Consider the following 265,163-nt stretch of genomic DNA (forward strand, 5'->3'; position numbering starts at 1 on the left):
CACATTTCACAAAAATATAAAAATGAAAAAAACTGTGGTCTATGTCGCCAGGTTGCGTAGGATTGTGGTGACTCATGTATCGATGATAACAATCACCTATTTTTGTAGAAATATTTCGCTACCGGAGAAAAAACATTCCTTTTCACTTTTGCTCCCCTCCCCTTTTATTTTTCTGCTTCTTTTACAAATGCATTCTCAGCTTCAAAGCATAAAAAAAGAACAACGGCCAGCTATGCAGCAATTCACTTTCTATTAAAACACGCGACGCCGAAGAAGGCAACAAAGCTCGTAAGGCATTCCAGGTATGAAAAATCATTGCTTACCAATCTAAGGAGGCCTATTCCCATAAATTATTTTCATTCAGCCAGGTGAGTTTTGTACAACCGTCAAAGGAGAAACTTGCCGGAGAGTGAGTTTGCGTATTTGTCGTCCATCGTAGTCTACAGATACGTTGGTCACACAAGAGTGACATTAACAAATTTCAAGCCATTCGAAATGTTTGCCTAGAGGCAAACGCTTGCGGTTGCACTAGAAAGTTCTTATGTTTTCGCAGTTATTTTTTTTTGCAGACAAGTCGTGTGCAGTGTCACGGCTTTTATAGTCCCCTAATAATTGGAGGTTACATCATCACATCTCACTGACCAGGATTTTCTCATTACTGTGATTTCCAGTTAGCAACTGGAATTACCTTATGTTCCATTTGTTGAACTGCCTTTAGAAATATCAAAGCAGTTAATGAGTTTTCTAGATGTACTAGTATCAATCGAAGACAAGTTTTCGTTGCAACAGTCAGTTTTTTAAGGGCGTGGTCCTGTTCGTCAACCAGTTTTTAAAATGATTCCATCCAACTGTTAGCAAAAATCGCAAGCCAAAGATTGTACGAATCATCATGTCCTTCAACAAATCTCGTTATCCTTTGCGAATACCGATCACAATAGAAAACCGATGACAAAAACCAAAGAGTCCCTGTGGAGAAAGTGTAACCTTGGTAACAAGCTCACCGAGGTCACCTCACGTCTTCTTCTAGCATTTTTATTGCACATGGCACGTGAATTGCCAATTTGATGGCATTCCTTTTAGCTTATTAAAGTACCATGCCAACAATCCATTCGTAAATACCTAATGGTGATTGACAAAGAGAAGCCCGTCATATATATAAAAAAATAAGATGTCATAACAAATTACGATTAGTGTAGGTGTACGTTTTGTGGGAAATACATATTGCGGCTTACTGTTACTTGGTTTCATTAAAATATTTAGCTCGTTCATTGACCAGACCGCGGTGGTAAATTTAAGTTTCACTTCACGTGCCACTGAATATTTGGCTCAAACAGGTTAGAAAAGCTATTGTTTTTCGTGCTGTTGCCATGACTCGGGCCAGACTTGACATGACGGAATCACAGGCACACACAACGATCAGAGTTTCTTAATTATCTTTCTTCCCCTCGTGTTTATGTCCTTATACAGCAAAAGATATTAAAGGGAGCTCCAAGGTTGCGGGGGTGCCGCAACCCGTTCTACTGGTCACTGATTTAAACTTTCACTAGCGAACTACAAGCTGCATTCACGCTGCTATATTTATTGATTCTGTTCCTTTTTTTGGGAGGGCAAGGAAAATTTTTTAGAAACACCCTTCACAAACTTTGACTCCCGAACGGGACAAACTTTCGTGATTTCCAATACGCGCGTTTTGCCGTTCATTAGGATCTGACAAGTTCTTGCTTAACGTTTTGCTGACTTCATTGGTTAAACAAGTTGGACATTACAAAAACAAAGTTGAGCAAACACGCACGACGTAGATACAATTGCCAACACATACTTTGATTAATCAAAAAGAAATTGCATTGACTTCTATTCATAATGCTGGTGCAATTCGTTTAAGATTGTTTGAAAAAATCGCTTGGTGGGCAGTAAAGTCAGAAATGTATTTCAATTAGTTGATGGCATAATTAAAAGATTTCCTTGCGGAAATCAAAGCCAAACTCGTTGCATTTCTTTGTCAGTTCTTTGGCCAACTGTGGAGGACCACAGTAGAAAACAGTTACTTTTCCCCTATCCTCGTCAACTAATTTTTGAAACACTTTGTCCCAGTTCGGTCTTCCAGCGTTCGTGCGAGTCTTTAGTCCCGTCACTAAATCACGCTTTTCCTGCCATAAACAATATAAACAATATTTAGACAAATGGTAATACAAAAAGGCAAGTTTAACTGAACCTTATCGTGAAGCAAATCGAGAGCCATTTGCAATCCAACAGCTTTCAAATCCGTTTTTTTCAGAGCACTAGTGATGTACATGTGCAAATCGAGGAACCGGCCCAATACGCCACCCATTTCAGTTTGTTCCTTTTCCAACTGGGAGAGCATGTCAACAAACCATTCGAAACTGCGTTGATCACGGTTGATCCAGAAAAAGTCGACCTGAGAAAATCATAAATGTTATTTAAATAAAAGAGAAAACGATCCATTCAAGTATGAATTTTATTACTTTTTTTAGATTCATAATTGAATCGGGCATTTGCGATACCCAGCAATGATGACATCGTGGACATGTTTGTCGGCTGGCGTAGTAGCGGTGCATGATCGATTGTAGAATACTGGCGAACGGAGTCACGCCGATACCGGCCGCAATGAGTACTGCGTGCTGGGCACGGAAGATATGACTGGACGGGGCTCCATAAGGTCCATCGATGGCAATCTAAAAACGCAAGAGAAATGCGTTGTAACGCGACTGTCCAAACAATCGATAACATGGCGAATGAAATACTTCTAGCGGGTAATAAATGTGAACTCCTTCGACTGTGTTGTGTCGTCCGTCTTTACTTGGTTGCTCAGTTTTGTTTTCATCACGCGAAGCGGACTCAGTGAGCCTCGTTCGTACGCTTTCGGGAGCGTAAGAAACACGAGGCGTTGATCTCTTTCGAAGTTCCGAACTTTTCTTGTTGTTTCCGGAGGCTTCATCAATCGGGACCATGATGCTCATCGCGCGGGGCTTATGACTCACATGTCGGTACTGATGGGTATCCCTCAAGATCCTCTCTTCGTGTGGTTCTCCGCTTGAACTAGCCGCATGAGTCTCGGATACTTGGGGCCTTCAGGCACAGTAATGTTGTAACAAAGTGACATTCGGTTCTATATTGGACAATTACCTGCTAGTGGATGTGGTTAATGTTCCATATTCACTTCGAGACACATCAGTATCGTTATTTTCCACAAAAGTTACGTTCTCATTGCCCTTTAATGATCTCAAAGTCATACGGCAAGATTCCATCTGATCGTAGGAATCCCCAGGTTGTTTGGTCGAAAATGTTCGGGTAAGTCTTCTAACTCCCCTGGAAATGTTTTAGTTGAAATGGGTATATTCATCAGAAATATATCAAAACACTCAAATCATGCCTTACTTCATGATATTTTGCGTCGGAAATGAGGTCTTATTCTCCAGGACGTGCATGCAATGTTGGCAAGCAGTCTGCCCATTACGGTATGGGCTCTCTGCCGACTGCTTGAGACACAGTTTGGCTTGTTCTCGTTCAAAATACTCGTACAGCTTATTAGTCCAACCACCAGCACAGCGGATATGGAGCCACATAACGTCTTTGTTGGAATTGCAGTTTGATGTTGCGTGAAAGCAGTTGTTGAAGATTAGCCTCACATCTCGAAAAGAGACGAACATTCAAGTACCTGGTAGCTCGGGCGAACTGCTTATAGTAAATGGATGCCACTCGGTAGAAGTGATGGCTGGAATCTTGACGTAGACATAGTCACCGGGGTTGAAGTGGAATCGCTCCGGTTTGCGAATTACCAAGTGGGTGATGCGAGACGGTAAAAGCATGGCTGAACTGATGAAAGTACGACCTTTGCCCGTCAAACGAAGTTGAATTCGACCAAGCCCTTCAATGGCAAAAAGGATACCGGGACCGATAAACCAGTACCAAAAGTTAGGGCCGTGGAGAATGAGAAGAACCCAGAAGGGCACGTAAAGTAAATGTGTCCAGTAGAACACCTGTGAAACGAGTGTATAAGTAACTAATGAACCAAAGAAATGCAAATATCATTTCAATAATTGATTTACTTCGAAAAATCCACTTTTGCGAACACACGGAAGAGAGCAGATAACCATAATAGTCAGAATAGCAACAAGTGCCCATCCGGTCAAATTCGCCCAGCCGGGAATTAATCCAAACAGGCACGGTTCCGTCGTAAAAAGCCATTCTATTAAATGATTCAGGTTGGAAAACGTCATTTAAATGCTCTTCTCACACACAACCGTGAACAAGCAGTTAATGATACCTATTGCGTCGTGTGTTTCAAGTTTTTTACCCCGGCAGCCTGACTCGAGTTCGCCAGCAACATTCAGGGCTTTAGGCAGATTTGTATGAAAAACGAATTGTAGGTAAAAAAAAAACAAATAAAAATTAAATATCTTTGTGATCGACTTACGGAAATTGATGCAATGCATCAACGTGTGTACGGCGCTAAGGACGGCTACAACAACACCGCACACCTTATGGAGATAGACGTGCTGGTCTAGCGGTAAGAAACTAGCACAACCGATTTGCCTCAACAAGGTGATACAATGACGAAGCATCAGTACCAAAATGAGGGAACAATTGAAATTCAATGCTTGTCCTAAAATGAATTGATTAATACGGCTAATGGCCTAACGTATCAATGCAGGAGGAAAAGATTACCGCAGGCCCTTGCCAATATGTAGAAAATGTTTGTGTCTTTAAACTGAATGATTCGACTAACGAATAAGCCGATATTGACGATCGCGTAGGCTACGATGAAGATGATGAAAGGCACATTATTCTTAACGTACGAGCAAAACGTTTTGAAAGTTGGGCCTGTTTTAGTCGTCATAGTAGCGCTCGGCAAGAGAAAACGATCCAAGCTTGAATTTGGAAAATGAATCGAAAAGAAATAGAAATATCGTTAGAAAAGAATTCCTAATTATAGTTCTATATACCTGATGGAAAGGTTTTCAAGTAGCCCTGGGTGTTTAACCATTTGAGCTTTTAATTCTTCGCAACTGAGCCCGATTGCGCTAGTACGGTCTGAATCGTTGCCCGAAGCCCGTGCATCGTCATAGAGGGCCGTTGTGAGCTGGTCGAGTTGATGTTCGCTAAATTTCATTCCATTTTCTTCAATGCAAGCTTTAAGAACAGCTTTCAGTTCATTAAGCTTGATTATTCCGTCCCCTTTATTCAAGAATGAAAGAGTATTACACGTGCAAATTATTGATCGTGGACAGAAATAATGCTCATTATAGACTATACCGTCTTCATCGTAGATTTGGAAGAGACATCGGACTTTATTTTCCTCACTTTGGCCACAAAATTGTTCCAAGCCTTCTCGGAATTCAGCCATGGAAATCGTGTTAGAACCGTCCTTGTCGAAAATACAGAAGACGCGCTTGGCGAAAAATGGCTGGCGATTGTCACAAAGATAAAAAAGGCTAATTAAGACTCATACTTTTAATCTAATTATATAGACACAACATTAGTTGTATTTACATTTTTAGACGGAATCAACTTCTTAAAGTCTTCAAAGTCCAGTTCCTTGCTATCGTCCTTGGCGATTGAACGGAATATTTCTTCAGCTCGGCCTGACTGAAGCTCTTCCACACCACGAGTTCCCCTACGTTAACATTGGTATATGTGAGCTATAAGCTACAACTTACCGAATAGCCGCATTATACAAGTTCCTTTCTGAAAACAACACTTCCAACTTCCTACCTCTGTAGAGTACATTGAGTAAAGAAAGCCATCACTTGGTCTACCGACACTTGGCCCGACTTGTTAGTGTCGACCAGCACGAAAAGTTTGGCTAATACCTTTTGTCAATAAACGAATGAATTCTTCGTCAAGTAAATGAATTCATGATAAAAATAGCTACCCCTTTAGATTTGAAAATTCGATAGAAAGTGTCCATGTCCACATCGGCTTCATTCACGAACACGTACCATAGGGTATCGATCAGGTCGATGAATTCTTTTCCTTCGGCTCTGTCACTTTAACATAAGAAAACAAAAACGAGTTCACAGAGGCGTGCGATTAGCGTGTGTAAGAAACAATCACCTACCTGAAATGCTCTTTCAGGATGTCAATGAAATCAGATTGAACAAGTTGGCCCTTGGATTGGTGGTCGAACAATCGAAAAAGGAGTTCGAGCGCATTCTAGTAACGTAAACATGTCCGTAAGAAGACGAATACACGTTTCAAATGTAACTAAAAGATTCGATTACCTCTTGCGAGAGAAGTTTGCAGAAGTTGTCAGCAGAGAACGCTGACTTTTGTTGTTTAACGCTGACGCAATATTGGTTGCACAGAGATTGAAGGCCAGTAAGAGCTTGTTGGCGTTGCTGAGCTTGCGATAACCAACCTTTTTTTTGCGCATCTTCAGCCTCTAGTATGGGATAGAGCGCACCATCGGCTGCATCATTTGAATGATTCGAGGTTTGTTCGTTTTCGCTTTGCGAACTGGCTTCAGCGCCCTTTTCATGATGAAAAATGAGAAGTTTGTCATTTTTTTTAAAGAAGCAAAGGAAGTGTAACGAACTTAATTCAGTGTTTGGTTATGTAGCCCTAGATTTGGAAAGCAATTATAGCCAAATATTGCGAGGTGCTCCTCTGAGCCCGTTCTAAGGCACCCACGCCATGCCTAAACACTTTACTGTGTTGTTATGTAAAGCAGTTTTGTTGCATCGACATGTTAACGGGCTCGGCATACCGTTCCGTGCTTATAAACAAGGCGATTTACGTTCCAGACCTGTGCTGTTAGTGATTCACTTAATTTTACCTCGCCCGAATAAAACGATTTACTTTATTAACTAAAATTCCGCTATATCTCAAGTATTAAACTTTTAAACAGTGCTGTTGCCATGGCTGCTCCCTACGTCTCGAATTTAAAACGCTAACGAAACAAGCTAAATTTGAGAACTGCCACAGGTATCAGAGCACAAAATCGATATTTTTGTAAAGTCTTTGAAACCCATATTTTTCTTGTATATGCTTCCCATTATTTGAACAAAGAAAAACCCAAGCATAAGGGCCGGCAAAAACTGGCTGAAAATACACAGGAAGACAACAGAATTATAAAGAATTACCTTGTTGGGAACAGAAGAAGCCATGATGGCGACAACGAATCAGTTCTGGGAACGATGCCACCGCCTTGCAAAAGAAACGTGACGGGAATAGTTTGCGCTCAACGTCAAGAATAAATCTAAACTATCGTGAATAAGACGATCACGTTGTTTCCTGCACCCACAACGACTCAAGAAGAAAAACGACCGAAGAAAAAATGATTGAGGACGATGGTTTGGATATCTGCAAACCGCAGTGGCCTGCGGTCGGTCCCGTAGTGTTTGACAACCAAAGGGCCGTTGATTTACTATGCAAATCACCGGATGTCACTTTCCGCTAACTGAGAATTTTTTATAGATTATCAAGCCGAAATTTCACCGCAATTACATCAGATATTGTTCACGAAATCCGTGATGAAAGCAAATATTTATGTTCTACTTTTGGTTCAGTCCGCAAGAAATACAAGAATTAATGAGACTGCATAGCGTCGGCTCCCGCATATTGCCCGACAGTCCCGATGTCCCTCATAGAAATGATGGAAAAGGCGTGAAAAGGGAGACGCTTAGAAGGATGTAAAAAGCGTTTCAAAGAAATATGAAAGGTTCTAAATTTTCATGCTAAGGCTTCCTATGATTTACATACAAATTTACAAGTCAAAACCAATAGCTCTTTTAAACTTCCAAAGCTTCAGGAAAAGAGAGATGGAACAAATTCTTCTTAGTTCGTAATGGGTGTCCCATTCCAGATTGTGGTAAGTTACCAAAATGTTAGCCATCTATGATGTTATCTATCAGCGTTACATTATTTTGAAGGCAAACTGTTTGGTTACATTTTTTTGCGTAACAGTCAATACAAGAAACCGGGCAATCAACAAAGTCAGGAGTTTGTTGATCGGCTTGCTTTCAAAACAGTCAAGCACACAAGAGAGTGGTAGCCTCTGTTTTTGTATTCTGTTTGCGTCTTTTCCATTTGCTTTTTTGTTTTTTTAATATTTAAACAACAAAAAAGCCAAACAGTTAGCGCTGATCGATGAGCCATGTTATTTTGTTTACTCCCGCGTGTCACAGTACTCTCCCTTCTGCAGTTTCTCGTGAACCCGTCCATCGATCGACATCGATTAGAGCTAATATGGTATCAGGCTTCTTGTGGCTTCTAGTTAGCTGATCTCTTGTAATACCGAGAATTTCGTCCAATGCCCAAAGGCACAAAAGAAGAGGGAAATAGAAGACTTCTATTATGAGTAACGAGACATTTCCTCGAAGGACATGGAACAAAGTTTGGCTTTAAAATTGCATAGAGTATAGCTACTACACGTACAGAATGTATTCTTTTCTGCTGCTTCCTTTGGATTTTTATCATCGAAAGACTTGGTGCATTAGAACTAACATCAAATCAGAACTGTGGGTAAGCGTTACCGTGTAATAAATCGAAATATCATGATTTGTCAATTAGCTTATTGGGATTTTATCCGTCAATCCTCGAAACGACTGCAAGCAATTACACAAAGGAAGCTGGCCAGGATAGTGGGTACGCTTACATTGTCAACCTTTTTCACCTTTTTCTCTTTTCGTTTCAAGTTTTGGATCCAGAAGTTTCGACTCTTCTTGAGACCGGTTATTGTCTTGATATTCCCTGGTTCAAGATTTTATTTTAAACAACGCATGAAATATTCTGTGGTAGCTAAAGAACTTTGATGTCCTCGATAACATCTTTTTGTGCAAGTCCATAAAAATCGAGATGTATCCGATGATGTTGGTTGCCTTTTTTCAGGCGTTTTACGTCACACGGAATGCGCAAACGTCGACCGATCGTCTGTTCCTTTTAATGTAAACGATTTTTGTGAAGTCGGTCGATCGAACGCAAATGAACGGATGTTGATCTTCAGAGACTTTCATTTCCGATCGCTAATGGCTTCAGTTTTATTTTTCCATGCAAATCAAGGCCAAAGAGGTGATCAATTAATGCATTCATTGTCTCATTCCTTTTGGTGTTAACATAATATAGAACTTTAGACAGAACAATTACAAATGCAACAAGAAATGGGAAACCGCTGCTGCCCAAAGTAGATATAACAAGTGGAGAAACATAGTAACCAATTTCCTTTGGCTATTAGCAGATACCCATTACAATTTCCTCCGGTCCATCATGTCGCCGATTAATCGATTAATGCAGCAGTTGATAACCTGAATAAAGCATCAGTGTAAGTCAAGCAGGGAGTCGGAGAGTGAGCGCAAAAGTTTGTAAATCACTTTAAAGCCCAAACAAAAGCGCGTCTCTCACCTCTACCCAATAATACTTTCCATTCGACGGTAGACAATCGATAACCAGTTATTGTGAACATAGAGAAATAAGGCTGGTTCGTTTCCATAATTTAAAACTTTAGTATTTGCATTATGCCTAAAAATAGGAAACCTCTTGACAAGACTTATCGCGACGTTTGAAAAAAAAAAAAGTATAGCTTAAATGATGGCATCGTAAGCTGCATTCCATTTCACCAAGCAATGTATCCTTTTCTTCTGTTATCATTTTTTTTTTCGAGGCGAATTGCAAATTTAGTTGGCACCATTACAGAACGAAAGAAATGCTAGATATGCACAGCGTCAGAATGTGTGAATAAACGACAAGATGTGAGACACATACAATTTTATTTCAAATATACTTAAGCTCAGATATGGCCGTTCTTTGTCAAGCACTGTGCTACTGAATATACATAACAGCAGATGGAGAATGGCATTGGCAAAAAAAAACGTCAATAAAAGTCAGAAGTTAGTTGGATAAAAAGATTGTGTTCCTGTTGACACCGGCTGCGCGAATCACCACACTTGGGAGTTCATTATTCTGGAGGAGAAGCAGATTGGTACGTAACTGGGTTATAGCATCCATAGCGGTACTAAAAATGTAGAACAAAATTGCCTTTTTCCTACCGCATTATAATGGAAAAAAAACGTGATTCAATGTAAGGAAGTTCTCGATATTGGAATAGGAATTTTTTTTTTAATCATTTCACAAACAGCAGTCGACTTCAAAATGTTCTGTACACTCCGGAATGACTGATGTGGAACAAACGGAACGGTTGTTGACACTACGGGTGCGCATTAAAAGGAGCGGACTGCTACCACCTAATGCGCCATTACTTCCCCTGGCCAGTCGTGAAGTTAGACCACGCATACGGGACGATCCGCTGGCTTCCGTCCGTTCCTGCGATGCGTTCAAGCTCGTTCCAGCGCCCATACCGACCGAGAGATCGTTTAAATTGTACTGGCTGTTGAATTGGCGACAGTGTCGACATGAGCGTCGTTGACCACCGGGCGATCGGTCGCCATATATCGTGACATCTTGGCCAGTGCGTGCCATTGATGAAAAGGCGGCGGACGGGCGGCAGAAACAACGGCGCTGGATGCAGCAGGCGCTGTTGGCACACATGCAGCAGCAACAGTGTAGCCGGCGCCACATGGACCGTCTGAAGTTCTTCGACATGAGCGAGTAGATGAACGGATTCAAACACGAATGGACGTATGGCAGCAAATTAATGGCGATGCGCAAGATGTAGATCCCCTGTGAGAACGACTCCAGTCCCACCTTGATGGATATCTCCATGCAGAGGCGCGATCCCCAGCAGATGAGAAACAGCACAATGACGAGGATCAGCATCTTGATCACCTGCACTTTGAAAAGCGACAAACAATAGAATTTCAATGGATTTGTTAGACCTTTGTTGGTGTTTGATACAGATGTACAAGGATCTTAGTGTACGAGAGTAAATTGAAATGACATTTGCGCAATAAAAGCAAGGCAAATGTTAATTGGATGTTGTTGATGGATGAATGAGCTCTTGCGTGTTAATACTAAAATATTACTGGGTAGAAACATAATGCTAGCCTCTTGTGGTACAGGCTTTTTTTCCTCCTTCTTCTGAAGTGCTTTCAAGACAAAGGCTGCGAACCATTAAGCGACTTTGCTCCCTCCACATAATGGAATGGGACATTTCGAGTGCGGACAGAGTGGTTCACGAAAAGAGATATAAAACTCCACTAATAAGGCCGGTAGGGAAATGAAGAATAAAAAGATCTATGTATACATAAACATGTCAATGCATTTCGAAGCTCAAGATAATCTAAAACACTCAACCTTACACGGAGATTTGGAAAAAGTTGGAAATGAAGAACTTGAAGAGGAGTTTGAAACTGTTTACACATAAGATAATGTTTGCTGACAGCTAACAATTCTAATCACTTTTACAGAAAGTCTTTGTACTCGTCGGACAATTGCCTAGTCAACTGTTCCTCTCTCGACAATGTGCTATTAATGCATTCATCCGAACTATCCCATCTGTTTACGTATAACAAATTTTATTGCCACTAGTTTGATGTCGTTTGAAGCGAATTTCTGTGTCTGTCAAGCAAAATGACGTTGTGCGTTCTGTATGGCAATGTTTGCACTTGTTATAATTGCGTTAGCAACCCGTAGCCCTAAACGACCTCATACAAAGACAGTGCAAGCTCAGTGCAGGCACTATTGCCGCTGCATACGATTAACGAACATTTACGCAAGCTTTACTGAAGCAGAAAACGTCCTAAAATACTCACTCGTGTTTTTTAAGGCTTTATTTTGTTCAAGGATTTAGATGAAGACGCGTTCTTTGGCGTATCGTAGCAACTCATATGAATTAAAGTACAAATATCTATGCCAAAATAGACTAGACCATTAGTATAGTTGCGGGAGCACTAAACCAAACATTATAAAAGGTGGTTTCTCACTTGGATTGTTACAATTTGGTTTGAAATTTTTGTTTTAAGCTCTCGTGGGTCTAAAAATAGATTGCCACGTATAGTTGATTGCATAATCTTCTATTGATAACGAAGTCCGCAAAGGAAATAGGCATGGGATTCATTCCGATGGTAAGATTCCCATTAGCAACGATGAAAAGAACGAGCCGAAAATCTCTACATTGTTTAACACAGGCTGTTCTCATATTGATGGTGGTAGCCTTCGATCGATTTATGCGGAATGGGAATCACTGCCGTAAGGTCTGCCCGACCGGAAACGCCTAATGATCGAAGCCGCCTACATCCTTTTTTCCCAATCGAATCCTACCAACAGTCATATATTTCCTTTTCTTTGAAAAAAAAAGACAGAAACTCCTCATAAGCGCACCGTTTAGTTCAATTTCCTAGCTGTTTCTCTCAGAGACAAAAAGAAATATACTTCAAAAGGAAAACTAACAAAATTTTCAACACACGGTCGTCGTGTTATAGATTGTAACCATCTAACAAAAGAAACAAGGCTATTGAAATGTTGGGACAAAATAAATAATGGCTCTGTATCGTATAGGAACAAGAAATGACGTCACCTGTTTCCTGGCATTGCGTGCATCCTCGGCACGTGCCTGATGAACTCCAATCTTCCTGATAGTTGGCCGAGTCCTTAGCGTTTCCTATCACGATACAACAAAAGCGTTTAAAAGAATGCATCGCATTGTCAAGGAAAGCCAATATTATTATCTTTTTTGTTAAAGAATAATTTTCTTTTATACATACCCGCAAAGGATTTCTAGCAAGCAATAATTGAGCTTGATGATGTGGGCTGGTCTCCGGAGAGGATTGATTGGGTGAGTGATGGCCGTTATTAGCAGTGCCCGTAAAGGTGTTGCAACAAGACGATGCCTGGTTGCTGGCCGAGCACGGCCCGTGACAGGGTAGGAGGCAAGCTTCGTGGCCGCGAACTAACAGTGGAGTTGAGGTGCTAGGAACAGGCGTCGAAGTCCCGGTGATAAGTGTTGTTCCAGTGGCCGTCGCAGCAACCGCTCTGGGCACGGACGACGACGCAGTATCACTCGATTTCTTATTGTAAGGCCATCGGGTGTTGGTCCCTCCTCGCCATCGCCTCTCTTGTTGCCGTGGCCGTCTCTCGTGGCTAAACAAAACAACACCCAAAGATAAAACAATAAATCATGATTTTTTATTAGGCAGAAATTTGAAGAATGAAGATTCAGTGTCCTATAGGACGTAACATTCAACCTGTTACGAGAAATTTTCGCTCGAAAGACCACTCCTAAGCAATAGCAATCCAATAACAACACGAAACGGAATCAACACCCACAGCCGTGTACACACAAAAACAATTGTAATATTCCTTTTCTTTCTACCTTGCCGAGCTGATCGATGTGATATAAAGAACGCGACTGTCACACAAAGAAATGCAGGCAGTCGTGCCCATGGCAGCCAACCACAATTTTGATACCATTTTTCTTTAACTTGATGATTTTCTTGTTTATTACTTTTTTCTATGGAATAACGAATTTTTCTTGTGGTTTCCGAAGATTGGATAGTTTTTTTTTCAATCTGAACTGGCGATTGAATTTTCCTTTTGATGTGTAGTTCTTGTTGACAAGGAACAGTCAAGGAGTTGGAGGTCTTGACCTTAAGAACAGGGATTTATTCCTAGCACGTCATGTCGTCGGCCTACGTCTTACTCAGAAAAAGGGCAATACAATCAGTGGTTGCGTTATGCAAATAGAATTGTTCGGTATATTGCACCACGTCAAAATAGGTAGCTGACAAATTGACGTCAATAGATTCACCAAGTCGCTTATAACGTCATATCAACAAGAAGTAATAAAAAGAATATCAAACAGGAACGCCAATATCCCGAAGAAAGGGAGCAAAAAGATTCCAGGACAGTGTCCGTGTAGCCAAGTTTGGTGAGCGTCTATCTGCAAAAAAATCTATATATCTAAAAAATCTATATATCTAAATATCTAGCGCCGGCAGATCAGTCTTTTGCCGTGAATTGCTTTTGATATAGACTTTACAGCCTTGACTTATTACATCCCTTGTTTTCTTCGCTCCTCTCAAATTGGTTCAGTCTAATGGAGACAAGGCACCAGTGACGTCGGTGGAATGGTTGTGACGCGAATTGAATTTCGCACAACGACTAGGCAGTAATGGATCTCAAGAGTCTCGTAAATCTCTCTCTCGCACGACTAACAGAGTGTTATAACTCGTTGGCTCTCTTATGCAAATGCATTCTCTCTATTGTTTGTATCGAAGTTTGCCATAGGCAATGAAGATGCCTGATTTTTAGCGTCGTATAAAGTCTGAAGAAAGTTGAATAGGTTCCGTTTAAAGGAAACAAAAAAAGTATTGACCTTTCAAGTTGCACGATACAAACTGCAAAAAAAATTTACTTTGAGTAAGTCTAGTGAAGCACGCAGCGATCCGGGATAAAATTCATTTCAATACATGCAACAAACGAAGGCGGAAGTAATCACGAGCCCTTGGTGTTAACTACAGTATATACCTATCATCTTCTGTTGGTGGGAAGAAGTCCTAGAAGAATAGACAAACTCTTGAAAATTCAACTTCGGAAATTTAATTTGGCTTAAAAAAAAAACTTTTGTCACTAAACTAGAGGAAGAAAGGATTTAAGAACCTAGACGTCAACGCTTAGCATATAACGACGTAACGTGTTCTTCCAAGACAGAGATCGATATTTCCCCGTATTATGCGGCCTTTTTGTCAGGTACTTCATCGGGTTCTTGGATTTATCGTAAGCACAAGTTACTAGCTTGTTGCGTGTGTAGCATTAGAATGCATGCCGAACAGAATAGGTTTAAACCCTTTGCTACTGCGGAAAAATAGGCGGCTCAGACGGATGTCTCTTCGTTTGCCATAAGCTCATTTTTTACCTATAACGTGTAAGCCTTGGGTGTTTTAACGGGTTGATAAGCTAATGGTACTACAGCACATTTGTCTTACAATTCCACAATGGGCCTACTAATTCATTCAACCGAATTCCGGGCATCCGGCTAATAGTCGATGAAGGATCTAACGAGAGTGCACGCCTTTAAAAATGCAGTAAAAAACAATCGGCGATCGTTGTGGACACATATAACGTGCATGAACTGCAGTAGCTAAACTTCCTGTCTAGACCGTATGGTTTAAAAACGATTCCGGGTACACTCGTATACATAATGCAATCATTTACATTTAAAGGCTTCTCTTATTTCATTCTTTTGTGGGTCTATTGCTCCCAGCGGCAAGGAATGCTGAAACAACTTTATGTCAGACAGTCTGCACAATCGGACACGCAAACTGAAGTAGTTGTTTTTATGTTTCCCATGTGACTGCTATACAATAGCGATCGTATGATTGCTAAATTTTGGTTTCGACAAACACAGTCGAGGCAAAAACAATAAAGAATAGCAAATGTAGTAGTGCGTTGTCAGCAAATATGGGCAAGCGGCCACAAGCAGTCGGTGTAGTTGGATCTGTGCCATGACACGGGACCAGATCGCTCTACTCTGCCCTGGTCCAGACCGAGCTGTTGGGTTCTTATACGAAACCTAACTCCGTCGTAATAATAAAAGATTCGGCTTTTTGTTAGGTTCATCATTTTTCATGCTCTTCGTCGTTTGATGTGCCTTCTTTCATGCATGAAAAAATCGTAGTAAACCCTACAATTGTCTGAAAGCAATTTAAATAAAGCTTCTATTTATTGACTGATACTATCCAACGTTCACCTCTTTCATCTTTTCTACTACGCCTTTGTAGAGCTGCTAGCACATCCTCAAGGGTGGACGAGGATTGAAAAATCAAAACATTCCCATTGCATCCGTGTTGATTTGATTCATATCTTTTCGGCTCACCGTTCTCATTTTACGGCGATATTATCGGCAGTTTCAATATTTTCAATATTTGCTGTTTTGTCAATAACTTTCTATTTATTCCATCCTACTGCAACGGCAGTAACGAACGAGTACTTTTTCGAGTTTCGCATTTTATCCAGTCACGAACAACGTGTGTACTGTGTAACGAGATTTCATCCCTCTGTGGCTTGTTGTGGCGTGCAATCACGGAAAACAAATCAACGGGCAATCGGACAGTCCGAATTGCAATCTAGTGCAATTCTCTCTGAAGATAATGCACCGAAGAAGGGACGATCTTTGAGTCTTGTTTTTATTCCCTTGGTTCTTTGTCATGCTGCAAGTTTGACGGTTAATACTTTCACGTTCAACACAGAAATCATTCGTAAACGAGAATGGAGTCGCTATTGTATTAGGATACGATTTACATTAGACTTGGTTCGATGCACTCGGTAATCAAAAAAGTGGAATAGCTTTCTGCCTGTCAATGCATTCTTCCGTACCATTCTATCTTTAAAAACAACAACAGTAGATCAATAGAATCCAACAATAACTTTCAGATAACCTAACAACATTTTTAATGGACAAGAAATCAAAAGTGCAATGGGTACGGCGTGAAGAAACGACCATCCCACGCTCAGTAATGGCGTCCGAACCTGTGCTATACGGAATGCGGTTGTAAGTAGCGGTATATAAGACGGTGTAGTTAGCTTCCAACTGAGCGGATTTTATTTTACATGAATTTCAAGCAGCTCTAAGCAATATCAGTTTATTAAGCTCCTTATTCTGTAAGCTGTCTTTTGGGATGTGATATGACAATTTCGTTGACCTACATTTCTATGCGTATCGAGCAAAGACGACGAGCTCGGACCATTGTCCATAAAAGGAAGCAATATTCAAACAAAGTTGCAATCGTTTCCGAAGGAAAATGAAGAGAATGAAACAGGTAAGGGACCTATCCATCCGTGACACTATTCGTTCTACACCCACGCAGGGTGGTGTTGAAACCTTCAATTATAACAAGTTTTTTACACGCCTTGCTTTAATTAGTTGATACGTTTTGAATTTGGAACATTGAGGAGCGAAACAAGTTGAGCGCTTACGCAGGCTCGGTTCGAGTTGTTCCGTCCGACTGAACGTCAAACGTGGGCGTCCAATGCATGCACATTGTAAAGTGTGCATATCCTTGTCAATTGTCATCCTCTCTACACAGTTTCACGCACCGGCACATGTGTTCCAGTTCCCACTCGGCTTTTCTGTACTGTAAGCTGCGTGCTAGACATGAGAGAATCCTTCGTCAATCGTCATCTATTACCTCCACTGTCATTTTCGCACGCTCTCGGGCTTTAACAAAGGTATTTGATTGGATCCTATCGATCGCTGCAATCGCCAATATTCGTGTCAGCATCGGGATTCACGCTCTTCAACATGAATCGGATTCCTCTCCCTTTTTCTTTTAATAGTCGGCACAGTTACATCAGCACTATTTCAAAATCTCAGATGGCGTCGGTTGATGACTCTGAAATAAGAATCTCTCAACCTGTACGTGCACTCACGTTTTACGTGCCATTAGGTTGCGAAAGTTCTGCTAGTGAACTTTATTGAGATGGATGAAAATGGGAAGTGCTCAGCGTTGCTAGTTATTCGTTTAATGGTCTAGACATCAAAATCATAAAAAAGAAAAGCTCTTTTCAGTGAAAATATTTTGTCTAGGCAAACTCGTTTGCCGTGAAAAAAACGCAATTGTTTGATCACATCGTTACAAAGTTGCGACGCGTCTAATCTTCTTTTGTTACGTGGCTTCACGTAATAGCAAGAAGAGTAAGGCCAGAGGGTACAGGGCATGTGAAGCCACTTGTTTTGGCCGATCAAAATTGTAAAGCGCGAGCTCACAGAATTAATCAAAATAATAACTTCTTTTTCTGAACATTTGATAAGCCCCTATGGTCACGTGGTCTATTGAATTAAGTAAACGTAACAGCGAAAGGCAATGCTCGGGGGGGAGTAAACGCTAGAGCAATCGAAAAAAGGATGAGTGTTTGTGATGCCTACTTGGTGCTGGTGTTGGTGAGGACTCTCATGTTGCGAGTGGAAAGCCACAGTTCTCTGATGACATAAGTGTAGCAGATGATCATGACCAGGCCTGGTGCTAACAGGAGGATAACAGCCTGATAGATTGCGAAAATCAAGCCGACTCCTCCGTCTGTTTCCACGCAATAGTTGACGGTTACGGATTCCTCTCCGTCCGTGAATGTCAACGGGTTTGTTCCCTGTGCACCAAATAAACAACATCAATAGCCATCGTAACTACGTCAACAGTTCATTATCATCATTGATTTTGCTAATGGTGCAAGAGCGCAACACAGCGTGAACGTAATGTCACAGTTATTGCGTTATAGGTGCCAAGACATCAAGCAAAAAAGCGTACATTTTCTTTTTTCTTGATCAGCAGAAAATTAATCGAATTAGATGTAGCGCAAACATAACAGAAATTCTACCAATCTAGCTAATAGCGCTAGAGAAAGTACAGACTTAAATAATTCCAACAAATCAAACAACTTTGTTGGTGGTTAGCCCTTTGTTTCGTATTCAGAGTAGGGCGTTTTTTTGCGTGCTGTGCGTAATCAATACATCATCAGTGGGACAGACGAGTCATTTATTTACGTGCAACGCAGTTGACGCGGTCAACGTGAGTCGATAGGTGAGACTGTAACTTGGTGACTAGGTAATCGACTAAAGTATATGACGTACCTTGGTGAAAAGTACGGGCGCAGTCAACAACAGAGAAACTATCCAAACGACCAAAACTGCTCGGCGACAATTGCTCATTGTGCACACGGATCGTGAGCGGATGGGAAACACAATCACTATAAACCTGCACGAACATTTAAAAAGAAACACGAAGATATAGTCAAAACACGTGTATAAGACGAAGAGAAGAAAAAGGAAAACTAACAATCAAATATTGGCCCCCCCCTTCCCTTGGAAGTGAGCTTCCCACATAACTCTTGATTCACTTTTGAATTAGACAACTTTTATCTTTTGTTGACCGGCTTTCTTCACACATTCTTTTTCATTGTGTTTCGCCTTTAACCATGTGCTGGGAGCTGGCCATATATTGGTTGACTAAAACGTATGGATTACTTGGGGAAGCTAGTGTACCCAAAGCAGGAAAACGACATAGTGTTGTACATATACAAAAACAGGGCCATATAGCCGTCCAAGAGTAACGAGAACGGCATGCCAGGGTTTGCTTTCGTCTCTAACTAAACTTTTCATCAACTTGGATTATCCTATACTTTATTTCTCGGCCCGAGGCACGATAGGCCGACTGCGAAACAAAAAAGTTAATCGAACGTCGTGGCGTACGTCGGACGAGCCAACTTTATTATTCGGCAAGAAATGGATAGTTACGATATACCGATCGCGTGATACAGTCACAACTTTTACTCTTTCTCACCTTTTACCTGCGACCAGATTCATGCTTATTTAAAGTAGGTTTTCTAAAGGTTACTTATGATTTGCTGACAACAGTTCATGAGAAAAATAAATCGAAAATGATGGGAATGTTAGTAAACCGTATAAAATTGTTAAAAGTAGGCAACTAACTGCATCGAGTCAAGCCCCTCATGTTTAACCATTGAGATACATCCACACAGATTGCGCTGCATTTGTTTGTCGTCCAAAAGCATCAACGGATGCGAAATTGGAATCATGTTTGAATTCGGATACTTAACGTCGAAACCGAGTCACTTGACCAGAAAGCGAAAAGAGGGTATGCTTAATGCTTTGATTCTTTCGTTTTGTCTTTTACATGCAAGATCAAACCGGGCCCGGCGTCTTGACAACGAAATCGAACGGAAAACAAAGAAAGGAAAGCCTTACACACATAGAGAATAACAGCGGAAAAGCGATTGCATCAGGTCGGGAAGTCTGGCAAGGAATCGATTCCGCCTATAAGACGAGCTTCAATCGACTCCTTTAAAGACTAGAGACGAGAAACGAAACACAGACACACACACAAAAATTAAAAGGAATGAAAGTAGAACGCTATATGATAACCGTGCGGATCAATTCTTACGTCAGTCGGAGGTCTTTTATTATCCTCCTTGCACCCACGCCTTATTATCTACTCGCGTGGACCTTGGTATTTTGGCTGCAAAAGAAAAATGGATAGCAAGAATAGAGATAGCAAAATATTTTGTGTACTGGTAAAAGACCGTTCATTCTGTCACACGAAGTTGCATGTGGTTTCCATTACCGGCTAAACTGAAGACGTTCCACGATTCGATTTGAAAGCCAAAATTTGAAAGAAGTTAAGCCAAACCACTATATTCAGATATAAAAGGGCGGATACTAAAGGATAGTCCATTTCACAGTTTGGCCAGGAAAACGAACTCCTTTTGGCTAAACGACCAAGGGTTCTATCAGTGAGCACAAAGCACCCACGCAATCGTTACTTTCCGCTTTTTTTTCTTTAAATTCGCCCACTTCCTTTATCTATAAGCTTCCGCTTGGCCGCTTGGCTTGCGCATTAATCGTCGCTGTCTTTCCGTGTTTCGCTTATGTGAAAACACAGTTGACTTCATGTTGGCTACGGATCCTTAGAGGGTATCTTAATTTCCTTTTACTTTTTTAGCCATGCTATCGTTAAATTAGCACTTCGATTACGATCGTAATGAGCAAACGTGAGAGGTGCATTTGAGATGCTCAATATTTGATTCGGGCAAAAAGCGGAAAGACAAGACGAAGACATCACAAAGATAGAAACAATGGCAAGCACTTGCGTCTGGATGAAAGCTTAAACGGATGGCCCATAATTAATCATCGTCACGCTTGATGTGGTTGCGTGCCACACCCCGGTTGCTATTCCTCTTCCTTAACACTCGCCATTCTTTTCTCGCCTCTTCTAACGTAAGGTTTCCAATAAACCATCGGACGCATTTCAAATGTTCCTAATTGGTGATGAGCAAAAATGACGTAAAACATGCTACTAAAGCTTCGTGTGAAAACACCCACAACGTCAATAAATGCGACGACTTTATTAACGCAATAGTTTCGATTTTTATTTGGGTTTTAACACCAAAGTCTTTATGTGGTCACCGTTATTAGAAAACCCTATGGAAACAGCAAACTTTCGGTAAGCAAGTTTAATAATGGAGAACTAAAAATAAAGGTGATAAGACGACATTTGAATAAATCACATCAATAGGAAATGAATGAGAAAGAGAAAAAGTTGTGCCATCTCATCTGTCGTATTTAATATTAAGTATTTTCCCTTCTCCCTTTTTTTCTCTAAACTTCCTCTACTACGTGCGACCGACTAATAGTAGGGCTATATACCCATTGTGTATACGGTGCTCATTTACACTAATGAAATTCCAACGCCGTAATTTCTAACCAAGAGGAGGACTATCATTACGCATCATGTCGTTGCCTGTTTGGTGTAGTGTGCGATGCTAGGAGACAGGGGACCCATTGGTAGTGAATACGTCTTCCACAGTCAATGACTGATCCATTACTCTTATTCTCTCCACGATACACAAGATGGAGTATGTACATGATAGCTTTTTTAATGACATGAGCACCATGTCTTGGTAGAAATGAAGGCGCGATTGTTTGCTAATGACCACCATTACATGGCCTTCAGTTGCCCATAGGTCGATCGTGGAAGATTCATTTTTCTCGTCGACGATATTCCTTTTTCACATCATGCTACTTGTCACATCTCCCATGGCACCATCACTGTCATTCCATCGTGTTTGACTGACTCCTCCTGAGGGACTTTATGTTATTATTACGCATCATGTTACGCACGACCAATGAGTTTGCTGCATCTATACATGTTGTTAAAGTTTGAAGATGACGAGAAACATCTTTGTCTTATTAAAACCAAGACGATGAGTAGTAAAGATTTTCAAAATCTTTTTCCCCTTTTTTTTCGTGCCTTTAAAATGGAAATGGAACTGGCAAATTAAGCAAGGCCTAACGAGCTAAGCCAGCAGGGTCTAGCTAATTTTGGCTTTTCTCTTTTCTCAAATGGTTACGAGTTTCTGACGGTTTAAAAGGTACAACGCATGACTGCCACTAGGCAACTAAAAATATAAACTAACAAACAAGAGCAACAAAAACAAAACAAACTTAAAAATGTGGGGAAAGTCCCAACAACGACAAAGGAACACCTGAACGAAGTCCTGCACGTAACCACAAATGGTGATGGGCAAAAATTATTTGAATCGCTAAACAGCGTAGTAAGAAAAGCTATGCAAAATCATCGAAGCCTCTTCAATAAATGATTAAAGTAGTTCTGATAGTAATTATCTACTTAATAATACTCATTAATAGAAATGCGATACTAAAAATTGCGCATTTTTTGAATTTACGCCCAAATTAATCAACTTGTCTAATCCATATTTTGTTACACACGAGAGTAATTATGTTTCAGAGACAATGAGTGCAATTTTTGCAATCTGAAAATCGGGATTTCTAGTTCTTTTGTATGAAAACTAGTGCCTTTGTTTCGAAAAAATAAAAAATCTCGAATCTGCAGCTTATCATCTTCTTTGAAGAAGCTTCGTTAGCTCGCATTGTAGCAGTGCTCCGGAATCGCAATAGTCGGCTTACGCAGTAATCAGGTTTATCATATGGCAGGATAACTAGAAGGCTTACCTTTCCAACGACACGGCCGTAAGATTGAGGACAGAGGCGACGGCTGAAAGAACTTCGGCATACTTGGCCGTTTTGCAGATGGTACCCGCCTCGTCCCACTGGATGACGAAGTACTGCAACGCCTCCAGCTGTATCGTCAAGGCCAGGAAAAGATCAAAACGTATCGCATCGACGGAAATAAATACAAAGATAGCTGAATATAAGGATGGTAGCAGGCATACACAATAAATGCAAATCTTATTCATACCGGGGCGCAGACCAGCACCAGGAGGAGGTCAGCGGCTGAAAGCGACACTAGGAAAAGAGTTGTGGCGTTGCGCGATTTACGGTCGCCGATCATGCCCTGAAAGATGACACACAACAGGAGAGAATGAATACATTTTATCTTTGTGCCCAGAGTCATTGTCAAGCTGCATATGTTTGACTCTGAAAAGACCTGAACTGTATGATCTCTACGAGTCGTATAATCCAGCCATTTGTTACGAAGTTATTTATTGCATACCATCATAGCCGTGACGTTCCCCAAAACACCAATGACGAAAATAACGGAGTAGCTGATGAGCATCGCCAAATTCTTGTCGATTTCCCATTGTTCCAGAATCTTTTTTGGGCTGGACATGCACACAATATCTCGGTAGATTTCAGTTTTGAATCCGGGACGCGCTGACGACGATAAGTTGAAGCCAATTCCTATGTTCCAGACGCTGCCTATACCACTAGAGCCAGTACCGACACCGTTGAGAACGTCCAGCATGGGTGTCCATTCAGATGAGTCGTCTAATTCGGTCATATTCCACGTTTCTACCGGATACAGGCGACCAGAAATATTTACGCAAGCCATGATTCAATATCTTGGATGCTTATTGGAACGAGAAACTATTCACAACTTCAAAAAGATGCTTAAATGACGCAATTTAAATGCACTATCGAGCAAAGCTACTACGAAAGCACTCGTCTACACACGCGATTAACCATATAATAAAGCTCAATCTGCACTCAGCGGTCACTGTATTTCGCTGTGCTGCGACAACATGATGGTCAGCAGGATAAAGCTGTACTAACAGATTGGCGATGAGTGAGACGATAAGGATACCCGTGGTATATAGTCGACGTATACAATAGGCACGGCCTCATCGTGCTCGTCTACCTAACCTCGAACAGGACAAGTGCAGAATTTTATACAGTGCTTGATACCGTTGGGGGTTGGCCAAAAAAAGAAGCGCAAGCGCCATGCATTTCCCGATGTTTGAGGGTTATGGATATCGTTTTGGCATACACACTGCCTGTCGACCAGTGAGGTCCATAAATTCACGCTCTCTTCGAAAACTCCAACTCAATTAGAACTACCGTTGATCACCAAATATTCCATTGCAAATGCCAGACAGCAGACTGGCGTAGCATTTCCCGTGCTTTGTTATTGGATAGTTGGATATAGTTCAACTATTCACACAGTTCTGCTCTAAAGGCACGTTTCACCCTTGGCACAGTCTTCGTAGCTCCAGATGATACCTCCCGTAGTCGATGGAGTAGAAGTCAATGGGTAACGCGAACCTTTCTTGCGAAAGACAAGTTGCGATGCATGTCCCAAGATCAATCAAGTCCTCTAACTACAATTTAGACGTTAGGGAAACATTTGCCAATTTCGAACTTATGTCACGCTTGACATTGCAAGGTGCGCATTGATAGATGCAGCACTGCTGATTTAATGTTTCGATCGATCAGACAGGCAGATATTGGCAAGTCCAGCCCATTGGCGGAAAAACAATTTTAAAATTGGTTGAAAGGTCTACGATTCGTGCCTTTTTCATGCGCTTTACCATTTCAAAAACCATCAAGAATGACTAATCAAGTTTCGAAAACTGGCTCTTACCTCTTTACAGACATTACAGCTCGAGCTCGAATTGCGGTCAAATTATTTGGACGTCTAGTGAAAGTAGTTATCTTTTGTTATAGATATTTTATTGCATCAAATTAAGCTTGCCTATCGACCCAATATCAACAGCTGTGTGGTTACAACGCTTAGTAGTAACAGCTCAGGGCAATCATTCGTATCCACTAATTTTACAATCCACATAGGGAAGGATGGGGACAAATGGTATATATGCCACTCTTGAACGGGGACAGCAGCTGATTAGTTTTCGAGAAAAGACTGATGTTGTAAGCCGAATCGGTAAGCAACGTTGATTAAACAACTCAACCTGTCATTCTTATAACAAATAGCTAAGGCATTAATGTTGTTGGGACAGACAACCTATTGTAAAAGAATGATGGTTCGAATAAGTGACATGCTGTACTGGGACTCGCTTTTGCCCAAAACAAGGCGAAGATCAGGCGATGGGTCAACCATCGTTAACAAGTGTTCGTGTAAAAGGCAATTGATTCGGTAGATTTTTATGGACGCTTGACATCAACGAAGGTTAAATTGTGGATGCTAGTCCTCACTCACAATCATAAATTTATATCTGATTAAATTATTTGAATCATAACAATTAGAAAATAAAAACATGAATCACCCAGATAATAATTAAGAATATGAGGTCTGTGTATATGCATAAGACAAAAACAAGAATTTAAATGCTAAAGGTACCAATATCTATCCATTGGTTTTGTAAACTGCAAGTGTCATTCCAGCATTTTGATGGATCAGGCATTGACTGTGTAAAAGATAAAACATTACTGGTATCACTTCATATATACATGAATTGTAAAAAGTATTTAAGACATACCTTCCATGGTTCTCAAATAAAATGACAGGATCCCCTTTCCCAGGCTCTATTGCTGCTGCCAACTGCGTGAGTGAAGTTAATGATCCAGAATAGTCTGGATTGGCAATACCTTGTGCTATGTGGTAATAAATGTATTTGTTTGAACGCAATTATATGAAATGATATTATCTTACACGTCAAGCACATTCCCCGTTTGTCAGCACACAAAACGCCCACTACGCCCGTGGAAGTCATCCTGTTAAAGAAATTCATAGACAAATAACTGAAAACTTAATCCTAGTCTACTGAAATTGAAATACTTACAAATCATCGACGCATTTTTGTACTTCCTTGTCCATCGTAACTAAATATAAGGAAATGGTAATCAACAGACAAAAATATAATTTCAAACAATTTTCTGTTTTCACACTTCGTAGTGAAAACACTGTTTTCACCCTGTTTTCACACTTCGTAGTGAAAACAGCAGACGGCAACACAAACTGTAATCTGCGGAAGTTTCGCTTTTTCTCAACAAACCCCAATCAACGCTGAATTGCCAATGTTAGTGAAAATTTCCCGACAAAAATTCTATCAATACTCTATCTCTTGTTTCCCGATTGGGATCCAATGAAAACTTTATTTCCTTGCGTTCATCGCCAACCGGATTTCGACCAATGTTGCCGAATTTTTTCTCCATAGATGGCACGATGTTCCGGATGGACAATTTTGACAAAAGCCCCCCAAAAATATATCGGCCTTTTTTCTGATCTATCGCCATCCCACGGTCAAATTTTTAGTTAATTCTCTTGATAACACCCACCAATCTTTCTGCTGCACCGCGCTAGCGCTGTAGCGTACTGGCGCGCTAGCATTCCGTCAAATACTCGGTGTATTTAAGAAACGATGAACTTAGTGGAAAAAATAGCAATTTTCCCGGAATCAGCATTCAATTTTGAGTATATACTGTGGTATTTAACCAATTCCCATGAGTGCCAGTTTTTGCAGGAAAAAATTTTAAGCCCGATTAACTAAGCCCGACTTTTCAATTTTTTTCGTTTTTAAGTTTAATTTTAAAAAATATGGCCAATTGAAGAATAAATTTGATTTTCGTGATAAGCATTCAATTCTGAATCGAAATCATGTATTTTAAGCAAATTTGAAATTTAGCCAAAAATGAAAAAATGCAAAGGCTATAGCCTTACCGCTTTTGTCAAAATCGGCTAAAAATGACATCTCTTGGAATCCGATGAAAATCACACAGTTTAATCGAAATTTAACGCTGATTCGGAAAAAGTCACTCGTTTTCTTGTCAAGTTAGCCGTTTTTAATTACACCGGTCGGGCCAGCCGGTCAAAAGTCGGACTTATTTAGTCAGGCTTAAAAAAAAATTCTGCGAAAACCGGCACTCATCGGAATTGGTTGAATATTACAGGATGTACTGGAAATTGAATGCTGATTCCGGTAAAATTGTTGTTGTTTTCATTAAATCAACCATTTAGGAAGTATAACCATTTGGCGCGCTAACATTTCTTAATGGTTTTTTCCGTTTATTTAAAAAAAATTGGATCGTATGAAAAACGAGAAGGACATTTTAACGATTCTTATTTATTTCGAATCTAAAGTACATCTGTTCATTGCGAAATTAAAGATTTCGGACAAATCCAAAACTAATGGAAAAGTCGGGCTTATTTTCAAGCCCCAATTCGACGAAGGGTTAAAACTGTGTAGAAATTACACGTTATACTCAAAATCAAACGCGGATTTCAGGAAAACTATTACTTTTCTAGTCAAACCATCTTTTTTTTTTAATAGATGAAATTTCCCGATAGGGATTCTGTCTAGATGAGATGATAGTAGTATACCATCGTTTTTACGATGTTCTTCCAACCGATGGCGTTAGCTGTAATAGGAAATCACACAAATTTCGGGAGTTTCAGAAATTCGTTTTCTTTACGACTCAAACATGACTTACGACTAGCCTTATACTTTCTCCCCAATCAACCCACCATTGCCTGGACACGCGCTGTACCAACCGTTGGCAATGTCTTTTGTAAAGTGTGCCAAAAATGTCACATTTTTAAATAATAGCATTGCTGTCTAGCTGGTACACCGCGCCTTCAGGTCCTGGTTAATGAGTAATAGGGCCGGCCCGGCATGGTGCAGCCATGGGTAAACTGTGACAACCTTACTATCTGGTTGTAGTGAAATGTGTCAGGTATGGAAAACAAAGCATAGGAAAAACCGCCACATTTTTCTGCAATATACTGTACTTGCGGGAAGGTGATGAAACGCAAAAAAAAAAACACATTTTACGTGTGTCGCGCCAGTACCTTCTGGCATTAAGCTGAACGTGGTTGGGCATGAATATTAATGTAATTTGCAATAAATATTCATTTTCAAACAGCCAAATTCGAGTTGAACGGCGGGATTTGGCTACCGGGCGACTAAGGTAAAAATGAATGGTCGCTGGTTTCGAATCCGTGGGCTGTAACGGAGGAGCGAAAGATTTCATCGAGAAAATCATCAAAGACAAAGATTTCATACAGTTATTCCAGTAATCTTTGCTAGTTCGTAGCTCACATGGGTTTATTCAATCGTAGTCATCGATTCTCGTAACTGACAGAATATTTAAGTTAATGAAATATTCGTACACATTTAGAGATGGAAATGTTAAACTCAAGATCAAAATTCCAGGCACACAAGATAATTCAAATTACACTAAGAGTGCAGCAGTTATGCAATTGTGTAGCCCAATTATCAATTTTCTGAATTTCGTGAAATCAAACCGCCTTACTAAGCATAACCTACCTGGAAATAAGAATACAGTTTATTCCAAATAGTCAGTAGAACTAAAGGTTTATATGATTCTAACTGAAAATGCAGGCGGTCTCGGTTCTGAACTTCAGCGATTTCGGATTTACTTGGTTAAAAATTAGGAGAAAATTATTCCAGCAACATTTGGTGCTAAACAATGACTAATCTATCAATTTTTCAGTTTCATATCAACAGCATTAATCGCTTCAGAAATTTGAATACTTTTTACAACAAATGAATAAAGTGCGAATCCGCCAACTAAACGAGAGCGATATAACGTCATTTTTTTGTACACAAGCATTGCTGATTTCTACGGAGAGAAGATATGATGAAAATGCAAGATATCCGAACCGATCGTGGAACGCTATCAAATGGATAAATAGTAAGAGCGACGCGAATAAAATGTACGCACACATTCTGGGTGTTTGCTTAACAAAGTAGGTGAATACTATATAACAACGCATCCAATCGAGGGCATACATTTGTTCGGCGGATGGACGAGGAGCGAAAGGGGTGACAATACGGACTTTTATCTTTTGCCAGACACCAGTGGTTGGGATTTAGTCCGACAACGAGTAACACGTTGATTGGGGTTCGCTTCAAAAGACAAGTCTTCGAGGCCATTTCTCCTTAATTCTTTGCACTCATCATTCAATAGGCGAATAAGTTCGCCTCTCTTTCTTGGCATTTTGCTGTCAGGTGTAAGTGATCCGAAAGAACTTGCTCGGGAGCTGTCACAAATTTCGTTATCCGGACCTACCAAGTTGACTTCCATGACCGACGAATAACTGTTACTATCGTGAACCAAATTCCTTTCTAGCGTCAAGGTGGACGATGGTGATTGTTCCAATTTGCGAGCTCTTTTGCTAGGACCGTCGGACAGTGAATCTTCTTCACCACAGCTATAGAATTCAGACTCTGTGGTTCTTTTCCGCCGTGTTAGCCGTTGGTTTGAAAAAATCAAACCACCCAATCCTTTATGTTTCAGCTCCTTGCACTCGTCGCTTAGCAGGCCAGAAAGATCTTTGTTTGGATTGAGTGAATTGCCCAATGGCGGCGAGCACTGAAGCGGATCGACTTCGCCAAGTGCTTGCATTTTCTTGCCCGGAAATAGTGGACTTGTTTGCTCTGCGTAAGGCTGCGGAGACTTCTTTTCTTTTTGCTGAATTTTTAAGAGAGACTGCTTCATTTGTTCTCTCTTCTCTGCCGGAAGTTTCCCGAGTTTCAATGGTGTGACGATAGGTAGTGAAGTATCAACCGAGGACGAAGGAGAAATCATATTATATAGGGAAGGCTCTTGTTTCATTGTAGGATTACGCTGGCCCATGCATCTCAAAATCGGAAGAGGGCCGGAGACTGCTGATGCCAACCATTGCGAAACGCTTCGCGATCGATTGTTATTATTTTCTAGTGCCTTTCCATCTGATTGTGAATCAACGAGTCGGCAATGCTTTTCATTTGAAGGATTTTTAACTTTTGTTATTGAAATACCGGGAGGTAAGACAAATGGCTGAGACAGGCGACTGGTAACTGGTGGATGTGTATCATCTCGGGCTTCATCTTCTGACGAACAAAGATCCACTACATCTGTGATATTTCCGGTTGATGACGCACTCTTATTTGGTGAGACATTAACTAATTTTGGCGATGGTATGGAAGGCATTCGTATTATGACTGGGTCAGGAGAGCGGTTCTTCGGATGTCTATTTACAACTGGAATCAGATCGGGCAGAATGAACTGATTTTTCGCAGTATTAGATTTGTTAGGCTGTACAGCTTGCATAGACCAAGTGCCAGTAATAAGAGGAAGAAGTCCCGGTGGAGATCTGACGTGAGGTTTGTCTAATGAATTGGATTTAGTGGCCATCAAACGTCTTGCTATATCTGGTCGAGATATTGTTGATGATGAGGGAGCCTGCGGATGTTGAAACCAGGTTGGTTGTGAGTCGATGGGAGCCAAGCTTATTGTACAACTAGCAGGTAAGTTTGCGATGCTGCGCTGTACCCAAGGTTGTAACAATGGTTGTTGGTGTTTTGGTTTCGGTCTTGTCCAACTCTCTATATCTTCTAGTTTTAACCTTACCATTTTTACACTAACACCTTGGCAAGTCCTAAGTAATTGACGAGCTCGTTTGTTCAATCCTAAATTCGGGAAAGAAGTCTTTACTTTGATCAACTAAAACAGTAATAACACTAAAGGAAAACTGTACAGAAGTAGTTTACCTGTTTCGATAGTTATCATGCGCTCTTTCCTGTCTGCTTTACTAAAGGAGTAGACGTGAGCCCATTCATTTTTCCTTTTGTATACGGCTGCACGAAAACGATGAGTCGCTGATGAAAGCGCTTGATTGATATTTTCTCCTGTAACAGGGTCTATGCGTACCGCAACCGGTTTTGCCGTGCACAAACGCTCATAACGGCTGATGAGGAGTTCTGATGCCGTCGGAGTTAGTTTTATTGCTTTAAAGAAGCTTTGTCCAAGGTTGGATGAAAAGGGAATTGTCGTAAATCTACGAGAAAAATTATATAATGGCGCTGTATTTCTAACAATACGCAATAGTATGCCTTTTGTCACTGAGTGTGCAAGCTCTTCTTACGACCGGACGAATCTTGGCAGGGGTAACATTAGGCGGCGGTAACGTTTGGTTACGACGAGACAAAGCCAAATACCAGAGAAATTGTGCCTAGAAATAAAGGTATAATTTAATGAACAAACTTCTATCAAAGCAATTGCGATGTATACTTCATCCATATTTTGAGTTTCCGGTTCGACAAAACTGTTGTGAGATTGGGCTTCTAGAGCTTTGTCCGCCATGCACTTCGCTTCATGAGCCTTTTAAGAATTTAATTGAAAAATATCCAATGTAATATACTACAACTCTAGAATGCTATGCTTTGAAAGAAACTGTTTAAAACATAGTTTATGAAACATTTGAACTTGATGTTCTTCAATTGCATGAAATTTGTTGGACTTCTAGTCACCTTAATGGCTGAATGTGAGCTAAAATCTGCTCCGCAATAATCACAGAGGTATATGTCGTTAATCGGTGGCTCAACCATCTTGGCTGCAGTTGGCTCTTCGATTGCGGTTGGGTTTAGGGTCCCAGTGTTCAATTTTGCCGGACTAGTTGGCGAGTTTAATCGAGGAAGTAACATTGGACGAGAAGTATTAGACTGCTGTCTAAAACCCTTATCGTAAATCTGAAATTGACAAATAAAAATGTTTGCATTGTAAATAGAATCACCATACAGCCATTTAATTGAAAAAAGCTTACCATGTTTTCATTCTGGAATGTGACCAGCAGCTTCCCATTTGTGCTATCATACATTGAAGTAGTACCATCCCAGTTGTCTTCAAACTTGTATCCTCCACTGAGTGTTTGGAGTTTTGCCGAAAAATGTAGTAAATATGTACAGCCATTATACTCATAACAGTTTTTCACCAACTTTGAAAGTTTGTACGCCCAATGCTTTGAAAAGAATAACATGCATAGGTAATTTTTTTTTTCATCTTGTGCTCTAGACTGAAAATTTTTACTTGGGTTTGATATTTTTTTGTAAGAATTATAGGAGACCAAGGTACGTCAGGTGGCCACCACTTGAATTTCGCATATTTAGCCCAACCTGAGGGTTCACATCCTAAGATGCACTTTACCAGAAATGGTATAAAATACTGCAGATCCTCCTACAAATATAACTGTATTTAATGGTTTAAACACATTAATTAAAAGTGGTGGTTGTACATACCACAGACATTGATGTGATGGATATTGGTTTGCCATTAGAAAACAGCAATGGGAGATTTGATACCATTACATCTTGTTTGCCCTTGTCTTCTGTGTTATTTTCCATTTTGAAATAGCTGCCACTCTCACTGAGGGCTATAAGGAGACTGCAATCTTTGTTGTTTGTCACTAAGATGATTTTTTTTTTCTTTCTTGAATTAATTCGAATATCCAACTTCGCCCAACGCCATTACGACGTAGTAAAAGAACAGTGGACGGGATGCCATGTGTAATAGAAGTTTATTACCGAATCATACGGTGTTGATTCTGTAAAATTTTAAGTAATTTGAATTTTTGGCGAAATGTTTTGTAGATGTCAGGGAAGTAGACTACATCACTGAGCGTGGCCTGACTGGCCTCCCACTTGCGACTCCTCCTCACGACATACTCTGAAAGCTGGGCAACTCACCAACGACGCCATCAATTCGGTAACTCACTTTTTCCCGCGTATCTTTGTAACGAGATACGATTTTTCCTATTTCACTAAGAATTCCTGCTAAGAAGAATTGCGATAGTAAACCGAATGTTCTTGTAAAAAGCTTGTTATTTTTTGGCTCCAGTCAACACAGAACCTCTCCTGCCTTTACGTACTAAAGAGACGGGCCTTCCTAGCAGTTTTCAAGGACACAAATAAGATCGTCATGCGCTGACGACCGGAAAAATTGCTATTACTGCCACCTGGTGGTCAAAATTCAGGGAAAACAATCGAGCATCGCCGAATAGGGAACAAGGAATTTGGGTAAAACTATGTAGAACTGCGAAACGCTATAAAGAAAAAAAAACTTTAGATTATGATGGGGATTAGTAATTTGTTTTATTTCGGCCATTACCCATTGATGTTGCAGTATAACTTAATCGTTTTGGTTCCCGATGAAACGTAATGGAAATAACAGATGAAGTAAATTGATTTTACAAGAAGCGAGATAAAATGGGTAAGCAATAAAATTACGGCTTATGCTCAACAGGTTGCCTTGTATATATCCTAAGAATTTTTACTTTGGTATTGTTCAGCTTATATTGGCTTTTTGTTCAGAAGTTCATGAAAACACATCCACAGCTAAAAAATTATACTTCGGGCCAATAAAAAAAATTTACCTACGGCTTGTAATCGGAAAAATCAAGTTCTACGAAAACGTGAAAAGCAATAGAAAGTCTACTTAGACAGAACCTTGTTTCTTCTTCTAAAAATTTTTAGATCCAATTATCTTGAGGCCATCTTGTTTCGTTTTTGCAACTCGTCTGCTAGATCATTTAAAGTTAGCGCGACCGTAGCACGTACTACTAATCGACGTAACAGTTTTCAGTTCTCAAGGACTGACGATTCTCCCAAACCTTGAACGTGGCCTTCTGTATACCTTGATCTATGGTAATTTCATATTAATCTGTAGACAACCTGAAAAATTTTCTGTCCTTCATCGCTGTTTAACGTATTGTTCACGAAGAATTGACAAGTTATGTGTAGAGGATGCATCCTGGTTGAATCAGGTTGGTTACTTTAGGCTTATGTGAAAAAATTAGAAACAAAAAACAATACTTTTACATATTGCTAATGTACTCAAGTTTGCTGCAATGCCCTGTCGAATTAGATTAATAAAATTTTATCTAATAGATTAAAAAATTTGTAAGCTCAGCGGGGGTTGTAAAACTCGAAAGAACCTCCGACACTTGCTAAAGAATTACGTTTTCTTTTCAGAAAGAATCACACAATCGTGGTTTGCTTTAAGAACTTCATGGTTTTGGCAAGAAAATCACGATACTTTAGTCTAAAAACCACGTTTTGATTCGAAAACCAGTCATGATTCTAGAGTCTGGTACACATCCCCAAAGAGTTTTACACACCCCGATCTCAAGTTATGATTTCGAAACATAGTTTACGATGCGCTCTGCAATTTACAGAAAGTCAAATCATTGGAGTCACTCACAATGCCGTGCTCCCATCTTAGGGTTTGAATTAGGTTCTGCCGTGCAGCCTCTTTGTAAAAATAAGTTGGTCTGTTAAAGTGTTAGAAAGCCTGTTGATAGCTTGATCGTCGCACAGTTTTATTGCTTGACAAACTATGCAAAAAAAAAATCATTAGTTTGCTCAGGGCACGCAGTGTAACTGGACGAAGCATTTTTTGTTTCCCCTGAAGCACTTTGCCTTTGAGCATCGAGTTAGACGAAGAACCTCAGGAATATGGTAGAAGCTTTATGAAGTAGTAGCTGGCGTTTGAGAGAGGCATCTTGCACGTTCAGCACCCACCCAAGTCTATGGTCGTCCTATGAACTCAAACTAGTGTATCGTATTTCCGGCGTCATTGAAACCAGACCACTATACTGGGCAAAACGAATCTCGACGCCATCCTTTCTTGCCTTCCAAGTAAAAATCAAGAAGAAAATAATGTTTCAAAAATGACACCGTTTTGTTTACTTGTTGATTTTTCTTATTTAGAAAATTGTTTGCAATGTGATCACGTATAAAATCAAAAAGAGGCTTGAACCACTTTACATTTTTCCTGTGCCAGCACATTACCTCTTGTTTATCGTTGTCTAGGATTTACATACTTGATACACGCATTTTTAGGATGGACGAAAGGCAAAAAATTCTGCGTGCAGTTAGCCACGGAGAAGTCGAAGTTTTGCGGGAAATGCATCGCCGCTGTCGGCTGGACTGGAATCAATGTATCTACGACAAAACTGGAGATTCAGCATTACATGTCGCGTCCAGAGCCGGTCATCATCTTGTTCTCAAGTTAATTTCCTTTAATAGCATTTATCCATGCTAAAAATATTAAAGTCTTGTGATATTAGGTATCTGCATGAAGAAGGAGGAATGAATCTGGAACAAGCAAACTTTGATGGAAAGCGACCTTTACATGACGCTGCACAGTTTTCACAGTTTCAGTGCGTGAAATATTTAATCAGCCAAGGTAAGCACGCTCCTGTCACTTCCCTTAAGAATTACCTTGTGATGACCACCCCATGTAAAGCGAATCACCATTTCTTATTTTAAACAAAAATATGATAGAGAAAAGAATCAAGAAAGGCATTTTTCTTCTGGGCTTTACTTGCGGTTATCAAATGGAATGCATTGCGCTGCAGTTGTGTAAAGCCTTGTGATTGTCATAGACACTGATATGTTTTACATATGAATGTGTATTTTTCCTATCGCATTTCAAGGTGTCGAAATCGACCCTATGAAACGAGCGGATTGGAGTCCCTTGATGTTGGCGTGCACCAAGCAAAATGACGCCATCGTAAAATTCCTGGCAGAGAACGGGGCATCGCCAAGATTGCGCAATAAAGATGGGTGGAATAGTTTTCATTTGGCTTGTCGAGAAGGCAACATATCTATTGTCAGTTATCTACTCAATCAAGACCCTACTTTACTGGAGAGTCGGAGCAAAAATGGACGAACGCCGTTACACACAGCGGGTATTAATGCGTACGAACACCAACCACCTCTATTCGTGAATCATGCTTTCTTTCAATTCACTAGCACTGCACGGACACCTTGAAATTGTAAAATTACTGACTGAAAGATCTCAAAAGGATACGCAGGATATGAAAGATACTTGTGGAACAACTGCATTAATGGATGCCATTCGTGCTGGGCATGTATCGATCGCTCGGTATTTGGTTGATGCCAAAGTCGCTAGTTCCGAATGCTGGGACGGTTTAGGAAGAACACCTATCCATTTGGCAGCTCAGGTGCGTGAAATTTATTACTTAATGGTTTTCTCCCATGTTTACGTTTGCTTTTTAACAAATGGAGGCTGGCTGCATTCCATCTATAGATTTTCTACTTGACGAATGTCACACCGATATCAATTCTCCCGCTAGCGATCTGTCTCGACCATTACATTTGGCCGCTAGGGAAGGCCACGCCATAGCTGTTCAACATTTATTAGAACGAGAAGCAGATGACTGCCTGAAAGATTCACATGGCAGAACAGGTATGTCTTTTAGTATCTTTAGCTATACGTTGCTTGGCTTCCTAAGGCTTGAAAATGTTGCTTTAATAATCACCACGAGCCGGGTTGCTGTTCCATGTAATCCAATCGCCTGATCAACTTAGTTGTAGAAATGGATGAGGGACAAGCTTAAGCCGAGACCAGTACTCAAAATCAAACATAATCAAAGCCTGCTTCATAGCTTTGCTGGAATCTAGAAACAAGTTTGGAGAGACCCTGTAGTTTACGTTTTATCGCATCCGTCCTCGGAAGTTTTCTCTCCGCAACCTTAAGGCATTCGTGTGCTACTAACTCTTGTCTTTAAAAAATCCTTGCACTTTCAAATGTCCTTCGTTAACTTAAATTGTTGTTTAGTTTTGATATCTGGTTACCAATTTCTCTTTTTTTTCTCCTTTTTTTTGAATAAATGTTTTATGTGCTGTTCGTGTTTTAAAGCCTTGAAGGTGGCAAAGGATTATAACCAGCTCGGCTGTGTGCAACTCCTTGAAAAGACCGGACCAAACGACAGTATGTAGATCTATTCACTTCCTAATGCAATTTGTGTGCGATAAAAGGCTGTATTTGTACGTTTTGCGTCCTTGTCAATAAACGTGTAGTAACTCAAGGTTAATTGGACCGTTTTTTTTTTCTTTTTTACCAATTTTTTTTTTTACGAATTTCTGGTAGGATTAGTTTTACAATAAACCAGTTAAACAACGGCTGCGTTTTCCCTAAGGTTAATGGAAAACGAATTATTCTTACCTTTTAGGCCGCTAGATGGTTCTTGGTTGCCGCCTTTGTTTACAAATGTCTGAAAGTTGACATCTATCTTGTTTGTCGTCTGAATGCGTCGTCTGCAATTTTGTTTTGGAAAGTTAATCTAAAAAAATAAGAATTTAGCCACCAATCAAAATTATGAATCATGGAAAATTTTGATGATTCTGACACTATCCCCGACCTTGTTGTTATTGTGGACGATGCGCAGTTGATAGATTCATCTATTTCTGATAGTGCTAATGTCCAAACCGTGCCTGTAACTATCGTTACTGGTTTTTTGGGAGCCGGCAAAACCACCTTTCTCAATTTTGTGTTGACTGAACAGCATGAAAAAAGAATTGCTGTTATTCTGAATGAGTTTGGTGAAGGTTAGAAAATTTCTAATGTGAAAATCTTAATAGCGACAATGTTTGCCAAAATTTCCTTTTAAAAATTCAGGCAGTGTCCTAGAAAAAAGCCTGGCAGTAGGGACGCAAGGAGATTTATATGAAGAATGGCTAGAACTACGTAATGGTTGTCTTTGCTGCTCAGTTAAGTGTGTACTCTAAGATATAATAGTTTAACAGGTTTTTTTAATGCATATTATTTTCAGAGATAATGGAGTGAAAGCAATAGAAAACCTGATGAAGAAAAAGGGTAGGTTTGACTACATTCTTTTGGAGACTACTGGCTTGGCTGATCCTGGTAAATACATTCTGGTATGGCTGCTTCTCTGATCACCATTCACTGCAACTTTTAGTTTTTTTTCCCAACAGGACCAATTGCTTCACTTTTTTGGCTGGACAGTGAGCTCTGCAGTGATATTCATCTAGACGGTAAGACAATAGAATTCAGATTTATAGAACAGAATTCTTTACACATTCCATAGTGTCATGTGCTCCTCTCAACAACCTTCAAGTTTGGTTAGTGGTATTGTTTAGCGGGGTCGCTTGCCTGAATTCAGGTTTGTGACGGCAATATCAGACTGTTACGTGCGCTGTAGAATTCAAACGTTTAACGACATAGCATAAAATAGAACAGGGAATCAAATATTCTTTTTCATTTTAATCGTTGCATCTATTCGAATTTCGTTAACGAGCTTTAATTGTACGCCTGTTTAAATTTCCAGGCATAATAACGTTGGTCGACGCCAAACACGGATTAAGGGTGGGAAGCAAAAACAAAATCCTTTTTTAAAACACAGACTAATGTAAACTCTTTCTCAATTAAGCAAATTAATGAGAAGAAACCAGATGGTTCAGTCAACGAAGCCATAAGGTAAAGCAATATTTTGCGTTTATTCTTTAAATTGCAACTAAGAAGTAAAATTCTCTCTTTCCGTTCCAGACAAATCGCGCTGGCCGACGTTATTGTGATAAATAAAGAAGACCTCGTCACAAAAGAGGACCTTTTAGAATTGAAAAATCACGTTCAGTATGTTGTTTTGTTTATTTCATTTCCATTTCTTTTCATACTTTATTCGGTAATTTCATATCAACGGCGCAAAATGCATTCTTTCAACGTTAAAGCCAATTGATCTTTTACAGGGCTATTAATAGCGAAGCAACTTTCGTTACCACTCAACACGGCAGGTATAGGGAACTAGAATTTAACTTTCCACGTCAGTGTGATAAAAATCCTAATATTCTAGGGTCAATCTGGAAGCTGTACTGGATCTAGGGCTCTATTACCAAACGACCAACCGCAGGTGAATTCAAAGTTTTAACTATCGAGGTTCAGTAATGACTTCCACTGAAATTACCATTTCAGTTTGACATTTCTGCATAGGAAATTTTTAGAAAATCTGTATTTTTCCTTCTATATTTAGGCCTTTTGAAAATACCCCGGCAAAATTTTCTAGTCCGTCAAACAGTCATCTGGATTTGGTAAGTAACGACATTGCAATACATGTAAATGAATCCAATATTTATGACGGCTTTACAAGTCTGTACGTAGCGTGACGCTCGAATTGAATGAACGGCTCACCCCAGAGATTGTAGACGCCTACTTACAACGTCTTTTGTGGGAAAAAGATGTAGTTAATTCGGAAGGATTGACGCTTGAAATATTCCGTTTAAAGGTATGCTTCTAGGCCGTTTCTGAATCTAATCGGGTTCTTATGCCAACCTTATTATCTTACGTTACGTGGTAAAAATGCAGGGTATCGTACGGTATTCACAGCCGGAATCAGAATCCTCATCCGTTGTCATCATTCAAGCCGTTTACGACACATACGACGTAATGCCAATCAAACCAGAAGCGTCCGAAGCAGGAAATCTGAGCTTAGAACCCGATGCCCGCTTTGTTTTTATCGGTGAGTGAGTACGTAACCCTAACTAGCTATCAAATCAATGTTCCGTAACATCTATCAAAATAGGTTGTTGTTCATCATTCTTTCTCATTCGGCATCTTGCAGGTCGCAATTTAGAACTGCTTACCCTGAGAAACGTCTTGTTGCAGCTCCTTCATCCTGATTAACAGCATGGCTAATGGTATCAGTCAGACTTTCCCCACGCACTTTCAATAAAAACCGAAAGTTTGAATTCCAAGAATGAAACGTTTAGCTTATTCTTCATGTGTCTCGTTCACTTCCCGTGTTGGGTTAGATCAAACGTGGTGTCGGCTGTAGATCAGTCACAACTATTCAAACATCATTTTCTTTTCGAAACAATTTCGCAGAATTCAATGGTCGGGATCAGCTTTCCCAAACCAGACTGCGTCTTTTTCTCGCATCGAGTTGAGAATTCATCTGAGATATCTACATCCCTTCCAAGAATTATTTTGTTGCCCTTGCAGTATTAGGTGTCGCGAATTTTGTCTGTATTACCGGGGATAACATCATTGCCTTTAAGTGGGATCCGAATCCAACATGAGCCAGGATGGCCTTGGCGAAATCGTTAAATTACCAAGTTTTGGACGAAACACGACGGACATTCGCTACTTGTTAAGGAAATTGTGGTAACGGAAACGCGCGGTCCGCCAACTCAAATTGCTCGTGATTAAAGGTACGTTTATCTGCGCTAATGTTCTTGTTGTATTTTCGCTATCACAAGGCATTTTCAATCACATCTTTGACAAACCAAAGATATGACACGTTAGATTGGCGATAATTCATTGTCGGGTATAAATATCAAGGGACTGGCGGTCAGCGAAGCGCATTGGCCATGATGTAAGAATGAAGCCATTAAGGGCGAAAATAGCTTCATGAATATCGTGGTATTTTCAAGAGCAAAAGCAGCGAGGAAGAAAAGAAGCAAAAAAGAAACATTCGCCATTATGTCGCTTTAATCCGCATCAGCGCTAGCAAATCGTTTGGCTAGTCGCGGATCGAAAATCACAAGACGACAATCAAAAATCGAACGGGTTTTGCCAATCGTTTGATGCCAGGAAGAGGAAAAGAAGATGAATGCAAAACGACGTTTCGTCACCAACGTTTTTTCGACGATGAATAAGTCTCTTGTTTGTTGGTCGGTTAGTTTCTTGGTGAATAATGCGTCTCATTTGCTTTGATGTGGCGGGACGGGTGCTGGGATCAGCGGACGGGATTGTATTAGGGCGTTCTTTGTCCATCAAAAGTCTCTAGACCAAAGGAAGAAAAGACTATAAGCGAGAAAGCCACCAAGAAAAACCGGAGGGGTGTAACGAGCGTCGATTGTGCCCGCATACAACGTTTGCGAGATCCGACGAGTATATTTTTTTGTCTGTTGGGTGGTGGGGACCAAATTGAATCATTCCGCAGGAGGCCTCGACGATGTCTAAGATAAGTGATTTTTGCTCTGCGCAACCGTTATATTCGCATGCGCCGCCTGAATAATCAACTTGTCTGCTCGTTCGGCTGGAAAGCGATCCAGCTAGCTAACTATAACTTCGAACGACGAAAAAAGCCAAAAAGCACTAGAATACGGTACACGGCAGCTAGAGGGATATTTTTTTTTTTTTTTTTTTTTTTTTAAAGGGAGAGGGGATGTACTAAACGGGAAAGTGATGCTACTAAACGCCATACACCCCCGGACCGAAGAGGGGGATCACCCGACAGCAGCGTCACTCAAGTGTCTCTCGGTCAGCAATGCTGCACAAATTCGATTCGGATCCGTTTCTTATCCCTTAGCAGCGCTATTCTTTTCTTTCCTCCCTTGCGCTATGCTTATAATTCAATGGAAAAAAAACCAGCACTTGAAGCAAAAGGACCTCCTTTTGCTCATACCCAACTTTTTTCTTCTTATCGTCTCTCTGTTAGCGCCATTGCTCCTCTTCAAATACACACTGCCTGGGAGTACATAGAAAGCATATATACTCAGCGCTATTGTAATGACATTTGGCGTTTTGGATGATTGTCACAAGAGGTTTCGCCGCTTCTTGCCTCGCTGTGATACACGTCAAAACGGCACAAGAGGCACAATGATTGGATTAAGGCGCTATCCGGCCTTCTGTCTTTCAAATTTTCAAAATTGGTGGGCGAGTTTTCTTCTGCACCCGTCTTTGGCTAGACAACAATATCTAACGAAGGAGTCTATAAAAGGATCAAAAATCATGTTTAATGATGTACGGCAGATAGGCCCCTTCAAGTCGTTTGATAATCAGATTGATGAATTTGCATAGTCATGAACTGCGCATCACATTATCCGCCCGCATATTCAAAACTGGCCACTATTTAATGAGTGACGTTGATTGGCTCCTCGACGGCTGGATCGCGTTGCAAAACGTGCATCCGCTGATTGCAATTTTGAAAACTGAACCAGTTGGAGTCAACGATCTTATCAATGACGCTAGTTGCCTTTCTTATGTACTAAAGTATATCAACTGAAAACGAAATCATTTAGACTTGCGTGTGAGTTATCCGACATACCGGCTGTCATTAGAAAAAAAAAACGCATGAAAAGCCACGGCCAACACATGTGAAGTGGCTTTAAGTTGGATGATAGTGGGGACTCTTTTGATCACTTCAAACCTTTCAGGCGAAAAAAATATATAGCTATGTAAGTGACTACGGAAAAAAAAAAGAAGCTAAAAGTGGAAGAGCAAGTTTATGGGCGAGGGCTCTCAATACGCGGCTATAGAAGAATAAAGCAACCGGCGCTACAGACTAAAATGGCGATTGCCCGTGCGCAGACCTGCAGCTCGTAAAAAACACGATGACGGGGGGGCGCGTGAAATAACCATAAAAACAGAGGGAATGTAAAAAAAAATATATGTGACACACAAAAAAAAACCAAAAGTCAAAGCATTGGCAAGCTGGTGACAAACATTACCGTCTGGCGTGTTGACGTCGATTGCGGGGGAGGTCAATCTACGCGACCACACCAGATGGTCTGACACATCAAACCGCATCCTCCCCTCATTCTTCCCCCCCAAAAAATGGCCATTATTATAATTCATTAATAGTGATTAATAGACTCTTCTTTTTCAGTGATTGTGGGGGCGGGTGATAGAGGCCGTAAAGCTGCTGTACATCGAGTCTTGATTAAATGTCGTCTATAAACACCTCTGCCTCCCCTTGTTGTATGCACACACAATTCCCAGTATATAGGCCTAGTGTATATTTACCCTTTTCATTGGTCTCGAAGGTGCTGACAATGATATTCATATATGTATTGAAAAACGGGAAAAAGGCAATATGCGCGGATGGCAGTAAACTTGTTCTTTTTTGGGGCTCCTCTGTATCTGTGATTGTCATTCAAATGAGACGACGCAAAACCAATCTGTTGACGAACTGCAGAAGAGTCAAGCAAACAATTCACCCAGTTCGAGTTACGACAGAAGATCATTTCACTATTTCTTAATACAATTTGATTTCCACTGAAATTCCATTCACATTAAAAAAAACCAGCTTTTATTTAAATACAAAAAGCAATGGTTACAATTAACTGCTGCGCCTGATCAACTGAACTGATTGGTAAAGAGGCCATTAGGAATTGACATATAGGTGTACTGATATCAGAAGAATAGAAACTTTGAATTCATTCTGTCTCTATTCGATGTTGGTTTCAGTGAATATATGGCTATTGAAGACGGGATTGTTTCCCCTCTCCGCCTCCTCACGCCCTTCATTGTATAACAGGATGTCAGGAGGAGGATAGAAGGCGTGTATTCATGACGGCCGCATTCGACTAAACAGGGGAGGGGATGTTTCGGGTTATAACATTTACATTGATATGGGTCGCCATGTAATAGAATTCATTGGCCATATAGACTACCTTATCCCCCCCCCCCCCCCCCTCTTCGATAGTGTCTCTCCACTTTCTCACAGACAGAAGGTCATAAGGTGACTAGCAAACGTAATTGGGTGGGCGAGTTCTTTTCTATTCTCGCCTGATGTGCGTGTGGCAGTGTGTATCAGTAGGAAAGGAACGAAGGCTCTTTCTTAATTGATCCGTTTAATTTGCACCGTCCGTATAGGATCATTAGCTTGCAGTGACGGCCATTGCCTCCGTCCCAATCGGAAGATTGACGATGAGAATCTACATTCGACTGAAGACAGCCATTTTCTCTCGGTTTTTGCCCTTTCTTCCTTTTTTTTTTTAGAACGTCACTTGTCTTTTGTGTGACAATCGCTGAGTGGGTGGCGTAAGAGATTTGGGTTGTGGTCGCCAATCGAATCACAGGAGATGAAGAATAAAAAAAAAAAAAAGAAAAATCCCGAACGGATTTTTTGTCATCTCTTTTGTTCAATTTGTACACGAAGAGAAAAGCGACTGCTTTCCTTGCCGAACAAAAGGACGTTTGCTGAGCCTCTCGCCTCTATGTCTAACCTTTAGCTGTCAATTGTGCCAATGTCGTTCATATACATTCGCTTTGCCCCACAAAAAAATAGAATGCCCGATCAAGATTCTCATTTTGTTTGAATCAATAATTACATTCGTTCAATTGTTATCACCGTGAAAAATAAGAAATCCGATTTCGGGGTGAAATCAATCAATTCCGAAAGACATGTAAATCTCGTAACAAAGGTTAGGTCTACATTTTTTCTATACGGGCCCTATAAAGTACAGCATCACAAACTGTTTAATCAAATACTCGTCAGGGACTAAGAAGCCCTCGATAGTGAGGCTTTAATACTCATCTTTAGCACATAAGAGACAGGCTTCAACTCTCTGTATGTTTGTATGCATGTGTGTTATATAAAGCACTTCATTCAAATCGTGATCCCGTCCATCACGGTCACAAGATTGCATAATCCCCCCTTCCCCACTTGCGCTAATCCGCCCTTCTCCAAGCACTGCTAGGCTTGCACACATATTTGCCCACGCGTTCAATGACTGTATAAACGAACAAAACAGCCCCATCATCTATTGTATGTTGTGTATTCGCATCGGATTTTTTTAAATTTATTTTTTTACTATGCCGTTCCAGCGAATGGTGTACATCATCTTCTATTTTTTTTCATTCAGGTTTCTTCAACCGATGATGACAAACAAACACACGATTATAGTTGTGTGTGCACACAGACTTAATCGTCCCAGATTATATACACACACACACATACATCTACCGTCTTTTTTCGGTGTGTTCCATCATGATGATGCTGTTCCCCCTATAGCGTCACACCTCCCCACAGCCATGAAATCCATCGATAATACCTCAGCATCTGTCAGCTGTCTTGATCGTTTCAACCTTCAACATCAGTTTATTTATACTATTAATTTTTTTTTTATCGCAACATTTAGTTTCTTTTTTCTTTTTCGAAATGGGGGATCTATTCTTTATCACTTGATGTGTGTATTCAACCCACTGATGCAATTTCAATGAAAAAAAAAAAAGAAAGCTAAATTTTGGGTGCTCTATTATTACGAATTATTTGGTGTCGATTGTGTATGTTCACCACACAATCAAGACCTTATAATCGGTTAACTAAATATCGAGCATTTAATGCGGCCTGTGTACACAGAGCCTTCCACTAACCTTTTCCTAAAAGATTGACAGATTTTATCCTCCTTTATTCAAAACCGACAAACAAAAAATGAGAAATTTCGGTTCGGAAAAAAAAAGGATGTCTAAACAAATCACCGAATCATTTTTGTTTGTTTAGTTTTTTCTTTTGTTTTTTTTTGTTTTTAGTCCCTTCCGGAGAAGCTTTTCTCTAGCCAGGCAGGAAAATCTATTAATCAGACGAATATCAAAGCCCATTGTCGTTGACAAATTCTATAAAACAATCAAACAACCAAAGCTTTGCCTTATTTCTCTCCTCTCTCTTAAGAATCTGATATAGATCCACAAGAAAAACAGCAATGTAAACGGTTCTAACAGATGAGAATCATACATTTCAGAATTACATTTAGCCTCTCTTGAGATGGAAAACAAATGCAGATAATGAAAAAGATATAGACAAAAAAAAAAAAAATAATAATAAAGCGTTTCTTCTTCAGAGAAGACCCCCTCCTCTGGTATCTTTTGATTGTTGGCGGTTTGGAGTGTATTCTTATAATGGCGATAGAGGAAGACGGGTAGTAAGTGTTTGGGTGTGTATACGCGTATATACAAGAACGCAGTCAGCCGTTCACATGAGACGAGAGCTTTGAAATATTTTCATTTTCGAAGAAAGAAACGCTGGAAATTTAAGCTTTTTGCTTAAGTAGGTGTGAAAATCTTTAGCCTCTCTGTCGGCCGCATTCTCATTTTGTCTTTTCTTTTCACTTTCCTCTCAATTCACTGATTCTCCGTAGTTTCGTACGGCAGCCCAGTAGCGGTACGCACTTTGAGGCATTATTGCCTTTCCCTTTTGCTCCTTCTTTTTCACTGAGGCGGTTTGCAAGATTTTTCATCAATCGCTATTCAGGCCAATAACAGAAAGACCACACTCGATAGTTGGCAAACAACTTTGATCATATCGCTCAATTACAGACACACAAAAAAATAAGGTTTTACTTTGATGCGTCGGACTCCCTCCGTTGTCGATTACCTGCCTTGGTGTTGTTCTTATTATTATTTCCTTCGCCATCTCAGTTGTTGTCCTGATCGCTTCCTTTTTTATTTTTTTTATTTTTAGTAAATAGTTAATCGAGTCCTGGCCGTGTTCTTTTCTTTGAAAGGAGTTGTGCGCACGCCGACATTCTATGCGGCGGAAACTGAAGCCTGGCCAACTTACAACGTCTTTGACGTTGATTTCAGGCCTGTACGCCAGCAATTTAACATTTTGTTAACTGCCTACAAAACTCGTGAATGTAGTTTGAATGCGGGTCGTATATACGATGCAAGGATTATTTTTGATGCGCTGTTTTGAATGTTTTCCAACACTTATGTACGCCAAAAACGGATAGAAGGAGAGCATATTTAATCTGCATAAATAGTGGTACGAGGATGCTCTTACAAAGAGGCTATAAATGCACAATGAAATCTGGGCATATTGCCAAGTGGAATGTCAACATTGTCCATAAAGTTAACAACGATCTACGTGTGCTGGAACGGCGAACGCGAGCGTAAGAAGTTCGATCCACGATCCACTGTCCTAAGGACATTTTTCACAGCCGTTTTTCTTTGTTTGACACGGCAAAGAGCTTAACCACTATTTGATACAAAAGGAAAAAAAATATATATTTGTTCAATGGAACATGTATGGAACACGGATGCAGGAAGAGATCCCTTCCTTAACGGTCGTATTTTCACGTGGATGTGCCTCGGGAAGGCTGGTTATGCAACGCCGATGGATATGCCAATGGCATCATAGCTAAAATGAGATCGGCTTGAAATTTGTCTTGAAATATGAACGGACGAACGTTTCATTCGCTGTGGTGCGTGAAAGAGTTGTCCCGCACTGTGTTAACGTGCTAGCCATAACATTTTCAGCGTGGCCAATCCAATTTCCGGCTTTTTATGAAGTTGTTAAGCGAGTTCACCACAAGTTTAATCAAGCCGCCCGTAACAAGAAGCGTTGATATTGTCGAACATACAAAGACCCACTTCGAATGTAATACAAACTGAACTTTGCAGCTTTTCAGCTGATGTGTTTGCCTTGGCACAACTTCGAACGCGGCTCTATACCAAAAGTCAACGTCAATTCTGTTTTTTCTCGCAAACAACAACTTGATATTGAGTTGCTAACCGAGTGGTGTTTCATTTCGGCGAAGGATACGACACCTTGGGTGCCGAATATATCAATTCGTTGGGTGATCAAATCATCATTCAAGCGTGACGATATATTGAAAAGCTCATTCAAGCCATCAGACCCTGTCTCACTTTTGCTGGAGTTACGTAGGACTATACATGCGTGTACTTGTTGCCATGCCACCAGTACTTCCCCCCTCCGTTGTCAATACAATCTGATAGGGTGGAAAACAAAATTGACACTCTACAATATTGAGAAAATAATAATAAGCTGTTTGGCGTATTTAGATCTAAAAATAGACGAAACGGCAGGTGCTGTTGCTTCCATTCGAAATGAAATAGCACGTTCAAAAACAAATTTCACGCTGCTCTATACCGCTTTGTTGTCGTATCGCCGTGTTTGATTGTCATTGTATCATATTATTATTCCCTCCCAATCGTCGTATCTGTGCGATGCGTGAGTGAGCGATTTATGTAAATGTGTTGCGTTATTACTTACGACGTTTGGATTCGAGAAACGCCCGACTGATGAGATTGTTATCATCGTTCCACTAAACGTTGCCTCGCCTTGTTTCGTGTCCTGACTCTGTTTCCATTAAACGATTTCTTTTGTACAACTGACTCTCTTGTTGTTATTACGTGTTTCTCTTCTAAACGGATGAATCTCTTTTGGGGCTGATCTTATCCATCCTGGGAACTGCTACCGAGACCTGTAAAACAGCCGGATGTGAGCAGTTTGTCAACACATCTGGAACACACAAAGCCAACGAAACTATCAAACGAAAGAGAACTCTGAATTCAGGAGAACAATCGCACACCATCTTGTTGTCTATACGCTTCGAAAATAGGCGGCCAAAACAATAGGGCGGGATGGCATATAGATAACGACAAAGAGTCTCATTGATGCGGAAGCCTATTGTTGTTGTGTCTTCGACGTTTGCACACAATTGTATACAGTTTGCTGTGTACCTCTCTATCAAAAGGTGGCACGCTACCGACTTGTTTCGAACTGGGGATTCTTCTCGGAATTGGCATCATCAGACAACAACACGCACCCGACACGCTTTCTCTGTCTTTATCTTCTTCTTTAATAGTCCCAGTTTCTCCCGTTTATTTGAATGCCGACTGGGTGTCCTGGTTTGTCCGCGCGTCTGTTGCGCCTGAAAAACAGAGGCAGTCCCTTGACCGGCTGATGTTTGCGCACGCAAACGAAAAAATAAATACACATTCCTGCATAGTTATGTAGTGCAGGACAACAAATAAAATCGCGGCGAATGCTTGAAAAAAGAAAAGGGAAATGAAAAAGGGCTTTTGTCTCTTGCCGTCAGTCGATTCGTATGGCCGTTCGCGGGTCCTCGATCTCATCTGGTTTTTTTAAAGGGTATGGTGCCGCGGACCAATATTTATACACGCGGTTGCTGCTTTGTAAAGAGAAATTGAAAAAAAAAAAAAAAATGCGGCATACAAATACAACAAGTTCAATCCCCCCCCCCAAAAAAAAAAAGAATAAGAATGGCTCTATTGTGTGTTGGTCCTCGCGCTATTCTTTGACGGCTACTTCCCTGATTTCTAAAATAAAAAAAAAAGGAAGACAAGAATAAAAGAGCGGTATGGTTCCGGTGATCGATTGAAAGTTTTTTGAGTCGGTATTTAAAGCACAAAAGGCCTTTCTTTCCATCGATGTATATAGACATGGTTGGCTGTGTAAGGCACACGCCGACATCTCGACCCTTCCATTCGTGGAATAAAACGTTCGTTTACGGGGGTTAATTGAACTTTAAAACATGGCATTCACCGTCATTTAGGAATGGAAGAAATACAAGTCAATGATCTATCATTCTTCATCTATAATTTCATTGAAACTATAATTCAATGTTAAATGCCTTTCTCAGTTGCCATCACGTGTGAGGGCAACTTAAGCAATAGTTAATACACCCTCCCGTTATTTCGTTCCCACACGCAATCTCTATTTACTAAACACAGCCAGAGTAACATTAACAGCTTGTTTTCCAGCGTTTAGCTACTGCCCTCTAATCTCTCCGAGCATCCGTGTGCAGGGCCGTTTCAAATGATGTTGGACATCTTTCCACTACGTGCTGTACAAAAAAAGGACTAATACAATTTTCTTTTTTTTCTTTTTTTTGTAACAAACTTCCGATTCTCCCGCTGATTTTGTTTCCCGTTTTTGCTTCTGGTGTGGCTGCTTCACACTTTCTTGAAAAAGACTTGCATCACGGTGGTCTTGCTCCCTTTCTCGGCGTGTGTCCGTCTCTGTGTTATTCTTGCTGTTGTCGAACGATCTCTGGGAAAAAAAAACCTCAACCGTATAGTGTTGTAACGTTGTATAACTGTGCAACTACATATACAGTTTCCTTTCTCTTTTTTCCGTAGTCGATATATCGTCGACAACCGGCCCCACCGATGATTGTGTAAATATTTTCACAGACTGTTTGGTTTTATTATTTTTTTTTTTATTTTTTTACTTGCCGCGTGTTCCCTTAAAAACAGGCCGTTCTTAGAAATCTTCTTTTTTCAATGTTTGTATATGTACATCATACACGTATGGCCTTTTTGACCACTGCTAAGTATACACACATACACGTGTGTGGCTTCAGGTCTGTCCATAAAATTATACGATTTCAAAGAATTATACTTTAGGCAGTTGGGTCCCACTAGACATCACAAAATTCGACGATGAATTGTAAGTTAAAAATCAAACATTGACCACTACGTATGTTACGCAATACCTATTATCTCTACCCCCCTTACACCTAAAACGATCATTGACTTACGGTTGACCTACGTGTATACATACAATTGACATCACCACCTCCCGGTTGGATTCACACGATGTTTGATCAGGGCAACGGCCCATTGTTCACGATGAAATCGACGGTAACACACGCTGCGCTTTGTGTTTTGTCAGACACACATATGAAACAACATTCCAGGCAGGGCAAATAAAAAGAGATACATCCCAGCAAAAGTTGGGACTTGTACTCATTTTTTTTTTTTTAGGCGCACGTGATACGTGCGCTTCGTGCCTATCTTGCTGGGTGCAATAATGAAAGACAATATTGTCGGCCGCCATCATCACGCGTGCCCGTTATAATATTGACGTATAATAATGCCCTTTGGCTTGTCATCCAAAACCCCAAAAGAACTTTGCGGCTGTGCCATCACATCCTTTTTCGGGCACTTGATTGTTTTTGTTCCCCTTTTTTTTTGCTCCATGCGATTGTTTTCTTCTAAAATGCCCGTGTTCTGTTAACCTATTTGCAAAATGCGATATGAAGCGTAGATCAATTGCAGACGCACACACACACTGAATAGGCTCGCGTTTTTTGAATACATCAGCGAAATACAAGAACCCACGATCTCTGTTCGTTGTGATTTAACACATAATACCTCGGATCGTATTTTCAACTGGCCGTGCGCGCGGAATTCGATGAAAAATCGTTTTGGCAATGTGGGACAAATCATTTTTATCCAGCGGTCAGTTTCTCATCATAAATAATCAATTGAATGGACCAGCAAAGGCTTTGACCCTACCACACATGTGGATATGTATACACATCATTTATAAATAACTGTTCACGTTGCTAGATGTGCGTGTGTGCGGAGGGTAGGCCTGTTGTATTGTGCGTGTGTGTATACACATATCTTTGACGACATAAGTATTGACTGATGAATGTGCGTGGGTGGGCGTAAAGCCCCCGAAAGCTAAAGGTTTTTGTATTTTCGAAACGTTTTGAAGACTGTTGGCTGCTGTTCCATGTTGTATACACGGGGGGTTGTATAGTACAAGAGCTTATTCAATATATGAGCAACGGTGCGTGCTTATATCATCAGTGTTTTGGTGCCCTTCAAAGGAGAGAGGGAGAAAAAAAAAAGGAGGACGGCGTTTGGATGTCGACCAAGTGGCGAATGTCGAACGCCGGGTGTCGGTCTGGAATGCACAGCAATTATGAATACCGCTCGCTCGCTGACGTTCCTCAAAGGAGACAGAGGCACGTGTGTGTGTGTGTGTGTGTGTGACGGACTATAGTAAAAAAGAAGGGGTTGGTATCTATGTGTGTTCTCCTAAAAAACTTTGTCGTCTCTTTGCTCAACAAAATAAATAATCTTTTCACTCTCGCATCCATTCTCGCCCTTTTTTTTATCTATGGCTGTTGATTGAAAAAAATTCCCTACTACAACAGGGATCATATCGATTCAGAAAAAAATATTTTCATCACAAATCGTTGGTACCATGCTCCAAGTGGTCGTCACACACAAGAAAATAATAATTTGTTTTTCCCTTCTTTTTTTTTTTCTGCATTCTCCGCATTATTTATTATTGCTGGCTGTTCTTTCTTCCGGAGCTGCGTGTTTGGTGCAATATATAAAAATCGTACAAAAGAAGACGACGAAGAATAAACTTTGATCGAAGAATGTCTTTTGTTCTGTCTATTTCCTATCGAATTTTTTTTTTTTTCTTTTTCCCGAGTCTCTTTTACTACATGTGTATCGCCTGCAGACATTTTTTTTTTTTTTTTGCTTTAAGTATTGCGTCATAGTCTTGTTTTTTCGATAGAGATCGGATATCGTTTCATTAATCGGCGAACTGCAATGTTGGCTGATTGCCATGTTCTCTTATTTATTTTCTGGTGCATAACATATTGCGTTTCCGTTATTCGTCTCAACTTTCCCTGTTTCGATTCTTTTATTTTCTCAAATTGTTCCCTCCCCATCATCCGTGATCGTGTGCCAAATGTGCCAACGTGAGCCAATAGTTTAACTGGGTATGTAGGTCGACGTCTACATTCCTTCTTTTATTCTCATCATTTGCTTTGATGGTGACGTATCGATTTTGTTCAAAAGTAAAAAGACAAATGATTCTTTTTTTTTTTTTTCATTTCTCTTACCGTTTGTTGTGTCGAACATGTTTAACAAGCGACACTACAAAGAGGACGTGAACACGCACTGATTTGCGGGTGGACCAATCGCTTTTGACACACCCACCATTTTTTTTTTATTATCCCGCTGACTCGACGGTTTTGCGCGCACATCGCCAGTTATTAGAGTCTGATGTGAAGAACAATGTGATATTGAGCTGTATGCAAATTGCTGTGCGTACGTGATCCATTTACGACGGAGAACACGCGAAAAAAAAAAATTGTGAATCATTATTCGCGTGTGTGTACGCAGAGCGAGGATTTGAAAAGGATCAGGGACATTTGTGTGCTATAGTCATTATGTGTCATATAATTTCCCTATATGCAAATATAGATAGTGTTCGATCACATGTTTGCCCAGTGTGGGCCGTTTTTTTTTTTTTTTTTTCAAGTGGGTATTTAGCCAACTGGCTGCGCAGTTTTTGGCTCGTGCATTATGAATTCTTAGCCTTTATAATGTCCGCTGGAGGGTCATATATACAGCAAGCGGAGTGAACTTATTTGTATTGTCTCCACATAGATATACACGCACATATTTGTCTGGACTATTTATAGATTTTTTTTTTCTTCTATAGAAAAAAAAAAAAAAAAAGAGGGAGGACTGCCATTTTCTTTTGTTGATATATACTGCAGGCCACTATATAGTGTTGACCGAAAAGCCCCACCCCTATCCAATACTTGCTTTTATTATCAGCCTTTTTTTTTTTTTTTTTTTTTCTTTTCCATATCCACGCCCATTGTTGTGCATTCTACTTAGGGAGTTCTTGTGCCCTCTCTAAACAGCGAAAATTTGTGCGGTGAATATAACAGTAGCAGGCCGTGAATCTTCACCAATAACTCCGTCTGTTATCAGCTTTATATGAAAATGCCACATTTTCTCTATGGAACACACACGCACGTATACACACTCTGTATATGTATTGACGCATCTTCCCCTCCGTTTTCTCTGTTTGCACTAGCCCCTTTTCCTGTCTCTTGGCTGCCTCTCTTTTATTATGATGCTCTATTCAGTTTCTTCCTATTGTTGTGTACGCCCGCATGGACGCTTGTTTGCTCACATCTCGTCCGCCCTCGTTCACGATGTTTCTTATATATCGACGGAATGAAAGAGTATTGTTGCCCCCCCCCCCCTTCTCGCAAGCTTAATCGCCTTCATAAGCCAATCGAAGATAGGTCCTCCTGTGCCCGCTATATGAGCCTGCGCTCGCATCAGCAGGTTCCCTTTTTTTTATTATTATTATTTCTCCTGTTGTGCACAGAAAAGTCAATATGTAATAAACATCGTGTGTTAGGAAATCAAAATTCAAATGTTTGAAATATAACATATGGCAAGAGGACCATCTGAGCTTTAGCGGAGTTAACATTTGTTGGTGTTCATTCAGTCAACGGAAAATTAGAACTGGTGACTGGAAATTGTTTTGGGAAAGAGTTACGATTAGCTTTTTTTTTTGTTTTTGTTTGCGTGCACATTGTCGCACAAACTCGCCTCTACGTTTTTCACGCTGAGAAAACACATCCAACACCTTCACGCTCGTTCATTCATTTTCAAACATCCGTTTTCCCATTGCCTTTTTTTATCAAAACATCATTAAGTCCGCCAACTGAGCCATTTTGTGTGTATAACCGTGTTTGGGTCAATAAGCAAACCCCCCTCAAAAAAAAAAAAAAAAAAAAAGAGATGGAACTGCATCAACAGTCATCCCCTCTCCTCATCGTTGATGACCGTTTGCTGTTGATGTTTTTCAAGCTTCCGCACCCATAAGTAACAACCCCCATTTACGAATACAGTTTTTATTCCGATATCCATTTTGATTGTAAATAATTCATCGGGGGGATGATAACGGAAAAACACGATGTTGATTCACCTGGTCCATTTCTCATCGTTTGCAGCACATGTCTATATTTATAGCGTCCAGCGTAAGTACTTTCCCCTTTAAAAAACAGATTGTTTTTTTTTTTCAAAATGGCTTCAGGGCTATATGATTCTGCTTTGCATGCCATTTGAAATGTTGGTGTGCGTCGGCGGCGACAAGCAGTCTACTGAGAAAGCGGAGGATGTTTCTTTTGCTTGTTTTTTCGTTCCCCTCCATCCGGATAGAGATGACCAGCTCCGCCTTCTTTAGAAAAAAAAAAAGAAAGAAAAAGAAAGAGGACTCTTGTTATGCATAATAAGAGCCTCCCATCTTTTCTTTTGAATGTTTCAAGGGGGCAGGCGGGTTTGTGTTGGATCCAAAGCGAGAAGCCACTTTTGCCCGGGGTTCGAGGTCACGTTTTTTATGGAAGACAAACCCAGCATTCACCTATATAGCACTGGGCCCTCTACACATCAATATAGATGACTTCCATATGGTCTTGGTGGCTAATTAGGTTTCCGGTGCTCGCCTTCTTTTGAGATGTGGTGAGCCAGCAGGGCTTTCTTCATTTGAGCCGTTTCAAGAGCTCGGTTCCGCTCGAGCTGGATTCGGTTTTTCTGACTGTGGGATGTTCCAAAGCCGACATTTCAATTAACGTTGTACACCCACTGAAAAAAAAAAAAATCTGTCGATTTCAATGTTTTAACTCTTTCTTTTTTTTTTTTTTTTTTGGAAACGTTAAGGAGGAAAATTTCAATAACTCGCGCGCATCACCAAAGAGGTTTTTGATTTGTTTTGGATTGTTCCCGAAATGTATAATACAGACACAAATCGACACTTCAATTTTCTCCTTCTTAGTGCTGATATATTATTTTCTCGTGGAGAGAAACTCACTCACCCCCTTCTTACGTAAAGCCCCCCCCCCCCGGATCGTTTGACATGTTCAATTGTTCTCTCACAGTTATTGGAGTTTTTCGCCCAAGCTTTCCAACTGCTTTATTATAAATACCCCCTTGTCGATATTTATGAATTCAAATTCTATCCCTCCCTTCACTTCTGCTCATAGAAAAAAAAAAAAAACTAAATATAAAAAATGAGTTCCAATGTTTGAATGCTGGTGTGTGAGTAGGACAACGTCATCAAACTCTGAATCATCAATTCTTTTGATTGTTCGAGAAACGCAGATGATAAATAACAAGAAGGGGATCGTTTGTCATAAAAACGAAAATCACATTTTCAGCAAAAAAATTTGTTTTTCTTTTCTTCTTGTTCAAATAGAAAATAAATACAATTTTTTCGCCGTCGAGAAAAATATCGTTGACGCTCGCACATGTGGATGGCCAGCAGCTCTTTTCCCAAAATGCTATAACAGAAGAGTATCAAATGATGGCAGACCAAGAAGGAAACTCTTTGGGCTATTTAAATGAGTATACATATACACACACACTGTTTGTAAGCTCCGAAGAGTATCTTCTCATGTTCTCTCTTTTTTTTTTTTTGTGAGAAATGATGAAAAAAAAAAAAAAAAACTTGAGGCGGAGAGTTTTGAGTTTCCCTCCTTTTTTTTTTTCTTGTTTTTTTGATGAACCACTAACTTTAAATATGGCCAGCAAACCTTCCCCCCTAAAGGTCCGTGGAAATCCCCATATAGAGAAAGAATGTCTATAAAGATCTTGTTCGTACGATATGCACAGAGGGAAGCTGGGCCTTATGTCTACATGGGGTTCGTCTTTCCACCCCAGACTTTGGTAGACAGCCTGTCGCCAGTGAAAACGTAGCCGATGGCCTGTTATCCTCTGCACACCAAATGGACATCCTCTTAAAAGCGAAAACTCGTTTTTCTTTCGGTACAATTCCCACCCATGGTCGACTTAACTGTCATTTTCTTTTAAGTACATCAGTTTGCTTTAGTTGGATTTGATCTACGTCTCCAATTGAAATAAGAAGATTGTTGTTTTTTCCTTTAAAGAATGCATGTGTTGCAATTCTTTTACCGATACAAATTTATGGAATAATGAAATACTTCATCACGTCTGATCGACTCAAATTGCCATGATCTCAATCAATTCAAGCCAATCTGTGATGCTATGCCAATAGTTCGCTTCGCTGGAACGACGTATAAAATTAGACCCAATAAAATGGAGCGGGACATTTGACATGTTGGCGAGAATGAGACCAAAGCGGTTTTTGTTTTTCTCTTTTGTCGTCAATTTTCACGATTCAATTGTATTTTATAGTTCTCCTTTAGCCGATCGAATGTTCGTTACTGTTGTATAGGTTTTTCAGGTTGACAGGCGATCCAGCTACTTTTCCTTGTTTTTTTGCTTAGCCGCTTATTATGTCATCCATCCTGTTTTGCTGGCCATCGGATTCCATCAAATTACATTAGAGTCTCAGCTGCCTGGCTCGTTTCGCCTTTTGCTGCAGAGATAAGCGGAACGTGTGCCCGCCGACTCGGGTGTCCTCGTCCCCAAGTTTTTTAGACGTTGCAAGCTACGAAATTCCGCCGTTTCTATTAGGTATATATCTATGACCGGGGGCTGCCATCATCGTTCATCGTCTAGATCAAAAGGGAGGACGGATAGGAAAAAAAAAAAAAAAAAAAAGTGTGCCATCAAGGTACGGTTTATTTATAGACTAGAAAAGAGAGGGAGAGAGGCTATAAGACACGCTCGACTGAGCCAAAACGACCTATTAGATTATGTGCGAATCGGGGCGGCCCAACATTTTTCCGCACCAGATGACGACTTGAGCCTTATAACATCATCAGCACATCGGGCCAGAGCAACATCATCAAATTTGTATTTGCTGCATATAACAGATGATTGTTGTGTGCGATCGTATAGAACGTAATCCCCTCTTCAAGTTCGATCCTCGAATACATACCACACAGAGCTTTTTGCCTAGGCACACATAAAAAGCATCAGTTTATCGATGGCTTCCCTCCATGCTGACGAGGCCCGCTGGTTTTTCAAGAGCCTTTTTTTTTTTGGGTTTGGATCGCAACCAAACGTCATCTGTCTTTTGTTCTTGATTTTTTTTGTATTTCTCTTTTGCGGTCTGTTATATTTATAGATGAAAAGCCTCTTTTGCAAAATGCTATCGTGTTTTTCTTTTAATACATCCAGTGCACCGTAATATGCGACGAAATGGTATGCGTGTGTAGATGGCCAAGGGTTTTGTGTGACTATAATAAACGGCCCATTCTTCGGGCCGGTATTGCGTCATTCATAAACTATACGTAAGCGCACGTCTGTTATCTTAGGCCACAGAGAAAAAGCTCGTACGGGGAGGTATAATACAATTTTTTGTTTTATCTTTTCATCTTTACCTTTGTGTAAATTCTTCTCGGTTTATAGCTCATACTTTTGTTTATCTTCTTTTGTGTGAAAACTAACACGTCTCGAGGAAAATACGTGACGTTTGCGATTGACCAACAGTTGAACTCACATCGTCAGAAATATCAGGACGCAATTCTCGTTGCGCATCGTTTATTTTTGGGTTAATGTTTCTGCTAACCACCGACTGTTTGTGGTTTAACAGTGAAACATTTTATTGTGTTTTATTATATTATTTGACGATGATTAACTATGGGATATAGAGAATGTTGAAATAGCGATAACCTTGTCCTTCAACATATTTGAACTTGCATATCGAGCAATGCAAAATCATCGTTTTTGCAACTGTACATGTAAAATTGGGATCCCGGCAGTTCTGCACGGTGCGCCTCTGCCGGAAGCTTCCTCTTTTTTTTTCCCCTCTTGCTCCTTTATTGACGAGGCTACGCCCCTCTCCCACCTTACGACAACCAATGGCCGTTTGATTTGCAGCGGCGCTGCCTTTTACCATTGGATCGACAAACCGCTCCTCCCAGCAGCCCACCCCATGGAGGGACAGCCGAGAGCTGTAAACCACGTATACACACAAATATATGTACAGTTAGTATACACACACACACACACACAAAAAAAAACCAGTGGGGTGGGGTGGGTGTGTATGCTTTTTTGGCAGGAAGCGTAGCAGCAAACTCTACTAACAAACCGAGCAATCAAAAACGCTCTGCGCTCGTTAATAGGCAGGCATTATCCGGCTGGGCTCTCCACGCAGCTGAAGAGCTCCTCTCTCTCTCTCTCTCTCTTTCTTTTTCTTAAAAAATATAAAATACCCAACGGCTGTATCGTGTACAAGACCTGTCAGTTTTATTTTGTGCGTGTGTTTCTCAGTGTCCCCCGCGAGTTTTCGCTGCGTGTTCAATCAACAATTCGACATTATCTCTCTGGTCGTGTTTACAGTGTCACCTCAGAAACCAAAAAATATTTTGATTGTTTAGACAACGAACAAGAAAAAGGGCGTTTGGTGTGCGATCAATGTGCCAAGTGATGAACGATGATCTTGGGCCCCATCGTACGGGCAATTCACTCGCTTCTCATCAACAGCAGATCAACGACGTTTCGCTATCTGTCGCTATGAACGGACACGTCAATTCGACCATGTCTGCCACTCGGCCATCATCGCTTGCCACTCCGACTGTGCATCACGGTTCGTTTGCGGCCGGTCATTCATCGACGATCCCGCTCGATCTTCGAGGAGCGGCCATTCATCCGTCAGCTTCGTATCCGGCCAGCGATGAAGGGGACAGCGGGACAGAAGAAAACAATCAAGACGTGTGCGAAATCAACGTCGACTCGGACGACTCGGACGATGGTGGCGAAGAGATGGACGACGCACCTCTCAACGGCCATCATCATTTCCCTTTCGCCTTCGATCCGCACAGTCCGTTCCTAGGCCAGGCGGCGGCCTTTTTCGGGGCCGGCGGAAGCGTCGCCGGTGGCTTGATGAATCCGGCCATGACGGCCGCAGCGGCGGCCCAGGCCGAATGGTTCATGCAAGCCGCCATGGCCAACGCGGCCACGATGAACCAACAGCAACAAATGTCGGCCTCTCATCCGCACGCTGCCGCATCGTCAGACACGATGGCCGGTCACGGCGGCAAAGCGTCGCACAGCAAATCGTCCAGTCGTCATCATCACGACAGGTCCGGCAAAGACCACAAGGACGGAAAGAGTCACAGCAAAAGCCACAACCGGAGTTCGGGTTCGAGCGACGGTGAGGCCGGTGGACCCGCCGTCAGTGGCGGCGGTAAGTCGAAGAAGAGCGGCCTAGTCAAGCCGCCTTATTCGTACATCGCCCTAATTACCATGGCCATCTTGTCGTCTCCGCACAAGAAATTGACACTCAGCGGCATTTGCGAATTCATCATGAATCGATTCCCTTATTACCGCGATCGATTCCCCGCATGGCAGAACTCGATCCGTCACAATCTCAGCCTCAACGATTGCTTCGTCAAGATTCCCCGGGAGCCGGGCAATCCGGGAAAAGGCAACTACTGGACGCTGGACCCGATGGCCGAAGACATGTTCGACAACGGCTCTTTCCTGCGTAGGCGCAAGCGCTACAAGAGGCAACAGTCGGATTTCTTCCGCGATCCCGCAGCTGCTACGGCCGCTTTCCTTCATCATATGGCCGTCACTGATCCTTACACTCATCAGGCTCTGCTGGCCGGTCATCATCATCCGCATCACGCGGCAATGGCGGCCGCTGCGGCTGCTTTCCCGCCGACACCTTTAGCAACCCCGCAAGATCGGATGCCGTCAGCCCAGTCAACGTCATCAAACGGACAAGGTAGCGGGCCGGGCAGTTTCTTACCTCCGTTCAATCTGAGCGGAATGACCAGTTTGGGTGTTCCAGCGAACTTCTCGCTGCCTCCGCAACAACACCATCCGCACAATATGAGTGGCTTCCATCCCAATTCTTCCAGCGGATCAGAGATGCAAATGGGCAATCCATTCCAGTCGGCTAATAACATCGTCAAGCCGATCGCTGTTCCAGCTGGTAGTAGCAGCAACACATCAACCGGAATTCAACGATCGCCTTCCGTCAATCGGTGCAGTAAAGGTCCAATTGTTCCACAATTTTCTCCCGAATCATCCGGAATTCCATGCAGTCCAACTACACCCACTTCACCTGGTTGTTCATCAATCCCAACCGGCCGTAAAGGTAGCGCTAACAAGACCACCTTCAGCATCGACAGCATCATCGGAAGCAATAAGAACGAAGCGGTCGATGTCCTCGTCGACGGTGAGCTTAAAACAACATCGCCAACGGGCGGATCGGCAAATGCAGGAGGCCTACCGTCCATCGTTGAAACTGAATTCAACTTATCGAACCTATCGAGTGGTGACCTGGACAAATTGCGACGCTTGGCCATGGTGACGGGCGTTCAGGGCCTCTCACGGTTCGCTAATAGTTTAGCGCCCGTTACCTGGGCCAGGTGAACGAAATGAAAACGCGTTTGTTATGTGCTCATTTGCTACGTTTTATGTTTGGTTCCCCTTTGTGCACGAACGTTTTGTTGTACACGTCGTTCAATTTTAGGTGGGGTTTCTTTCGCTGTTTAGTCTTTGCTCTCTACATAACCTGCACTAACAATTAGTGTGAACTTCATTTTACTTTTCCAATCAAGAATAAGAGAAATATGTAAATAGTGTACATATGTTTACAGTACGTACAAAATTGTTAGATGAAACGACGAACCAGTTTAGTTCAGGAAGGATAGCTATTTGAAAAGGAAAAAAAAAAAATTATATGTTTGATCTCAAAATTCAAGAACATGTTTTCTAGAAACCTAAGAAATAAAGTAACAGTTTTAAATATTTGCTTTAGAGAGAGAGAGAACAAATATCGTGTGTCTAGGCCGTATAACTGAAATGCCAATGTTTTCAATTTATTCCCGTGTATAAATAATAAAACTTAAAAAATATCCACTACGAAATCTATAAATATTATACATAATTTATGTCGCGCGGTACGGTCGGGTATCGTGTGCTCCATCATAACAAATCCATGTACAATGATGTTTTCATCCCCGCCCCATTTATCCTTTTGCTAAATATTGTTGTCCTGAAACATATGATTTTTTTCATTCTCTGTACACATGTTGCTGTCAATGTCGATGTGCTGCCTGCCCGTGGCTGTTTTAACAATATACAAATCTCTCTGACACTGTCTGATTGATGTCGATGCAGCCTCATTGTTTCTTCTGCGTCACAAGAGAAGGCAAACTTAGATATTGTTGAATGGAACGGCTCAAATTCGAATCAGACTTTGATAGGCTCGCATATAGGCTACGCTATACATTGTGTATACACAATGTTTTCTAATAATGTGCGTAGTGTGAATTCGATCCGGCGGACTGGATGTTATTCGGCCCATAACGCGAAGGTCCTCCATAGATATAATTACAAGGAAAAAGTTACACAAATTGTGTTGATTCATTTCGAAAGTCAACAAGAGTTCACCATAACAATTGTATATACAGGACGCGTGAAATATTAGAAGACAAGCATATATAGACTTCATCATCGTTTTGACTGTCAAAAATAGATATATCGAATGATGCGGTTGGCGTTAGCCTGCGCTAGTTGATTTATGTTTATTGCTCCAATCAGACACAGCCATCATCTCTTTTTCGGCGCATCTGGGAAGCTGCCGACATTTTTTTGTTGGGGGGGGGTTCAAAAACTCGCGCGAGTGATGAATGGATCATCAACACACAGCCGTTAAAGCACACGTTAGTTATTCGTTTAGCTATTTCCAAATGGGGAATAGCAGAAAACTCAAAAAAACAAAAGCTTGTCATCATCACGCCGAAGTAGCGAGGAAGGGGGGGGGGGCTGATGGTGGGAAATGGAAACATCAAAAAATAAAGGCCGGAGCATTGATGTCTACGTAGAGAAAGATGAGATGAATTGATGAATGGCCGCCTCTCGTCGCGTCTCTTTTGTTTTCTTTACGTTGGGAGTTTCAAAAAAAAAAAAATGAAACTGCTGAACCAACTGATTACATACACCAAAAAAAAAAAAAACAAGTATGTACATTAAGAGAGAAAACGGATGCAAAGCCAAAGAAACATCAGGCCGGCCCGTTTGTCGTTGATGAGGCAAAGCCGCGCAAGAGGGAAGGTTTCCAAAACTTTGTCCAAAAATCATCTTCTTTTTCGGCTTGTTGAATGTCTGTGCGGATTCCAAGTCTGGAGTGAGAAGTTTGTTGACACAAAAAGCGTCCTCGTCGTCACATCGCGTATAGCCGAGGAAAAAAAAACAAAACATTGCCGACGCAATGGACCAGCAAAACGGGTCGAACGTTAGCCGCCGAGTGGGTAGCGCTGCGTATCACTTGATGGTTTTCAAAGCCCTTTATTCAGCCTCCCGTTTTGTTTCGTGTCACCGAAAAGCAAAACCCAAAAAGACTCTGAAAACCGTCACTACTCCAACAACAACCAACCGTCTTGTGCTGTGACTCTTTGGCCTTCGTCCTTGTTGTTCTTTCTTTTTTCCTCCCCCTCCGAGATCCTTTCGTGTTTAAATGTTCAATGTTATCGTTTTGTTCAACACACACACACAGAGCAACGTCTTTGGAACTCACAATCCCGGACTCTGTTCATTTTTGTTTTTTCATTCTTTCCCGTCCCCGACAGTCGTTTGGACAACAGCAGTATAGCAACAACATTAGACACATACACACGAGTTGTATTGATGCGCTGGATGGCACCCCGAAGAACAAACGTTCGGACAGCATCTGCTGCTGCCGTGCTGTCTGCACTAAAGTTCGATAGTTTTTTTTTTTTTCTATTGTGTTGGTTTATTTTGATTTGTTTTTGTTTGATTTCTATATTCTTTAAAAGAAAAAATATACAAACAAAAAAGCGCCAACTAGGCTGACATTCTTCCGCTTGATGAGACGCATATTCCATCGCGTCTCGTTTCCATGGCTATTATTTCATTAGCCCAACACAGACATCCATCAGAGCCCCTGGATATACGTGGTACATTGCCGTGTTATTGTTTCGTGCTAAATACTCGGCGTTTCAATGTGTTGGCCTGCGCTATAACATGAGAGCTCTTCTGTAAAAGAATACGATGGAAGCCAAAAGAGAAAATTGACTCGTTTGTTTGCATAGTTTAGCGCCCGAGTCCTCGACACGTCTGTCTCTCCCCGGTGCTTTATTGTGTTTCTTTCTTTTCATCAGGTTATATGATTATTACATATGCAATTTAATTTTTTTTTTTTTGTCTCCGCCGGATGAGATCGTATGATAATGGTTACACGTAACGTCGGGGAAAAAATAAATGAAGGAAACAAATTATCGAGACAAGTATTGTGTAAGAAAAAATCTTATATCCGCTTCGTGTTACAGTTTGAATCAATTCGATAATAATCATTATTATAATTGGTTATTGCCGCAAGATAACCTTTACATTCCAAGAAAATTACCGATCTTCAAATTTCGCGATTAGTGATCTAGCAATTAAATTACTTTCAAGTTTTGGGGAATGGATTCGAATTGTTTGGTTCCCTGGTTGCAGTCCGACGCTTGCGCAATACTTTTGTATATTGCTTTATTTTATTAGTATGATGTGTTCAATGATTGCTGCGTCAACGACCGATACGAGTCCCTTTGCCCTATCTGCCCAGTTGTACATATATAGGGCTATACCCGTCTAGCGCACCGCGTGTGGTATAGACAAGCCTGTACGAGACAGGGTGGCGCCGCGCGACTTGCGCTAAAAGTTATTCAAAAATAAGTTGTTAAAGGCGTTCGCGACAAGATTAGTCACAATTATCATAATTTAGAAAATGAACTTTAAACTTCTGCTGATATGCTACACAGTGATATAATTTTCAATGCAATTGAACAGTTACTTTGTCGATACTGACGAAGAATATACGTTACAAAACGTCATCTTTATTATTTGAAAAATTTTTGGGTATAAATAGGCTGGTTGCACATCACTACAGTGTATTCCATACGGAATACATATACTAAAATTGGAACGATACAGAGAAGATTAGCATGGCCCCTGCGCAAGGATGACACGCAAAATCGTGAAGCGTTCCACATTTTTTGCCGTATTTTTCATCCGTTAATTGTATTGCATTATTCGACTATATGAAAAACTAAGACGTACGTTCCCGTGATGGAAGAACAACGAATGGTATACGTAGCTAGAACTTTAATTCTTTCTCGACTTAAACGTTTCACAGACGTTTTCAGAATAACTAGAGAAAAATGAAAAGCTCATCTTAGAAAACTTAAAATTTCAATCAATTGTTCTCACACAATTTCAATCAATTCTCGACACGTCTGCCTCTCCCCGGTGCTTTATTGTGTTTCTTTCTTTTCATCGGGTTATATGATTATTACATATGCAATTTAATTTTTTTTTTGTCTCCGCCGGATGAGATCGTATGATAATGGTTACACGTAACGTCGGGGAAAAAATAAATGAAGGAAACAAATTATCGAGACAAGTATTGTGTAAGAAAAAATCTAATATCCGCTTCGTGTTACAGTTTGAATCAATTCGATAATAATCGTTATTATAATTGGTTATTGCCGCAAGATAAGGTTTACATTCGAAGACAATTACCGATCTTCAAATTTCGCGATTAGTGATCTAGCAATTAAATTACTTTCAAGTTTTGGGGAATGGATTCGAATTTTTTGGGTCCCTGATTGCAGTCCGACGCTTGCGCAATACTTTTGTATATTGCTTTATTTTATTAGTATGATGTGTTCAATGATTGCTGCGTCAACGACCGATACGAGTCCCTTTGCCCTATCTGCCCAGTTGTACATATATAGGGCTATACCCGCCTAGCGCACCGCGTGTGGTATAGACAAGCCTGTCCGAGACAGGGTGGCGCCGCGCAACTTGTGTTAAAAGTTATTCAAAAATAAGTTGTTAAAGGCGTTCGCGACAAGACTAGTCATAATTATCATAATTTAGAAAATGAACTTTAAACTTCTGCTGATATGCTACACAATGATATAATTTTCGATGCAATTGAGCAGTTGCTTTGTAAATACTGACGAAGAATATACGTTACAAAACATCATCTTTATTATTTGAAAAATTTTTGGGTATAAATAGGCTGGTTGCACATCACTACAGTGTATTCCATACGGAATACATATACTAAAATTGGAACGATACAGAGAAGATTAGCATGGCCCCTGCGCAAGGATGACACGCAAAATCGTGAAGCGTTCCACATTTTTTGCCGTATTTGGTTCCCGTTAATTGTATTGCATTATTCGACTATATGAAAAACTAAGACGTACGTTCCCGTGATGGAAGAACAACGAATGGTATACGTAGCTCACTAGAACTTTAATTCTTTCTCGACTTAAACGTTTCGCAGACGTTTACAGAATAACTAGAGAAAAATGAAAAGCTCATCTTAGAAAACTGAAAATTTCAATCAATTGCAAAATAATTCATTAACGTCGAAAAGTGCTTCAAAGCGTGCATGATAAATTGAAATACAAATGTCCTTTCCAGTTCTCCTCGATGTTTTCTTTTTTCAGGGTGTGGTTCGTCGCCCTAAAACGACTGGTTGACCCTTCCAACTCCGCTTTCCGTGCCCTAGTATGTAAGGGACCTTCCTCCTCCTTCTCTGTTTGAAGGGTCACACCCCGGGTGCAACATGGGTTTTGACACCACCGGACATTTTGACATGTGAGAGTCATCTTGGACGAAAAGCAAAAACGAACATTCGAAGATCTGAAAGTTGTTCAAGGCCTAAACTATCGATATGTAGAACAGTAATAGAGCAACCCCCGCCACTGTTAGGTGTAGGAGTCCAGAATGCAAGGGGAGGAAGACATGAAAAAAATGGGGGAGGTGTTCCCGATTCCCAAGTTTCAAATGGCCCTCATACGAATCACGGAAAGCTCGTTACGGAGGTCCCCTTTTTTTAACAGTTAAAGGAGTTTACTTTAGCTTCTGTTGCAGGGCAGCAATGCGCGGCGTGATGGTGTATACACACACAAACGAACGCTGCATAAAGGAGGGCAGCACAAAACTTGATGAGGACGACATGGATATGTTGTTTTTTTTTCTCTGTTGCTCTCATTCTCCGGCTGTGTGTAGGTTCCATGCAGACCCCTCTCCAACGACTCCACCTTTTTTTCGTTCCAGTATTTTTCTTTCACATTTGTAAAAGTTGAAGGACTAAGAAAAAAGATCTGTAAAGGCCCAGTTTTTTTTTTCGCTTGTTGTTTCTTGTTCCCAAGACTCCTCTTAAGCTCCCCCTCTCTTTCTTGTGTGTGTGTCTCTCCAAAGGATAAATGACAAGACGTTCAGGTTTATCCTGTTGAGGGACCCCGTTGGCATCTACGACTGGGTATAACTTTTAAGGAGAAAATAGACGTTTGAGGTAATAAATCAGGGAGCGAAATAGACTGGGGCGTGTATAGCACAAGAGGGCAATTTTTGCATCCGGATGTCCGGGATTCCGGACACGGTAAAAAATCATGTCGTTCATTCACTTGTCAAACTGTAACATTTTTATTATTTGCATAAATCCTTGCGGGAATGAAATTTTTAAAGAAAGGGGGTTTATGTATGTCAGCGCGACGTCACACCTGGAACCTGCCAATCAACGAAAGAAAAAGGATTAAAAAAAAAAAAATCAAGAGGATGCAAGGGTTATGTAGCTGACAGTTCTGTTTCCCGTCTCGTGGTTTTGTTGTATAACGGGCCAGCAACACGGCCGCAAGGAAGAAAATGGATCTCGCTTTTGTTTTGGTTCGAATCTTGTTGTTGTGAAGAAGAACAACGAACAAAATTGAGGGTGGCCGGATAAATATAAAAGAAACACATCAGCTTTAAAACATACTCTCAGAAGAGAAAGGCCTCATTCTGATAAGTACAAATAAATATATATGCGGCATAGGAAAACAAAAGGCTCTGGAAGACCACACGTGGATCGTTTATGGTTATAAGGGATGTAAACGATGACGTTCAACTTGTAAAAAGAAAAGAGAGAAGCTTCTTGTGCTCAGTTCATTTTTTTTTTTTTTTTTTTTCGTCGTGATGTATATATCTTTGTTGCTCTTGGTGAGCTTCCAATGTGTACAGCTGCTCAGATCATCAAGCGAACAAACGTCTCGGTGTTCTCGTTGCATGTGCGTACACTCTGTTCCTCCTTTTTATTTATATACATCTAACTGTAGACACACACAAAGAGACAAGCATAACTGAAAGAGGTCCGTGCTGATCACGCTATTCATTCGCGTGATGTATGCAAATGTTAGCGGCAGGGACCAACAATTGAAACTTGCATTATATTTTTGTGCTATGTGTAAAACACATGTGATAACAAACTGCAACCCCCCCCCCGGACCAGTTTCTTTGACTGACAAACAGCCGCCGACCCCCTTCTCTTTTCGTTTTGATCATTTCTTCGACGTTCGTCGGGTTGATTTAGTGTACTCTTTTTCCACAGGAAGTCGCCAAGCTGTCTGACTCGTCTCCCCCTCTCTCCATCATTCGAAACGGTGGGGACTTCCCCAAATGTAGGGCCGCTCGTATTCTTCCGGAGTAGAATAACAAACAAGGAAGCAAATGTTTCTCCATCAAAAAAAAAAAACGTTCCAACACATTCACTTCCGACAAATCGTAATTTGAGTTTATATAAATTGGGACAATCACGAGGTTTACGTAACAAAGTTAATTGCATTTTCCTTGTTATGTATCGACGAAGGAAACAAAAAAAAAAAAAAAAAACAGGAAAAGAGTTGAGGATGACAGTAAGACGGGTTTCGGATGGCCAAAACTGAAAGAAAAAACAAAAAGTCCAAGATGGGGGTGGTCCCCGGGATCCCAACAGCTGTGTTGGTCTGTTTCACACTCTTGACTTTTTCTTTTTGGCATCGCCGACTCGCTAGACCTCTTGTCGTCTTGTAAGCCTCATCATCATTTCCCCCTCTCATGGTCGAACCAGACGGCTTGGCACCAAATTTTTCTTGTGAGTTTTTTTTTTTTTTACTTGTTAAAAAATATTCCCTCTTGTACAGAGCCCATCATGTTTTCCTATGCAAAAGCGTTTGTGTGTAATGGCGTCAGGGAAACAGCACACCGACGGAGGGGGGGATTCTTATTTCCATCATCCGCCATGCACATTTTCTTTCGCATCAAGTGTATAGGCTGTGTTTCATTTGTCCACAAATGCAAATCATTTAACATTTTGTTCTATAAGAAAACAAATGCTGGAATGTGTACGTGGGAGTCTATTGTATTCGAGATTTATTACATGATTGCACCTGAAACAGACGAATTGAAGCGATTGGAATTTTGGAATGACGTAACTGGTATGTACGCCAGTTAAAAACAAAAACAGAAGAGCAATGGACCACCCAAAACGATGAAAATAAAGAGAAGCATCTTCTTTTGTCAGATGGTTATCGTCACTCTCCTTTTTCCCGCTGGCTGGGCCTCGTCTGTTGGATAATAACCGAAACGGTTGTTTTTCTTTGTACATATAGGAACACACACACACGTACACAAACGGGGATGCTGTACGTATAACCTCCCCCTATCCATACACACCTCTCTTACTAGGAAGCTACACACCCCAATCGTTTCCTGGACGGATATCCAAGTCGACATCGGGGGGAGGCCCATTTTTTGCTATTTCACACACAATGGATCAATTTCTTAGAAATTGTTTACAAATTTCATTCTTTCAAAATATCTTTAGCTAATGGACATTGTCAGGTACGACCCAATTGCATGGAAACGAGAGTTCGATGAATAGTTTAGTTGAACTGTTTGACCCATGGTTTGAATTCGCGTCCAAACGACCGGGTTTTGCTTAGAATTTACATCGGAGGAATGTGACCGAACGTGAAACTTAACTATGACGTCACCAGTTTTCTTTTATTATTAGCTTCTTTAACCAAAGTGTCTTTCTAAAAACAAAACAAAAAAAAACGAGTGGCAAAAGAGACACAACAACTACTCGACGAGGATTAGAGTTGGCCGGTCTTAACGCGTTGTTTTTACACCACTGTTTTCTATAGTTGCTAACAGCATAGGAAGTCGACGGGATAAATCCCATAGAATTAAGACTCCCGAGACGATCCTATCACGTGCTGCTCTGCCAAGTAGCCTCGTGAAAACACACAGCTCGTAACGAAAACACGAGAATCGCTCTCTGTGTAAAGATTGTTGATTTTGAACAAGGGGGTGAGACATTTTTCAGGTTTGGCCACTTGAGTTGACTGTTTCTCAAGCTGTAAGCCGTCCGTCAATCTACCGCAAAAGCCCCTCGTCTCTGTGTGTCTTCGGTCGTTTGGTTGCTTGGGTGTGAGTGTCAAACAAAGCTGGCCTGATTTGTTGTTCAATCCCCCCCCCCCCCCCCTTCCAACGTTTTCTCCTCTTTTTAAGGAGGACCCATTCAAAACGGATCTATTGCCCATGTTTTTCGTGATGTTGTTGTTGTTGTATTCCTTTTCTGGAGAAATCCAACAGCTCCCGACGCGCGCCTTTCGACACGGACTCTGTCGTCACTCCCGTTCGTCGATCGCACAGCTGGGGCTCCCACAAAAAAAAAAAAAAAAATGAACAAGGAAAAAATGTCTTTCTTTTCATTCCATATTATCAGTAAGTACACACACGCAGTGGGGCTAGAAAGAGACTGTTGTCCGTCAGCAGTCGGTTGGCAGAGCCCCACAAGGCAGGCAAATCGGCTGCTGATGGATCTGATTTCCATCGTCACGGGGGCTGCATAATCCGTATCAAAAACGGAGGAAATTCGGCTGCCACTTTCAAGAAAGAAACGGCCAGCCATCTCGAGAACGGGTCCGTCGAGTACGAGGAAGTTGTTTCACTTCGCCCTCGGTTCGTCCGTTTAAGTTTAAAGTTCACGTTACAAGTTCACTAACGTGTATATGCTGGGCCTCCGGTTTCAGAGGCAGTGCACATGACGTATTTCAAAAGTCAATGTTAACTTTGATTCGAGTTGTCAGGGGGCGTTGATTTGGAAATGTCGCAATCGCAGGCCGTTTTTGTTATACCGGGGGGGTCCACTAATTAAAGCAAAGTTTGACAATGAACAGTCTATTTGCTGGTACACGCTAGGTAAAAGGAATTGCCACTGGTAAAAGAGTCTGTTCACTTGTCTAGTTGATGCCAAGCGACGAGCCGTTCAAGTTGGGAAATTTGTATCATACTAATCAACTGTTGTTGCAATACGATGTCTACGTGTAAGTTGTGTGGGCATAAGTCGTGCCAGTTTCAACACGAAATTTGTCCGTCCGGCTGTTAGAGATCAACGTGCAAGGCCTATAAGAATTATACCAAAGCTTATGGAAATATGGCTGGAACGATAAACGACAGCTGTCGCCTACCTACCAAATAGAAATGGCCCTTTGTGCTTTTACACGTTTGCTCATCAAGCTCAAAGTCAAACGCGATTTTTACAACTTAGGCCGCGGATGGAAATGCATTCGTGTAAATCAGAAGGTATAACGACCTCCTACAGCAAAAAGAGGATCAGCATACCACAAGAGCCGGACCCAAATGACGAGCTTCGATGATGGTGACAGAGGCCCTCTCGGTATGTTTCTCGGTTGATGGGCGAGTAGTTAACGTTTCAACAAGCAAAACATCTTTTAAAGCCACCCTGGGAAAGTATAAAACATTGAGAAAATTGAGAAGAATGTTGTGTCAAATAGGACCCACCATTAGCCACAATGCGCATCGTCGACATTCTTTTGAGGGGAAGCTGCGTTTCGTTCACACGGAACTCGGAAAAGCGCGTGTTATCTATCGCGAGTAATCTCGAACTAAACAACTATTAAGAGCCTTATTTGAGAAGGCTAAATAATTGTTTTCGAACCGCGTGTGCGGTAGTTTTCTTCCATCAAGATGAGGAGGAGCTTATCGGCCAAAAGTCGAAAACAAGGAAGCTGTCCCTTGGATTTCTTTTATTATTATTTTTTTATACTTGCATCCGCATCTGTTTGTAGACTATATTAGTTTTGGGGGCTACCTATATATATTCTTCGTGCTCATCGCCCCGTGTTTTGTGTACAAACAGGCAAACATCCCCTACCCGAGAAGAAAGACAATTGCACACCCATAGCCAAGGATTTTCTCCTTCATTAGCTATCGCAGTCCGTTGTTTCCGTCTTTTTTTTTTTTCTTCCGCCCAACAAAAGCAATATCTTATTCCCACGTCAAAGCAAAGCAACCGTCTTTATGACGCTGATTCAGTTCTGCGTGGGAGGTTTAAAACTGGACTGAAAAATGAACGAAATAGTTGCACAACGTTTCTTTTATTGATTTTACTTTTAATTGTAGTTTAATTCGTTGCCGATCGCTTTCATTTCAACAATGGGTTGCAATTGATCAAAACCATATCACACGATGCATTGGATTCGACGGGGGGGGGAGAACTACACGTACATAAATTAAATATCAAGTGAGGGGGTATTTTAAAAATGAAAGACAGACCACCCTTATACATGTTCCAGTATACATACTTAAATAGCACACCCTTTTTTTCTCCTTCCGGATGAAAAGACGAGACCTACTCCAGAAGCCAAAACATTGTGCGAGCTTTCATGGAGGCCGTTCACTCAAGCGGCAACCATGAAGAGGTCTATACAATCAGTTTTTTTTTTTTTTTTTGTATACGAATATTGTCTATATGCTGTGCCTCTAAAGCGAACAACAACATAAAGAAAAAAAAAAAAGTATATAGAAAAGGAAAATCTTTTTCTTATGAAATGTCCCACAGCAAAACGGCGGCAATTGACAAGGCGGGTGGGGATTTAGAAAAGACTTGAAGCAACACATTTCTGGTTATATATCCAGCAGCGAAACTCTCAAAGAAACAAAAAAAAAGGAGAAAGGAGTTCTTTCGCAAACTACCCCAGATCATGGCCGCAGCGGTGGGTCTCATTCACAATGGGGGATACAAATAAAAGAGGGCGCGCATATATAGAATCGATTCAAAATGTGTATACGTAGATTTGTAACATTTAGCTTCCAGTCGAGCGATACTGAGTATATTAGTACTGGGGCCTATTATTCATGCGGGTTGTAATGACTAAATAAAGATCCTTCTTCTGTATATATACTGGAGGTGAATCTGTTGGGATACAAAGATGACGTGGGCGGTTCCCTTTCTCCCAGTGAGTGGGGGTTTGCTGTGTAGAGACCACCGCTGTATTGGCTGTCTTTTACTAGCGCTATAAAGAAATTCAAGTTCATTGGAGGAGAAAATCGGCACAAGCCGACAAAAAGAGAACTCGCCGCTAAATATTTGGATGCCTATCGTCTGTGTGTGTACATGTTAAAGGCATACAAACAAAAAAATAGAGCCATCAAAACAAAAACATCTCTCCTTTCAACCTCTGATATTTTGACCATTCGCGATTCGCCAAGGATAAAATTCTGTTCCCACACAGTTTTTGCAAAAAAACAAAAATCTTTTGAGTTGTGTTGGATATTGTTTTCAAAGTTTCATCAGTAGCCAAAAAAGAGAATAGCAAAAAAGATCAAAAGATAAGGAAAGAAGGGGATAATCGAAAGAGTAGGTCATTACGAACGAGAGGCCGTCAGCAGTCTAACAAAAGGACGACAATTGTACAATGCAACAGCAAAACACTTGAAGAAAATAAGCCATAAAAAGAGCTTTATGGCTGTGATTGTTGTAAACGCTAGACAGCCAAGTTCTATAGTTTGCAGACAACGTGAAAAGGGAACGAAGATTCTAATTGATCAAAGGCGAATTGAAATAGCCTAGAAAGCTTTAATCTTTTATACGTTGCATTGTTTTCGTTCTTTTCTTTAACTTGAATAATCGGCAGTTGTTTTCCTTGTAATGTAATCGTTCGCGTGATTCCCCTATACATTTAATGCACGTTATCACGTGTTGTTAAAGTATTAACCGTTAAGCTTGTTGACTCTTCATTTGTACGCAACGTTTCAAAGTTTCCAATCTTAATCAAAAGCTTCTGGAAAAAAATTTGGGCCTCAACTGATTAACACCAGATCAATCAGCAAATAACTCACGTCCTGTTGAACGTAACAAACCGTATCAGAACAATGTCACTCTTGCGCGAGATTAGCCCCATGTTTTTTACGACGTGGGCTTTGATTATCATTGACGCAAGTATTAAAACGACGACAACAAGAGGCACCAAAAATATTGTTCGTGTTTGTTTACACGGAAATGTGTTATTAGGGTGGGGGGGGGCTGTTGACGCCACATCTCTCTTTGTTCTAAGCCGTCGAAATCTAACAACGCAGATCGTGTACTTAACGTTATCTGTAGAGACAACATGCTGTACATTCGTCATCAGATTTCGTTATAATATTCAGCGCGTAACGTTTTTCTTTTTTAAACCCAACGAGATGTGACCTGTTACCTTCTCCAAGTGTTTAGCGAAGCGTCTCGTCATTCGACCAACGGTAAAAAATAAAATAGATTTATAAATATCCAACTCCCCGTCGTTTGACAGATATAAAGAGTATATTTTTCAAAGCTGATAGAGCATCTGTATCTTTCACCCTCCGTACGAAATAAAAGGGACCTTTGCATGAAGTAAGGTTAGGTTATAGGTGTGTGTCAATAGATCCGCGACCGTCATAATAAAGCCGAAAAGAAACGGTGAACAACAACAAACAGGACAAAAAAATATATATGCTTTCTTCCGTGCATCAACTAAATAGAGACGTCCGTCCCAATCCTGTCAAAACTCTAATCCCCTTGTTTGGGGGGGGGGGGGGTCTCGGTTACGTTGTCTCTTCTGTGTGCATATCGTTTTGCGACGGTGGGTCGGCTATTTTTTTTTTCGAATGTATAAAAGCAATCCAGCGTAGGGTGAGACACTACCTTTATGGGGAGGGGGAGTTTAGCCTTTTGATAAAGAGCCGTGGATGATTTGCCTTTGCGCTCGTAACGCCCTTTGAGAGGGGGAGGATATGCAGCGGTCGATATAACGATTGAAATAAAAAAAAAAAAACACGGATATCAAGGGGTCGTTTACATGCACGTGACTCTCTCACAGCGTGTGTAATATATATTGTCGAGATTGTCACTCTCTCTCGGTGGTTGCCCTTAACAACTAGCGCATCTCTTTTTTTTTTTTAATGCACGCGCAAATAGGGAAGTGTTGCACCGCACGTTACAATGTTGTACAAAAAAAAAAATGGTGTTTAACGTTGTGGGGACGTACCGTATCTGCGGGGGTTCTTGTTTATTTGATTCGTAGTTTCATCGCGCGCTGTTTTATTGCAGCTGCCGAGCGATAAAAGAGACCCAACCTCTTTCATCTGGAAAATGAACAGGCTCATATAAAGGTTACACAATTAAACATTCAAAAGGCAATGTGTGTACATGGGCGGAATAAGATAGTGTTTCCATTGGCAACACATCTCTTTGGAGTTCTAATTAGTTTGAAAAAAAAAAAACTTATTTTTTGATGTGTGTGCGCTTTTATTATTCATTGGGCCAATTGAATTCACGTAGAAACAAGCAACAATTGTTTTACTGCATTGGGATGATTCTTTAGAAAGGGACGTGTTAGATCATCATTCACACACGGGTCCAATGACTTTGTCCCCTATAAATAGCCATTAAAAGGAGGACGAAGTGAAAAAAGAAAAACATTGAAAGAAATACAAGTGAGAAACGCAAAGAAAAAAAAAGGAGTCATCCTCGTAACTCATTTCCGGCGTATAATGGCTACGCTCTGTTTCAACCGCCAAAATAACCTTCCTCTCAACACAGTCCAACTCGTTTTTTTTTTCTCTTTCAAACTTTGCTATCCCCCCAAAAATCCTCAATTTAGACTCTCACCCATGCGTGACATCACCTCATCCGTCTGCAAGTGTAAATATAAACAATGATACTACACATATGCGTGTAGTGATGCACTTTTTTTTTTTTTCCTTTCTGTATATACGGTATATTTATACACACACGTTTACCAGCTATGTGTTTTGCTAGAATCAGACTCTGGGTTGTCCCGAGTTTCAGTCGAGCGTGACACGCGCCTTCCTCCGCGTGCGGAATGGGACTCAAAAAATGTAGGACGTCTTCAAAAAAAAAAAAAAAAAAAAAAATGTTTTTTTCGTTTAATTTCACGGGTCTGTGCAAACGAGAAGAGTCATCGGTTGACACAGAGTCATATCGCTAGGGTCGAGTCATCCGCGTGTAGGCGTGGCAGTAGCTTACACGCGTGCGCTTCCATGTTCGGCCGCAAACTATTGCCTATCCAATGAGTCTGCCCGTATATCCTGCGATAACATTTCACCGCGGCTATACAATTCTCAATGGCTGAGGTTTTGTACTACACACGCTCTCATCTCCCAATGAAGGAAAAGCTTTAATACCACAATGAAATTTGAATTTCCTAGCGTTCATTTGAAATGCGCCTATAAATATATGCATTGGTCTTTAAAGCCATTGCCGATCAGAAGAAACGAGTGCACTGATGCAGCCGCGTTGATTGATAAACACCGGGACACGTACACTGTGCGGAAGAAGCCTATACTATCCACGTGATTGTGTTACTCGTGATCGTGCGCCGATGCCGCTGTTTTTTTGGACGGAGGCGATTGGATTTCGATCCAATATCGAGTCTTTTTTCCTCCTGTGTTCTTGTTTACATTCCATTCGAAAGTCCACGCAAGATTTCCGTCCGTTTGCATCCTCTCATTTATATTGTCTGTTTCCACGAATCATGGTCCACCTTTGTCATCCCTCGTAGTATTACATAATCTATATCAATTTACGTTGAGAATATGAGACTGTGCCTACGTATATATAACGGATGGATTGATTAGCAATTTTGACCGAACCCCATTTGAATTCTAGTGCTAATGTCCCAAACTTGAGCATGTCAGAAATGTCCTAATAGGCCCACAGTGCGATGACATTTCATAGTATAGATACAGGCTTTCAGGCACTCAATCATTAGAAAATTACATCGGCTAATTGAATTAAAGACTACCCGATGTAGTGTCCTTCTTAGTCCAAATCTAGTCAGATGATAGGGCGTTAGACGTAACATTCGATATGAGTCGACTGACAAAACGTGAGCCAAGAAAGAACCACTGGTTTTTACTGAACGTCATAAGGTGACGGCAATAAATTGGATGAGCAACCAGCACGCGTGAAAAACTGACACGCTCCAGCGGCAACGCGTATCACGCGCTTGGTATGTTCCAGTTTTTTAGCCGAAAAGAAAAAAATGACTGTCAATCTCCCCCTCTTCCTAGCAAGACAGGAAAGAGCCTTCATCTTCCATCTTCCGTTTGCTGGACGGATGACTGCAAGTGGATCAACTTTTACACATTCGTAATGGAAACAAACACATCCAAATAAAAATAGAAAAATAATAACCAACAAACAAGCGCGGCGGATGCAAATAGAAGATTTAGGTGATGGATGGGGGAGGTGTCGCCCTCACACGTACACCCACTAACAGCAGCAGTAAAAAGATGATTAAAGACTGTTATGTACCGCACGACGCCCATCCTCGGAGTCCGTTTCGATAAGAAATCTCTCGCTGCACCGGTTCAACATTTACATATTTCCATGATGAGTTGATTGCTGACTAAAGCAAAGGCCTCGAAAAACACTGTCTGACCCCGCTATGTATAGCCAAATGACGAACTGTTCGGGTTATTTACGGCCGTTGGACTTACACAGTGCCGCGTGCTAACATCATGTTCGAACGGAACAACCCAAATCATTACAACAAAAAAAGACTATAAATTAGTCAAGACATTGCAAATAGCTATAGTAAAACATTCTCGACACTCGAGTTATTCAAATTGGTTTCTTTCGCCATTCTACAAATGACAAACGAGGCTGTTATTTAAATAGAAAATTCAGCAGAGGTTGACGGCCGTGTTAGTGTTTCGTGGTTTTTCTTATAACTCACGGCCACTCCCTACATATTTATGGACGGCGTTTGTAAAAGAGTTGTGCCGACACACTTCTCGTGTCCCGCAATCATTCGTCAGACGAGATAAATAAGGTTATGCTACGTTCGTTTTCATTGCGTTGAGGCTGCGTTCTGTATGAGTCAAGTGGTGCGGGAATACAAACGAAAGAACGATGAGTTGCCTATCGAACTGAAAGACGAATGAACCCTAGTAAAAGAGAGGGGCAAAGCTATGTGTTTATTCTTTTTTTTTTAGAGAAAGAATCACTTGTTTTTCAAAGCGAAAAATAACTTGACAAAAGAGCAAACATGTGTACGAACAACAGTCAAACCCAGTTTTTCAACATCCTGCCGGTTTGCACAATATTTGCATTTGAATCGCATCGTGTTTCGGTTCGTGTGTTTGTCTCAAAATAAACGTTTAAACAATAGACGTTTGAAACAAAAAAGCAAAAACAAAGCGATGATTGCCTTGACTTTTGGCCAATGTTCGTCTGTAATCATGTGCCCTAGAACAACATCGAGAGAATTGTGTATACCAACGGGATATGCATCTCCATTCGCATCAAATTGCAAACTCACAACAAAAAAAAAACGGGAGTGCAATAACGTGTTTGTCTCTTCCGGTTCTTCGACCCCGCCATGTTGCTGATTTAGAAGGCTGTTGGAATATACCGATGCCATTTCACTTGAAGACCTTTGGTATACATGGACTCGCATGGAACTCTGATTATACATTTTTGTTTTCTCAAACGAAGGATAAGACACCAAGTCATTCGTCACAATCTTTTAGGAAACGACGAGCGGGGATTTGGGGATATTATTGCACACGCTTGAACAAACATTTGAGGCCGTCCGGTCACGTCGTGCTCCGCCATCTCGTCTTGCCATCTTGTATGGCTTTTTTTTTACTCAAAACATCACAGTATACACACAAAAGGCGTGCACATTGCAGCACGTCAGCTGCCTATTGTCATGTTGATCCCTATTTTGACTGTGTAGATCGTTGCGGTCATTACAAGACGGAAGAAACGGGAGAGCCGGCAAGCAGTCGCGGGGGTTCGGCGCCTTATTTGCCTTATTAAGTGATAGTCAACCGCAATCGGGGGCGTCGCCGCCAATCCCGATTCTAAACCGAATCGTTTCAATTTACTGGCTAGCGAATACATTTTCTTGGGGGTGCTTACTGGTTTGCTGTACCGGTCACGATACCCCGGTTCGTGAAACCCCGATCATATTCGCATAACAAAGCGCGTTCTGTAGATACAATACTGCGCTAGAAAGAGAGAGAGAGAGAGAAGCCTTGTTATTGTGCGATACTCAATACTTCCTCTGATCCGATTGCTGTTTGCATCGATGCCTTCGGAATTTTAGAACGCGGACAACGACTAACGCCACGTGATGGCTGGATTCATTATTGCAAGAAATCCAAGGAAAATTGTTTCATCGAGATTTCAAATAGTTTAAACAGGCAGAGGAACAAAAGGACGTGCTGAATTTTGAAATATTGCGTCTACAGTAGAAACACTGTTTTCCTCATTATCTCTCAAACAGTCGGCACTATCTCGACCATCAACCCGACCCTCGTGTGCTCAAAAGCCTTGTTTTACTAGGGCATGTAAAGAAACACAAGACGTTTGTTTAGACGTGACGCCACAGACGGACCGTGCAACAGGTTAGTGCAACATTTTCACATGTAATGCCACCAATGAGGGTGTGTTGAAACGAGTACGCGCACATTCGTTCTAAATCCCGCGGCAATCGTTGGGGATTTGTCGTGCCCGTTGAAACACAAACACACAAACTGTTTGTTCGGGCCGGCGTATGCGAGAGCTTCAAGCGATAACGAATCTCTCGTTTGTCAACGAGTCCGACAAAAGCAATAATATGGCCTTATAAAGAAAAGAAAAAGCCGCCAACAGTTCCACAGGGTGTTGAAACAACATGTTCGTGTGTCAATGTTGTACTCTTATCGCATCGTGTGACAAGCCTATGCAAATAATTTCAACGTGATGCAGAACGAGAAGGATTAGTTTTGCGTTCAAGGTTTTTGAGTCAATGCCGTTCCAGCGTCATAAAATGCATTTACGAAAGCTAGATTATACAATAGCTTTTATGAGGGATTTGAAATGGTTTGACACCAATGCAATAGACATGTGCACGAGCGCAACGTAACGAGGGCGACAAAAAGCCCACATTTATTTTTATTAATTAATGTAGACTAGACTCTGTTCGATTTTTAGGATTGGGCAATATTCTCAAATGTAATAACAGCTACTGGGCGTACTTCCCTACACGGAACCGGACGGCTCGACTCCGATTGCCGTGCACCGAAGGGTGAAAATCCGTGCGTCAATGGATTTGTAATGTACAATATTAATAGAACCGGACAGGTCATGCTACTTGCTACCGTGTTTGGCATTGTTGACGGTATAAAGCACACAATGAAGTAGGATACGAAAAAGAAAGAGAGAAAGACCCAAGAACGGCAAAAACAAGCCAATGTACTATAAAGATTCGTTATGTTATTATTACGCGTATCTCATATCGTTCCAGTGATGACCTCATGAGCCTTTTGAGCGGCACTGTATTGAATCGCTCCCCCTTTTTCTTTTTCACCTTTTCTTCTTGTTGGTACACCTTTCAATTTGGCCATCACAAAAAATCGAGGGGGAAGCAACAACAACAGATCCGATATCTGCCTCTTTAATAACGCGTCGACAGTCAACCATATACACACATATATGTTATTAATCATCTATATTTATGATATATCAGGACATGCATATACCCCCCGTCAGTATATAGCCCATATCGTTTTTCCACGTGGTCGGCCACCAGCTATAACGACTGGGGTGCGCAACAAAACACACACATATATATAGTCAGAGAGAGAAAAGTATAGTCCACTGTACTTCACATAGATCCTCAATGTGTTTCCGGTTGGGCGACCTCTGTTTTTCCAAAATAGTACAGGCAAAAACAGCAGACTCCAGCAATGTCCGGGCCCATTCAAACATCCCCCCTTTTTTTTTTATTTAATACTCTGTTCAGTGGATGTCCCGCATTACATATAAGGCAGTCGAACATATGGAAAGAGTATCGAATTCGACCGAGCATCACACAACAACAACAACTGTTTTCGTGTGCGCTAATGAGTGAACGCGTCGCTGGTCGTAACGTACCGCTGTTGTGTTTAGCTGCAACACGCACACACCCTGATTACGTTATAATGTAGTCTACTTTTTCTGTTTGACCTTTGTCACCTTTTTCATGTTGCAGAACTATTTTGAAAAAGGATGAATGAAAAAAAAAAGCTCTCATGTGGTGCTCTAGAATTCATTTCACATCATACTATTGCACGAAACGATAAAGAGATATGAAAATGGGGTTTAAGAGTTGTTCTTTTAATACGACATAATCTTCAAATTCGTTGGTTCGTTGGTAAATTAGGTTTTCTTTTCCCCCTTAATGTGATAAGCAGTAAGTCAATAAAGAGATTTGAAATTTTTTACGATTGAACGAAAGCCAAAAGGTGGATTGCAAATGATGAAATGGAAACGACATGCTCTATAGATGTGCTTTACAAACATGTTGTTTTGCAAGTAAAATGAGTCCATGTGCTTCGCTGAAAAAGGTGGTAACTGATAATTGGATAAGTCATTCCTTTTTATTGCACCGGCAATACAATCTAAACGGAGAAAAAATAGTTTGATTTATAATGAGACTAAGTAACGGAAACAACCAAGGTCTAAAGAACCATTGGGTACAGCCATTCGATCCTGATGACGGCAGAAGGGTCGCGTTACGGGCAATAGCTACTGGAACATCATCGACTCATCCGTTAGTTCATGAAATCAAAACGAAACGTCGCAAAGCGGGGATTTTTGCAGAGGTAAATACAGGCGCCAATGGAACGTCTGGAGAAACATGGACCATCTATCGGATCTTATTCACGGACTCATTTGCATTAGTTTGTTTTTTCATGCGATGCTCTAATTTACGATGCTTCAAGGTTAGGTACAATGACGCAATACGTAACGAGAAACCGTAGTTCTTAAACATTTTCTTTGTTTCTATTGCGATCCCGTCTTCAGATATTCTGAACTAGACGTCCTTTGCAAAACATTTATTGTAAACTTTATGAAATGTACTGAAGCAAGATTTCGAATCGTAAACGCCGCGTAGCACCATCTGTCTTACAGAAACCAAACCAGCGAACATTGTCGACGACTGGTATGATGCAGTTCGTCATAAATCCATCAAGCGTATCTTTCTACTAGTAATCGGAATTGTCATTTGATTTTGTGTTCTTAATCTAAAAATTATATGATGGTGGTATAAAATGCAGTGCGGCTGCACTGTACCATGGCTTGGGAATAGTTTCCTGCGGGAAACACACACTACGTCCAATTGGATAGTAGCATCTTCGTCATGGACGGGCTCGACGGAATGGAAAATGGAATCCACTGCACAGGATTCCTGCACAACGCCAAACAGAAATTTGGCTGGAATGATTTTACGTGAATGATTTTACGTGGACTTACTGGGCATCATTAAATAACATAAATTATTGATTTAAAATTTAACTAGATAATCAAATATTTTTCAATCATTTTGTCGTTAATTAATTATAAGTGTAATTTTTAAATTTAATTTTTTTAATCTCTTCGTACAGGGGGGTTGTTATTAGTTCACGGCTATTCCGCTAGGGCTCGTAGAAGTGGATGATAAGTAAAAGGTTATTTTTATTTTCCTGTTTTGTTAATTTCGGTTAAAAATTTGCACTCATTATTATTGCAAATTGTTGTTTTAAAAATGGTTTGTGTATTCTAAAGCTATAATTGTTCATTGTATCACATGACGGTGACGTAATGGAAGGTCAACAATTCATTCATCGTTTCTGCTTCCTAAAATTGTTTTTTGTTGTTCATCTGGTTATATTTCAATGGTTTTTCATGCAACCAAATGTTTATTCTGAATTTCAAGTGTTTTTCTGAGAAGTAGAACAAAAGTTTTGGCACAGTGCATTGGAAATGGTGCAAGCAGAAAACATCGTTTCTGGCAGCCATTTTGTATGCGACTAGTCGGTTCTCGGACGTACTCGATGTAAGTCGTCGTTATCACAGGTTCCAATACGCGCGGTAAGTAATCGTAGATTTCATATTCATTTGATGTTACATTGATTGATACACTCACACAAAACTGTGAGAAATTCATCTTAAGCATTTCGACTAAATTCAATTAGAGAAATTCCATGCTGATGTCCGTACGTGTGTAATTCGTTTTCTACTTTAGCAGTAATAATTTGTCTTAAACTAAAGTGAATGGTTGCAAACGTTTCAGGCGTTGTGTATGAAATTTCGAATGTTACTTAAACATCCTGCTGCAGCCGATTGAATTTCAACGTCGCCACATCCAACCAATTTCAGCAATAGCTATAGTTTCCATTGAGGTAAGAGAAACAAACATTGAACTGCGTTTTAAGATCTAAACTTAGTATGTTTGCTACAGTTACCATGACAGCTCCATGATGATGAAGAATGAAACAATTTTCGCGATCAGACGAGACCTGATGAAGAGCTTTAGCTGCCGCCCTTCTTAAATCTAGATGGCTCGATCGTAAATAGCCGATAAGTGGCTTAACTCCACCACCTTGACCTAGTTGAGCCGGATTACCTGGCCATCGACAACACTCTGCAATCGCTTCGGCGACGCGTAACTTTAGATCTCGATTTTTCTGTCCAAATAAAGTCTTCGTCAACTAAAACGTACTCTTTCATAGGAAGAGATTAAATCATACATGTCTAACTAGTGATGCCAGTAGAGTCACAACGTGATGGTCAGAAAGAACGGCGAGAGTTTCATCTTCGGTGGCCATGCGAGCCACAGCCGCAGCAGCCGCCGTCACCACTTCTAATTCCGGGGCTCGAAGGAGACTTACCAAAAGTTCCAGTCCGCCGACCAAACTACGAGCTACTTCCCCCGCTCTCTTTCATTAAGTAAAACAAGCAAAGATGTTGTTGAAATGTTGACACTGAATTGTTTTTATGATTTAGAATTTACTTTTGAACGTTCGGAGAAAGCAGCAATGGCGGAAGCCGCTCCCGCTTGCACCACGGGAGATGGATGTTTGAGTAGTGACCATAAAAGTCTGGCGGCATCGATGGTTTCCAATAGTTCTAAAGCCGCTACATCAGCCGTCAAGTTGGCCATGGTCAAGGCAGCTGCTGACAACAACCCGGGATGATTACCAGAGAGCAACCAGACAAAACGTGGCACTGCACGCTCTGTACGGAGTAAGGCTAGGCTCTCTGGATCTGTTCCAATCACTGAAATGCTGCTTACGATTGGCAAAAGCACCTGTGAAAGGTAAATACTCCTTAGTGGTGAACATGTTGTCTGTTAATTAGACATTGTTCTATCGTACTGACCTCTTCTGTAGATTGATTCAAATGACGAATGAAGATGCGAACTATGCCCAACTGTCTGAATCGATCACGAGCTTCCGGCGAGAGAGATAATTTCCACACGGCAGTTGAAACAGCCTTTAGCAGCGATATGTTAACTTGTGGTTTTTCCACTTGCTTTTCCTCAACGTGAGATGTTGGCCGATCGATTTGAATTTGCAGTTCTAATGGCTGCTCGTCTTCTGGTCTGCTACGTGGTATGGTGTAATTGGAGGCCATCTGCAGTAGGTATTCGCCTTGTTTAAGAACCCAAACGAGCGTTTCTGTTGCTTTCAGTTGCGTCAAAACCCGGCGATTTGCTTCATCTTCGGCAAACTGTGATTTACCGTGTTAAAAAAAAGAAACAACTGTCAATGTTTGTGGTGGAAAGAGAAGGTCCGATCATACGTGAGCAATGGTGGACGCGCAAAGTGTTTGCAATGTTTCACAATCGTAGCGCATGTGGCGTAACAGTTGGCCAAGTAACATATCAGCCCTAACTGACGCACGGAAGATATCCTAATGGAAGCCAATGTCTTTTTTTTTTTTTAGAGCTGTGTAGTTAAAATTACAAATTAAAACAACGTACGTCAGCCGCACACTGGTGGATGACTCCATTAACTGCAGTTAGGAGCTCAAAATCCAGCTCGGAATCCGAACAAACAGAAGCCGCCATGGCTCTTCTACTAGTTGACCTTTAGTGAGTATGTGTGTTATTGATTTATGTTGTGATATGGTTTTAGGAAAATCGAGAAGCATAATTGTGGAAATAATGAATACTTTGGTTTCAGATTGACAGACGGCCGCGGACCAATGGTAGTGCTGGCTACCGAAGGAGCTCGATGGTGCGGCAGAGACGAAGAAGTTGCTTGTGGGTTCTCTCGATACACACCTCCAATGGACAGAGTCAATCTCGTCAAAAGCGGAATTCCTCCTGCTAGGTACATATCACGACGGGCTGACGAGCTGTAACTTAAAGATCTTAATGCTTTGGCAGCCGCAGTAGCCGCTTGGATTTTCTGTTTAGTTGCAGCTTTCAAATTGAATTCGTCCGTTGTCATGACCACCGGCGCATTTTGGATATCTAACAAATCTACCTGAGATGACCGTACAATCCAATAAAGAAAATGTTAATCATAATGCAAAATAATTGAACGCACCAGCAGAGGTACAGCGCCAGCTTTACGGGTAAGCATTCTGGAACGATGATTGTTAACAGCGTGAGCTAATGTACCGGCGGCCAGACACCGGACGTCTGGTTCTGCTTCTGACAGGAGCTTTACGACCGTAGCGATACCGGATTTCATGACTAACAAGCGCTGGAAATGCTGGATTTTAACCATATTTTGTAATACTCTTAAGGCAGCCACTTTACACTTGTGGTCATCAGCTTCCAGAACGTTGATGAGGACATCAACTGCCTCCGAATTCTCCAAAGCTTGCTGGCACATAGGAAGAGCGAGATCGTAGCGGTTCAAGCCGCAAAGCGCTAATAACGTTGCTGTAGGACTTCCAAACTATTCGATTGTCACATAAAAGTATATTAGAAATCAATGAAACTTAAAGATTTACCTTAATGTATTTGACGACTTTGAGCAGGAACCAATATTGTGGAGAAAGTTCTGAATCGGGAATGAATTGCCTGGGCAAAATGGGCAGTTCGTCGTCTTCAGACTCTTCCGATTCTTCAGGTTTTTGATGTTCGTTGTTCGTTGCATGGCCATTGACGTAATCAGTTTGGGACATTGCCATTGAAATAGATCTCGTGGACTGCTGCGAAATCCTTCTTCCATTGCAGTTAACTCTTCGCCTCCTCGATCTAGCCATCTTGCTTTCCTCAAAGAAACAAACACGATTGCCAGCTGAGTTACCTGTATTTGTATCGGTATCCGAGTATTGATCAAACACAATGGCTGTTAACACCTCAACTGTTGGTATGGTAACTAACTCGGTAGTCCGACAGGTGATTATGCAGTAACCGCATTGACGTTAGAATTTGATAATCGATTTTTAATGAATTTTTATTCTACTTAACTATTGACAGATCGATCCGCTCCACTTTCGCCATCGTTCACGTCTAGCCACTACGTTGTTTAACATCGTGCCAGCAAAATGAAAGAGGACAAGTCGGGTACGTGAAGGATTTTCCCACAACATCTGGAAATGCTGACGCCACCTAAAAGCAAGTAATGTTTAATGCGGCATTGGACGCAATTGTTGACACGATTTCAATATTATTTAGTCAAAAAAGCAAATTTACGATGGATTCTCTGTAATGTCTGACAAGAAATCAGGTTAGGGTGTCACGGTAAGCCCCATTTAAATGACGACAGTTTGTTCATCAAAATTGTTGAGGCGACCTTTTGATTTTTCGTGTTGCGTACGGTTTTTGCGTCGATCCCCTAGTCAAGAACTTTTTGTATTTAGACAAACAACGACCGACTTTTTCTTATTATTCGGTGGGCACAATATTACGAAAGAAGGGATTTTTGACGAGAAGAATTCCGCTGAGTTTCGCAAATATTCCTTTTAAATTTTGCTTGTATAGAACACATCCGTCGAAGGGCAAAGTTCTACAGTCCCGATCATTTCGTCGGCGTCACCGGACGCTACGTTTTGCTGATGAAAGGGAGCATGTAGGCCATCGTCAATACCAAAGTGGTATCTCACAATCGACAGTTCCTTATTATTTACTGTTTACTTTCTCTCAAAGCACACTAGACGAATACTGCGATGATCTTTTACATCCGCTATCGTTACAGCAAAACGTGTTTGCCAAACACATGTTTTCCTTTAAACGCTTTTGAAAAAAAAAAAAAGCAATTTAACTAATCCAATAACCGCTTCTGTTTAAAAGCCAATAGCTCAAGGCCTGATTCCCTTCTAAAAGAGCAGCATACAAAGTAAATGGAGACAAAAGATGGGTGTTTACCAAGTCAAAATGGTCTTGATGGCGATGCGAGGCGATCCCTGAAAGGAGGATTTGCTATCAGCGGAAGATTTGAGCAAGCCGGTCAAAGTTTATTCTCTCCTTCTCCCATGCGTTGGGTGCGCTTAGCTATTATCGTTGGATGCAGAAACACTCCTTGGCAAATAAAATCAAGCAATTCTTTTTCTTTTTCTCTTTAAAATAAAATTCGATCGTCATTTCATATCCAGCCGTTGGAGACAGCTGCTCGATAGTCATGGTCTGCATACACCACTATTGACAAGATTACCGAGTCTCCGGAGTAAATACGAAAAGGAAATTGCCTGACTCGACTGTATTCTCCCACCTCCCCCTTCTTTCGATCCGCTACACACAAAAAGAAGATAAGCAAGCACACTTTTGCATAGTTGAAACTAGCCTTCGACAAAGTAGCAAACAAAACCAATCCTGTTGTCCTCTTTTCAGCCATCATGATAAAAACAAACGCAGAAGTTCCTTTAACTGAAGTAGATGCACTTTTGTTGCTGATAATGCATCATTTAACAATGAAATCAATTGCCTTGTTTGTTTTTTTTTGTGTTTTTCTAGAATTTTCTGGGTGTTCGCGATATACAATGGAAATCGTCTTTAACTTACAAACCATAATTTTGGTTTATAAAGACTATTAGCCAATTAGCACAAAAACGTTTCCGACCTTGTTTCTACGTTTGTTCGCAATCCATTGCGTCTCGTCAATATTAGGACAAATAGCCATTAGCTTTTCTTAAGAAAAATGTGCAGACTATGGAGAATCCCATTGAACCATATACGTAGTATTTTTGGATGCGTATAGATTATTATCGAAATTCAAGGTTATTATTTTATTTTCAGGGTGGCACACATCTCATTCTGTTTCCATGTCCGAGGACAGGGCCCATTTGGTTTTATCTTGTTGAAACAGCTACGCTTTGGCGAATCGAAAAGAAAAAAAAAGGGTGTTGTGTCTGCTATTTTACCGCCTACTCTCTCGGACCCTGGACTAACTGCTGTCCAGCAAGTTTTGGATCGCCCGTCGACCCCTTTTTCGCCGATCCTCCCTCCGACCCACGAATTGTGAAAAACAGTGTACTGCATAAGTCATGTACGTTGGTGAAGGCCTGAAGGTGTATCAACGGACGAGAAGCTGAGCGTTGTCTCTATAAAAAGGAGACAAGTTCCACTGGCTCTTTGTCTATCGTTGGTGCGTCCATCGTACGAAACCAACATGGGAAAGTCGAGCTCAATGTGGGCTTTGCTCCTCCTCGTTCCCTGTGTCCTCGCAGGTTTGTGCATTTCCTTCAGTCACGAAATCCGTCGTTTAGCTATTACCCGACTAGAAATCTAAAAAAAAAAAATCAATTCATCCCATTCTTTTGATTGGAAAAATTATTTATTATTTTTGTTCATTTTTGTCTCCCATTTATGTTTCTGGCAACATCGAACGTGAAGGACCCATCCTACAAAACTCTTGTGCTTCGGAATGCCGATCACGTAAGTACCCGCTCATTATTCCTATATTCTTGAATCGAATTTAATTTGCAAGCCAGAAAACAGTCGTTTTGAATACTAGTGAACATCTAGGCACAGGAAAAAATATTTAGTGAACTGTCCGAGTAAGTGGAGTGTAGGCAAAATTTCCTAGCGTGGAGTGAAGTTGAATTTTTTGGGTATTGTTTCAAAGATAGTCGTACAGTATCACATGGTTTGCAACCAATCAGTGCTTTAGAAATTCGAAATTTAGTATAATTTCATTTAGTAACGCGTATTCACAATTATTAAAGTTTTTTCTCAAGAAAAAAATGTTGTAGACGTCCTGAGTTTAAATTCTCCAAATAGCTTTGTTCTAGGAAGACCGTACACAGCTAAAAATCGTTGAATTGTTTCCCTAATTTCTCAAATTTAAAATGCCAATGTCGTTTTTGCTATCGTAATTTAGCGGGGAGCTTTGCGGGAAATTAGAATCTGCCCAAATGTGAGTTTTGATTGGTACCGGGATTGTATAATGTGAACGCTTTGTGACTCCTTCCTGCCTGCCCCTTCATTTCCGCTAAAAAAGAAAAAAGAAACAAAATCGTCCCAGACTTTGAAGGTTACGAAATATGAATTTTTTTTAAAGCGACATTTTAAAAACCCGATAACGATATGAGCTTCAAGGTTGATGAGATATTGACAATTTTAGACGACGCGACGGCTGAATGTTTTAATCGGTTCGAACTACGTTAGATCGTGCAGACGTGCAGGCCAAATTTCTGTCAGACGAATATGCTTTTGCATAACACAAGCCGTGGGGTCAAATAGGCCACAAGCCAGCGTGAGGCCAAGGTTGATTTGGCTTGGAGACAGAGACAGGAGTTCGTGAGCGCTTCTCTCGCTTATTTGGCAATACCAATAGTGTCGAGTTACAATCAACAAGTTAAAATGATGAAATATGAAGCAAACACACCCAGTGACGCGATGGATAGGCCTTGAGAAATAACGTTTCAATTGAAAAAAAGATCTAGAATTTCAGACTATTTCAGGACAGAAATCGCAACATGACACCACATAGATTTTGAATAGTGCTAGTTTGATTACATTAGTCTGCCTTTTGAATTAGGTCTGTGTGACGTCAAGATTTGTTTTCATTTGACGAGTTACGAATTATTGTTATCAGATACCGATCGCGTTAATTAACAAATCATTTCCTATTTGTGATGCATAAAAAAGAGGCCTATGTGTACATGAAATGTTACGTAACTAGATTTTTGTTGTTTCTGATGTAATAGCGCTGAACCCCAAGTTCCGCTATGCAATTGGCCAGACCTACACTTACGATTTCCAAGCCAACAGCAAGACCTGGATGATGGGCACGTCTGATGATCAAGCTGTCCTCGAAGTCAAAGGCCAGGCTCTTGTGACTTTCCGCGACTCGTGCGACGCTGTTCTTCAAATTCGACAGGCCACAATTAGCGGCTTGGACGAAAAGGTACGTGTAACTAATTTAATTCTTAATTAACACCGGTACCCATAAAACTAGGATATTAAAACAATGAAAGCCTCTTGCGTAACCAGCGCATACAGTCGAATTTCATTTTTCGCAGATATAATTATCTGAGATCAACAGCCTCAATGTCCGGTTTGTTCTTTTGGCAAGGGGGTTAGTGATTTTGTAGTACCGGATGAACGATTGCCCAACAGCTCCTTTGCAAAATCGCAGTTTAAGCAGGTCATTCCCGGGTCTGACTTGTTAATTTAAAAATCAGAACAGCAAATTATTTAGCTCAGCGGGATCAGGTTACAAAAGCAATTCAAGTCAGCAGCATGCTATCTCCTGGCATCTAGTTACTTGTTCTACAGCAAATTTCCACAATGATGAATAGACAAAAAAAAAAAAAGAAAGGATTGATTTCACCTCTTATTCAAACCACCATTCAGTTCGCAATTTTCTTTCTTGCTGATCAAGGTTTTTAGAAAATTCGGTTGGTTCAGCTTAGTTTCGAAGGTTCACGACCCTTAACTTATTGCTCCGCTTGTTGCCAACGCTTTTATTGTCGCCACATGTAGATAGTGCTAAACATACAGTTGTAATAAAATTTGCATTTTCCATTAACAGGTAGAGGCCATCGAACTCGAGAAGCGGCCATTGTCCTTCTCTTGGCAAGATGGTACCGTTGACTCGCTGTGCCCCGAACAAGAGGATCCCGTTTGGGTGGTCAATATTAAGAGGTCCGTCCTCTCTATGTTGCAACACACCGCCCAATTCCTCGAAGTCCCTGAAACCCACGTCATTGAGGTAATCTTTTCATTTCCTTAAAAAAGAATTATTTAATAATTAAAAATGTTATTCTTGAAAAATTATAGAGTGACGTGATTGGTCGTTGCCCTACCGAGTACACTGTAGATGGTACTGGTAGTTCGATCAAGGTGACCAAGACCAAGATTCCCAACCAGTGCAGCTCTCGTATCGACCGCCAATCATCTATTCCGACCGTCTCCTACAATGTTGCTGCCGTAAGCACGAAAAACATTTGTTTGCTTACCATTAACGCTTAATCTTTTTACGTACTACGCAGGAAATTCAAACCATCCCGCTAATGAACTCTACCACGGTTTGCGTTATGCAAATCAAGGATAACCTCGTTCAAGCTACTGAGTGCCGTGAGTCTCATCTTTTCCGCCCACTTTCGTCCGAAGAGGGAGGTGCCCGTACTGAAGTCACTTCCTCCGTCTCATTGATCTCGACTACAAGCGCTGGTGCCGCTGCCAAGCTATCCAGTAAAATCACCGATAAGAATGATTTAGAACATTCAAACATTAAATTTTTTTGTACAAAAAACAGGCAACCGCGTGTCCCGTACCTTGATTTTGGATCCTCTCGGTGTTCAATTGGAATTCCAGGATGCTAAAGATGTCGGCCTAGTCATCCGCAGCATCTGCCAGCAACTTGCCGCTGATAGCCCACCAAGATTCGTTTCCCAGCTTTTCACCGAGTTGGTTCACTCTTTGCGCAAGGCCTCCGTCAGAGATGTCAAGAGTGCCTACAACAACCTGCGCAGCAAGAAGATCTGCCCCGAATCAACAAAGACCGAGTACGATTTATTATTTCTTCTTTTCATAATTTCTGAAATGAATTTCGAATTTCTTTTTGAAAAATAAAGGAAACTTTTCTTGGATGCCCTTCCCCAAGCCGGAAATACTGCTGCCATCTCCTTGATGGTCGATATTCTTAAGGTAGCATAAATTTAAAATCAATCAAAAACGTTGATATTAAAATTATATTTTTCTTAAATAGGAGAACAAGCTCAGCAGCCGCCAAGCTCTTGGTTGGTACCTGTCGCTGCCTCTCGCCAAGTTTGCTGATCTCGACTCCGTTAAAGCTGTTCTGGTAAAAGATACAACAAATGTTACTAGGTGTTTGGGCTGGCAATATTTAAATTTTGAAATATTTTACAGCCTTTGATCGAAGCTGCTTCAACCTCACCAGTTGCCCTTCTTGGTTTGACTGGCCTTGCTCGTCGCTATTGTAGCGAAAATGTCGAGCAATGTCAGACCAGCACCGAAGTTCTTCAGTTCTCGACTAAGCTGAGCAAAATGCTGGGCAACAGATGCAGAGCTGACGCAAAAGACGAAGTCAAAATCATCACCGTTCTTAAGGCTCTCGGTAACTTGGGTGTCATGACTGCTGAGGTTCGCACCACAGTCGCCGATTGCGCTAAGGACATCAAACTTCCCATCACCGTCCGCCTGGCCGCCATCCAAGCTACCCGAAATAATCCCTGTGAGAAGCAGGTAACGCATAATTAACACAGAAGCAAATTCCGAATTTATACTAATTGCAAATTATTCGAATAGGTGAAGGAGAACTTGTTGACCATCCTCGAAGACAGGAAGGAAGATGCTGAAATCCGCATTGCCGCCTACCAAGGTGTTATGCGCTGCCCTTGCTCCCCTTCTATGCTTCGCATCCAGAACCTTTTGAACACTGAAGAGACCAACCAAGGTGAGTGATTGTTTGTGAAAGGTTGTTAAAAAAGGTTTTCAATTAATCCATTTTTGAATCTTAGTCGGTAGCTACATCAGCAGCCATTTGCAAAACATCAGGTTGAACCCAACACCAGGCAAGGAGAATGCTCGTCTTTTGGTCAAGAAATTGAGCCTGGACAAATCTTTCCCAGCTGATTTGCGTAAATATTCTCGCAACATGGCCGTCTCCCATTTCTGCAATATCAACAATGCCGGTTGGGATATCGATGCCAACATCATCTATGCTCCTAAATCGTTCATCCCCCGTTCAGCTTCCATGAACTTGACGCTTGACCTCTTTGGCCAATCCGTCAATGTTTTTGAGGTAACTATGATTTAATTTCTTGGCGCAAAGAATGTTTGGTAATCTTCTACATCGTAGATTGGTATGCGTGCTGAAAACCTGGAACGCCTTTTGGAAGCCTATTTGGGTCCTGATGGCGTTTTCGATAAAGAGGGCGTTGCTGGACTCTTGGAGAAGACCAGCGACTCTGTCAGTCAGTTCAGCGAAAACATCTGGAACCGTGTGGCTTCAGCCACTCGTTCCAAACGTGCCAGCATCAAGACCAATGAGCTCAGCAATCTAGACAAGGTACGAAAGCCAACCTATTTGTTCAATTGACGTTAACTGATCGACATTGTTTTTTTCGGTGAGGATAGATTGTTAACTTGAAGGATAAACCTTCCGGTATCAAGCTCGATGCTTTCCTTCGCGTCTTCGGCTCAGAGATTGGCATGTACGCATACCGTGGAACTGCCAACAGCCAATCTAGGCTCGATTTGGTGGAAAATGTCCAGTCCCGCATCGCTCAAGCTTTCCGTGACCTGATCGAGGGAGCTAAGCGCGTCGAAATCGACGTTGCCCGTTCCATGATGTTCTTGGACACCTCCGCTACTTTCCCCACCGTCGCTGGTTTCCCCCTCCGCTTGGCCGTCAATGGTACCACCACTGTCGGACTCGGTTTGGAGAGCCAGATGGACTTGCCCGCTCTGCTCAGGGATCCCCTCAACGCCAACATCAAGATGAAGGTTAACCCCTTGGCCGTTACTGAGCTGTCCGCCTCCATGACTGTCGATATCGCCATCGCCAAGACCGGTATCAAGATGGCCGCTACCATCCACTCTTCGATGGCCGCCGACTTCTCCGCTCGTCTCATCCAGGGAACCACTGTTGACGTCAAGTTGGACCTCCCCAAGTCCAAGATGACTTTGATCGACTTCAAGTCTGACGTTATGCTCATCCAGCAGAGCGCTGACAAAGCTGAACGCAACAAACCTGTTAAGATTGTTAACGAGGCTACGTGAGTTTAATCAAACTTCATTTTTTCTTACACCATTTCTAATTAAATGGAATCATTTCAGGTACGCACGCGGTGGATGTTCTGATCGTTTGAGTTCAGTCACTGGCATGCGTTTGTGCGCCTCTTCTTCAGTCTCCATCCCTCGCCCACTGTCCGATTCTTCTAAAGATACCGCACCGGCCTTCCCTCTGAGTGGCTCTACCTCTTTTGCCATTGTCCTGGAGAAGACTGAACCCACCATGAAGGGTTACCTGCTTTCGGCCACCAGCACTCAGGAGGGACCTAAAGTCAAGTCCTTCTTGATGACATTCGACACTCCCGGCTCTAAGACTAACCGCAAGGTTTCCATCAAGGGAGTGTTGACTTCCGCACCTACTGTTACCGTTAAGGTTGACAGCAAAGCTCCGTGGGGCAATTTGGCCGTTGAGGCTGAGATGGTCAACGAAGCTGATATGAAATCGGTGCTCGTGAAGATTCTCACCCAAGAGAAACGTGAATATTACGGTAAAGTCCAGGTTGCTGTGACTCGCGAGGACCGCAAGTACTCTGGCCACTACCGTCGAAGCCGGCTGGCCCCAACAGCCTCGCGCCGTCATCTTGGAAGGAGGTTTTGGCCACGAAATTGGCAGGTCCGTCGAGCTGAGCTTGAAGCCTGCTGGCCCCTACGCCAAGTTGCCCTACAACTTCCAGGTTACCATTGGCCGCGAGTTCTCCGCTACTACCCAGAAGGTGTGGTTGAACAACTTGGAGATGACTACTCCATTCGGCAAAGCCCTTTTGTCTACTGAAATCAGCCGCCAAGATAAGAACTACCTTGCTGCCTTCAACATGAAATACGGAACTGAACAGAAGATGAACGCTGTCAACTTCAACGGACACATCCAGACTTCTACCCAGCCCGACAAATCTCTCTCGTACAAGACCAACGTTCTGTACAAGTCCAGCCGCTTCCCTGTTATGAACATCGACCTTAAATGGGATATTCTAATGTCACCTACGGTAAAAATCAAGTTGACGTTAGTCAGTTACAGTTCCATCAGTTAAAGTGTTCTATTTTTTTTTTTTTTTTTTTTTTTTTGCATTAGATGCTGAGCAACGTCTTGGTCTTGGTGCATGGTCCTGAAGTCGATCATTCAACCAACAGGCTTTACTTCAACAAACAAATCCAACTGAAGGGATTCGGCACCAGAGATTTCCTTTTCGAAAACAAACTTGAAGGTAGGCATCACGCAAATGAACAACTTGAGGCGAACTGTAGCATTAACTTACATTTTTACGGGCAGTTACCTATCCTCGCTACGCCTTGAACCTAAAAGTGGATCAGACCCTCAAGGTGGACCAGCGTCTCGTCAAGGGGCTTATGACTGTTCAAATGGACAATGTTAAATTTGTTGACGGTGAATTGGCTTTGGTAATTGCCCCCAAAGATCCCAAGAATCTGTACGAGCTCACTGCTAAGGTAAAATTCTTATTCATTTTACGTTGGCGGTACGATTTGTGTGAAGCTATTAAGATTATACTCTTCTGCAATTCCATTAGCTTGCCTATCCTGGTCGTACCTTCAGCTTGGTTGACACTGGTAGAAAGATTGACAGCAACAGCTTCTCCGTATCACCCGTGCTTGAAATCCAGCCTGGCACTAAGATCGAACTTAACGGCAAAGCTTCTCTGATCAAAGATCAGAATGGTATGTCGGCAAACATGGACTCAGAAGTGCGCATCCGTGGATACAACAGCCCTATCAAGTACGTTTCTCCTTCCCCATAAAATTTTTAAATTAAATGGTAAACTAAAATTGCTAAAATTGTTTAATACCAACTTGAACAGGGTTCGCCACAGCTTCCAGTACACTGGAGATATGACCGTGACCACTACCAACAAGATCGAATGGGCCGGTCAGCCCCAAATCGTTGTTGATGGCAAACTTTTCTTCCGCACCCGCAAGATGCCCGCTGTGGAGCTCGCTTTCTTGTGGAACAACCGTGTAGATGCTAAATTGGAAACCCGCCTATCCAGAGCCGAATCCAAATTGGATATGGATATCAATTTGATCCGTCTGGAGAGACGTGTCAAGATCAACAGCCAGCACAAGTTCTTGGGAGACACCCGCTCGGGCTCCATCAACGTTGCCTGGGATGCCGACAGGGACTCCACCAAGCAAGTCGGATTCGATGGATCCTTTACCGTATCACCGTCTCAGCGCTTGATCGATCTCAAGTACGTCCGTTTGCTATTTATCTAATTCTTAAGCAGTTTAATTAATTGTTTGCCATTTCAAATTCAGATCGACTGTGAACGTTGAAAATCGTATCTACTCTGTCGCTTTCAATGGTAAATTGGGAAGTGCTGATTTCACTAACGGTGATCACACCGTTCGTATGGAACTCCTGCTGCCGACCACCAAGAAAATGGCTTTGGCCATGAGCCTGTTCAACGTTAACCAAGCCAGAACAATCAGCAACCGTTTGGAAGTTGAAACCCAAACTCCAACTGGTAACACCTACCAGATGAGCCTAAGCAATGCTGTCAACGATTTGGACCGTAACATGTATACTTACAACGCTAACACTGATGTCACCATCAAGGGCACTGGCATTGAAGATGTCAAAATGAGGATTGACAGTAAGCGCATTGTTAGAGCCGACAAACGCAATGTCGAATTCAAGGTAAGAACAAAGATTTAAATGCTTGGGTGTTCACTAATATTTGTATTATTTCGGAATAGGGTTTGGTGATTGCACCCAAATGGGGTCAGAACATCGACAGTTCCATTAACGTGGAAGTGACCAAGGATTCATTCCGTGTCGGTACCAAGTACCAGCGCGGTCCCATGCTCGTCACTGTTGAATCTGCTGGAAAGCGTAGCACCCAGAATGGTAAACTGAACGTTGATGGCTTTGTTGAAGTGAAAGCCCCTAAAACATCGTGGCAACAGACTAAGATCGCCATGGTTTCCTCTTACGACATCACTTCCATCACGAATTTCGACGTAAGATGTGCTAACATACATTCCAAGCAGATGACTGGTGTTAACGATGTTGTATTTTTGGGCACCCACAGATCACCGAGAAAATTTCGATCGATTACAAATCATCAAAATCGATCATTCTTGACACCAAGATGAAATTATCTCCGTCGGCAGCTGATTTTAGCATAATGCTTGAGACTCCATTTGAAGTTGCTCGTCGTCAAGGCATGATCGTAAGCGGTCGTTTCGAGCCCACCAGTCCTCGTAGCGAAGGTTCCTTGGTCGTTATGTGGAGCTCCCCCAGCCAACGTCAGGCTCAAGAAGCCCGTGTCGAATTCGACATGGAGCGTCGTCCCGGCCAGATCCGTTTCAAGTTGACCACTGCCACACCCATCAAGTCCCTGGAAAGCAGCGAATTGTCATTCGATATCCGCTCGCTCGAAGATAGCAAAATCTATGAAGTCGATATCGTCGCTGGATTGTCGGAGGATAAGGCCAAGTTGAACGGCCGTGTCAATCTGAACCCGGCTCAACGTGAAGTCGATCTTACGGTCACTCTGCCCAACTCCAACCCTGTACGCGTGCTTATCCGTATTGGTTTCCAAGGTTCTACTTACACCGTGGAAAACCGCGTTGATTGGGGAACTGGTTAGCTTAAAAACATTGATCTTTGTAAAACAATTTTCTCATCTGCTTTATTTTTGTATTTTTAAGGCACTTTCACCGTGTCAGGCACCACCAAGTACGTCAGCAGTGACAACTTCGAAGTAGAGATGCAAATCCATAGCCCCGAACTTGGAATTAATAACTTCGAATTGAAGGGAGCCAACAAGATGCAAAACAACCAACGTGTCATGGAATTCACTGTTATGAGGAAATCATCCACCATCGCTAGCATGAAGTCCCTCTGTTCTTACAAACAGGATAGTACTGGTGTGCAGATCAGTGGAACCGCTCAGGTTACCACACCCGAATCACCTTTTTCTGGAACTGTCAAGTACTCGTTCGAAAACAGGAAAGTCAGCAGTAGTGACGAGAAAGGTGCTCTGTACAAATTGGAAGTCGACGTGACTGCCGATGAATTCGTCTTGAACAAAGTAAACAGCCACCTCAAACTAACCAACAAGGAAACAAGTGGTTCCATTGCTCTCTGCACTTCAAGCAACCAGTGCAACGAAGGATCTTTCGCTTTCAAGGATACCGGATCCAAAAATATCATTGCCAAGGAATTCCACGCTTTGGTAAAGACAAAGAAAAGCAATGTTGAAGAAGTCCGTGGTTTGCGCGCTAAGCTTTCGGCCAGCGCTAACAAATTCGAACACACTGCCGAGGTAATTGTTTTTGTTTTGATTTGTTCGATTTTCTTTAATTGATTTTTATTTTCGTGATGTCAGGTTTTGTTCGATGAGGCCAAAAACCGTCTTGTTGGATACAAGGTGTACAAAAAGGACAGCGAATTTGGTTTGGAAATCTACACTCCTAAGCGCATTACTGGAGCCGCTCTGGAAATCGTCAGAGGTAGCGGGCGCCAGGCTGTCAAAAGCCAATACATCCTGACCGTCTGGTTGGACAAGACCAAGGCCCCCGAGCGTAAACTCGTCATCGTCACCACCGTCGAGCCCCACAAGATTGGCGAGATGGAAGGTTTGACCACTTCTACCACCATCAAGCACCCGATCCTGCCCAAGGACCTCGAGTACAAAGTAGAATTCCATAAACTCCCATCTGTGAAGAGCGGTCGTGACCTCTTCCACTTCAAGCTTGATGCCGACGTCATGGATCCTAAGCACCAACGCTGGACTTTTGAAACTTACGTCAAGAACACTTTGGCCGACAAGAACGGTCGCAACATCACCGTCGATATGGAATTGAAAAGCAAAGGAACTGATTTAGCTGCTTTGCTGACGGTCTTCGGAGGAAAAACTGCTGAAAACGTTGTTTTGGCTGGAGCCAATTTGAAATTGAAGGAAAAAGAACGTATCGAAAAGGAATTGTTTCTCCGTCTGGATGCTTCTCCCCGTTTGGCCTATTTGACTCTAGGCAGCCCGGCTAAGCAGATGACTTTGGAAGCCCGTATGAATACTGAAGACATCGTCAGCTACAAACGTTTGCAGCTGTCCGCCTCTACCCGTATCTTCGGACTTTCTCCCACCGTCTACGTGCTGGACATGAACACTTCTCCTCATGTCGATATCCGTGTCTTCAGCAAGGGATCCCCTGAAAACTACCACCAGGTTGTTGGAGGTCTTTTGGATGATACTCGTTTCGAGCTTGCATTGATCCGCCAACTGAATGTCCAGAAGAAAGAACTTGCCGCCGTCTACGTCACCTTGAACAGCTCCAGTCTATTGACTGAACGTGTGACCTGGAAATTGGACGATCTTCGTGCACTCCGCACCGCCATTCGTACTCGTTCCGAAGCTATCGCCAGCGAAGTTAGCAGCGTTCGCAGCTCGTTGACTCCTGAACTGAAAACCTACATGCTCAAGTGGCGTTCTTTCGGCAACTTCAAGAACATCTACGACAAGATGGCCACTGATTATTCCAAGCAGCTGAATCAACTCAAAACTGAGATCGAAGAAGACGAAAGCATGAAGGCCGTCGTTGAAATGATGGAGAAGATTACTCTGGTTGTTAAGAAAATTGGAGAGCGTATCGAAGATATCGCTGAGCAAATTGGAGAAAAGAGTGAGTTGGTCGAAGCTATTGAGAAAGCCATTGAGAACGTAATTGAAAACCTCACCGAACGTATCACGGAGCACGTGAAGAATGCCAAAAAGACTGTGGCTCAACTGCTGGAAGACCTCTCTCGCTATTTCGAGCAATGGAAGATCCAGTATGGCCAGGAACAAGGACTTTTCAATGCCCTCAAAAGTATACTATTTATTCTTCAAATTAAATTTGTGTTCAAACTATTAAACGGATTATTTGCATTGCAGATTTCTACCAGGCAAAATCCGAGGAAATCCGCCAATACGTTGCCAACTTCAAGCTCTCCATTGATGAACGCTTCCGCAAACTGATTTCTTGGGTTGAGTCACTAAGGATCGGTGATCGTAACATTCTCGCCATCCTAAAGGAAGCCATTTCCGTAAGAACAAACCAGCCTTAATTTATCAATTAATGGATTGAATATCAGCTAAATTTTAAAGAACGTTTCTTAATACGTAGAATGCGAACATGGATATTCTCCGTGAAAGAATTTCGAATTTCTTGGACGAAACCATTCTGTTACCCACCGAAGAATTTGTGTCTGAAATAGTTAAGGCTTACCCCGAAACCACTCGCACCGCCTACCGATATGTTAAAGTCCCCATCAGCAAGGTAGTATACTTCAAGTTGTATCAGTTTAATGACAGATCTAATTAGTTTTTTTTATTCCCAGGTTCGCTTCTACCTTAGAAGGACCAGTCAAGTCACCAGAAATATGAGCCAAGTTGCCGAATCCTCCACAGCTGACAAGGGAAGCTTCTGGAAATCTTTGGTCGGAGAGGTGGTCGTTTACGACGTTGAGAACGGAGAAATCAGCTACCAAGTAAACGTTTGCTTAATCGAAATCAAGTAATATTTAAATAACAACTCATCTCTTGGTTACCAGCTACCCCTGAGCCGCAAGATTCATAGCTTGCGTGATCTGTTGAAGATATTCGATGCCGAATATTTCCCATTGAGAGGACTAGTTATCACTTCTTCGTTGAGGTCTATGTACCGCGAAATGCGTGCTAAGTACCACCCGGCTTTGGCTTCCACTCGCCTCAATGGTATGCATTCCTAATTACCTTTTCATTACCATATTGTCTAGGTCTTTCATTCATTTAATAAACGTTTGGTTCCTCTGTTAAGGATATGCTTCGTTGATTGGATCCAAGGGAATCATTACATTCGACAAGAAGTCGTTCGATTTGAGCGGTGGCAGTTGCCAATATCTGCTTGCTCGCGACTTCCTCAATATGGACTTTGCCGTGGCCATCAACTTCGAGCAACCTTCTGGCGATCGCATTAAGAAATCAGTCATTTTCACTGACGGAGCCGATCAAGTTGAGATCAAGGATGAACAAGTCTTTGTCAACAACAAGCTTCTGGCTGTTGCTCTTCCCGCTAAACTTAAACTTAAGACTATCACCGTCCAACGCGAAGAAAACATCGTTACCGTCAGACGCCATTCCGGTGCCATTCTTCGCTGTGACGTCGTTAAAGATGCTTGCACTTTCGAGCTGAGCCCCTTCTATGCTGGACGTACTATGGGTCTGTGGGGTACTTTCAGCAACGAGCATGCTGATGACATGAGCGAGCCCACCGGAAAGGTAACTATCATTTTAAATAGTGTCTTTTTTCGGGCAATGGATAATTGTTCTATAATCTTCAACAGATCAGCAAAGATATGACCAGCTTCGTCAACAGCTGGAAAATCAACAAGACCTGCAAGGACAACGTCCAAACCGTTACTGAATCTCCTCACGTAATGCTTCAGTCGATTGCTTCATCCGGAGTGGATTCTAATGTCTGTGACAACCTTTTCGAAGATAAGGACTCCGATCTAAGGTAAAAGCATTATTTGAGGGAGAGTAAATCAGGTATTCAGAACAAAACATTGTTTATTAAAATAGCTCCTGCTTCAAGGTTGTCTCTCCCGCTCCCTATCACGACCTGTGCCTTAAGTTTGCCTACAAAGCCAAAACCTCTGAACCCGCCTTCCAAAGTCAGTTGGAAAGCCTTATCGCTGGCTACCGCGCTACCTGCCAAAGATGGGAAGTTTCTCGTAAGTTCACATAATTAAAAATCCGTATTAACTCTTCGCATAAAATATTGTTTTGTTTGGATTCCTTGCAGTTTAAAACATCTAACGGGATACAGGCAAAATAGAGAAAAATTTTAAAAAAACAAGACACACTTCCCTTATTATTATAATACCCTAAATGTAACACCTATATTTCGATTAATTGGAATACACCATTTAAAGATGGTCAAATTGTATTGATTTATTCCATTCATCTTATTCTACAATTGCAAAAGAATGTCCAGCGCCAGCGCCAATCGATCGAACCCGACCGGGAAAGTAATGACTAATATTTATGGGCCGGAATTGGTTTTCTACATTTCCGTTTCCAACACTTCCGTGCTCGTTCCAACCCCAAGTCCATACCTGTCCTAGTGTATCAAGGGCCATTGAGTGTTCAGAACCTATTTTAATGCCACAAATCGTTAAATGTTCTAAGCCAAGTAATTAACTTAAATACAATTCTACCGGCTGCGATCGACGTGATCCCTTCTAATTCAGGAATTTTTTCTGGGCGAAAAGTATTTGTCAAAGACGCCCTGCCTAACTGACCATAGGTATTTCTGCCCCATGTAAACACTTGTTGACGATCTGTTTAAAAGGAATGTTAACCATTTCAGTAAAAAGGTTACCTTAAAAGCTCCATGAAAATACCTGTAAGTACCATGCAGTGGGTCCAACCGGAAACAACGTCCAATATTTTCCCGTTCTCTTCGTCCCACTCAATAACAGATGGATATTGGATGTGTTTTAACCTCTCTTGACCACACTGCCCATGATTATTGGTCCCCCAGGCTATCAGTTGATTTAGGGTGTTCAACGCCACAACGTGTTGCTGTCCGCAAGAAACCTTAACAACTGCAGACAATCCTGTTGCAACAAAGCATTGTGTAAGCCCAACATCTTTATGATGTTGTAGGTATTGCTATGGACCTGAAACCTGTTTCACATACTTCTCCGACCCCCACATTTGCAGAAATCCATTGCTAGTTACAGCTACCGAATTTCTCAAGCCAGCTGATGCTTGGGAAAATGGCTGCTTGCCTGTATTCTGGAGTTCTATCAATTTCCCAGCATGCTATGGAGAAATTTTTTTGTTTAACCAAAGTGAGCTCTGGCTCACACTGTAGTATAATTCGTACATTACTTAAAATCCCCAATTGGCCAAACAAATTGGATCCACATCCATAAAGTGTTCCATCAGCTGCAAGGAATAAGGAAAAATCCCATCCACATGCAACACTTGTCACATTACGGCTAATCAAGGTAGGAATTTCAGAAAAAACACTGATGGATTTTTTCTCTATAGAACATAATTGTCCTACATTATTGAAGCCTGTACCCCAAATTCTTCCATTGCTAGAAATAATTGAATGGTTTCCTCCTCCAGTTATTTGGCAATTGTGAGCAATTGCTTTTTCTAGTTCTTCTGGAAGCACAGTTAGCGTTGGAACAGATACAAGTTCTGATTCATATCCTTGTCCTAGTTGCCCATGACTATTAGTGCCCTAAAAATATTTCAACTTCATAAGACATGGGAGTAATTTTGGAACTATTAAGTGTGGTACCCATGCAAAGAGCTGCATCTCAATTTGCTTGTGCTTGAAGAGTAAACCAGCCACTGGTTCCTCGACTGTAGTGATTCAAGAACAACAGGAATGAATGGTAGTTCTGAAACAATTGCAACTTATGAAATTCAATTTGAATTAAACTTGTTCACTAAGTAGGTTCTTCTATTTTGAATCAAATGTCATTAGAATTTGATAATCGATACTTTGATTGTCAAATTAAGCGAAAAAAAAAACTTCGTCAAATGTTCGCTAGATGGTTGCGGACTGATGCCGATTCAAAAATTTCTTGTATAAAACGATTTGCTTTGTTTCGAACAATTCGGGAATCGAGGTTTTTGAAAAATAACACATGCATCTGTTGCTCAAGATGCCGACTAGCAAATATTCAATTTATTTTGAAGACATGCGGTGTTAATCTGTGAAGAGTGCCAGTGAGATGACACAATTATGCGATACATCTGACACTTGAACATCCAATCATCCAAACATAAAATACCAAGACAATCAATAGTTAGCCAATTTTCAATAAAGCTCCACAAAGAACAAATTTTCTTTGCAAATATTCAGATTTCATATAATTCACAGATCGCATAGCATTATTGTCGCATTGTTACGTCGTTACATGAATTCTAGAAGCCTTTTAAGAATCTCTCCTGCAAAAATTGTAATCTCTAGAGGCGAAATGCAGTAACTGATGGTACCTTGTGAAACAGTTCACCGTTTTCCTCGTAATGAAACGAGCTTGGCATTTCTAGTGTAAAATTGGCTTTTCGTCGAGGTCACTATACAAGTAACCCAAACGAGCACACGCTTTACAAACAGTGCAATGTAACCTCGTAATAGCTTGAAGTCGCCGTCTTGTAGCAAATTAGGAGAAGCCTGTTTGTTGGTTCCTCTATCCCTTTCGTAATATAAATACGCAAGCCCCACTTTTTAGTATGGGGAAATATTTGTGAACGGTTGGTGTTACGTTTTCAAAAAGAAAGGGAGCAATTAAGAGCTACAGCAACGTCGTACGTTCTTTTTTCTATTTTGGTAGTGCGAAAGACAAGAATTTGTGGGCTTCATGAAGTGCAGACGTCATTTCTGAATGCCCTCATTTTATATGATCTATCTCTCAAGGAAAATTACGTATTTAGTTATTTATAATTTATTTCAGATTTACGTTATCGAAAACCAACTTTTCGGCACGTCTGTTCTCTTTCCCATACATTAAAAAATTTAAAACGAAAATTGTATACGTTTTGTACGGCGTATTGTCTCCCTAAATAGTTGTTTTCTTTTGCATTCAAGACCCCTTTCAGTTCGAGTACCCAAGGTGAGAATTTAGCAACTGCCCTTGTCCTATCTTAAGTGGACAAGAACGTTAAGAGCGATGTGGCATACCAACGCGTGTGAGTCATGGTAGAACCGTACAACGTAAAATACTAAAATTAAAGTTTTATCAATTATGGATATCCACAATTTTATCATACAAGGTCATTTACTAACGGTGGAGGGGTAAAAGACGTATATCTTCAGTTAAAAATAGAAAATAGCCGTGTGAGAAGGCTGTCGTGCTACGTTTTCTAACATTATAAGCGCCATATACAGCCCAACTATTCTGATTTTGACACGGTGAACAGAAGCAGTAGAAACCTTCGTGTTTGGATGCACAGTTTACGTATGGTAGAAGCGGTTAAAACTTTGGGGCTGCTTCTAATTTTAGAAAGAATACCCTGCTTCAGACGAAGACGGTAGCAGCAACAATCATTAGAAGAGACTCCGCGCAAAGCTCATGCTGAAAGAGCTTTCTCACCCCGACGTCGTTAGCCCTCTTCACTTTCGTGTTTTCTCTTTGGATCCTTCCGTCGTGTTATTTTTCGTGAGCCGTCGCGCCCGTTGAGCTGCGCCAATTTCAAAATTCAACCAAACTAAGGGTGTTTCTGCATACGGAATTCTGTGTGCCGAGTTTTACCCCATTTTAACAAGTGAGTTGTTTCACATCCTTCGATCACACTGCAAAAATTTAGTTTGTGATCCTTTTGAATACTTCGGCTAACTCAAATAAGCGACGACGTACGTGGCCAGTCATATTTAAGATTCAACATTCAATCCCCGCAAATGAAAGTAATGTAAGAAAATTGTTAAGGCTCTTTCATTGACCAACAAACATCAATAGAGATTTTGCGGTGTAAAGAACATCGGGGAGTTGTTTAGTTAACCCCCATAAGAAGAGCTTAGTCAGACTGCAACACGGGGACTTGGATAAATTTAGCTTCCAGTCGGACAATATACACACTTTGGCATTGGTTACGCGGGACCCGTGAGTATTCGGTCCACAAGACGGGAGTCAGGCGGACGCCGGTTCAAGCTATCTACAGTTCAGAACTTTTGTAGCATTCATTCAACAGTACTCTTGCCTTCCTAAAGTAGTTGAAGCATCCCTATAGCTGCCATTTGGATAAGCTGTGATCAAGTAAAATGTTTGTTATACTACTTTATTTTCATCAGATTGATTCATTTTTAAGTAATTTAGCAGCCTAGTTATACACTAGTGTTATTAGTAGGATAATATTCAGTATTTCTTTTGTGAATCAAATGTCGTATCCCTACGATGGCGTTTTAATTTAACGATTCGTTGTTAATGACACGGAAAAATATTTTCGTAAAATGTGAAATAATGACAGACAGACTTTTGTCCTTTAGCAGAATCAGATAGCGAAGTGTCTAATTTTCAAATAATAACAGCGAAATTCTTAGAAAAGGAAAAATGGTGCCTGTGTTGATTTGTTGCTAGATTTTGGGCGTCCCGCAAAAGCTTTGGCATCGGTTGCTGCTTGGCAACCACGCATAGTTTTTGTTTACATTTGGTTGTTCAAAAATGGCAGAGCTCAAGAATGTTAGTCGTAAATCCAGTGTTCATGAAACTGCTACGTGTTATACTCCGTTAATGATGATGGTTTGTTTGCAGTTTAAGTGCCCAAGCAACTTCTTTACAAGAAGAGAGCCATGGATTCTGAAACTGATGCCGTTGTACTGGAAAATGTTTTCAATCTACAAGTAAACAAAGACTAAATACATTGTCATTTAATTATTTTCCAAATTTTTTCTATATCAATTCTGACTTCTACAGGGGGAAGGTAACCCAGTAGGTGAAGGCCTTGTAGCAGAGAAAAAAAAAAAGAAATCTAGCACGAAAAAAACAAAAAAATCAAAACAAGATGTGGCTTCCAAAGCAACAGTAAGCTTTTGAAATAATACAACAGGAATTGGTGTTAAAAATTGAGGTAAAAATTATGTGTAATTGAACTTCTTTTTCTTTAGAAATTTGAGGGGAAAAAAATCCATGTGCGATCAGTTGATGCTGCACAAGTCCAGCAGAGATTCAACAAGGTAAATTTAAACTATATGTTACAACTAAAGCATGCTTAAAATGAATGTTTTGTTTTCTGTCATTAAGTTTATATTTTATGTTTATAGGTTGCATCTGATTCTGATGCTTCGGCTACACTTTGCAAGCTATGCAACAAGCAAGTTTTTCAAATGGAACGAATTAAAGCAGAAAAGCTGGTTTGGCACAAACACTGCTTCAAGTGCACTGAGTGTCAAAAGAACCTAACGTTAGTATACATCGTGCGCAAGCTCCAATTTGAGGTTCATAACAACTATCTTGTTTAATAGGGTTGATACCTACAATAGCCATGAAGGTATGATCTACTGCAAGCCTCACTTCAAACAGTTATTTCAACCAAAAGCAGTCCTGGAGTCTGATGAGCCATGCAAGCATTAATATAGTATACTGAATACCTCACCATATTGATGAACTTTGGTCTTTCCAGATTATCTAAAGCCTGAATTGATTATTAGAGAGAGCCAGCCTATCGAACTACCGGCAGACGTTGTACGAGGTACCATTTTCGTTTTTCTTTTCTTCACAGATAAATCAATTATTTCTCTGCATCTACAGCGAGTGAAACTTCTAGCAGTTACGGCATGGACGAGTTAACAAACCTGGATCTCAAATCTAGATTTACAATTTTTGAGCGAGCGTCTTCACACTCTCAGGCTGAAGTGGAAATTAGGGAAGAACACAAGACGGTTAAACGCTCAGAGAGTATTCTTTCACGATTGGCCCGGTAAGTTATGTCCTTATACTGATCGTGCAATTGCAATAACCATCGAATTTTGATCATCAAATTGTGTTTAGATTTGACCGTGACAATGCCAGTTTGAAGAACGAATTGTCTAAATCCTGTGGTAATTTAGACATTCAGGATTCATCGTCTGAAGGTGAAGAGGGGTATATGTATGACGACGTGGCCGGCAACCGCCTGTCAGCTTACATGGGGCCAGACAATTCCGTTAGTTTTGGTTCCATATCCGATATCAAATCGAAATGGGAGGATGACAAGAACGGGTCTCCTCGCAACAGACGCGAAGAGTTGGCAAAGCAGCGTAAGGAAGAACTTAAGCTACTTAGGGCTCGACAATGCCAGGTATGTGGTCTATTGGAAATTGGAAAATTTTTTTAATTTATCAACTAATGTATCCATTCAGGGTCGGCAACTACGTTTGAAAGAACAGTACGAGCAGGCAACGCAAGAAGCGCGAGATGGTAAAGAAAGTCATGTAAATGACGCAAGCGTTGTTGATCCTGAAAAAATCAAGCATATCAAGGACATATTTGAAATGGGTGGAAACGAAGAGAGGTCGTCTGTAAACAAATCTTCGGAACATCTTGTCGACCCAGAAAAACTCAAACAACTGAAGGGAATGTTCGAAAGCGGAGGCGACAGTGCCTTTGGCGAAAAACATGAACGCCACGAAGAAGTGATTCTTGGAGGTAAGGAAAATTTATTCTGAGTGCAGCTTTCAAATAATTGAACATATTATAATTATTTACTAGCAATTACCAAGGAGGCCCGAAATATCTTCAAACAAATGGAGGAAAACGGATTTCAGGATAAGAATCGGCAAAAAAGAGTATGATCCGCTTGTACTTAACCTGAAGATCTCGAATGAATTATTTTTTTGTTTTATTTGCTTTTAGGAACAATATGGCTTGGAAAATAAGGATACTTTCAAAAGCACATCCGCAATGCTGGACTTGTTCCGTCGCCTTGAAAAGGAACCGGACGCATACAGAGGTAGTTGCCAAACATTCCGTGAATGACAAATTCATAGAATTTTATCTAAACAAAATACGTTCCTTGCAGATAACCGAGACGAAGATGATTATGAGGAAGAAGAAGAGGAAGATGGAAGTGAGGGAGAGTATTCGGATGATGGACATGGTTCTGACGATAACGAAGAAGAAGAAAACGTACCGGTCGGTCTGACTCCTCAACAACAAGAGCTCTTACAAATTGTAAGTGAAAGATTATTGAACAAGTTCCAAACCAGGATGTCCTTGTCACAGTCGTAACGGTTCTTACGCGTTTTTTTTTATTTTTCTTCCTTTTTTGTGTATTTAGGCCAGAGATCGAGCTGTAGCCAAAAACATGAGAGAGAAATTTGAACGCTGGGAATTCAGCACTGACGAAGAAAAGTTGGCCTACGAGAAAAGTATGATGATTCCCGAATCAGAAGAGATACAAGCGTCATTAAACACGACTAGAAACTTGCGCGCCATGTTTGAAAACCTGCAGAACGAGCCGCCAAAACCAGAGAAGCCTAGGATCAAAGTCAATAGATTCGTTTGATGGCTTTTGTTTTTTTACACGATTTAAACCAATAATCGTCAGCCCTCGGGTGAGATAAGAATTTTCTAAATTAAAACTTGGTCGTTGAAGTAAATGTTCAGTGTACTACTCAACCAAATTTTTTTGACAAGCACATGGATTGACAGCAAAATACATTTTACTTGCTAAGGCTTCATGATGGACAACAAATGATCTTTGTTTTTGTTAAAACATTGAAGTTTTTCAAATCCCGCCATGGAGCTGTTAGGTGTGTATCGAACTCTATGCATTATTACTTCTAGGTATATTGCTCTTCAATGGCGGAGTCGTTGTCCAGCTCGGGAAATGTAGTTCGCCTAACGGACGAAAAGATCAGCCGTGAATCCGAAACCGTTTTTGGCCTACTGTTACCAAAGCTTTATAGTCCTACTGAATCCGCAGCGATGCACAAGGAAGTCGTAAAAATTGAAAAGAAAAACGAACTCGATGGGACACGGCGCTGAAAATTGTCGGACTTGGGCGAGTCCATCGGCCAACAGGTATACAGCTATTATATTCCAGCGGATGCTGCGGTTCTGCGGATGCGGTGCGTGCGCCTTCTAACAGAATCCGTCGAGCGCAACGTCCGCAACAATAGAACGAGTAACATCTCGCCGTTTAATGGAGCGCAGCTACGTGCCTTTTTTCTTTTGGTTTGCAAGAGGAAGTGCCCTCAGGAGCATCTCAAGTTAGTTGTTTTTTTTTTTTTTAGTGGGAAAAGCGACGCGCTTCGTCGCCGCCACATCATAAAGAACACAATATCATCGTCTGATACGTACATTATTTTTATGCAACAATAAAGGTTGAACTGCCTAGGTGTTTCAACAGTTAGGGAGGAGCCGACGAAGAATATTTTTACTGGAAAAGAAGAAAGAGAGCAAACTGTTCAAGGATTATGTGGCTTGCGAGTTGGTTTAATCTTTGAAGGTAATTCTTTTTCAAAATAGCAATTTTTTACATACAATATGACGACATATTAGCTAGTCATGATAAATCAATTGTATAAGATGTTCAAGCTATTCGTGACAGTTTCATCCTTCGACTCCATGGCTCGAGTTGTTAGGGTAACACGAAAAGACATCATTCATTTTGATTTCCTTTATTGCAAACTTGAAAAGTTCTGACGTCGGTTACTAAAGAGAAGTTCTGAGAGGTGTGCGTGCGCGCCTGTATGTTATGACGAGTCACGCTTCAACGGGAATCCGAGTCGAATTATACCACGTCATTGCTGCGTGTTGCCAACAACGATTTCGGTATTTCCAACGAATAGCTGAACGACGCCAAGAATGGCGTGAACGTCTTTTACTGCGACGAAATGGCAGCGGCTTATGTGAATTCAATTTCGAATTGTAAACCTTTACGAACCGAGAAACGTATCAATCATCCGTACATGCAAACATCCTTAACATTTTAATTGATATACAAAATAAACACACCTTTTACAACCCACCTGTTCCTTCTCGGCAAACGTTGGTTTGCATGAGCCATTCCTATTTTGACTGTTGAACTACCTTGGTAGACAAACTGAGTAGTTTTTTTATGATTTTGCCTAATGTTTACCCTGATTGTGTGCAGACGAAATACAGTTACAATCGTTCTGCATTTCAGTACTTTTGCATTTAATTGGGGATCCAGTTTGTTGTTACACACGATGTAGCATTGCCTTAAAAATATTGTCCTAATTCAGTTCTTGTTTGAATGCGGAGCTCGTCAAGTGTCAACGACACCACCTTTTAAGATTGGTTATCATGATGCAGCTCGTCAACGTTTGATATGGACTTAACAATGATGGATTAACCAGCCTCTAATCCCGTCATCAGGTTTGGGACATGTTTATTACTCTTCCCCTTTTTTTTCTCCTGCCTTTTTTGTTGTTGTACTCTTGGCTAACCAGTGAGAAGAAGGGTGGGGCTTCTGGTGTGACCTCGTTACGTATTGACTGTAAATAACGAGACGTGACGCACTAGTGAACAAATAATGCAGATGACTAATTTTATCAGTGAATTTCATATGGGCTTCATTCTACATTTTATTTTCGCACTGCTGGAGACACAGATTAGGTATGCTGGGAGTGTAAGTCGTAATGCTACTTTGTTTTTGTTTTACATTCTATAACGAAATGAAGAGTTTTGCCGGAAGTGGTTAGTGTACACGGACATGAAACTTCTTTTCCCTTTCCCTCGCCACCCGTTGCCCTTCCTTTTTTTTGCTAGAAAGTGAAAGCCATCTAGTGGCCCTTGTGCGAACCGATGTCTGTATTTTAGGAGAAAAAGAGACCGACTGTCAAAAAAATGGCTTCGTGTAACGAAAGTCCCTGCTCTCACTCTACAGAATTTCCTGAAAGTAAGTTGAATTGAATTTTGTTTTCATTGATAAACTTTCCCTTGCTATCAATTAAAGGAAAGTTTCCATTGCGGCCGTTTGAAACCAATATGAGTACGTTCAGCTCAAAATTTCATGTTTAAGACTAACGGAAGGGAGGGTTCATACGTATCTGGGACCCACCCACACTTTTTTGTTACTACTAATTTGCTCTCACCTCAATTTGGGGTAAATTGACACCTTTTCAGGCGAATCGTAATTTATATACGACAACCGTTTTTATCATCATGGAATCAGATGTCCATGGTATCCTAGTGCATCCTTGTTTCAGTTCATTCAAACCTATCCGTTACCAGTCTCAAAACTCTTGCCTACTCCCACTTTCCTTCCAAAGAGATTTGCATCTCTGTTTACTGAGCCTGATCACGTGAAGGCAATGTGCCTGCTACATGTGTGTGACCGTAATCCTCTCACCATTTGTCAACAGCAAGTAACCGAGATGGCACATCATCCCCAAATATTTATATCTATGGCAACTGATGTGCTGTTTTGGAACTCTGTTTCACTCCCCTTGTGTATACTTGCTCAGCTGAAAAGCTGTGTTAACAGAGCAGTCACAGTCTGTAGGTTCTGTTGACCAGATGTGGGTCAGTTCCTTCTGCAAAACACAACTGACTCATTTGTGTGCGTGGTCTCTTTTTGCGAAAATTTTTAGGTCGCGACCCACAGTCTATCTTCCCAATCTGCGTGTGAGTGAGTCTGTATTAGTGTCTCGTCATTCTAGCGAAAGCTATTGATTGACTGCTGTAATCACTTTTTAAAAAGTGTTTTGCCTGAGATATCGGCACCCGGTGAGTCACCAAATGGCTGCTACAGGATTTTTATCCGTCATGTCTTGCATCGAAGAAGATTCCATTCTTTCCCTTTCTTGTTTTTTCTTTTTTTTTGTGTGTCAGTGCAAAGACCATCCATCAGCAGGTTCTTTTTTGGCACAGTCAGGGATCGTAGTGTAGAAGAAGGGCAGGGACAGTCACCGTTACTTTAGTTTGGCCATGACGTCATACAGCCATACGATGGCCGTTGCTATAGAGTCCCATTGAAAATGGGCGAGTTGTTGGTGTTAGAATCTCGCCCTCTCATTGGAACCTGTTAGCACATTTCCACTTGAATCCTGGCGGTTGTCCAAGAAAACTCGATTAGATTGCGATGCGGGGGGATGCAGATAGAAAGGTAAAAATAAAAAATAAAGTTTTATTTCAGGTTGTTGTGGTCAACTAAAGGCATGTGTGTAGCGTGTGGTTGAAATTCACAAGACGACGTTAGAATGAAAATCGAAAAAAAAAAAGGGAGCCAGAAAAAGAAAAATATCAAAGTACGGGTTTCATTGCCACCGCCTCCATTGCCAAAGGCTGCCCGTGCGGCTGGGAAAACGTCAGAACAGCTTGGGGAGCTCCGACCAAGTGCTGTTGCTATTGCCCCGTGTGTTTTTTTTTTTTCTTTTTTCTCGAGTCGTCTGATCCGCAGTTGGTTCGGCGATTTCATTCCAAGTGGACGTGCTTTTTTTACCCTCCTCTCAGACACCATCCACGAGTCATCGATTGTTTTTTGTTTTGTTTTTTTTTACTGACCCGACAAGCAACAACAAAAATCCTGATAACTAACAGGATTTGTTGCGTGGGGAGGTTGGTTAAAACGCACTTTGATGGGTTGTTATTTGTGTTGAAGAAAAGGGTGTTTGAAAAAAAAGGGGGGGATCCGCCCATCTCGAGTGTCTCCGTACCAAGTTTAGCTCTCGCCGTAACAACATACACGGTAGGGTTGAAGAAACCTGAACTGGATAGGATTACGCACTCTGAACGCAGTTCGTGCTGCCTTTTTTTTTTAAATCGAGTAACTGTCACCTTCCATTTGTCCACCCCCAATCGAACAGAAACAAAAAGGGGTGACGTATATTTGAGACCAAAGAAAACCACAAAAAAAAAAATGAGCGTCGGCGTAGGAATGGGAATAGGACGGGGTCATGTGACACTAGGTCACAATGTGAACCTCATCAGTAGCAAGACAACCAGTTCTGCTAGCGATCGAAACGATGGCCTGGATGGCATCATTGAACATGACCAAATCAGTCCCACCTGGTCTGTGCAGTGTTGGGACACGTTGGGCGATCAAGTGGATCATTTGATCCTGTTGCCCGAGCGCGCTCTAACGATGGATTCGGGTTGGTTGCAAGCGGATTTGGCCGAGATTCTGGCTCACTCGGTCATAGGTCACGGCAGGGGAGACAGTAGAGACTATTCCCTGACCCCCTTCTTGTCCCACCCACACGACCGGTCCTCATTGTCTCATGACGCCAACGATAGTTGGCTAGCGCACAGCAGGAGACGCTCTTTAGACTGGAGCTCGGTCAATCCTTCAAGCCAACCACAATCTCCTTTTGTTGCTATAGCCACATCACCCGACCGTAAGTTTCTTGCCTTTTTTTTTTTTTTTTTTTTAAAAACACTTTTTTTCTTACCTTCGAAAAAGTACATTATATGTGAAAAGTGTATCGTATATAACAAAAGAGACCCGGGATATCTGACATATTTTCCACGGGAGTTCGTAACGGAATTTTCATTCGAAGGCGCATTTTTTTTCTTATCCTCGGCCTTTTTTTTATTTTATATTGTTGATGGTAACAAAAAAAAAAAAGGGGCCATGTCCTCTTGTTGCTTGATGATTCTTAACACCCAACAACAAGGCAAAGGGGATGGAGGGAAAGGTTAAAGGATACTTGCTATTAGTTATCCACTAACTCACAAAAAGCTTAACGCTGTGAGGATCGATAGTGACAAGCGACTCAGGAATGTCTATATCCCTCGATTTTTTTTTAAAGCCCAAAATAAAATTCGAGCTCTTTCGGTCTCGCCCTTCGTTTCCCCTCACGGAGAACCCGTAAGAATGTTAAGCGAAAAGGCTATCAAAGTTTAGAACGACGTTTTTATCGAGAAGCCAATTAAACTTTGGAATTTACCGTCGCTATCCCCCCTTTACTTTTAGATTAAAGGAGTTTCCGATCGCTTTCCTTTCACTATTTTTCCCTATTTGAAAGGAAATGTTTGTCGTATTTTAACGAGCGGAAACGAAAAATTTCTCTTCGTTTGAATTTGTCTTATTAATTTATCTTTTTTTTTTTCCGATATAAAATGCGCGTGGACAGAAAATAGAAAACGAGTTCGCGTGTCCTTCGACTTTGCCTGTTGGCTCTTTTACCTGTAATATGGTTCAATTTCGTAATTCTTTTCAACATTTTTTTTTTGCAACAAAATTAAAGTTCATTCCCCTCACCTGTTTTTTTTTTTAATCCGGCGATTGGGATTTAAAGTTTACAACGCTTCATTGCGGTCCGTTCCAAAGAAAAGGGAAAGGTAACAGTCCGTTGAATAGCCGATGATTGGCTCTCGCTTTTTTTTCCTTTCCCGCTGGTTTCGTGTGTGTGTGGCTAAGTGTCGAAGAGACAAGGGAGAAAGAGAGAGGTGTGTATGTGTGCAACTATCCGAGCGTGTACTTACTGTCCAGTACATTGCACCCTGGGCTCGCACTGTGGGCTCCGCGCGTGTGTTTTGGTCGTCTGTACGACTTTGGAGGGCCCCTCGTCTTCATTCCCGAAATTGATGGTCAATTGCATGTGAACTGAAAAAGATAGCAAGCGTCGTACGCAATGATCCTCTTTCATCCGAGACGCAGCTCAGACTCGTCGAGACCCCCGATTCGCCACACAACTGACGATTATTTCAATCAGCCACGATTACGAGGAAATGCGCGTGTGCTGGTTCTTTTTTTCGTCTGATTTCACGCTCCAAGACTTAATTGAAAAAAGCCGGGCCGTTATCTCCCCGTGGATAGTGTCCATGTGTAGAAATAGCTGAAGGGCTTTTTTTTTTTTTTTTTTTTTTTTTCAATATCCCATCACAATTTGTTTAATTTCTTCAGAGAATTGAATGAAAGTTACAAAAAGGAAAAAGGCAATTGAAAGAAGAAGAAAAAAAAAAGGGACGTCTGTTGCGTTGTCCGTGACGTATGCATTGACCAACGAATTGTCATTAAGGGAAAGGGAAATGTACACATACAAATGTTCTTTAAAAAAAAAAGAAAAATGGTAACAACGAGACAGTAATAACAACAACAACAACAATCTACGCGGTGCAAACTAATTGGTGTGTGAGCGCACCGGGAGTGTATTGTTTGAGCGATGGCGTTTCTCGTGCAGTTGTAGTTGCGTTGCGTAATGCGTGTATACGGATGTGTAGCCGCACACTCACGGGGCGGTGGCGGCTTCCTCACATCCACCCGGCCATTGCGGAAGTGGCTTCTTTTTTTTCTTTCTATGTGTAGAGGACTTAAGGTTGTGGGCTGCAACTCGTCGGCCCGTGACATCCAATTGATGGCCATGTACCGTGCACGCCTATTTCCTTTTTGCTGTCCGAGACGGACGGGAAATTTCATCTAAGATGAGCACCATCTTTTGTTTTCTTCTTTTGTTCGTCCTTGTGTGGTCACGCGAGAATTAGTTTACCTCCTCTTCGCACTCTCGTTTCATCTCTTTTTGGAAATCACGTTAAAGAAAAAAAAAAAATGGACACGGGGCTTCTCGTGAAGCCGACGTGATGTTTCGATGTTTTCGTGTTGTGCTCCCGTCAATTCAACGATATCAAAAACGTTGAAATTGACCTGCTTGTTTATCCTTTGCGCGTATGTAAATCCGTTAGATGTGTCATCACATCATCCGGTTCTTCCATCGTGACTGGACTTTTTTTTTTTTTTCTTTCACGAAGCCCCAAACCAAAAATAGGAGTGCAAGCGAGTTTGATAGTGTCGCTTTAGTTTCTCCGAGGGCGTCCACGACATTCTTTTTACGACATGTCGCGTTATGACCGGAAGAATCGTATCTTTGTCACCGTTGCGTCATGATTCCCTTTTTATTAGAACGAAGAAGCAAAGAAAACAGGTGCATTTGCTTAGGGTGCTGCATTTGCTGGATAGTCTGTTTGATAAAAAAAAAAATTCCAAAAAAGAAACAAAAAAAAAAATTCCAGTTTGAGAATGAAATTCAAAACAAAAACCGGTCCGATCCCGTCTGGTCCGGCCTTATTTTTTCTTGTTAAAAAAGCTTTTTTGAGTTGAGTGTACAGTTATGTATTTTTTTTTTTTTTTTTTTTGTCGTTCATAGCGTGAACAACGAGAAGGGTGGGTAGTTGTTTTCTCCTCCCCTTCGTCCTTATTTTGCGGTGACGTATTGGTCACGAGGGGCTTTTTGCTCTGTTGAACACGTGGCCGTGTGTCCACTCAATTGGAATGTAGTCCTACCTACCTTCCCCCCTCTCTCCTTCTATTGTTTGTACATCTATCTCTTGTATCTCTATGTTTTTGTGTTATGTGGAAGGCGCTGAGAGAAACGGATCCAGATCGCTGATTCTGCATGTGTGTGTGTGTGTGTGGCTCCTTTTTTTTTTTTTTTGTTATCTTCTCTTTTGCCTTACTTTTCTCAGTTCGTCGAACTTCATGTTTCGATTATGTAGCAGGGCAGGAGAGCTGTTCAGCAACAGCCGCAGCAGCAGCAGCAGCGTCGGCCATCCAGCGGGAGGAGCGGTCCAAAGTGTTGAGAGAGCGGCAGAACGAGGAGCGCCAGCGCAAGTTGGAGGAGCTGAAACAACAAGTAAAAACAATAACTGTTTGACTCTTCTCCTTTCAAAAGTTTTTTTTTTTTTTTTATTATTATCGTGTGCCCATTGTTTTTTCATCTACCCGGCCATCTTGAATGCGGATTTCTCTCAGTGTTTGTGTGTGTCATTTCATTTGAATATATATATTTGCGTAAAAAACAATAGGCGTTGGCGACACAAAAGTTTCGCGAACAACAAGAAGAGGAGCGCCGCCGACGAATGGAGGAGCAGCGCCTGCGCGACCTGGAGCGCCGCACCCAGGTCGAAGAGCGCAAGAAAGCCATCCTGGAAGCGGAACGCGAACGGCGGGAGGCCATGCTGCGGCGCAGCGAAGATCGCGGCATCCGGCAGGAGTTGAAGAGACGCAACGAACGCGGATCCATCGCCTTTGCTTTCGGCAGTTCCACGCCCAGGATGCTGGAACCTGTCGACAGCTGCTCAAGTTATTGGGGTTCCAGAAGGTCAGATAAGATAAACAAGCACCATCATTTATTATTATTATTTTTTTTTTTTTTTTCAATCTATTTGAAATGTTTTGAATTTTCTTATTTTTAATATTTTGTGCAATTTGAAACGAATCAAAAAAAAAAAAAAAAAAATATGACACAGGGCCACGTCAACCACCAATGTCATGTCTGCCTCCAGTCATGGACGCGTCATGTTGAATGAGACAACCACGCCCAACGGCGGTGGCAACAACAACAAACTCCGGGCCTCTTCAGTCTTTGGACTCGATCAGAATCAAGGTAAGAAATATGTTTTGGTTTCTTGTTTTTTTTTTTTTTTTTTTTTTTCTCGTATAAGGAGTTATTATTATTATTGTTATTATTTTCAATTGGTTTTATTTTGCGGGGGTTTTGTTTGTTTTTTCTTTCGCCAATTTTCTTATTTTTTTTTTTCTGCACACCCACATTTTATCGCCGTCGTTTTGATTCGGTTGAGGCTTTTGTACATTTTTTTCCCCCCAACAATTTTGACAACGGTTTCAAAATCGCCCATCTTTATTTTGTATTTTTCTGTACACTTGAAACACGCGCATTGATGATGACGCCATGTCCGCCAACGTGAAATTTTTGAACACAAAAAAAAACTGAATTAAAAAGATGACGAAAGCGACGGCAAGCGAATGAGTCAAGAAGTTGAATGGGCAAATAGCCGTCGAGCGTCAGAAGCGATGACGTCGTCTTCGGTGAGAGGGACTAGCGTTGGCGACACGATTTCGGCTCTTGGCCAACAATGCCAGCCCGCCGAGGTCTACCACCCGTCGATCCACCGCCACAACAATAGGTGGTCGGCTGGGCGACCTCATACGAGCTCACTCTTTGGTGCTGGATGTTTCTTTTTAGGTGAGGCTTTTCAGCTTCCTTTTGTTTCAAATCCGCTGGTGCACGACCGTTGACATGAGTGATCGTCCCCCGATCGGATAAAAAAAAACAAAAACAAATGAAGGATTAATATGGAATGCCCTTATTTTTGCAAAAAAAAAAAGAAGAGATCCGCTCTAATGCATCCCTGCATGGCCATTTGGCAATCGATACGATGCCTTTCTCAATAATTATTCGCTTTTTTTTTTTTTTACGTTTCTCCTTGTGCTTTTGTCTCATTACCGTTTATGTTTTGTTTTTCTTAATCGTCTGTTTGTCACACACGACTCACGGTCTGGTGCGTCCTTTTTGTTTTGACGTTGGGGGGGGGGGGGGAGGGGCATTGGCTCACGCCCAATCGCAATTAACCAATGCAAATGAGTCCGTTTTTATCGTCGTTGCATGTTTGTTTGTTTTTTTGTGTGTGTACGTGTTTCGATTTTGAATTGGGTTACTTATTGTTTAATTTGTTGTTGTAAAACGTGGTGAATATGTTTTTGTTGGTGATTATCAGGCGACGACTTGATGACTCAGTCGACGTCGGCCGTGCAAGGTGGGCGGAGGAAGCGGACGGATTTGATTCCGACGATTCCCGTCCACCGGGGCGAAGGCGACCGGTCGCCGCGCTCTCCGCTCTACGCTTCCTCATCAGGCGCTTCGTCCAGCCGGGGATCCGTCAGCCGCTCAACAGGTATGTCGGTCTCACTGTCGCGACTGGACCAACTGTCGCAACCGCGCCGTCGACTTTCGCAAAATCAATTGCCCTCGCCCTCCACCGCCCCCCTCCAGCCTTTGCACGAAACAGAAACCCCCCAACATGCCACTATACAGTCAGTCTCTTCTAACAAACCGGCCCACACCGCTACCCGGTCGTCTCGACCCGCAACCCGAACGTCAGCGACACCCGCCCCGTCGTCTTCTGCAGGAACGATTGCAGCACGCGGCAATCGCAGCATGTCTAAAAGCATGTCTCATTTGGCTCCTGGCCGTCCTTCTCCTTGCAAAGAAAGCGCTTCGTCCGCAACCGACAGATCGACGACACCTCGTAACGGTGCGACGACAACAACAACGACACGAGCTGAACGATTGCGCCAAAAAGCGCGACAGCACGCGCCGTCGCAACGACCTCATCATGGTATGGGTTAACAAATTGTTGTGTCGAAAAAAGACAAACCACCGACTTCAACGAAAGACAACGTGAAAGATGACGATCGCTCGTGGCGGCCTATTGCTGAAATTTTTCGCTTTTGGGTGTTTTTTTTTTCTCTTCGCTTTCTGCTCAAAACTTCTTTCACAACACCTGCGCTATTTTATCCTTTTCCTCGAGAAATTGTGTCTTGGTCGCACAACCGCTCACGTCCGATGGCTTTTTTCGTGTTTTTTTTTTTTTTTTATACCACAAAATTGGATATCGGCCTTGTACGGCATTGAGAGCGTCGGCAACCCGGAAAGGGAGTAGAAGTGGAATAATTGAGGCGTTTCTCTTTTTGAAGAGGAAAATTTTGGCTTTTAAAAAAAAAAAAAAAAAAAAAAAAAAACTATTTTCCGATAATTAAGTAAAATAATAATAATAATAATAATTTTTGGGATCGAAGAAGGGATCATTTTTTAAGTAGTGGGTCGTTTGACTTTTATCTTGATATTCAAAACCGGTATTTAAACTGCTTCTCTTTTTTTTTCCCGAACGAAAATTGGGGCGTGACAGCAGTTGGCACATAAAAAAAAAAAAAAATGGGGTAAGTTATCCGCGATTTTGCGGACTGAATAGCATCACGACGGTTCTCTAAAAAAAAAAAAAACATTTCAAAATAAAGAAGGGTGGAAAAATACATTTTTTCGTGTCTGGAATAACATCTGGCACGTCTTTTTATGTCGGTTCGGGAAAAAAAAAAAAAAAAAATAACAGAGCGCCCAATCCGATTTGCTTGTGGAAGATGATGGCGTGACGTCGGATAGAAAACAAGCAACGATCTTTCCACGCGATGAAAGAAACCGCAACATGGGACGGGGCCCCCGTTTTCAAAAATTTATATTTTGTTTTTTAAACTTGTTTTTGTTTTTGTTTTTGTCGGTGGTGGTAATTTAGCTTTCATCTCGTTTCAACCTCATTCACCGTGAAGTCTTTTAACCGCCTCACGCTGTTTGTTGCTTATGTTACATCCGTCCTCTCCATCTCTCTCTGGCCCTCCTTCCACAATCGGAAACTGCTTCAGTTTTGTCTTATGCCTTCAACAGGAACTGTCGACCTCCTTTTTCTTGGCTTTTTTTTTTTTTTTTTTTTATGACCACGAAAGAACTTTTTTGATTGCCGACTCCCATTTCCTTTTTGAATTTTTTTTTTTTATATCTATTTGGAATTTTTTTTTTTTTTCTGCATTTTCTTTTTACGATCGGAAATGGGGAAAAACAAAAGGTCTACGGAGTGGAGATATAACACCATCCTCGCCGACGAGGCCTCTGAGTGCCTTGAGTCAAGTCAGCAGCGTCAGTACCACAGTGGCCAGCAGTACGGCCAGCGTCAGTGGACACGTCCGAGCACGTACCGCTCCTGCCGGAGGCAGAAAGTAAATGAGTTTTTCTTTTTTTCTTTTTTTTTCTTTTTTTTTCCACGACCTCTTTCTCTCCATCCCCCTTTTTTTATTTTTCATTGCGTGATGGAAAAGAAAAGAAAAAAAAAAAAAGACGGTCGTGATCATTGAACCTTTCGTGTGATAGACGTATCTAATGATAATAATAATAATAATATTCAATCTAGACCACGTCCAGTGAGCATAGCCGGAACGGGCATGTCGCTCAGCGAGGCGGCTCGGGCTTCTCGGGCATCGCGAGAAAACATTAGCCGCGAGCGGAGTAAAGAAATCAAGGAGAAAGAAAACGAGAGAACTAGACAGACACAGCCGACACATGCGACGCCACGTCCGGCCAGAGCGCGAAGCGCCGACATGCGTAAAGACAACAATAACGCGACCCAGCAAGCCAACAAGAGTCCCGAAGGCAGCGCTCCGTCGCAACAGCAGCCGAGCAACGCCAAACGGCCAAGCCGAGAGGCCAGAAGTGGCACGTCTTCGGCGGCCAAAGATGCGAAAACGCCCGCCAAGGCTTCGACCGAGTCCGCTAAAAGCGCCAAAGGAGCCAAGACGGACGACGTGGCGAGCAAGTCCAACAAATCGGCCGCCCCTACATCGAAGAAGGCAGAGGATGAGGCGGTCAAAGCGGAACTGTTGCACGTGCCACAGGTGCAAGTCGCCGTTCCGGAAGTCGATGTTCAATCAGAGTCGAAAGAGGCCGACGTCAAAGTGGATGAAAGCGACAGTTGCGCAACCGTTGATGTCTTACCCGCAGTCGTTGCCGAACCCGATTTAGTTTCGATGACGGAGTCCGTCGATTCGCGGGAAGTTGAAATTCCGGAAATGAACAACGACGTCGTCGTCGTCGTACCCACATCGGAAATGTCGCATAATGAAGGGCAGGTATCGGCCGATTCACTTCCGTCCGGGGCGACTACGCCATCGGAGACGGGCTCGATTTCGAGCGATTCAATGCCGTCGTCGTTGCAATCGTTGCAATCGCGTAAGATCATCTCTTCCGAGGAGGAAGCCAGAGCGGCTCTTGCCGAGAAACGTCGTCTGGCCCGCGAACAGATGGAGCGCGAAGCCGAACGAGAGCGCCTTAGAGCTGAAGAGGAACGCCGCCTTGAAGAGGAGCGACAGAGGCAAGAGGAACTCGAACAGAAATTGGCCGAGGAAGAGATGGACAGACTGGCGCTGGAAGCCCGTAAAGCTGAAGAGGAACGCCTTCAAAAGTATACATTTATATAAATATCAATCTTATGATTTTTTCGTATACGGCTTCAATTTGAAATGTTAAATTATCCTTTTTTTTTTTTTTTTTTTTTAGAGCTATCGAGGAAACCCAGCGCCGCGAAGAAGAAGAGCGCCTCCGCCGGGAGGAGGAAGCTCGCCAGCGCATCGAGAAGGAACAACAGGATCGCAAGGCCCGCGAGGAAGCGGAGAAGCTGCGCAAGGAGAACGAGGAGCGCTTGCGTCGCGAGGAGGAAGAGCGACAAGAGAGGCGGAAGCGGGTGGAAGCCATCATGGCGCGGACGCGCGGCAAGAGCAGCGGCCCACCGTCGGGCAACAACAAGAGTGGCAACGAGCTCAATAACGCGGTGAGCGGCGGGCAGTCAACTAGCGACGTGACCAACGTGGGCGGCATCAGCAACAGCATCAGCCAACCTGATTTGCTGGGCGACATTGTAAATAAAACAAGCAACGGCTCAAACGGCGACGACAGCAACAGACAGTCGTCCTTGTCGGCAGACGACGATTCGCTGATGGACGACGACACGACGAAGAAGAACAACGGCTTCCATCACCATCACAAGAATATCGACGCCACCGACTTCACCCCTTCCCTAGCCAGCACGACCAGTGATTTACCCGACATCTCGAACGTCACCGCCAACGCTGACAGCGTCAACTCGAATGCCAGTACCAACAACATAACCGCCGAAGTCGAGCACGTCGAATTTTTAGCTTGAAAAGTTTAGACTTTCGACTTATTTGTAATTTTCTTTTCTTTTTTTTTTTTTTTTTTTTTCGCTCTTTTCTTTTCTTTCCTTTCCTTTTTTTTTTCGTTTTTTTTTTTAAACGTCGTTTATCCATTTCTTAATATCTTGGTAGACGAAGAATGAAAGAGAGAGGGGCTCAGCGCGCTGAGAGACGGATCAATCACGGCCATTGTTTTCCTTCATTTTTCTTTTAAAAGAATTTATTTAAACGTGAAGAAAAATCAAATGTAGATGAACTGCTCTTCCTCGCTCTGAATAAGTCTCTCCATTTTGTTTTGTTTTTTTTGTTTTTCAATTGGTAACCAAAATCGATTTCTTTTTCTTTCTTTTTTTTATTGTATTCCAACACGTTTGGCCGCGGGCTTTATTAGCAAAAAGATTTGTTTTTGTCTTCGTGAGGAAAATTGTGTGCTGAAAAAGAAAAAAAAGAGTTGCAGCTGATTAACTATTTTCTTCTTTCCCCCCACTGCGATCGCGGTCGATTAGTTTTTAACTATTTTCATAAACATCTGCATGTCTATGTTCGGACGAGACTTTCATTTCCCCCTTTTTCTATCAAACTGCCTCTTTCTAGGATGTTTATAGCATTCTTGATTCAATTCTTATATACTTTCGAAATGTATTTTTCGTCCCCTTTAGGTTTCCCTACGCTTTGTCCATGTTTCTCTTTGCCCCTTCATAGAAGAACCTATACCTTTCAATGTGTAACAATGAAGGTGTGTCCGCCCGTTTTACCCCACTCCATCCCCTTTCTCGTGCGTGTTTTCGAGTGCGTATTTTTTTTTTTTTTTTTTTCATTTTTTTTTTGTCACCAGGATTGGAGAGTTTCGAAGTTGTGATGAAGGGAGAAGTGTCTTTAGAACTTTAAAAAGATAAAATAAAACAGGAAACGAGTTCCAAGAAATGAATTAATGTGTACAACCCCTTCACACTCGTTTTTCTCCGGCGTGTTGGAGTATAAGATGAATAAACTCTTGTAATCTCAACGTTTCGTGATGAGCATTAACTTCCTCTTCAGTATTTGATTAGTAGTTGGAGGAAAAAAATTGTTAAAATCAAAAAAAAAAAATATTTAAATAATATAAGGGCAAAGATTTGAACCCGTGTAATAAGCATGGCAGGCGCGAACTGTACCACAGCTCCATACTTCACTTACACCTCCTATATACATAAGCTGCCTATGTCAATGGGTGACATCCAAAGCAAAATTTGTTTGGGATGTGCGGTCCTGGCACAGTGGTTATCACCCACGCTTTGTAATCTGTAGTCCTCGGGTTCAAGTCCCGCCACCGCCAATTTCCGCCAAGCCCTCCATTCCCTCCCCCCCTCTCCTCCCACCACCCTCCACTCCCACCCTCCAATACGTCATTCAAGACTCGCAAGATTCTTCATCACATCGGATTCGCAAGATTCTACATACATCACTTCGGACATCATCTACCTCAAGAAAGAAAAGCCTCTAGAAAGAAGAAAAGACTCAAGAAAGAAGAAAGAAGAAAGAAGAAAGAAGAAAGAAGAGCCATGCCTACTACAAAGGGGCTAAAAATGGCAGAAAAAAAAACACACACACATACACACACCACTCACGACACGTACACAGACGCTTCACATCGATCTGTAGTACCGTTCACTACACGTTAAAGATCGACCCACAAACTGAAGGTAGAGAAGAGGTGATCGGAACTCGTAGGCTGTTCGTTAGCCTCCCCATGGCCTGAAAGACGGTTCATGGATGCAGGCAGCTTATCATCGGGCTATGTGACCCTCTTCGATACCCGTAAGTTTTTGTTTTTCCTTACGTAGCGTAGTAGTAGCAGTGCATAAAATTTTATTCAGACTGATAAAAAGTAATACGTGGAAAAAGTAGGGGTATTATGCTTTAGAAGTCCCGATTGTGGCAGTGACATAATGTTATAAAAGCATAAAATATTGGAACACAACGGTAGGGGGCGTAAAGCGTAAACACCGCATGGCAACAGTAAAGCACCTAACAAATTATTATGTGACCAGAAACTACAACTACTAGTAAAAGTAGCCGGTCTTTCCTTCCTTTCCTTTGCATTTTTTTCAATTTTTGGCCAGCTTCGCTGGAAAAACAATTCTCAGAGGCTCATTAGGCAACGCTGTTGGCAACACATGGCTCTTGCAATAGTTAAAAGTTAACCGGTTAAGTTTGTAAGCCACTGACTGAAATGGCCGACAATGCTCAAAAAGTAAGAATAATAATTGGAATAACGTGGCTTTGCGACGTTTGTGTTTAGCATTAATTCTATTCTGTTGTGGAAAAACTATCGAAAATTTCCTGTTCTAACATTAGTTCTAGCAACTCACGAATAAAATTAGATGATTCAAACGTTGATGTTCCTATAAGAAATTGTTTGAATAAATGAATCTTCCCAATAAGAATCATCATTGACGATTCCTTATTTTGCTTTCCAGGTGCAGCAGTACAAGGAAACAGTTAAGAAACAGGTTGGCACCAACTTCGTGTTTAAAGATCATAAGTTTTCTCTGGCTTGAACCCAAATGTTTGTATTCGTTCATCTCACATGGGATTGCCCTGCATGAAAACTTTTATGTTAAAACTTTCCACAAGGTTTGTGCTCCTTTATTCCTTTGTTTATCGGCAGGCAGAGGACCTTATCAATAATGGATTCCCAAGAAAGATTGTAGAGTTGAATGATCTCCTTGCTACACCACTCTTCAGCACCAAGAATCTTGAAGAAGTTCACCAAGATCTTAAAGTTCCAATCCCTTCACCCATCATTTCCAACAAGTACTAATTTACATCTGAAGTTGGTCGAATTGAAATCCAATTGAGTTTTCTTTGTTCAGCCACGACAGCTGTGAAACGGAAACCAAGAAAAGGAAACTGGATGAAGTTACTGCTGGAACACCTGTATTGGTGCTACCTTCTGGAATTGTCCCATGTAATTCTCACATAAGACAGATGATAAAAATCGTCAAACCTTACATATGGCATCTAGTGGAAGATGCGAACCTGGTAACTTATGTTTCTCATTTTGCTTGCTACTTTCTTTTCAAAAAATATTGAAATCTCAGCTGACCATACTTTTGTTCTGTTAGTTGAAAATGTGGATCTCATTCTTGATCCCAAAAATTGAAGATGGAAACAATTTTGGGGTGTCTATCCAGGAAGATATGCTAGCTGAAATAAGAACAGTTGAGTCTGAGGCTGCTGCTTTTTTTGATCAGATTTCTCGGTACTTTATCACAAGAGGCAAAATTGTCACAAAGGTAAGCCGTTACTTCATTGGTCGTGAAAAAACTTCTTGATTTGTATGTATTTTTATAACCAGGTAACGAAATATCCGCACGTGGAAGATTTCAGAGTAACAGTAGAAGAGCTCGATGAAAAAGAGTACGTTAGTTTGAAATTGGTAATGTGCGAGATTCGGAACCATTACTCAACGCTGCACGACATCATTATGAAAAATCTAGAAAAAATTAAAAAACCACGTACTTCCAACGTGGACAATTTATACTGATTCATTTGATGAACATTCGATTGAACATATTCACCGGGACTTTCCATCCGATTTCCTGTCTACTGGTGAAGGATTCATGATTGATAAATTAAAAAGTCAATGGAAATTAATGTTTTGGGCTATTGTATTTCCGACACCGATCACGATTCGCGTTTGCCTATATGCTAATGACTAACAAATTCCGTTTTGAAGTTTTTTATTTCATAGTACGAGAGTGTGAGATTCTAAAGTAACAGATCAACAGAACTAAGGTGAAGTAAGAAGCAGATAAGAAAAAGGATTTGCTCAACACTTCAGGAGGGATACATGTTGCAGGTAAATACGTGCATGTCAAACTTGGCGATTTTGGAGCTTTATTGAGTTTTATAGTTTGATTCCTTTCGAAGTTTTATTCCTAACCAAGAATTTACATTGAAGTCTCGTGACGACTCTTTCCACTACGATTTCCGTCTCGTTTTCTAGCATTTCGATCCGGTCCCAATCTATTTTGAGCAAACGCCAAGTGTTAGCAAAAACGACAAATGACTTCGAAATCAATGTAGCTGTTTAACAACTCACCCGCGTGAATGAGTCGAGTGACGAGATCTTGGTCGGTCAACTTCATGGCTAGGTCCAGCTGTAATGGCTAGAGGTGCTCCCATATAGCTGGATGAATTGGATTGGTGATGTGGACGTGACATTTCTACACGAGAAGGACCATGCATTCCCTGGTGGACGCGAGCTCTTCGGTTCCACTCCTCGTCAAATTGATGCGCTTCTTCTGTTCATCGAAATGAATTAGTAAACAATTGCCCGCCACCAATATGTTACAAAACAACCTTCTTCAATGTTTATGAAATCTTCTCTTTCTTCCGAGTCTCCTGTATAGTAGTTTTGTTCTTTCTCGACGACGTGCCCACGCTCTCCTAAATGCCGCCCAACAGCCATTTTACGAACCCCGCTGCGTGAATCGCTCACACTGCGCTGAACTTCTCTCACACCTCCAGGGGCTGTGCGAGTGGTAGTTGAAGCTTGGTACACCTACAAGCGGAAATAAGCCATTTGCTGCCAAATTGAAATGCCAAGTTAGAAAAAAAATTAAGCTAATCCACCTGTGGCTGGCCATCTGGACCAGTTGTCATTGTCATGAGTGAACTACTGCTATACATCGGGCTTGCCCCACCACCGAAACCAGACTGGCCCTAAAATTGATTTTGTGAGTAATTCAGTGTATCTCTTACTTAAAATTTGTTTAACTTACAAAGCTCTGGAACATTTGCCCAATTGAAGGCATGCCAAATGGATCAACCATACCCATCGGAAAGCCTGGCATTCCTCCGAATGGAACCATGGAACCAACAGAGTGCCTTTGAGGAGGTGGCTGAATAGACATCATCTGGTGATGCATTGGCATCATATTTGTAAATGGATCTTGCATCATGGAGTTCATCATTGAATCCATCTGACGCATCAACTGATTTGTTCCCCTGTAAGTGCAACAAAATTTTTAATTATTTTCACCCTGAACGTAAACAAAATGAACTTGAATATTGTACAGGCAATATTTATATGTAAGCTGTTTGTTTTTGGTGGGCTTGTTGAAGCAAGGCTGGTTCAAAACTGAACTTCTACAACAAGGAAATGATCGACCATGGGAAGGAAATCCGAAAGTCTGGGAATTATGAGGTAATAACAAAGAGAGTTGCATGTTTAGGGCGTAAGGAAATGTCAAATAACGGTACGAATGAGCGGGTTATTAGGCCTCAGGTTGTTGGTTTCCAATGTTTGGTTAGCCAAAGAAGGAAAAGAAACTCACGCAAAAAACGGATCTTCACCATAGTCCCGAAGAAATGAGCCAAACATGATAGCAAAGTTGAATTTGACTTGAGTTTCTCGACAGTACTTCCACAGTGCGAACACTCAATAACCGTATGCAGCGTTCAATGGATTTTCACTCAATTCTGCTCTCGCCTTGCGCTGTTGCCAGTAAAAAACATTGCCAATCCAAATATCCAGATAGATAAATTGTATTCACACGTCACAACTAGGCTAGGCCAGTTACATATTGAGTCAGTAGAGCGTTTACATTTTCCTGTATTGACGATAATTGGCTTTTTTAGTATTTTCGATAAGGTGGTCTGTACATGGGAGGAGGGCGATACACCTGAGGTGGAGGATAACGCGGAGAAGGACGCATTGGGTAAACTGGCGGCGGTTGATAGACAGGTGGGGGTTGATAGACGGGAGATGGTTGATAGGCAGGTGGTGGTTGATAGACGGGAGATGGTTGATAGGTAGGCGGTGGTTGATAGACGGGTCGTTGTTGATAAACAGGTTGATTGTGCGGCATGGTAGCTGGACTTTGCTGCTGGGCAGGATGGACTGCTTTCTGTTGATGATGTTGCACTTTAGGAGCAAAATTTGTGGCTCCATGTGGAGCCAATGACGCTGCTCCCGGTTGCGTAATATCGATCGGTGGCTGATTTTGCTGAATTAATTTGGATTGATCTGATTGTTCCGCAAGTGGAAGAGAAGAGGAGCCAATAGTGCCTTCAGGCATAACACCAAGTTCAGCAAGCTCAGCCGGTGAGAAATCCTGAAGATCCTGTTGTGTCAGCTTGATTTCTTTGGCTGGAGGTGGCTCACGTGGGCAGCATGGAAATTCGCCAACTTCGCGACAAGGAGAAATCAGACCGAATTTCTCAATGTCCAGCTCATCACGACCGAAGATGTGGCGATCATTTTGACACGCATCTTCAGCTTGGCAGGGACAGATCTCTTCGGGAGTTGAACCATCTCGCCCAGCAACCGCAGCCAAGATAAAAAGTAGCAGACCATTTTCCAACCACTTTCTCATTTCTTACTTTCAAAACAAATATTTGGAGAAGAAATTCACTTCCTTACTACTCAAAGAAGACTTCTTCGACTGATGATCAGGTGAAACGAAAATCTCTTTTTATTTGACATATGTTCACTTAATCCAAACTACCTTGAAGAATTCAGGCAAAGAACGTCGTCTCCTGAGGTTATAACCTGTATGCGGATTATGACTTGATAAACCGTAAAATCAACATAACGATGCAAAGTTGACCCCTAACTAAAGAAGGTATTTATTTTTGTTTTTGTTTTTTGAACATCTTCAATGTTTTTGTTTCTTCCGCATGTGGGGTTTCCCTATTACACAGGGATCACAAAGGACGCCCGTAATCTGCGGATGGTGATAACTATTGGCATATCGAAACTTCTGTTCATATCAACATTAAGGTAAGGAATGCATAGACAATATTACTGATAGCTTTGGGCTTTGGTAAAATTTCACGTAGCCACTTGCTCATACGCCATTCCGCCATGGGTGTGTTACGCTTATTTGTTGCGCTGGGTTTAGCCATTGCCGCAAGCTCAGGTAATACAAGTTAAATTTACTTTCCTGTTCAACGTTCAAGCATCTTTGCCAAAACTTAGGAGCGTCTATTAATGAGGGAAATCCTAAAGCAAGTGAGACAGTTTGCTACGGAGATTTAGGATGTTTCACTACGGCATCGCCCGTAAGAAAATTTATTCCAACTAATCATGAACTATTTTTAAATTTCTTTTTTGTTTCGGTGTTTTAGTGGACATCTGACGTTCGACCTATGTAGGTTCCTTTCGCAACGTTTCATTTGTTATTATCTTTTAGTGTATTTAAATATTCTTTAGCTCAGCTTTACCCGAAGATCCGGCGGTGATCAACACACGTTATCTGCTTAACACGAGGTTTGTTTAATTAAATGTTTTCATTCGCTAACTCTAATACGCTCTCTGCTATTTTCCATTGAAGGCAAAATCCAACGGAACCTATTACGCTTGTAAAAGACGACGCACTGGGATTATACAATTCGCCTTTTGATTCGACGAAAAAAACGGTATTTCTAGTTCACGGTTGGACGAATGATGCCAACCACCCATGGATCAGGTCTTCCGTTGCGGAAATTCTAATTAACGTGAGGGACTTCCTACAACATTGATACTATATTTTCTAAAGTACAACATGGTAACGCTTCCTTGATTTACAGGAGGACGTCAACATAATCCGCGTTGATTGGGCACCAGGAGCAGGATTGCCTTATATCCGGGCTTTGACCAACACACAAGTGGTCGGTGCTGAGATTAGTCTGTGAGTTGTCTAGCCAATGTATCTACTACATCTTATCTTTTCCTTTTGTTTCTATTTTCTATTATTTTAAATTTTTGTAGCTTTATTCTTTTTCTCGCATCAAAAACTATTCTGGATTATGCCAACATTCATATTATTGGTCACGATCTTGGAGCTCACGCAGCCAGCTACACTGGTCACCGTCTTTACGGTATTGGACGTATCACAGGTAAAATGTTTGTTAGTTCGTTTACTATTTACCTTTCTTTTTTGTCTAGTTCGCGCATTTATCTAATTTTTATGAAACTGATGCAGGTTTGGACCCGTCAACGATCTATTTCGAGGGCGGTGATATAGCGACTCGTTTGGACCCTAGTGACGCACTTCTGGTGGATATTGTTCATACCGATTCGACATACCCATCATTTGGAAGAGATCATGTCGGTTTGGGTTTCCTGACTAATCTCGGTATTGATTGCTTTGTTAAACATTTTACACAATAACTGCTTAAATCCTTGATAACATCCTTCACGAAGGCCATGTCGACATTTACGTTAATAATGGGCAAGCGCAACCTGGGTGCCAAGATACCCTCGACAACCTAGTAAACAAACCTGAAGATTTGGTTACCTTGACCGACCTTAATGGTAAGTTAAATTTTGTACGATTACTAGGAATTGTTTTTTATTTCATAACTCTTTCAGGTGCCTCTTCCATTGATCCGTATGTTTGTTCTCACATGAGAGCTGTTGATTACTTTGTTGAATCCATCAACTCTTTCTGCCCGTTTTCCGCCTTTTCGTGCTCATCGTGGGACAGCTATTTGCAGTACGCTTTGCATTTATTCCCCTCTGAAATATTGAAAACATATTGATTAATGTTGTTTTGGTTGTTTTTTCTGAAAGAGGAACTTGTTTTTCCACATGCCGCAACGTCAACTCCTGCACGTCTTTGGGTTACCACACAGGAAACTATCCAGCTAGAGGCACATTCCATCTTGATACCCAACCAGTAGGACCGTATTGCAGTAAGTAGCAAACATAAATACATTTCTCAACGTGCACGTAACTCTTTTTATGTCATATCAGACTTGGTGCTTCGAATGGAAGTGGATGTGTCTCCAAATCAAATCGAAACTTACGGCTCAATTAAATACATCTTGATTGGTGACGTTGGCCAGACTAAAGAAGACGAACTCTACAAGTATAATTAAAATTTAGACTGCCAAACTATGTTACAGCCATTAAAATCCTATATTTTGCGTGCAGCGGAATCATAGCGAATGGATTCATTCTTAGCGAGTACGTGACAGTAGCCGGAAGTAATGCCTACCGTATCGGGAAAGTTGGATCTGTCCGTCTCCGTTACCAAAAGGATGCTTTTAAGGAAAATGAAATCGTCGTACAAAGGGTAGTTGTTCAGCAAGCCAATGTCACTATTAACGCAGTCGAGTAAGTTGCGTACAGTAAATTCTCAACTAAAATTAAGCTGTACTAATTTTTCCTTCCGTTTTAAGTAACATTTTCCAGGGAGCTGTTTTACCCGACAATGAATACGTCACAGTGTACCCAGTTTAACTAATGAATTTACTTTAGAATCCGCCTTTTGGCGAGCGATTGCATTTTAATGGTTACCATAGTTAGACAGCATACACAAGAGAATGAAACAAATCTTGGCTACAAAATACTGCAAATACCACAGCTTTCAAAAAATAGAGCTGTTGGGATTAGCTTACGAATTTCGTATTATACCACGCCAACTCCAAACAACTGGGCCCAGTTACATTGTACTTATCCAAATAACTATTTGTTGTATAGGGATTTTCGCGAGCAAAGAAGCGTGTAAAACCAGAAGCTTCCAATCGCTGCAGTAAATTGTATTTACCAGGGATGCTCTCCGGGCTTTCCAGGTGGATTTCCATTGCAAGTTGCTTAACATTTAACAAATCTCCATCGTCCAGCCAACGGGAAAGGACAGGCCATTCTCCCCCTTCAATGTCCATCTTCAGGTAATCTATGACGGTGTTTGTGTGATTAAGCATTTGACGGAGAGATGCAAGGCTCATGATCTTCCAACCGCGTTCGTTCCGTTCGTCGTCCTTCTCGCCAATACCCACACGATAGAACAGAACCTTTTTTGAATGATGATGCTTCCAGTACCTGTGCGTCGAAAACGGTAGAAAATGGAACAATCTCTTTTGATGAAGGTATGCAACAAAGAAACACAATTACCAAACAGAAGGATCGAATACGTAGACGTAACATCCGTAAGATTCAATCTGCTCATCAAACGACCATTCACCGTTATTTCCGAAGGAATAAACTACACACTGATCCGGTATGGGAGCCACGCCTTGGTCAAGGCAAACAGATTTCTGTCCGTCAAGAAAAGTCAACGATGGCAAGCGATTGATCACACCACCAAATTCGTAATAAGTTTTGCAGGCCAAGATGTCCCTCCTAGAGAAAAACGGCAGCATTTCCTTCCACGTCAAATTTCCATTTGATGTTAAAGGTGGAAAATGAAAGGCAGAAAGTATTTGTTCCTGTTGGAAGAAGCCTAAAAGGACAAGGCAAATAAAGGAGACGAGAGCACTTTGCCGCCAACGATCTATCATCCTTCCCACTTAGTAACTATAATTTAAATGTTTAACCAAAACTTTAACAGTTAGAGCAGATGGGCGTGGCCTGTCGGTCGCTGACATGTTTCTTTTTATTGGAATTGTGCTATACAATAGGCGGAAATTTGTAATTAACCATCATATCGTCTTCCTTCCGACCGTCTGCACGGATTGCTACCTGACTTTTGGAAGAATAATTGACATTGAACCAGGCCAATTCGTAAGCATTTGTCTTCCAGCGGTTCTGCCGTGAGAAGAAACGGACATATCCAGAGGCTTCAAGTCGCTGTGTAAGATTGCGGTAGTAGTGGAGGCGGTAGGAATCCAACAAATGAACTTCTATGCCAATCTGTTTGATAAATCGTAGGCTGCGGCCGTCCTGCAACATGTGGTCCAAGACGTGCCATTCCTCTCCTTCGATATCAATTTTTAGGTAGTCAATCGGCCGGTAGCTGTGTAGCAAGTACTTACGGATGGATGTTAACGTAGCCATCTTCCACCCTAAAACGAACCACAATACTTCAGAAAAGCTGATGGAAAGCTGAAACGTCGTGATTGCCGTTACCGCGAGAATCATTTTTGGTATTCATTGTTCCTAAGCCAATGTCGAAGTAGTTAATGCGTTGTGAATTATTTGGCATGTTAGAAAACTGAAACGACGGATCGAATGCGTAGACATCGCACCCATATTCAGCCATGGCTGATTCGAAAGACCTATCATCTGAGAGGCCAAATGAATAGACGACACACATCCCTGGTGGCGGAGCCAGACCTGGATCGAGACAGACGGACTTTTGGCCGTCAATTCCAGCTAAGGTAAGGTTTTCGGTTTCATTTTCGTCCCGGTAAACATGGCCTCCAAATTCAAAATACAGATGGCATGAACCATCGTTCCGCCACAGAAAGTAATCGTGGCCGACAGCAATGCTGTTGTCAACGGTAGACCAAGTGTATGAGCCTCTCCAGTCGATGGATGACGAAGAAAGTACGATAAAGACGATGTAAAATCCAGCTGATGCGAGGAATAAGAGTCCCATCGTCAATCGAGTAACATGTTGGCACTCCTTCTTTGAGAAATGTTAAACCTATAAGAACGACTGCTTTCGTAATATTTGATTTAAACCTACCATTTTAGGATGGACCAGGAAATATAGTTATGCCGCTAAAGAGGAGAACTTGAAATGAAATACCATTTGTCTCCGAAAGTATAAACTATTTTCACGTTCTTTTCTAGAGACCCGCCTATCGCGTTGAATTTCCTGTCTCTTTGTGAACCAAACGCTGACAACACAATACTTGATGTTACTTAGCAAACGGAAATGTCCTTTTATTTAGAAAGAGTATGCGATGGCCGTGAGCAGCAGGAAATCTTGAAACAGATCTCCCACGACTAAACTATTACAGGTAACTAAAGATAACTCAATGTTTTAAATGAATATTTTGATTCAACATCGAAATGCTTTTGCATTCTAGACGTGGTTCAGATGTAGAATCCAAAACCGCTTAACCGTGCTACAAGCAGAAAGCAGCCTGATTAATGTGACACGCAAATCACGGCCGTCTCTATGCGCGCGTGATCGAGGGGCTTTGCCAAATCGCCTTAACAACAAAAACCCAGACATCGTGACCTTTTTGAGCAGCAACGGTCGTTTTATTGTCCTCCGTCTGAGAAAACTGCAGGATGAATAAAGTGGAGGGTATTTTCAGAAAAAAGAAGTTCGTTGCACCGGCCGTAAAGAAATTCGAAGGTGGAACCTTAGCAGTCCACATAAATCATTCGAGAAATTCAGCCTTATCCTACCTTGGCTATTGCGCATTGAAATCGCACTGTATCGCGGGATGCAACACGATTCCTGCATTATGAGTATGTTAAAAAGGTAGACTGCCCAGGGCGCAGCTGTGCCCATTGGTGTGATGGGCGTAAGCCGTTGTTCTTATACGGGGAATCCCTTCTTGCCTGACGTCTGACGAGGACTTAAAATTCGAAGCTTTTGCGGTTGGTAATTTATTTTCAGAAATTGTAATACTACATAAAAGCAATTATTCGTTTCTGAAATCCACAGATATGGCGCTATTTGACTTGTTTCTCGTTTTGACTTCATGTGCGAAAGAAGTGAATGAAGCTTGACATTCTTGCTAAAAAAATGTTCATCAAAAAGCCTCTTTCCAAAACTGCATCCGTTCCAGAATTGTTAATTGTTTGCAAGAGAACATTTCGTTTTGAAGACTAGGTACGATACGTTTGGATAAAGGTAAATGATAATGAGTGGTAAAAGGACTAGGAAAACTATTGGATGATGCTGCAGAAGTGTATTAAATTATGCAACGATACAATGTCGCTTAAGTTACAGGTATTAAATATTTTAATGCGCGTTCCTTCTTGTCATTAGGGGCAAATCGAATTGTAGCATCAAGGCTGATGACTAGCTGAATCGTATTATGTGCCGGCACATCGGGCAACTGCTGGTGGTGGTCTGCAGGTTGCAACCGAAGTGGAGGTGCTGACGGTAAATGCAGTTGACGTAACTGTCGTCGTCAACGTCTGCTTCAAAAATGGCGGGACAATGGCGTTCACGAGATTGCCGAAGAAAATGCGAGTTCCGGCAACAGGCTGTGCATATGAGCCATAAAAGGGTGAAGAAAAAGGGCCGTATGTACTACCAGAGAAACCAGGCTGGATTTCTTGAGGATAAAACGAGTAGCCAAATGGAGACATCATCACGTATTGTGGATCAGCAGCGCGTGCCTCTCTATTAGGTACTTGTGTAGCCTCAACTCTATAAGAATTAGAAGTAAAAACGAAAATTTCAACTCAAAATTTGGACAAAGTTTCAAACGTAAACCAAATTTTACCCTTGAACAGCAGATGGAAGAATGGAAAATTGCGCGTCATCGGCCTCTTCTGGAACTTCGAGGATACCACGTCGTCGGCGACCAGTGCAAGCAGGTAGAGCAGCCAGGGCGGCAGCGTCGACAAGTCCCCCGAATCCACCAGAGGTACATGGCTCCACAGACTTAGACGTCGAAACAGTCGTAACTGTCGTGGTGGTTAGTAGAAAAAACCTGGGCGCTACCACGTTAGGCCCATAATAGGGCGCATAGTAGTTGCCTCCTGCCTCTTGCGCCGTGGCTGCACAGGCTGCAATAAAGACAACTAGTAGAGATAGAGTTAAACGCATTCCGGACTTTTGGCAAAGCGAAATGCGCATGGGTACTACGCTTCGAAACGAAGCACGTACTGGACGTTACAATCCAGAATGCCTGTTTTTATAGGAAATCGGCGTTGTTCGTGGTGACTACCTTGTCCTTGTCTTGACATTGTCAGTCGCAAGAACTACCCAATAAGCACATGGTTTTCTTTGGCATCTTCTAATAGTTTTTTTTAACAACTTCCCGAAGCCACGCTAGACTGAATAATTGCTGCAAGCCTTGAAAAGGTATAAGGAGTCAAAAGACATAAATCATAGTATTCTTTTTCTTTGAGTTTTGGGGCTTTGTTTTATAGGACAGCTGCACCTGATAGTGGACCTGAATCGCACTACCTGGTTCTTAGTATGTGCGGCTGAAAAATCGAAAACACCATCATTTTGAACTTGGCTTAAGGGTAGGAGGTAGGTTTTACCTTAAAAAAGAGGAACCAGAAACGTACAAAACGAAAAGGTAATTCCTTTTTATGCACGATACATGTAAGAAAAGTTACGCTCCAAACCACTACCAGGTTTCTTAATGGGTGCTATTAAAATATGCAATTTGGTGTTAACGTTTTCGTTAAGCCAGTTGGTTAATGATCCTTTGACATTGTAATACCAGATGTCGATACCTTGTGTAAACATGTAAAACTAGAGGAAGTATTGACATGATGTACGCATAAGATAATAGTAGTATAGCTTGCTGTGTTTTTTTTGCAGGAATGTATTAAATAGTGCAACGGTACAGTGTTGCTAAATAGCAAACAGACAGGTAACTCGTATATACTGCTCATGTGAAGCTCAATTATGGGTTTAGGTTTTCTTCAAATGATGGGCTCAAGTATACTGTTTATTTGGCAGTAAATCCAACCTAGTCGCATCGAAGGGCATTTGGTGGTGGACTGCAGGTGGCGGTCGAACGCGAAGTGACGACAGTGAAGACGGTTGTCGTGATGGTTGACGTCGATGTCCCCTTAAGGTTAGATGGAACTAATGCATTAAATACGCTACTGATGGTGGTGCCGAATGCACGTTGCTGGCCGACAGCAGCCGAGTATGCGTAGTTTTGAGGCAACACCCCAACAGGGCGGTAGTTGAATGGACTGCCATAAAAGCCAGGCTGTATTTGATGGTAGCCAAAAGGAGATATCATCAAATATTGCGGATCAGCGGCACGTCCATCTCGGGCTGACGGTACTAAATGTGTAGCCTCAACCCTTTTGTTATTGAAAAGCAACAAAGGAACATTTAGACTAGAAATAAGGAGATGTTAAGACGAAGATAAGAGAAAGATTTTACCCTTGGATTGCTGAAGGATTAATGGCAAACTGTTCTTCATCATCTTCTTCCACCAAAACACCTCGTCTGCGGCGACCGAGAGAAATTGGACATTTAGTGAGAGCATCAATTGCTATCTGATTGGCAAGCCCAGCAAAGGCCCCAGAGGTGCAAGGGATCGTTGAAGCTACTGTGACCGTAGTTGTCGTAGTACTTGTCGTAGTTGCGAAAAGCCTTGGATCGTGAATGCCGTCGTAAGGAATGTCTTCCTTCTCTTCAGCTATGTTAGTGCAAGTTACAGATAAAACAAAAACAGAGAGTAAAGCTAACAGACGCATTCTAAAGTGTAGCAAAATTTGGAGCTCAGCTTTGTCAAGGCGATAGGTCCAATCGAACACTGTCGAGTATCACACAAGAAGACTCCACTTTTATACAGACTTTGCCTACGACGGAATTCTGCTGGATTACCCATAGTCCTTGGAACCCAGTGGAAAGAGCGCCTTTGTTTTAACACATTTGCTGTTGAATGGGTCCTAATTTCGCGCTGAGAGGTTTGATAGGGTTAATTACGAAAGAAAAATTCATAAGGCTGATATTTTATCCTTTTTTTATGACCAGGTTGCACCATGTATGGTGAATGAAATTTGTTTTGCCGCATAGTTAAATTTTTCAAATTTAAGAGCTTGGCATCCAGCAGTTGGAAGTAGGTAGGGAGTCTCTAGACAGCAAACCAGTGCAAATGTTCAAAACAATTTTAAGTGCTTTCGTGTTTTTTCGCATTGTCTGCAAAGTGAATGACCTGCCTGTATATAGCCGTAGCAGCCCCGGAAGAACAAAGGCACCTTGCCAAAGTATACGCATTATTTACGTTATACGAACGAAAACTTGAAGTTATTTTTAGATTTTGGAGAGGAATCTTGACTAGCCCATATAGATAAGAATGGTGGCCTTGAAGGCTCGAAGGTAAACAAATTAGAAATTGCACAGCTCTTTGCTGCTTCGTTGAAACTATGCAGCTATATCCTGTTGCTTTGCTGGTTGGCAACTGTTGTTGGCTGAAGCAAGTAACTCGCTAAAGACATTCTGCAGTAATAGACGCATGTAAAAACTAACCGTACAGGCGCAAGCGTTAGTTAGCGGCAGATTGCCAATGTTTTGGGTATGTTGGTTACAACGACGAAAGCGTGTCTAAATTTGTAGATTAATTTCAACAAAGTGAACAAAGTGCAATTAGCGACACTTTTTGTTTTTGTTTTTTACGTTTAATTCAAAAATTATAAAGCCGATTGAAAAATAAACTGGATTACTGTGATCAGCAGTCAATTCTGAATCAAAATTATGTATTTTAAACTAAATTTGAAATTTTTGTCATACTTAAAAATAAGCCCGACAAAATAAGCCCGAATTTTTACTGTTGTTATTTTTTTACGATTTACTCAATAACTCTAAGCCGTAGGTAAAAAACAAACGACATGTTTGTGATTTTCGTTTAATTTCAAATCAAAGTCGTGTATTTTTATAGCTATACCTAGATGTTCGGAAAAAAAAATGAAATGTGCGAAAAAGTCGGGCTTATTTTTTTGTCGGGCTTAATTTAGTATGGCAGAAATTCAGGGTTGTAATTTTTACATTCATTTGAGTTAAGTTAACCTAAAATAGAACGCTGATTTCAGGAAAAATATACGTTTTCTTATCAAACCAGCCGTTTTTGTAATAAATGGAATTAACGCGCTGCTGGCGCACAAGCATTTCGCACACGTTTTTCCCGTTTATTAATAAAGCTATAAGCCCAACGTAAAAATCATCTTCATTTTTGTGATTCTCGTTCAATTTTGAATCGGAATCATGTATTTAAAAGGAAATCTAAATTTTGGCCAAAAATGAAAAAGTGAGAAGGCTATAGCCTTCCCACTTTTGTCAAAATCCGCAAAAAATTAAAATTCTTAGAATCTGATAAAAATCACACAGAACAAGTCAAATTAAACGGTGATTTCGATAGAGTGGTTTGTTTTTGCGTCAAATCAATCGTTTTCGAAATACAGCGAATGTTCAATACAACGTTAGCGCCGAACGTCGCTAGCACGATGCAGCACAAATATTCAATGTATTTCAAAAACGGTTGGCCCAATGAAAAAAATAACGACATATTTATGATTTTCATTTAATTTCGAATCAAAGTTATGTATTGTTATAGCTATATCTTGATTTTTGAAAGAAAATGGAAAATTCGGTAAACCCGACTTTTTCTTGTCGGGCTTAATTTCTCTCCCGTTTTTTTCGTTTTTCTAAAAAGCTATAAGCCCAACGTAAAAACAAACTTGATTTTTGTGATTCTGGTTCAATTTTGAATCGGAATCATGTATTTAAAATGAAATCTAAATTTTGGTCAAAAATGAAAAAGTGAGAAGGCTATAGCCTTCCCACTTTTGTCAAAATCCGCAAAAAATGAAAACTCTTAGAATCCGATAAAAATCACACAGAACATTCGTAATTAAACGCTGATTTCGATAAAGTGGTTTGTTTTTTCGGCAAACCAACTGCTTTTTAAATAAACGGAATCAAAATGCTAGTAGCGCACATATTTGGGTTTGTTGTTTTTTTACAATTTATTCAATAACTATAAGCCCTGTTGAAAAATAAACGAATTATTTGTGATTTTCTTTTAATTCCGAATCAAACTAATGTATTTTTTTTGCTATATGTATAAAAAAAAAGTCTTATCTAAAAATAAGCCGAAAAAATCGGGCTTATTTTATCGGGCTTAATTTTCGGTATTGCAGAAATTCAGTTTTGTAATTTTAACATTAAATTTGATGTAACTAAACCTAAAATAAAACACTGATGCCAGAAAAAATATTTGTTTGTTCGGCAAACCGGCCGTTTTTGTAATAAAGGGAATTAACGCGCTGCTGGCGCACCAGCACTTATCACCCGTTTTTTCCGTTTATTCGAAAAGCTATAAGGCCAACGTAAAAATAGACTTCATTTTTGTGATTCTCGTTCAATTTTGAATCGTAATCATGTATTTAAAATGAAATCTAAATTTTGGCCAAAAATGAAAAAGTGAGAAGGCTATAGCCTTCCCACTTTTGTCAAAATCCACAAAAAATGAAAACTCTTAGAATCCGATAAAAATCACACAGAACAAGTAAAATGAAACGCTGATTTCGATAAAGTGGTTTGTTTTTGCGTCAAATCAATCGTTTTTGAATCATACCGAATATTAAACGCAATGTTATGCGGCAGTACGACCAGTCAGCGCTAGCGCGGTGCAGTACAAATATTCGGTGTATTTCAAAAACGGTTGGCCCAATGATAAAAGTAAAGACATATTTGTGATCTTCATTTAATTTTGAATCAAAGTCATATATTTTTATAGCTATATCTAGATGTTTAAAAAAAATCAAAATCCGACTTATTTTGTCGGGCTTAATTTTGAGTATGCTGAAATTGAGCTTTGTAATTTTGACATTAAATTTGATCTGAATTAACGTAAAATAAGACGCTGATTTCAGGGAAAATATTTGTTTTCTCGTCAAATCCAGCCGTTTTTGTAATAAATGGAATTAACGCGCTGCTGGCGCGCAAACATTTATCACCCGTTTTTCCCGTTTATTCAAAAAGCTATAAGGCCAACGTAAAAATAGGCTTCATTTTTGTGATTCTCGTTCAATTTTGAATCGGAATCATGTATTTAAAAGGAAATCTAAATTTTGGCCAAAAATGAAAAAGTGAGAAGGCTATAGCCTTCCCACTTTTGTCAAAATCCGCAAAAAATGAAAACTCTTAGAATCTGATAAAAATCACACAAAACAAGCAAAATGAAACGCTGAGTTCCATTATGTTAGTGGTTTTCTCGTTAAATCAGCCATTTTCAAAATAAACTAAAAAAAATGTCCTGTTAACGCCTCGACTATTTTTGTTTTTTAGGGTTAATTCAAAAATTATAACAGTAATTGAAAAATAAACTTAATTTTCGTAATTAGCGTTAAATTCTTAATCGAAATCATGTATTTAAGCGTAATTTAAATTTGTACAAATTGTTGCGCTTGAAAATAAACCTGACAAAATTAGCCCGAATTAGCCTTTCCACCAATATGGTATTTTCCTAAAATCTTCATTTTAGCAATAGAGAGATGTGCTTTAGATTCGAAAACAGCGGAGAATTACGAAAATTGATTTAATATTTTTGCCGAAATTTCAGATATAAACTGAAAAACGGTAACATGTTGGCGTGCTAACACAGTACAGCGCAGTCGTGCTACAGCACAATACTCAAAGTGGAAAGGATGTAGCCTACCCACTTTAGAATAATCTACCTTCCCACAGAACGTAGTCTAGAGAGTTCAACATCCAGAGATTTTCCCGTTGGGCATGTGTCTTTGTATTAAAAAATGATGTTTTTAAAAATCGGTTCAATTTAGATTTCTTTCAAGGAATGCACTTTTGACTAGGCACAATATCAAATATTTTTATGTTCTACGGTATGCGTCACTGGAATTACCCATCTATTGGTTTCTGTTGCTTCCGTAAGTTATACCAGATTCCGATTGAAGTGGTTCTTTCTGCGAATGTAATGAATAATAGACACTGATCGTAGAACATCTTATTAGTTAGTGCTACCTCTGCATCTTCTCCGTTGACCAGCAAGTATTTCACTCCTTTGTAGAACGTTCGGTTTTTCGTAAAATATAAGATGATGAAATCACACATCACCGTTGTCTGCATATAAGTAATCAGCCTTGTTACTCTACTATACACAATTGCATTGTTACAAATCAACAATAAATTACCACTCCAAGAAGAGCAAGGCCAGATCCAACATTCAGCATGGTTGGGAGCATATTAAATTTTCCACCCTCACCCCTAACCTCAATAACGAATCGAATTCCATATGCTTTGAATAAAGTGCGGCGATTTTCTTCATGGTAATTTGCGTACCTGTTTTTTTTTATATTAAAGCAAATCATTTTTCTTATGTAATGAGAAAAAAAAATTCACGAAACGACTTTTTTTTAAATTTCATCTTACCTAAAATTCCAACCAGGGGCGATATTTGTGTTGGGATCATCAACCCTTCTGAAAGTGTAGATCGGTTTGCACAATTCCATGAAATCTAGATCTAGATTACAATTCCACTCAATTGAAATGACAATAACTCCTCCACGCACGGCAAGCTGTGTAAAATTTTCGCCAGCAAACGAAACTATATCGTCGATTCGAAAAACTGGACAGAACGGATCTCTTTCTGGATGATAATGGCAAGTTTGAAGGTACGTTTTGTTGGCATCTTGCATGATGTTCCTCCGGCGGAATGTTTTACCAAACTGTTAAGCGAAACATATGTAGTTGTGTAAGCTTATGAATTAAAATTTACACTACTGTTACCATTGGAAATTCAATAAAATTTTTTATCAGAACTGTAAAATCTGCAGTTTCTTCAAGTAAAGGCTGGTCAAATCCCCTGCAGGAAAATAAATAAATAACTAAAAAAAGGGCGATACTACGTATTAATGCAAAATTTTAAGTTATTTTACGCACAATGGGAAAAGATCTTGTTCTATCGGACACCAAGCAAATATTTCGCAGACGTTTACACTTGCGTTAACATCACTAGGAACGCAGCGGCCAGTCATAGCTCCGTTTCCGATTGGTAAAGAATGTCCTTCATGGCACTGGGCAGGCGTATTGCACAACGCTCCATGCACGCCTGGGTCCTATGCAGGTACATTTAAAGGTGTTATTATAGAAAACAAGGTTATTTTAGACACGAAGCACAGCTTCTATTTGCTACCTCACTACAGGTTCTCCTAGTTTGATTTGGTGTAATTATAATATTTGTTGTAATGAAAAATGCATCATTTTCAGATGGTGGAATTATTAAATCTGATGTATCCCAAATTCGTTTGTATATTTCAGGAACATTTTTCTGGGTATTAGTGAATGCAACACCTTTGACTTTGGTCACAACTGCACTCTCAACAGCACAAAATTCTTGATAGCCTTTTTTATACACCATAACATATCTGTCATTGAAAAACATCTGTTTGCTGGAAGATGTAAGAGGGCCAGAGAACTTTAAATTGCTAACTACTTACCCAACAATGTATGACAGGACACATAGCTGCAGGAACCTTCCTAAAATCCCAACCTTTATACTTCGGATGTGCACAACTTTTGGTGTTTCATACCAAAAAAAGAAACTAGATACGGATTTAAACCACCCCATGTTGAGAGAAATGTTTAAAATTTTAAAATGATATTAGCATGGGCCATTGGTTAACTAATGATTAACAACTTGAATTCTTACAAGTAAATAACCATTAAAAACGGACGCCAATAGTTTTGATAGCTGTGTTTTTTTTTTTACTGGAATGTGGGTGTTATCTACTATCTACTTAACCTTTACCCAATAAAGGGGGACACAATTCGAAACTGTTGATATTTTCCTATAAAATTACAGCCCCAAAATGGGTCGTATATCAAGTTAACGCGGTTGCTATGACTATTTTCACAATTGACCACAATTTAACTGTAAACGAGAAATGAATGCGCGAAGAAGTATGAAAGAAATATTTGACAGTTTCGACTGCCAGAGAAGGAATGCGTCTGACTGTTTTTAATCGGATTACACTGCACAGCGTTGTCGAGTAGTTTGTTCGAATAGTCATGTAAGAACAGGGCACGCAAACGGAAAAGCGACGACGCAACGTAAGAATATAATGATTGATTCAATGATCAATCATTGACAATTAATTGATAATTGACGCAACATGAAAGTCGGTGGGCAGGTTATGCATACACTTGATGACAAGATGCAGGTTTACCCAATCACACGATAATATGCATTTATTCAGCCTAATTCACTAAACTCCTAAAACTACAAAATGTATTTTATAACGATTTACGAGCCATTACAAACATGTTTAAATTTAAGATTTACTTTTTTTCTTCAGTTTCTTCTACTTTTGGCACAAAGTCAATGGCCACACTGTTGATGCAAAATCGTTCACCTGTCGGTTGTGGCCCATCTTGGAAAACATGGCCTAAATGTGCTTGGCACTGAGATTAAAAGGGAATAAATTAAATTCGGCCTATTTAAATTATTATTCTTTTTTAAAACACGCGTTTATGCTAGTAGGTGACAATTTATGGAAGGTTTTCATTAGTTTGCATACACGACTGCTACAGTGGATAAAACACCTACCTTTACGCACACTACTTCAACTCTAGGTCTCCCTTGAATGGAATCATCTGGTCTCCTTTCAACAGTTTCCTTATCATTTTCATGGGGAAGCGTTTTGTAAAATGAAGGCCATCCAGAACCAGAATCATACTTGGTTTCAGAACTATCGCGTTTTTTTAGAGAAAACAAAAAGTCAAAATAGAAACTTTCTGTAAAATTACTAATAATAACGATAGTACCTGAACAATGGGCTACTGCAAACGATGCAGATGTAAGTCCCAGTTTCATGGTGATCATTATACTTTCCTGTGAACGGCTTTAGATAGGACAGTAGTTGAAGAAACGATAAAAAGATACATATTGATATTAGGAACTTACCTCTTCGGTACCCGCTTCTTGTGTAACATGATATTGCTCAGCTGTCAAATTTTTGGTTAAATCTCTGCCACATGATCCGCCGCCACATGACATTTCTATATCAACGCAGAAAATCAAAAAAGGATAGGATGAAATGGTGGAGAGTTATTGGCAACTGCTATTGGAACGAGTTAGAATGAGGGTTTCTGCGGTTTCTTTTTCAATATGTAAACCGTACTCCAACAAACACACCTTATATACCGACGATCGTTGAGGCTAGAAACTCGAAAAATTATTTTGTCTTTTGACTCTTTACAGAGTGTGGGCGTTAACGATATGGGAGCTCCAAGGAGATTGCTTCGATAAACATTCCACATGACGCGTTATCTATAAACCCTCTCCCATTCCTGCGAAACCAGATGCATGAATAGTCTACTATTAGCTTCTTGACACGTACATGCAACGAATGGCGATATGTAATCTAAAACACAATAGAATGGACTCGAAGCGAAATCCAGCCTCAATCACTGCGCACGGCACAGTTAGACGTGCACACGTTACACAAAGTAATACACGGAGCAAAGTATTTTTACTCCATGTTACTACTGCACTCGTGTTTCATAATGAATTAATTACTTCGGATACGCCAGAGATGAGTTAGGTTACACCTCCTGATAATTGCCGTGCTGTGAAATAAATGCCATCTTAACGAATGCGCACTCTTCTTGAGTTCCATACAGCGGAAACGAGAACCCATCAAATTTGCTTGGTTGGTGTGGAGCAAACATCAGACCTTGGGCCTTCAATAATCAATTATTAACGTATAAAGCGTTGAAGGTTAATAAACTGAAAAGTGTAAGTAGAATCTGGATACTCCAAACCATTATTCTTTTGATCCACTTGTTTACATGTAGCTTCAAATACATCACGAAATAATATAAATTCATCATTACTCTTTCTCACTTCCTACAAAATTCAAGGACGCAGAATTAATGCAGAAGCGTTCTCCAGTGGGCCTTGGCCCATCATCAAACACATGTCCTAAATGTGCCTTACACTGCATATTTAAAGCCAAGTTGAATAACAAGTGAGATAATTTTACTTTTAAATTAGTACTCACATTTCTGCACACCACTTCCACCCTCATCATTCCATGACTGGTATCTGGGATACGTTCTACACTCTCCATTGATTGAGATACTTCTAGAGTTTTGTAGAAGGATGGCCATCCAGAACCCGAATCATATTTGGTGTCTGAACTACAATATATACAACACTGCATCAATTATATAACATATTCAATGTAACAGAACATACCTAAAGAGTGGACTATCACAACAGACACATGTATAAGTTCCTTTTTCGTGATGATCATAAAAATTGCCCGTGAAAGCCTAGGCACATTTGATAATCAATTGAGTGATTGAAACATGGAAAGGACAATTCATACCATTTCTGTGCCTCTTTCCTGGGTCACTTTAAATTGCTGGGGTGTCAGTTTTTTCTGCAAATCCTGACAAGAGCCTTTGCTTTGGCAAGACATTCTGGTTATATCTACAAAGTTTGAAATAATTATTCTGTTTGTTTCATCAGTTGCAAAATCACAAGACTACTTACACCCTGAAGGAATTGGTAGGAGTAATTTTGCACTGCGTCCACGCGTTACCTGCCACGTAATGTTACAAAGTTCTTTTTGGCTGTATTTAACAGCCCTCGTAACTGCTTGGAAAAACATCTAGTGACAAAAGATAGGAGTTATGCAACCCGGTTGTGACTTCACTTGTCTTCGATGCAACGATGCCAATTATTCTATTGGACGATCGCGCAGATAAGTTCTAAAAACGCGAGGAAATCTTTTCTTTAGTAAGAAACTATGAGTCGTGAAGCAATGTCCAATGTATTCAACAGTTGTAAAATAGTCGATACACATCGAGATATGCCTTGCAAAGCTTAAGCTTTGGCGGGAGCCGCAGGAGTTGCAGCTGCAGCAACCGGCGTCTTCGACTTCTTTGTAGGACCCATGAACTGGGCTTTGTCGGCCGGAGTTTGGAATCGACCGTGACCGAACTTGGACGAGGTATCGATGAACTTCAATTCGATCTTCTCCAAGGCAACACGTTTGGCGCTGGTAACCAAAGCCTGAAGAACAAACCAAGAACTGTTAACTCTAACCTTGTTGAATTTTCTACTGGTTATTTTTCTAAGTTGCCTCAGTCCTATCATTAAATTTCACGCGGTTCTCATACAATAAATTGGCTCTATTGTTTATCATCATCGGCGCTAAGATAAAAGTAGACCAGAAGATAGCTCACCTTACGAAGAGTGATGACACGCTTCTTGGGTCCCATGCAGCATCCCTTGATCATAACAAAGTCATTGTTGACTTCACCATAGTGGGGGAAACCGCCCATAGGAGTGATCGATTTGTCTGTCAGATCATACTCAGTCGAGGCATTGTTCTTGATGACCTGTAATTGCAACAAAATTTTAATATGGTAAAATTTAAAAAAAAAAAAACTAGTTGCTGGAGCGGTGTAGCTAACCGAGGTAATCCACCGAAGCATTTCAATTACTACGGTAGAGCATAAATGGTCAGAACCTTTACTTTACGAGGACCTCTAGCACCGGAATGCTATGCATGGACATACCGGTGACTCTGAGGCTCGAACACTAAAAGAAACCAACGTACCTTTCCCTTGCGGGTGTGGATACCCTTGCCGATACGGTAGATTTTTTTGTTCATCTCCGTACGATGATGGTAACCCTTCTGACCAGCGCGAGCAACTGTGTACTGGACACGGGACGGATGCCACGCACCGATACAAGCGACCTTACGGAGACCCTTGTGGGTCTTGCGTGGAAGCTTACGAGTGTGCCAACGAGAAGTCACACCTGAAGTACAAAAATATTACTGAAGATAATGAAATAACACATTTTGCTACGTAATGGCCGTGAACGATCAAAAGGAAGGCAACTTGATTTCAACATGGTACTCTGACAATGCTATTTAAGCAGTTCTCATCATCTCAAACAAAACAAATGTTTCAATATTTAGCAAATAATTACCCTTGAATCCTTTGCCCTTGGTTACACCAATAACGTCAATCATCTCATCCTGAGCGAAGACGGACGTGATGGGAACGGTCTTCTCCAAGTGCTGACGAGCCCAATCAACCTTTTGAGGGATAGTACCTCCGTTGAGTTGGATTTCCATGATGTGGGACTTCTTTTGACGTTGACGAAGAAGTTTCATCTAAAACAAATAGATTTTTTAAAACAGCTCATTCGACATTTCTTGAACAATTTCGTACCTGAGTGTGAGCGATGACGCGGATAACTTTGCAGTAACGCTTCATAGCCTTCAAATCCTTCTCAATCACTTTCTTGCCCAAATCATCTTGCCACTTCTTTGAGGCCTTGGTGAATGCCTTCTTTTTAGATTTGTACCTTGATAGTAAACAATCATTGTAAAGAGAATCACATGGGGACAAGCCTCATCAGTCAAACTGAGAGGAGACTAGGAACCCATTTAGATCCAAAGCTCATGGACACGCAGCCAGAGGAGCTAAAGAATTAATGAGCATTTTTTTAAATGAAAAGGAAATAAGAAAGGCCATCAGATCGCCCTAGTTCAAGCATAGTTTGTCTTCAAGCTTAATGATAAGCTCAGGAACCATTTTGAATCATCACATGACCCTCCTTACACCTTCTAAGAAATTCATGTACCAGTTCTTGTAGAAGCGACGACGGCAGTCTTCACCAATGTGCTCAGCCCAGACGGTCCTCAAAGCACGAAGACCCTTTGGAGTAGCAACATATCCAACAATGCCCACAATAACCATGGGGGGTGTTTCCAGGATGGTGACAGCCTCAACGACTTCCTTCTTGTTGACCTCTGTAGAAAGAATCATTTGTTAAATTTGAAAATGTGAATGCAAGGTAACGCAGAGCAGGAGAAAAACTAAGAGACAACGTACTAGATCCTGGCTTGTCGCATTCACGAACAATGTGGGTCATGCCAGCCTTGTAACTCAAGAAAGCTGTCAAGTGGATTGGTTTCTTAGGATCATCGCGGGGGAAAGACTTCACGCGACCACGATGACGACGGGCACGCTTCTTGGGGTAGAACCCCATAGAGCCATGACGGGGCGCGCTAAATTTCCGGTGAGACTAATGAAAAAACAAATTCTTAGGTAAGGTTTTCTAACAGACGAGTGCATGGTCGAGGAAAATGCACGTTAAGACAATGTAATGGAATGGATGTTGCTACTCAGAAAGGTTCTGCAAAGTAATCAAATGGACGAATGCTTTTTAAAACTTCTAAGTTGTTTAATATTAAAAAGAACCTTCTCAATCACAATATAGACATTTTGACGTATTTAGAATAACCATTAGTCCGATGTTTGGAGATGAAACATGGAAAAATACTTTTTAAAACACGCAACTCACCATGCTGTCAGACGCCGGAAAAGATCGGAATACAGGAATTAAGAACGGTGACGAAGGAGTATATATAGCTTTACGGCAAGAGCTCAACCTGGTTGCCAGATAAATTTTGATGTACCTTATGCGCAATTTAGAATCAAAAAGAAAGTCAGAAATTCAAAAACAGGACAAATGAACAATTGAAGAACAACCTAAATTATTAAAAACACCAAAAAAATTTAAACCATTCTAAAGAAGCTTGAGATACAATTAATTATGCTTAAACCGAAAAAGACGCACACCACGCACTGGGCGCATATTTGAATATTTCTGTTTTTTATTTCACAACTTCGAGCTCATAATACAAATATCATAATACTGAATATTTAATGTATTGTTGGCGTATTGTGAATATATTTCTAATATTTATTTTACGTGTTTTCCTTTTTATTTTCACCAACCATAAATCCGTAATCCAAGGTATTAAAACCTGGCAAACTAGCACGGAAAGTGATGGCCGACTTGTAGTCGTCTGTCACAAAAACTAAGGAATAATAGGGTTATAGCTTTGACAACAATTCATAAATATATCGTTATTGTTTCGCTATTAACCAATCTTAAGCAGAAATGGAAGATCCTCCATCATTAAACGGGAATAGCAATTCTTTCGTGGAATTTATGAAAGCAGTGTATCGCACTGTCGATCGTCCAGTTACCTGGTTCAGAGGTAAGATTAAAATAAAGGAAATAATAATCCTTAATGACTTAATTTTGTTAACAGCTATCTATTTTTTTCACCAGAAACGGTTGTTGTACCTAACCGCCCTGATCATGTCTATTATCATCAAAAGTTTCGACGAGTCCCCACTATTGATGAATGCTACACAGATGATATGGTGTGCCGCTTTGAGGCCCAACAGCAATTCAACCGTGACAAGTATGTTCAAATATTTATAACACATACATCAAACTGATAAATTTGAAATGCAGGTTAGTGGATGGTGAAATTGTGCAGCTTGTGCGTCAGCGCTACAAGGAGTAAGCTGAAAAGTTTAACTTTACAAACTAATTTGATGCTTTACTTTGGGGTATTTAACACATATCTGCTTGTGTAGGTGTCTCATCAGTGAGCAACCAGATCACACAAGAAAATGTGCTAAACTGCTGGCTGACTTTGAAAAAGTTTCTGAAAATTTCTGCATGAAGTGTGAGTATTTGCTCAGACACACTCATCTTTTTCCCTTATTCAGTTTTATTTCGTATTTAGATGCGGACCTCGGCCCCTTCAACAATGTCAAGGATGCCTACATGAAGCAAAAACACCGCATGTTGTGGGAGAGGAGGCACGGAAAAGTTGGCACCGGCATGAAGAATCAAGATGGCCTTTAAACAAAAGATGGCTCTCCGTTCAATTGTTGGATAGCTATATCTGTGTAATGGTCGCAATGTAAACAAAATAGAATGAGGAACTACATAGACGGTTAACTGAAGTAGTAAAGCTTTTGAAACAACTTATTTTATTAATATCCGTTTATTGATTGAAGACAAATCATACACAATATACACTCAGGATGGGAGACAATGTCAAAACGGTTAATGTGTCACAATGGAGTTTGCTGATAAACGCTCGTCAGATCTCCAGCGAAGGCGACTTTGCGTGGCATAGTCGACGCTCTGTGAATACCAGCGACGTGTTTACTAGCTTCGCGCATCTTTGGCCTGTGACATGTGGCGTAGTGAATTTGGCAAGTGCAGTCTCGCCCTTGTTGCATAGTAGCATCGCATTCCGTGTTGTTAATATGCATGGGACTGGGCCTGTTTCCCGCGCCGGCAGCAAGAAACGGCGGTACATCCGGATCTCGATCAAATTCTTCGTGGAGAACAGATCGGCCATGCCCCATAGTCAGCAAATCGCAATAGGGCACGTGCATCTACAATTAAAAACAGAATAAAGAGATTGCTGTTTAAAACTCGGTTTCTATGACATTCCCGAAAAATCCGGACTTACAATACGTTCTTGAATCTAAACTAGTTTCTATTTGTTCTCTTCTTTTTTTTTTCCAGACAATTATAATCCATATCGGACACGAAAGACGGAAAACAATAAAAATAAAAAGAGCGAATGGAACAGTGTATTTATTCGAATCCCCCTCCCCCCCACCCCCCGGAGAAGGCTGTCACAGCTTTTATTGTTTTGATGCGCTTAAAATACTGAGCTCCGTTTTGGTTTCTTTTTTTTTCTTTTCTCGACCGCTTGCTGCCCCCCCCCTTATGTCTTCAATTTCTTCTTCGTCTTCGAAAATAAGGACAACAGAAACGAGTTGGTTAAACTGACGAGTGCCACAAGACTCTATTTTGAGTCTACCAAATCGTGCAAGCTCTACATAAGCACAAAGACTGGTAGTAAATAGGAGAAGGGATTTACTCTAAAACCCCATTCACAGTCATTTGCGTTTGGCGGGGGGGGGGGGGAGGAACGTGGGAGGGTAATAAATTCCCCAGCAAATATCGCGAGCGCATGCAGCTGCACTTGTGAGATGACAGAAGATGGACGTAAAAAGAAATAAAGATCGGGCAGCAACTATCTATTTTTAAAAGGCTCTCCAAACCGATCTAGTTGCAGCAAACTAAAATTCGGCGGTTCATATTTGATACGAGCAAGTGTGACATCATTTAGACGTATACATTTCATTTTTCTCGCGAAAAGATTCAAACTTTTGCGGAATCAAAAGCGGCCCACGACAAATACCATGCCATCCAGCCGATCTATAGATTACGAGTGCTGCTCTCGGTACTAATACAACTAGCAGTGTTCAAACTATAATATTTAGACTGTATGCATACACCCATACGCACTGTACATTTAGAGAGGAAGTAAAGACCTCTGTTTGATGCTTAGTGTGTGGAAAAGCAAGTTTCCGGGAATTGTTGTCGGAGACGACAGCTGTCGTAGAGACTCGTAAATAATGAGACACACCGCGTAGAAAAGACAGTCCACCCCCAGTTCCCTGGCTAACGATTCGTGACGATCGTATCCCCCCGCCCGTCCCTTAACGTAAGCAAGAACTCCCAGCGCCGTGCAATATCACGAGCAATTCACGAAAAAGAAAAGGTTAACTCACATGCAAGTTGAAAGAGCTCCAAGAACACAGACGGTAATTTTCTTTTTTCTCAATCAGAAACACTTTCAACGCAAATAGGAAAAGGCAAAAAAAAAAAAAAAAAAAAAAAAAAAAGAAAAGAAAAAGGGCTTAGATACAAACAAAAATCCTTTGCAGCTATAGAACACACTCAACGCCTCTTGTCTATCACTTGCTGGTAGGAAATCTTGTTCTCTTTGATTTGTTCTTTACATCGAAGACTGTTGGAGCTGAAAAGATATAGAAAAAGGGGGAAAAGAGATCAATAGAGAAGAAAGCAACGAATCGGAAGCTACAAAAATATAGACGGGAAAGGCAGGGCCGGCAATCACAGCAATGGCTTCGGGAGTTTCTTTTTTTTTTTTTTTTTCTTCGTCTTTGTCAATCAAAAGCGAAACGAGAGGGAAGAAAATACGATTAGATGTTGGCATTACAGGCGCACGAAGAGTGGGCGCGGCGGCTCAGTAATTGGAAAACGAGACATGGGAGAAAAGAGAGAAACCTTTGATGGGGAAAAAAGAGCCTTGATCATCTGCTGGCGTATTTTCAATTATCGGCTGAATATACAGAGACGACGAAGTCACTCATGAGCGTTATGCTTTTATCAATGCAAACATTCAAATGCCCGTCAATCGTTCCGCTTGAACTCGCCCACTTTGCCCCTTTTCCAGAACGAACACAAAACACAAAAAAAAAAAAAACTTCATTTTCAACTACACCCACCTGTTTGAATTTCTTTGAACGATTAACATTCCGCCACAATGTTTCAAATGATCCAATTCCTTACGCTAACGATTTAGAAAAAGATTGAAAACATACTTGTTGGTTGTGATGGTGCGTGACGTCAGCGATGGCTGAAGACGTCGGACTGGGAGCTTCGATCGAACGCTTTTCCATCATCATTAGAAGCGAAGCGGAAGAGAGCGGTGAAGTTTGGATGCCGATTTCTTTGCTAGAAGAGGATCCGCCGGATGACGGGCCTGCGTTGGTTGTCATCAGCAATTTAGCGGATGAAATGGCTGCGGCTTCCGCTGCCGCTCTAGTCCGACTGGCCCATTTGAATATGTGCGTGTGCAAAATGATGTAAACGGCGGCGGCTAATTCGGAGGCGACGAACGCGGCCAGCGCTGCGTAAAATGACCAACCGTAGCGGAAGGATGGAACCAACGCGGCGGAGACGAGTCCGCTACTTGCGGCTGATTGTCCTGCCGTCGTCGTCGCAATCGTGGCGGTCAATAAGCTCCTGCTGTCCGAGTACAAAGCACTTCCAGCAGCTGGTCCAGCTGCTGCTTCTCCTCCGTTATAGGAACGCTGAGATAAAGAGACGGATGGCCACCCAACCGAGTGGCGCGATGATCGCAGCGAAGGCAGGCTGAACTCCTCGTGCAGGACGGACACGAAGATGATCAATCCGCTCCCGAGAGACAAGCCTAATCATTTACAAAGACAATAAAAAAAAAAAATACGGCCATATTTTTTTAGATTGCCATGAGATGAAATTACACAATGTGGATAATATGGAGGTGGACGTGTGCGCGTCTACATGCGCAAGACTGAGGGAGTAAATGATTAGACAGGGAGAGGAGAGCAATCTCCCGATGCATAGGGGTTTACTGTCATAGAAACAAATGCTCGTGCAGTTAAGTGTCCATTCTGCACGCGTTCGCAACGAACGAGACTTGCGATAACAAAGGCGATTCATTATCATCCATGAACTATACGTTATAGCTTTAAAAGTGATGTAAACTTGATGCCTATCGTTTTTTAAAAGCCAAATTTAGATTGAGTGGAACAACAAGAAAACGTGTTTCGTTTCACGTTTCTCTTAATATGAGACGGGTGTCACGCAACTCGATCACGACGTCAAGTTGTTGTGTATTTACTCGTCGCCCGATATTACATGCAAGTCTAAACACCAGCTGAAAACTAGGGGAGGGGCTTTATTTTTATTTTATTTTATTCTATTTTATTTATTTTTATTTTTTTAACAAAAGTAGGGCAGACACGCGACGCCGGTCAAAACACAAACATGCAGCAAAATGATTCAACCATCCGCGCCGAAAATGCACATCCAAGCGGGAACTCGATCGATTTCAAACGAAACGACTTGAGCCACCATTTTTTTTTTTTTTAACTCTCTTTTGTTTTTTTTTTCTTTTTGAAATGGAACAGTTGAATTGAATCCCCCCCACCCTGGGGGGGGGGGGGGGACCCCAGAAAAATGTAGTCGAAATTTTTTTTTTTTATGGGCTTGTTTAGCCTTTTGGCGGGAGCGTTTGACGACGATGATGCAACGAGCGGAAAGAGAAGAAGAAAAAGTTGAAGAAATAAAAGGAGGAAACTAGCTGGAAATAATAATAAAAAAAAAAAAAAAAAAAGGCAACGACGTAAAACCCGAAAAAGGACGGGCGTACAACAACACATTACACACAGACATGCTATACTTGCGTTACGAGCGTCAATACAAAACGAGAAGATTTAGTTCCTACTTAAACACAAAAAAGGAATAATAAAACCGGAGGATCGAGTACACCCACGTTTTACGTTCCCTTTTTTTTTTTTAATGAGGCCGCGAGGGAGTGGCCGACAAAAGATTTCCTACCCTGAAGATTAGGATTTTTTTTTTCTTTCATGAACATTTCCCCTATTTCTAAGCTACGCTATCTTTAGACACATTACAAAAAGGATATTTTTTTTTTGCTTTCTGTTGTTGAACGAACGTTCGCATTGCCGTGCGCAATCGTCACGTGAACGAGTTTAAATATTAAAACTTAGATTTAGCACATGCGTTGCATAACGCACAACGGCGGATTGCAATTGATTGTGGCATTGACACACACGCGCTGTTCCTTTTATTTGTGTCGCGCATTTCTCTTGTGTTTGCTTTTTTATTCAATTAGAGTGCAACAACCCACGGCTGTTTCTATATAAGAAGGAACAAAGATCAAGGACAAACTAACGCTGCGTGAGCAAAATGAAATTTCTTTCGTAACTCACAACGTCGTCATCGCCCACCGTCTGTAAGCAACTTAATGGAGAATGATAGGACAGCACCATGGCGCTACGTAACTGCTCTGCAAAGGGTGACGTTAAAAGAAAAAGTCTGATGACATCAGAAAAATGGAAATCCTCTGCGGAAAATGTTGGTTTCATACTGAACGCGTCGTGCCCTTCTCGTTTATAACGCAATCTCTAAATGAATAATTGTTATTGATGAAACAGCAACAACCTGCCCTGTGCGCACCCCTTTTTATCGATGGATCGGATTGGCCTGGTTTGTATTTTTTTTTTTTTTTTCAAATATTTGTGACGGCGGATTTGAATCGATACATATTTCGTGCGATTGGGGAAGAGGTTTGGATTTTCTTAAGATTAATTATCGTACCTGCTAAAATGTGTAATGAGCTGCAAATCAGAGTTCGATCGGGACCGGTACAACGTCCTCCAATGGCGATGATGACAGCCACCAATCCAATGAAAGTGCCCAGCATAAAACAAGGTGTAGCGTACCTAATTTCAGGAGGAAAGATAAGACAAAAAAAAAAATAAATTCGATTAGCGAAAGGAGATTGTACAGGTCCCTGTCGGTCCATCCATCGGGTCCAATAGCTAATTAAAGCCATCGTCTTAGTTAAACAGATGTACGATGCATGGAACAATGTGAAATGAGGCCGAAAACGTGTGCCGTTAGCAGAATCCCTAAAATTATAAGCCAACTATTGTTAATTGAGTCTCTCCTGTACGTCCACTGGCAATGGGACGGACATGTGCAACCGCAACGCGTGTTTGACTAAATGAAGGTGGAGAAAGGAAAGAAGGAAATCGATTGTGATATTTATTAAGGTGACGCAAGCTTTCGGTTATCAGCCTTTGCCCGTTGGATTACCAATGCACTGTTATCAACCTTGGATATTTTAGCTGTAATTAGCACGACATCCTTAATGACCAACGGCTGTTTCATTCACGCGTGACACACAAGAGATGAATTCAAAATTGCAGAAATATTCATTTCGTATTTATATCTATCTATATATATATACAATGTCCGCGTTCCAATTACCTGAGTTTGTTGAGGAAATCAGGTGTGTATTCAACGTTCCTCCATAAGCGGAAGCTGAGGCCAGTCAATGGCCGCCAGTTGATGTATTCGAGCGGAGCGCACGGCAAATTCGGCAACACTGCAAAATCATACAAAAAAAAAAAATTACAATCAAGGTTTACTTTACGCCCATCCAATTAATTTACTACATAAGAGTATGCAACGTGTGTTTCAGTTCTTTTGGTAGATAGCAAACGATGACTTTTTGCATCTAGACGCAAAGAAAAGGCTTTCCGCACGGCCGCATTCATCTTCAATTAGACATCGCATTCGACAATGTAAAATTGAAAGGGAGGCAAAAAAAAAAAAAAAAAGACAGCAAGAAATGCACGTCTATGTCTAACCACGAACACGACTCTCATCTTCACTTGGTATAATTTACAAAGCAGCCAAAAATTGCCTTCATCTTTTATGCGTCAAAATTGGTATTCTACTGAAGGCGGCCGGTTTCGTGTATGCTTCGTAAAACAGACAGCAGGACAATGTTACGTGTACGTTCGAAATGTTATCTTTGATTTTCCTAGTGCCAACACATCTACCGCCCCCACGTCAAAGAGCCTCGATGTTCTTGTTTTACTTGTTTGAATAACTTTTGTAGTCAACCTACGGACTGCATGAAAAAAGAAAAATCACATCAAAAGACGAACGCGTTGCGCAGTTTGAATTTCAAAATCTTCACGTTCGTGAAAAAAAGGTAAAAAAAAATCTTTCGGACTGAGGAAAAAGAAAGCGTGGGATTTTCACAAACTAATCCACGTAAAACGACGTGTATTAACGAACGCACGGTTGAGTTGAATGAAACTCGACTGTATATACGTCATTTGCTAACTTATAGTTTCTATGTGCTGTCCTTCTACTTTCTCACTGCTCAAGTTGGGGGGAGAATGTTGTAGCGGACACATACCACTCGATCATGTAGTTTGGACATGTGTATACATAAGACGGCTGTACGTGATACATAAAAAAGGGCGGTAACCTACTAGCCGAGCTACACACTTTCCCCCTTTTTTTTTTCTGGAGGGGGGTTGGTCACAATGACGGTCAAATATTAACATCTGTATATACTAAACTATATATATAGTGGTTGGGTTCCCCATTTTTTCCTCACTCTCTTTTACGTCTTTTTCTTTTAACGCGTCTTTACAACTGGCTGTCGTCCCTATCTCATCCATCATCGTCTTCGTAAGTTACGTCCTGAAATTCGCGGATGCAACTGTAAAAAAAAAAAAAAAAAAAAGAAATCCGATACATAAAAAAAAAAGTATTGTTGCTGAAACCCCACGTGCTATTGTGCGATGTGCGTGTTAAGTAGACAGTAAAACCCTTTTTTATGTGGCCGCTGCGAGAAGCAAGACAAGGCATTTGCGGTAGCCAAAACACACAGACACACACACACACACAAAAAAGGACAGACGGATAAACAATCGTATATAAGTATATAAACATCATTTTTATATAGAGCTTGTTTTTTGTGTGCTGTATATTGCGATTGTGGCGTCGCTGGTGCGATAGTAAAAACGAAAAAAAAAACGCACGCGCCAATAAAAACACGGAAATTAAAACGAGCCAATAAAAAGATGAAAAACGAGAAATGAAGATGGTGTTTGTGTGTGTGTGTGTAAATATACAGCGATATATACACACACACACACACACAACAGGGCGCATATAAAACAAGCGGCACTATAACGCTGTATATGATGAAGCCTTCAAACCAAACACCTCGAGGCTATCTTTGCGCATACACATCAGCTAGACTGTTGAGCTATGTTTCCACCGGGGAACGAAACCCAATCACCTTTTTATTTATTCGTATTTCTGCCCCCCTCCCCCCCTTAAAGCATATTTTTTTTTTCTCCTCCCAAAATTCTCAAATCAGATGGTATAAAGCGCACCACAAAACATACAAACACACAAAGGGGAGGTACGGGTGGAATGATCAAAGCTGTGCTGGCTGACGAACGATAACGACCTTTCTCACCGAATTCAATCAGCGCGCACACACCACATCCGAATTGCAGCAACGATTTGCTCATGAATGAGTTTCTCTCCCCCACAAGGTGAAATAAATAAAAAAAAAAAAGAAAGAAAAAACATTCATGTATACAGAGAAACGCCATCAGCATACACATACACACACACACACGGACAGATTGACGTCTCACATACTCACGAACGCAGTCCATTGCTACAGTGACAGCTGCATTTGCAAACGAGTTAAAACATGGCTAGCACGTCTGCCAGTGTTTGAAAATGAAATCCGAAACGAATGAATTGATGAACGACGTAACGAACGTAACGCAACGACATTTCGAGTTGTTATTAGTACGAACGCTTGTCAGTTGAAAAACAAAGACTTGTGCGGCAAGACACACACACACACACACCGCACAATGTCATGTGTGTGTGTGTGTGTCTTTATTGGGTATGAGAAGAAAATGCTATTCGCCCAGCTGCTGCTGATGCGTCTTCTTGGGAGTGGGGAGGGGGGATAAAAAAAAAAAAACTTTCCGTCGAGTGCTAATTAAATTCCCGGTGAACGACACGACTGATCGTGGCAGCCGCCCTTTTCTCTTTCAATCTTATACATATAAAGAAAATCGCTTTTCGTCTGCCTATGTTACAAAGGAAATCCGTTAGGGCAAGCATTTCTTTGCTCTCTCTCTCTCTCTCTCTCTCTCTCTCTCTCTCTCTCTCTCTCTCCTTTTTTTTAATATTTTGAAATGTAATTTTCTTTAAATACTGTATGGGGAAAAAGCGTGATGGCTCCTTCCACTTAACCCGCCCCAGCCGCTAACTCTCGTTGTTGCTCTTCTTGCCATTTTCTCGTATAAATTTTGGACCGCCCCCTCACGCACATTTGCTCTCCCGCTTGTTTTGGCCACGCTGCCGAGCTATGTTGTAAAGTGCCAAAGGCCCTGCTCCCCCTCATCATCGTCGATTACACACACACAAAAAGAAAAGGAAAAGAGGGGGAGGGGGAGCAAAAAGACATTTGCCATCAACGTCTCGGCTACTAGAATGATGATTGATCTATATTAAAGAAACATAAATGGACGTTTTTTTATTATTGTTTGAAGCGAAGAAGCTACTCTGTTAAACGATGGGCATCTTGTTATAACGTCGCTCAATAAAATATGCGGAAAGCAATTTTGACATTTCGAAAGAAAGTGCGTATACGTATACGCACGATTTTACAATATGTTGTATTCAAGTTGCTATGGTTGCGCATTCAAAAAATTGTTGTGAAATATATCACCGTTTCGGGAGGGTTGGCGTGCCAACAGCTGTCAGCGACAGTTTCAAAATGGATATACACACGCACACGTGATAATATAGCAGCCAATAAGATTTGCTACTGAATTTCGTGCGTGACGTTTGGATGAAACGATATACATACACATAAACACATACACACACACACACACAAAACAAAAACAACTGACGACAGCTTCGTTTGATTTACGCCTTCGACTCAGTTGCTGTTTATTTCCCTTTTTATATATCCGTTGACAACCTCGAACAAAATTGTGCATGCATTACGCACAATCCTTAGTTTCGCAAGTTTATTATTAGCTTTTCAAAGTTCACTGATCTTTTCACCTGGTGCCTCTTTGAATGTAGGCAATCAATTCTATTGCTGTTTTAATTACAGGCTGCGCAAAATGAACGTAATGACGGTGATGCAGCCGAAGATTCAAACGGCATTCTCAAGTTTATTATGAGAGTACTCAAAAAGCGCGACGGATGCCAACGTCAGACATCTGTACACCTACGCGAGCATTTGAATCTTTACCCTAGCAACACCTTGTCAACGCTTTTCGCTTTCCACAAAGTAGTGTACCGATAACCTCTAGTGCTACTATGTTAATTGACTAATCCAAGCGAATCAACGTTAAAACTCCCCCGCAAAAAAAAAAAAGAAAAGAAAAGCGAACGACAGTAAAGAAAAAAATAAATAAATAAAATGAAACAAATGAATAAATTGCGCGGGTGATTCAATTTCGTGATCGACGCATCATTGAGTACTCTCCTATTCGATACAGCGTAAAAAAAAAAAAATTTATAATACGGGCCATAAATGTTATTAGTGTCTGGTTAACTGTCTGGCCATGATGGAAGACATGGCAAAGACAACCTGCTGGATATATAATTTATAGTACAGTACGGTTATCAACAGCAGCGGCTCTTGTTATATATACGTATCTCTTCTATACACATAGCTGACCAGGCATAAATAACTAAAAAATAAAAGAAAAGAAATGTATATATGACAGTAGGAAAAAAAAAAAAAAAAAAAAGATTCATTATCTGCTTGCTATTCTATAGAGGGTGGGGCGATATATGGGAAAAGAAATATGGGAGTCTTGTTCTATTGCATGCATTCTTCGGATGCGTATGCGGAATGACTCGTCCACCACCGAACGCAAAAAAAAAAGGGGAGGAAAAGAAAAAAAAAAAATAAAATTCTGTGGGGTGGGTTGGGACAAAAGAATTATTTGAGCAAAAAGATGAACGCATGACGTGCACGTCGAATCTATGGATAAGTGTATTGGCAACGAGCCAAAAGCAAAAGAAACATCGGGACTATTGAAGCGGGAAAAGGCATTTTCGAATGAAAAAAAGAAAATGGAATACAAGAAAAACAAAACAATTGAGATGTTTCCCTGTGCGAAGATTTCGCGAAGCAAATGAAACATTTCAATTATTTTAATTATTCATCTTTCAGGATTTTAATGGGATTGCGCCCCCTTGTGAAAGCCAGACGACGCATGTAAATTTGCACTGCCGCTGCAGCAAGGACTTCAGCCACGTCAGACAAAAACATCTAACAAGAAGGACGCACAACGACATTGCGAAGGAGGGTGAAGTTAAGGCGGATAGTTTATCCCGTGATGTACACTTAAAATATATATATATATCCGCAATAATGTACATAAAGATTCGATAGAGTGTGGGGGGGGGGGAGGCGGGGAGGCGCAACTGTCGTCGCCATCGGGTCCGTTATTATTACATGTGTGGCAACATCATCATCATCCGTATCGATTTAACCTTAACCCCAGAACGTTCTACCGCACTTCTGTTTTATTTCGAGCCCATTATCTGCAGCCAACCCTCCCCCTCCCCCCCAAAAAAGAAAACGATCACTTGAAAAAAATCAGTTAACAAAATTCGTAATTTGTGCATCAATCCACTCGACGTTCGTTTGCATTACCTCATTTTTTTTTTTTTTTTTTAATACTTGATTGTTCTCATCCCCTCTCTTCTTTTAATATATTTTGTACATTAGGCAAACAAGGCTTTGGCAATGTCACAAGAGGCCGTCTCCTCAACACTTTGTTTTTTTTAAAGCAGCACGCACGACTAAACGTTTCGATCCCGAAGAGTACACTTTGTGTCTCAGCAGGTGGTTGTGTATTTTAATGGTTTTCTTAATATGCGCGCATAAACTCTTAAAAACATGCCTTCAACGTCGTGGAGCAAAAAAAAAAAGGGGGGGGGGGGAACACAAACGTGTTTTTTTTTTTTTTACTAATAAAGCACGAGAAAAAAAACAAAAAACAAAACATAACACGATCGATAAAGCAAAGAGAAGCAACACAAAACAGCGTGTTGTTACGCTTGATTATTTCGGTGTTACGCCGATGCTTCGGGTTTCTTCCCCCCCCCTCTCCTATTGTATACGTATCGTAACGTAAAAAAAAACAACAACAATACGTGTGCTGGGTATCTAACTTGTAACGTGTACGTAGAGCGTACACGCACGTTATAATGGGCTCATCGCATAGAACATCCCAACTTTGGCCGAAATTTCTTTTGTTGTTGCGAAAATGCAATTTCTTATTATTTTTTTTTTTTTATGTTGGCGCATTTACGTGTACGAATATTTAAGCTAGATGCTTTGTATAGCGCTGTTTTAAATATAATGAGGCGAAGGTACGCTTAGGGCGGAAATGCCGGAACAAGCTTTCGCAGGGCAAATGTATATAATAGGACGTAATGAAGCGGAACAAATCAATGCCAACGATAGAATTCCAATCACTGGTTGTCGTACACACACAGATGATTAACGTTAATTTGATTCAATATCTACATATAAGCTATTGATTTTTTCATTTTTGGCTTTTTTTTTTTTTTTTAACTTATTATTATTGAATCAAATTAATTAGGATATATGCTTGTTACGAGAGGGGATCTGGAAAAACTTTGATCATAAAAGAAAAAAAAGGAAATGGCTGTCAGAAATATCTCATTTAAAAGAAGAAAAGAAATGACAGTGAGATCGACTGTCTAACGTAATAATAGCTCACGCTCCGCAGGAGAGGAAAGCAACTTTGAGTTGCACACAAAAAGAGGATTTTTATAATATCTGCATTATTTTTTATTTTATTTTTTTTTTTTTTTTGAAAAAAGGGGAAAGAGGCAAATGAGGAGGGTAAGAACAGTCAACAAAAAGACTGACAAAAAGGGAAATATTTGATGAGTATTAAGATTGTCTCCTATATATCCCTGACGACTTTTGATGCTTTTTTGTTTGTTGAGTATTTCTTTTCTCTCTTAAATTTAATATTTTAATTCATATTATTCTGCTAGGATGACTTCTAAGAAGCCAATCCTATCGTCGACGCCTCCCTGTACTGATACGCTATTTATTGTGATTTATTTATTTATTTTTTTTTTTCAAGCAGCAGACTCCATTGTTTATTAAACAAGCTGGGGTCACCGAACACATCCTTTTAATTCCCTTTAAAGTTTCTAATAATTTAGTTTTGATTTTCTTTTCTTTTTTTTTATGTATTCAACTCGTCAATGCGACCCTTGTTTTATTTAAATGCCGAAAAATCTCGTGAAAGTAATCGATATATTTAGGAGTTGACACAGTAGATCAAGCCATCGATCTACATCAATTAATATCGTTGGCTATACCCCCAGCTGCAGTTCCATTTTATTGCATTATCTCTACACATATATGTATGGCATCATTCCCTTTTTTTCCCTATCTGTTTTCGGTGCATTCTTTTCATGTCCGTCGTTTTCTTAATGCAATTGAGCGAACCGACCCAAGAAAAAAGAAGGGCGGATGCCATTAACCGAGCCCCCCCCCCCCCCCTTTTCTTCCCAAAAATAAAAATAAAAACAAATGAGATGGATGTGTCCAAAGGGAGGCTAGATCTTTCCTGTTCTTTCATTTCATATCGTCGAGAAAATACGTCACACCCACACAAAGCCTTGCTGTATATTATTCAAATGTCTACTACCGGCCATTCGGTTTGTTTTGCGTCATCGATCCGAGTAACCGTACACGAGCACAAAATCAGGAAGAAATTCAGACAATTTCGTTTGAATAAATCCCTGAACGAAAAAAAAAAAAAAAATCGATTGTCCATTACAACTTGGAAAGATGCCAGGGTCAATATCTCGGGGGGAGGGGGGGGGGAGGATCGCAAAGAGGCAACAGAGTACCATCCGTACGATGGATATGTCCATCTGTGTATAGAACCTATTTCTCTATATACATCCATCTCGATCTATAGACTGCCGTTATTCACGTAGGAGCTGGCCAGAATGTAACGTCATTTCTACACCTACATTCCAATTCTAATAATAAAATAAAGACGAGGAAAGAGGAAAAAAAAAAAAAAAAAAAAGGATATAGTTAATCCTGCCACAGGGATAGACTGGCGCTCTGATGTGTATAGTGTTTATACACGTCGCTATATCCTTGAAGATCCAACAGGAATGGACATCCGCAAGAAAAAAAGCTTATAGACGTTGCACTAGATTTATATATAGGTTACTACAGAATTGATTTATCCTTTTATTTTTTATTTTTTTTTCTAATTCTGAAAAAAAAAAAAAAGAAAATAAATAAAATAAATCGCGCCAACTTCCGCCCACTATTTTCTGTTAAAACAAGGCGGGGATAGAAAAACAAAAAAACCCGATTTCCTGTACCTTTGTGTGTGTGTGTGTGTGTGTGTGTAGTCAGCATTTGGTGTAAATCGGAAAATAAACGAGTTGTCTGCGTGTGGACAAGACAGCCGATTAGGTTGCGTGTTACACGACGGCCAGCAAAGTCGCAATGGATTTATGTCTTTCCATTTTATTTCCTCTTTGCCAGTAAAGCCCAACGACCGCCGGCCTTCAACATCGACGTGGCAAGTCGGGAGGAAAAAAAAAAAAAAAAGGAACGACTGCGGCAAATACAAAAACAAAAGACGAGCGCACATTTTCCATTTCTCTCTAAAACAGAGACAAATAAATGAAGATGAAATGAACTCCATTTTGTTTGTCCCTTTCCTTTTCTTATTCGCTATATCAGGCCGGGAAATAATTTCAAAAATTGTGTCTTTCTTTCTTCCTTTTGTTTTTTTTTTTTTTTTTTTTTGCGCAGCGCAAACAACAATAAAATGAACTGTTGTGTGTAGAGAAAAGACGATATAAAAAAGAAAAAAGAGAGAGCGAGAGAGAAAAAAAAAATGTGGGGGGGGGCACGAGCGTTATTGATCTACTGCTATCCACAACGGAAATAGTGGAGGAAGGAGGCGCGTTTCTTGTGTGTGTGTGTGTGCGCGCAAAGCCTATCTCACATGCATCATAACATCGGAAATCTATCTTTCAATTATTTTTCTCTCTCTCTTTTTTTTTTTTTTTTCTTTTGCAACCATTCATTTTTGAACAAAAAACAACGATCCCCCCCCCCCCCCCCTTTTTTTTTTCTTCTTCTTTTCGTTTTTTTTTTTTTTTTTTTGTTTCAACCCTTTGTAAATAAACGCGCATTCACACAACGCACCGGAAACAAACCAATCGCCATTCAAAACACGTTGGCATAAAAAAAAAAATAAATAAATAAATAAATATGTCCAGTTGCGCAAGACATTGAGAAAAAAAAATAAATAAAGCGGACTTGCAACGACGATGCGAGATGAATAAAAGAAAAAAAAAATGTTTGACTTACCGACACTGGAGGGCAGTTCCCCCTTGAGGACTGGACAGGCACGAAAGAGTCCGACGTGGAAGACGACAATCAACGCGCGCCTCATGTGCTGCTGGCCGTCGGCGCCAACTTCTTCATCGTCTTCGTCTTGTTCTTCTTGACGCAACATGACCACTTCATCATCCATCGGCTGCCGGCCTTCGTCTTGAGCGTAATAGTCATCGTCATCGTCGTAATCGAATTCATCGTCGTCTTCGACGACGGGTGGCCGCGTCAGCGCTACCGTCGTCGCTGGCCGGCTCGTTCCAGCTGATAACGACGGGCTGACCGTCGCGTTCTCCATCGCGTGGCCAGACGGACGCTCCCAGTTCGATTTGGCCGCCAGGTCTGGACGACTGGTGGCGAAACCTGCGGCCGTTGCTTTCGTCGTGAGGGACGATGAAGATCTCGATTGAGTCGATGTTTTGGAACGGCTGGGAATCAAACTGCCGTAACCCGTTCCAAACAAGAGCGGCCAGTCTTGAGTGGGCGGCAAGTCGATGGGTTCCCACGTATCCACCCAGTTGGTGGTGCCGGCCAGAGCGGCCAGGGAACAGCCGAAAGCCGCCAGTCCGGCCACCAGGGCCAGGAAGGAGACGCATTTGTTGCCGTGAAGTCCTTCGTGATTGGACGCGTCTGTTGCTTGACGACCACCTGATTCCGAATCTTCTTTAGACGGACCGTCCGTCGTGCTCGTCCTGAACGATGCGTCGTTCGTCCTCGCGGACAGATCGGCTCCCGTCTCGATCGGAATGTCGGTCCGGGCAACATAATCCGAACTATAAAAACTGGGCAGGTCGTACAATCCGGGCTCGTGATTTGCCCGCGTTCTCTTCGTTTTATTAGCGTCGGCCACCTGCTGTTGCAGGCCGCTAGGCACCTGTTAAAAACAAAACAAAAAATTGAGTCGGCTCATTTTCAATTGTTGCGTGTTCGTAAACAATTAGGCTCTTCAGCGCAATTCAAACCCCCAAACTTGTTTTCAATTAATCAGAAAAGCTCAAAGTTTTCGTCTATTCTGCGGCCTTTGTTATTGTCCCTACAAGAGTTTCGCCTGCAAAAATGTGAAAACTCAATTTGGACTCGATTTCCCTTAGGATGTGCGGGTAAACGGTTTTGAATCACGAACGATTAAAGCGGACGCCGAAGCGCTTTTCGATTTGCCGCACGCGATAGTTTTTGTTGTGAGTTTGCATTTTTCAATCAAACGTTAAAAGCCTCCTAAAATTGAGGCAAGTTTGAAGCTACACCGTTTGCCACTTTGTCCTCTGATATTTAACTTGTTATTTTTTTAACTGCTCCAACTTGAGCATTAAAAAACAAAACATTATGGCCCGGCGTTAGCGTAGCAACGTCAAAGGTGATCATACAACGGTGGGGCTTGGTGTACCGTCTACCGTGCAAGTAGAGATTAGCATGTAGGCGAACAGCTACGAATATGAAAATTGGCTTGTCATGCATCTTTTGTACTTCACTTTTCGAGTTTGAACACACACAAATTTTGCCTGTAATTATCAATGGGCTTTTTTTTTTGTTCATTCACACCTACGATTGCGACCTTTCCTGACATCATAACACTCTGATTTCAAAAGCAAATATGTTTTACCGCCATATTGTTGACGTTGTTGTGCATTGCTGATGATGTGCCTTTCTTTTTTTTTTTTTTTTTGAAGAAAATTTCTAAACTACGTAATACGTCTACGTAGGAAAGACTTCTTCGCCTAACCAACACGACTTTTTAAAAGATACACTTTTCCTTTTTTATTTTCTTTTTTTTTTTTTTTTTGATCTTGTTGCTGCGCGTTGAACTGCAGGCGATAACACCACTGGATCACTTTTTGTTGAGGCGATCCTCTTGAGTCGTCGAGACACGCACGAAAAATGTAAAAAAAAAAATAAAATAAAATAAAGAAAAAGAAGTAACTTCTGCTGTTGACTTGCCCTTCGGGAGATGAACATGTAGGGCAAAAAAAAAAAAACAAGAACAAAATGCACGCGTGTTAAGGTTTCGTTGACAGTTGAGCAAAAATGAACAGCCAACACGTTGAACGTAGACAGGCAAACATTTGAAAATTGGCGCGATGTTTCGCAAAAAAAGCGGACAGTGTGTGTCGAACAAAATTACGAATGAAACTTGGTGTGGATAATGTCAGAAGCCGATTGGGTGAGGAGCAAACGAACGGAGAGATCCGGTTGCGCGGAAGAAAAGCCAAAGCGACTGAACGCCTTGGCGGACGACAGTCTAGTGATCCCCGTGCGGATGGCCTCACATCAGTAAAAAAAAAAAAAAAAAAAAAAAGAGGGGGGGGGGGGTAAAGAAAGCGGATGGGTGGAGAGGAAAAAGAAATGTCGACTGGGGTTCGGTGTGAATGCGCGCGTTGCAACTTTGGATCCGCCAATCGACTCCGCATCCAAACACAAATACAAATCCAAGGATACAAAAAGAATTGCAATTATGTTCTCCTCGCTCGTCGGTAACATAAAATATTTCCACGTGGAACTTTAGAATTTGCGAAAGAAAAACGTGAATATTCATGTGGCCGATTTTCAAAAGTCCAAATCGGCACGTGAATTATACAAAATGATTAATTTACACGGAAGATATCGGACCCTTGATTTCCTCTTCCATTCTTTTTTTTTCTTCCTTCCCCAAAGTGAGTATTGATTTCTATATAGCTCGCATCTATCTCCAGCTTCGTTGATACCATACGGGAGTAAGAAGGGGGGGGGGGGGGGGTAGGCAATAATGGCGTACATGTGTGTGTGCACATGTCTTCCACTATTTTCAGTGCCATTATTCCTCTTTTATATTTTTCTTAAAAAAAAAAAAAAAAGAAAGAATGAGAGAGAGAGAAGGTGACAACCATCAAAAGCGGATGTCTCATTTCCGGTTTCTTTTTTTTTTTTTCTCTACAAACTGTGGGGGGGAACGTGAAAAAGAAAAAGTTTCACGATTTCGCGCGCAATCGACTTCCTTTTTTTTTTTCTTTTCCATTTGGAAACGGCAATCTTTTTCTCCGTCTTCTACGTACTGAGTTTATATATATGATCAAAAGGTCTGCCATCATTGACTTGTACAGTCGCCCTGTGTCAACGGCGGGATACTTGATGCTGGCCAAAGGCCGCAAAAAGAAGAGGCAAAATGGTGTCGATTCACACATCGATTTTGTTGTTGAAAAAAAAAAAAAAAAAAAAAAAAGGAGAAAGAAAATGTTTATTTCAGACACTCTTTTTTTTTTTTTTTTTTTTTTTCAAAATGACCATTTCCCTTTCGCGTTTTTTTTTTTTTTTTTTTGGCTCCTAGCCGACGTCGTTTTCAAAAACTAGTCTTGTTGAATCGACTGTCTATAACTTTAAAAGAAAAACACGGGGGAAGTGATGGCCAAAGTCGGCCGGCCCTCGATGATGAACTCATTTTTTTTTCTGACATTTTCCAAAGGCCTTTGCCGATGTCTTTTTTCGTTTTTATAAACGTATATAGATGACACTGTTGAAGTCTCCTCTTTTTATATGTGGACATGTAGGAAACCCTGGAAGCCCTTCAGGGTATTTGATGCTCTCTCGCATCAATCTCGATAGTCTTATATCCACATCAAGGTAATCACATTCTTTCCCGATTTACTAACATCGATCTATAACTCCACGATCTTTTCTTTTATTACGGAATAAAGGGCGATTTTTTTTAAATCGAAAAATAAATAAAATAAAAAACAAACAATGTTATGGAACAATGCGGATCTTTTTTCGGAAGGGGGACGTAGCAAAATTTCCTCGAAATTTAATTATGCCTTAAAAAAAAAAAAAAATGTTTTTAAACCGAGACGAGTATGGATGCGTTTTAAATGCCAAGAGGATGTACGAATCTCTTTGGCTGCCATTATAAACGGACGCATGTAAATTGCGCGAGCAAAGAAAAACGTGAAAAGATATAAAGACAAACAAAAATCTAGTGACGTTTTCCTGTTGAAAAGAACGTGATCAGATTGGAAGCAATCGGATCAAGAGCCCTGACTTGTTTTTTTCTTTTTTCTTTTCATTTATTCCCTTTTTTTTCTAACAGAAAAGAATCTAGTGGATGTCCAGTGACTCGATAATAACCCGCGTCCCTCGTCTTATTCGGCCTACCTTTCTATTTATTTCCTATACACAGTTCCCCCCCCCCCCTCTTCTGTTCTCATCCATCAGTTTCTCTCTTTTTTGTTGCCCTTGTTAGTTGGCCAGTCATGAACTCATCAGCTCTCGTGTTCTTGTCCCCTTACGGAATCGACGGTGGACCACACTTTTTTTCTTCTTTTTGTATCTTTCAGTTGCTTCGGCCACGAGCGTAGAAAAGCACCGACGGTCAAAGAAATCAACGAGACGTACGTAACGAAAAATGGGAGAAGAATAGAAAAAAAAAAGAATGACAAGAGACGGACCAATGGGGAAATGGACCTCCACACACACACAGAAAAAAAAATCTATGTGTGGTCCAGCTGCTTCGTGCTGGAGTCTGTGAAAAGAGACAGCTCAGCAGGAGCAAAAAGAAAAAAAGAAAAAAAAAAAAAAAAAAAAGTGACTTGAATATTGGCCGGCAACCGTCGCCGATCAATGCTGTTTGTTTTTCTCTTTTAACCATTTATCACTTGTAATATAATAACAAAGCTTTTTCCCTTATTTACTTTGCCTACTTTTCTAGTCTTTTAAAGCTAGCAGAGGGCTTATATATACAGTACATTTTTTTTTTTTTTTTACGTGAATGATAGAGTAAAAACACAGAGCTCTTGTTTTTTATTTTGCGTGTAACAAGCAAAGAGTCGAGAGAAATGATACAAAAAAAGAAAAATAAAAAAAAAATACCCAACTCTTTTCTGTACATCAAAAGATGTCGTCTTACGATTGTCCAATCCTTGTTGTTGTGTTCTTGTTAACATCTTATCCTGCTCTCCGTTTCTTTTCCCTCAAACCCTTTCCTCTGTGTTGGTTGCCTTTTACGATTCAATCGATTCAGTCCACGTTACTCTAAACGTTAATCATTGATATTAGGAATTCGTCGTTAAGTTTTGATTTCGAAATGGCGATCTTTTATCGAAGACGACGTTATGTTCGAGAAAGGCCATCTCGAATCGATAAGGTGAACACTTGAGATGCTAGGATTGCGACCCTCCTTTTAATGGGGCAGGTGATGGTAACCATGACAACCGTAAGGTTGATGTTGTATTCTACACTCATTTGAAAAGGCGGCGGCTACGCAGGTGAAAGAACACATCTGGCTGTTGTTATGACAACATACCGCCCCAATAACTCGCAAATCGAACGCACACGGCTCTAACGCAGATTTCACGCAGTCAAACATCGAGAATCGATCACGTTGCCACCACCGCAAAAGATCGCATGTAGTTTCATACCACGCAAAATGGGGTATACATGTCAAATCAGTTTCAAAACATGGAAGATCATAGATGACAAACTCTGACACAGCAAAGTAAAACCCAAATTGGCAACGTCAATGAAAGCACGTGAGTGGTCGACTTGGCGCGCCTGTTTGGACCCACTAATGACGGCCGCCTGGCCAGTACTACAGGGCCGGCGGTTTGAGCCTATCATCTAGAAATTACACTGTCAAACATCAAAGTTGTTTTTAGATTTGATATTTTTTTTTTTTCAGAAAGACTCGCCGCCACTGGTGAGACGATACCCGTGATTTGCATACTGACTACCTACCGCGCATATTACTGAAAACCCAAACATAATTTGATTGTGGCGCTCTGGCCTCTTGACATGAAAAGCCGACAAAGTGTGCTCTCCTTGCCTCACATGGGGGCTGTATGCAGATTTCCGAAGTATCTCGCAAAGAAAAAGGCCAAAATCCTTTGAAGATTCGTCACCTCTTCGCGACGTCAGTTTGACATCTATCCGTCGTCTATATTGTGATTTATTTCGATGAATCTCTTGGCAATCCCACAAAGAAAAATGGCCGCATTTCGAACTTGTTCTTTTTGATGATGTAGGACTTTTCATAGTAACACAACTTTAGATTGAAATGGGGAAAAAGTTAAGTACAGAGCTATTATTCATGTGGTGAGGTGTGTGCTCGCAATCCAACGCCATCGATCATCCGGAAATGACCTGATGGCAATGGCACATTTATTCGCTAACGCTAAACGATCCTATTGTTTTTTGCCTCCCTGCCCCCACAAACAGCGATTCGAAGAAAGAGCAAAAGAAATTTTTAATAAAAAAAAAAGTACAAAAATGGACATGGGAGTAGCAAACCGATTTCCTCATATTGATTTCAGAGAGCTGTCTGTGAATTCACTGGGTTTGGCTTATCAAAAGTTTTGCGATATGCATACAGAAGGGCCATTATTGTTCGACGTTGGGGGGTTTAAATAAAAAACAAACAAAAAAACATCAAACGTTGAAAGAATTCGACTGGTATGAGGGTGGGTGGGGGGGATAATCAACATGCCGGCAGCGACGGCCCGGGCTACTTTGATTGATACTCGGAATAGTCTGTGAATACTAAAAACAAGACGAATTGTAGACAAGAGAAAAAAAGACGATTGGAACTTAAAAAAAAACAACGTCCCTCCGCTTCCCTTTCTGGGCCTTTGTGTTCTGATAAAGACGATTGACGGAACCACACAGGAAAAAAAATTGCTCAATTGCTCAGTCATGGAGGGAGGAAAAATCAAACGTGGATCGACGTCAAATGTGCATGAGTCAGTCGTTAGAAAAGCACAAAGAGAGGAAAAGACTCCGTGATCCTTTTCTTCTTCTTCTTCTAAAAGTTTTTCTTTTTTTTTTTTGTCTAATGAGAATTGGATGGTTTGAAATGCTGACGTCGTGTCTGACCTTTCCTTCTCATGTTTTTTTCTATTAAAGAAACGGCTGACGAAAACGTTTCTGTCATACAGTTCGAGTACTTGATACAAAAAAAAAAAAAAAACGAGTGAAATTCGTTGCGTTTACAACAAAAGTTTCGAATCCCGTTTTTTGTCTGGCAAACACGGCAAGGCAAGTCGACAACAAATTAGCAATACCTATAACTGTAAACACAACACGTCAAGACGTATGTTACCAAAGAGTTAACTTGTTTTCGGTACGTTCGCTTACGCGTGGCGGGAAATTGGAAAACTTGCCAGGGTTGAAATTGCCATACGAATAGAAACGCGCCCATCTGCAGCGATGGGATGCGTGTCTTGCTCTCTTTTACGTTAAAAGTCTGAACATGAAAGAAATGTAATCCGGCTTTATCGCAAATTCAAATGAGACCAAAAAAAAAAAAAAAACGATTAACATGAGATCAGCTATCCTATTCTGAAATATCGCAACACCTCTTAACTTTACTTCCCACCAAACTCTTTTCAAATAGAGAGCCGCATAATGTAAAAAAAAAAACAAAAAAAAAACAAAAACAAAGAAAAATAATACGCAATACTTCAAACGAAAAGGTGCGTGTTTTGACTAGGTTTTCCGTATGTACGCACGCCATTGCGAAGGAAACATCACTATAGTGACATCACCTAGAGACGTCGGCTAACCGAATTCCGGACTCTTTCCTTACGCAGTGGTTCAAAAACCTCTTGACAAGTCTACAGCAATCAATCTCTATAGTTTTAAAGATGTCGACAGCTGATTGCGTGTCTTTCTCCGCACGACAATTACGAAGCGAATGATTGACGAGGTCGCGTCGCGAGCGCGCTATCCATCAAGCTCACGAAAAAGAAAAATGGAACGACTTAGCGGCAAACGCATCCAAAAATCACGAGCCCGCTGATGAGGGAATCGACTATACGGCGTTGGGCAAATGAAAAAAAGAATCAGATATTTGTTAAACAATTATCCGTGTACAGCTCGCTGTTTAACGTTAATGATTCACTAACCGTTTCCCTATAAGCCACACGCTCTTTTGCGTCGCTAATAAATGACGTTAATCACTTTGTCAAACGATTTGCACGCGATGCCGTTTGTGGCTTTATTTCGTTCCAACAGGCGGCCGTCACAAGCCCCCCCCCCCGTCCATGCTCATCAAATTGTTAATAACGAAAAGAAAAGTGTTGCCCTTGCTTACACGCCCGCTTTAAAAGATTGAAATGGGAAAAGCCAAAAGCTCTTTGGGACGCTGATCCGCCGCGAGTGCTACCAAATAAATCATTAGCCAGACATCTTAAAGAAAAGCTCATATGCCTCCCTCGTAATGGGCTGTCAAGGCAACCGTCCCCATTTCTCTTACGAGCTTATTCAACAGTAGCGCATCAAACAGTTAGAAGCCTAAATGTCAAAACTTTCTGATGACAGACGCACGTCTAAAGACATTTCTTTTTTCTAAGATTAACTAATTGCCTCGGTGTTTACAACTCGGCGCGTGCAACAACTTGAATAAAAAAAAAAAAAAAGGATTTTGAAAAAGAAATTCAAAGGAAATATCATGGGGGGGGGATGGGCATTCGTAACGTGAATCGGAATGATGTCGAACATCTTTTGCTTTGATGACACGATAATATGGAAAAAGTGAGGCAACATGATATAATCGACGTTTCATCCATTGAACAATCGACGCGTTCACGTACTCCCCTTCCCCAAACTATTCTGTAATTAAACTCCGGAAGTGACTCATAATTTGTGTGTTTGTTTTTTCTACGACAATGAATCATGTCTGGAGATTAGTTTGACAGGACTTTTCTTTTTTAAGTCGTAAAATGCAGAATTACTATTGGGACATGTTTCGGATGACTCCCCAAAGGCGAGTTGAAACTGTCGTGGGAAAACAGAGAGGACATTTTGTAAAACAAAAAAAAAAAAAGAGCAAAGCGGTGACAGGGTAAAAATCGATTTGACACGAAGTACGACAAGAAGAGAACATTCACGTGCAAGAAAAAATAATAATAATAAAAGGAATGATCTACATGACTAACACAATTAATTGCGAGCAGACGAAGTTTGCTGTCATTCGAAAATGACGTGTAGTGACAAACGCAGGCTTAGTGGAACGTTCATTTGCATTTGCAAATACATTTTGAATGCGTTCCGAGAAAAAGATATGATGAAACTTAATCGACAACTTTCATAGTGCCTAGTTTTCGCCTGGACTGCATTTCACGAGCATTTTAACGTATACATTATCATCGGTGCCCTTCGAATAGCGAAGAACGTCCAAAAACTTTATTAGCACCCCCACTTTTCAAGAGACTTTGGCTAAAAAACAAAACGACGATCAGCTGAGGAGCAGACGGCACTTGACGTCGCTCATCGATCGTGAAAATTTGAATTAAAACTCTACTTTTCCATCAACATTTGATGTTTGAAAAAAAAAATAATAATAATAATAACAAGAATGGGATGGTAGAGCACACAGACACGCGCAAGTTGACTGTATCAAGGACTTATTCCAGTTGCCCGGTTTCGTTGTACAGTCTACTTTATTCATCGAAAAATTCATCCGCAGTATCCGCTTGGCGATGGAGCCAATTGAAAAAAAAAAAAACCTAGGGTGTTGACTAGACGAAAGCCATTGGGTTATCCCCTTTCATATTTTTTTTTTAGGTTAAACACGGATCGATAGAAGCAATTTTTTAATATTTTTTCTATAAGCCCTTCGTGTTATTGTTTTTGCCCGTGAAAACAAAAATGAGGAGGGAGGGATGTGGGTTATGACAGCGCAATCGAAAATGTTTTGAAAACTCATTTGAACGAACTGTATAATTACCGCAATCCGATAAGTAATTTTGAAACGGTGTAGCCTTCGATACCAATGTTATGAAAAAGAGGGGGCGGATAAAAGGAGGGTAAATATTGATTGACTGAATTACTTGTTCCAGAGAGTCAAGGGGAAAGGGGTTGCGAGATTACGAGACTTGAATTTTCGAAAAGAAAAACAGCTGATTGCTAACCACCACAGAGATACGCTACCAACAAGCGTGTAAAATGACGAGCTTGATTGCACAAATTCGTTTGAAGTTTTGGAAAATGAAATAGCGAACGCATCGTAAAATCGTGTTTTTCCTACGTCAATAGCTCAGCGATATCGTCCCCCCCCCCCCGGAACGCCCTTTTCATTTCGTATATACATGTACATCGCAATTCTTCTTTTTAAAACTTCATCAATCAATTTTCATCGTTTTCCTTCTTAGAATTACAGCCAGTAATTTGAGTACCTCTATGTAACAGCCTGGAACATGAACGTGGCGCAATAAAAAAAAGAGCGAATTGAAAAAGAATAGACCTGCCATTCAGAAACGATGTAGAAAAATGGGTTGGCAATTTACCACATTCCTCTCAACTTGCGTGATTTCGATAATACACGAAATGAGTTCATTGGCTATTCTAAATCACAAAGAACGATGCAAAGTCATCAAAATACAAAGGGAAAATAAACGAAAATGAAACCGACAACGGTTTGTAAATTTACAAACTACGCAAACGGAAAGGACTCGACAAATGCTTGCAAGTTAACGTATGGCCACTGGTCTAATCCTCGAGTTGTGGCGGTATTGTTTTTTTTTTTTTTACAAAGAACAATCGTACCAAACGAATGCCACTTGAACCCTGTCTTCCCCGCATAACAAAGACACACACGCAAAAAAAAAAAAAACGTTGAAAAATACTTGTTAATTTTCAACGCTCTTAAGATTACGCGCAATGGTTCGTTAACCATCTCTTTTAACTTGATTATCAAAAGAATCGCATCAAAAAGAAATCCCCTTATCGTATTTTATAACGCGAAACATGAGTGACCTACTCCGGTTATCTCCAAACGTCAATTTACAAAATATTCATCGATGAGATGAAATGAGATCTATAGATCAATGAACAGCGAAAAGTTGGCCGTCCCAATTACATGAAAAAGAAAAACTATGACCCCCCCCCCTGCTGACACATTCCGTTAAAATCTTTGACTACGTCTAAGTGTTATTCATCAATTAAAAACGAGACGTTGCAGCAGAGTTCGATGAGCAACGGTCCGTGAATCATCGGCCAATTAAAAAGGAAATGAAGAAGGTTCCTCAACTTTGTAGATTCATCGACTCTTTTCGGCGCTTTCTCATTGGGAGAAAATGATTTTTGTTTTTAAACAAGACGCTTGCGTTGAATGAGAGAAGTGTGACGCTCGTTTGTCGTCCCATCGTTGGATCGCGAAACAAAAGGAAACATTTGCGAAAAGAAAGCGACAGAATAGCGTGATAAATATGAAAGAAAACAACAAGCTTTTTGCTCCGCACGTTCACTACAAGAATTTTTTAAACTAGGGATCCGCTATGCAAACGGAGAAGTGATCAAGAAATCGATTGGGCCGATTGAAAATCACGAACAGTCGATTCTCCATTGATATGGAAGGCCATCGGCATAGCCATCGGCTGTTATTCCGTCTCTTTTGACATAAGAATATATGACAGCCGAAGGGATTCCAACATTCACATTGCGCACGAATTGAAAAGGGTGATGTAAGCTTTTTGTTCTTCGTGTTATTCAATTTCTGTTGCTTAACCTTCTCCATCGTTTTTGATGTGCGAATGCCTCTATTATTCAATTTCACGTCGCAAAGTGCTACTGGAATTCACGAGACATTTCTTTCCAACAAAAACAAAAAGCCAAACATTTAAACACAACAAAAAAAATAATAAATAATTTCTACGTCGTACAACAATGTTTTGTTTAACATCACCGTTTTCCTTTCAATGATGGCTAATACGTTATGCCAAGCTGTTGAGATGGCCGATTGCTGGTTGGTAATACTTGAACCACGTGCGGTCAAGAACTTGGGGTTTCAAAAAAACACAAAAGCATACTGAGAAAATAAGTGCGCGACGTCTCCTTCAATCTAGTCAGTCGACATGACGAAAAAGAAAAAGAAAACTAGAAAAAGTTGATTGGCAACCGCACAGTATTGATCTCTCTCTGTGAACGCAGTCTCAAGTGGGGAGCTAGTACCCAAAGTTGTACGCATACATGACCAGTGAGAAGATAGGAGAGGTTGATAGATACAGGACGCGGTAGTGCGTGTGTTTCGGTCAACTCCAAAGACATCAAACCTTATCTTTTAGATTTACTTTTTTTTTTTTTTTTTTTTGGTCTTGATACCACTACTACAGATATTCGTGGCCGTTTTTTTTTTTTTTTCAAACAGAACTTTGACTCGAACAGTGGCGCTGTGCGCGGACAATGTATGGCACCTATCGCGGAAACGACGATCGCTTAAACTACTTCCTTTATTTTTGGAACTTTCCCCACCTCATATAAAAGGAGAGGGACGTCATTAAACCGCCATCTCGAGTGGCCCATCTCCTAGCGACATTTGATTGCTACATGTAAAAAAAGGGGTCGTATACCTTTGCTATACGTTCCAATATTCTGTCCTCTACGTGGACGGAACGCTGCGGCTGTCCGCACGGGCCAATTGACACGCCCGACACGCAGACGAAACAATAAAAAATGAACGATGTCGTCGTTAGATGGTCGTAACTCTATCATACACACACAAAGGCTCCCCCCCCCAAAGGGCTGACGTCCCTCAATCAGCAGCTTCGCTATATCACATATAAAGTTCTTTAGGCATTGGACAATGCAATGAAAAAGGGGATAAGACGTTTGACAAAAGAAAAAGAAAAGGGAAAAACTTTTCAGTCAGTTGATCGTGTTTTTTATGTGACGAAGCGCTTGAAAATTGCGCTCAAATTATTGAAGTGTCAGTTTAAATTGATCTGCTGTCATGGGCAATTGATGAACTTTCCATTAGCTGCAAGTTGATGGCGCTGAAAGTTTGGTCTCTTAAACAAGTTTTAGAGTTTGTTGTAAACGGATAGCGTTATTCGAAGCGCACCTGCTAATTTAACGCGTACCATCAAACTTGAACCTGTTTTCGAATGCACGCGTCTACAGTTTCCTTCTCGTTTTACGATACATTTCCTCCCCCTTTTCTATTAAACATAAAGATAGCGCCTCCGAGGTGGCATGTGAAATGAATGCAAAGTCTTATTCAAACGAGCATCGATCGCTTTTATTCTATAAGACTTTTAAAACCAAGCTGAAGATTGGCAGCAACCGGAGCTGCTCTAGCGTGTGGCTGGAAGACGATAAAAACAAAACAAAAAAAAATAAAAAATAAAAACAGAAACGCTAGTTCGGCTTTTCTCTTTTTTAATGACTGTTCTGAGAGGTGAAAAGACGAAGGGCAAAAGGCTCATCCGGCTTATAGACAGCGGGCGCATTATTAACATACATTTCAACCTTAATGATATGCAATATGCAGATCCAAAAGATTATTAAGTGGCAAAGGACTTTCCGTGAAAGGCAAAAGAGAGAGAAATAAAAGCAAAAACCAATAAGCCGAAAAGGCAATTTGAGGTTTAGAAACTAACAAGCGTTGCACGTTAAAGGGTTGTCTAGGTAACGAAATATTCATAACATTTCATCTGACTCTAAAGGGGGGCTAACTTAAAAAGGAAAAGCTCGAAAGAGTTGCTGCTATTTTGATAACGAGCATTCGTCTTTCACCGATCGTTATCGGGCGAACAAAAAATGTCTACTCCGACAAGTGGCACAACGAGAAAAACGTGTTCTTTGAATTGTGTGCGCATTGTTAAACCGTCCTTGGAATAATCGTAAACGTATCGTAACCAATTATTCTACAAGTACTGATCTTTGCGGCAATTTGATTTTAAAAAGTTGCAACCGCATAGGAAAAAATGTTTGTTTTAAAAAAAAAAAATTCCATGTTAACTTGTTCGCTTATTTTCCAGTTGGTTTCATGGAGGATTTACGCATCAAAACACAAAGTTTGCGGACAATTATATTGCGAAAGTAAAAGATTCGATTTTCTAGTCTTAAAAAAACAAGTACATTGTTGGTTTTCTTTAATTATTTAATTGGGAGAGTTTTGGATTGAAATATATATATGTAGTGTTTTGTTTTTCTGTTTCTTGAAAAACAAAAATATCGAGTCAATAACATGACAACAGAGCCACCTTTCGCTGAATTTCTGTACTCGAACATCGAGTTAGCAACATAGTACGGATTCAGCCGCGAGGTGGCGCTGATACTAAGACAACAATCCAACCAAAACATTTTACTTTATGATACAGCTTACAGAACAGAGTACGCAAAAGAATGAACTAAACGTGGGATCTAAAATGGGTTTATAATTTTGAATTTTTTTTTTCATGTCAGGTAAGTGGGGAAGGGGGGTTTAACAATTCCATTGCTCTCGCTACAAAGGATCAAGCGATCCTACAAAGAAATGAAACCTTGTTGGTTTTCCATCCTTTTCTTATACAATATATAAATCCAGTGCTTTGAATGCACTCCGCCGTCCCCCCCCCCCTCCCCATTCTGGTGGTCAAACATCGTGTTTCAATTTCAGGGAATCAAATTATTTATTCTGTTGAATATGAAGCAGAAGAAAAATAACAATACAAAAACAAGCTGGCGCTCGCAATTCGTAAAGAGGAAGCCTTTTTTTCTTTTTTTTTCACATACATCGCATTTTTCCTATCTGCCAGTAACTTTAACATCCCTCCCCCCGCAAAAAAAAAGCTTTGGACAATATATTTGTTTTGCAAGGGAAACGAAATGATTACTTCAATCCGCATTCTTTTGCATTTCAGACGCTTCGCTGAGTTACGCAGATTGAAAACTCGCCTTGTTGCAACGTGAATGTTCAAGGAAAACCCAATAACTCTTTACTTGTTTGTATCACGCGTCCTAAAAGAAGCATCTACGATTGATTAACCACCGTCCCTCGCCGCAAGTTTACGCAACGCCCAAACCAATTTAGATCTGCGATCTCTTCAACGAATCAACCCAAAGAAATACGTACGCTTATTGAATCAGCATAAAACGTATAGCCAAACCAATAAATAGAAATCAACACTTCAAAAAAAAAAAAAAAAGGCCAGCGAATAGGCTAAGAAAATAGGAAGTTTTCAGTAGTTCAAATCGATGACAAGCAGCCAACAAAACCGACAGTAAAGAAACAACATCCTAACAAAAATGGGTTCTCGATTCCCGATTCTCATCACGTATCTATATGCCTCTTTTTCTTTTTGGCCTTTCGAATAAAAAGCCACTATGATCGACAAGATACTGCCGTGCGGGGGAAGACGAAAACAAAGAGGCAAAAAAAAAACTATCGTTTCCAAAAAGAAAAAGGATGGCTGGGTGTAATGCAACTGGCGATAACGTCAGTCCTTTACAAATAGTGAGGAGAAACTTTCGTGGGCAAATGATAAGACGCGTGACATTTCCGAAGATTTTGGACGCGTGACAGATCTCACGAAATTTGTTTTTCGGGGGGAGGCAAAGTTTCACGACAAATCCCAAAGGCAAATTTCGTGTTGTACTTGCCCCAGCTTTTTCCAACGAAAACAAACAGAAGGCAAAAAGATTTTTAACTGACAACATGCTTAACTTTGTCTACATAGTGAATGGTGATGGCCTTTTGTTGGCTGGCAAGTCATGAAAAATACAATCTGTGTTACTCTAAACCGAGAAATTGTTTCGAATGGCCGACCATCAATTAGCCTAATCCAACAAACACAAAAAGCTACTCAAAATTCTTCGCTGTTGCTAATAACTATGTTTGTCGTAATGCACTCGTGCAGTTGGGAATGGCAACACAAAATGTTTGAAATGCCAGGCATGGAAAGCATAATTACATTCGACTTCGGGCAACAGGGAGTCATGCTGGGCAAAAAAGAAAAAATGGCGTTCGCTTACCCCACATAAAAAGGAGAAATGACGTCGGCAAATTTGAAGAAAGTCATTGTTCTGCGGCAATCAGTTGTTTTCACTTGAGTTCCACACGTAAATGTACATTCAGTTTTTGTCAATTGACTGATTACACTCTGTTTTTTGACGAAAAAGGAAACAAGATTGACGTTCGTAGGCTCCAACGTTTGTTAATTAGAGAGATGGGGTTGCTCGGCTTCCATCACCTATGGGGCGTTGCTAAGGCAAAAATGGAAACTTAAGAACTTTCGAACTAACTATGCAAGTTTGAGTTATTTTGGGTTTCTCCTCGTTCGTGGCACATTTTAATTTACAACAGTTTGGAGAAAGCTTTTTTCTGGTGACGTTCATTTCAGTCTTCTCGTTAACGAGTAATGACAAGTGATACGGTTGATGTTCTTAATTGGTTTCACCCCAAATGACTCCTACGCTATCTAGCGGTCATATTTTCGAAAAAAATGTCTTTTTTTTTTTTTTTTTTTTTTTTTTTTTTTTGCACTTGATGGATTTTTGCTACGGAACTGCGGTTCACCAATTAAAATTTAAAGTGCGTTGAGATTGTTGATTCCAAATAACGCAAAAACTAAACTTAAATAATGCAGTAATCTAAGCGTAGATGTCGCCATGCTTATATGTAAATGTTGATGGCAGTTTTGATGGCTAATTTTTTCGTGTCTATTTGTTTGAAAAGCTTTCATCAGTGTACATCTAACATCGTGGGCGTACTGCGCAACAGACGTGTCCGTGGACACAAGAAATGATCTGGAATAGCCCTGGTGGCGGATTCGGCCCAGCTTTCATCCACACTACAACATCAGCTCAAGACCCGGCCGGACGCGGGTCCATTTCAATTGTAATATTTAAAAAAACGAAACGGTCCAAATTTTGTTTTAAGCCGATGTTTGTTTGTATTGGTTTGTGTTTTCTTTTCCGCATTAATATTTATCTCTAGTGTTTCATTGCGTGTGTATGTGCCGACGTTATTACCATCGGAATCAGATAGTGTTGGATCCCGTGTTAAGATGAAGCTATTAATTCACACCGCTACGGGCAAGACGGCACTAATTGCATTTTTGATTCACTTGGCCATCTCCGGTTGGTGTTTTACCGGATCCGTCGCCGCCGGTGGCCAACATTTCCTGCGGACAATGGAACCAAACAATTGGCCCAGCAATCCAACTAATAATCCAGCTCCGCTGTCCGCTACTGGCGGAACAATTGGCAACAGTGCAACTATTCGAAAGCGTTCGATCTATGCTGATTATCCTGGACGTTTGCCTTTATCAACAATGACAATGATGAGAGTGCAAGAGTCAGCCCTTTACGCGGTTCAATCCGCCGTTCCAGCAACGGCTTCCGCTTTGGTGTCCGATTCGTTAATGAAACGCGTCTCGCTCGGATTGCTCCTGCCGCACACGACGTTCAGAGTTCGCGAGTACAGCAAAGCCGTCCAAACTGCCATGAACAGTTTGCGTAAACAGGATCTCAGCTTCATCAATACGTACCGGTTTCAAGTCTCTGATATCCACACAGACATGCTCAAAGTGAACCCCAGTCCCACAGGTAAAAAAGAGTATATCTGAACGTTGGCCAAAGTCAATGCGCAGCGTGTATTTGGGTATTGTTAATTCACCATAAAGAAAACTATTCAGGGAAATGAAGACGAGATTGAAAAGACATATTGTTGCAAAATTCAAAGACGAATGAATGAACAAAAAGAAAACATCGAAAATGAGATTTGTTATGTTTGGGGCTAGCCTGATTCGTTTCCGCTAAGGAATGAAGATGTAGCAACTCAATCAATTTTCCGCCTCGTAGCGTTATCTCTGTTCCACTTCTATGCTAACGAAAAAAAAAAAATAAAATAGAAGAATAAAGAAGTTGCGGAAAAACGGATTTCTCACAAGGGACACCAACGGCCACAGTGATAGAACATTGTAATTTCTTTCTCATTCGGAGGCCTAGGCTCATTTCCCTCGTACATGATGACACGTACAGATCTAAAAATATCTCCTCCCGTCATGTCTGTCATTGACACGCACTCGGCCAAACTTGTGTGTAAGGAAGATTAAGAGTCTCAAGAAGAAGCAACAAAAAAATAAGCAGACGGTCAAATCGCTAATGGTATGTGTCCTCAAACACGTACTGCAATATCTTACAGTGCGCAAGACCGAAGTAAATGATAAACTGATGGACCAAAAACAAAAATGATTGATTATCTTATTTCGTGGGGTCTGGTTTTAATGTGCACGTAAAGCTGGACAGACTTAAAATAACGATGGAGAGTAGTGCATAATATAGTCATTCCGTAATGCATTATGCTTGTCATGTAAACCGTTAACGCATGAGAATCCATCAGCACGGAGGTTGATGTTCCACGCGATCACGGCCTGCTGTTTGATATGGAAAAGTTTGGGTCCAATGTAGTTTTAGTTTGATAAAGGAAACTGTTGGATTTATGTCACTTCTAGCCGCGTATGATGTATGAGCATCAATCAAGAACAACTGCACTTCACCTTACGAAGGCACAAGCCGACTACTTATCTATTCTAGCCTGGCATTATTGATTTTCTTTTTCGTAGAAGAATAATAACTACTGCCGGGTTTGTTTGAAACAACACCAGTGCTTTATATAAAAAGGCTTTGATAATACCTGAAAGAGGAAACCAAGTTTATAATGAAACCAGCGTAGAATCAATCAAGAGGGTGAAAGCTAGGAGAGCAAGTAAAACATCTTTGCTCGTGTGAGATGTGTTCATTTAGGTGCTGGCGTGATTAATAAAGCCCGGCAAAAGGTCTCTACGTACAGGAAAAATGAAAATCATCAAATAAAAGATTTTTTTTAGACCCGTTTTCAAGTCAAATTTAGAAGTTCATCTAAGCACATCAGTTTCTTGCTTTGATGATTTCCAAGAAAACAGATCATTCTTTCAGACAAGTTCAGCGTTGCTTTGTTTATCAAGTGATTTTCAGTCACGTTTTTGGCCTGCCGAAACGACAACACTGAATTATCGGGAGATTGTAGTTCGCCATGGTAGGAGTGTGACAAATCAAAGCTTGTGGGCAAAGAAAAGGATATCAATCGAATTACGAGAACCGATCTCGTGAAGTGGACCAACGCGAGCACGAAGCATCTGACAAATGTGTCCCTATAGGCTCAATGCCGTCGAGTCATTTCTCATTCTTCGGGGACTGAACAGCACAAAAGACCAGAAAACAACCCAAAGAAAATATCAGAGTATAGTCGAATTGTTCCAGTCGGATGCGTGGAATGTTTCTATCCGAAAGCGCGATTGTCTAGGCATTGTCTCGTGGTCCTTTAGTTTTAGTTTTATTGCGACAAAAAAAAAAAAAAAAAAACACAATTTTCTATGCAGCGCTATAGTTCCATTATCCATTCGTCCTCGAATTGCAACTGTTAATCAATACGTTTCTCCATATGGAATCTATCCTCCAGGAGATGACGAACAAGCTGCCAAAGATGTCTATACTCATACGAGTCTTTATGAATAGCATTACCAATTATATTCGATATCTACGAATGAACGTTTGACATTCATGGATAATGAATATCTTTTGTATGGCAATGATGATGATGAGCTTATTTGGATTGAACGCACAGTTAACATATACTGAAGAGATAGACGTCTGAATCGTTATCTGAACATACATCACTGACAGCCCTCAATCTCTTCCAGCAATGGATGAGAACTGACACTTGCTGTATTGAGAATACTTTCTGTTTATATGTAAATATTTGTTAGAAGAAAAGAACCTCTTTATCAGAACTGCTCCAATACCCAGTAGATTTCTTTTTTCCATGTTTATTTCTTTTTTTTTCACAAAAAAATGGGACACAGCCTTGGAATAGTTTTAAAAAAAGTGAACGAGGATCGAAACTCCCCCTCCTGGAGTATAAAGTAGTGTCTCGCAACTGGACATTCCCTGCTGGTTATGTTATACAAGCCGAGACGGTTATGTATGAATAAAGCTGTGTCTGAAAAAAAAAAAAACGATCGTCGGACTAGCGATGACATTCTCGCATCGTATAAGAAATATTTCGATTATAGGCAAGTCTGGGCGAATGGTTGGGCTGCGGTTGACATGAGTCGAAAGACGCCAAACTTTGAAATGGAATTGTAGTAAATGGATATACAGCCAGCATAATAACATATCAAGATATTCCATTTTCACGCGTACTTTTTTCCATTCCAGTTTTGAAATGTGAGTCCGTGTCAAGATTTATGAGGTGATCAGAATTCACTGGGATCGTCTTCATTCAAGATTAATTTTTTTTTCTTTGTGAGTAAATCCGTTGGTGAGCGGAAACAGTTGTCAGGCAAAATTAACTTGATAACGGTGAAACGACTAACAAGGAAATTACTAAGACGTCCAGCTGGCAGCCGGATGATAAGCGCTATGATTCTTATTCTCACTAGCCTCTTCATAATACATTGAGACTTTCATCATTTTATGTCAGGAACAGCCATCATTCTTAAATGATGTGGTATGGTGACAATTTTAAATTCGAACACGATCTATCTGTCTTGTAGACAACGACCCCAATATAAAAATGTAAAAACGTCAAAGCGTAAGTGATTGGTTCTATAAGTCAATGGGTTGGCTATATACGATTACGTTAGAGAAAGAGATAATTAATTACAGCTATTTACCAAGCGTTAAGCATTGACAACTCTGCTGATAAATACACAAGTCTAAAGACTTCGTTTGCATGTCTATGAATTATATTCACGTAGCTACACGTTACGTGCTAGACAAGAGCCCCACAGAAAATTTTAATAACATCTTCTCAAACGAAATGACGTTTCTCTGCAAATAAATTTCAAGTGGACAGGTATTGGCTGTTAAACACAGTCTCTGTTTTTATCCCACCATCTAGCGTTTATCACGCTCCAGTATTTATTGGTCAAGCCGGTTGTCGTGTTGACTTCACGCGGTTCGGGCTGTCAACATCGAATGGGGATCGTTGTGCATCCGACAATCGATACACTACAATACATTGGTTAAGCTTGTTTTGAAAAAAGACTGTTGACAGGCCAATTTTCCCTCGATAGCTTCCGGAAAAAAAACACGTTCGATATCAAACAAGACTGTCTAAATAATCCAAAGTTATTAATCGATTGATGTTAGTCGTCGCAGAACGATAAGTGGGATTTTATATAGAAAAGAGACACAGGGTATTTCCTGCTGAACTCGTCGAGACGTGCCGAAACAGAAGTTCACTTTCTGATACCGATGGTACAACTTTTGCCAATGTAATGATCAATTTCGTCGGGGCTTCGTCTTATTGCCCTCCTATATTTAGAAAGTTCTAAAAAGCCTTTGGCCGTATACAGACAAAAGTATACGAATAAAAAAGGCTTCTCGAGCCCTTGATTGTATCGCCGAATGGAGGCATACAACTTTTAAGCGATATCAGAGAAATCCATCCAACATATTATACGATCTACATTAGGAAATGTGTGCCTCGTCCAAATACACATATCAGCTCGATCTCCCCCCCCCCCCCTTCGATGGAGATGATGAGTTCTAATGGGCACGATCTTAGAAGCGCTTGCCCTTATTCGGCGTATGCACTGGTTGATCGACATGTCAATACCAGGTTGTCCTCACATTCATTGTCAGAAAGGAAATCCTATTTAAATGGCATATTTGAATACCATACCAAGCGAAAGGGTGAAAATGTGTTCCTCGGTTTGGGCATTTTCAGACGAGAGCTTATGCCAAATAGATGCTCATACATCTCGACTTGAAGCACGTAAATGGGATCAGCGTCTTTAAGCGTACGACCTTTAAAGCACCGAGCAGTAGTGCTCTTGCTCCCAAGTCTCATTAACTTTCATTCAAAGAAGATTGGCCTGGTTTACCGCCGACCTGCATTGGCGTGAACGTGTTGGGCAAAAAAAAAAATACGTTACTGGCTCCCTCGTGGGGAATGACATTAGATTGACTTTCGCAGTTCCTGTTTTTAACAAAGGAAAAGGCTCAATTGCTATCGAGAAAAAGAGATAGATAAGATTGGTAGGGTGAAAATTGTATAAGAAAGGAGTTGAAAAGATGGCTGCACTTTTACATAGGCTAAATATGATAGCATCCTGAACTTTAAAAGCATTTTGATGTAATCCACGGATATCCGCATATCGATTTTTACTCTGGGTGTAGGAGCTGGAAGAAACAAATGACTTGCATTAGAGTTTTTGGAAGGCAGCACGAGATGTTCATAACACCCAACTGAAATTAAGTTCTAAAATGTGCGTTGTACAATGAGCTCTCGAAGGTACCTCATTAAATGCAATTGCGTTTTCAACTTGCACAATGAAACTGTTTCAATTCTCAAATGTTTCCAAAATGCTGCGATAACTTCCATGGAAAAGAGTAATACCATTGCGTAACTGTTTAAAAGGTCTTCCTCCCCAAAAATTCTTTTTATTTCACGTAACTTCTTTTTATAAAAGCCACTGGGGAGAAATGCTGGTATCTTTTGCAACGTGTTCGTTTATCGTTTATTTTCTACCACGATCGATCCAAAAGAAGGATACGTCTGGCAAGAATAATGGGATAACGACACCGAACTTAGTGCTGTTCACTTGTACATCGAAACTTGTCTGAAGACATTTGAATATACAATCGAGGTCGACGCCCTTGATCGAAAATACGCAACTCACGACTGCAGTGCGATATGTTTGATGTCCTTTAGCCTGTGATGAAAATGTACTAATTTGCGCTTGATTGTATACGCAGCCATTCTCGACATGGTATGCGAAACGTTCTTGAAACGTAACGTCTCGGCCATCTTGTTCTTGTCCAATACCGAGTTGTACGGACGTAACACGGCGGCTGCTCAATATTTTCTGCAGCTGACCAACTACTTGCGAATTCCCGTCATCGCCTGGAATGCCGACAATTCTGGATTAGAAAAGGTAAATACTTCATTCACAATCCAAATCATATTTTTTTTTTGTTCATTTTGGCAAATGGTGAGCTGTCCCATATACCGGGACCTGTTTGAACGTAGACGAATATCCGTCAGTCCGTTGGCCAAGAAATATTAGGCCAAGAATTATCATCAAGTTCGATCGATCGTGGCTAAAGCTTCTGTTATAAGCAGAATAACATACTGTGATTATATGCAGACACATAAAGCTTTATACATTATTCTTTAGAACCTTTTTGATGGGTTTCACGTGTCGCACCCGAGGTGACCACTCACGGCACCTTTGTCTACTGCCAGCTATTGTAATGTGAACCTTTAGATTCATTTCTTTTGCGTTCCTAAAGCTTCGTCAATGAAGCAACAAGGCCAACCTCTCTTTTTTTTGCGTTGTCCAACGATGATTATTATAAGTAAAAAAAAAAAAAAACAAATGCCAAACACAAAAGACCAAGAATTATTGTTCTAAGTTACTTGTAGCCCTACGTCGTTTCTTCTACGTAACACAACGGCGCGGCTTATGCGTTAGTGAAGAAGGAAAGGGAGCATCTCTTAATCGAGCTGCAAAGTTATGTTAAATGTGGAGACTGTGTCACGAACTAAGTTAAAACGTATGGAGTCATCTGTTTGGGATATGCGGATATCGTGTATCATGTCAAAAGGAAGAACAAAACTCGTGACTTTCATATTCTCGCATCCTCCTAATAAATTCATCGATAAAGAATGTTTTAATTGCGCATGATTTATCAGGGAAAGGCTTAGAAATGGAGGTTTTAGGCGCCCATGTCTCGTGGATAAATACCGTGGACTTCAGGTACAAAAAATGGTATAAATATCCCTCACGACCGCAGTCTGAAGAAGGATTTAATCATTAAAACCCGATTCAGAAATGAAAGTACTGCATGATAAATGTTAGGTAGAAAACAATTTTCGTTTAATATCCAAGGAAATATTGTGAATTCCTTGGTTGGCCATGATCCCTCAAAATAGGAGAATTATTGAAATGCGGAACAGCGTTAAAGGGTCTATCTCCGTTGACGTCTAGAATCAATACTTTTCACGAGACACACACAAAAGCTTGCCAGAAGAAAAAAGAAGTATTGTGTATATTACAAAAAGCCAATACACTGAAAGTTGACTTGGTGTTGTCAGTCCAGCGCAAGATTGAGGTCGAAAAGCCCAGCGGACAATGAATGACAGTGGACCAAAATAAAGGGGAAACGATGACGAAAACCATTTTTTGGATTGGCCGTTAAATCTGGTTGTTTATCATAACTGTAACGGGAATAAATTAAAGCTGTTTTAAACACTTATTTCGTTTCACGCAAGACTCAATGGCATTCTGCGGAACAAGTGTAAATAAAGCTAAACTTGTTCTTCTGCTTCGACAAGGCTGTCTTGGTGACAGCAAACGTTTCCCCTAGTGTTTCTTAAAGCGTATACTAATGTGGTATCACGGAGACGGCCCGTCTGCAAACGATGTCTTGCATTTTGTTGCAACTGGGCGGAAGGATTGGTTCGATGCCTTATCTATAGTAACGACTCAATTTAACGACCTGATGACACCGTTGCCAGCCACTATTCGCAAAAATGAACTATTAATTAATTCGCTTTTAATAAAAACAAAGTCACCTAACCTCAGAATAATGTCCAGCGGTTATGTAAGAACGCCATTGTGCAATGAAAGAGATACAAAGTCGGCAAATTAAACTTTTGCTTTTCACTCGACGTGTTTGTCTACTTGTGCACGTTTCTCAAACAGAGGAGTGCTGGAAATAATTTGGTCATCCAGCTGGCACCGTCGGCGTTTCATCAGGCCAATGCGATGCTCTCGCTTCTCAAGCGCTACTCTTGGAAACAATTCTCTATAGTCACATCGACCGTAGCTGGTTACCGTGAATTCATCCAGGCTGTCGCTGAGGCCGCTTACAAATTTGAATCGCACAACAGTTACAAGTATATTCAAATTACATGAAAATTCACTGATAATTATAACATCTATTTGTTTAATGATTGGATAGGTTCAAAATATTGGGCACAGTTTTGGTAAACAATAATGCCAGCAATTTAGGGAGTCTTTTAGGCACCGAAGCGAGGATCTTACTGCTGTATTCGACTCGCGAAGAAGCACGTTCCATTCTGAAGACGGCTGGACAGATGGGCCTTGCAGGTGACAAGTACGTCTGGATCGTGACGCAGAGCGTTATCGGCAGTACTACAGAATCGCCACCCGAGTTTCCCGTCGGCATGTTGGGTGAGTTCTTTTGATGAAATCATTCCCTTTTGATCCGGGCAGCCCGACTAGACGTCATTAAAAGAAATGAATTATAATTAACATATTTAAGCAAGGTAGAACAAGAAATGACGTTAACGACATGTCTTGTGCCACTGTTTTTTTAATGCCATTGAATACATGGATGACGTGAACGTGCTGCACTAATCAGATAACAGATCGTATTGATTTTGAATTCACAGGTGTCCATTTCGAAACGACAGACAATCAGCTGACCAAAAGCATATCTACTGCTCTCAAAGTGTTTGTCAATGGAGTGGAGGCCTTTCATCGCGAATCAAATTCGTCCTCTTTGCTCAGTCCGAAAGTTTCATGTGAAGACTCGGCATCAACTTCATCGCGCTGGGCTCAAGGCGAACAACTTTTCAAGTCAGTAAACATTTTTGTGTGTCTGTTACTCGGTTATCGAGCCAGATCCATTGCAGTGGGGCACTTAGAGTGTCAAGTTCCCTATTCATACGTTTAAGAACTAGATATCAGGTGCAAACGGTAATTTGATCCTATAAAAGCTGGACCCTGTTTCTTGTTTCCACGACGCACGGTGGGGGTGTCACCAAAAAAAACGAATCAATATTGTCAATTTACACATTTGTCCATTGGCCAAAGCAAACAACAGCGGAAAAACGCAAGTGTTGGTCCAACTGTACGAGTTAACGCGATTATAGCCTTTACGGTAGTCAAGTTTTCTCGATATAGAAGCATTCGGCTATTGATTTGAGAGAATTCCACGTTAAAACAGTTTTATACTTACGTGGTACACCAAAACTTGAAAAAGAAAAACTTTGCTTTTCCTCCCAGTGGTGCTGCATTTTTTATTTTACCCTTTTCTTATGCTGGACCGGAATTGAATGCGGAATTCCTTTTCACTGCGTTTTATGGAAATGAAAGCGGTGGATGCAGAATTCCTTAGAAATATTCTTGATAAGCTTATTTTTCCCCATCATCTTTTCAAGATATTTGCAAAATGTGCGCATTGATGTCGATCCCGGCCGACCTCCGTTGGAATTCGACGCCGATGGGACACGCAGTTCGGTCGAGCTGACGATAGTCAATTTGCAGCCGAGCAATAGCGGTGGATCGGGCAGAGAACTTCTATGGAGACAAGTATGCCTTTTGTTTTCCTAAACAAAAACAAATGAATTTTTATTCTTCTAAAACTTAAACTGTTTTCTTTAAATGATTGCGTGTTGGTGATGGCAGATCGGTCATTGGCATTCTTGGAAAAAGGACGGACTTGATATCCAAGATATTGTCTGGCCCGGTCACAGCCACGTACCACCTGAAGATGGTCCAGATAAGTTTCACTTGAAGGTAGCTTTCTTAGAAGAGCCACCTTTTATTAGCATCGTGCCACCTGATCCAGTTAGTGGCCGATGTCCTGTCAGCCACGGAGTACCTTGTCACGTTGGCAACCACGTCCCACTAAACGGGTCAGTCCACGTTCTACACCGTGTTCAATGTTGACTTTTTAAAGAAACGTTGATTGAAATTGTTTTGCTCGTTTTAACACGTTTGGATTGACGTCATTCCATGTTCATCGACTAATGCCTAATTTAGTTTAATTAAGAACTAGAACGTGCAACCTTTCCGAATCAATCAAGTTAAGACTCAACTAGCTCTAATTCAACGTAGATAAGATTTTGAAATATGAAATGGGTAATTACTGAACTGTTGAGCATGCGGCAGGATTTCGAGTGGTATCTACGTCACGTACCGTGATGATTTGCGTAATCTGCTGTAGTCTAACAAATGAACTGACGTGTTTTAGGGAAAGCGATCTGGGACATTCTCCCCGCAATGTCACTCAATGTTGCTCCGGTTTCTGCGTCGATCTACTGGAAAAGTTCAGCGACGATCTCGGATTTACTTACGAGCTCATCAGGGTAGACGACCCAAAGTTCGGCACTCACGTGGTAACATTTCAAGTAGCATGTTGGACCTTTTTTTTTTTTAATAGACGCCCACGAAATTGATGCCGTCAGCCTAGTAGAATATCAACAATGCACTCTATTATACACGGCAAATAACCAGAGGGAATTGCTCTATCAATAATGAACCAGAATGGAAGGTGGAACGGGTTAATGGGAGCACTGGCCAATCGTAGAGTGGACATGGTGATGACTTCCTTAACGGTGAACGCCGAGCGTGAGCACGTCGCTGATTTTACGATTCCTTTTATGGAGACTGGAATCGCAATTTTAGTGGCCAAAAGGACGGGCATCATCTCTCCTACCGCGTTTCTAGGTACACGTCATTATTGCGCTCAGTAATAGGGAATTTTTTACGTACAAAAATTTGGATATTTTGAAAACAGAGCCGTTCGATACGGCGTCGTGGCTCCTTGTCGGCGTCGTAGCCATTCAAGTGGCAGCGTTGGCCATCTTCCTTTTCGAGTGGCTCTCCCCGTCAGGGTACAATATGCAAGTGAGTCACTAGATAATTAATTCAATCAAATTTCCTCTGAACTCTGATGGCCTAAAATGATTTTAGTTATCGGCCCCAACCAATCAGCGTTTTTCGCTTTTTCGGACCTATTGGCTCGTTTGGGCGATTCTGTTCCAGGCTTCCGTTAATATCGATTGCCCCAGAGGGTTTACATCTAGGTGAAACAATATATATATTTTTTTTAAATTTCTTTGTTATCAAAAATTGTTCAATGCACTTTGAACAGATTCATATCGAACGTTTGGGCCACTTTCGCCGTGGTCTTCTTGGCCATTTACACGGCCAATTTAGCAGCTTTCATGATCACGCGTGAAGAATTCTACGATCTGAGTGGCGTCGAAGATCCCAGAGTATTTGACGATTTATGGAGCATAGAATTTTTCCTTTTTTGTGTTGACGATTGGCCTTATTGCCCCGACAGCTAATCAGCCCCAAGAGTCACGAACCTCCGTTCCGTTTCGGCACCGTCTTCAATACTCATACGGAAGCTACGATTCTCAAGCACTACAAAGAGATGCACTATCACATGCGCAACTACAACCTCAACGAAATAAGCGCCGGCATCGACTCTGTCAAGCGAGGGTAAATAACAGGCGCCCTAGTGCTACGAAATGACATCCCCGCATTTATTATTTATTTTTTACCATGGTGTTTTTTCTTGGCTCTGTTTGTTATGGACAATGGCCGAGCTCCAAGAAAGAGCAATTATCAATTGCCATCCCACACACAAAAAAGAAATCTATAGCAAACGTAGCGGAAAAAAATTGCATTTGGTCAGTTATTGGCTTGAGAAAAATGGATGTTGGTTCTATTGTGGTTTAAAAAAAAAGAAATTGATTGAGACCAAATAAGTTTGGGTACACAATATAGATACGTTTCTTAGTAATCTAATAATCGACGCTACGGACTGATCAAATTAAATCAACAAAGAAAATAAAATTTCTCGCTTGTCATCGCTGCCAAAAGTTTTAAAACTATTTGGCTCAATGTTTTTTTTTTTATAGAAGAACAACCTTTCGTAATTGAAACTTGTAGTTTGTTTACGTGATCTTATCCTTTGTGTGCACAGTGAATTGGATGCGTTTCTCTACGATGGCGCAGTACTAGACTACCTAGTATCCCAGGACGAAGAATGCCGTCTTTTAACTGTCGGATCGTGGGTAAGCCAATCAAATTGTTTGTGTGAATACCTTTGTCGTTCAATGACATTTCAATTTCCGGCCAGTACGCCATGACAGGTTATGGAGTCGCCTTCCCACGCGGCTCTAAATACGTGGCAGCATTCAACGAAAAACTTCTAGAGTACATTGAAAACGGTAAAAGATAAGGAATTTGAAAAGCTAAGTTGGTCATTAACACTTCCGGATGTTCAAGGCGACGTGGATCGATTACGTCGGTTCTGGTTAACAGGAGTATGCAAACCCTACAAGGAGGAGCGTCAGTTTTCCGAGCCGCTTTCCACTGAGCAATTTCTTTCCGCCTTCTTGTTGCTTCTATCCGGTATCGGATTGGCCTTTCTTCTGCTCGCTCTCGAGCATATTTATTTCCATTCCATTACGACCCCATCTGACCTCACCGACGACTGGGGCTTGTTGTTCCCTCATTTCCATTGTAAGTTTGAGCAGCGTTTTCATTATTTGTTGGATGCATATCTCAATGGATTCCGTGATTGTTTAGAACATGGGCAAATCGTTGACGTTCCGCGATGCAGTTTTCGAGACGCAAGATCGATTGCGGTCTCATCGATGTCGCGACGCTATATGTCGACTTCATCTGCGTCGTTTGAATTTGCAGTTGGACTGCGTAAGATCAAGAGTCCGCCAACTGGAAAAACAACTCGGCGAAAGCAATCAGTTTATCGGGTAAGGCTATATAGACAGTCCCGAGCAAAGGTTAAATTTCGTTTTGAAACGATTTGTTGTAACAGAACTGCAGTAAATGATGAATCGCAATCAGTTGAAGTGGAAAAAAACTTGATTGAATGTCAAGCAACGACTCGGTAAGTTGTTTTTAGTACATGACTTGTTTGTTGTAGCGTAAAGCATTAATAAATTGTTTGTACGGTACGACCTATAGAGAATTTAATACATTTATGTTCCGTTTGATGCAGCCAACTGCTGGAAGGAATTCCTGAAATGGAGACCGTCCTATAGCGTCCATCGACGGAACATTAGGAATTAATTTTGACTCTCACAATCTAATCACGAGTTTCTAAGATTACAATCCTGCCAATGGTGCCAACGAAAGGTAAACACGACCCTACCTTCGCAAGGCAGCCATCAAGATTTTTTTCATTGTTGTTTTCCACCGTTAATGATCAATATAAACAGACGGAAAACGGGCAATAGAACAAGGTGTGCCAGTCAAACGATAAGAAGTCGTATATACCTGTAAATTACGTTCAATACAAAACAGGAAAATAAAAATAGGGTGTCCATTTGTGAATAAATTTATTGCCGACGACAGTACACGATTGTGACGCTTGACCGTGATGACGCGTGATCGGTTGTCATTACGCACGAAACCAGTTTTTGCCTGAAATTTTCTCCCAGCGCTTGTGTCAGTCAAGAAACATCCAATAGTAAGTGGTTACGGTTAGTAACGGTCTCACGCACTGTCAGTCTGTTGAATAGACAAACGCCTAGGAAAAATCCCATGACTTTTTCAGTTTCCTGTTGTCAATTTTTTTCACGGATATATTGCTCAGTATGCATTGTGGTTCATGATGGCAAGGGTCGTAGCTTTTACAGACGGCATTGGTTATATAAGAACGCGCATATCGAGTTTTATCAAAACGAAAGCGGTTGGCTCAAACTGAATGCTTCCCCATAAGAAATTATGGCGGTTTCGAATGATGGGAAAACCAATCTAATTTTTGCCACATCTTGCGGTTTGAGTCGGTGATTTTGAATATTAATCGAACACAGTCGGGCAGGTCTTGTGACTGCCACCTCGTCACGCATTTGAACGTGAATTGTTTACACTTCCTCAAACCACGAGTTGATTTGATGTCTTGTGGGAATGTTTGGGTTGCTAAAAACCCAAACAAACTCTTGTGAATACCCAATAGTCTAAAGTAAATAGTTTGTTGACGTATCGGCTAAAGTAAGGCTTACTAGAATGAAAATCTACACGGCGCTTGCAATCAAAATCAATTCTTGAATTGATGATGCCACTTAACTATTCATGTTGGTTGTTTCTATTATTGCTTACACGTATTCGACTTGGCTATTGCATTCATCAAATTAAGGACATCTCAAGGAATATAGATGCAGCTAATGAAATTAAAACAACCCGGAGAAATAAGTAAGTCCGACGACTGGTTTAAAGCATGTGAATCTACTGGCCTTGTACGTTATTTAATTTATACACTACCGGAATGAGAAATGTGAACATTTAACTTTGCTAAACCAATAAGTGCTGTATGGTAAATGACCATTATATTATTCATCACAAAGCGTGACAGCTATAAAATTTGAAATCGATAATATATCCGATTTTAGAAAGCCAAAAAAGAACAATATCGTCGGGGAATATGTGGATGTCTAAATAAACCACACTTTGTTTTCCAATAATGGATTCGTACCGGATGACTTGGTGTGGCATCAGAATATTAAAAAACTCGCGTAGACGGACGAATGAATGTCAATGCATCTATTAGTAATCAAAAGTTGATGTAGACATGTTTAAGAAGTCTGCATTGTGCGAAGTCATGGCTACTCCACAACTAAAAAACACATTATGTATTTGAAAGAAAATCATATAAATAAAGGGACCGACAATGTGGCCAAATCATTCAGCAGACATAGTCTTTCGTTAACTGATTCAACGCGTTAACTCTCTTAAGAAAACACTGAGCTTACGGGTAAACTTTTGATTTCATTTCCGATAACATCTGTACATAGTACCTCAGTCTTTTCAATTTTGAAAATCAATCCGACCTAAGTGGTTGCAAAAATCCTGCCGATGAACAATTTTTAACATTTTCTGTATACGATAATTTAAGAAAAATGAAAAGACCTATTCAAAACGGGCCCAATGGTTCCACCTTACCAGTTGAAGAAACCGAAATAAGTCTGGAATCGAAAGGATCCTATTACGGATGGAAGCGAAAAGCGGAATCGAAAGTCAAAGGAGCTTGCACCGTCGACCTACTACGAAGACGATTCCCGATCACCAAGTGGTTACCCAACTACAATTGGGACTTTGCCATCTATGATTTCATTGCAGGAATTACCGTGGGCCTTACCACTATCCCACAAGGAATCGCATATGCGGCTGTCGCTGGATTACCCTTACAGGTAGAGGATTTTCATTGGTTTTTCAAAGAGATTTCACACTAATAATCCAGATTTGAACACAGTACGGGCTGTATTCAGCTTTTATGGGTTTATTCGTCTATGTGATCCTGGGTACTGTCAAACAATGTTCCGTCGGCCCAACAGCCGTTATGTCTTTGATGACGTTCTCATACGCCAGTGCAGGAGGACCTGCGTATGCAATTCTATTGGCTTTTCTAGGAGGTTGGCTCGAACTTATTGCAGGGCTGTTGAATCTAGGTTATTTAGACTAATTTCTTTGTTCACTTCAGCATTAAAAATGTTGTTTGAAAAACATAGGATTCATGGTGGAATTCATTTCGGCTCCAGTTATTTCTGGATTTTGTTCGGCTGCTGCTCTAACTGTTTCCTCGACACAAGTGAAAGGCTTGTTTGGTTTGAAGTTCAAAGGATCTTCATTCGTCGAAACTTGGAAAGGATTTTTCACTAACATAACGAAATGCAGTCCATGGGATTCTGCTCTAGGTTGTTCCATGATAGTTATTCTTCTCTTGATGCGGGTAATTAATGAAAGTCAAAGTTTTCACGTTAAAGTTTATGAAAGACTTTCCTTTTTTTCTGGCAGAAATTAACTTCTTTAAAGAATCTTGGGCCGTTGAAGAAAGTTGCTTTTCTCCGCTATCGGGCGATTGACAGCAGTTTGTGGTTCATTGCAACGAGCCGTAATGCAATCGCAGTCATTGCTGGCTGTTTAGCTGCCTACCTCTTGGAACAAAACGGTTCCAAACCATTCACTCTGACAGGTCCATTTTAAATCTTTTTACACCCATCAATTTATTTCTTAATTTAATTCTATATGAACAGGTGACATTCAATCGGGACTGCCCCCATTTGGTTTACCTGCTTTCACGGTTAATCGCACGGTGGGTAACACGACAGTTGTTTTGGGATTTTCCGATATTTGTTTGGAACTTGGAGCTGCCATTGGTCTCATTCCGCTCATCGCAATTTTAGAACAAGTTGCCATCGCCAAGGCTTTTGGTATGACAAATGTGTATATTACATGTCAGAATGTAAGCGTGAGTGATTCATGGTCACAGCCAGTGGCAAGAGGACGGACGCTACACAAGAAATGATAGCGTTGGGTGTTGGAACGATCCTCGGCTCTTTCTTCGGTGCCATGCCCGTCACCGCTTCATTTGGACGGAGTTCAGTACAAGCCGCAAGTGGAGCCAAGACACCCCTAACCAATATTTATGGAGGTTAAAGCTGTTGTAACACAGCGAGGAGATATTGATTATCTTCAACAACGTTTATCTTCTATATTACAGGCGTCCTGACTTTGCTGGCTTTGGGATTTTTAATGCCATCGTTGGCATACATCCCGAAAGCCATTCTTGCATCTGTCATCATCACGTCCGTCATCTTTATGGTGGAACTAGAAGAATTGAAACCGATGTGGAAGAGCAGAAGTGAGAACCACAGTGTTTATTATACAAATTCTGCAAAATGAATTTTTTTTTAATCATTAAAGGGGTTGAGTTATTGCCTTTCGGGGTCACGTTCCTTTGCTGTCTCTTTATCAACATGGAATACGGCATCCTTATTGGAGCTGGCGTCCATTTGCTCTTGTTAGCTTACATGGGGAATCGCCCTCACCCTAAATTGATCCGACTGCCCGTAAGCCATCTAATAATCCATTTATTTTTCTCACTCTTATTTCACGAATGTGTTATGAAGGGAAACGAAGTCACCGAGGAAAGAGTTATTGTCAAAGCCGATTGTAATTTGTATTTCCCGGGAGTGGAGAAATTCCGGCGGACCCTCAATGAAGCCACTGAAGTCGATGCTGAAGGGCGCAGTCCTTGCCTGATGGTCGATCTCTCCAATTTAACAGAAATTGACTACAGCGCCCTAAAGGTATGAACGAAAAAATATTAAAAGGATATTAAATCTCTTGATTGGTCGATCGGTTTGTTTAGATGCTCAAGTCCGTGGCAGCTGAATGCCACAAAAAAGGACAAACGGTACTACATTTCGTCAATGCCACTCCCAAGGTTGCTAAATCTATTGTTTGCACGCTACCTTCTGCTGACATAGCATTTCTACCCAAGGTGAGACTAACGTTTTTGCACTAAGAAGACACGGGCTGCATAATTTGCAAATCTTGTTGTCAAGGTGGAAAAGGATGATGCCACGGACGATATCCACATGCAAGAAATCACGCCTTAGAGCGCTTGTGTTTAGCCAACAAGTTTGATTTACATGATGAATAGCGCTTTACTCTGCTACAAATAATACCTTCGTGTAAGGCGAACAAAAATAATTCCTCAGGCGGGGGGGCTAGTTCCTTAGCAAAACAAAATTACAATGCCTCCCAGTGAAACATTTGCCTGAATCACTATTGAACTGTTTGTATATAGTTAATGCTGTTAAACGGCTTGGGCTTAAAGCGATGAATTTAGGTAAGTCTCTGCTCTGAAAATTTAATCTTTTGTTTTTCTGTTTTCGTGTTTGCATCATCTTTAGAAGCCTAGAGCTCACGTGAAAGTAATCTACGTTTTCCTCGTCATTTCGTAATATTCTCAACAGTTAGAAATTGTATATGCACATGGATATTTGTAGCTTTCAGCTGTTTTCTCATATTAGGTCAATATATAAAGCCAAACTGAAAAATATGGAGAAAGTATCGTAAACCTCTATGGACACCATGAAAAATCATTTTAGGTCAGAAAAAGGGAAAAGTCCCATGGTGAAAAGAAAACTTTCATTTAATAAAACGATTAACAAAGACAGTCTTTATGTATATTTAATCCAACAGCTTTGACTCGGATGCATCTCGTCAAACCATTACATGCTTATTTTGTTATTTGAGAAAAACAAAAACAAGAGCGGATAAAGCGGATTATACGGTTGAAGTGAAAGGTGAATATTATGACAGTCCCTAATTCCACTTCTTGCATGCTGGGTTTATACAGGTAAAAAACAAAAATGGCTTGTCATGCAACTGTGCTTTTACTTAAAAACAAAAGCAGTTATAGCTTTTTTTTATGTGTTCTAAATGAGAAATAGCCTCGGCCTTGTTCTCCATTTGGGTCCGCTTTCTCTGCTGGCCGTTAGGAAAAAGGTATTGTTCTTATTAAGGGCAAGGTGTACAGTCATTTTACAAGGGTAAATCGTAAGGGTCACTCCTCGTCTGTTAACACTGTCCGTAAACATATACCCCACTAGTGTACTTGGCTTTCGTTAGCCGATGAATACCCTATTTGTTTTCAAAGCGTTCTTGGAATCAGCAGAGTGCGAAATCAACCTATGTGCTCTTTCAAAATTATGCATTCAAGCTCCAGGGTATGGCTTTCTGGCGTACGTGGCTGCTGTTAACGGTGAACGAATACTACGAAATCCTCTTTTGGTCTTTGTGGTATGAACGTGCCTCCCTGAGTACGTCATCAAGTCAAATGTTCGTGATAAGTATATACGTCGATTTGTTTTTTGTTTATACTGTATTGCGATTTATCTTGAAATTTAATCCAACGAGTGAAACAACAAAACAACATGTTATCGCTATATTGACATAATGGCGCGATCGCGCTGTCCAAACCCTGTTTTGACTCCAGTTTCTAAAATCCTATAATTACTTATCGGCCATAGGTGGCAGTCTTTTCAAAAAGGGGGAACGATAAAAGGAGAGTTTCACCATCACGGCCAGTTCAGTTCGACAAGCCGAACGGTCTGTTTCGTATTCTCTAGCCGAAGTGCAAGGCAATAAGCCGGAACTCGGTGTCATTTTTAGTTGGTGCGGCAATCAGCACGTTATTAACTAATAAACCGAACATTGGCCAATGACCCAAAATGCCGAACGCAACTGGTTCAGCAAAGTCTATCGATTATCGTGATGAGAAACAGCAAGAAAGGTGTGGAGAACCTTTGATGAAAGGAAGAAATTCAAAAGGTACTTATACAAATTCAAGTCTTTGCCTTTAAAGGGAAATGTTAATATTTAAATGTAGGCTAACAAGATAAAAATGCTAAGCTCGTATTCATTTTCTTAAGATGTAGATAATATAACACCGGATGGAACGTCTTTTGCCAATCCATCGAACGATCATTTTTTCCTGTCAAAAAGTCGGGACCAGTCGAAAGTGAACGGATCGACGAGAAAGAAAAGATGGCAGAAAATTAAAGGGGCGTGCAATATGCAGCTCGTACGTCGCCGTTTACCCATCGTGCAATGGTTGCCAAGTTACAATTGGAACTATGTCCTTTTCGACCTTATTGCTGGCATAACTGTTGGTTTGACGATAATCCCGCAATCGATCGCATACGCTGGCGTTGCTGGACTTCCTTTAGAGGTTGGTGTTTGATTACGAGTATGACTGAAACGCGAGCTATATCTAATCACGAACTGACCTTTTTGACGTGATAGTATGGTCTCTATTCCTCTTTTATGGGCATGTTTGCATACACGGTATTTGGCTCTGTAAGAGAATCGTCCATAGGACCAACGGCCGTCATGGCCCTCATGACGTTCTCGTATGCCAACGAAGGCGGGGCTGCTTACGCAGCACTTTTATCATTTTTGGCTGGAGCAATTGAACTTTGTGCCGGCTTGCTTAATCTAGGTAAGCTTAATTACGGATATCCCCTATTAAATGGGAGACGTGTTGTCAACTTTGGAACGGAAATTGGCAAAGACAAAAGGAAATAATGTCTTGGGTTTGTGATAGGATTTCTGGTCGAGTTCATATCAGCCCCAGTGATCTCTGGCTTTTGTTCGGCTGCCGCATTAACTGTCGCCTCAACGCAGGTGAAAGGCCTCTTCGGATTAAAATTTAGTGGATCTTCATTCGTCGAAGTCTGGACTGGATTCTTTACAAATCTGTCTAGTATTAATCCATGGGACGCCGGATTAGGTTGTTCCTCAATAGTCGTCCTACTTTTGTTACGGGTTTGTTTGCTATCATTTTCGAGCAAGTCTAGACAGCATGCTAATCAGTACTATAATATTCCAAATAGAAACTGAATGCATTGAAAAGTCTTGGGTCCTTGAAGAAAGTGGGTTGTCTTCGTAATCGATTTGTTGACGGTTCTCTCTGGTTCATTTCAACTAGCAGGAACGCAATTGCCGTCATCGGCGGTTGCGTTGCTGCCTATCTATTGGAACTAAATGGCCTAACTCCGTTTACACTCACAGGTTGTTATTCTTTAAATATTATTTACGTATATCTTGAATAAGAGTTTTTTCAAATTAAAGGAATGTTTTATTTCACGATTAATTTTCATGATATTGTTCAATCAACAGGTAACATCAAGGCCGGCCTACCTTCGTTTGAATTGCCACCGTTCTCGATCAACAAGACGGACATAGACGATGGCAATAGCACAATTTTCTTAACGTTCCCTGAGATATGCTCAGAACTGGGCGCTGCAATTGGTCTCATCCCGCTCATTGCTATTTTAGAACAAGTTGCCATTGCCAAGGCTTTCGGTAATTCCATTTACAAAAAAAAACAAAAAATATAATTACATTTGACATCTACAATGTTTAACACTTTACACTTGTTCTTAAATTGAAGCTTGTGGCAAACGAACCGACTCGACGCAGGAAATGATTGCTCTCGGTATTGGAAATATCCTGGGCTCGTTTTTCGGTGCTATGCCCATCACCGCCTCTTTTGGGCGGAGCTCTGTTCAATCCGCAAGCGGAGTTAAAACACCATTATGCAACATTTATGGAGGTCTTTAGCCTTTGTCTTTCATGCAAGAAAAGAAACTAACTAATTTCGATGTTTCAATGTCCTTTAGGTATTCTGGTTCTATTGGCTTTAGGCTTTATGATGCCCTCACTGGCATACATCCCGAAAGCGATTCTTGCATCTGTCATCATCACGTCCGTCATCTTTATGGTAGAACTGGAAGAGCTGAAGCCCATGTGGAAAAGCAGACGTATATATAATCGGACGGTTTACATCCGGTTGACAATAATATACTTAATTACCTACCGTGTCTAATAACATTCGTTTATATAGGATTGGAATTAGTGCCGTTCGGTGTCACTTTCTTTTGTTGTCTCTTTGTCAACATGGAGTACGGTATTTTGATCGGAGCAGGTGTTCATTTGTTCTTGTTGGCGTACATGGCCGGAAGTCGTCCTCATCCGGAATTGATACGAATACCCGTATGTCAATTTGTCTTTCCTTCAACGTCATTTACTGACAAATATGAATTACCTCACAGGGAAGCAAAAAAACTGAGGAAAAAGTCATTGTTAAGGCTGATACTAATTTGTACTTTCCGGGAGTGGAAAAATTCCGTCAAGTTCTGAACGAAGCCACTGACGGAGAAACGTGTGTGATGGTCGATCTGTCACACGTAACGGAGATCGACTACACAGCACTCAAAGTGAGCATTACTTCCTAAAGCTTGCATTTCTTAGAAACTGATAAACATTGTTCTACTCAGATGCTCAAAGCCGTGGCTTCTGATTACCACAAGAGAGGCCTAATGGTTCTACATTTTACCAATGCTTCTCCTAATGTGACGAAATCGATTTCATCCGCCTTACATTCAGCTGACATCGACTTCTTAATACCTAATGTACGTGCAATTCATTCTTACAGTTTCAATGTCATCATGAATATTATCATCATCTGCTTTCACATCTGTAGATGGACGAAGATGGTTGCGGAGAAATTACGGACAACGTCTAACAGGATCAAATTGCCTTTTCTGTGCATGGATAGGTCTCTTGGCAGAACTTTTCACGAGAACCTACAGTACACCCCATTGTTTAAGAAAACAAAACAAATATCAAGCGTTCAAATCATGGGAATAGTAGTCGAATGTTGTCACTTTAGGAAAATTAAAAAAAGACTGGGGGGTGGAAACAATGTGATATAATTTGGCCTTCAATACATCTCCCTCCCCTTTTTCGGGGAAGTCAATTATGCATTTGTTCGTTTTTCTTTTTGCCGTAAGTTTCAGCCATTAGAGGTTTTTTCATCAAAACGTATTCACTCCCGGCATTAAACTTTTCCTAGAAAAATTTTTCTGCACACAAGAGTATGCGACTTACATAAAAGCATACTACGCTTACGACTTACGCAAAAGCAGCTAACTAGGAAAAAAAGTAAGAACTATTCAATGCTGATTATAGTTTCAATGCAGGTCCAAGTTTAAGAACATGGAAAAAAAATAGACAAGTGTCTATATATTGAAATCACAATTTTGAACCAGAATTTTTCATTGATTTTATCTTTGTACGTTACTTGATGCAAACGATCGAACTTCGTGTTCATTTGAGAAAAAAACAAAATCTTTTGGTCATCAAGGAGGTGGATTGGACTTGCGAATCGATGGTCTTTGGAAAGAAGCCTCAATCGTTGGTTGATTTTTAACAATTTTCGTGCGCAGTTGGTACTCATCTTTGCTGCCTTTACTGCGATTGACTAACGAGCGGGTGGATTTAGCTTCTTGGTCCAATTCTTCTTGCAGCTTGCGTGCTAGCTCTTTGTCCGCTTCTTCTTGTTCTTGTTTTTTCCGAAGCCATTCACGTTCCATTTCCCGGAGTTCTTCGGCCAAAATCCCAGCGCCCTTGATCGATTCGTCCGTATTGTTATTCTGCTTAAGATCTTCGGTCAAATCTAGACTTGGGAAACGATCAAAAGGTAAACGAATGAAATAACAAATGAACAGGTTGTAGTTTTACTTTCTTCAGCGAGCCCGTAGAGTTGATTCAAGTTCTTTGCTGCACTAACCACCTGTGGCTTGACAATTTCACCTGAGAATAATAAGGCATGTTTTCATGTGAGATTAAAACTACGCTGACACTGGCACTTCTTATGTCGTCTTGCACTAGATCAAGATAAGCTGTTTATCGAGGAAATTTGACGTAACGACATAGCGAAATAAAGGCATAAGAAGTGCCAGTGTGATGCGCGGCTAGATTGTAAAGTAACGAACTATTGCCAGGTGAATTTTTGGGTGGAGTCAGTGGAGCAGCATTAATCGGGCGAAAATGTAGCCTCTTGCTTACTTCTTGATCTATGCTCTCTAAACTCGTGCAAGATGAGCTGCGCGGTTCACTCATCGAAATATCCCCTAATAACCATAGTCAGTATTTGAATATCCTAAATAATCACATATTTTTTTTACTTTTATGGAAATGTTCAATCACAGGTGCAAAGGCAGACGGTGATCGTGACGGCTCGTCATTTTCATTCGAGAGACCTGAGATTTATATAAAAACTATGTTAGATCTAGGATTCATGAAAAACGAAGAGTAGGTTGCTAACTAGGGAAAAATTTGTTGATTTTTTTGGCTGCAGGAGTTGTTTTGGAATCAGAACTCATTTTCCTTGGTCTCTTTCTTGAGGATATGGGTGTTTGCACAATTCTTGAACCACGTAACTTGCGGATGTTATCCTCTTTTTCAGCAAGTTCAAGTGCTAAGGCCTCATCTGCTTGTCGGATTCTCTCTAATTCCGCTTCGGCCCTAGCAAGCTCTGCCTGAAGAAGTGAGCAGAATCTACAACTTTATAAAAACCTAGGTAGATTTTGTTACTTCTTTACTTGTTCTTTTGCAAGCTCTGCTATCAGATCAGCCGAGGCTTTTTCTTCTTCTTTCCTTCGTTCTTCTTCTTCTTTTCTTTGCCTTTCCTGTTCAATTTCAAACTCTTTCAAAAGTTCACCAGGCTCTGCAAATTGGTGCATTGGGACGGTAGGGAAAACTTTGGGTAAAATAGAAAATATTTATCAAAAATAATTCAAATATATTCAAAAATACATATTCAAAAATGTTTCGAATATTTATGCTCACTGATCTACACTTACAATCCTCAACATCTTTTTCATCTTTGCCTTCCCCATTTTGTGATGCAACAAGTTCAGGGAACTGGGCTTGGATTTGTTGCCACAGAACTTCATTAATGATGGTATTAGTTTTTGTAGCTTGACGGCACCATACACTTATCCGTTTTCGGCACATTGGGCATGACAGGTTAGATTTTTCAACACAGCTCTAAACAGGAAAATGAGATTACAATTTACTCTTCCAAAACTATGAAAATTTTTAAAATAACATACCGTATAGCAAGAATAACATAAATCATGTCGACATGGCAGACTGACTGGTTTCACCATCAAATTTAAACAGATTTTACACGTGACATCTTCAAGAAGCAAAAAAGGTTTTTCTTCTGACGACGAAGAGACATTTTGCGACTGGTCTTTATTCGTTTCGTTAACTTTACTTCGCCTGGATGTGGCCCGAACCTTCGTAACAGTCGAGCGGCGAGAAGGCGCCATTTCTTCTTAATGTTTACTCACAAAAATAAAATCCCGTAAAGTGGGGTGGGAGGGAGGGGGGGCCAAATTTCAAAATAGCTGTTGTGTGCACAGTCTGAAGCCTCTTCTTTTTCTCTTTTTTGGCCCGTCACTCGCCCAAAGATTACCTTGCCTTACGCCGCAAGGTACGTGAATCTTACCTACACTCCACTGAATCTCAATACTAAATGTTGTGTGCAAACGAGGACTAAAAAAGTAAAGGAAGGGTTTCCTTTTTTTCAAGCTTTCTTGTTGCGAAGGTCACAAATCAAGTCCTAAACTGGCGAGGCTTTTAGAAGATAATTAGCATATTTTTCTCCCCCGGCTTCCAGACTACCAGAAACTGACCCTTGAAACATTATATTACCTGCTTTATCTCAAGATCTGATATAATCATTTATCTTTATTACCTTGTGGAGCATACTAGAAAATCCAGTCTAATATCAAGGGCTTGTCCAGTATGACCATTACGGTTATTCTTACATAAGTATAGCTGAAAAAAAAAGAACGACATCACAGTTAGTTATCTTCAGCATTAGACGTTGATCTCTCCCCAATTTCAGAAATTTAAAATTCAAAGCGTGTAGTAAGAGATAGAATACGATTAATTAAACAGATTGTGCCATTTCGGAGGGTTGCAGAGCAGCAGGTTAACTGTGAACGGGACGTATAACTGAGTTCGACAAAAACAAACACAGTTGGCTGTCTTTTTAGACAGTCAAATTCAGGAAGATCAACCTGTACGTCACTGGCCTTGAAAAGAAAATGACGAGGACTTTTACGCGTATTAAAGCAACCTTCTTGATAGACTACCAAACTACTGGAAATGAACGCACGTAAGAACCGATTACGACAACCAAATTAAAATGTTGAATGTATTAAATAAAAAAAAAAACGTTCGAGTAATGCAATTAAAAAAAAAACACCCCCCAAAAAAATAAGATCACCACTATGACGATTGGCCATATTATTTTTATCCAGAAATGCTAATGGCTCCAGCACTAGCTGAAACACCGCCACCAGGTAGGGGTCCTGCTCCGGCAGCAGCAAATCGATTCGGTGAACCCACTGCAACGGATACTGGACGTGCCGAACCTGATGATGGACGGAATGACGTTTGTTGACGCACCGGAATTGTTGTAGGACGGAACGACGACGGACGCAGACTTGTTGAAGATGGTCGAATTCCGGAAGAACCGATTGCTGCAACTGCATTTCCGCCCGAAGTGAAGCGATTACCACCCGAACTGACGGCGACGGCGCTGCCTCCTGAACCGAATCCATTTCCTCCTGAAGAGACGATGTAGATACCTTGCCCACCGGGTATGTAGAACGGTCGAATAATAGTGTTACCATTAGTCGGGTAACGTGTCCCAGTTGCGCCATTCAAGCCTTGAGTGGCAGCTGCAAACGTGTTGGCGACAGCAGCATTAGCAGCCGCGACGACTCGATTGTTGATTTGATAAGTCAATCCCGCGATTTGATTGTGAATATCGTTAGCTATGCTGTAAGGATTGTACGGGTAGAATTGCGGAGCCCGACGATCCCGATTCGCGTTGACAACGTGCACCGATAAAACGGCCATGGTCACTAGCATGATCTGCATCAACGTCAACCCGGAAACGGAAAGAACAAAGAAAGGACAAAAAAAGGAACTGTAAGGTCACTCTTTACTTACTATTCATCGTAAAATTTAAATTCTTTTTTTTCCCATCCTTTATTCTTGACGTGTGATTTTTTTTACCTGAACAGAATTCATTTTTTCGCGAAATTTCACAGTGACAACTGACTTGGACAAGAGGACGGCACCAACTGGTTGTTCCATGTCCATACTTTCACCTTTTATACACCATGTTTTTTTGTTTTGTTTTGTTTTTTCTATTATCACGTTCCTTCCTTCCCACTTTTTTTCACGACTTTGTATGTAGTGGCTAGAAAAAGAAAAAGAAGCAACCGCAACCAGCCATACTAAAAACATCAGGATTAAGAAGGCGTATAGTCGGAACTATACATTTCAACAACGATAAAAAAATCATGAAACTGAAAAACGAATTTTTTTTCACGATCCCGAAAAAAATTCCCCTACTTTGTTGACTGGTGTAGGTGAAAACGTAAATTTGTCCTGGGGATTTCCTATGAGACAATCACAAAGAAATTCTTTGATCTTCTTCAGATATTCCGACTCCAGATCGACCAGTTCACGGTGATTGAATATCGTGACCTCCAATTCATTCGTCAAGTCGAAAATGTCTAAATAGAAGAAACCGAATCGAAGGTTAAACTAAAAATGTGCTCATGACGATTATATTTACGTGCGTGCAGCATCTCATGAGATCCGTTTCGAAGCATCCGACAAGAATAAAACTGGTCACGACCGTGCAATTCTTGTGCAGTTTCGCCAAACGAGCACGACCTGGTTGCTGGTAACATCACTAGAAAATAACTTACTGAAACGGTTCTCATACAATTTAGTTGGACTTAATTACGTTGAAGAACTCACGTCATTTGAAGGTCGAACTAATCTTGTGGTAGATCTCTTACTGTTCTTACCTGTCGGCGTTGAAGCTCAACACATGCGCATAGAAAATTCTTTGTTTGTGTGCCGTTGCCTTTTGGGAAATCCCAAACAAACGTTTGGCAAGGCGACGAACTCTGCAATCTCGCACGACACAACAAAGGATGTTGAAGTCAAGAAGCTTGCAAATAAAACAAAACAAAACACGTTGATTGAAAAATTTGAAGAAGAAGAATTGGATGCATGACATCATTTTCATATCCGTGATCGACAAAAAAACAATGAATCAACGTGAATAAGCCCTTCGGGCATTTCTCTCGTGATAACGCTCTGATGCGTTCGTTCACAGTTGTACAAAAATGATAATGCCAAAATTGTATTCGATATCGTGGTTGATTATTAACTAAGCGTATATAAGGATTACAAAGGGGCGGAAGTGAAGAATGGTGAGGGCATGCCATTTCGAAACAAGTGGGTGGGAAGAGGAAGTTCATATTGCAATAAAAAAAAAAGGGTGTGGAACCGATGATGAATTCATGTTTTTACGATGCACGTACTTTTTTTTTTAGCTTTTGAATCAACAGTTGACTCATTTGCGGTAAAAGAATGGATGTTGATGAGGAATGACGCCGTTCAGGAAGCCGGGAAGTACGCCGGGTACATCACCATAGCCAGTACGGAAAGGAATGTTCAACGGATAGCCGTAACCAGCAGCAAAGCCGGCGCGATGGTAAGGCGAATGAAAGAATTCACTGCCGTCCATATCAACAGGAAGTTGATCTTGATCGGCAACGTGATCGGAAGCAACGGGAGAACCCAATGAGGCAGCAACCAATCCAACCAACAAAACAGTCAACAGCTGAATCGGATATTATGTAATAATCGGAATAGATAATTAGACCCTTTTTTAAATGAACCATAAACCAATTATTGGGAAATGCATAAAATTTAAAAACCTACCAAATAGTTGGCCATTTTTCGAATGTTTCTTTAGCTCTTCACGTCTTAAACAGAAAGATTTTCAACAGTTTTGTTGGTTTACAAACTGATGTTTACAACCAACTTTTGACCGTCCTTATATACTAATTCGTTGAATGGAAATCGCGTGATGATCAGCATGCCAAAAATAATGTTAATCCTGGATTGACAGTATAGTTGTCCGGATGAGAGAAAACCTTTGATCTCAAAACATGTCATTCATTGTTATGTCCTCTACATGTCTAACCATTATCATTAGCCCTATATGTTTACCCGAAATCCCGCGGTGAAGTTTAACCAGTGCTTGTCAGTCATCTTGACTGTTGTCTCACTAAACAATAAGTTTTATTATGCTATTGTTAAAGGTGATTCCCCTCATCTATAGAGCTGAGTTTTACTTATTATTGTTCTCTTTTTCTTTTGCTTGTCATAATTCAGACTCACGCATCGTGATATAGCGTTAGGGCAACACACATACAATGGGGACCTTGAAGAAGCGACGCAGCACGAGCAGATGGATACAATCCGCAGGGCTTAATAACGTCACCGGTCATATCAGGACTCGGCGACATTGCAATCGTGCCCCATTAAATCCCCATTGTCATGCCGCTGCTGCCGGCAGTTTAATTGAATGTCTCTGGAGCTTCGCATGAAAGATTATTATTGCTCAAAGTGCTCGGGTATGTACTATTTTATTTAGAACTTTAGAAAATAAAACGGCCTGCGGGGAAGTGACCTTGCAAATTTTTATATTACGGAGGAGCCGGAGCACTACGTGTGAATTACACAGTTCTACAGGTAATCTATAAAAACCTGGCTCGACTAATGACATGATTGTGAGCTATAAGTCAATCGATTCCTTGAATTGTCATCGACGAATGTTTTTTTTTCGCAGCTGCTGTTTCCATGTCGTACGTCACGCTCCGAAATTCGCCAATCGAGTAGAAAAGCCTCGAGCTTCGTGTTGCCTGACGGACATGCTATTACATCATTGTCAACCATGCAAGACTAGATTTAAAAAGGACAGTCTAATACAAGTCACCTTTTTTTGAATAAAGGCTCTGTATGTTGCATTAAAAAACGAGAATTGGGTCCAGCTTGTTAGATTCTTGTCAAGCGGAAATATGATGGCGATCCACCCACATCAGATAGTTCCGGGTGTTTTGACATTAGACTATCAAAGTGCCAGAATCTGACGATATCTCTTATGTCAATTCCATGTGAGAGCCCACAGGCTCATCGACTCATCGTCAAACGAACGTCAAAGACAGTCTATCAACATGACCTTTAATTCTCTTAACCTAAGGGCTGGGCAGCTGTACGTTTGGCCGTATGATCACACCTTTCTCTTATACTCGCCGCGTTGAAAAGCCATCGTCTTATTTGAGCATCAAAATTATGTAATTTAGGTTTTTAAAACTGAGCGTTCAATACGATTTTAACCTGAATAGATTCTTCCATACTTCGTTATGTATTGCGAATTTTTCCGTTGGACAAATAGTGACGCTCTTTAACACAAAACGAGTGAGGAAAACATTAAAAGATATTGCACGATTTGGAGAGGGAGGAGGGCAAATCACGATTTTTGCACGATACACAGGTTTTGACACGAATGCGGATGTGGGAGTACAAGGCTCGAACATAAATCGCTTCTAGAACAATCCGTCAAAAAAAAAACTAGCACGACTCAAGGCTCTCGTGCAGCGGGATTCTAGACGTGACAAGGCTGATGCTGGTATGAACGTTGGCATTTAACACAAGCAAAGTACTTCAAGCCCTTCGCTAATACGTCAACAATTAAAAACCATTTGTTTTCTCGTGAAGGCTAATTGTTCGCCAAACCGGAATAAACCGGAGAATAGCAAGAAATTTTGGAATGATCGCGTCATTTGAACCTCTGAAAATTCACTGGAATTATGTTGAGATATCGGCCTTTGACATTATATTACCCTTTCGGATTTGGTCTATTCGATAAACGGATACAAAGTTTAGTGATTAATCATGTGGTACGAACTGAATATGCTGCTATCACACAGTTTGTTTATCGAGTAATTTTTTAAAGGGAACGATTACCTCATCATTGCGGAACAGAATGCGCGTAACATAGGGCATTCGCTTTTCAGTCTACATGTGGATAGTGGACGGTTAAGAATGATTACGTGACAGTTATGTGGATTGGCTACTAGCAGTTTGAAGCGCAGGAAAGTGACAAAATTATCGTTTATAACCTGTGCGAACTATGTCCTTTCAATCTCTTGACATGCATCATGCTCAGCGTGAAAATGTAAATGCTGGTTCCAGCCAAGGAAATGATTTTAAAGTTACAGTGTTTTCTGTTGTCTGTGTTAAACTTTTACTTGATTTTATTTTAACGTGATGTGCTGTGAGCTAAAATTTTTACATCGGTGCTAAACGTTCTCATATCCGCGAAAAACAAGGATTTGGCGCAACACTAGCCATTAGCTTTAGCACGAACTCGGGTACATACGAGAGTCCTTAAAAAAAATCATGCAAGCAAGACGTGACTCAACAGGTTTTCCCCATTCACGATAAAAACGTAAAAAACATGGGACTGCCAGCGTTGGGATGTAAATAATATCGATAGTCACGCTCTTTCGCGCAAGCGGTCTGTTTTGCTCTTCAGCCAACTTCAAACAATAACAAATCAGTAAAACAAAGGGTGAAACAAATTCACGAACTAGCAGCCTTTGTATAAAGCGGGCCATAAGAGAAAAACAATTTCAATTATTTTCGCCAAATCGGAAAAACAGCAAATTTATTTACGGTAAAGCCCCAAACATGTGGACCGATACAAGCTGAGCAGCAGCAATTGAAAACGGACAAAAAAAAACTTGTTTTTAACCGAAACAATGAAGACAGAATTCCTCGTCGATAACGCATAAATTTTTTTTCTCATTATACAATCTATTCATTTTTGTTTTATTCATTTCTTTTTATTCTATAATGGGTATTTCAGTTTCGTTCTAGGTTTTGTCTTCTAAGCAGTTGACGAGACGGCAAGTTTCTTCAAATGTTCCATGAAGACCTGTAAACTGACGTCATCAGTCAAGACCGGAGCTCCTCCATCCTAAAATACCACATTTGAGAAATGTTAATATGTGGCCAGAACATTGCGTCATAGAAAAAAGCCAAGAGTCAAGATGCAAATTGCACAGAACAAAACAGAAAGACCTCAAACCACACCCAAAATAAGAAAAAACAAAGAAGAATCCAAGACTGGGGAAAAATGAATAAAATGAAAAAAATTTTATGATTGGGAAACAAACCGAATGAGTGGGCGCCGACTGCGGGAACGTGCGATGTTTTTTTTTGATGGAGCAACGAGCAGCATCAGGAACAAAAGGCAAACCGGACAAATAAATCAAACCATAAGGCACTAAAATCTAACGTAGCCGATTACATGCTCGGCCAAGCACTTCAAAATATTATTACACGGATTGGATGCAATACTTGCACGACTGGCCATGCAATCTACCCAGCAAGGCAAAAATAAAATATCCTAAAAATCAATCAACTTACCCCGCCGTATGTGAACATGTTGTTGTGAGTTTGCGATGGATTGACTTTGGAGAGGAGGAAGCGGGCTTGTGAGCCTCCGTGCTCCGTGTCAATGTAACGCGGCATAGGGAACCGTGATTGCAAAATATCTTGGGCGTCATCGATCGGGGCTTGCAGCAACTGCTTAAAGTTTTCGTATTCCGGCAAATTTTGATAGCCTGCCGCTCGCCATTGGGCGATCGTCTACCAAAACAAGAATGTTAAACTGAAAATTAAGCTATTAGGGAAATGGTAAAGTACCTCGCCATGGTAAATGACAATCTGGAAAAATGTATCCATCAGCAAGATGCGGTCGGGCTGGATAGACGATGAGTCCAACAGGACCGGTTCGGGTGGACCGTGGAAACTATAGCTGTACAAAATGGGCTGAACCATGATGAGGGCCTGCGTCAGATCTTCACGATTGAGCATATGCCTTCAAAACAATCAGGCTGTAGGAAAGAGTTAAATAGCACAAGACTGGTACAAAAAGTTACCTGTAAAATGTGGTTTCATCCGGGCTATTGTTGAAAACCTGAAGAAATTGTGATCTTCGGAGATGGAACATGAATTGCGGATAGAGGGAGAAGTTCTCTGCAATATTAAAGCTGTTCGGATCGTCTTTCGAATATCCACCGAATTTCTGACACTGTATACCAAAGAAAATGTTAAAGAATTATTTAATTTAATTAAAAAATAAAATGGATTTCGTACCAAGCGAATAAGCATGCGGTCGAGCCAACGAAGGACATCAGGTCCTTCATCAGAATCAGCGCGGAAAGCGGCAAGGCGAGCCATAAGGACGGCAGCCGCTTCCTGGTCGAAGCCGGCCGTAATGTTGGGTAAATTCGTAACGGCATCGGCCCAATTACGAGCGACTGTTGTTACTCGAACACGTTTTTGGCCGCTCGAATGCTGATACTGTGTGATAAATTGAATGTGCCCTCGGCCTCCTTGTGGAATAGGTGCCCCGTGCTGCAATATCCACACAAATAAGTTGGGCAGTTCTAGGTCAGACACCTAAAATAAGATGAAACATACCTGATTGACGACTTCAAAGAACACGGCCGGTGTTGTATTTGTTCCTAGAGCACAAAATTTCCATTGCGAAGTGCCTCCAATTCCTAGTTCTGTTTCGGATACGTTTGGTCCTTTGACGTTCATCGAAACACAGGGTCCAATGGCACCGCATACTTTGAGTTCGCGAGACGTCTTCACTTCCAAAAGAGCATTAAAGGCCATTTTATATTCGTTACGAGCATCCTTGGCAAATACGCGCTGGAACGTTTGCTTGAAAAGTGATGAGCCGAAAGAATCTCCCATCACCAAATGGCCGCCAGTTGTATTACAGCACGATTTCATTTCCAGCAATCCAGTTTGATCAAGGGCGCAAGCATAAATGTCGATTGCGTGGCCATTGGCGCATGCACGACTGGCCAATGCTTCGTAATGCTTAGTGGCCTTCTTCATGAACTTTGCGTTATCCTTGTCGATATCGTGATGGGAACGAATGGGTTGCTTCAGGTCATCGTTAACGACCATACCGGGCCCCTGAGAACAAGCACCGCCAGCAAACAGCATGATACGGGCGCCGGTATTTGGGAATGTGCATTCAAGCAGGCCAACAGCAATGGATAGCGCGGACCCAGTTGAGCGCAGAGGACGTTTGCCTTGTGGAACAGGCCAAGGGTCACGCTGCAGCTCTCCCAAAAGATCTGTTAAATACATGTCGCATTTGTGCACTGGCTGCAAGAAACGGCTCGGCGGAAGAACGGACTGGCCGCCAGGTCCTCGGGCACCCATTGGTCCACCCATGGGACCACCTGAACCGGGAGGCATACCGGGTCCAGGTTGGCCAGGCATACCGGGCATTCCAGGCTGACCCATTTGGCCGGAAGGAATGTTGCCACCACCTCCTCCTCCGCCACCACCTTTGCCTAGACCCAGCATGTCCTGTACTTGTTTAGCTGAGAAATCCTTAGTGCCGCGGAAAACGTAGGATTTCGCAATTCCATCGCACCCAAGTTCATGAACCTAAAGAGATAAGTAGAGAAACAATTTTGATTTTACCATCTGTTGAATGAGGAATATTTGGGACTGTAGATGTCACATACCTGAACCATTTTGCCAAATGTAATTAGCCCAATCAAAGCATTTGGTGGCAACAGGGATAAAGACATCTGAAGGGATTCTTTCAATGTCATCAGCTCATCCTCATCCACGCAGGTATCAACCACCAAAAGGAAGATGGGTGGTAAAGTTTGTGATCTCTTTAATAATTAGAGAACATTATTATTTAGTCACTTCATAAATGTTCACTTTATTTACCGTAAGGGTATACTCAATTGTTGAGAATTGTGGGTGCAACTCTGCTGGTGTGTTTACTTCCGAAATTCCAGCATATTGGGGTGGAAACTTGACAGATCATGAAAAAAATTTGAAATGTAGTTAGAAGGTGATTACAAACAAAGGCATATGGTGACTTACCGGATTTCTCTGGAAGCAAAAATTGCAAAGCCACAATTTTCCTCTGTAGTCAACTTGACATAAAGGATTTAGGATTGCTTTACAATTTCCACGTGTGCACATAACTGGGTCATAAGTAATTGCAGGCAAGTCTGTTTGAAATGCAGATAGGCTTTATTTCTTAATTTGGTATAATATTAATTTAGGATCACTACCTGGTTTTTCCTTGAGCGGAGTATATAAACACGCAAGATTGACAACAAGCCTTGTGGCTTCCAGTCTACTTGATGGCCATACATTCCATGAAAATCGTACGCCATCCCTGTCTTCGTTCTGTTGTATGTATTCTTGAAAGGTCGCCATGACTAGAGACCAGAAAATTAGGGTTATTATATAATGTAAAAACCTTTCACCAACTGCTATGTTTGGCAGCAAGGGTAGGGACAATAATAAGTATATAGAATAAGAGACTTAATTTAACGATTAAGTTACCAAAATGTAGTCACACTTGGCCTCTTCGAGGTGAAGAAGTTTCTACCTTAATTACTTTAATAAATATTAAACTTGAAGATTTAACACGAAAAACTTTAATATCAGACGTAGTCAGAACACGACTTAGACGTCAGCCGGCTCGAAAACTTCCACGTATCTCTACATGTTGCCAAGTCGCACAAAAGCGATTTTCGCCAGAAATTCAACCGTTATCAAATGACGAATATAACGTCCTCGGGCTCTCGATTCTCGAGTGCCTTATTTGTTCTCACAGTTTCACGTTACTAACACTAAAAGAGAGGCATTTTTAAAAAGGCGAAGCGATACAGAAGATACAGAGCGAGCTTAAGTGTAGAACTATACAGGAGGTATATGTATCTGGGCACTTTGTAACTTCAATAACTCCAAATGAGTAAGGATTCAAAGGCATTAATCCGCCAAACTTCACTATGGATTGGCAACGCACGTTGTGACGTGTCATTTTTGCTTAATCGGTTCGTCGCGTTCGTGTAACGTTATGCTATACCTCAAATGGCGGTCCAAGTTTACTGGTCATCAGGCGGAGAATATAAATCATTACTGTGAAAGGTTATTTGTCAAGCTCCAACAGCTCGTCATTCACAAGTAGAACAATGTTTGATCTTTGTGGGAATCGTGTTAAGTTTTCAGAACAACAAGGTTTTTGAACAAAGCTTTATGAACTTTGCTTTTCCTGTGATTTAGGAATACTTTAGAAAAAGAAAAGAAGGCGTTTAACGTTCTACTGTAGTCTTATAGCTCACCTGCATACAACCCGATGAATTAATGGTGGAACGAAGAAGTCATGGGGGCGGAGGTACCCATCTTGAGCCCAACTAACTATGGATGGTCACTCTCCCGAGACTTCTCTTTCACTTTCTCGGAAATTATTTTATAAATGTTTGAAATAAATAGAATGCCGTGCGAACTCGTTACTTAGAATTTTTGTTTTTGGATGTAATAACCCTTGGACTACTCTGATCTTCGGAGTACGACTGCTCACGAATCAAATATTACATGATTAAAATATATAATTTACACGTCCCTCTCGTTTGTTCTTTAATTTTCATCTGCGTAAAACAAGTGAATTTTTGCTCTAACAGTAATTGGCTATCGCCACTCCTGAGACCGTCTCTTGAGATGTTTGTCAGTCTGATTCGATTCTCATCTACCATATTATTTATTTAATTTCACTCGTGTTGCATTTCGAATTCTAGAATCTACCCTTTTATCTAGGTGCAGTTGTTAACACATAAGGGCATCAAAAGAAGAAGAAAGACGGCGATGTTTAATTTAGTTTACCCTACGGTGTTAGACGCGCGCTAATTTTGAGTGTCATGTTGCAAATCATTTTTTATGAAATTGCAGAGTAAACATTGCAAATCAAAATCATTCTGACGGTTCCAATGCAAATTTCATGTTTGCGTTTTATCCAATTATTCCTCTGTATTCCATCCACCAGTGCCTGCTGTATATAAGGTGCGGGATTCTTACTCAATTCTGCAGTCGGCGTTCCAGCTCAACCAGCCAACCTAAAATTTCAAAACTGAAAATATTGTTTTAATGCGATGGATTTCTTTGTTTTGTTATTAGCCACTTGTTGTATAATATTTCAAGGAAATGCTCAATACCAGCCGTATAGTTACAACAACTATCAATATCCTAACTATCCGATGGCTGCTATGCCAATCCACCACTTGGTTCCGCAGAACCGCTTCTTCTGGACATGGACATCAACGACGACATCAACTTCAATCTCTACCTGCACTGTTTTTACTAGTGTGAACTGCCCTGGTCGCCGTAAAAGGTTCCTAATCGAAGATTTAGACCCAATCGAACCCTCTCCACTTAACAAGTGAGATCTCAGAAATGTTCTGTCTAAAAAAAAAGGCCGTTTATTTCTTAATGTTTAATTCATTTCAACAGGGTAGAGACCACCCAGATTGCAACGGAGCTCTTCGACAGGAAGGCACGTGAAATTGATTTTGAAACGGCATTTTCGGCAGACTCATCGACCTACGAAGTTCAATCCACCTTGGGCAATCCTAATTTCTTCTATGGCTACAATCCCTTTTTTCGCGAACCGGTCAACAACCTAGCGATGGGTCCCCGTTTCTTCTTAAAGGTCACTACTTCTACGGTCACCACGGTCAGCATTTACACTTCGAGGCCAGTTTGCTACTCGGGAGGTGGCTACGATCAATGTTAATTTAAAAACGAATGCCAACAGCTTCGTGGACATTGTTATATTAGCGCAGGATTAAGGCGTTTTAAATTAAGGATTTATCTTTTTGTAGTAGAATGCGTAGCAATACACGATGTTAAGTAATGGTTCAGAAAGCGAGAAAAATGGCAAACGTTTAGACCTTGACACGTAAACATACAATCAATCCCGAAAGTGATATTAGCGAAAACTTTTGGTAAGGAGCAAAAGTGTTAAAAATAGAATTAGATTTATTATCCAATATAATTAAGTCGTATCGCATAGTGACACGACTCTTGTGGGAGTACACGAAGTGTGATCAATACATTTTACATTGAGTCTAAAGGCCTCGTTTGTAAAGTGTGGCGGATCACTCACGCTACATTGCGTGACGACATAGTTATCCCGAACGACCAGCAGATGGCTGGTTTCCAATCGATAGCGGATTATTCAACGAAGCATTATTACGCCATTCGTGTTGAGGAAAGCAAAAATATTGACCGCTCTGTGCATTCCGTACGAGCACGCCTTTAAACTTACCCTTAAAAAACGCAAACCCTTATCGAGCGACTTTCCCAAGCTTCGATGTATACCATCACCGATGGGTACGATTTCCAAAATTTCAAGCGCTTTCGTTGTAAAATGAAAAAAAAAGATGTTCCATTTCGAAAACGCATTAGAAAGTACGGAACTCTTCAGGGCGAGAAACAGCAATGGTTGTAACTATTGACGATATCATCGTCCTTGTTACACATGTCATGGTTGCCTTGGCAATCATTTAGAAAAAAAAGATGGACGAGCTAGTAAACGATGCCTTCTTCGTTGTACTGTGCGCAAAAAATTGTACAAGAACTTGATAGCCCTTCAGCAAAAATCCAGCTGTGCTGAACACCATGAACCGGCTGCTGACTGGACAAAAGCAGTGGAGTGTAGGGATAGATCGTACGTGTATTCTAGCCCGTGTGTGTGGGACTAGATCCTGTTGTGGAGCCAGTTAAAACACAGCACACATTGGTTTGTCTATTAATAGGGCTTAAACTACTGCCTTGTCCGACCACAGTTTCTCTGCTGGCCAAGAAAAAAACAAAACATAATCTGGCAAAGTGTAAACAGCATACAATAATTGTTGTCCAATTTTTTCCTGTTCTTTCTCTCTTAATGGCTGCACATTACACAGATCAATAGTATGCATCCAGCCTTGACTAAATAGGTTCGGATGTAGGATTTTCACATTAAAAAAAAAATGACTTTCGTAAATAGCTGAGGGGGGCGTCTACTGCATTATATCTACTAGTTTGGCAAGGATCGATATTGCGAGCCTCACCACCGCTACATCGAGGCAGTCAACGAGACACTTAAGCACACGGGAGAACGTTCCCAACTCTGCCGAGATCAATACCGACTTCTCTCTTTGTGTGTGTGTTTTGTTTTTTTATTTTAAAATACGTGCCCAAACTCTTTTTGGTCCGAAAAAGTTGATGATGAAATGATAATCGCATAGGATTGCCGCAGATGTGTAGAACTCATAATTTTTTTTTTTTGTTCTTGTTGAGCAAAAGTCAGCTAAATGTCTTGGTAGATGTATCGTTGATTTGAGACTGTCTCTATTTATACGCCTCCAAAAGTATTCGGTGGGTGGAACCTGAACTATCTCGTGGCGAAACGAGATGCCACTATATCTTCACATAACCCAAACGCCATCGTTCGAAGAAAAATAACGGGCATTTTCCTATTTTCTCGGGGATTTCTTGTTGTTTCAATCTCGTCAGGGTCCCTTTTTCCTGGTTGTTCTTTAAGGTATATTTATATCACATACACCGAGCGCGCCCTCCCTACAGGGATGGTGGCACACGCGTGACTTTGAAAATGAAGGACCCCCCTCTCTTTTCGCCCACTTTCTCCTTTGCTGGATGTCTGTATAAAATGTAGGAGAAGAGGGCACAAACATCTCCGTCTGTTGCCTTGGTTGAGCCGAGAGAGCCGATTCAAGTTCAAAAAATAGCCTTCCGCTGCAGCTCTCATGAATGTCTACCATTTCCTAGTATGTCTCCCTTCAGTTGTGTATCCCATTTTCGTGTTACCAACCAACCTGCTCTGTGTCCAGAACTCTTCCAGCTTGGCATTGGTTTTAGTTTCTTTTTCCCAATATGTATAACAATCGATTCAAGTGCGGGAGGGACAGCTGTCCCGTCATGCTTTGATCAATCTTATGGATGAGCCTCTACTTCTCTATGAATTCATTTGAAGCATATAACAGATCAGCTAGGACAGACAAAGGAAAAATGGTGGAAGTATAGGAGATGGATGAAAAGAAGAAAAAACACATGTGCAAACAAGCGTGACTGGGGGAGGGGGGACAGGAAGGTCGTAAGGAAACGGAAGCCTCTTTGCAATTGGCAAAAGAAGCCAACGACGTAGTTCTGATCCATTTTAGCGATGGCGTCTGCATTATTATAAATAAAAAGGCCATCAAAATTCACATCAGAGCTTGCACAATTCATGAATGCCTCTATCATTTCGCCTTCAGATAGAATGATTTGAAGAAAGAGCTATGAGAAATGTTCGCGATGTCGTCGACCTGCTGGATATGTTGGAGACGGGCACGACAATTTTATTGATTTCTGCTAAACCTGCCAAAGAGTACGATAAAAGGGATTCCCCATCCTTGTGTAGACTATAAGGAATACAATAAGTAGTGCAGCCATACAGTTTTTGCTTGTTTCCATGCAAACAGTTGAAATACATTGATCAAACGCAATGGTATACTAATTGGCTGCTGTCCTGCTGATGTGAACTGGAACTTCAATTAGAAAATTCACCTGTCCTGGGTTGATCTTTGACTGTCACTGTGCAAAGAATGATATTTTCTGTTTTTCAAGAGCCAAAAAAGACAAGAGTATTGTTGTCACGCTATTTTGCCAAGACGGACCTCGTTCGTGCTCACAGGCCGGGCTAAAATTGGATCACCGGGAACTTGCTCTATCTTTCTTTTTTTTTTTTTTTTTTCCTTCTCATTTTCACCCCCGTCCGGCTCAGCATTTCCTAACAAATGGCAAACATATCATCTATATTTTGGCTAAATATATTTGAAGTGGATCAGCTCTCTTGCCCCCTTTTCATGAACGAAATCTTGATGAGATTAGCCATTGGTGCAATCCTCAAATACAAGTAAATACACGCTATGGTGCGTGATGATTTGATATGGAATTTCTGGGATCCGCATTTTTTTTCATGATCCATCGGCTGCTGCGCCGTTGCCATTTTTTTTCCTCTTTATTCCGTATTATTATTATTCTTTTTTTTCCCCTCTCTGTTTGTATTCTCTGGCTACCCTTTCGGGCTAGCAAAGAGCCGCTCCTTCCGATTTCGAGCATCGGATTGGTCCCGAACATGACTGACGTCAGCAGACGCCGGAGAGAGGAGCGCGAAATGGCGCTGCTGGAGGGATCCCACCCTCCCGGACCGAGTCGACAAGGTTTTACCCGATTCGGATCCTCTTCACTCTGTGTCGGTGATCACTACTGTTCGCTCCGCAGGCAAGTCCTCTCTCTCCCCATTCTTATTTATTCCTATTTAAATAGTATTCAGCTGTTCTTTTTTTTTCTTTTTGTTTGAGTTGATGTATCGATAGTTGAGAAGCGCAATTTCCAATCATGTGGTTCGATGACATCTGATCGACATTGGCTGTAGAGTGTTTTGTTTTTTGCCTACGCACTATTTTTCAATTGGACACCGACAACGTTTGAATGTCGTAATGCGAGTATCGACGGAAGTGGGACGGTTGTGGTCATCATCGTATGGGGCATATCGACGATGTTGTGGCTCATATTGAAGCCAGAGATATCGCGTAGACAGCCTACACCTACTCTCTGATGGTGTTCATTCTCTTAAGGAATTCAATTGGCGCCACTTCATCCTCCCACCATCCAGTATTCCTTTTTGTGTGTCGTTAATAGCTTTATGCCCGCAGGTAGATTGTTATTCTGGACACGTAGGCCGTTTTTTTTCTGTCACCTTCTCGAAAGAATTCCATATTTTGTCGTTTAATTCTTTAAAAAATGGCTGGAATGGTTAGAATTCGAATGGCTGTTAATGAAAAGATTCACTTAAAGAATTCTTAATTTTAAGACATTTCTAGTTTAAAAAATTCGCGCGTTTTGTGTTTACAGATTCCTTTTCGTGTTCTTCCTCGCATCAAGATGGTTGACGCCGCTGTTCACGAGAAATTGGAAGCTGGCTTCCAGAAGTTGCAGGATGCCACTGACTGCAAGTCTCTGTTGAAGAAGTTCTTGACTCGTGACGTCTTCGACAAGCTGAAGGATGTCAAGACCTCCTTCGGATCCACTCTTCTTGATGTCGTCCAGTCTGGTAAGTCCTAACGATCCTGTTAAATGAAGTGATAAAAGTGCTCTCTCAGATATTCAACAGCCAACTGGCTCGTTTAACACTTCCTAATTCTTTAATTAATCAAAAGGTGTTGAGAACTTGGACTCTGGAGTCGGTGTCTACGCTCCCGATGCCGAGTCTTACAGCGCTTTCGCTGACCTTTTCGACCCCATCATCTGCGACTACCACACTGGATTCAAGCCCGGAGATAAGCACCCTCCTCGTGACTTTGGTGACATCGAGACTTTGGGCAACTTGGACCCCGAGGTAAATAAATGAAACGCTTTTTTTTTAATATAGGTAATATTTTACGGTTTATCTCAGGGCGCCTTCATCGTCTCCACCCGCGTCCGTTGCGGCCGCTCCTTGGCCGGCTATGCCTTCAACCCTTGCTTGACTGAGGCCAACTACAAGGAGATGGAAGAGAAAGTCGTTGCCAGCTTGTCCTGCTTGGAAGGTGAACTCAAGGGAACTTACTACCCCTTGACTGGTATGACTAAGGAAGTCCAGCAGCAGCTCATCGATGATCACTTCCTCTTCAAGGAAGGCGATCGCTTCCTCCAGGTATGCACATCTCGTTTTGATTTTGTTCAACTTTTGAGGACGAGCTAAAATTGAATTTGAACTTTTAGGCTGCCAACGCTTGCCGATACTGGCCCACTGGCCGTGGTATCTACCACAACGTCGACAAGACTTTCTTGATCTGGTGCAACGAAGAGGATCACTTGCGCATCATCTCCATGCAGAAGGGTGGTGACTTGAAGGCCGTCTATGCCCGTTTGGTCAACGCTGTCAACGACATTGAGAAGAGGATTCCCTTCTCCCACCACGACCGCTTCGGCTTCTTGACTTTCTGCCCCACCAACTTGGGCACCACCATCCGTGCTTCCGTCCACATCCAGCTGCCCAAATTGGCTGCCGACCGCACTAAGCTCGAGGAGACCGCCGGAAAGTACAACCTCCAGGTATGACAAATGTTTTTGGCTGGAATTTATTGAAGAAAAATGATTTAACTAATAATAAAATAGGTCCGCGGAACTGCTGGTGAGCACACTGAGGCCGAGGGTGGTATCTACGATATCTCCAACAAGCGCCGTATGGGCTTGACCGAATACCAGGCCGTCAAGGAGATGTACGATGGTCTCCAGGAGTTGATCCGTCTGGAGAAGGAGGCTTCTTAAATCACCTTCTCTTTCCTAACAGCCCTTCTTAATAATAATATATTATTACAACCATTAGCCATGTGTTAAGATCTGCTTAAAAAAGCGTATTTGAACTGATTACTGTAGATGTGTTGGGCCTCATTTGCGACATCGATTGAAACCGTCAATTTCTTCTCTCTCTATTAAAAGTTGTTGTTGTTGTTGTTGTTGTGATACGGTTTTAAACACACCCCCACGTCATCGAGTTTTGAAAGTCTTTTTGCATCTGAAGAATTCATCATTGTGTGTATATCCACGAGACGGGGCGGGCTGGAAGGCTCTGCAGGATCCACTGCTCGAGATTTCCACTCGATAGTCGAAATAGCGCTGGCTTGTAATCTACTCTCCATTGTAACGAATATTGTTTTTGTGATATTTGATACAATACCAAGAGTGTGCTATGAACGGCACATGTGGAATTTGGAAGGGAAAAGGCTCAAGAGATTTCAAACATGGAGAAAGCCCACGTGTATCAGTCATTTGTTCAAAAAAAACGCAAAAAAAAAAAGAAAATACACAGAAACCATCCTGTCATTCAAAGCGTAACTGTTTTCAATTTCATACTTCGTTTGACTGGAGCCGCATCATCTTTTTTTTTTTAAACTTCCCGCCGACACTCCGTCGCTCGTAAATCGATTATAATGTGAAAAAGGCATCAAATAGGCAAAGCTTTCACTCCGCTTTCAATCTTTTCCATTCAACTTTCTTTACGCCACTAAACGTGATTTCTTATTCGGGACGTGCGTTTTACGAGCAAAACAAAAGGGGGATCGTTCATCCAACATAGGATGGGATAAAGCACACAGCCAACATCAAAATTATTTTACTAATATTTATGGCGACATGAATGAGAATTCCATGTTTGTGTAAAACATACAACTTTCTCTTGGTGCTCGTTCCGCAATTAACATTTTTGCCAACTTTGCGCTCTGCCGACGGTTTGCAATTCTGCGACCAACAGCTTTCCTAAATGATGGTGAATTTCGATAGGACACCGCAAGCCTCGATTCGCGTGTTTGCCTTCGATTGCATATTTTGCACGTCAGCGTTAACCGCATTCAGCCGTTATTCTGGTTCGTTCCAGTCGATTTCAGTCATCTCCTTAATAATAAAGTCGTGCGTAAGATAGATAACCTAAAAAAATACGAGTCAAAATAAAAAAAAAAAAAAAAATGTGTTTTCTCCAAGTGCTGGGGGGTGCCCGCTAAGTCATGGGTTCCAGATGAAATCGAACGACCAGTCATGAGGAAATAATTCGCGTTTGCACAGAATGTAGGTAAGAAACAGCGGCATATTTGAACCTGTATTTTCTATCAGACTTGAATCGCCAATGACCTAAATTGGTAATTGTCACACTGACCAGGTAAGTAGATGGTTCGATGAGATGTCACATAAAAGGATCCTTGTTCTTTTCTATTCTACTTTTACTTCCACAGGGGGGGTCGCATGTGCCGGTTTTTTTATTGCCGTTTCATTTTCTCCAACTGAATTTTATTTTCCCTATCACATCGATAGCCTAAGGGATACGGAAAAAAAACAACAACAACATGCGAATAAAAAAAAAAGACAGTGAGAGTCGATGGAAGTGGGAGTCTCCCACGAAACTTCTAATCGGTATACACACAGGCGAACAAGTTTGCTTTCTCGGCATGTTATCCAGCAGTGGGCTTGCCGTGACGAAGGAGAAACAACAAAAAAACGTTAAAATGCTTTCTCCAGCTGTATCGGTGGCAGTAGTTATTCGACTGAAGGCGGACGAGCAACAACGTGCAGTGCGCTCTTCAACAGACAGCCGCAGGGTCCAATTCCGAGGAATAAAGATGGAACTAACTACCTTCTCCTTTCTCTTCCTGCTCACCATTACAGGTAAGATGGATAGACATAATTTTTTCATTTAAATCTATGCTTCCAATTCAAATTTGATTTCAACGTAGGCGTTTGTGGAAGACAATATCCACTACAGTGGCCACAATCCAGCATCGAACAACATAGAAGAAGCGCCCTTGCGCCAGTAACTCCGTACAATGAGAAAATGGACGCTAGCGAATGGCTGGAATCATTGCTGGGCAGTTTGCTGACTGCCGAACCGGCTGGCAATGGTGAACAACGACCGCAGACAAGTGCGCAGCGTATTTTTCAACGAGAAGCTCGTCCAAGTGTTTCGTTCGTTCAAGACAGTCCGTCTGGCAAGCGAAGATTTTCGTTGGCCAGCATTCGAGTCAATCCAAACAGCGTAAAGAGGCAGCATATTTTTGCTGTTCCAGACATGACGTTGCTCCAACTGGAAAATCCAACGCGATTGCCGACACGCGTCGAAGCTCTTCGTCCCACTGTCAGACCTCCTTTGCCACAACGTCAAAGAGACAATGAATGGCAGCCGGTTAATCATTACAGACAGGAACCTTACGTTCAAGCATTGCGAGAACAACAATATGATTACACAGGCGAGTTATCTTTTGAAAATCCAGCAGAAGAAAGCTCTTCTCCGCCGGAACGTCATTTTGGCGTCGATGTTTACGTCAATCGATATTCAAAAGCTTAATTTTTGTTTTTCTTTTCTGTTTCATTTTTACAGCCAATGTAGAACATATTATCAAAATTTGATCTGTGATTGTACTGAAACATTCCAACACCTGTTTGAGGTACCCTAACGAATGACGCTGGAAGTCAATCCCGGATGCCGTTGTTTGTCCTAAACTTCCCTTTTTTTGTAGTGGTTGTTATGAGATTGCTGATGTTTTTTTTTGCTCATTGCTGCGCGATGATTGAGCTGCATAATTTTTCCTGCATCAGCTTCCATAAAACCTAATGGTTTTGTTAAATAGAATACACATCTATACTTTTGAAAAACGAAAAATGTTTATATTGTCTTGCCTTCAATCTTTCTTGTCACGATGCTCGTCGTTCCATCAACCTGTCGGGCGCATTCTGGGAATTCCGTCCTGACATGTAAAAATAGAATGCTATAGCGCTGCTGGCAACACTGCTATCCAGGATGCTCAAAAAAAGAGAAGAACATTATTGTTGTCGTTTACATTCGATGATACGGTGGCTTTGGCACGGGCTCGTGTAGCGTGAGTAGGCATTGCCAAAAGGGAAAGCAACAATGTTTCACGCTATTTCACGGTAAAAAGTAGGCTAAAGAATTGTAGACGTCTACACGCCTGATTTGAACGCGAATGAAAATGTTGGTTTTAAACTTGCGTTCAGTACATTTTATTGCGTCCCCAGTTAACTCAGTTTCCCTCCCCTGTCTGACATTCATCTCTCGTGAGCGTGTCGCTCCTCGCTGACCGAGTTTCATATTTCCATTGGCTGCGCAAGATACCGCCATGTTGGCTTCCGGCAAGATGATGCATACTTAAGAAAGCGTTAGCTCACAAACCCCAGCAACAAGAAAACAAAGCCTTACTGCGTCTCTCGAAAAATAAGAACGTGAACCACCTATATAGGTTAGCACAGGGAAGAGATTTCCTGGATGGCGTTGCCTTCTACGCTCCACAATTGTCTAATTAAGGTAATAATTCTAATGAAATATATATATTTTTTAATTAATCGTAAAACAAAAAAGTAAAAGGAAGGTTAATATTCGCACCTTATTACGTAGAAAAAGACGTTTTAACACCTGAAATCTTAGGGCCAAAAACAGCACGACAACGTAACAGGGAAAAAAAGTAATAACTGAGACACACTGGCAATAAATGCGTTTACGACGGAATCTGAGCTGAAATGAAGCAACAGCAACAAAAAATCTTTAGTTGTTGCGCCCCTCTTCGGTCAGAAGTCGCGTGACTTTTGATGAATCACTGCCCGAAGGACAGACCATTTTATATGGCAGATATATGCTATGCTCTTCTTTCTGTACGCTTGATCAGTTACAAATCAGTTGGAAGGGAGAAAAGATCCTCACCACAGGAGATCACGTTTAGTCTCTTATAGATATTTATTAGACAGCAAGATGAGATTTCACAGCGTTTTCATTATCTATTGTTTGCTTGTGATCATCGAAGGTGCGTTAATTATAGAAAGAATTGACAGTTTTATTTCTAAAACGTTGTTTTTTTTCAAAACGTCATTTTCAGTTGTGCATCAAGTGACAGCCGATGAGAGTGACCGATGGAATTTTAAACGACCTTTTCAAGCAATTTCCGATATGGTTTTGCGATACCGACACGCTTTCTCCTCGAAAATGTCATCCAAGCGCAAGAACTTTGTCAATTTAAGTGAAAGTCATCCAGCTCAAACGCCGTGGCTATCCGGATTGGCATCGGCTTCATCGGATTGTAAAACAGCACACGTTGATAAATTCTACAGAGTCTCTTACCCATTAAATCAAGCCGTCCGAAACTATTCACCGCACAATGACGAATGGCGGCCAAAAGTTCATCAGCAATTTCGTTCGGTGTGGAGCTCAGCTGACGAAGAAAACAAGGATACCTTGGATGGCAATCAATTCTGGCCAGGGGATAAAACAACGGGTTACAAGGGATTGAAATCCGACAAGGATTCGTACTTGATGGCGCTAGAACATTTTAGATTGCGCTGTGAAATGTTAATGGACCCTTACGACTGTATCTACTCCAGCCATTTAAATCGATTGAAATACAAGTATTAATGAACTTGGTGCTCGTAAAATGTAGCGGAAGCAATCCGCAATAAACCGGATACGTACGAATGGGAAAATGAAAGAGCCAGCGGGCGGAAGGCAGTGCACTCGCGTGTGGTCTCAAATATGCAAAAATGTTGATGCATGTTGGAGTCGTTCATTAGCATTTAGTACATCTGTTTGAAATTAAAGGGACGAGTGCCACGATCGTTGCTGGCACAAAAAGAGCCCCGGTCCTTCATTACACACATGCCAGTTATGCATAGGTACATCTACCGCGGGTTTCTGCACTGACCTTGCTCTTGGAGACGTGTTCTCTTAGACTCGTGTGTGTCTTCAGGTGAACTATTTCTTGCATTGCAGCAGCTGTTGTGCTGATATGCTAGGAAGGCACTTTGCGGGGAATTATTTCCACTCGCTATATGTTTAAAGCTGCTACAACAGGCTCTCCACTGTAATCTTGTCAGTTCCCATCAAACATCTGCAAACGCAAAAATTGTAACGGATGCGGACAGTAAAAAAAAGAGACAAGAGTTTTTTTTACGATAAAAATAATTTGCCAGTTGAGGGTGAATCAAATTATGCAACACAAGGCCCCTGATTTGTTTCATACAGATTCATTGGATAAAATAGAGATAAAGCAATTGAACTGCTCAGATGTGGCACAAATGCCATTCATTCTATACGGTAATGTTTACCAGTGGAGGCTATGAGTTGGACGCGGCCATTTATTGTTATCGCTGTCAGCTAGTTAACGTGAATGTGCTGAAATTCCTGACCTACCAAGTAGGGGAAGATAAATAGTAAAATTGGCTAAAGATGTCGTGACACAAACTTGTTGGGAATCTGACACAAATCTAACGGGTAAAGTGATAACGATCACCGCTAATCTGCTGTAGAATGCAAGGAGGGCAGTAGGGTAATGCGCAAAAAACAATGCATTCCAAGTTAGAATCACGAGGGAAATATTTGCGTACCGCGTGACAATCCACCGGACTTTTCCTTGAAAATTAAATGAGATAAAAGCGGAGAATGGCCAAAAATCTCACCGGTTTACTTAAAGACCTTTTAGACCATTACGCCACCAACATCGTTGCAAGTACCGTAAGAATACTGACAATTTAAAAAACCACATGGGGCCGATTGACTACATTTCTTTGAGATATGATTATTGTCGTAACGTTTCGATGCTTCGCTCGTTGAAATCAGTGTAGTTGTAAGGATTCTGCGTTTCGGAGAACAGTACCAAACAAGTTGGAAGAGAAGAAAGGTCTATATCTTCCAATTTTGTGCATCATGGATGTTCGCATTGTTTTCATTGTTTTGGTTTTTTTCTCAATTCAAGGTACAAATCAACGTTCCTATTCATACGTGTATCTAACCTAAGACGTGCAATTCATTCGATCTTTAATGGCACGCTGGATCAGTGTGCACTATTTCAGCTAAATGGAGAGAACGATGGAATGTCAAGAGTTCCTTTCCAGCATCCATGGCCACTCAGCTAATCCAGCGGATTTCTTCGACCCAAAAGCCCTCGAAGCGTATTAGCTCCAGTCAACAACACAATCCAAGTCAAATCAATTTTTTATCTGGATCACGTTCCCAGCCAAGTCTTGATATCGGAATGCCTGGCGTGTCAATTAACCGTCTCGTTGATACGTCACGATATCAGAGTAGCACGAGAAATAGACTCAGCGACACTCACGGTAATGAAAACACAGAACCCGAAGCAATCCCGCCTGTGAAGCCGGTCCACTCTAGACATTCTTCTCACGTGCTGAGAGCTAAACCTCATCCGTGGTTTCCGACATTAACTGCGAATGCGCTGGAAGATGATTCCTATGTAAGAGCATTAGAATTGTCAAGGCTTCCGTGTCAAAAATTGGAGGATCCCACCGATTGTTACGATTTCAGCCGTTTGTTTCCTAGCAACCAACAACTCGGCTTGGAATATGATGCTCATTCTGCTGGTGAAGGTTTGAAAAATAGTCCTACGTCGAGTGCTTTAGATTTCTCTCTCTTTCACCTACTTCAAATCAAAGAAGATGTCCGCTTGCAAAGTCCATATTTGTTCTTTTCGCCAAATAATATTGAATTTACTGTTCAATATATAAGACCGAGTGCATCCATATCATGATATTTCAAAAGAGAACGTTTTGTTTATAACGTATCATCCTGATGGCTTCCTTATGTGTACAAGTAGAATAACTAATAGTGTGATAGGTTAGTCTCAACCATCAGTCGCAATCGACGAACGTTTGAAATTTCTATGCAAATTTCAATGTTCATGATTGTAATTCTAATACACAATCATTGTTTTTATGTGTCTTTATTTCGTGCATGTTTTTGAAAAGGTGAAATACCAAATTAGATGGTAGAGGTGATGTGAAAAAGAACAGCATTCTACACCTATACCGCTTCTCATTACAACAATTATGGAACGTTGGTAATTACAAATAGCGGGAAATTCCAATTCAAAAAGAAGTGCTTCCTGTACGCTTCGCCTACGTACGGTTTGTCTGGAATATACAAAAAAGCAGTCGTATAAATGCAAGATTAGGAAGGCCATGTTTTACGATGATCTTTTATTTACTCTACGCACGTTACGGGCAACGGCTGCTAAACGCAGCGTGACGACACGGTGTCAAAAAACAAGAACTTGCGAGCCTCGCAGTAATTCAACCGTCGAAATTCCAACGCTGTTATTCAATTTCCAAGGTCGGACTCCAATTCATTTATCGTCTTTAAACCAGAGCGTCCAGACACCGCGTTTAACAGGAAAACACGTCACGATGGCGACACTGTGAGCATCTGTTATTTGTAAGGTAAAGTTAACGCAGAATCAAAAATGTCTTCAAATTAATATCCTCTTGCTCTTGGCAATCGACAAAGGAAATGCTTGGGGTCTATCGTTTACACTCTTTGACAAAACTATTAAACTTGGTGGGTTCAGGATTTTTTTGGTTCCCAAGACACCTCACCTCCAGCACAACTACCGTTGGGGGAATATCACAAGGAAAAAAACAAATGAAGTGTGCTAAAAGTCAATTGCATTTATTGTAGCGTGCAATGTACGTTAACTTCCGGCGAACCTTCACGAAGAGGAGGTCTGAACCAAACTCTAGCGCAACGTCGATGACTAGTATATGTACGTGTCCCACAATACATAGCTGATCAGTAGTGAGCAAATCGTAAGTGAAGAAGGATACACTCGTCCATGCAGAAAGTTATTGCGTCCTTGTATTTGCTTCCGTGAGGAAACCATGAAAATTTCCGGTGCCACAACTAGTTTCTTGGTCGTTTTCGGAGGTGATGGAATTTGTTTTAATTATTACCTGTGTGAGTAAAAAAAAAATTGTTTTTTTTTTTTTTTGTGGCCAACAGTTTTGCAAATGTCATGTACTTCCAGCTCGCTATCCATTAAACAACTATGGAGAAACAGGCGGATCGACATAAGGTTTTTCCCAACCATGCTGAAGCAGCTATTCCCTCGAAGATTGCCTGGTTTATGGCTGACAAGGATAAAACAGAGAAATGCAGTCAGCTTAAATGAACATGTCGATCCAGGTCAAGTCTGGTTAACTGGATCGGTTCCAGCACGTCGAACAAGTACTTCACACTATGTAAACCCTTACGTATTGGGCAGCGATTCGTCGCGAAAGTCAGGTCTAATGAATTTAAAAGAAGAAAACGAGCCCTACAATTGGGGACAGGGGGTCAAGGTGTACATGGAGGCAGATATACGTCCTTCTATTATGAATTACTTGGATGATTCAGCGACAAAAGTACCGGAATCAAATCATCTTCATGAAACGACGTATTCTGAAACAGATTGGTTACGAAAACTTCCGTGTCGGAATTTCGAAGACCCGTACGAGTGCTATAATTCTAACCAGTTCTATCATCCTGTAGGATTGGATATGGGTGAAAGTAACGTGCCTTTTCAGAACAACGTCGTTGGGTACTATGACAATTCACCGTTTTCCTCTGCTTCCGAGAAAACGAGAACTTTCGACATTTCTATCGACTTGAGAAAGAATAGGAAAGGTGCATGGAGTGTGTAAAACTTTGTCGTCATGTTAGTTATAGCAACGTTGTTTGGTTTGGGGAAAAAGAAGCCCAACACATAAAATCGAGTTTATCCTGTTTATCGTCGCCGACTTTCATTGTAATACACGGGGCCATATTTGCCTATTTTCCCAGTATTGTGATTTTATATAGCATCTGCGTTCTTTGCTTTAATAACGAATGAAGGGTACAAATCTTATTGCTTGCCATCTCAGGGAATGCTAAGCGTTTCCCGTTTTATTCCGTTAAATTTCTAAATGGCCGGCTGTGGAAATTTATTCACCTTTCTTTGAGTTTGTTGGTAAATCACGTGCAGAGTCAGCATCTACCTTAATCGAATTAGAAACTTGTAATTGCAAACGTGGCTGTAATTCAATGGAAAATAGGAGACTGCTCACGGTTTAATTGTTTCTTTTTCGTGCAGTTTCTAACAGTTTCAGTGCCTGTAGGGAAGAGGATCGAGATCAGATTTTACCTGAAGAAAAACACAAAGTTCCTGCCAAAATAAAATATTAGAAATGGCTTTATAATTCACAAGGGGCAATTGAACAAAAGTCTAACAAGGGTGAAGAAACTTACCGTCGTCGTTGGAAAATAGCCATAGAAACACGACTATATCCGAATCATTCAGTTGATTAAAGAAGACTGCCCAGCATGAAAGAAAAGCATACACGTTACTCGAATGTTACCTTGTCTATAGGCCTGAAACAGTTAGAGATATACCTAAAAAAAAAAGACAACAACAAAAAACTAGAGACTAATTTAATGTAGGACATTTGACATGGTAATTGGCCAACATCTTCACGGTCTAATCGTCCTTCATGCTTCAATACCAATTAAAGCAGTTGAATTAATTTTTACTGTGATGGTTCAGTAAATAGCGGGCATTGTTACAAGTGAAACGAAAACACATGCAGGTAACCAGGAAAGAAGATTACAATGTCGTTTAACAATATGAATTGCGTCGCCAGTTAACTCACGAAAAGCCCTTTTGTGTTATCGCAAAGCCGCGTTCAAAATTCCATTTCGGAAAGCGCACATGTATTCGGTGGTGTCATTAAAAGGAAAATCAATTAAGAAGCTCGGAATGTTCTTTTATAAGCGACAATATCCACAAGATCGTTGGTGAAGAGGACTGAATTTGAATACAATGAAATCATGTAACGTTGAAAGGATCTATGTTGGAATGGGCCAAGAGTCAACTAGTTTAGTCAATTCCGTTTTTTAAATAGACTGTTGTGAAAATAGGTACGAAGAGAGCAGGAAAAACAAGTTGTAGGACAGATTGCTTATATGTGTGCATACCTCGTTCAGCAATTACATACAGCGAAGCCATAAGGCGAATGCGGTTTATGGGTTCATTAATAAAAGAAATTCGTGACCGGATAGAATTTTTACGTTTAGTAGTTCAGGGAAATGTTCGTAATGCTTTTATTAGTATAGTTTTAATATGGGTAAATGAACAGCGCACATGTATGGGCTTCGGCGTGCTGTTTCGTGCATTGTTGTATTCGTTCCAGAACCCCATGCTGATGGGAGTTGTAGCTTTGTAATGAGTTTGTTAGAGGATAGGGATATCAAAATAGCACCAACTTTCACGCGGTGTCCACTATATTATTGTCACCGCTTTTTAAAACAAAAGACCGCCTTACATGCCCCAAAGAAAATTATATAAATACCCGTGTTCACTGTTAAATTTACCTGAGTAGTGATCAAGTTGGACGAGAAGAAGGATCTCGCAGGCCTCTCTATTTATGTAAACGAGAATGAAGTGTTCCAGGATTATGGTCTTTTTGCTTTTGCTGGCACTTGGAGGTAAATACAAAGGTCCAATTAATTATTATTCGTTTACAAGAGACTCTCAATTGTTTTGTTAGTGTTGCAACTGGAAGGAAGCCCAATTGCGAATGGCAGAGGACACGGTAGATGGAAACGATCTTTGGAGGCAATAGCAAGAAAATTGATTCGACGAGCTGCTTCTCCAGCGACGTTATCAAAATACAATCTGAAGTTTATCAATCTAAATGAGGAGTTGAAAGGCAAGGAAAAACAGCCGACTTATCCTGCAGCATCGACTTCTAAGCCAACTTCGCGTCCAGCTGCCAAAGAAGGTGTGCACGATAAAAAGAAGAAAAAGGCAGGATTAATCAACAAAGATGTGCATGGAATATGGGGCCCAGGAATCAACGTAGAGGTTCAAAAAGATGCTCCGAGTTCTCTTCTAAGTTTTGTTCTTAAAATGATGAAGATCCCGCGGACGAAATCAGGCAAGACCTCCAAGAAAATTGTGAAATCGCTACCTCCTTCGCCATTGTCCGTCCCACCGATTCCGCCCGTGGCCATCCCGAAGGAACCCGAAGTGGATTCGTATTTGGTGGCGCTGAAAGAATCGAGAATTCCCTGTCAGTCTTTGGAAGATCCCACCGACTGTGACGACTTTACGTTGTTGTTTAAGCCGTCTTGGTACCCGCAGGCTTCGAACTTGATCCCACCGGAAACCACGCCCTTTCCTCCACATTCTACAACGAATATTCGTCATCTTTGGCCAATTTTATTGACCCTTCGCAATTGAAATTGGTTCAACCAGCGTCAGACTCGAACGACTTCCTTCTACAAAAACCCATTTTATTCCTTTCGCCGAATATTAAGTTCACCATCTATCATCATTCACCGCCTACTTTAGGCTCCTTAGGCGACGAGATTGCTTTACCATCTATTGACATCGCGATGGAAACTGAATTGTCTTCCATTGACTCATCATCCGCCGAATTGTTGGCAGAAGACGAATCACCTTATGGCCGATCGTCAGATGAATCATCTACACTTCAATCGTCAGGTGAATCACCTACTCTTCGGTTGTCAGGTGAAGGTGAATCACCTGCGCTTGATCCCATGGTCGATACGACAGGAATGAATATCGTTGGACCTTTGTCCGCAATGAACGTTGCACCAGTTTCAACATGAGCTGTGGTTTTGGCATTGATTTGCTTATAAATTATGTACACTATCTTTTTGTTCCTATATTTGTGAAACATCTTCTCATTTTAGTCAGGGGTTATGCGAAGAGCCTATGCAATATTTAATTTAATTTGTTTTGTATTTCGAAAACGTATGCTTGGAAGTACAATTCGTGCGTTGTCCATTAAACGAAAACTCCTTACATATATACCTGAGACTTGTGCCAGGATCGCTATTCATTCAATGTTAGACTGACGGGGAAGCAGGTGAGAATGAACGTGTTGGTCGGAAGGTTTCTGGAAGTTTGAAAAATAGGAAGACAGCCTGAACTACTGTGGCCGCTGCGAACATGACAAAAATGTACACGCCCATCAGATTCTGTAAAGTAGGGAATGTCATGCCCACCAGGAAGTTGGTTGCCCAATTTACCTGTAATGAATCATTGATATGTAAGCACATATTCAAATTGATACGCTGAAAAGAATAGAAATACCAAACATCCCAATGACATAATAAGAGGTCTTGGTCCGGCCGGAATGAGCTCTAATAAAGAGGATAAAACTGAAGCTGTAATTGATAACGTGAATTTCATGCAAACCTGGTGGGAGGAAGAAAGGCAATGGACCGACACCGACATCAAAGAAAACCACGTAAATCAACAAGGCGGCGATGCAGCAATAAGGAATCCACGAGGCTTTGCTCTGCGTGATAGTTTCATTGATTGCGGTATTGAATTTGAATGTCAATGAGTGAATATTTACTATGAAGAAGATGCAAAGAGCTAGGACGACAAGGAAAACGCTAACACCGATAGTACTAATCATCATTAAGGGCCTTCGACAAAATCGTGCGGTGAGGAAGACGACGCACGCTGTCATAACAACATTGATGAAACCAGCTCCCAATAGAGCCAACCTGTCAAATTTTAAAACGAAAGAATATACCTTAGAACATAAGCATAGTCTATACTATTGTTGTTAATCATACTCGGCTTGTTGCTTATCCAGTCCAGCTGACAAGAATATGTCAGTTGAGTAATAGAGAACCTTTAGAGATTAAGGAAAGCGTCATTGTTTAATCAATAATTTGTTTTATTCTTTGTCCTACCGCGTTGATACCACTCAGCTGGTTACCAAGATGCATAACCACAACGCATGCAAATGGCCAACGAAGACTTTTCTTTGCCCAAATCGTTTTCAATGTCCAGCTCGATTGCGAATTTGTGGTATTCAGTCCATCTTTAGGCATTTCGGCCGTTGCCCGAGTGGCTTCTCGACGCAATTCCTCTATCTCCGGTCCTAATTGATCAACAGGAAGTCCTCTCAAACAAGAGAGCTCTAAAAAAAGGGCAATAGTCCGGTAAAAGAATGAAATTTATCAAAAGGATGTGACGTAATGTAGCCAAAGTGAATAAACCTTTAAAAGCGAGATCAGTTTTCTGTTGCAAGACAAAGAGATATCTCGGACTTTCTGGAAGATAATACCAAACAGCCAGACATAGCAAGGCAGGAATGCAGGTTAAGGCAAGCAGCACGTTCCAGTTGTCTTCATTGCCTGAGTTTAGACAGTCCACAAAAACAATACTGCTCATTAATGCGGAACAGCAATTAGCTTCGCGTAACAGATGGGATTTGACTTACCGAGCAATTTTTCGAGACTAAGAACTTGGCCAATAAAAAGTCCTAAATTAATTCCTACTGGGCATAGAAGACCTGTAGAGGGAAAACGATGTCTGCTTATTATTTCCAAAATTATGTTATGTAATCAGAGATACCAAGAACATTCTGTGTCGCTGGGGTTGATATTTCGGACATGTAAAGTGGCATAAAACTGGTGGACATGCCTTTAAGGAATGAATTCATAATGAGATACAGGCAATCATTTTTTTTTCCTCATTGAATTTTGAGTGGGTCAAATGGAAAAGGATACGCACCTGCACCAATCCCGACAATAAATCGCCCTATGAGTAACATCTCCACTGATTGCGCAATGCCGCACGTACCAAAGAAGATAGCTGCTATCACGTTCACCGAGCTATTTACCAATAAAGTATTTTTCCTGTAAGGTTGTTTGAATAAGATAAGTTGACGTGATAAAATTCTCTCGTAGTTTGGATATCAGTTTCACCTGCCGATTCGATTAGCTATCGAGCCGCCCATAAGAGCACCCATGCCTCCTCCTATCAGGAAAATACTAACAACAAATGCCCATAGTAATTCCAATGGAGTTTCTTCGATAGCTGTGCCATAAGTGTGCAATATGCTGGAATTACAAAAGTCCACAATGACCTAGTGAAAAGAAACAAACATCATTTAGTAGGCTAAACACAATCTTAACAGACTTATCAAACTTTAGCGGTTACATAGCTGTGATTTAAAAGCTCATCTTATTTACTATTTACAATAGTTAATGCAGTGGCAAGAGTCTAATGAGATTACAGACATTTTGTTAACGAAAATATCAGTAAGAATAATGAATTGCGAAGACGATAATGGAAACAAGAATCAAGTAATCATGTTCGTGCCAACGGATTGTTAATTGGACACGTGAAGACTTGGCCTACTTGTTGTGGGCTATTCAAGATTCCGATGTTGTAACCAGCGGGAATAACAGTTCCAAGTGTGGTTGCCACTGCAGTCACGATCAATAGGCTGCTCCAGGACTTGTTCTACATAAGAAAGATAGAAGAAGAAAAAAGCTATTGTTTTGTTTAGATTACACCAGATTGAAAGAAATTGGCAGTGGTAGACTACGACGTATGGCGTAATGCCAAGAAAGGGTTTAAGGAAAACCAGTTTCGTTTCATGACCATAACATGGTTCAATTTTTTAGCGCTTATTTGGCAAAATCCATATGTAAAACTTGACGTATTAAATAGACTGGTATTTTTTTAATTAAACAAGTTTATGTTTCCATCTCGTCAAACAAATGCGGATAAAAAGCGGTAAGGTAGAACAGCGATACATGGTGCTAGTCGCATAATAAAACAACAGTGCTTATTGTTTAAAATTTCATACTTATTCATGAAATCACTTAAACACAGCGGCGTTGTAAATCACAAAATAGTTAAAGGCTATACTTTACTGTAGTATAAGAAATTTAGCACTTGGGTAAATTAGCACATACTTGATGAACTGATACCGGCCTTTTCCCTTCCGCATCGGGCAAGAAAGGCTCTTCGACTCCATCAGGATCCGCTAAATGAGACCGTCTGGCCACATCTAGCTTCCTGTCGACCGATCCCCAGACTCCTCTATCCCATCTGTCACTAACGTTCATGGCACGGCACGCGTGAATTTCACCGTACAGTCAGTGGCGTTAGAGAACCACCAGATTGGACGACATACTGTGCTTTGGCTAGATCGGGTGCTGAAACTAGTTTGAACCACACACCCTACCGTCATATAGATCGTCCATTGGATCTGTTTCATTCAGCTATCGAGCTTGCACACGCGCATTTGTGTCGAGCTGCGTCAGCAGATACAGCTTACAAGTAAATAAATAGCAATAATCAGAGTTTTACTCGCCACCTCGTGATAAGTAAAAGAGTAATTTAAAAGTGTCATCCTCGAAATCAATCTCTGTTGGTTTTCTTTTTGTTGAGTAGTTTAGACTAATAAAAATATCTGTTTTGTTTGGATTTTTGCTTCTTAGCGATGTTACTAGTTACTCTATTTTCTGTTAAACCGGGTTCCAGATTATTTTTTAAGTGTTCCATTATTAGCAAAACCGATAAAATTTACGAGATTAAGGACGGTGGAGATAAAGCAATTGTAAAATAAGTATTTATTTAAATAAGAGAAAATACAATTTAGCGAATTTAGTAAGCTTTTTGTTGTAGCCAAATTACCATCTGGCAACAGCTGAACATTCATATTAACAACACAGGCATCACCGAGTCGCGCCACAGAGATTCTGTAGTTTTGGGATGTGTGATAAGAGTTTATCAAAATTTCTGTGTGCATGTGTTGTTTTGTGACATAAATAACAAAACACAAATGGAAGCGTGTTTACCTCAGACAAAAGTTTACCGTCGAGGAGATCCATTGACGTGCCAGCGTATTTGGGATGCTATTAAAGTTATAAAATATGATCGTAAATCTGCCACTGCTGAGAATATTAGTCGGTATTGCTGCAAAAATTATAATCTCGAAGGGAAACTTGTAAAAGGACAACTTGACTTGCTGGTAGAGGATAATCTGATCATCAAAAAGAGTACTGCTCCAGTGAAAGGGTGTAACAAAGGTGTTGAACAAACTATCTTTGCCATTCCGGTAAGATGGGGCCACATCACCTTATAGCCAACAATTGATGTTTATGATTCACTAACTACGATTGCATTTCTTTCAGCTGGCATCTGAAATTGATCTGACAGGAAAAAATGATTGGTACTGTTTCTATTGTCACAAACCTGGAGAAGTTTTGGCCTGCACTTCTTGCCCACGAGTTTACCATATAGCATGTCTGAATGACTTAAAGCATGAAGATGTTACAGAAAAGTTTGTTTGTTTGCTTTGCAAAGTAAGTAGCTGTCTAGTCCTCTCTAATGCAAAAAATAATATAATTTTTTTAATGCAAATTTTGCCATTTAAGGAAATCAAATGTGAGGAAAGTAAAGAAGATTCTGAAGCCAGAGGTGAATTAAATCTTCTTCTCAGTTTTGCGTGTGCCAGATTAGAGGAAAAGGTACAACTTGGTAGATACAGTAATATTTGTAAGCGACAAATAATAGTTAATAAATATAACATAGACTGTGTGTTTTCATTGTTCCATGGTTGCTCCAGAATAACTGATAATTACATATTTCCATTCTAGCTACCCATGGAAAATTACGTCTGGAACTCCGTGAACAACAACGCCGCATATAACACTCCATTTACCACCGACAGGTGTGCGGCACGCCTTACGAAAATGTATGTTTGTGGCACACAACACTTTGGCAAACATGTTTCAACTTCAAACACTTGTTCTCTACTATTAGGCCTAAGCAAGTCAGCTCCAGTGTGGAAGAAGAGGACAAATGGAGAGCCAAGTTCCTGCTTCGGTTACCTATGATGAGTCTTCCAAGTATGAACGATAGAGCCGATCGCCAAGTTTACAAGTCGCTTGCCCAATTTCTGATGGATGCAGACACCGTGGTTCACAATGTTACCATCTTTCATGGAGGTCCGTAAATTACCAAAAAAAAACAAAGACACCTTTTATGGCAATTGCCGTCATTGTCTCAATATTTAAAATTTATTTCTGTTTATTGTTCTGTAGGTTAATATGATAGTGCTAGGCAATTTCTCTTATCTTTTGCCTTAATTTTGTTCTTTTTCCTTTACCTGGCTAAGCACGTTTTCGTAAAGATGTGTGAGGAGAAGTGTAGAAATATTGATGTCAAGTACTCAGCGATAACTAACAAATCAATTTTACTTACATAGAACACAGCCTGTTGGCCGATTCTGCAAGAGTAATGAAAAGGGACTGTGCGTACGAATTGGGTGAAATAAACTTATGCCGGGACTGTTACAAGAGATCAAACATGCAAGAAGAACCGGACTGGTTTTGCCATCCTTGTAATCCGTCACACGAACTGGTTTATGCCAAGGCGAAAGGATTCCCATACTGGCCTGCCAAAGTATAGATTTTTGGCCACATTTTACATCTCTTGTTCACAGTTTGTTCTTCATGTTCTTATGATATCACTTTTTGAAAATGTTTTTATTTGTTCTAGGTTCTTAGAATCATCAATGGTAGAGAATACGACGTCCGTTTTTTTGGACACGGGCATGACCGATTAACTTTGGACAAGAGCTTTACTCGTCCTATAACTTGTAACGTAACATCGCTAGTGGTATGTTGTCAAAACTGTTTTTATTAGTTCGACTTGATGCATAATATTTATCTTAGCCTAAACGCTCTGCGGCATGGGTCAAAGCTGTCGATGAACTTAAAAAACACCAGGCGATGCTTGCCGAAGCAGCTTTAAATAGCTCAAATGACGAAGAGGAATATGATGACGATTATCAGCATGGTGAGAATGGTGCAACTGGGAAACCTTCAGTTGCCGAATCACCGACGCAGAACCGATCTCATTATTTAAAACCATTCAGCGTTTACCTGAACCGCTTGGAAGTTCCAGCAGTGGTAGAGGAAATCGCCAAATTATCGGAACCATTGATTTGCGGTTCAAAATTGCCTTTTTCGGTATTTGTTAACCAAATTTTCTGTACGCCTTTAATAATCAAAATTATTAATATACTGTATCATTTTTAGGAGGAAAGCGTTATCTCTCAAGATGTGACTGCGGAAAATTCATTGACGGATCTTATATCTTCAATAATTATCGAGGACAATCCCCTCTTCTCAAAGGCGAATGATACAGAAAACGAAGAAATAACTGTAAAGGATTTTGTGTCTTCTGCGATGTCTCGGGATGGGCATAAACTAAATGAAGAATGCATCGAATTATTAGCTGCAAGAGAAAGAATTGCCGTGCTCGAGAAAGACATAGAAAGTCAACGACAACAGATCCAGGCTCATAAGCAACAGATTGATAGTCAAAGGGATGAGATTGAAACCCAAAAACATGACCATGCTTCCATGATTCGTTCCTTAAAAGAGCAACATGCTAAAGAAATTGCAGAAACCAAAAGCAAAATCTGGGTATTTATATATATATATACTTTATTTCTATAAATTGTTTGTCAAAACTTGTTTATTAATTTTTATTTTATTTTGCATGTGAAAGTGTTCAAATGGATGTGGAGCAGAAGGAATTTACCATTGCTGTTTCAGTGTTGCATACTGTAATACCATATGTCAACAGCTGCATTGGAAATCCAATCACAAAAAGAGCTGCAGAAGAGAGAGAGAAAGCAAACGAGTCAAATGACCTTACCAAACATGAAGACATAAAATAAGAAGAATAACCATTCCTAAACAAGAACTAACTGTATTAAAACCGTTGACACAAAATACACATTGCAGACATTACATCAGTCAGCACAAGCTCATTGCCACAGCAAACTGTAAAAGAGAAAAACAATATATAAGAAAATCATGTTGGTAATGGTAAAATGGTAAATATCACCGAACCACTACAAACCTCATGATTGTAATAGGAGGCATCCCAGGATCTGTACCTTGACGAAACCCTACAAAGAAAATAATTGTTTTTCTTATTACAAAGTTAAACGTCATTGGTATAGACGTAAAAAGGAAATGTAAAGTAACTGCACAAGTTCAACTGTGCTTATTACAAAATTTACCTAAATAAAGAACTGTGGGGATGAAGCTCCAATGAAATATCGTCTTTCCGAAATTGACAACGGCGGTCAGTTTCTTTTTGGTATCGGGACTCAGCTTAGCCATATTAGCGTTTTTATGCAAACAAGGATTCGAAGCTAACACCTCGTGTCTTTCTTACAGCTGCAAAATGAAAGTTGCTAACTAAAACCATGAAGTATCCCAAGAGTAGTCACTAGGGTACCCTTGGCATTGGAGAGCTTGAGCTGTGCATGTAAAGCTCCATAGATGGTGTTGCGGCTGTTCAGTGTGGAATTGGAAGGAAGAAAATTGCAGGGGGGGGGGGGGGGAATTGTGCGCTAGCGCTGTAGCGTACTGGCGCGCTAGCATTGCGTCAAATACTCGGTCTATTTCAAAAACGATTAGAGTAATGAAAAAAATAGCAATTTTCCCGGAATCAGCATTCAATTTTGAATATATCCCGTGATATTCAACCAATTCCGATTAGTGTCAGTTTTAGCAGAAAATTTTTTTAAGCCTGACTAAAATAATAAGCCCGATTTTTCTTATTTTTTCGTTTTTTATGTTTAATTAAAAAACCATAAGGCCTATCGAAAAATAAACTTGATTTCCGTGATGTGCATTCCGTTCTGAATCGAAACCACGTATTTTAAGCGAACTTTAAAATTTAGCCAAAAATGAAAAAGTGCAAAGGCTATAGCCTTACCACTTTTGTCAAAATCGACCAAAAATGACATCTTTTGGAATTCCATGAAAATCACACAGTATAATCAAAATTAACGCTGATTCAGAAAAAGCCACTCGTTTTCTTGTCAAGTTAGTCGTTTTTGAATTACACCGAATATTCGTGCAAAAAATAAGAAAAGTCGGTCTTATTATTTTAGTCGGGCTTAAGATTTTTTCTGCAAAACCGGCATTCATCGGAATTGGTTGAATATCACAATATATACTCAAAATTGAATGCTGATTCTGGGAAAATTGTTCTATTTTTCATTAATACAACTGTTTTTTTTAATACATCGAATCGAAGTACTTACTAGCGCGCCAGTACGCAGCAGCGTTAGCGCGATGCAGTACAAAATTTGGCGTACTTAAAAATTGCTAACTCTACATGATTTAGATTCAAAATATAACGAGAATCGCGAAAATGAACTTCGTTTTGGCGGGTAGCTTATGGATTTTGAGTAATCTAAAATATAAAAGTAGTTACGATAGAAATTTTAAGCCCGACAAAATAAGCCCGAGGCCCCTTTGGAAAGTTAAAGCTGCAACTCAGCATTTGATTTGTCTACCAATCGATATACTTATTTATTTAATTTATTATATATTTTTATTCGTAACGAATTAGAAGTAAATAGTGTGTTCGTAGTTCCTACGATGAAAGAATTATTTATCAAGATTATACCATGATTCCATTAACGTCAGACATATAGGCTGTAGGTGCCTCAGGTGATTTTAAATCTTTATTTTTTTGTATCTGGCAGACGACAGCATACTCGTATTTCCACGTGTAACAACTGTCAGACGTCAAATCCCAAACTTGCCCTGGTAACCAACGTGTTGTTTTCTCCTATAGACACCACTTGCACAACTGGACGACTCCCGAATGGAATTTTCATTAGACTTATTTTAAAAACTGTATTTTCTGTATTGCAGTTAAATTTAATACCAAAAGATGAAGCCTGTAGAAGGTATTTTTTTTCAAAGTTCAGTTTTTAATATATATCCATATTGGTCTTGCCTAATCATATAACATTTCAAAGAAGTAGATAGTGAAGAGGATCTCAGATTAAGGATTTCCCTTTCACCAGTGAACAAAGAGAATTCCGGTCTGCCTTTTGAAAAAATAGGGCTAAGACATCCAACAGCCATAATTTTAATGGTTCTTTGGTACATGTTTAGTGCCTTTAACCTCTTTGTAAACAAGTATGTCATATCCTACCTAAAAGGGGATCCTGCGCTACTTGGTATACAGTTGCCTGCATTCAGAATTTTCTTGCAGAACTAAAATCCTTATTTTGTTTTAGCCATGAGTCAAATGTTGATGTGCATGTGTCTAGGATTCATTCAGCTTAGGTACTCTTGTGGGCTTTTTGTTAGCCGACATCCAAGTGGTGGTTGGTCTTCTATTCAGAGGACAAAGCTGTTCCAGAGACCAATGCTTATTTTAGGAAGCTTAAGGTACAAATCTATGTTTTGTACAAATCATTTCATTCAAATTGTATTTTAAAGGTTTACTACGCTGGTCCTAGGACTAACATCACTTAATTATGTTGCTGTGTCATTTGCAGAGACAATAAAAAGTTCTGCACCATTGTTTACTGTGATGATTTCTTCCGTTTTTACAGGTATCAAAATTCAGTCCATCAATTATTACTTTACTGGAATTTTTGTGATTGTTAATTAATAAAAAGAAGTTGATTTTCTGGAATTATAGGGGAAAAAACGGGAATGTATGTCAATTTGTCACTGGTACCAATCATGGGTGGCTTGGCGCTGTGTTCGGCCACCGAACTGAGCTTTAACATGCAAGGTTTTATCGCTGTTCTGTTAACAAATTTGTCAGAATGGTAAGTTTTATTTTATTGTTTTCTCTACATTGACAAACAATTATGGTAATTTGATAAACTCCAGTTTGCAAAATGTTTATTCAAAAGTGTTGTTAAGCAGCGAACGACATAAGTACGGGCCGGCGGAGTTGCAGTTCTTTACGAGTTTCGCATCATTTATGATTCAAATAATGGTGAGCTTTGTGCTCGTTGATTGGGCAAAGGTGCAATTATCTGCCATGCTGGTAGGTGCCATGCTACTGAATGGAGCATTTTTCCATTTCCAAAGTATTACTGAATATGCACTCTTGGAGCATATCACGCCAGTCACGCACAGGTAAACCCATCCACTTTGTTAGCATTTCCAAAAAGTCCCTTTAATGTAAAGAAATTTTCTTTGACAAAATTAACAGTGTGGCGAATACGGTAAAGAGGGCCCTGTTAATTTGGCTATCTATTATTCTTTTTGGTAATCCGATCAGCCTTTATAGCGGGATTGGAACACTTGCCGTTATCGCAGGAGTTTTAGGCTACAACAAAGCCCGTCAATTAGACGCTCTCCGAATCCAACGTCTAATTACGCCAGATGGCTATCCCCTGAAAATTGCTCTCTAAAATGCTGTGTGGCATTGTGGACATAGGTCGTATTCTGAACTGTCCATTCCGTCCTCAGCAAGACATATTTCACCTTTATTTGTTCAAAAGTAAATTTTCGATTCCAAATTTATAGTGATCCAATGTTTCCCTCCAAACAACGCGCTTTTTGTCCTTGCAAGTTATTTAAAGATAGAACGTGTCGTTCCTCGCCCTATTTCACGTGAAGCTATCCATAAATCAAGACCGGATGCTACCGATGTTTCTAGAGCAATGTTGGATTAGTAAATGCAAATACAAAAAAAGCTTTGGGTTTTTATGGAATATATGGCAATAACCGTCTCAATTTATTTGGATGTATGCAGCAAAAGGTGAAAGACAAAGTTAGACAACATGTAGTGATACAGCATGGATGCCAGCGACTGATTGATAATTGGTAAAACGAGAACGCAATCATTAGAAATGATCGTTTCCGTTTAATCGGCAGTTTGTTCGAAATATTTTCGTTGTCAAAGTTTAATGAGCTTAAGAAAATGTTGGCTCGACGTTGTTTGACTTGCCTAACGAGCAATTATAATTCATACTTACGCAAAAGGGTACAGATGTTGATCGTTACCATGGCAGCGGGCTCAGTTTACATAGAAGATAGACCTCTTCTGTTTCTGTCGAAAGTGGTTCGAATATGGCTCTGCTACCTGTATAGAAGCTCAATTAAACAACGGAATCGAGCCTTTCTGCCACTCGTTCCAATCCCCCGTTCCACTCCTTTCGTCTATGAAGAACCCTGAAGGGGGAGAATTGGGTTGGCACGCGGCGTCGAAAGCTGAACTAGTAGCTCAGCAACGGTCTAGATTTCACTTTTTCTTCTTTTATCCAAAATTGTACTTGAAACCTTTCGAAAAAAAAGTATGATTTAGTTATCTTTAGTGATTTTTACCGAATTTAACTCGTTAGTCCGATTGAACTAATGTCTCTATCTCGTTAGAGAACTCCATGTATTCGGATAGGGCGAAATGTTTCATTTAATCACCTTTGGACGCAGCAAAACCTAGAAGATTTGAACGAAGATCAGTCTCTGGTGACATTTTACTCATTTTTTATGAGGTCGCTTATAAAGATGAACCGTAAGAAAATAAGAAAGTGATGATAGACATAGGAAATGGCTTGGGCGTTAGCAATGTGCGCTCATCGTGTATAGTAGTTTATGTGTACTTAGTCATGGCAAAAGGTTAATGTCAATAAATATAAGCGTTAGAAACGAGGCTCTATATGCAGTACATCATAAATCAACACTCGATATAGATGAAACTTATTTTGCTTTCTTTGGCACTTATTTTTCCCGGATGAGGTGATTTCTTTCCCTCTAGTTCTTTTACTATAGGCACGTCTGTGGTCGATATGCCCTAGCCACCGGGCCGGATGGAGTCGAGAGGCATTTAATGACTTGATTAGTGTCTAACATCCGCCACCGTAAAGGTTATTTTTATAAATAAACCTTAAAGTTCCGGCTGATTTGTTTTCAATCAGTCAGCTTCTCTGGCTCCATTTCACTAACTATTATACCATTTGCTCTTTCCTTGTTTGTTTTCTCCCTTCGTTCTTCGTCTACCTATACACTAAATTTCTTAGATCCTGCAAGTAAATATATTTGATTTTTAGCCCGTCAAGTTCAAAGGGATCTACAAGTTGGGGTCAATAAATCAGCGCTACTGCCAGCGTTGAAACCTCAACAGTTAAAACGAAGAGCTAAAGTAGTAAGTTCACGATATACGTGTACAGGCAGATAGATAGATGGGCTAAGAGCGCGCGAGAGAAGGACAAAAAGAGTGTGAAAGGAGATGGTGACAACTTGAGGTTAAGCGAGCAATTTATGACCGGCGCCTGCTGTTCACCACTACCCGCCGCGATGTCAGACTCAAACTCGACGTTCCCCCAAACTCTGCGACAAAATTTGGCTTCCAAGTCTATATGGCCATCGAAATGCCGCCGCCACCGGGTCTCTTCCATCGCTCTCCCGTCTCGTCCAGCTGCCTCATAACGAGCCAATACTGAAGGCAAAGCAATCTTTGCGTTTGTGTGTATCTTTTATGGAGGACACTGTTATTTGAATGGACAGATAGACAAAAAATAAAATGCCTACTTTAAAAAAAGAAAGGAAAATATCGAAACGCAAAAAAGTTAGAAAAGACAGTGAATATTTGGAAAGAGCAAAAATAAGTGAAGAATAATTGCTGGGTTAATATTGTCGTCCTAGTAACGGTAAAGAGATATCAAAGATTTCGTCTATGGAGACGGATGGCGGTCAGTTCGTACTCGTCGGTCCAAGTATTCTGCCTTTTAAGTTAGTCGCGTAATCGGAAACGAGGCAGCGGACGAACATGCGACTTGGCCAGTAACACTACAGATTGTCGGAAACTGGCATCTAGCATGAACTCTATGTGTACGCGTATCATCGACTATCGAATTACAACTGAGATTCATAACGACAAGCGGGGCCGCCCGATCAGTAGCCGGTTATGTCTGCTGACACCGATGTCGTTTTCTAACGCAATAGGCAGCAACACGACAGATGATTATGCTAGAAATAATCGTGAAAGAAATTAAGGCCATTTCAGTTTCGCCTTCAGTTTGAATTGAGCCAAGTCTGCTGAAAAGTGACCCATTGCTCTCATTCGGCTCATCTTCATCCTTGTATAGCCACCAAGAGTTTTGTAAGATCTTAATATAGACGCATCTTGCTGTTATTAGCTAATATTACTGCTGTGATCGATACATTTCGTATTGGGAAATCGTATCGTATCATGTTCAGATTTTTTGCTATGCAAAAACAGGACTTTGTTCGACTGGAATTATAAAATTTCAGCGTTTTCTGGACGTAGCCATGCAATTGAAAATCAACATGGCAATCTGGGAAAAATGCTTAAAGAACAGGTGAAACGACATGACACCCTACTAGTCCCCTACAGTGCATTCTTCTCTTCCCCAGCTGAAAACAAGGATGATTCTAATGTACACAGTGATGAAAAGGAAAAGCATCGGGACTCGCTTATGTTTAGGTTTCACGGGATTGGGTCTTTAGGAGGCGCCGGTGCAAAGGAAACAGCTCCGCCCTCCCAGTTACGTCGTCGGCTTGTTCCAATTGGACGAAAGCACAATGTTTTTCGTCAGTAGCCGAAAAGAAGAATAAGAAACAGCCAAATGGGGTATGCACGTTGTGTATGTATGCATGCTCAAACACGCACGCGCATGCCTTTGGTCCGTTTGCGTCGTTTAGATCGAACTGAGAACTGTGTGTCTGGTGTACGAGGGCTGTCTTTATAATCTTCTGGTGAAGAAGCTACTACATAACACAAGTGAAACTGGCCGAGAAAACGATTGAATAAGAAGGTTTGATGTGATCTTGAGCGCAACTAGTAACCAATAGGAAGTAGGGTTGATCACTTGCATAACAAAACATTTTTTTTTGCTCAGTTTGTGTTTGCAAGGGAAAGACGTACTGTGTCAATATTATTTGCCGGCGTGAACAGTGAAAAAGTGCTGCAACTAGACGCAAAGCATTCGATAGAATTGCACATGCATATTTATGTGGCACTTGCAACGATTGCTGTGATTGGAAAAAAGGAACAAGTTCAAGTTTAATTCGTCACTGTTTTACGTCATAACAGCGACGGCAAGAATCCAGCCATTGGCGCAGCATCCTCGATCGTAGCAAACATGATACGAACGGTAAGAATTCAATATCTTATAAGACTAAATGGCAGCATAGTTTTCTAAAAGAAGACGGCTCGATCTTTGGCAGTAGAACAGACAGAGTAGAAACGCATAGCTTACTCTCATTGGGCTTCGTATTCGATGTGAAATAGAGAAACGGTGACCCACGCCTTTTGGCTTTGATAACCTTTGATATGCGCTCTCTATCTTCGATGGCCTTTTTACCATCGTCATCTCTGCTGCTTGCTCTGGCTGCTGCCTAAAATCTATATGAGATGCGGGCCTTCTTCAGTTTCTATGCAACTCTGCCTGATGACCGTTTGGCTGCTGTATGTCTGTGATTGTGCCGCTACAGGACATGATGATGGACCCGTCGAGCGGCCTCAAGATCAAGCAGGAGATCTCCACTCCGTCACCATCACCATCTCAGCAGCATCACCTGCTGTCGAGTAAGTGGCAAACAAAAATGTCGAACCCAGAACAAAACAAATAAACAAAATTAACTTCGCGAAATTTCTTGCATTCTCGGTGATTATTAGGTTACCAACAACACGTCAGCAATCAACAGCAGCAGTACTTTTTGCAGCAATCAGCGATTGAGGTTCACCATCACAAAAATCATCTACCGTCGTACGCGGCCGTTCACCAGCAGCAACACGGAGATCAGTTATCAATGAAAAGATCTGTCGATCACCGCAAGGAACAATCTTCTTCATCGTCGGCGCTGCAACAACAACATTCGTCGTCGGCAACGAAATCCGAGACGGATCAGCAACTGTCGCCAACACAGCATCAACAACAATCGGATTACAATCCCAACATAAAACCGCCCTATTCATATGTGGCTTTAATTGCTATGGCCATCAAAGAGAGTCGTGAAAAGCGATTGACCCTGTCCGAAATTTACAAGTTCGTGATTTTGTTCATGCATGTATTTGGCCTATTTTTTTAAACGTTTCATTTGGTTGTTTGCAGTTACATAACTAAGAAGTTCCCTTATTACGAGAAGAACAAAAAGGGATGGCAGAACAGTATCCGACACAATCTAAGCCTGAACGAATGCTTCGTCAAAATCCCACGCGAAGGAAATGCGACAGGCGATCGTAAAGGAAACTATTGGACCCTAGGTAAAATATTCCCTTTCCAAACATTGATTGTAACATACTTACGGCAAATTTACATGATTTCGTGTATCAAAAGACCCCCAATATGAAGACATGTTTGAGAATGGAAATTACAAGCGAAGACGTCGAATGAAACGACCGTATTCGATGAGTAACAGAGCAGCGGCCGCAGCTGCCGCGGCCGCCGCTCTCAACAAGCCCCTCTTCAATTCGGACGCATTAAGTGGACATATTGGCCGTACATTTTTCGCCCCCCCAGCTTATTCTCCGTAAGACACCATTGTATTTGTTTTGGGCTCGTATTTCAATGGTTTCTCATGGTTTACGTTCTTGTAAAGGGCCGCTTGTTGGACTGGGGCCCATCATCAGACGTCTTCACTCACTTATACATCCGCCCATCATAGCAATTTCAACGCATTGCAAGCACCGTTTAGGAAGTCATCACTCCCGCCCCAGGTATAATATTACTTGATAAACCATACAATCATTCAGAGCTGCAAAATAGGATTTGCATTTGAAATCCAAATTTTCTAGATGCAGCCATCTCTACATCAGCCGCATTTCGCTTATCAGTCCATGGCCAACTACCCGACCATGTCTCACAGCAATTTACTTAGTTAGTTGCTCTCAGTATTCTAAATTCTTAAAACTATAAGGTAAATTGCTATGTCAGTATTCCTCTTCTCAAATAGACGGCCATCACCTGGCGGGAAATTCAAGTTACGCTAGCGGATCAAGTCCACTCGCTTACGCGGCCAACGGATGTAGCAGCAACCGACATCACCACCAACAACAGCAATCCGTCAGTAGTAGTGCTGGTGGTATTGAAACTAATGAAGCGGGTATGAGCCGTGAGACGTCGATGACCGCCGTCGGTGTTTCCACCGCGTCTTCTTCCGCTGATCTATCCGGCAGCTTCCCCGTCGCGAACTCGTCGTCATCATCTTCATCGTCCTCGTCGCATTACCACTACCATTCGTCTTGGAATGAAGCCAAGATCTAAATACATAGTACAGTTGTTATACACACGTCAGTCACTAGCGCCAGAAAAGAAACTGATCACAATGAGATGAAGAGAAGAGAATAAGCAAACAAGAAAAGACGAATTTCTTTCTAACTGTTTAACATTTGGTGTTTTTATTTCGCCTGTTTGTTTTTGTTTGTCAAATTTCAAACATGCACACACAAAAAAAAAAAATTATTATATAAGTACTGTAATGCGAATATCTCGTTTTGTCTTGTTGGGAATCTCACTACATTACACATTCATCGTGCACAAAGACGAAAATATTTACTTTTTCCATCCTTATTTTTGGTATAGTTTTCACTGGCACGCGGGCAGTGTACAATGCTAGCTTGCATAAAAGCCTCAGTGCCCTTTTGCTTTTTAAACTGATACAAGATCTGAAACGGAAATTGGAGAAGTGTTAAGCAGAGGAAGAAATCGCTGGTGTTCAGGGACCATCAGCCGTACTCTACAAACTTCTTATTTCCGGAGTTGAAGCACACAAACATCCATTTCTCCTTTACTTTGTGAAAAATTCCTTCACTACCGCATAGGCCTGCCGATTGCCTACATGCTGTGTGTAACTATAACTAGCCTATATAAGTGGGACTGGTAGGAACCATCTGGCTCCTTTGCTGGTGGTATCTAGCCCATGTCAGTTGAAATGAATCGACTCCAGCTCCATTCCCAGCTGCTACCGAGTGACGCGAGTATCTTAACTTCCGTTGGCCGCGACGACTTGGCTGGTTAATTGTTCTCACTATTCATTATTTCACTATATGTTTAGGGTAGACGAGAGCACCATTCCGTAGGAATAAATTACTGTTCGATCACTTTATTTTTATTGTTCTAAAAAAATTCGGTGGTTTTTGGCTGAAAGTTGTGCTGTCACACCATTTATTCTAATGACGACGTGGCAGTTTGGCCGACAAAACGTTTTTGGAATATCTTTGTTCTCGCGTTTGAAAGAAGCGTGCAAGGACGCACGATTAACGGACCCATGCGTGACCCTAAGCGGCTCAAGCGTTTTCCTTAAAAAAGTGTCAGTCGGGAAAAGGGTCGATAAATCGACGACACTTTCGCACCTGTTGGGGTTATTTCACTGTTGTCGCTGTTTGCCTTGACTTTTCTTCTTCTGTTGTCTCTCTTTATTTTTATGAATTTATTACACCTCATTCCTTTTCTTTCTTTCATAGTCCTTCTCCTCTATCTGGGTGTTTCGGAAACGTTTTCAGGACTTATCATTTGATAACGAATGATTAAAGAATTGCACGACTAATAAATTAAGTCATTTTTAGTAAAGCGACGTCCTACTTCATAAAAAAAAAAACATCAACAAAAATGGGTATATGTGTCTGATCTGCTGTAATTTACTAGTATTACATAATTTTCTAGCGACTACCCGGAATACTTTCCTATTAACGTAACATAACGGCACGCAGCGCAAGTCGTCTAGATTGAATGTCATCACAGAAAAGGAAAATATTTTGACAAATGGAGTCATCGTTGATTACTAACGGATGTCCTTGATTTTTTTTAATAGTTACCGCTTGGCAGTGCTTTTACCACATACAAGACGCAAACTGAGTTCTTTCACTATAGTTTAGAACTGACGTCATTTTTATTACGTTTACACCTGACATTTATCCCTTCTACTTTCGCTTCTTTTGTTTTATTTTGTAGCAAAAAGAATGAGAAAACAATTTTCCCGGAATCAGCATTCCATTTTGAGTGTATTCTGTGATATTCAACCAATTCCGATGAGTGTTAGTTTTTGCAGAAAAATTTTTTAAGCCCGACTAAATAAGCCCGACTTTTCTTATATCCTTAGCCAGGCTTATTTAGTCGGGCTAAGGATTTTATATTTTAGATTACTCAAAAACCATAAAATCTACGTAAAAAGTTGTTTAGGGTTATTTTGTCGGGCTTAAAAATTTCTATCGCACCTACTTTTATATTTTAGATTACTCAAAACCGATAAAATCCACGTAAAAACTAAATTCATTTTCGTAATTCGTGTTATATTTTGAATCTAAATTATATATAGTTACCTAGATTTATTGATATTATTTATTTAAAGGAAAATTCGGGCTTATTTTTTGTCGGGCTTAAAATTTCCTTAATTTCCACAAAAAGTGATGTTACGGTAGAGGCGCGTCTAAGTGGGAGAATATTTCGATGGTAACGTGACTCCATTGTTATGGACTGAAACGAATTTAACGAGGACTAAATTGGCCGTATGTGTATGAAATACTTTTCTTTTTGTTTGGTTAAGAACAACATACAGAAGGATGATGGGGATTCTTCTTCTAAACTAAAGGGGATACGGATTCTACAGGGAACGTTTCAGATGGTATCAGTTCACTTTTAATCGGTTGAATAATAGACGTGAAACTTTTGGGTACCTCTCCTGCGATATCTGGATAGTATTACACATCGGAAAAATTGCGTCGCTCAACAGCTTCTTGCTACCTACCGTTTCAATGGTATTCTGTGTTTGTTTCTATAAAAATGTATATACTTGCACTAGATATATCTTCTCATTAAGCAAATCCTTTTTTCTTTTTTTTTTTTCATGTAACCAGATTTTAATCTAGAATACACCCAAGACCAACAGTGCAGCTAAGCAGCGATCGAGTTTCAGGAAAAACTTGCAGCTTTTGCCTGGCTAGCTCCGACTGTGAAGCTGTTGCTGATATCGACGATAACCTCAAAGTTCCATTGAGTTTATAGTGGCAATGCTTCTCTCTCGACAACTTGTATCTCTGTTTCAAATTTATGAACGATTTTATTTGACATTCTTTTGCTTCATTCTTTTTTTTTTTTTCTAACATCACATCGGCGTGGAGTCACGTGATGTCATGCGAAACTTGTATTTCTATGTTGGCGAAAACGCATTCAACTAAATCAGTTTACGTTCGTTTGAAATTCTAAATGTAATCTCAGTTGCAAGAACGGTACGGACCACCCACGCAAGCCATTGGCGAAGAACGATATTCCTCTTCACTTGGACGTACCGTGGGCCTACCGCGACCCCCCCCCCCCCCTTCCATCTCAAAGACGCTTAACTTCTTGGCAGGTCCAGGGTTCCGATGACAAGTAAAACATCATAAATGTTTCGCTCGTGTTACATGTTTTTAAATATTTAGATCACATTACCGCACGTAACCGTACAACGCAGGCATTTCAGTTGCGTCATGTTGGTCGTTCAACGGCATTTTTTTGCCCACTTTCTCTTAAGGGAAACACAATGCTTACATGAAACAAATGAAGGATAGTACTTTTATATTGTACTAAAAGAAAAATTCAGTTCAAGTATAACAAGAATGTAGTTGAAATTATTTCGTTTGTGGCGAATGGTGGAACGGCGAAACACTTAGCAACACTATGGAAAAGGAAAATTCCACGTCGTCTTCCCCATTACTATTGGATGCCTCTCAAGCGACAAGTAGTTAGATGATATCAATTATTTGGGTATCAGCCACGAGACGCTGAAAACTTAAACAAAACATGGGCAAAAATATTTGTAGAAAACAAAAAATCATTATAGGTGGTGGTTCACTGCCATATTTAATCGTCGAGGAGGTCGTCGTCCAAATTAACTTCGGACGTATCGACGTTATCGTCTAACTCAAGATTTTCCAAGTCAAGTTCCAGATCACGGTCAAGTTGGCTGGAAGCCTGAGCTGATTTGGTGTCAGAATCCGCAGACTGGAAATCTTCCGCGTCATCGTCCAACAGATTTTTAGGTTGATTGGCGGCCTCAAATGCAGGCTTCGTAGCAGACTCTGGTACCGCACTGACGGAAGCGATCGAATGATGCTGCTCACTGGCTTCTTCAACTTCTTTTTCTTCTTCTACAAAGGACACTTTGGCGCATGCAACGTGATGAAACTGATCATTTTGTTCAGCCAAACGCATCTCGTCAACAGGATGTCTCTCCCAGTTGTGGGGCAGCGCAGGGTAAGCAGAGGCCGGCATCTGCTGGCGTCTCTGTTCAAGAAACTGCTCCGTCTTCAAAGCATCCATCAAACCTGGGAAGAGATTGTCGTACTGGGCTGGATCGGCCAGACTCTGACTGGCTTTGGCATTGACCTGGCTAAGGCTAAGCTTCCAGAGCTGGACGACGCGAGAGATTTGGCTGGGCAGGTAGGTGCGTGCAAAGAAGGCAGCCTCGGGAATGCGTTGGGTATTGATCAAAATCTCAAGGCAAGCGTTCAAGTCGCCACTGAGGAAGCGCGTCAAAAACGCAACGTTGTTCATGCCAGCTCCGATGGCGTCGTCGCCCAGCCGTTGCACCATTTCGGCGTTGCCTAAACAGCGCAACAAGTTATTAGTGATCTGTGATCGTCAATGGCAATTGTTGCAAACTGTGGATAGCATACCGGACGCAGTGGCCAAGAGGAGGAGACCTCCAAAATCTTGGGCCTTGTGAAGACACTCTTGAGCTAACTCGAACTGGCATTTAGTTGTGGCCAAATCGGCAAGTTGCTTCCACTTGTGTTCACTTTGGGCCTCGCAAGCCAGCTGGTAGGCTAGTTGCAATTGTCCTAGTTGGAGCGAAAGTTCGAAACGATGTTCGGGATCAGCAGAAACGGCCAAAGCTTGTTCCTTGAATCCCTGTTTCTCGAGAAAGTGTGCAACTCTGGTACGTTGTTCTTTGGGAACTGAGGGGAGAACTCGATCAGCGGTTTCGAAATCTCGTCGCATGACCGCCGTCTGATACTCCAGCACCGAGAGCTGCAATCCATAGGAGACAACATTCAACTCCTTGTCGCCCAGGTAAAGGCTATTATCCTTGGGAATATACCCCAACAAGTACATCACTCTGGAATAGACAGAACAAATTTTTTCACAGAGGTTTTCAATACGGGTTACGGTTTTGCCATATGCCTACCTGTCAAGATGGGCGACTGTCACAATTTCTCCACCGACGTAATAATTCAGGCGATTGGCACTGTTGGTGTAGATAAAGCAATCGCCAACCCAAAGGCCCGTCTTGACACTCTCTTGCACTTCGGACAACATATCGAAAGCCGTCTAAATTACAGGAAAGCCCTTGATCGAATCAGAAATCGATTTCTTTAACATTTTTTTAAATTAAAGCACCTCGATCCCAGCATCATCTGTAAGGCCTTCCTTGGTTTCGAAGCTCTTGGCTACAGCATCAGCATCATAACGCAAAATGAAATAGCTATCTTCGGTAGAAATGCAAACTAATTCTCCATTCTCCGACCAGTACACACCGCGTGGTTGGATTTCAATTCGGCGAATCAACGTGAGATTGTCCCATTCATAGAATGCTAAACTGTTGGCTGACCGGACACCAAGCATTGCTCCACCGAAAATTCCTGGACGAGTGGCAATATTATGTTAGTTGACTCTCATCTGGATATTCAAGAAAAGCGCATAACACATTACCTTCTGCTCCAAGCTCAGGTTTAAACTGCTTCTTTTCCTTGAAATTCTTAAAAACTTTAACAGATGTGGCACTTTCGCGAACGGCATACTCGGAGGAATCAACTGCCCATACGAATTCCAACGCTGAGCCGAAAGCCTTGTTGCGTAGAGCCATAGCTGTGTAGATTATATACTCGCCGTCACCGCAAACAACGACGAATCTGTTTTTTTTTTTTTCAAACAGGATTCTTGTATACAACTTTTTAAACACGCAAAGAATATAGAAAAATACCTTCCGTTTGGATTATGAGCTACTGTTTGCGGATAGATCTCACAAGCACCCATATCTTTGATAGCCAGCGGAAGGCGTTCGCCATCCTTTATCTCTGAGTCTGGCAGCGCTTTGAGATTAGCTTGTTGGATCTCTGAATGCTTAGCCCAGATGATTTTTCCGCTTTGGTCCATCGACATGGCAGGTTCTTCTCTACCTAACTTGATCATGATAGATCCCTCATCATAACCCAGGGCGATGTTATTAGAGCCGGGTAAACAGCAAATTGTCCAGACACGTTCCAAACCATAATTGAGTGTAGTCTCCAGCCGATAGGTATTTGAATGCCAGACCCTATATACAGAAGATAATTATATTTGATGAGAAACACATGAGTATTGGAATGGATTAAGCACCTGACTGTTCCATCTTCAGAGCCCGTAAGGAGAATTGGAAGTTCAGGATGAAAAGCAACTGATGAAATGTTCTGAGCATGTCCTTCAAGGGTTTGCACGCACGTTTTATTTTGATAATCCCAAATTTTTACAAGACGATCATCTGCTCCGGAAATTAAATAAGGTTTGTCGCCAGCGTGGTAATAGTCCACACAATTGACGCCCTTCTCATGGCCCTCAAGTGTGAAATTAGGGCTGTTGGAGCCCAACTGCCAAACCTAGAACAGAGAATATTTAATTTAATAATCACAGCAGATAGAAAAATAATGTCATAATACCTTGACTGTTCTATCAAGAGAGGCAGTGGCAAATGTGTTATTATCCTTAGGATTAATGACAATTTGCATAACATAATGGGTATGTCCTTCGAAAACCTGTTGACATGCCCAGTTCTTTTCCCAATTCCACAATTTAATTGACATGTCATCTACAAAAAAAAAAGAGAAAAAAAGGATGAGTTTTATACTTGATATGCTTCCAATACTCCATTTTGTACAATATTGTTAACATACCACTGCTGGTCAATATAAAGGGTTGAGTGGGATGGACAGCAATGCAACGAACATAGTCAGAATGAGCTTCAAATGCTGTCACACGATCAAGTGTGTTGTAATTGAATACTCTAACCTGTAAATATTATTACATTACATTTAAGAAAATTTCCAAGAAATGAAATTCATACCTGCATATCATCTGAACCACTAACAACCCAATTTTTTCTTGGGACAAATTTAACAGCACGAACAGGTAAATCACAAACCTACATTAAAAAAATGATTGATCAATATCCTACAAAATGATTAAATATATCACATTGTACCTCAAAGGATTTGATGATTTGTTGTGATTCATGGTTCCAAATGTGAACGTTTCCGTTATATAGGGAGGCCAACATCCATGGCTCAGTTGGATGCAAGTCAACACTTTTAACTCGATCGGAACGGGCAGTAAGCCTTCGCTTGATATCTAATTTTAACGGCTAAATATAAAATAATATTTCGTTAGTGTCTATAACGGTGGTGTTCGAAATAAATATTATTTATGTTAAACCATTTTGTTATGAAGATGAATCAGACTACGTGGCCGGTAAAAGGAGACTTTTTTGTCGATCTGTCATCTCTTAAAAGCAGTATTGCCAGATTAGAGTGATTGCTAAACAAATTATTGCTGTAATTTTTTTTCTTACACTTTAAATTGGCAAATTATTTGAAGTATCATTATTACTCTATTTTTTAAATATTTTTAACGATATAGCCAATATCATGATATCTATAAGAAACGTAAATGTATTAGGCTTCCTCTGCAATGGCAACACCAATCTGTTCAAAACAAACTGCCAAACTACCAAATATCTAATGGACACCGCTACGATTATTATCCGAATTATTCGGTCATTTGAGTATCGGAACATTCGAAATGTGGTCTTGAAGGACGTATCGCTTCTTTTAACAACTGACGAATTAAAATCAAGAATAGTTAAAGAGCTAAGCGTTGCTCCAGGGCTACCACCACCGTTCCGCAGATACGACTATGATACTTTGAAGGTAATATAGCGCCAAATTCTATTGTTACTTATTACCATAAAATTATAAGCTCTACAGATAGAACATCATGCTTATGGTGCAAAAACAAATGATCCAGTTATTAACCAGGAGAATGACGAAGGCCTTATTCTCAAAGCAGGATGTACACTTGATGAAAGTGATGTGAGAAATGAAACTGAAATTTCTTTCTTCAAATATGAAGATTATTTGATGTATAAAAACAACCCTGTCTTGAAATTTGGATCTGGTTAACTACTGAAAAGGCATTTTATTAGCACCCACATCACCTGTGCTTGTTGCAATGATGTGGTATTCATTCATTTAATAAGTTTGTGTCAAATACACTAAAGTATTTTTTGATTTATTTTCAAAATTAAATATGAAGAGGTGGCGTGTTCCTATTCATAGTTGTTTGATTGCCGAAAGTCATTATAAAGTATTAGGGCGTTAGTAGGAGAAATACACCAAAAAAATCGAGCAGACGAAAATAATTTGCCTGACTTGGCAAGGGGCCATTGTTGACAGGTTTTGTGTTGTTGTGATGGTAGACCAGTAAATGCTGAGCTTGAATGTGTTGACATGAAAATTCTGCAGGATGGATAAAGTGAAAAAATACTGGCAAACAGTTATAAAAGAGCGAGAGGGCTTCTGGAGCTCTTTGTTTAGCAAGGTAATGGCTTGCTACTTTTGAAGGTGTGTATGACTCTACCTCTTTAGTTAAACTAGTATGAAGAGGAAAAGGAAGATGTCGACCTTCGATCTTATATGGATAATAGCTCATCAAGGATCGAAACGTTATTGCAACTAGCGGTTGCTAATGGGGAGGATGCCAACCCCGAACATCCATGTACCAAAGTGGCACAATGCTCTGAAGAGCAGCCGTGTGAAGTGTCAGATACTAACCTTCAACTTAGTGATGATGTAAATCAAGGTAGGTTTATTCTGTTTATTAAAACAGTGGCCTAAAAGTAATATTATATGGGAATTTTTTGGCCAACAGAGCCAAAACAAAGAAAGTCAACATGCTTCAATCATCCAGTTGCACAAGTGAAAAAGGCAGAGCCACCTGCATATGTTGTCGAAATTATGCCAGAGGAAGAAGATGAAAAATGGAAGTCAATTTTATTCTCAACTAAAAAATTGAAACTTTATGATTCTTTAGTGAAGACTAAAGATAGTATGGAGGACTTTGTCACTGATGATCAATCAGTAAAGTCAATTGAAAGTTCTCATAGTGAAGCCGTAAATGAAAGCCTTGCGCCAAACGTGTCTATGCAAAGTGAGCCGTTAAGATTCGTTTGTCGTCGTATAAAACCAGGTAGCTCTCACGCACCATCTCCGAAAAGATTCAAGCTTGCTTAGCAAGTTTGGAATCACATCGTTTCAAAATTGCCGTAACTCATCATTGTTATCTCATTGTAAAATTTCATCGTAAAAACCTACGTTTACGAATAAAGAACCAAGCAATGTCAATACGTTTTATTGGTTGGATGTCTTCTGTGCTCACGTATCCATCACGTTGTGGACTAATCACGGAAAAGGTAATACTCTTTTGTCCACGGTTGGCCAAACACATTGGCTTCAAATCAGTGAGAGATTATCTCTAACCTAAAACTCCAGCACGCGATGTAGTGTATCCTACATTCCGATAGTGGAACTGGTGATCACTTGATAAACAGCCCGCATTTTTGTCAATAAAAATCATGCTTCCCGTTTCTCAGTGGGGCGCTAGCGTGATTCCAATTGACTGAAATGCAGAACCTAAATATGATGTCTAAAATGCATGCAGTATCACGAAAACAGAGGCCATATTGCTAAATCCAAGGTCTCGATTGCAACCTCACATGATCTTGGAAACGCGTGGAACGTAGCACACACTCGCATTCACAGTAATTATCGGACAATGGTCTGACGATGTACGTCACGCCCAAATCCAGTCAACGTACGAAAATTCGTTCTGCGCTGCTATTTCCTTGATACTGAACGCGTTCGTTAATCATGCCCATTCGGCACTCGCCAAGCCGAAATATTCGTAAAGGTTCTGTAATTACTCACCAACTGCCGGTTTCAATTTCTCCGCCTAAAGGAAGATGCATAATGTGCGTGCAGCTTCTGTGATCCGCACGCTCGGCGCGATGATGTGTGATCTGTTTTTCTGATTGATAAGCTGTGTGGTGAGACGAACACGTCTAGATCCCGCCGGTCAGATATTTAACCTTCAACATATGTCGTTCCTTCAGTTCTAGGACGGATCTCTGACGCGATGAAATTTTACGCACTTTCAGATAGGTTCAATTTGCTGCTCAACAACATTAAATATCTATAATTTTCCTTCATTATTGTGTTTCTGAAATATTACTAGACCATGAAGACCAAGTGTAGTAAAAATGATGTTGAAAATATCAAAACATCTTGCATTTCCATATGACAAGCTATGAGGTCGACGCGTATTAGTGAATGATGTCGATGACCGGCTATATATATATACTGTATATATAAAATTTTAATATATTGACTATGCTTAACGCTGTCCATAGTTGAGCAAAAATAGCTTTGCATACACTCGTATAGGAACTCATAGTACGCAAACGATAGGTAGAAGTAAACCATTGGTTTTGATTGCTGCACTGTGTATTGTAGTACTGTTATATTGTAATCTATTGGCTAGATGGGCTGGACGGCAACGTTTCAGAAACTGGCAGATGCCTTCATGTAAAGACAATTTGCGTGGTTTAGATCAACGATAACAGATGTTTACTTTGAGCTGATTCTTCTGTCTGGAAGAAGAGAAGTGGTTTTTCTGGTCAATCGTAAGCTGACTGCACGGAATTTCAATACAATCATCAACGAATACATCCCGAAGCCATAATTAACTTAAATATTAAAAAAGGGGTAGAATTGCTGCCACAATGAGTCGGGTTGCGAACCATTGGCAACATAATAATACGGGTAACAATAATTTTATAGAAAACTTGGGTCAATTTTCACAGTGCTAAGAGAAGGATGAAAGTTATTTTCCAGTGCCAGTGCAAGTGTTGTAGCTTGTGGTGCTTCTGCATGCGGCAGTCAAAATGGCAGTGTAGGTGGAAGTCGTGGTGGTGATGCTGGTAGATGTTCCGAAGGTGACCAAGAAACGACCACCTCGAATTGCCTCTGGGGCGTTAAAACCTGGCTGAACGACGAATGGAACCATAGGTTGGGTGGAACGGGCTTGACGATCAACATCTGGCTCGACGGCTGGAGCGACAGGCACGGTTTCAGGATTGCTATGAATGAAAAAAGAAAGGATGGTTATAGTTTGACGTTTTAAAAAAAATAGAGCGCTAAATAATGCAATAGCAAATAGGCATCATTTTATTATGAAAACTCACTCGGAGCGAGTGAAGATGCTCTCTGCTTCGATTTTTTCCTGTTCGTCGTTGTAGAAGAGTCCGCGGGCTTTCTGGCTGTTGTTCAAACCGACACCACGACGACGACGGCCAGAAGGAGAGCAGATCGAGATGGCTCTGGCTGAAGTGGTGCAGGTGGTAGATGTGGTAACGGTGCTAGTAGAAGTTGTCGTGGCCAACGTGATGGTGACAGTTCCCAAGAAAACACGTCCGTCCTGTTTCGGGTCCTGATTTTCAAAGGAAGGGTTAGGAAGGCCGGCACGGAAGTAGTTGGATTGTTCGGGGGCGTAGCCATTGCCGTAATGAGGCATAGGAGGATATGCCGCAGGATGGCCGTAACCGTAGTAGGGGTACTGCGGATCGGCTTCGGCGTTGGTGGCGACTGTGGCGGCCAAAACCAATAAACAGCTCAGTGCGATATTCATGACTTTGTCGATGGTGAAGTGTGAAAATACTGAAAGATAAATTGATTGAAATGAGAGATGCCTGTACTAGCTTCGATGTTGGTGGTTCCAACAGCCACTGCCGTCTGCTTATATACTGATGAGGAACGATGGTTTTATCCCTTGCAATCCTGCTCGAGGTATCGTTAGCTTCTGGCCTAATGTAAATTTAATTGGATATCAGTGGATTTCACCAAACTATCGACCGTATTTATAACGCGCGATGCCTAAAGCTTCTACTATCCACTGCTCCGTTGTCAATGAACCCGTTCTTTTGCATGACTTCCTGCTCAACGTCCGTGAATTAAGACATCGACCTCCTTGCCGATTCGTTTACTATTTTAATAGCTCATTTTTTTAAAGAACTCGTTCAAGATTTGTTTACATCTCCGCCATATAGTCAATGAAACATATCCACCTATTACATTCTAAACGTTTTCTCTAACAAATATTTGTTCTGTTACAGGAAAAGTTCTTCTATAGTCTGCGATATGAGCTGCATGTTCAAAAGCATGCACTCTGTGATAAGGAACCGTATGAACATCCACATTTAAAGGCAGTTTCTAAAGACATTTCACATCTCTCATTTAAACCAAATATTTTTTATTTACTAAACTTCTGCTGTAAATAACAAAACAGGTTTGACCACTTAAGCCCACTTGACAGTAGGATAAATGAAAGCCTCAGCCGTATGGTTTGATGCCCAACAATCAACGTACCACTACACTTTGGGTACCCAAAGTCGGAAGCTTGCCCAGCAGACTGTAAGTAGTACAGGAGTCATAGTTAGAAAAAAGATTCGACTATGACGGAATTCAAATCCTGCATCACAGCCGGAGCTTCCCTTTCATTTAGCGAATTTTCAGACGAATTTTCAGACCATTCTGCATTTCGTTTATAGAATTCGATAGTTAGCCACTGTCGTTTTCGGACAGTGCGAAATATTGGAATTGGAATATTAATGCAATTTGTATTGTCTTCTTCTTTTTAAATAGAAATACAACCATTTAGAAGATTACTCGGCCGCTTTCAGCTACAAGCAGTTTTTTCTGTAATTGCATTCATTTTAAGAAACAGTGAACTAAATCCTCAGTTTTTATGATAAAGAAATAAACCGTGGGAGACCTCCCAAGTTTTCAGTTTAATTAATCAAGTCGGTACGCAAGAAGTCACAATCAAGTTAAATATCGGGAAACGTAATTCCTCACGAAAAATAAATCGGATTTCAAAGGCAATGATAACACTAGCATTAAGGGGGACAATTGTAGTGTTAAGACGTAGCTTAAATTATTTGCCAGTGCCGGGGCAAGTGGCAAAGCCTGTGGTGCTTCTGCATGCAGCAGTCAAGACGGCCGTATAAGTGCTGGTCGTGGTGGTGATGGTGGTCGATGTTCCGAAGGTAACCATAAAACGACCACCTCGAACACCTTCTGGGGCGTTGAAACCGGGCTGAACAACGAATGGCACCACGGCATCGGTGGAGCGGGCCTGACGTTCAGCAACATCAGCAACAGGGACAGCTTCAGCTTCAGGGTCGCTGGAGAAAAGATCAAGTACAAATAGAATTATCTCATACCGAAATGACGTTTTAAATCGTGATTGGTACTCACTCTGAGCGGCTGAAGATGCTACCGGTTTCGGATTCGTCGTCGTCGTCGTTGTAGAAAAGTCCGCGGGCTTTCTGGCTGATGTTCAAACCGAGGCCACGACGACGACGGCCGGAAGGAGAGCAAATCGAGATGGCTCTGGCGGAAGTAGTGCAAGTGGTAGATGTGACGATGGTGCTGGTGGAGGTTGTCGTGGCCAAAGTGATGGTGACAGTTCCAAGGAAAAGACGCGTGTCGGGTTGGTCATTTTTACCTTCAAACGATGGCTGAGGGTAGCCGGCGCGGAAGTAATTTTGCTGAGGTTGAGCATAAGGTCCAGGTTGGGGGTAACCGTAAGGTCCTGGATAAGGGGGAGCAAAGTTGGCTGGGTTACCATAACCGTATGGGTTGTGGTAACCGTATTGCGCTTCGACGTTAGCGGCTACAGCTATGGCCAAAATGACAAAGCTGAGAGCAAGATGCATGGTTTTTTTTTGTATTGGAACAATTAGTTGAAGCAAATGGGAGAGTAAGACTCAAAAGAAATCAAGAGATGGAAGTAACTCTTCGTCTGTTGCTGCTCTCTTTTATAGTTGAGCCAGTTCTGACTCTTCTTTTTGTAAAGAGGTTACCCTTTAGCCAACCCGATACTACACCAATGAAATCAAACCAAAGTCAACGATCATCAATAGAAATTTTTGTAATTTCCAACTCAATTTTAAGTCTGATTCGAATTTCTAGACATTGATTGATTGTTCCGTAATTAGTGTAACCTTCACCGCCAGGGCTTGTTGGCAGCCAATAGAATTATTGCAGTCTCCGTAGATCTGTGTACAGTCATATTATGCTAGTTTATTAAAATAATTATACAGTCGGTAGGCAATACACGATGAATTTGAAAAATCGTCAATGAGCATATGATGCTATGTCTCTGAATTAGAACTTGCGGCTAGCCGTTGAGTGCCACAGGCGCTGTAACCCCTGTGGACATTTATTGATGACGTATCATTACAAATACGTTGCATGGTGAAATTGCAGGAATATTGCCATAAAAGTAGTAGAGTTTTCGTTCTAAAAATCTTCCTTACTACCGCATGCTATTCATGTATTGCCTTACTGGACGTGTTATGCCAGATTGGTCAATAACCTTATTTCCCTGAAGAAATTCTTGTTCGAACAGATGCTAGCTTTGTGTTAGAGTCCTTTGACATGTAGAAGTTTCTGCTTCACTCCAAATATTGCGATATAGGTTTAACACGCGCATCCAATTCAAAAATCATTAATGTTCATT

At 40.9% G+C, this 265,163-nt stretch overlaps 48 protein-coding genes, 2 long non-coding RNA genes and 2 other non-coding genes across 65 annotated transcripts; 28 read left to right on the plus strand and 24 right to left on the minus strand.

Annotated features, from left to right (window-relative positions):
* Window positions 1-1,904: 1,904 nt before the first annotated feature.
* LOC130692238 (NADPH oxidase 5-like) lies at window positions 1,905-7,262 on the minus strand. The gene is made up of 19 exons (XM_057515313.2): window positions 7,104-7,262; window positions 6,243-6,491; window positions 6,080-6,174; window positions 5,894-6,008; window positions 5,734-5,831; window positions 5,512-5,635; window positions 5,275-5,425; window positions 4,965-5,196; window positions 4,687-4,889; window positions 4,436-4,624; window positions 4,286-4,354; window positions 4,068-4,207; window positions 3,677-3,998; window positions 3,397-3,589; window positions 3,145-3,327; window positions 2,763-3,087; window positions 2,484-2,693; window positions 2,213-2,416; window positions 1,905-2,147 (listed from the first exon to the last, which is right to left on the minus strand). Exons 1-19 carry the CDS (start codon window positions 7,125-7,127, stop codon window positions 1,950-1,952), a joined length of 3,324 nt encoding a protein of 1,107 aa, XP_057371296.1. The 5' UTR covers window positions 7,128-7,262; the 3' UTR covers window positions 1,905-1,949.
* A 2,351-nt stretch (window positions 7,263-9,613) lies between these two features.
* LOC132088560 (uncharacterized) lies at window positions 9,614-10,223 on the plus strand. Its single transcript, XR_009422040.1, has 3 exons — window positions 9,614-9,707; window positions 9,771-9,937; window positions 10,094-10,223. It is a non-coding gene; the product is annotated as an uncharacterized LOC132088560 (long non-coding RNA).
* On the minus strand, window positions 10,082-23,528 carry LOC130692286 (D(2) dopamine receptor-like). The gene is made up of 8 exons (XM_057515368.2): window positions 22,896-23,528; window positions 22,641-22,736; window positions 22,394-22,521; window positions 18,476-18,599; window positions 17,777-17,994; window positions 12,618-12,993; window positions 12,431-12,514; window positions 10,082-10,740 (listed from the first exon to the last, which is right to left on the minus strand). The coding sequence occupies exons 1-8, from the start codon at window positions 23,232-23,234 to the stop codon at window positions 10,084-10,086; spliced, it is 2,022 nt and encodes a 673-aa protein (XP_057371351.1). The 5' UTR covers window positions 23,235-23,528; the 3' UTR covers window positions 10,082-10,083.
* A 1,389-nt stretch (window positions 23,529-24,917) lies between these two features.
* LOC130692284 (ragulator complex protein LAMTOR5 homolog) lies at window positions 24,918-25,580 on the minus strand. The gene is made up of 4 exons (XM_057515365.2): window positions 25,423-25,580; window positions 25,293-25,354; window positions 25,120-25,234; window positions 24,918-25,047 (listed from the first exon to the last, which is right to left on the minus strand). The coding sequence occupies exons 1-4, from the start codon at window positions 25,455-25,457 to the stop codon at window positions 24,987-24,989; spliced, it is 273 nt and encodes a 90-aa protein (XP_057371348.1). The 5' UTR covers window positions 25,458-25,580; the 3' UTR covers window positions 24,918-24,986.
* Window positions 25,581-27,666: 2,086 nt separating this feature from the next.
* On the minus strand, window positions 27,667-32,032 carry LOC130692244 (uncharacterized). Its single transcript, XM_057515319.2, has 8 exons — window positions 31,660-32,032; window positions 31,451-31,597; window positions 31,188-31,382; window positions 30,895-31,113; window positions 30,656-30,745; window positions 30,478-30,596; window positions 30,136-30,422; window positions 27,667-30,054 (listed from the first exon to the last, which is right to left on the minus strand). The coding sequence occupies exons 1-8, from the start codon at window positions 31,762-31,764 to the stop codon at window positions 28,442-28,444; spliced, it is 2,775 nt and encodes a 924-aa protein (XP_057371302.1). The 5' UTR covers window positions 31,765-32,032; the 3' UTR covers window positions 27,667-28,441.
* Window positions 32,033-32,329: 297 nt separating this feature from the next.
* Window positions 32,330-36,206, plus strand: LOC130692267 (ankyrin repeat domain-containing protein 16-like). Its single transcript, XM_059497456.1, has 7 exons — window positions 32,330-32,436; window positions 34,261-34,428; window positions 34,488-34,606; window positions 34,857-35,111; window positions 35,176-35,387; window positions 35,452-35,632; window positions 36,086-36,206. Exons 2-7 carry the CDS (start codon window positions 34,262-34,264, stop codon window positions 36,163-36,165), a joined length of 1,014 nt encoding a protein of 337 aa, XP_059353439.1. The 5' UTR covers window positions 32,330-32,436; window position 34,261; the 3' UTR covers window positions 36,166-36,206.
* LOC130692230 (apolipophorins-like) lies at window positions 35,526-100,165 on the plus strand. Its single transcript, XM_057515304.2, is given in 34 exon segments — window positions 35,526-35,530; window positions 86,636-86,708; window positions 86,875-86,916; window positions 88,191-88,390; window positions 89,018-89,197; window positions 89,266-89,415; window positions 89,478-89,679; window positions 89,744-89,993; window positions 90,063-90,135; window positions 90,197-90,289; window positions 90,358-90,693; window positions 90,757-90,904; window positions 90,969-91,252; window positions 91,310-91,519; window positions 91,588-92,228; window positions 92,290-92,772; window positions 92,774-93,227; window positions 93,314-93,446; window positions 93,512-93,687; window positions 93,768-93,973; window positions 94,056-94,445; window positions 94,513-94,894; window positions 94,954-95,217; window positions 95,289-95,844; window positions 95,911-96,527; window positions 96,591-98,070; window positions 98,136-98,287; window positions 98,368-98,520; window positions 98,582-98,731; window positions 98,795-98,957; window positions 99,040-99,500; window positions 99,566-99,738; window positions 99,804-99,955; window positions 100,027-100,165. Coding segments are annotated over 33 exon segments (9,417 nt in total). The 5' UTR covers window positions 35,526-35,530; window positions 86,636-86,650; the 3' UTR covers window positions 100,032-100,165.
* On the plus strand, window positions 36,494-38,953 carry LOC130692263 (zinc-regulated GTPase metalloprotein activator 1-like). Its single transcript, XM_057515343.2, has 13 exons — window positions 36,494-36,774; window positions 36,845-36,941; window positions 36,999-37,090; window positions 37,162-37,221; window positions 37,515-37,552; window positions 37,617-37,663; window positions 37,733-37,819; window positions 37,933-37,977; window positions 38,037-38,093; window positions 38,214-38,271; window positions 38,331-38,465; window positions 38,546-38,699; window positions 38,802-38,953. The coding sequence occupies exons 1-13, from the start codon at window positions 36,552-36,554 to the stop codon at window positions 38,861-38,863; spliced, it is 1,155 nt and encodes a 384-aa protein (XP_057371326.1). The 5' UTR covers window positions 36,494-36,551; the 3' UTR covers window positions 38,864-38,953.
* Window positions 57,292-60,273, plus strand: LOC130692250 (forkhead box protein A2-like). The gene has a single exon (XM_057515327.2). It carries the CDS (start codon window positions 57,581-57,583, stop codon window positions 59,546-59,548), a length of 1,968 nt encoding a protein of 655 aa, XP_057371310.1. The 5' UTR covers window positions 57,292-57,580; the 3' UTR covers window positions 59,549-60,273.
* On the plus strand, window positions 63,073-63,178 carry LOC130692615 (U6 spliceosomal RNA). Its single transcript, XR_009001478.1, has one exon. It is a non-coding gene; the product is annotated as a U6 spliceosomal RNA (small nuclear RNA).
* LOC130692616 (U6 spliceosomal RNA) lies at window positions 64,230-64,335 on the plus strand. Its single transcript, XR_009001479.1, has one exon. It is a non-coding gene; the product is annotated as a U6 spliceosomal RNA (small nuclear RNA).
* Window positions 64,451-134,662, minus strand: LOC130692276 (uncharacterized). The gene is made up of 3 exons (XM_057515358.2): window positions 134,298-134,662; window positions 133,869-134,221; window positions 64,451-64,462 (listed from the first exon to the last, which is right to left on the minus strand). Exons 1-2 carry the CDS (start codon window positions 134,651-134,653, stop codon window positions 133,882-133,884), a joined length of 696 nt encoding a protein of 231 aa, XP_057371341.1. The 5' UTR covers window positions 134,654-134,662; the 3' UTR covers window positions 64,451-64,462; window positions 133,869-133,881.
* LOC130692247 (outer dynein arm-docking complex subunit 2-like) lies at window positions 81,291-84,577 on the minus strand. Its single transcript, XM_057515322.2, has 10 exons — window positions 84,051-84,577; window positions 83,639-83,995; window positions 83,259-83,575; window positions 83,068-83,173; window positions 82,887-82,997; window positions 82,464-82,814; window positions 82,096-82,392; window positions 81,833-82,021; window positions 81,548-81,769; window positions 81,291-81,467 (listed from the first exon to the last, which is right to left on the minus strand). The coding sequence occupies exons 1-10, from the start codon at window positions 84,303-84,305 to the stop codon at window positions 81,372-81,374; spliced, it is 2,301 nt and encodes a 766-aa protein (XP_057371305.1). The 5' UTR covers window positions 84,306-84,577; the 3' UTR covers window positions 81,291-81,371.
* LOC130692266 (secretion-regulating guanine nucleotide exchange factor-like) lies at window positions 100,127-101,702 on the minus strand. Its single transcript, XM_057515347.2, has 6 exons — window positions 101,542-101,702; window positions 101,116-101,481; window positions 100,907-101,051; window positions 100,628-100,843; window positions 100,442-100,564; window positions 100,127-100,377 (listed from the first exon to the last, which is right to left on the minus strand). Exons 1-6 carry the CDS (start codon window positions 101,557-101,559, stop codon window positions 100,190-100,192), a joined length of 1,056 nt encoding a protein of 351 aa, XP_057371330.1. The 5' UTR covers window positions 101,560-101,702; the 3' UTR covers window positions 100,127-100,189.
* Window positions 103,298-107,401, plus strand: LOC130692254 (LIM domain and actin-binding protein 1-like). Of its 3 annotated transcripts, none has more exons than XM_057515332.2 (14): window positions 103,298-103,521; window positions 104,504-104,586; window positions 104,660-104,767; window positions 104,851-104,919; window positions 105,007-105,146; window positions 105,208-105,305; window positions 105,366-105,434; window positions 105,494-105,662; window positions 105,734-106,022; window positions 106,084-106,369; window positions 106,433-106,509; window positions 106,577-106,673; window positions 106,743-106,894; window positions 107,001-107,401. In XM_057515332.2, the coding sequence occupies exons 2-14, from the start codon at window positions 104,536-104,538 to the stop codon at window positions 107,226-107,228; spliced, it is 1,833 nt and encodes a 610-aa protein (XP_057371315.1). In that variant the 5' UTR covers window positions 103,298-103,521; window positions 104,504-104,535; the 3' UTR covers window positions 107,229-107,401. The 3 variants fall into 3 exon arrangements, with proteins under 3 accessions (XP_057371315.1, XP_057371316.1, XP_057371318.1); XM_057515333.2 differs by having other exon boundaries at window positions 103,298-103,514; window positions 104,498-104,586; XM_057515335.1 differs by lacking the exon at window positions 103,298-103,521 and adding an exon at window positions 103,848-104,002 and having other exon boundaries at window positions 104,498-104,586.
* LOC130692236 (MAP7 domain-containing protein 1-like) lies at window positions 109,466-122,190 on the plus strand. Of its 4 annotated transcripts, none has more exons than XM_059497443.1 (9): window positions 109,466-109,589; window positions 115,130-115,263; window positions 115,436-115,731; window positions 115,880-116,016; window positions 116,374-116,616; window positions 117,149-117,769; window positions 119,048-119,198; window positions 119,390-120,436; window positions 120,532-122,190. In XM_059497443.1, exons 1-9 carry the CDS (start codon window positions 109,538-109,540, stop codon window positions 121,172-121,174), a joined length of 3,324 nt encoding a protein of 1,107 aa, XP_059353426.1. In that variant the 5' UTR covers window positions 109,466-109,537; the 3' UTR covers window positions 121,175-122,190. The 4 variants fall into 4 exon arrangements, with proteins under 4 accessions (XP_059353426.1, XP_059353425.1, XP_057371295.1 ...); XM_059497442.1 differs by having other exon boundaries at window positions 109,473-109,589; window positions 115,127-115,263; XM_057515312.2 differs by lacking the exon at window positions 109,466-109,589 and adding an exon at window positions 111,210-112,029 and having other exon boundaries at window positions 115,127-115,263.
* On the plus strand, window positions 123,302-124,823 carry LOC130692274 (proteasome activator complex subunit 3-like). The gene is made up of 6 exons (XM_057515355.2): window positions 123,302-123,417; window positions 123,644-123,676; window positions 123,835-123,980; window positions 124,040-124,208; window positions 124,292-124,462; window positions 124,525-124,823. The coding sequence occupies exons 1-6, from the start codon at window positions 123,397-123,399 to the stop codon at window positions 124,711-124,713; spliced, it is 729 nt and encodes a 242-aa protein (XP_057371338.1). The 5' UTR covers window positions 123,302-123,396; the 3' UTR covers window positions 124,714-124,823.
* Window positions 124,820-126,660, minus strand: LOC130692268 (myeloid leukemia factor-like). Its single transcript, XM_057515350.2, has 6 exons — window positions 126,509-126,660; window positions 125,954-126,179; window positions 125,805-125,894; window positions 125,532-125,733; window positions 125,272-125,473; window positions 124,820-125,195 (listed from the first exon to the last, which is right to left on the minus strand). Exons 1-6 carry the CDS (start codon window positions 126,553-126,555, stop codon window positions 125,120-125,122), a joined length of 843 nt encoding a protein of 280 aa, XP_057371333.1. The 5' UTR covers window positions 126,556-126,660; the 3' UTR covers window positions 124,820-125,119.
* Window positions 126,809-127,647, minus strand: LOC130692273 (uncharacterized). The gene has a single exon (XM_057515354.2). It carries the CDS (start codon window positions 127,547-127,549, stop codon window positions 126,809-126,811), a length of 741 nt encoding a protein of 246 aa, XP_057371337.1. The 5' UTR covers window positions 127,550-127,647.
* On the plus strand, window positions 128,037-130,494 carry LOC130692257 (pancreatic triacylglycerol lipase-like). The gene is made up of 14 exons (XM_057515338.1): window positions 128,037-128,095; window positions 128,155-128,237; window positions 128,304-128,326; window positions 128,389-128,445; window positions 128,510-128,672; window positions 128,745-128,845; window positions 128,926-129,053; window positions 129,140-129,292; window positions 129,361-129,471; window positions 129,529-129,652; window positions 129,730-129,851; window positions 129,913-130,027; window positions 130,093-130,275; window positions 130,341-130,494. Exons 1-14 carry the CDS (start codon window positions 128,041-128,043, stop codon window positions 130,399-130,401), a joined length of 1,479 nt encoding a protein of 492 aa, XP_057371321.1. The 5' UTR covers window positions 128,037-128,040; the 3' UTR covers window positions 130,402-130,494.
* Window positions 130,414-131,537, minus strand: LOC130692269 (uncharacterized). The gene is made up of 2 exons (XM_057515351.2): window positions 131,056-131,537; window positions 130,414-130,983 (listed from the first exon to the last, which is right to left on the minus strand). The coding sequence occupies exons 1-2, from the start codon at window positions 131,439-131,441 to the stop codon at window positions 130,551-130,553; spliced, it is 819 nt and encodes a 272-aa protein (XP_057371334.1). The 5' UTR covers window positions 131,442-131,537; the 3' UTR covers window positions 130,414-130,550.
* On the minus strand, window positions 131,550-132,508 carry LOC130692177 (probable methyltransferase-like protein 24). Its single transcript, XM_057515254.2, has 2 exons — window positions 132,010-132,508; window positions 131,550-131,945 (listed from the first exon to the last, which is right to left on the minus strand). Exons 1-2 carry the CDS (start codon window positions 132,479-132,481, stop codon window positions 131,551-131,553), a joined length of 867 nt encoding a protein of 288 aa, XP_057371237.1. The 5' UTR covers window positions 132,482-132,508; the 3' UTR covers window position 131,550.
* On the plus strand, window positions 131,780-132,609 carry LOC132088559 (uncharacterized). Its single transcript, XR_009422039.1, has 4 exons — window positions 131,780-131,892; window positions 131,970-132,026; window positions 132,091-132,260; window positions 132,320-132,609. It is a non-coding gene; the product is annotated as an uncharacterized LOC132088559 (long non-coding RNA).
* A 660-nt stretch (window positions 134,663-135,322) lies between the features above and the next one.
* Window positions 135,323-136,323, minus strand: LOC130692277 (uncharacterized). The gene is made up of 2 exons (XM_057515359.2): window positions 135,932-136,323; window positions 135,323-135,849 (listed from the first exon to the last, which is right to left on the minus strand). Exons 1-2 carry the CDS (start codon window positions 136,246-136,248, stop codon window positions 135,504-135,506), a joined length of 663 nt encoding a protein of 220 aa, XP_057371342.1. The 5' UTR covers window positions 136,249-136,323; the 3' UTR covers window positions 135,323-135,503.
* A 3,955-nt stretch (window positions 136,324-140,278) lies between these two features.
* LOC130692262 (P2X purinoceptor 4-like) lies at window positions 140,279-142,494 on the minus strand. The gene is made up of 8 exons (XM_057515342.2): window positions 142,009-142,494; window positions 141,705-141,936; window positions 141,452-141,627; window positions 141,299-141,374; window positions 140,942-141,237; window positions 140,704-140,851; window positions 140,534-140,632; window positions 140,279-140,475 (listed from the first exon to the last, which is right to left on the minus strand). The coding sequence occupies exons 1-8, from the start codon at window positions 142,137-142,139 to the stop codon at window positions 140,419-140,421; spliced, it is 1,215 nt and encodes a 404-aa protein (XP_057371325.1). The 5' UTR covers window positions 142,140-142,494; the 3' UTR covers window positions 140,279-140,418.
* Window positions 142,495-142,782: 288 nt separating this feature from the next.
* LOC130692282 (peptide methionine sulfoxide reductase MsrB-like) lies at window positions 142,783-144,225 on the minus strand. Of its 2 annotated transcripts, none has more exons than XM_059497469.1 (5): window positions 144,090-144,225; window positions 143,475-143,569; window positions 143,336-143,412; window positions 143,118-143,259; window positions 142,783-142,972 (listed from the first exon to the last, which is right to left on the minus strand). In XM_059497469.1, exons 1-5 carry the CDS (start codon window positions 144,208-144,210, stop codon window positions 142,850-142,852), a joined length of 558 nt encoding a protein of 185 aa, XP_059353452.1. In that variant the 5' UTR covers window positions 144,211-144,225; the 3' UTR covers window positions 142,783-142,849. The 2 variants fall into 2 exon arrangements, with proteins under 2 accessions (XP_059353452.1, XP_057371347.1); XM_057515364.2 differs by lacking the exon at window positions 144,090-144,225 and adding an exon at window positions 143,706-143,986.
* Window positions 144,226-144,313: 88 nt separating this feature from the next.
* Window positions 144,314-145,222, minus strand: LOC130692279 (peptide methionine sulfoxide reductase MsrB-like). The gene is made up of 5 exons (XM_057515361.2): window positions 145,071-145,222; window positions 144,904-145,007; window positions 144,771-144,847; window positions 144,574-144,712; window positions 144,314-144,510 (listed from the first exon to the last, which is right to left on the minus strand). Exons 1-5 carry the CDS (start codon window positions 145,186-145,188, stop codon window positions 144,403-144,405), a joined length of 546 nt encoding a protein of 181 aa, XP_057371344.1. The 5' UTR covers window positions 145,189-145,222; the 3' UTR covers window positions 144,314-144,402.
* A 114-nt stretch (window positions 145,223-145,336) lies between these two features.
* On the minus strand, window positions 145,337-147,993 carry LOC130692260 (large ribosomal subunit protein uL3-like). Its single transcript, XM_057515341.2, has 8 exons — window positions 147,903-147,993; window positions 147,431-147,623; window positions 147,180-147,348; window positions 146,765-146,900; window positions 146,520-146,706; window positions 146,143-146,345; window positions 145,766-145,921; window positions 145,337-145,592 (listed from the first exon to the last, which is right to left on the minus strand). Exons 1-8 carry the CDS (start codon window positions 147,903-147,905, stop codon window positions 145,404-145,406), a joined length of 1,236 nt encoding a protein of 411 aa, XP_057371324.1. The 5' UTR covers window positions 147,906-147,993; the 3' UTR covers window positions 145,337-145,403.
* A 373-nt stretch (window positions 147,994-148,366) lies between these two features.
* On the plus strand, window positions 148,367-149,376 carry LOC130692280 (NADH dehydrogenase [ubiquinone] 1 beta subcomplex subunit 10-like). Its single transcript, XM_057515362.2, has 5 exons — window positions 148,367-148,605; window positions 148,680-148,815; window positions 148,869-148,916; window positions 148,994-149,085; window positions 149,146-149,376. The coding sequence occupies exons 1-5, from the start codon at window positions 148,506-148,508 to the stop codon at window positions 149,265-149,267; spliced, it is 498 nt and encodes a 165-aa protein (XP_057371345.1). The 5' UTR covers window positions 148,367-148,505; the 3' UTR covers window positions 149,268-149,376.
* Window positions 149,377-149,392: 16 nt separating this feature from the next.
* On the minus strand, window positions 149,393-166,324 carry LOC130692248 (uncharacterized). The gene is made up of 6 exons (XM_057515323.2): window positions 165,701-166,324; window positions 164,077-164,974; window positions 155,079-155,196; window positions 154,404-154,528; window positions 151,838-152,448; window positions 149,393-149,809 (listed from the first exon to the last, which is right to left on the minus strand). The coding sequence occupies exons 1-6, from the start codon at window positions 165,725-165,727 to the stop codon at window positions 149,480-149,482; spliced, it is 2,109 nt and encodes a 702-aa protein (XP_057371306.1). The 5' UTR covers window positions 165,728-166,324; the 3' UTR covers window positions 149,393-149,479.
* Window positions 166,325-180,621: 14,297 nt separating this feature from the next.
* LOC130692239 (glutamate receptor ionotropic, NMDA 2B-like) lies at window positions 180,622-193,766 on the plus strand. Its single transcript, XM_057515314.2, is given in 20 exon segments — window positions 180,622-181,365; window positions 186,565-186,743; window positions 188,517-188,710; window positions 188,776-189,008; window positions 189,230-189,416; window positions 190,001-190,151; window positions 190,248-190,477; window positions 190,816-190,960; window positions 191,108-191,291; window positions 191,362-191,471; window positions 191,538-191,650; window positions 191,719-191,842; window positions 191,914-192,074; window positions 192,562-192,652; window positions 192,718-192,808; window positions 192,867-193,048; window positions 193,050-193,103; window positions 193,170-193,354; window positions 193,420-193,491; window positions 193,603-193,766. Coding segments are annotated over 20 exon segments (3,270 nt in total). The 5' UTR covers window positions 180,622-180,824; the 3' UTR covers window positions 193,646-193,766.
* Window positions 193,767-195,296: 1,530 nt separating this feature from the next.
* Window positions 195,297-198,438, plus strand: LOC130692252 (sodium-independent sulfate anion transporter-like). Its single transcript, XM_057515330.2, has 12 exons — window positions 195,297-195,357; window positions 195,499-195,793; window positions 195,856-196,051; window positions 196,112-196,332; window positions 196,398-196,575; window positions 196,637-196,813; window positions 196,873-197,034; window positions 197,104-197,244; window positions 197,307-197,452; window positions 197,513-197,692; window positions 197,755-197,886; window positions 197,951-198,438. Exons 2-12 carry the CDS (start codon window positions 195,503-195,505, stop codon window positions 198,002-198,004), a joined length of 1,878 nt encoding a protein of 625 aa, XP_057371313.1. The 5' UTR covers window positions 195,297-195,357; window positions 195,499-195,502; the 3' UTR covers window positions 198,005-198,438.
* Window positions 198,439-199,524: 1,086 nt separating this feature from the next.
* LOC130692249 (sodium-independent sulfate anion transporter-like) lies at window positions 199,525-202,721 on the plus strand. Of its 2 annotated transcripts, XM_057515324.2 has the most exons (12): window positions 199,532-199,724; window positions 199,826-200,124; window positions 200,199-200,394; window positions 200,500-200,720; window positions 200,789-200,966; window positions 201,075-201,260; window positions 201,349-201,510; window positions 201,578-201,718; window positions 201,802-201,950; window positions 202,010-202,174; window positions 202,235-202,369; window positions 202,441-202,721. In XM_057515324.2, exons 1-12 carry the CDS (start codon window positions 199,625-199,627, stop codon window positions 202,480-202,482), a joined length of 1,974 nt encoding a protein of 657 aa, XP_057371307.1. In that variant the 5' UTR covers window positions 199,532-199,624; the 3' UTR covers window positions 202,483-202,721. The 2 variants fall into 2 exon arrangements, with proteins under 2 accessions (XP_057371308.1, XP_057371307.1); XM_057515325.2 differs by lacking the exons at window positions 202,235-202,369; window positions 202,441-202,721 and having other exon boundaries at window positions 199,525-199,724; window positions 201,578-201,746; window positions 202,010-202,168.
* A 243-nt stretch (window positions 202,722-202,964) lies between these two features.
* Window positions 202,965-205,443, minus strand: LOC130692258 (E3 ubiquitin-protein ligase rnf168-like). Its single transcript, XM_057515339.2, has 8 exons — window positions 204,857-205,443; window positions 204,605-204,791; window positions 204,344-204,501; window positions 204,067-204,280; window positions 203,927-204,001; window positions 203,735-203,872; window positions 203,481-203,552; window positions 202,965-203,415 (listed from the first exon to the last, which is right to left on the minus strand). Exons 1-8 carry the CDS (start codon window positions 205,076-205,078, stop codon window positions 203,099-203,101), a joined length of 1,383 nt encoding a protein of 460 aa, XP_057371322.1. The 5' UTR covers window positions 205,079-205,443; the 3' UTR covers window positions 202,965-203,098.
* A 543-nt stretch (window positions 205,444-205,986) lies between these two features.
* LOC130692275 (uncharacterized PE-PGRS family protein PE_PGRS44-like) lies at window positions 205,987-206,985 on the minus strand. Of its 2 annotated transcripts, XM_059497547.1 has the most exons (3): window positions 206,841-206,985; window positions 206,450-206,696; window positions 205,987-206,386 (listed from the first exon to the last, which is right to left on the minus strand). In XM_059497547.1, exons 1-3 carry the CDS (start codon window positions 206,925-206,927, stop codon window positions 206,070-206,072), a joined length of 651 nt encoding a protein of 216 aa, XP_059353530.1. In that variant the 5' UTR covers window positions 206,928-206,985; the 3' UTR covers window positions 205,987-206,069. The 2 variants fall into 2 exon arrangements, with proteins under 2 accessions (XP_059353530.1, XP_057371339.1); XM_057515356.2 differs by having other exon boundaries at window positions 205,987-206,696.
* Window positions 206,986-211,348: 4,363 nt separating this feature from the next.
* LOC130692245 (protein transport protein Sec23A-like) lies at window positions 211,349-215,261 on the minus strand. Of its 2 annotated transcripts, XM_057515320.2 has the most exons (12): window positions 215,106-215,261; window positions 214,829-214,978; window positions 214,635-214,765; window positions 214,476-214,562; window positions 214,262-214,417; window positions 213,189-214,181; window positions 212,862-213,122; window positions 212,645-212,796; window positions 212,409-212,583; window positions 212,130-212,351; window positions 211,877-211,894; window positions 211,349-211,677 (listed from the first exon to the last, which is right to left on the minus strand). In XM_057515320.2, the coding sequence occupies exons 2-12, from the start codon at window positions 214,974-214,976 to the stop codon at window positions 211,588-211,590; spliced, it is 2,433 nt and encodes an 810-aa protein (XP_057371303.1). In that variant the 5' UTR covers window positions 214,977-214,978; window positions 215,106-215,261; the 3' UTR covers window positions 211,349-211,587. The 2 variants fall into 2 exon arrangements, with proteins under 2 accessions (XP_057371303.1, XP_057371304.1); XM_057515321.2 differs by lacking the exon at window positions 211,877-211,894.
* Window positions 215,262-216,648: 1,387 nt separating this feature from the next.
* Window positions 216,649-217,333, plus strand: LOC130692178 (uncharacterized). Its single transcript, XM_057515255.2, has 2 exons — window positions 216,649-216,978; window positions 217,050-217,333. Exons 1-2 carry the CDS (start codon window positions 216,692-216,694, stop codon window positions 217,330-217,332), a joined length of 570 nt encoding a protein of 189 aa, XP_057371238.1. The 5' UTR covers window positions 216,649-216,691; the 3' UTR covers window position 217,333.
* A 3,416-nt stretch (window positions 217,334-220,749) lies between these two features.
* On the plus strand, window positions 220,750-223,448 carry LOC130692265 (arginine kinase-like). The gene is made up of 6 exons (XM_057515346.2): window positions 220,750-220,862; window positions 221,496-221,694; window positions 221,801-221,979; window positions 222,037-222,276; window positions 222,345-222,677; window positions 222,741-223,448. Exons 2-6 carry the CDS (start codon window positions 221,526-221,528, stop codon window positions 222,891-222,893), a joined length of 1,074 nt encoding a protein of 357 aa, XP_057371329.1. The 5' UTR covers window positions 220,750-220,862; window positions 221,496-221,525; the 3' UTR covers window positions 222,894-223,448.
* Window positions 223,449-224,602: 1,154 nt separating this feature from the next.
* On the plus strand, window positions 224,603-225,719 carry LOC130692179 (uncharacterized). The gene is made up of 2 exons (XM_059497457.1): window positions 224,603-224,780; window positions 224,849-225,719. The coding sequence occupies exons 1-2, from the start codon at window positions 224,621-224,623 to the stop codon at window positions 225,454-225,456; spliced, it is 768 nt and encodes a 255-aa protein (XP_059353440.1). The 5' UTR covers window positions 224,603-224,620; the 3' UTR covers window positions 225,457-225,719.
* Window positions 225,720-226,779: 1,060 nt separating this feature from the next.
* Window positions 226,780-227,536, plus strand: LOC130692180 (uncharacterized). The gene is made up of 2 exons (XM_057515257.2): window positions 226,780-226,924; window positions 226,997-227,536. Exons 1-2 carry the CDS (start codon window positions 226,873-226,875, stop codon window positions 227,527-227,529), a joined length of 585 nt encoding a protein of 194 aa, XP_057371240.1. The 5' UTR covers window positions 226,780-226,872; the 3' UTR covers window positions 227,530-227,536.
* Window positions 227,537-228,772: 1,236 nt separating this feature from the next.
* LOC130692271 (uncharacterized) lies at window positions 228,773-234,223 on the plus strand. The gene is made up of 3 exons (XM_057515353.2): window positions 228,773-228,790; window positions 233,318-233,403; window positions 233,466-234,223. Exons 2-3 carry the CDS (start codon window positions 233,355-233,357, stop codon window positions 234,158-234,160), a joined length of 744 nt encoding a protein of 247 aa, XP_057371336.1. The 5' UTR covers window positions 228,773-228,790; window positions 233,318-233,354; the 3' UTR covers window positions 234,161-234,223.
* LOC130692181 (uncharacterized) lies at window positions 228,817-229,657 on the plus strand. Its single transcript, XM_057515258.1, has 2 exons — window positions 228,817-228,865; window positions 228,948-229,657. The coding sequence occupies exons 1-2, from the start codon at window positions 228,817-228,819 to the stop codon at window positions 229,655-229,657; spliced, it is 759 nt and encodes a 252-aa protein (XP_057371241.1).
* On the plus strand, window positions 230,670-231,587 carry LOC132087958 (uncharacterized). The gene is made up of 3 exons (XM_059495199.1): window positions 230,670-230,829; window positions 230,905-231,129; window positions 231,187-231,587. The coding sequence occupies exons 1-3, from the start codon at window positions 230,784-230,786 to the stop codon at window positions 231,582-231,584; spliced, it is 669 nt and encodes a 222-aa protein (XP_059351182.1). The 5' UTR covers window positions 230,670-230,783; the 3' UTR covers window positions 231,585-231,587.
* A 443-nt stretch (window positions 234,224-234,666) lies between the features above and the next one.
* LOC130692256 (solute carrier family 2, facilitated glucose transporter member 1-like) lies at window positions 234,667-237,939 on the minus strand. Its single transcript, XM_057515337.2, has 13 exons — window positions 237,673-237,939; window positions 237,110-237,214; window positions 236,674-236,834; window positions 236,480-236,604; window positions 236,321-236,389; window positions 236,187-236,258; window positions 235,963-236,100; window positions 235,654-235,883; window positions 235,534-235,592; window positions 235,308-235,461; window positions 235,145-235,247; window positions 235,040-235,089; window positions 234,667-234,975 (listed from the first exon to the last, which is right to left on the minus strand). Exons 1-13 carry the CDS (start codon window positions 237,823-237,825, stop codon window positions 234,793-234,795), a joined length of 1,602 nt encoding a protein of 533 aa, XP_057371320.1. The 5' UTR covers window positions 237,826-237,939; the 3' UTR covers window positions 234,667-234,792.
* Window positions 237,824-241,529, plus strand: LOC130692182 (zinc finger MYND domain-containing protein 11-like). Its single transcript, XM_057515259.2, has 11 exons — window positions 237,824-237,837; window positions 238,388-238,820; window positions 238,897-239,067; window positions 239,140-239,232; window positions 239,362-239,459; window positions 239,528-239,712; window positions 239,973-240,169; window positions 240,266-240,385; window positions 240,442-240,738; window positions 240,808-241,197; window positions 241,283-241,529. The coding sequence occupies exons 1-11, from the start codon at window positions 237,824-237,826 to the stop codon at window positions 241,424-241,426; spliced, it is 2,142 nt and encodes a 713-aa protein (XP_057371242.1). The 3' UTR covers window positions 241,427-241,529.
* Window positions 241,530-243,299: 1,770 nt separating this feature from the next.
* Window positions 243,300-245,262, plus strand: LOC130692453 (solute carrier family 35 member E2A-like). 3 transcript variants are annotated; one of them, XM_057515562.2, is made up of 7 exons: window positions 243,300-243,491; window positions 243,564-243,767; window positions 243,828-243,981; window positions 244,033-244,148; window positions 244,238-244,370; window positions 244,435-244,686; window positions 244,763-245,262. In XM_057515562.2, the coding sequence occupies exons 1-7, from the start codon at window positions 243,476-243,478 to the stop codon at window positions 244,962-244,964; spliced, it is 1,077 nt and encodes a 358-aa protein (XP_057371545.1). In that variant the 5' UTR covers window positions 243,300-243,475; the 3' UTR covers window positions 244,965-245,262. The 3 variants fall into 3 exon arrangements, with proteins under 3 accessions (XP_057371545.1, XP_057371546.1, XP_057371547.1); XM_057515563.2 differs by having other exon boundaries at window positions 243,567-243,767; XM_057515564.2 differs by having other exon boundaries at window positions 243,570-243,767.
* Window positions 245,263-248,180: 2,918 nt separating this feature from the next.
* Window positions 248,181-251,058, plus strand: LOC130691926 (fork head domain transcription factor slp1-like). Of its 2 annotated transcripts, XM_057514966.2 has the most exons (8): window positions 248,181-248,669; window positions 249,010-249,103; window positions 249,194-249,563; window positions 249,630-249,781; window positions 249,855-250,047; window positions 250,117-250,234; window positions 250,313-250,394; window positions 250,471-251,058. In XM_057514966.2, exons 1-8 carry the CDS (start codon window positions 248,658-248,660, stop codon window positions 250,779-250,781), a joined length of 1,332 nt encoding a protein of 443 aa, XP_057370949.1. In that variant the 5' UTR covers window positions 248,181-248,657; the 3' UTR covers window positions 250,782-251,058. The 2 variants fall into 2 exon arrangements, with proteins under 2 accessions (XP_057370949.1, XP_059352469.1); XM_059496486.1 differs by lacking the exon at window positions 248,181-248,669 and having other exon boundaries at window positions 248,746-249,103.
* A 2,994-nt stretch (window positions 251,059-254,052) lies between these two features.
* LOC130691948 (coatomer subunit beta'-like) lies at window positions 254,053-258,031 on the minus strand. The gene is made up of 12 exons (XM_059496485.1): window positions 257,961-258,031; window positions 257,731-257,889; window positions 257,593-257,670; window positions 257,423-257,537; window positions 257,189-257,337; window positions 256,872-257,128; window positions 256,477-256,809; window positions 256,206-256,405; window positions 255,894-256,135; window positions 255,682-255,824; window positions 255,170-255,612; window positions 254,053-255,097 (listed from the first exon to the last, which is right to left on the minus strand). The coding sequence occupies exons 1-12, from the start codon at window positions 257,961-257,963 to the stop codon at window positions 254,355-254,357; spliced, it is 2,865 nt and encodes a 954-aa protein (XP_059352468.1). The 5' UTR covers window positions 257,964-258,031; the 3' UTR covers window positions 254,053-254,354.
* Window positions 258,032-258,238: 207 nt separating this feature from the next.
* LOC132088206 (UPF0538 protein C2orf76 homolog) lies at window positions 258,239-258,814 on the plus strand. The gene is made up of 2 exons (XM_059496493.1): window positions 258,239-258,454; window positions 258,512-258,814. The coding sequence occupies exons 1-2, from the start codon at window positions 258,266-258,268 to the stop codon at window positions 258,704-258,706; spliced, it is 384 nt and encodes a 127-aa protein (XP_059352476.1). The 5' UTR covers window positions 258,239-258,265; the 3' UTR covers window positions 258,707-258,814.
* A 143-nt stretch (window positions 258,815-258,957) lies between these two features.
* Window positions 258,958-260,678, plus strand: LOC130691934 (uncharacterized). Of its 2 annotated transcripts, XM_057514978.2 has the most exons (4): window positions 258,958-259,124; window positions 259,181-259,385; window positions 259,455-259,772; window positions 260,326-260,678. In XM_057514978.2, exons 1-4 carry the CDS (start codon window positions 259,050-259,052, stop codon window positions 260,364-260,366), a joined length of 639 nt encoding a protein of 212 aa, XP_057370961.1. In that variant the 5' UTR covers window positions 258,958-259,049; the 3' UTR covers window positions 260,367-260,678. The 2 variants fall into 2 exon arrangements, with proteins under 2 accessions (XP_057370961.1, XP_057370960.1); XM_057514977.2 differs by lacking the exon at window positions 260,326-260,678 and having other exon boundaries at window positions 258,961-259,124; window positions 259,455-259,927.
* Window positions 260,679-261,063: 385 nt separating this feature from the next.
* On the minus strand, window positions 261,064-264,388 carry LOC130691952 (uncharacterized). The gene is made up of 2 exons (XM_059496488.1): window positions 263,897-264,388; window positions 261,064-261,720 (listed from the first exon to the last, which is right to left on the minus strand). Exons 1-2 carry the CDS (start codon window positions 264,355-264,357, stop codon window positions 261,465-261,467), a joined length of 717 nt encoding a protein of 238 aa, XP_059352471.1. The 5' UTR covers window positions 264,358-264,388; the 3' UTR covers window positions 261,064-261,464.
* Window positions 261,806-262,352, minus strand: LOC132088204 (uncharacterized). The gene has a single exon (XM_059496491.1). The coding sequence runs from the start codon at window positions 262,266-262,268 to the stop codon at window positions 261,822-261,824; it is 447 nt and encodes a 148-aa protein (XP_059352474.1). The 5' UTR covers window positions 262,269-262,352; the 3' UTR covers window positions 261,806-261,821.
* Window positions 264,389-265,163: the final 775 nt, after the last annotated feature.

The sequence above is a fragment of the Daphnia carinata genome, chromosome 1 (genome assembly GCF_022539665.2).
Source record: "Daphnia carinata strain CSIRO-1 chromosome 1, CSIRO_AGI_Dcar_HiC_V3, whole genome shotgun sequence".
Classification (NCBI taxonomy): Eukaryota; Metazoa; Arthropoda; class Branchiopoda; order Diplostraca; family Daphniidae; genus Daphnia; species Daphnia carinata.

Coding starts and splice junctions, on each gene's coding strand:
- LOC130692238 (XM_057515313.2), bottom strand. CDS start 7,127: ATGGCTTCTTCTGTTCCCAACAAG. Junction 5,832..5,893: donor GAATTTTCAAATCTAAAGGG/GTAGCTATTTTT, acceptor TATTGACAAAAG/GTATTAGCCAAACTTTTCGT. Junction 2,694..2,762: donor ACATTTATTACCCGCTAGAA/GTATTTCATTCG, acceptor TTGCGTTTTTAG/ATTGCCATCGATGGACCTTA.
- LOC130692286 (XM_057515368.2), bottom strand. CDS start 23,234: ATGGCTTGCGTAAATATTTCTGGTCGCCTGTATCCGGTAGAAACGTGG. Junction 17,995..18,475: donor CGCCCGTACTTTTCACCAAG/GTACGTCATATA, acceptor TTTGGTGCACAG/GGAACAAACCCGTTGACATT. Junction 10,741..12,430: donor CACGCAATGCCAGGAAACAG/GTGACGTCATTT, acceptor TTCAAAGTGCAG/GTGATCAAGATGCTGATCCT.
- LOC130692284 (XM_057515365.2), bottom strand. CDS start 25,457: ATGGACAAGGAAGTACAAAAATGCGTCGATGATTT. Junction 25,355..25,422: donor CAAAAATGCGTCGATGATTT/GTAAGTATTTCA, acceptor TTTCTTTAACAG/GATGACTTCCACGGGCGTAG. Junction 25,235..25,292: donor ACGGGGAATGTGCTTGACGT/GTAAGATAATAT, acceptor ATTACCACATAG/CACAAGGTATTGCCAATCCA.
- LOC130692244 (XM_057515319.2), bottom strand. CDS start 31,764: ATGGAAAATAACACAGAAGACAAGGGCAAACAAGATGTAATGGTATCA. Junction 31,114..31,187: donor CATTCCAGAATGAAAACATG/GTAAGCTTTTTT, acceptor TGTCAATTTCAG/ATTTACGATAAGGGTTTTAG. Junction 30,055..30,135: donor CATGATAACTATCGAAACAG/GTAAACTACTTC, acceptor TCCCGAATTTAG/GATTGAACAAACGAGCTCGT.
- LOC130692267 (XM_059497456.1), top strand. CDS start 34,262: ATGGACGAAAGGCAAAAAATTCTGCGTGCAGTTAGCCACGGAGAAGTC. Junction 34,607..34,856: donor GAAATATTTAATCAGCCAAG/GTAAGCACGCTC, acceptor TCGCATTTCAAG/GTGTCGAAATCGACCCTATG. Junction 35,112..35,175: donor AACGCCGTTACACACAGCGG/GTATTAATGCGT, acceptor TCAATTCACTAG/CACTGCACGGACACCTTGAA.
- LOC130692263 (XM_057515343.2), top strand. CDS start 36,552: ATGGAAAATTTTGATGATTCTGACACTATCCCCGACCTTGTTGTTATT. Junction 37,091..37,161: donor TACTGGCTTGGCTGATCCTG/GTAAATACATTC, acceptor TTTTCCCAACAG/GACCAATTGCTTCACTTTTT. Junction 37,978..38,036: donor GTTACCACTCAACACGGCAG/GTATAGGGAACT, acceptor CTAATATTCTAG/GGTCAATCTGGAAGCTGTAC.
- LOC130692250 (XM_057515327.2), top strand. CDS start 57,581: ATGTGCCAAGTGATGAACGATGATCTTGGGCCCCATCGTACGGGCAAT.
- LOC130692247 (XM_057515322.2), bottom strand. CDS start 84,305: ATGGCTAGATCGAGGAGGCGAAGAGTTAACTGCAATGGAAGAAGGATT. Junction 83,174..83,258: donor TCTGTCAATCTGAAACCAAA/GTATTCATTATT, acceptor TACTCACTAAAG/GTCAACTAGTAGAAGAGCCA. Junction 81,468..81,547: donor ATCATCATGGAGCTGTCATG/GTAACTGTAGCA, acceptor TGGAAACTATAG/CTATTGCTGAAATTGGTTGG.
- LOC130692266 (XM_057515347.2), bottom strand. Junction 101,052..101,115: donor AATTGGGGATTTTAAGTAAT/GTACGAATTATA, acceptor ATTTCTCCATAG/CATGCTGGGAAATTGATAGA. Junction 100,378..100,441: donor GATCACGTCGATCGCAGCCG/GTAGAATTGTAT, acceptor GCATTAAAATAG/GTTCTGAACACTCAATGGCC.
- LOC130692254 (XM_057515332.2), top strand. CDS start 104,536: ATGGATTCTGAAACTGATGCCGTTGTACTGGAAAATGTTTTCAATCTA. Junction 105,306..105,365: donor CCTGGAGTCTGATGAGCCAT/GCAAGCATTAAT, acceptor TGGTCTTTCCAG/ATTATCTAAAGCCTGAATTG. Junction 106,674..106,742: donor GGAACCGGACGCATACAGAG/GTAGTTGCCAAA, acceptor CGTTCCTTGCAG/ATAACCGAGACGAAGATGAT.
- LOC130692236 (XM_057515312.2), top strand. CDS start 111,552: ATGAGCGTCGGCGTAGGAATGGGAATAGGACGGGGTCATGTGACACTA. Junction 116,017..116,373: donor TGGACTCGATCAGAATCAAG/GTAAGAAATATG, acceptor TGAATTAAAAAG/ATGACGAAAGCGACGGCAAG. Junction 119,199..119,389: donor GCTCCTGCCGGAGGCAGAAA/GTAAATGAGTTT, acceptor TATTCAATCTAG/ACCACGTCCAGTGAGCATAG.
- LOC130692274 (XM_057515355.2), top strand. CDS start 123,397: ATGGCCGACAATGCTCAAAAA. Junction 123,677..123,834: donor AGGAAACAGTTAAGAAACAG/GTTGGCACCAAC, acceptor GTTTATCGGCAG/GCAGAGGACCTTATCAATAA. Junction 123,981..124,039: donor TCACCCATCATTTCCAACAA/GTACTAATTTAC, acceptor TTCTTTGTTCAG/CCACGACAGCTGTGAAACGG.
- LOC130692268 (XM_057515350.2), bottom strand. CDS start 126,555: ATGTTTGGCTCATTTCTTCGGGACTATGGTGAAGATCCGTTTTTTGC. Junction 125,474..125,531: donor TTTCATAAACATTGAAGAAG/GTTGTTTTGTAA, acceptor TTCGATGAACAG/AAGAAGCGCATCAATTTGAC. Junction 125,196..125,271: donor CACTCGACTCATTCACGCGG/GTGAGTTGTTAA, acceptor TGCTCAAAATAG/ATTGGGACCGGATCGAAATG.
- LOC130692273 (XM_057515354.2), bottom strand. CDS start 127,549: ATGAGAAAGTGGTTGGAAAATGGTCTGCTACTTTTTATCTTGGCTGCG.
- LOC130692257 (XM_057515338.1), top strand. CDS start 128,041: ATGGGTGTGTTACGCTTATTTGTTGCGCTGGGTTTAGCCATTGCCGCA. Junction 128,096..128,154: donor AGCCATTGCCGCAAGCTCAG/GTAATACAAGTT, acceptor GCCAAAACTTAG/GAGCGTCTATTAATGAGGGA. Junction 129,293..129,360: donor GGGTTTCCTGACTAATCTCG/GTATTGATTGCT, acceptor TCCTTCACGAAG/GCCATGTCGACATTTACGTT.
- LOC130692269 (XM_057515351.2), bottom strand. CDS start 131,441: ATGATAGATCGTTGGCGGCAAAGTGCTCTCGTCTCCTTTATTTGCCTT. Junction 130,984..131,055: donor GTATTCGATCCTTCTGTTTG/GTAATTGTGTTT, acceptor TTCGACGCACAG/GTACTGGAAGCATCATCATT.
- LOC130692177 (XM_057515254.2), bottom strand. CDS start 132,481: ATGGGACTCTTATTCCTCGCATCAGCTGGATTTTACATCGTCTTTATC. Junction 131,946..132,009: donor TACCAAAAATGATTCTCGCG/GTAACGGCAATC, acceptor GGTTCGTTTTAG/GGTGGAAGATGGCTACGTTA.
- LOC130692276 (XM_057515358.2), bottom strand. CDS start 134,653: ATGCGCATTTCGCTTTGCCAAAAGTCCGGAATGCGTTTAACTCTATCT. Junction 134,222..134,297: donor CTTCCATCTGCTGTTCAAGG/GTAAAATTTGGT, acceptor TAATTCTTATAG/AGTTGAGGCTACACAAGTAC.
- LOC130692277 (XM_057515359.2), bottom strand. CDS start 136,248: ATGCGTCTGTTAGCTTTACTCTCTGTTTTTGTTTTATCTGTAACTTGC. Junction 135,850..135,931: donor AATCCTTCAGCAATCCAAGG/GTAAAATCTTTC, acceptor CAATAACAAAAG/GGTTGAGGCTACACATTTAG.
- LOC130692262 (XM_057515342.2), bottom strand. CDS start 142,139: ATGGGGTGGTTTAAATCCGTATCTAGTTTCTTTTTTTGGTATGAAACA. Junction 141,937..142,008: donor GTCCTGTCATACATTGTTGG/GTAAGTAGTTAG, acceptor TTTCAATGACAG/ATATGTTATGGTGTATAAAA. Junction 140,476..140,533: donor TCAACGGAGAAGATGCAGAG/GTAGCACTAACT, acceptor TTACATTCGCAG/AAAGAACCACTTCAATCGGA.
- LOC130692282 (XM_059497469.1), bottom strand. CDS start 144,210: ATGGGTTCTCGTTTCCGCTGTATGGAACTCAAGAAGAGTGCGCATTCG. Junction 143,570..144,089: donor TCATCTCTGGCGTATCCGAA/GTAATTAATTCA, acceptor GCGTTGATATAG/AAATGTCATGTGGCGGCGGA. Junction 143,413..143,474: donor AAGAAGCGGGTACCGAAGAG/GTAAGTTCCTAA, acceptor TCCTATCTAAAG/CCGTTCACAGGAAAGTATAA.
- LOC130692279 (XM_057515361.2), bottom strand. CDS start 145,188: ATGTTTTTCCAAGCAGTTACGAGGGCTGTTAAATACAGCCAAAAAGAA. Junction 144,848..144,903: donor AGGAAAGAGGCACAGAAATG/GTATGAATTGTC, acceptor AAATGTGCCTAG/GCTTTCACGGGCAATTTTTA. Junction 144,511..144,573: donor TGGAAGTGGTGTGCAGAAAT/GTGAGTACTAAT, acceptor TTAAATATGCAG/TGTAAGGCACATTTAGGACA.
- LOC130692260 (XM_057515341.2), bottom strand. Junction 146,707..146,764: donor GCGTCATCGCTCACACTCAG/GTACGAAATTGT, acceptor TATTTGTTTTAG/ATGAAACTTCTTCGTCAACG. Junction 145,922..146,142: donor TCCACACCCGCAAGGGAAAG/GTACGTTGGTTT, acceptor TTGCAATTACAG/GTCATCAAGAACAATGCCTC.
- LOC130692280 (XM_057515362.2), top strand. CDS start 148,506: ATGGAAGATCCTCCATCATTAAACGGGAATAGCAATTCTTTCGTGGAA. Junction 148,606..148,679: donor TCCAGTTACCTGGTTCAGAG/GTAAGATTAAAA, acceptor TTTTTTCACCAG/AAACGGTTGTTGTACCTAAC. Junction 149,086..149,145: donor TGAAAATTTCTGCATGAAGT/GTGAGTATTTGC, acceptor TTTCGTATTTAG/ATGCGGACCTCGGCCCCTTC.
- LOC130692248 (XM_057515323.2), bottom strand. CDS start 165,727: ATGCACAACAACGTCAACAATATGGCG. Junction 155,197..164,076: donor GGAACTGCCCTCCAGTGTCG/GTAAGTCAAACA, acceptor ATGATTTTGCAG/TGTTGCCGAATTTGCCGTGC. Junction 152,449..154,403: donor CTCATTACACATTTTAGCAG/GTACGATAATTA, acceptor GTAAATGATTAG/GCTTGTCTCTCGGGAGCGGA.
- LOC130692252 (XM_057515330.2), top strand. CDS start 195,503: ATGAAAAGACCTATTCAAAACGGGCCCAATGGTTCCACCTTACCAGTT. Junction 196,333..196,397: donor TTATTCTTCTCTTGATGCGG/GTAATTAATGAA, acceptor TTTTTCTGGCAG/AAATTAACTTCTTTAAAGAA. Junction 197,245..197,306: donor ACCGATGTGGAAGAGCAGAA/GTGAGAACCACA, acceptor TAATCATTAAAG/GGGTTGAGTTATTGCCTTTC.
- LOC130692249 (XM_057515324.2), top strand. CDS start 199,625: ATGCCGAACGCAACTGGTTCAGCAAAGTCTATCGATTATCGTGATGAG. Junction 200,125..200,198: donor TTGCTGGACTTCCTTTAGAG/GTTGGTGTTTGA, acceptor TTGACGTGATAG/TATGGTCTCTATTCCTCTTT. Junction 201,719..201,801: donor GCCCATGTGGAAAAGCAGAC/GTATATATAATC, acceptor TCGTTTATATAG/GATTGGAATTAGTGCCGTTC.
- LOC130692258 (XM_057515339.2), bottom strand. CDS start 205,078: ATGGCGCCTTCTCGCCGCTCGACTGTTACGAAGGTTCGGGCCACATCC. Junction 204,792..204,856: donor TATGTTATTCTTGCTATACG/GTATGTTATTTT, acceptor TTTCCTGTTTAG/AGCTGTGTTGAAAAATCTAA. Junction 204,002..204,066: donor AATCAACAAATTTTTCCCTA/GTTAGCAACCTA, acceptor TATAAATCTCAG/GTCTCTCGAATGAAAATGAC.
- LOC130692275 (XM_057515356.2), bottom strand. CDS start 206,927: ATGGACATGGAACAACCAGTTGGTGCCGTCCTCTTGTCCAAGTCAGTT. Junction 206,697..206,840: donor AAAAAATGAATTCTGTTCAG/GTAAAAAAAATC, acceptor ACGTTGATGCAG/ATCATGCTAGTGACCATGGC.
- LOC130692245 (XM_057515320.2), bottom strand. CDS start 214,976: ATGGCGACCTTTCAAGAATACATACAACAGAACGAAGACAGGGATGGC. Junction 214,182..214,261: donor CATTTGGCAAAATGGTTCAG/GTATGTGACATC, acceptor TTATCTCTTTAG/GTTCATGAACTTGGGTGCGA. Junction 213,123..213,188: donor TCTTTGAAGTCGTCAATCAG/GTATGTTTCATC, acceptor TGGATATTGCAG/CACGGGGCACCTATTCCACA.
- LOC130692178 (XM_057515255.2), top strand. CDS start 216,692: ATGGATTTCTTTGTTTTGTTATTAGCCACTTGTTGTATAATATTTCAA. Junction 216,979..217,049: donor GAACCCTCTCCACTTAACAA/GTGAGATCTCAG, acceptor TCATTTCAACAG/GGTAGAGACCACCCAGATTG.
- LOC130692265 (XM_057515346.2), top strand. CDS start 221,526: ATGGTTGACGCCGCTGTTCACGAGAAATTGGAAGCTGGCTTCCAGAAG. Junction 222,277..222,344: donor AAGGCGATCGCTTCCTCCAG/GTATGCACATCT, acceptor TTGAACTTTTAG/GCTGCCAACGCTTGCCGATA. Junction 222,678..222,740: donor CCGGAAAGTACAACCTCCAG/GTATGACAAATG, acceptor ATAATAAAATAG/GTCCGCGGAACTGCTGGTGA.
- LOC130692179 (XM_059497457.1), top strand. CDS start 224,621: ATGCTTTCTCCAGCTGTATCGGTGGCAGTAGTTATTCGACTGAAGGCG. Junction 224,781..224,848: donor CTTCCTGCTCACCATTACAG/GTAAGATGGATA, acceptor ATTTCAACGTAG/GCGTTTGTGGAAGACAATAT.
- LOC130692180 (XM_057515257.2), top strand. CDS start 226,873: ATGAGATTTCACAGCGTTTTCATTATCTATTGTTTGCTTGTGATCATC. Junction 226,925..226,996: donor TTTGCTTGTGATCATCGAAG/GTGCGTTAATTA, acceptor CGTCATTTTCAG/TTGTGCATCAAGTGACAGCC.
- LOC130692181 (XM_057515258.1), top strand. CDS start 228,817: ATGGATGTTCGCATTGTTTTCATTGTTTTGGTTTTTTTCTCAATTCAA. Junction 228,866..228,947: donor GGTTTTTTTCTCAATTCAAG/GTACAAATCAAC, acceptor ACGCTGGATCAG/TGTGCACTATTTCAGCTAAA.
- LOC132087958 (XM_059495199.1), top strand. CDS start 230,784: ATGAAAATTTCCGGTGCCACAACTAGTTTCTTGGTCGTTTTCGGAG. Junction 230,830..230,904: donor TTTCTTGGTCGTTTTCGGAG/GTGATGGAATTT, acceptor TGTGGCCAACAG/TTTTGCAAATGTCATGTACT. Junction 231,130..231,186: donor GGTTCCAGCACGTCGAACAA/GTACTTCACACT, acceptor CGCGAAAGTCAG/GTCTAATGAATTTAAAAGAA.
- LOC130692271 (XM_057515353.2), top strand. CDS start 233,355: ATGAAGTGTTCCAGGATTATGGTCTTTTTGCTTTTGCTGGCACTTGGA. Junction 233,404..233,465: donor GCTTTTGCTGGCACTTGGAG/GTAAATACAAAG, acceptor TTGTTTTGTTAG/TGTTGCAACTGGAAGGAAGC.
- LOC130692182 (XM_057515259.2), top strand. Junction 240,386..240,441: donor GTAACGTAACATCGCTAGTG/GTATGTTGTCAA, acceptor TATTTATCTTAG/CCTAAACGCTCTGCGGCATG. Junction 240,739..240,807: donor GTTCAAAATTGCCTTTTTCG/GTATTTGTTAAC, acceptor TATCATTTTTAG/GAGGAAAGCGTTATCTCTCA.
- LOC130692256 (XM_057515337.2), bottom strand. CDS start 237,825: ATGAACGTTAGTGACAGATGGGATAGAGGAGTCTGGGGATCGGTCGAC. Junction 235,884..235,962: donor AACTGATCTCGCTTTTAAAG/GTTTATTCACTT, acceptor CCCTTTTTTTAG/AGCTCTCTTGTTTGAGAGGA. Junction 235,462..235,533: donor CTGGATAAGCAACAAGCCGA/GTATGATTAACA, acceptor AAAATTTGACAG/GTTGGCTCTATTGGGAGCTG.
- LOC130692453 (XM_057515562.2), top strand. Junction 243,768..243,827: donor AGGGGATCCTGCGCTACTTG/GTATACAGTTGC, acceptor ATTTTGTTTTAG/CCATGAGTCAAATGTTGATG. Junction 244,371..244,434: donor TTAACAAATTTGTCAGAATG/GTAAGTTTTATT, acceptor GATAAACTCCAG/TTTGCAAAATGTTTATTCAA.
- LOC130691926 (XM_059496486.1), top strand. CDS start 248,986: ATGTCTGTGATTGTGCCGCTACAGGACATGATGATGGACCCGTCGAGC. Junction 249,104..249,193: donor GCAGCATCACCTGCTGTCGA/GTAAGTGGCAAA, acceptor GGTGATTATTAG/GTTACCAACAACACGTCAGC. Junction 250,235..250,312: donor AGTCATCACTCCCGCCCCAG/GTATAATATTAC, acceptor CAAATTTTCTAG/ATGCAGCCATCTCTACATCA.
- LOC130691948 (XM_059496485.1), bottom strand. Junction 257,671..257,730: donor AAATCATCAAATCCTTTGAG/GTACAATGTGAT, acceptor TTTTTAATGTAG/GTTTGTGATTTACCTGTTCG. Junction 257,338..257,422: donor CTTTATATTGACCAGCAGTG/GTATGTTAACAA, acceptor TTTTTTTTGTAG/ATGACATGTCAATTAAATTG.
- LOC132088206 (XM_059496493.1), top strand. CDS start 258,266: ATGGACACCGCTACGATTATTATCCGAATTATTCGGTCATTTGAGTAT. Junction 258,455..258,511: donor ACGACTATGATACTTTGAAG/GTAATATAGCGC, acceptor TAAGCTCTACAG/ATAGAACATCATGCTTATGG.
- LOC130691934 (XM_057514977.2), top strand. CDS start 259,050: ATGGATAAAGTGAAAAAATACTGGCAAACAGTTATAAAAGAGCGAGAG. Junction 259,125..259,180: donor GGAGCTCTTTGTTTAGCAAG/GTAATGGCTTGC, acceptor TAGTTAAACTAG/TATGAAGAGGAAAAGGAAGA. Junction 259,386..259,454: donor TAGTGATGATGTAAATCAAG/GTAGGTTTATTC, acceptor TTTGGCCAACAG/AGCCAAAACAAAGAAAGTCA.
- LOC132088204 (XM_059496491.1), bottom strand. CDS start 262,268: ATGAATATCGCACTGAGCTGTTTATTGGTTTTGGCCGCCACAGTCGCC.
- LOC130691952 (XM_059496488.1), bottom strand. CDS start 264,357: ATGCATCTTGCTCTCAGCTTTGTCATTTTGGCCATAGCTGTAGCCGCT. Junction 261,721..263,896: donor AGCATCTTCAGCCGCTCAGA/GTGAGTACCAAT, acceptor TTTCATTCATAG/CAATCCTGAAACCGTGCCTG.